General features: G+C 32.2%; 32 protein-coding genes, 2 long non-coding RNA genes, 1 other non-coding gene and 4 pseudogenes across 78 annotated transcripts in view; 15 read left to right on the top strand and 24 right to left on the bottom strand.

Moving 5' to 3' along the window:
* LOC111306819 (ISWI chromatin-remodeling complex ATPase CHR11-like) overlaps positions 1 to 5,574 on the top strand; it is a 6,661-nt gene extending 1,087 nt beyond the window's left edge. Inside the window, exons 4-25 of one of the 2 annotated variants that reach the window (XM_022904764.2) lie at positions 4 to 110; positions 207 to 304; positions 433 to 612; positions 694 to 915; positions 1,280 to 1,414; positions 1,498 to 1,780; positions 1,855 to 1,928; positions 2,129 to 2,349; positions 2,421 to 2,508; positions 2,589 to 2,700; positions 2,778 to 2,966; positions 3,105 to 3,136; positions 3,252 to 3,328; positions 3,418 to 3,507; positions 3,591 to 3,660; positions 3,763 to 3,817; positions 3,903 to 3,961; positions 4,040 to 4,205; positions 4,479 to 4,657; positions 4,757 to 4,972; positions 5,159 to 5,257; positions 5,344 to 5,574. In XM_022904764.2, coding sequence (XP_022760499.2) covers positions 4 to 110; positions 207 to 304; positions 433 to 612; positions 694 to 915; positions 1,280 to 1,414; positions 1,498 to 1,780; positions 1,855 to 1,928; positions 2,129 to 2,349; positions 2,421 to 2,508; positions 2,589 to 2,700; positions 2,778 to 2,966; positions 3,105 to 3,136; positions 3,252 to 3,328; positions 3,418 to 3,507; positions 3,591 to 3,660; positions 3,763 to 3,817; positions 3,903 to 3,961; positions 4,040 to 4,205; positions 4,479 to 4,657; positions 4,757 to 4,972; positions 5,159 to 5,257; positions 5,344 to 5,361 — 2,770 coding nt within the window. In that variant the 3' untranslated portion in view covers positions 5,362 to 5,574. The remainder of the gene's footprint in view (positions 1 to 3; positions 111 to 206; positions 305 to 432; positions 613 to 693; positions 916 to 1,279; positions 1,415 to 1,497; positions 1,781 to 1,854; positions 1,929 to 2,128; positions 2,350 to 2,420; positions 2,509 to 2,588; positions 2,701 to 2,777; positions 2,967 to 3,104; positions 3,137 to 3,251; positions 3,329 to 3,417; positions 3,508 to 3,590; positions 3,661 to 3,762; positions 3,818 to 3,902; positions 3,962 to 4,039; positions 4,206 to 4,478; positions 4,658 to 4,756; positions 4,973 to 5,158; positions 5,258 to 5,343) is intronic. The other variant, XM_022904767.2, reaches the window with a different exon arrangement.
* A 489-nt stretch (positions 5,575 to 6,063) lies between these two features.
* LOC111306820 (serine/threonine-protein kinase PBL27-like) lies at positions 6,064 to 11,829 on the bottom strand. The gene is made up of 5 exons (XM_022904769.2): positions 11,407 to 11,829; positions 10,328 to 10,527; positions 9,916 to 10,105; positions 7,492 to 7,883; positions 6,064 to 7,337 (listed from the first exon to the last, which is right to left on the bottom strand). Exons 1-5 carry the CDS (start codon positions 11,546 to 11,548, stop codon positions 6,717 to 6,719), a joined length of 1,545 nt encoding a protein of 514 aa, XP_022760504.2. The 5' UTR covers positions 11,549 to 11,829; the 3' UTR covers positions 6,064 to 6,716.
* A 28,580-nt stretch (positions 11,830 to 40,409) lies between these two features.
* On the bottom strand, positions 40,410 to 41,066 carry LOC111307459 (monothiol glutaredoxin-S10-like). Its single transcript, XM_022905479.2, has one exon. It carries the CDS (start codon positions 40,875 to 40,877, stop codon positions 40,569 to 40,571), a length of 309 nt encoding a protein of 102 aa, XP_022761214.1. The 5' UTR covers positions 40,878 to 41,066; the 3' UTR covers positions 40,410 to 40,568.
* Positions 41,067 to 45,782: 4,716 nt separating this feature from the next.
* LOC111307460 (Thioredoxin superfamily protein) lies at positions 45,783 to 46,357 on the top strand. The gene has a single exon (XM_022905480.2). It carries the CDS (start codon positions 45,906 to 45,908, stop codon positions 46,212 to 46,214), a length of 309 nt encoding a protein of 102 aa, XP_022761215.1. The 5' UTR covers positions 45,783 to 45,905; the 3' UTR covers positions 46,215 to 46,357.
* A 1,261-nt stretch (positions 46,358 to 47,618) lies between these two features.
* LOC111306821 (uncharacterized) lies at positions 47,619 to 53,740 on the top strand. 5 transcript variants are annotated; one of them, XM_089751948.1, is made up of 17 exons: positions 47,619 to 47,669; positions 48,209 to 48,315; positions 48,582 to 48,663; positions 48,746 to 48,892; positions 49,008 to 49,085; positions 49,208 to 49,312; positions 49,662 to 49,728; positions 49,823 to 49,884; positions 50,153 to 50,292; positions 50,457 to 50,583; positions 50,703 to 50,817; positions 51,212 to 51,300; positions 51,641 to 51,724; positions 51,801 to 52,148; positions 52,253 to 52,774; positions 52,874 to 52,933; positions 53,226 to 53,740. In XM_089751948.1, exons 2-17 carry the CDS (start codon positions 48,272 to 48,274, stop codon positions 53,304 to 53,306), a joined length of 2,151 nt encoding a protein of 716 aa, XP_089608074.1. In that variant the 5' UTR covers positions 47,619 to 47,669; positions 48,209 to 48,271; the 3' UTR covers positions 53,307 to 53,740. The 5 variants fall into 5 exon arrangements, with proteins under 5 accessions (XP_089608074.1, XP_022760509.1, XP_089608073.1 ...); XM_022904774.2 differs by having other exon boundaries at positions 47,630 to 48,004; XM_089751949.1 differs by lacking the exon at positions 47,619 to 47,669 and adding an exon at positions 47,724 to 48,004 and having other exon boundaries at positions 51,801 to 52,145.
* A 146-nt stretch (positions 53,741 to 53,886) lies between these two features.
* Positions 53,887 to 59,232, bottom strand: LOC111306823 (anaphase-promoting complex subunit 7-like). Its single transcript, XM_022904775.2, has 18 exons — positions 59,061 to 59,232; positions 58,892 to 58,960; positions 58,728 to 58,778; positions 58,233 to 58,361; positions 58,058 to 58,120; positions 57,742 to 57,857; positions 57,524 to 57,608; positions 56,774 to 56,833; positions 56,488 to 56,533; positions 56,262 to 56,335; positions 55,976 to 56,026; positions 55,660 to 55,860; positions 55,535 to 55,579; positions 55,293 to 55,386; positions 54,981 to 55,126; positions 54,654 to 54,883; positions 54,453 to 54,513; positions 53,887 to 54,333 (listed from the first exon to the last, which is right to left on the bottom strand). The coding sequence occupies exons 1-18, from the start codon at positions 59,127 to 59,129 to the stop codon at positions 54,247 to 54,249; spliced, it is 1,677 nt and encodes a 558-aa protein (XP_022760510.1). The 5' UTR covers positions 59,130 to 59,232; the 3' UTR covers positions 53,887 to 54,246.
* Positions 59,233 to 60,466: 1,234 nt separating this feature from the next.
* Positions 60,467 to 62,415, top strand: LOC111306825 (RING/U-box superfamily protein). 2 transcript variants are annotated; one of them, XM_022904781.2, is made up of 5 exons: positions 60,467 to 60,938; positions 61,024 to 61,161; positions 61,286 to 61,343; positions 61,465 to 61,718; positions 61,821 to 62,415. In XM_022904781.2, the coding sequence occupies exons 1-5, from the start codon at positions 60,586 to 60,588 to the stop codon at positions 61,870 to 61,872; spliced, it is 855 nt and encodes a 284-aa protein (XP_022760516.1). In that variant the 5' UTR covers positions 60,467 to 60,585; the 3' UTR covers positions 61,873 to 62,415. The 2 variants fall into 2 exon arrangements, with proteins under 2 accessions (XP_022760516.1, XP_022760515.1); XM_022904780.2 differs by having other exon boundaries at positions 60,468 to 60,938; positions 61,834 to 62,415.
* A 56-nt stretch (positions 62,416 to 62,471) lies between these two features.
* Positions 62,472 to 66,655, bottom strand: LOC111306824 (putative serine/threonine-protein phosphatase 2A regulatory subunit B'' subunit TON2). Its single transcript, XM_022904777.2, has 12 exons — positions 66,382 to 66,655; positions 65,769 to 65,860; positions 65,605 to 65,667; positions 65,411 to 65,509; positions 65,099 to 65,257; positions 64,781 to 64,852; positions 64,500 to 64,632; positions 64,322 to 64,386; positions 64,133 to 64,208; positions 63,791 to 63,892; positions 63,310 to 63,502; positions 62,472 to 62,910 (listed from the first exon to the last, which is right to left on the bottom strand). Exons 1-12 carry the CDS (start codon positions 66,521 to 66,523, stop codon positions 62,670 to 62,672), a joined length of 1,437 nt encoding a protein of 478 aa, XP_022760512.1. The 5' UTR covers positions 66,524 to 66,655; the 3' UTR covers positions 62,472 to 62,669.
* LOC149512676 (small nucleolar RNA snoR104) lies at positions 63,043 to 63,157 on the bottom strand. Its single transcript, XR_016332215.1, has one exon. It is a non-coding gene; the product is annotated as a small nucleolar RNA snoR104 (small nucleolar RNA).
* A 3,138-nt stretch (positions 66,656 to 69,793) lies between the features above and the next one.
* LOC111307461 (putative serine/threonine-protein kinase PBL22) lies at positions 69,794 to 72,756 on the top strand. Its single transcript, XM_089751902.1, has 8 exons — positions 69,794 to 70,280; positions 70,427 to 70,606; positions 70,711 to 70,943; positions 71,317 to 71,443; positions 71,536 to 71,607; positions 71,687 to 71,870; positions 71,961 to 72,096; positions 72,289 to 72,756. Exons 2-8 carry the CDS (start codon positions 70,459 to 70,461, stop codon positions 72,538 to 72,540), a joined length of 1,152 nt encoding a protein of 383 aa, XP_089608028.1. The 5' UTR covers positions 69,794 to 70,280; positions 70,427 to 70,458; the 3' UTR covers positions 72,541 to 72,756.
* A 3,137-nt stretch (positions 72,757 to 75,893) lies between these two features.
* On the top strand, positions 75,894 to 80,951 carry LOC111306826 (GTP-binding protein OBGC, chloroplastic-like). 6 transcript variants are annotated; one of them, XR_016332070.1, is made up of 7 exons: positions 75,894 to 76,955; positions 77,749 to 78,022; positions 78,315 to 78,606; positions 78,752 to 78,911; positions 79,811 to 79,919; positions 80,158 to 80,723; positions 80,837 to 80,951. XR_016332070.1 is itself a non-coding variant. In XM_022904783.2 (6 exons), exons 1-6 carry the CDS (start codon positions 75,919 to 75,921, stop codon positions 80,251 to 80,253), a joined length of 1,968 nt encoding a protein of 655 aa, XP_022760518.2. In that variant the 5' UTR covers positions 75,894 to 75,918; the 3' UTR covers positions 80,254 to 80,798. The 6 variants fall into 6 exon arrangements, 1 of the variants encoding a protein (XP_022760518.2); XR_016332071.1 differs by lacking the exon at positions 80,837 to 80,951 and having other exon boundaries at positions 75,900 to 76,955; positions 80,158 to 80,306; positions 80,476 to 80,798; XR_016332073.1 differs by lacking the exon at positions 80,837 to 80,951 and having other exon boundaries at positions 75,909 to 76,955; positions 79,764 to 79,919; positions 80,158 to 80,306; positions 80,476 to 80,798.
* Positions 80,952 to 86,699: 5,748 nt separating this feature from the next.
* On the top strand, positions 86,700 to 89,737 carry LOC111306828 (ethylene-responsive transcription factor ERF086-like). The gene has a single exon (XM_022904785.2). It carries the CDS (start codon positions 86,964 to 86,966, stop codon positions 87,966 to 87,968), a length of 1,005 nt encoding a protein of 334 aa, XP_022760520.2. The 5' UTR covers positions 86,700 to 86,963; the 3' UTR covers positions 87,969 to 89,737.
* On the bottom strand, positions 89,595 to 95,768 carry LOC111306827 (zinc finger CCCH domain-containing protein 32-like). Its single transcript, XM_089751494.1, has 7 exons — positions 95,243 to 95,768; positions 95,008 to 95,153; positions 94,685 to 94,750; positions 94,316 to 94,435; positions 93,912 to 94,232; positions 93,522 to 93,827; positions 89,595 to 90,705 (listed from the first exon to the last, which is right to left on the bottom strand). The coding sequence occupies exons 1-7, from the start codon at positions 95,310 to 95,312 to the stop codon at positions 90,310 to 90,312; spliced, it is 1,425 nt and encodes a 474-aa protein (XP_089607620.1). The 5' UTR covers positions 95,313 to 95,768; the 3' UTR covers positions 89,595 to 90,309.
* A 6,786-nt stretch (positions 95,769 to 102,554) lies between these two features.
* On the top strand, positions 102,555 to 105,218 carry LOC149512677 (uncharacterized; annotated as a pseudogene). The gene is made up of 2 exons (XR_016332011.1): positions 102,555 to 104,289; positions 104,989 to 105,218. The product of XR_016332011.1 is annotated as an uncharacterized LOC149512677 (transcript).
* Positions 105,212 to 106,059, bottom strand: LOC149512678 (uncharacterized). Its single transcript, XM_089751482.1, has 4 exons — positions 105,992 to 106,059; positions 105,698 to 105,916; positions 105,545 to 105,606; positions 105,212 to 105,477 (listed from the first exon to the last, which is right to left on the bottom strand). The coding sequence occupies exons 1-4, from the start codon at positions 106,057 to 106,059 to the stop codon at positions 105,212 to 105,214; spliced, it is 615 nt and encodes a 204-aa protein (XP_089607608.1).
* A 140-nt stretch (positions 106,060 to 106,199) lies between these two features.
* LOC149512679 (uncharacterized) lies at positions 106,200 to 107,084 on the bottom strand. 2 transcript variants are annotated; one of them, XM_089751706.1, is made up of 2 exons: positions 106,944 to 107,079; positions 106,200 to 106,704 (listed from the first exon to the last, which is right to left on the bottom strand). In XM_089751706.1, the coding sequence occupies exon 2, from the start codon at positions 106,701 to 106,703 to the stop codon at positions 106,308 to 106,310; it is 396 nt and encodes a 131-aa protein (XP_089607832.1). In that variant the 5' UTR covers position 106,704; positions 106,944 to 107,079; the 3' UTR covers positions 106,200 to 106,307. The 2 variants fall into 2 exon arrangements, with proteins under 2 accessions (XP_089607832.1, XP_089607831.1); XM_089751705.1 differs by having other exon boundaries at positions 106,200 to 107,084.
* Positions 107,085 to 110,128: 3,044 nt separating this feature from the next.
* On the top strand, positions 110,129 to 112,160 carry LOC111306829 (uncharacterized). Its single transcript, XR_016332012.1, has 2 exons — positions 110,129 to 111,554; positions 111,638 to 112,160. It is a non-coding gene; the product is annotated as an uncharacterized LOC111306829 (long non-coding RNA).
* Positions 112,161 to 112,568: 408 nt separating this feature from the next.
* On the bottom strand, positions 112,569 to 113,333 carry LOC111307163 (uncharacterized). The gene is made up of 3 exons (XM_089751483.1): positions 113,213 to 113,333; positions 112,790 to 113,015; positions 112,569 to 112,737 (listed from the first exon to the last, which is right to left on the bottom strand). Exons 1-3 carry the CDS (start codon positions 113,331 to 113,333, stop codon positions 112,569 to 112,571), a joined length of 516 nt encoding a protein of 171 aa, XP_089607609.1.
* A 129-nt stretch (positions 113,334 to 113,462) lies between these two features.
* Positions 113,463 to 114,889, bottom strand: LOC149512680 (transcription termination factor MTERF15, mitochondrial-like). The gene has a single exon (XM_089751704.1). It carries the CDS (start codon positions 114,744 to 114,746, stop codon positions 113,574 to 113,576), a length of 1,173 nt encoding a protein of 390 aa, XP_089607830.1. The 5' UTR covers positions 114,747 to 114,889; the 3' UTR covers positions 113,463 to 113,573.
* Positions 114,890 to 121,032: 6,143 nt separating this feature from the next.
* On the bottom strand, positions 121,033 to 123,116 carry LOC149512681 (transcription termination factor MTERF15, mitochondrial-like). Its single transcript, XM_089751999.1, has one exon. It carries the CDS (start codon positions 122,475 to 122,477, stop codon positions 121,824 to 121,826), a length of 654 nt encoding a protein of 217 aa, XP_089608125.1. The 5' UTR covers positions 122,478 to 123,116; the 3' UTR covers positions 121,033 to 121,823.
* A 1,401-nt stretch (positions 123,117 to 124,517) lies between these two features.
* LOC111306832 (uncharacterized) lies at positions 124,518 to 128,793 on the bottom strand. The gene is made up of 6 exons (XM_089751484.1): positions 128,693 to 128,793; positions 128,346 to 128,651; positions 127,865 to 128,132; positions 127,317 to 127,763; positions 127,168 to 127,269; positions 124,518 to 125,822 (listed from the first exon to the last, which is right to left on the bottom strand). The coding sequence occupies exons 1-6, from the start codon at positions 128,791 to 128,793 to the stop codon at positions 124,629 to 124,631; spliced, it is 2,418 nt and encodes an 805-aa protein (XP_089607610.1). The 3' UTR covers positions 124,518 to 124,628.
* LOC111306831 (uncharacterized) lies at positions 127,021 to 131,398 on the bottom strand. Of its 9 annotated transcripts, none has more exons than XR_016332039.1 (4): positions 130,090 to 131,398; positions 128,814 to 129,072; positions 128,530 to 128,712; positions 127,021 to 127,543 (listed from the first exon to the last, which is right to left on the bottom strand). XR_016332039.1 is itself a non-coding variant. In XM_089751757.1 (2 exons), exons 1-2 carry the CDS (start codon positions 131,258 to 131,260, stop codon positions 129,062 to 129,064), a joined length of 1,182 nt encoding a protein of 393 aa, XP_089607883.1. In that variant the 5' UTR covers positions 131,261 to 131,398; the 3' UTR covers positions 127,021 to 129,061. The 9 variants fall into 9 exon arrangements, 2 of the variants coding, with proteins under 2 accessions (XP_089607883.1, XP_089607881.1); XR_016332036.1 differs by having other exon boundaries at positions 127,021 to 127,866; XR_016332040.1 differs by having other exon boundaries at positions 128,515 to 128,712.
* A 1,537-nt stretch (positions 131,399 to 132,935) lies between these two features.
* LOC111307164 (uncharacterized) lies at positions 132,936 to 134,641 on the bottom strand. Its single transcript, XM_089751308.1, has one exon. It carries the CDS (start codon positions 134,260 to 134,262, stop codon positions 133,045 to 133,047), a length of 1,218 nt encoding a protein of 405 aa, XP_089607434.1. The 5' UTR covers positions 134,263 to 134,641; the 3' UTR covers positions 132,936 to 133,044.
* Positions 134,642 to 136,844: 2,203 nt separating this feature from the next.
* LOC149512682 (uncharacterized) lies at positions 136,845 to 140,702 on the bottom strand. Its single transcript, XR_016331852.1, has 3 exons — positions 140,125 to 140,702; positions 138,476 to 138,606; positions 136,845 to 138,385 (listed from the first exon to the last, which is right to left on the bottom strand). It is a non-coding gene; the product is annotated as an uncharacterized LOC149512682 (long non-coding RNA).
* Positions 138,859 to 140,130, bottom strand: LOC111306837 (uncharacterized; annotated as a pseudogene).
* Positions 140,703 to 141,475: 773 nt separating the features above from the next.
* On the bottom strand, positions 141,476 to 146,906 carry LOC111306838 (sucrose nonfermenting 4-like protein). 3 transcript variants are annotated; one of them, XM_022904808.2, is made up of 14 exons: positions 146,647 to 146,906; positions 146,320 to 146,536; positions 146,120 to 146,207; positions 145,689 to 145,859; positions 145,073 to 145,207; positions 144,898 to 144,957; positions 144,463 to 144,552; positions 144,138 to 144,272; positions 143,571 to 143,715; positions 143,298 to 143,471; positions 143,026 to 143,089; positions 142,852 to 142,918; positions 142,224 to 142,335; positions 141,476 to 142,005 (listed from the first exon to the last, which is right to left on the bottom strand). In XM_022904808.2, exons 2-14 carry the CDS (start codon positions 146,448 to 146,450, stop codon positions 141,914 to 141,916), a joined length of 1,464 nt encoding a protein of 487 aa, XP_022760543.2. In that variant the 5' UTR covers positions 146,451 to 146,536; positions 146,647 to 146,906; the 3' UTR covers positions 141,476 to 141,913. The 3 variants fall into 3 exon arrangements, with proteins under 3 accessions (XP_022760543.2, XP_022760545.2, XP_022760544.1); XM_022904810.2 differs by lacking the exon at positions 145,689 to 145,859; XM_022904809.2 differs by lacking the exon at positions 142,224 to 142,335.
* A 2,946-nt stretch (positions 146,907 to 149,852) lies between these two features.
* On the top strand, positions 149,853 to 159,075 carry LOC111306833 (cysteine-tryptophan domain-containing zinc finger protein 3-like). 5 transcript variants are annotated; one of them, XR_016331917.1, is made up of 13 exons: positions 149,853 to 150,049; positions 150,153 to 150,420; positions 151,560 to 151,632; positions 151,728 to 151,855; positions 151,977 to 152,345; positions 152,425 to 153,758; positions 153,993 to 154,387; positions 154,481 to 156,390; positions 156,502 to 156,659; positions 156,796 to 156,956; positions 157,416 to 157,576; positions 157,649 to 158,477; positions 158,596 to 159,075. XR_016331917.1 is itself a non-coding variant. In XM_022904794.2 (11 exons), exons 1-11 carry the CDS (start codon positions 150,328 to 150,330, stop codon positions 157,862 to 157,864), a joined length of 4,998 nt encoding a protein of 1,665 aa, XP_022760529.2. In that variant the 5' UTR covers positions 149,855 to 150,327; the 3' UTR covers positions 157,865 to 159,075. The 5 variants fall into 5 exon arrangements, 2 of the variants coding, with proteins under 2 accessions (XP_022760529.2, XP_089607622.1); XR_016331918.1 differs by having other exon boundaries at positions 149,855 to 150,420; positions 157,649 to 158,016; positions 158,352 to 158,477; XR_016331916.1 differs by having other exon boundaries at positions 149,855 to 150,420.
* A 104-nt stretch (positions 159,076 to 159,179) lies between these two features.
* Positions 159,180 to 161,170, bottom strand: LOC111306836 (Tetratricopeptide repeat (TPR)-like superfamily protein). Its single transcript, XM_022904806.2, has one exon. It carries the CDS (start codon positions 161,040 to 161,042, stop codon positions 159,282 to 159,284), a length of 1,761 nt encoding a protein of 586 aa, XP_022760541.2. The 5' UTR covers positions 161,043 to 161,170; the 3' UTR covers positions 159,180 to 159,281.
* A 3,368-nt stretch (positions 161,171 to 164,538) lies between these two features.
* On the top strand, positions 164,539 to 166,146 carry LBO1 (2-oxoglutarate (2OG) and Fe(II)-dependent oxygenase superfamily protein). The gene is made up of 4 exons (XM_022904814.2): positions 164,539 to 164,847; positions 164,928 to 165,175; positions 165,260 to 165,587; positions 165,670 to 166,146. Exons 1-4 carry the CDS (start codon positions 164,590 to 164,592, stop codon positions 165,928 to 165,930), a joined length of 1,095 nt encoding a protein of 364 aa, XP_022760549.2. The 5' UTR covers positions 164,539 to 164,589; the 3' UTR covers positions 165,931 to 166,146.
* Positions 166,147 to 170,338: 4,192 nt separating this feature from the next.
* On the bottom strand, positions 170,339 to 179,656 carry LOC111306847 (cullin-1-like). Of its 11 annotated transcripts, XM_089751631.1 has the most exons (20): positions 179,485 to 179,656; positions 178,105 to 178,290; positions 177,886 to 177,985; positions 176,175 to 176,360; positions 176,028 to 176,075; positions 175,751 to 175,936; positions 175,507 to 175,598; positions 175,326 to 175,404; positions 175,162 to 175,242; positions 174,886 to 174,952; positions 173,583 to 173,614; positions 173,420 to 173,506; positions 173,192 to 173,341; positions 173,049 to 173,104; positions 172,846 to 172,966; positions 171,831 to 171,992; positions 171,560 to 171,703; positions 171,237 to 171,455; positions 170,965 to 171,132; positions 170,339 to 170,871 (listed from the first exon to the last, which is right to left on the bottom strand). In XM_089751631.1, exons 8-20 carry the CDS (start codon positions 175,377 to 175,379, stop codon positions 170,770 to 170,772), a joined length of 1,443 nt encoding a protein of 480 aa, XP_089607757.1. In that variant the 5' UTR covers positions 175,380 to 175,404; positions 175,507 to 175,598; positions 175,751 to 175,936; positions 176,028 to 176,075; positions 176,175 to 176,360; positions 177,886 to 177,985; positions 178,105 to 178,290; positions 179,485 to 179,656; the 3' UTR covers positions 170,339 to 170,769. The 11 variants fall into 11 exon arrangements, with proteins under 11 accessions (XP_089607757.1, XP_089607747.1, XP_089607748.1 ...); XM_089751621.1 differs by lacking the exons at positions 173,583 to 173,614; positions 175,751 to 175,936; positions 176,175 to 176,360; ... (1 more) ...; positions 178,105 to 178,290; positions 179,485 to 179,656 and having other exon boundaries at positions 174,890 to 174,952; positions 175,527 to 175,598; XM_089751622.1 differs by lacking the exons at positions 173,583 to 173,614; positions 176,028 to 176,075; positions 176,175 to 176,360; ... (1 more) ...; positions 178,105 to 178,290; positions 179,485 to 179,656 and having other exon boundaries at positions 174,890 to 174,952; positions 175,527 to 175,598; positions 175,751 to 175,982.
* A 1,873-nt stretch (positions 179,657 to 181,529) lies between these two features.
* Positions 181,530 to 187,224, bottom strand: LOC111306835 (cullin-1-like). 5 transcript variants are annotated; one of them, XM_022904800.2, is made up of 20 exons: positions 187,064 to 187,224; positions 186,495 to 186,679; positions 186,275 to 186,374; positions 185,544 to 185,729; positions 185,396 to 185,443; positions 185,105 to 185,308; positions 184,932 to 185,009; positions 184,719 to 184,808; positions 184,548 to 184,628; positions 184,277 to 184,339; positions 184,077 to 184,112; positions 183,913 to 183,999; positions 183,694 to 183,843; positions 183,551 to 183,606; positions 183,344 to 183,464; positions 183,072 to 183,233; positions 182,796 to 182,939; positions 182,477 to 182,695; positions 182,215 to 182,382; positions 181,530 to 182,117 (listed from the first exon to the last, which is right to left on the bottom strand). In XM_022904800.2, the coding sequence occupies exons 2-20, from the start codon at positions 186,632 to 186,634 to the stop codon at positions 182,016 to 182,018; spliced, it is 2,235 nt and encodes a 744-aa protein (XP_022760535.1). In that variant the 5' UTR covers positions 186,635 to 186,679; positions 187,064 to 187,224; the 3' UTR covers positions 181,530 to 182,015. The 5 variants fall into 5 exon arrangements, with proteins under 5 accessions (XP_022760535.1, XP_022760532.1, XP_022760537.1 ...); XM_022904797.2 differs by having other exon boundaries at positions 183,344 to 183,479; XM_022904802.2 differs by lacking the exon at positions 183,694 to 183,843.
* Positions 187,225 to 188,305: 1,081 nt separating this feature from the next.
* On the bottom strand, positions 188,306 to 190,219 carry LOC111306843 (cullin-1-like). Its single transcript, XM_022904818.2, has 7 exons — positions 190,044 to 190,219; positions 189,662 to 189,761; positions 189,373 to 189,558; positions 189,238 to 189,285; positions 188,915 to 189,118; positions 188,737 to 188,814; positions 188,306 to 188,665 (listed from the first exon to the last, which is right to left on the bottom strand). The coding sequence occupies exons 1-7, from the start codon at positions 190,055 to 190,057 to the stop codon at positions 188,573 to 188,575; spliced, it is 723 nt and encodes a 240-aa protein (XP_022760553.2). The 5' UTR covers positions 190,058 to 190,219; the 3' UTR covers positions 188,306 to 188,572.
* A 7,132-nt stretch (positions 190,220 to 197,351) lies between these two features.
* On the bottom strand, positions 197,352 to 198,962 carry LOC111306846 (nuclear transcription factor Y subunit B-1 pseudogene; annotated as a pseudogene). Its single transcript, XR_016331898.1, has one exon. The product of XR_016331898.1 is annotated as a nuclear transcription factor Y subunit B-1 pseudogene (transcript).
* Positions 198,963 to 202,545: 3,583 nt separating this feature from the next.
* Positions 202,546 to 204,617, bottom strand: LOC111306839 (acyltransferase GLAUCE-like). The gene is made up of 2 exons (XM_022904812.2): positions 204,068 to 204,617; positions 202,546 to 203,781 (listed from the first exon to the last, which is right to left on the bottom strand). The coding sequence occupies exons 1-2, from the start codon at positions 204,527 to 204,529 to the stop codon at positions 202,882 to 202,884; spliced, it is 1,362 nt and encodes a 453-aa protein (XP_022760547.2). The 5' UTR covers positions 204,530 to 204,617; the 3' UTR covers positions 202,546 to 202,881.
* A 6,941-nt stretch (positions 204,618 to 211,558) lies between these two features.
* Positions 211,559 to 216,512, top strand: LOC111306834 (uncharacterized). Its single transcript, XM_022904796.2, has 4 exons — positions 211,559 to 211,733; positions 211,925 to 211,990; positions 213,281 to 214,120; positions 214,349 to 216,512. Exons 3-4 carry the CDS (start codon positions 213,281 to 213,283, stop codon positions 216,128 to 216,130), a joined length of 2,622 nt encoding a protein of 873 aa, XP_022760531.2. The 5' UTR covers positions 211,559 to 211,733; positions 211,925 to 211,990; the 3' UTR covers positions 216,131 to 216,512.
* Positions 216,513 to 216,726: 214 nt separating this feature from the next.
* Positions 216,727 to 219,221, top strand: LOC111306845 (uncharacterized). The gene is made up of 3 exons (XM_022904819.2): positions 216,727 to 217,127; positions 217,243 to 217,367; positions 218,676 to 219,221. Exons 1-3 carry the CDS (start codon positions 216,989 to 216,991, stop codon positions 218,958 to 218,960), a joined length of 549 nt encoding a protein of 182 aa, XP_022760554.1. The 5' UTR covers positions 216,727 to 216,988; the 3' UTR covers positions 218,961 to 219,221.
* A 205-nt stretch (positions 219,222 to 219,426) lies between these two features.
* LOC111306841 (mitochondrial thiamine diphosphate carrier 2-like) lies at positions 219,427 to 222,716 on the bottom strand. 2 transcript variants are annotated; one of them, XM_022904815.2, is made up of 7 exons: positions 222,186 to 222,716; positions 221,677 to 221,793; positions 221,360 to 221,471; positions 221,033 to 221,160; positions 220,610 to 220,762; positions 220,013 to 220,159; positions 219,427 to 219,841 (listed from the first exon to the last, which is right to left on the bottom strand). In XM_022904815.2, the coding sequence occupies exons 1-7, from the start codon at positions 222,300 to 222,302 to the stop codon at positions 219,623 to 219,625; spliced, it is 993 nt and encodes a 330-aa protein (XP_022760550.1). In that variant the 5' UTR covers positions 222,303 to 222,716; the 3' UTR covers positions 219,427 to 219,622. The 2 variants fall into 2 exon arrangements, with proteins under 2 accessions (XP_022760550.1, XP_022760551.1); XM_022904816.2 differs by lacking the exon at positions 220,013 to 220,159.
* A 3,429-nt stretch (positions 222,717 to 226,145) lies between these two features.
* Positions 226,146 to 227,216, top strand: LOC111306842 (protein SRC2-like). The gene has a single exon (XM_022904817.2). It carries the CDS (start codon positions 226,232 to 226,234, stop codon positions 227,108 to 227,110), a length of 879 nt encoding a protein of 292 aa, XP_022760552.1. The 5' UTR covers positions 226,146 to 226,231; the 3' UTR covers positions 227,111 to 227,216.
* Positions 227,217 to 227,440: 224 nt separating this feature from the next.
* On the top strand, positions 227,441 to 229,247 carry LOC149512683 (glutathione S-transferase F13 pseudogene; annotated as a pseudogene).
* Positions 229,248 to 243,793: the final 14,546 nt, after the last annotated feature.

The following is a 243,793-nucleotide window of genomic DNA, read 5'->3' on the forward strand; positions in this document are numbered from 1 at the left end:
TAGGGGCCGTCATGCATCAAAAATAACTGAAGAGGAAGAAGATGAAGAGTGCCTCAAGGAGGAAGAAGATGGTTTGTCCGGAAACACACGATTGGTGACTCAGCCTTCTTGTAAGTTCTCTCTCTCTTAGACCTATCAGTTTGAAAATTTGGTTTTAGTGTGTTCATTTCTCTTTTATATGTTCTTTACGTTTTCCTTCTCTCCAGGTATTCAGGGAAAGATGAGGGACTACCAACTAGCTGGTTTAAACTGGCTTATACGACTGTATGAGAATGGTATAAATGGAATTCTTGCAGATGAAATGGTATGTACTGTAGCTGGGGCTTTAAAGATTGTATATTGTTAAGTTCTTTTTCAAGGCTTGTTTTTAAGACCACAATAAGCAGGGATATGTTATTAGCTGATGTTTGTTTACTAAATTTTTGGATACAGGGACTAGGGAAAACTTTGCAAACTATTTCCTTAATGGGCTATCTGCATGAGTACCGGGGAATTACTGGCCCTCATATGGTTGTTGCTCCAAAATCAACCCTTGGCAACTGGATGAATGAAATACGTCGATTTTGCCCAGTCTTGCGAGCAGTAAAGTTTCTTGGGAATCCTGAGGAAAGAGTAAGTTGCTTGGTCCATGCTTTACTGATTATTCTTTATTTCGTATCTTTATCATGATTCTTATTCTTCTAACTTCTGCAGAGGTACATCCGTGAGGAGTTATTGGTTGCTGGGAAGTTTGATGTCTGTGTCACAAGTTTTGAAATGGCCATCAAGGAGAAGTCTGCCTTGCGTCGTTTTAGTTGGCGCTATATAATTATTGATGAAGCCCATCGAATCAAGAATGAGAATTCACTCCTTTCAAAAACAATGAGACTTTACAACACTAATTACCGTCTTCTTATTACGGGTACTCCACTTCAGGTATGCATTTAAATGGTCTTTGCCATGGAAGCACTTAGTGAGTTTCTGATTCCATTTCTGATGTCTGCTTAGCTTCACTATAAATGCTTATGCTATTTTGTACTCCTAGACTTGCATTTAAATTGATGTTGGTCAAGCACATCTTCTTTTCTTGGTTGGATGAATTCTAGTTGCCATCTTAAATGATTTGATGATTTTTACCTTTTTATGTTTTTTATTTATTTTCTACTTCATTTGTGGTTCTTATATGTGATCAGTAGTGAATGGTGACTGCTTTTCTTGTCTTGTTAATTAGGCATACTTGATTCATTTTAGTACTTATATTGTATGATATATGTCAATCTTGATATCGTTTTTTGTACAGAATAATCTCCATGAGCTTTGGTCTCTTCTTAACTTTTTACTGCCGGAGATTTTTAGTTCAGCTGAAACTTTTGATGAGTGGTTTCAAATTTCTGGTGAAAATGACCAGCAGGAAGTTGTTCAACAACTTCACAAGGCAAGTTAAAAACCTTATCTCTATTCATGCCAGGCCTGTGGGTTTGTACAAATAATTAACATTCTTTGTCTCTGCATCTTTAGGTTCTTCGGCCATTTCTCCTTCGGAGATTGAAATCAGATGTTGAGAAAGGTTTGCCTCCCAAAAAGGAAACTATCCTTAAAGTAGGAATGTCTCAGATGCAGAAACAGTACTATCGGGCTTTGCTGCAAAAAGATCTTGAAGTTGTTAACGCTGGTGGAGAGCGTAAGCGTCTTTTGAACATTGCAATGCAGCTGCGTAAATGCTGTAATCACCCATATCTTTTCCAAGGTGCTGAACCTGGACCTCCATATACTACAGGAGACCATCTTATAACCAATGCCGGTAAGTGTACTTCCTGGAGGATGTTGAATCCATTGGTGTTCAATGAAAGCTGACCTTTTCTGATTTATTTCCAGGTAAAATGGTTCTCTTGGACAAGTTACTTCCAAAGTTGAAGGAGCGTGATTCTAGAGTTCTGATATTTTCACAGGTAATCTTGAGGGTTGCCTAGAATTTATCTATTTGTATATGGATGCCTCTGTATACGAATGTGTCAGTCATTGGTCTATACATTTCCCTATGTTATTCTTCTAATTTAATTTTATTTACATCATTTACATTGTTTCATGTCTTTATCCATTTTCTTACTTCCTTCTTTGTGATTTTGCTGCGGTAATTTATTATATTCAGATGACAAGGCTGCTGGATATTCTTGAAGATTATTTGATATTTTGTGGGTACCAGTATTGCCGGATTGATGGTAATACAGGTGGAGAAGATCGTGATGCTTCCATTGAAGCCTTTAATAAGCCAGGAAGTGAGAAATTTGTTTTCTTGTTATCAACTAGAGCTGGAGGCCTTGGTATTAATCTTGCTACAGCGGATGTTGTCATCCTTTATGATAGTGACTGGTAAGCATCTACCTATTTTTATAATTGTGTTTCATCCTTGTTGGATCAATGATAGTAGGGGAATCTTGCAGGAACCCACAAGTTGATTTGCAAGCACAGGATCGCGCTCATAGGATTGGTCAAAAGAAGGAAGTTCAAGTGTTCCGCTTTTGCACAGAGGTTGGAAAATTGTCTTTTATGCTAGTTGAGAAGTTAGCCTATGCTATGGTAGACTTATTTGTTTGTTTATTATGAAACAGTACACTATCGAGGAAAAGGTGATTGAGAGGGCCTATAAAAAGCTTGCCCTGGATGCTCTGGTTATTCAACAAGGACGATTAGCAGAGCAGAAAAGCAAGAAGCTTCTTCACAGTGCAGTTGTTTTACTTGATGCAATAATTTGTTGATTCTGTATCTGTAACATTTCAATATCTTCTGGTTTTATGCAGCTGTTAACAAGGATGAGTTGCTTCAAATGGTGAGGTTTGGTGCTGAAATGGTCTTCAGTTCCAAGGATAGCACAATTACAGATGAAGACATTGATAGAATCATTGCCAAAGGAGAAGCAGCAACGGCTGAACTTGATGCCAAGATGAAGAAATTTACAGAAGATGCAATTAAATTTAAGATGGATGATAGTATGCCCCTCTTGCTCTTGTTTTGTTTGTTTGTGAATTTATTGCCCTATATAAACAACTTGTTTTGTTTGCTTGTGAGTTTATTGCCCTATATAAACAATCATTTTTTTAACCATTGACATTGTTCTGTTTTTGTAGCTGCTGAATTGTATGATTTTGATGATGACAAGGTAAGCACATCCCTTGTTTTTTGTCACCAATCTTTCTGTTTGGTCTTTACTAAGTCCAGTGTTTTAACAGTGCCCTTTATTAATGGTTGGTGCTTTTATTTTCTTCTTGATAAAGGATGAGAACAAGTTTGACTTCAAGAAAATTGTGAGTGAAAACTGGATTGAACCACCAAAAAGAGAGCGGAAGCGGAAGTAAGTTGGTTATTTCAGCATTCTACTTAATTTGTTCTTTATTTATCTTTTGCTTTATTTGACTTGTATTTCTCCTTTCTGTAAATCAGTTACTCAGAATCTGAGTACTTTAAACAAACCATGCGCCAAGGTGGTCCAGCAAAACCCAAGGAGCCTCGAATTCCTCGCATGCCTCAACTGTAAGCCCTTTCACAAACTAATGTTTGTTGTGTAGTTTGCATTGTTAGATGTTGTAGCTAATTCAAAATTTACTATTTCTCAGGCATGATTTCCAATTTTTTAACACTCAGAGGCTAAGCGAGTTGTATGAGAAAGAAGTACGCTATCTCATGGTATGGATGATCTGAGATAATACCAATTTTTATTTTCTCCATTAAGTTGTTGGTGTTGATTGTGAGTTATCTTCTGACTGGATTTTTTTCAATTAAAATCAGCAAACACATCAGAAGAATCAGATCAAGGACACGATTGATGTGGATGAACCTGAAGGTATTTTACCTTTGCCATATAATGTGTTGCGATATGGCACACAATGTTCTTTATGCCTGTTTGACTAAGAGTCTCGTGTGTTTAGAAGTTGGAGATCCATTAACTGCTGAAGAGTTGGAAGAAAAGGAGCGGCTATTAGAAGAGGTGAGTGGAATGTGGTGTGTGTGTGTTATGTTTTTATTTGTTGGCTGCTTTGCTTAAACTTAATTTTTGGTGCTTTAGGGATTTTCTTCATGGAGTAGAAGAGATTTCAATACTTTCATTAGAGCTTGTGAGAAGTATGGACGAAATGATATAAAAAATATTGCTTCAGAAATGGAAGGGAAAACTGAGGAGGAAGTGGAAAGATATGCTAAAGTTTTTAAAACACGATACAAAGAGTTAAATGGTAAGTAATCTCTGATGTCATGTTATTGTTTATTTGTGTTGGTTTTAAATGTCCATAATTGTTTCTCTAGATGTAAAATTAAGTATTAAAATTTGACAATTTTTAATTATATTTCTTCCAGGAGCTTGATAAATATGATTGAAATATATGTATGCATGCAAAAACATATGCTACACAGATCATAGAATAGTGTTTGATTAGTTCAACTAGTTTTAATAACTGGTTCTGGACAAGGGCTCTTATTCTACAATAATTGCTGAATTTTTTATGCAGATTATGATAGGATAATTAAGAACATTGAACGAGGAGAGGCCAGAATTTCTAGGAAAGATGAGATCATGAAAGCGATTGGCAAGAAATTGGATCGATACAAGAATCCGTGGCTGGAAATGAAGATCCAGTATGGTCAGAACAAAGGAAAGCTGTACAATGAAGAATGTGATCGGTTCATGGTGCGTCTTTAAATTCTTTTCACCATACACGATATTCGGATCCACCTTAATCTTTTTTTTTTTTCCTCATATTTATGCCTTTGCATCATATGTAAACAGATATGCATGGTACACAAGCTTGGTTATGGGAATTGGGAGGAGTTGAAGGCGGCATTCCGTACCTCACCCTTATTTCGATTTGATTGGTTTGTGAAGTCACGGACAACTCAAGAGCTGGCAAGGAGGTGTGATACCCTCATTCGATTGGTTGAGAAGGAAAACCAAGAATATGACGAGAGGGAGCGACAAGCCCGCAAGGAGAAGAAACTTGCCAAGGTTTTGCTTATCTTTTACCTTATCTGTTACTACCAAAACGCCAATTGCCCAGTACATGCACGAGTCACATGCTTGTTATGATGCACCATTCTTCTTTGTTTGATTCATTTAGATTATACATTTCTGTGGTTTACCATGTTTATACCTGTTGAGTCTTCCTATCATGATTCTCATCCTATATTTCAGAACATGACACCATCAAAGCGTGGTGGGAGGCAGCCAACTGAGAGTCCTACTCAACAAAAGAAAAGGAAGCAGCTATCGATGGATGATTACGTGATCTCGGTTTGTTTCATACAGAAATCTGACAATTATGTGATGAATTTTGTTTTATTTTTCTTATAAAAAGTGGTATTGGTGTCATTTTGCAGGGGAAAAAGAGGAAGTGATATTCAGTAATGTGAACTACAAATTTTGGGTTTAAAGCATAAATGTCATGATGAGGAGTTGGACTGTAGTTTGCATAATAAACTCTGGGTGTAACTCTTTGGCTCTTGGTAGGAACCAATCTGTATTTGGCTGACTATTACTTTAGTATATCATATATGATAAAATCCATGGCTGACTATTACAGAAATATCATGATGAGGAGTTGGACTGTAGTTTGCCTGATACCGTGCTTTTTTTTTTTTTTTTTTATCAAAAAGATATTCTAAAAATAAATTCAATTAAAATGGAAACTTGAGTGGCATTCGAAAAATGTAGGTGTTTATAATTTCTTTAATTTGTTCGCAACATGTAAGTCTACATTTTGCCTTTCCATTGTCAAAACAAAAAGGAGGTAGAAATTCGTTGCCGAGCCAAAACCAAAGATTAATTGAAGGTTTCTTGTACCAAATGGAGACAGAAAAAGGATATCAGAAATATGCAAATGACTGGAACCTTTAGTAATATTGTAGTCTGCAACAACACGATCTAACTCGACTGAGGTAATACTGTCTTTTAATATGGATACAATTCGATACGTTGAACAATCCTAATCAATGTTCCAGTGTAGTCAAACACCTTAAATTCAAGAAATACCAACACTTTCAGGATTGGGTGCCAAAAGTCCAATGGAACTCGAATCATCCAGGGGCCAAGCCAATCAGTTCGTTAGAAGAGAAATAGATTAAGATAGGAAAGAAGTAATTACACAGAACAATATGATGATGATAATCATCATCATACATGAAAAATAATATGATGAAACCTCTTTGTATAAGCCGAAAACAGACCGATTCAGAAATCCATGCATATGAACTGTACGACTTCAAAAGACGTAACACCAACACCAATGAGACATCCACACAAAACCCACCAAGTTTCCCCATGTACAAGACAATATACGAGGCAAAAATTCATCTTCCCAACATGAATCTCACAAAATTAAAAAAAAAAAGAAAGCCTAAATACATAGATTAACATGTTGCATGCAACACTTTTTGGTGGCGGAATTTACCTGTGAATACCCCAAATCATTCAACCACTCTTGATCCCTTCTTTAACTGTGTTTCTTCCTTCAACCACCTGATTGGAGCATTCAGTTTCATACTCAACTACAAGAATGATTATAGGACAAGCAACAACAGTCCAAGTTGGAAAAATGCATGAACTTCTTATTTCCAGGGTAGAAATGGAGACAGACAGTAAAGGATGGTGTATCTTCAAAGTTTTCTTCTTTTCCATTGACTACCCTTAAAATGATACAAAACATGTCTTCACTTGAAAGAGCAAAATGACATGAATTAGTGTTTTGGCAGCATCAATCATTTGTACCATCAAAGCTACCCAAAGCGTTTGCATATTTTTTCTCCCTCCAATTCTCACCCCATACTTTAGCTGCTGCAACAGCACGTTCTCTATCAAGATCATGATTACGTAGAGTTTCCCTTGCTCTCACAGCATTAAGAGGGCTGTCTCTATGAGATTCCTGTCGATCTGAATCATCCAAACCCCATTTCCTCCCTGACCTCCCACCAGTTTCATTCCTACCTAACTCTGCACCTGTGCTCAATTCCCTAGCATGATTCCTCTTCCTGTAATCAGGTGACTTTCTATGGGTAGAAGGGGAACCATGTTGTCCATGCTCATCCGGGCTATCCAACCCATCTGCCATACTCCTTCGATCATCCTTGAGTCTTGGAGTTGATGGACCAACTCTGTTGCTTTGACTGCTGGGTGCATTTGGGTCATAGGCTTGTGAGGCTAAATATGTAAGGGCTGTCACAACATCGCCTATTAGAGGCCTTGTAGCAGCTTGTTCCTGCAAACACATTGCTGCAACTGCAAGAGCTTGGTACAATCCCCGCATTGGATAACGACCTTGTAGTAGTGGGTCAGCCATTTTCGGAAACTTCCTACGATCTTTGAAAAGTGGTCGCGCCTGCAAACCCCCATTTTCACAAGATAGAAAAGTACAAGAAAACTTGATTTTAAGTCAAAGCAGTAAATAAAATATAACAGTCATTCAGCATAAGCATCAATTTTGGAAGAAATCTCTTGGAATCATGGCAGGGTAGAAGAGAAAAGATACTTACCCATGCAACAAGATTATGCTCTCCAGGAGGACGCGCATTATCAATGGCCTTGCGTCCTGTGATAAGCTCAAGGAAGACCACTCCAAAACTATAAACATCAGATTTTAGAGTAAGCTGGCCAGTCATTGCATATTCTGGAGCACAATAACCATAAGTGCCCATCACACGTGTGGACACATGGGTTTTGTCACCAACTGGTCCCAGTTTTGCAAGCCCGAAATCTGATAATTTAGGGTGATAGCCTTCGTCAAGAAGGATGTTGGATGATTTTAAGTCCCTGTATATAACAGGAGGGTTAGCTTTATCATGCAAGTATTCCAATCCCTTGGCTGCACCAGCTGCAATCTTCATTCTCGTATTCCAGTCCAGAGGTTCCTTGTCTGGTGGAAAATCTGAAAACAAATTTAAAACAAGGCAATCACTGTGGTCTGCCAAAAGTGTGATTCTCTAATTCCTACCTTATATAACATTAATTAAATGAGTGTGATTCTCTAATTCTTACCTTATATAACATTAATTAAATGAGTATGATATAAGCCACTGGAGAAAATACAGCTAATGTTCAGTGCAACCTTAATACAAAAGTATCAATGAAATGCAATTTAAAAGTTATGATCATGATGAGATATATAATTAAAAACCCAAGCCAACAGAACAGTTTCAAGGATGAGATGATTCCACATCAATTGCTTCCTAATTAAGAGTGAAGATTCTGATGTCCAGCTACATAGAGATATTGTTATTAATGTTTGAATGTTTATTCTCACAATAATAACAACATTGCAAGGACCTATGAAGCACAGGCACAGACACACAATACGGTTACAACAAGATACGGACACGGTGACACAGGAATTTCTAAAAAATGAGGACACGGCAATAAAAGAATATCTTTTATATATTATAATCATCAGTTAAAAATAAATGATAGATATTGAACTGATTTTTAAAAGATATTTACCCTTGTAAAAAAACTAATGATAGACACATCAATAAAAGAACATATGGGTCATTATCCCCACGTGAATAGTCTTGTTCTTCCTTTTCTTCTTCTTTTTTGTATCCAGCCAAGTTCAAGACATATTTCGGTGTGTTAAAAGTGTCAAAGTGTCGGGCACAGATACGACATGGGTACGTGATGGGTTCAGAAATGTCCATGCTTCATAGGTGAGGACATTCTTATAGCAACAAGTGAAGTTAGATTTCATCTTTATTTTGTGTTGATGCTGGGAGATTTTTAGCATAAATCCCTTTAAGACTTCTGGGAAAAATGTTGAGGCTAGTAAGAAGCTGCCGAGTAATTCAGCTGCTTCATTTGCAATCTAGAAGACATTTTCTTTTGATAGCTGAACTTGTTAAAGAATGAAACAAGAACAAGCCGACAGGATAATCAAAGCAAAAGTTTTCCAATATAGAGTCACAGGTTTGCTTCTCCGAAGGGACCCAAACTTCGTTTCTTAAGGTCCTATAAACTCCTGCAGGAGCTACTAGGCTAACTTTACTTCATGATCTCTCTTTTTCTCCACATTACAACTAAATAATACCAAACTTGTTGAGTAAATGTAAGTCAGCCTTTTACTTTGGAAATTTAAACCTAGTTTGGAACTTGTGGAATCATTTTAGGCAACCCACATCTAGCAGAGAAATCTATGTTTATACACAGCTGTAGCCATCTAGCATTTGTACAGACATAGGTCAACATAATTCAACCATCTCTAATTTTGACAATCCTCACAATATCATTTTTACCATAACAAAGACAAAGATAAAGATAAAAAGGGAGGGAGGGAGGAGGTGTAATCATTTTTATCCTTTAAAGCATGCCACCAATTGATATTTGTACTTGGCACATCTAGCAATTGTGTCAAATACTATGTAGCAACATTCAGCCTCAATCTAATGGCTAGGCAGTGCTTAAAAATATACAAAAAAATCTTTTGGGGGGCTAGAATGGTGTTAAGGAAGAGACCAGGCACCAAGGAAATGGAATGTCTGGTTATATATTGTCTAATGGCATAGATGAAGCCAAACAATTAGCAATAGACCATTTGTTCAGTGAAACAAAAACAGTTCTCCCTATATTACACTTCTACAAATCTTGATATCTTATTCTAACAGGCATTAACTCTTCAACACCTGTTAAAAGACCTTTACAGAAGGAAGTATTAGACCAAAGTCAATCCAGTGCTGCTTCATCAATAAATAACTCAGTAGTTAAGGCTACAAACCTTCTGTTGCAATTTACTCAATTGCAAAACTGTAGTTCCTGAAGACAGGAAAAAGCAAACAGCCATGCATATTCACTGACAAAGAAGTACTTTACAATTAATTCTGAATATGTGATTCAGTTTTCGAGTCGACAGTGCAATCAAACCAAAAGCAAGACTGCAATTATCATGAACGCCAAAAGACTGGCACCCTTACCATGTAAGTGATCCTCCAATGACCCTAAAGGCATAAACTCATAGACAAGGAGGCGCTGGTCCCCATCAGCACAATAACCAATCAAGTTGACAAGATTTGAGTGGTGTAAGAGGCTAAGCATGAGAACTTCAACAAGAAATTCTCTATTTCCCTGAAGGCCGTTTCTATCAAGCCGTTTGACAGCAACTACCTGAAAACATAAAACAATTATTAAAGAATAGATTAAACTACATGATTAACATTCTTCACACCCATTATTTGAAATAAACAGTAAAAAATTGCAAAGCTTACACTATGAGCATATTTAACATCACTGGGATCCTAAGTCTATCAGACAAAGCAAGCAACTTAACATAAGAACATGATTAAAACACATAGTCATTGAGATCTATTTCAAATATCTGTAACAGACTTGTCCTGTACTCTCCAAGTGGCCCTTGTAAACACGTCCAAAACCCCCTTCTCCCAATAGACACTCTGGCCTAAAGTATTTTGTGGCAGCGGCAAGCTCTCGAAAGGTAAATGTTTGTGCTGCAATATTTGCTGTTGGTCCATCCTTAGGTACGGTAGGTTCCTTCTTAGAATCAGAAGCACCCCGAGATTTTGATTTGTCTGTTCAAAGAAGTGAATCAGATACATTGGACAAAACGAAAGAAGGAAGATAGAGAACAACAGAATTACAATTAAAAGGGCAAAACAAAAGTTAAAGGCCATATTCATGGAATTGTCACATTAAGTGAGCACATTGGCTTGTTGCAAGTTTACTTGCAACCACTATAAAACTAATCACCTAGAGATGAAGATGAACCCTTTAAACTTTAGAATTGTGCACTGTAATACACTTCTTTGATAGAATACCTAAACTCATCTCTCTTGTGCACAAAGTTAACCATAATAGCGAAATCCCAGATGATTATATAATGTAATCCTAAATTTATGACTTTGATACAGCATTTCACCTTCTATGTGGAAGAAGAAAACATCTCAGGCAAGGCTTTTAACACTTTATTCAACTACATTCAATATCATTTTTAGGAACATTCCAAATTCTCTCTTAAAAGGCATTTACTAGCATTTTGTCGATGTTAGCTTAACAATTATGCATTTACAAGAAATTGAAAAAATCTGTGTTCCTAAACATAAGAGCAGATCTCCCAAATAATGCCTTAGGTACTCCATCAGGGTAAAATTCAAACTAGTTTACCAACAAACAAGTCCTCTAACTAACAATTCATCAAAGAATAACAAACCAAAGCTAAAAGATAGACATAATTTGATAAACCATCTAAATCAATCAAACACCCCAAAATACCCATTAATGTATCAGATCAAACTAGCAACATATCCTAACAGGTACCTATTATCAAAAACTTGAAAACAGAACCAAGAAAAGCACAGAATTCAACATACCCCAGCTGATCAAAAACCAACAAGTTACAACAACACAGAAAAAAGGAGTAAAATTAGGCTAAGAAAATGAGAATTTTTTACCCGAATTAGCTCTATTAACATGATGAGACAGTCCAACTGAGCCATCTTTAGTTGAATCTTTCTTGCTCAGTTCTTTCACAGTGCCCCCACCATTACTCCCCCCCTTCTTTGATGATTCAAAACAAGGAAAACACCCACCCATAATCAAAATTCAAACAAATCAAACAAAACCCAGAACTAAAAACCCAAACTTTAACACAATTCTTCAACAATTACTCCAAAAACATGTTCACTTTCACACTTTTCACAAAAAAAAACCCCTTCTCTAAATTTCCCTTTAAAAATCCAATCTTTACCAACTCTTTTTCCCCCTTGAAATCTTCTCTCTTTTAGCTTCTATCTCTGTGATCTCAAGTGCCCATTTAAGACAAAGATGGAGACCAAAGTGGCTGATCAACAAATCAAAGAAAAAAAAACTTGTGTAAGAAGAGAAGGTAAAGAAACGAAAAATAAAAACGAAAAGAAATAAACAAATAAATGGAAATAATAATTATCCATTAATTAATAGATTAGTGATAGGTAAATTTATTTTCCCATAATTACTTAAGTTATTAATGTGAGTAAAACTTCATCTTTTACTATTAATTGGGGTTTTAATAAATTTCTTGTCTTTTAATTATTGTGAAATTTACCGTTTATGGTAAAAAAATAAAATAAAATAAATAGAGAATTATTATTAATTAATTTAATTAACTATATTTTAATAATAATGTCACAGAAAAAAAGTGTGGGTCCCACTTAGGAGGATGTGCTTCCGCACTTGTGATGGACATTCTCAACGCATGTTTAAAATTAAAAAAATATATATTTAAAAAAAAAAAGGGAGAAAAAAGGGGCTTTGATTTGGTGTGGTTGATTTCCGTGTTTTCCTTTTTGGGAGTTTTGAAATTTGAGCCGTGAATTAGGTGGTGATTAGGCGTGTGATGGAAAACGAGGTGACGCCATGATGCTTGATCCAACAATTTTTTTTTTAAATTTTAAATCTTAGCATGTCAATTTCTGACAAAAAGAATTGTTTGTACTAATTACATTTAAAATATTTTTCAAGGGAAAAGGAAAAGGCTTTATTGATTGGTCCAACATGGAAGCCAAGTAGCTTTGATGCCAAATGCACAAGTATAACGGTAGAATATTTATTTTTTTACCAACATGTCTTATAGATATAATATATATATTACCAAAAAAATATTTATTTTTCACTATGAAATTTTTTTTTAGATGTAATGGTTTGTGTATTTATATTATATAAAATATTAAAATTTTTATATTTATATTATATTTTATATAAAAATTATGTATCAATATAAAAATATGAAATATAAAATTTTTTTATTTTATTAAATTTATATATATTAATTATTACAATTTTAAATTATTTTTTTATTTTTTTATGTTATTATATTATATTTTAAATTGACAGGTATAACTTTTTTACTATTGGGGACCATATTTTTTGGCATCCACCAACTTTAAGCATATGATCATCATCCTTGAGACCAATGCACAATTATTGGTCCAAAAAAACCTGATTCCATTGCGATTATCTAAGCTTTTATAGAGAAAGGGATTTGCAAACTTATCTAAGCATGTACTAAAAATTTAATGATAATCTAAAATTTAATTTAATAATGAATTTATTTTTAATACATTATTAATATATAAATTTCATATATTATCAATAAATTAGATGATATTATTTTATTAATAAGTGAATATTAATTCTTAAAATAAATATATAAAAATTTAATTTTAAAAAAATTTATTCATTAATAAAATAACATCATTCTATTCACTTCATTAATAAAATAATATTAATTGATTCATTAACGATATATCATATATAAAACCTTAAATAATTGATGTACGATTTTTAAATTTTTTTAAATTAAATAATTAGTTCATTTTTTAAAAATAAAAAGTTGATTGTAATAAATAAAGAAAGGAAAATTGTGACCAGCCATGCTTAGTAGTTAATTTGCATTTATACTTTATCAAGTTTAACCTTTTTTTTTTACGAGTTGTATTTCTTGATTTTTAGATAAAATTCAAATTGGAATACTTTATCAATACAACTGTACGAGAGGTAAAATTCTTTTTTTTTTAATTTAAAAATTAATAAATTTGATAATATATTAAAAAATTCATTATTAATTCATAATTATATAAAAAAGATAAATTTGATTTTAAGCCTATATTTTTCTAGTGAATTCCTTTCAACTTCACGAGAAGTTGTATGAATTTTCCTTGAATGTCAGTTGCCATATTAATTAGACAATCATTCGTTGTAGTATGATTTATTGATAAAATATTATATTTTTAATTTCAATAATTAGATTAAATTTATGTGATTTTAAAATGAAAAACACTTTGAAAATTAAATGATATAAACTAAAGTTACTTTAAAGTATAGAAATTAGTGGAGGTTCACCGACAGCCTAATTTCAACCCAAATACTTTTGGCTTTCTATCGATTTGCAGTTCAAAATCAAAGTGGGGAATAGAAATATATTCTTAATAATTCTTTGTTGAAAAAGAAAAGAAAATCAAACTTTTGGTTGACAGTCAACAGCACCAATTTACATTCAAAATTTAAAAGAATATCAATGAGAAACTTTTGTATGGGTACTTTTTCATCTCAACCAACCAAACTTTTTTTTACTTTTACTGTTCTCATATGAATGAAAAGGTAACAAGCAATGACCATGGCTCATACCTATAGGTGATTCTATGATTCACTCAAGTTAGAATTTTTTCTTTCAAATTGTAGAGATTTGGTATGCAAGAGAAAGATAACAGGAAAGAAATAAAGACTTAAAAGTTTTTCAAAATTTTAGATGGATTAAAAATATTTAGATTAGACTATTTATACTTGTGAGATGAAAAGTTTTTGAGTCTAAACAACCCACGATTAACCTAAATAATTAACGTTAATCTCGTAAATTTAAGTTAAATTGATAATTAATTATCTATTTAGAATACGATAAGTTAACATTTTATGATATTAATTTATAAATTACTGAGATGATTGAATTAACGTGAATCTAAAGAATTAGTCTAACACGTTAATTTGATCAAAATGGCCAAAATACTTCCACTTGTTAGCTAATTTATACTGAAAAAGAAAAAATCTATTTTACCTTTAATCACTGAAATGCTCCTAACAAAACTCTGGTAAAAGGTCCGACGCAGTTTATCAGGTCCAAGAGACCTGAAATTTATAAACAAAGACATTTTTAGGTTGTTGATTGGGTTGGCTGCCATTAAACATACGATATTTTCTCCATTTTTAGTCAAAATTATATATCCTGAGCTCGCTGCAGAAGAAGCAATCTATTATTGCTCGTTCAAACACTAACAGTTCATTTGGGGCAACTCTAAAGCAAGTATTTAATCTTGGGTTTCGTCTATTGCTCCTTCAGGGTTCATTGTTTGGGCTTGATTTGAGCCCAATGGAAAATCGATGCGTAAAGGAAGCCTAGTGACCCCCTTTTTTTTTTTTTTTTTGTTCTAATGGAAAAAGCAAACAAAATTTGCACTCCTAAATGGCTAAATTATAGCTTCATTTTTTTAAGAAAGGGAAAATTATGGTGATTGGTGTTGTTATATAATAATCAAAGATTGTTCATAACCAAATTTGTATGAAATTTGATGATTATATTTAAATTAATCTTTATAATCTTCTTTTTATCTTGATAATTAATCATCCTCTCGTAAAAATAATTAAAAATATTGTTAAAATAATAAAAAATTTGAACTTTATAATTTTATTACTTAAATAAGTTATTATATTTTTATTATAATCAAATAAATATTTAATCTTTGATTTGCATTTAAAATAAATTCTTAATTTTTAATTTAAATCCAAATAAAATTTTAAATTATTAATTTGTATCTAAATAAAAATTTAACATAGATCATTATTTTATTTGAAATAAATATTTATTTGAATATAAATCAAAGTATAATGATTTATTTGAATATAATAAAAATATAGGAGCTTATTTAAAAAATAAAATAATTTGGAAATTTTTTTAATATTTTAATCTAATTATATAATCTCATTGAAAACTGCAACTCAAATAGAAAATGCATCCATTTCAATTTCTGGAAAGGAATGAAGTATCTTTTTCTATATTATAAGATAAAATGGAATCAATTCCATCACTCCTTAGACAAGGTGAATATTTGCCAATCTATCCTTTTTTTTTTTTTTTTTGGAAAATGGAAGAATACAAGCAAGCCATGCCATCTTAAAAAAAGCTAAGGTATCACTTGGGTTTTCTCCCTCTCTCCCTTTTTTTTTTGGGTCCTCAGGTTCCTTTTGATAAATCATTTGGCTGAAATTGCCACCATGATATTAAATGCAGTAATTCCATGTAGCCATTCTTGACTGTCAATCAAGCACAACATCCATCCCGTTGCAGCAAGATAGAGCTAGTGTTTAATTGATATATATATAAATATATATATATAAATATATATATATATATATATACACACACACGTAGACACCTCAATTTCTTTGAAATTTTACTTATTTTTGTTAATTACAAAATAAGTAATAAAAATAAAAAAAAAATTCAGTGGTTGAGTTCATATGAAATTGTGTGTAGATTGAAAATGTTGAGTTGAACTTAAAATCTGAAGGGAAGGTTTTAAAAAAATTAAAACCCTTTCCGAATTAAGATTTTTTAGATCAAAATCTTATAAATATAGACTCTAACCAAACCTCAAAAATCACATAGAAAATAGAAAAATACACACAGAAAGGGGAAAAAAAAAAAGGCAAAAGGTAGAGAAATCAGTAAAATAAAAAAAAATTTGAAAATTTTTTTCTTGAAAAATCAAGAAAATTTTCAGATTTCAATGAATTTTTTCAGATTCTGATGAAGATTTAGTGACATTTGAATTTTTTGGTGAGTTTTCTAGAATTCAATTAAAGATTCTGACGAAGATTGAATTTTTTAGCAAACTTTTGATGACTCAACCTAGATTCCGATGTGAATTTTCAGAATTCGATAAAGATTCAATTGGTGTTCTTCGGGTTTTAGAAAGAGATGGAGAGAAAAAAGAATAGGAGAGAGAGAAGGGAAGAAAAAATTTAAGGAGAAAGAAAGTTTCGGCCTATTTATACCCTATTGAAATGACATTGTTTTAGATGTTTAGTTCACCTAGGATCCGTGCATTTTGCAAGTAGGAGGTCCAACCCGAGTGCTTGACCCACTTTGACCCACCTCTCTGTCCTTGGCTCGACCCAAGACGAGCCGTTAGCTAAGCCGTTTTAGCTGTTTTCTTCTTTGCAGTCGAGCCGTTTCAACTACTGAACTGAGTCACTTTTGTTTTGGTAATTTTTTACTATTTTGTCATTTATTTATTTGGTTATTTCATTTATTTTTAAAGTATTTTTACATGATTAAATTTTAAGAAAAAATAAAATAATTTTTTAAATATAAATAATAATTATCCCATGATGGAAATTTGAGGAATTTCAAATGGTAAATTTTTATAAAATTATTAGGTAAGAAATTTTTTCTAAATTAATCCCAAATGGTGGAATAATTTAGATAAAATTTCAATAAAAATAATTAATATTTATTTTTAATTCAAAAAAATAAAAAATAAAAAACATAAATTTTAATAAAAATTTTAGAATTAAATACCAATTATCCAATGATAAAATTCTTAGAAATTTCAAATGATAAATTTCCTAAGAAATCTTTAAGTGAGAAATTTCTCTAAATTTGTCTCAAATGGTAGAATAATTTAGATGAAATTTTAATAAAAAGTAATTGTATTCTTTTCCAAATAAAACTTTTTTTGGTTGAAAATATTCAACAAATTATCCAATGATGAGATTCTTAAAAATTTCTAATGAAAAATTTCTTAAGAAATCTCTAGATGATAAATTTCTTTAAATTTATCTCAAATGGTGAAAAAATTTGAATGAAATTTGAATAAAAATAATTTTCATATTATTTTCTTTTCAAAGATAAAAAACAAAAAAGAAAAAAAATTTTTAAATAGACTCAAATGATAAAAAATTTAGAAATCAAAAAGAAATTTCTAAATAGATTCAAATAATGAAAAATTTAGAAATTAAAAAGAGAAAATATTTCTAAATTCGGCCCAAATGATAAAATAATTATATATGTTTTCAATAAAAAAATAAAATAAAAAATAATTAAATCTTTTTTCGACAACGGAGCATTTTCAAGAAAACAAATGGGATTTTGAATACTCTTGAGGTGAAAAAGTATTTTTAAGAATTCTACAAGATTGATGGAGAATCTTAAAAGTTATTTTCAATATTTAACATTAAAATTTAAGACCATTAGAATCAAGACCTTAAAATAATTTAAAATAAAATGGTACCATCCTTTGGATAGGTATGTGGGGATGTTATAACCTTCCCCATACATAACCAAACTCTCAAACCTTGTTCTAATTAGTAGATTAGAACCTATTCTTTTAGAGACCCTTAGTCAAGTTTAGGAGTTTCTTAAAATGATAGATTCATTAGGTGACTAATCACACCTAGATAAAAGATTGGTGTAGACTCCTCTTGTTAAGTCTAGTTATAAATTTTTGAATCTATAAGTTATGATAGTTTGTCGACTCCATTAGGGAATAGCCATAAAGAGTTAGGCCATAAAATTTTAAATTTATCCTATCATTTAATCTAATGGTTTGAAAGTGTAATGATTATGTTATTTGTTTACTAACATCTTTCTTTTTTTGTCTCTCATTTGATTTTTGGGGGTTGATAATTATATGTTCCTTCACACACACTATTACATGCATTTGCATTATATGAGCTTTATACTTGGGCTCCGTCTCTTTTAAGAGGGAGTAAAGTACATATACTCTTGTGAGATGATAATCTCTGCAATGACGAGCGAAATACTCTTACTTAAATTGAATCTTTTTTGTTGGTAACTTGTGATAAGTGAGGATTAGAATGCCTTACTAGTCTATGATAGACAATGATGTAAGGAACGATTTAAAAACCTTTAGTGGTCAAAATCACCTAACTCTACATATAATCTACACTTAATAGGCTAGCCTTAAGATAAAGTCATTCCTACCCGTTGATAGATGTACCCCGAAATTAGGACACAAAAAGGAACAATTTGTGATCTAACCATTTTTGTTTGACTTTATGCATTTGCATCATTTCAATTAGTGCTTGCATTATCATTTAATTCTATGCATCATTTTCATAGTCATTTTTCACATTATCATTTGCATTATTCTCATATAGGGAATATTTGTCACATATCAGTTATTGATAAGTTAGATTTCATACCTACGTCCATGGAAAGCCAAATGCAATCAAAGTCTACATCAGTTCGTTATGAATCTGCTTATCAATTGAAAATCAAGTTAGAGAAAGGTAAAAAAAAAAGGGTAATTACTTACCTGAAGGTTTTATCACATCATTGCTTGAGAAAGTTCATCTCAATCTCTAAAAAAATGACCTGATTGACCTAAGTAATGTTTGGGGATGCATGAATAGAATAAGGTATGAGGTATTTGAGAGTAAATATGGAGACATAACTTTACTGCTTCAAGTGGATATAGACAATAATCTGATTAGAGCCATCCTTCAATTTTGGGATCTTTTTTATAAGTGTTTCATCTTTAATGAAACATATATGGTGCTAATAATTGAAGAGTACATAATCTTACTTCACTTTAATTTGCCAAACTTAGACAAGATTTATTGGTCAAATAGGGTGGGTTATCATAAAATACTTGTACAATGGACTTAGCTTGCCTCAAGTTGATGTATGTGTTGAGACAAAAGGTGAAAGTAAGGCTATCATATGGGGTTTTTTGCGAGACTTCATCCAGGGGCATTTAGATGATAATCAGGGGTTAGTGATAATGGCGATAGCTTTATATAGATTGGTGATATTTCTAAAAGTTATTGAATATGTTGATATCATAGTAATAGACTTTGTTGATAAGTTAGAATATAAAGTTAATACAACACTAACCATTTTAGCAAAAACCATCCAATCCTTGAACTACTATTGCATAAATGGTAAAGGTTGATTTAATGGGTGCTTACAACTTCTTTATATATAGATGAAGAGTCACGTTGAGTGTGAAAAAAGTTAATTTCGTAAACCATACCTTTGTTTTAGTGTTTCAATCAAGGAGTTTTGTTGCAGCATATGGCCTAAAACAAAGTTGAAAAAAGAATGGATTTTATATTTTTGTGTGCTTGATAACCAAAGGATAATTTAAAGAGCAACTTAGATGCATTATGATACAGTATTATATAGTTATGGGAAAAAACATTAGGTTTTCTTATTGGGCTTATGGGGTGTTATTACTTATACCCTAACTTTGGTAAGAAAACAATCTGGATATGAGCAATTTATTTCAGAAACCTATGGACTTAACTAGTGAAAATTTTTTTTCACTGAAAAATAGGCATATGGGATGATTGAAATGATAAAAAAGGCATGAAAACAAACCATCAGGGTTAACCAGGGAAGGTTTACTTATGCTGTTACCTTAGAATATATTATGTAGCATATAAGAAAGAGTAAAGACATTATGCTTCCTCGAGAATAAATAGTTGACCATTCCCCAAAGTCGATTTCTTAAGATCCCTTACTTAAAGTAGAAACAACTAAAAAAAAACTTCAAATTGAGAAAGATGAGCTAGATTAAGAAAATAAGTGATTGAAGGTAAAAATAAGAGAAAGTATGAAACTATAAGAATAGAAAATCTAGGGCCTCAATGAGCAAAAGGATCAATGAAAAGACTTATTCAATGATCTAAATAAGATACATTCATCAGTCACATTCGAACTTGTCCAACTCTTAAAAGAAAATGAATTATTGAAAGCAAGTGTGGAAGAAAAACAAAATGCCATTGCTAAGGCGCATAGACATAGCCAGATGCTATAAGGGATAGTGGATTAGTACACAGCATAGGTAGAAGCCTTGACTAATGAATGCAAGAAACATGCTAAACAGAGTAAGCTATGTAAGGGCATGTGTATGGAAAAACAGAAACATCTAAGGCACTTGTTTAATCAACTATGCACTGTTCCAGACAAAATGTCAAAACTAGAAAAATATGAAAGAATTGAAAGCCGTGGTGCAATCAGTAAGAGCTTATGGGCAGTGGTTGCTTGACTTCCTAAATGAGGCACAAGATTATTACCAGCAAGCTAGGAAATTTGTAATGAGGTATTAGAGTAATATTACATTGATGTTTAGGACTTTAGAATATTGTTTTAGCTTTGTTAGGATGTACTTTTGAAATTTTATTAAATAAAGTTTGGAATTGAGATTTTTTTTATCAATAATGGTTATGTAGCAAGTATTATTAGTACATTCCATTCATGCATCGAAATACCAAACATAAACCATAACCTTTATAATATAATGTAATTGTGGTACTCAAGGTTCAAAAATAGCTCCACCAAACAAGAACCCCATACGATCAACTCATCAATATAATATAAGAGCTTGAGCTAAACAAATGAAACAAAAAAATTTTAATCATCTTGAAAAGATAGATAGAGCTCAAGAGAAGCTTGATGAAGAGTTAAATAAGATTCTGGATGCTTTGAACAAGTTAAACAAAGGGAAAGATATAGAGAAAAATACTAGCCAATAGGACCATCCATCATAAGAGGTGACTGACCTTTTATATCATCATAATTTTAGGCCACATCAAGCTCAGTTCACACATGATACACCATTATAACAGTTCATAAATTTTGTAAGGTACACATACCTCGAAATACTATCAACTTCAAATCTAATGTATTACTAGAGCTATATAAATCTTGTATTTACTTAAAAAATAGTGGAACCAATTCAAGTCCGTGATCTAAATGATCCAAAAAAAAAAGAAAAATTAAAACCAAAAGGGGTGAGTCATTCGAGGACTCAATAGCTGATAGAAAGATGCATATGCTCGAGGAAAGGTTGTGGGTAATAGAAAAAATTGGTTTTTATGGTTTTATATATGCTGTTAGGTTTTGTTTAGTCCTAGATGTCGTTATTCCTCTGAAGTTCAAGATTTTAGAGTTTGAAAAATATGATAATACAAAGTGGCCAAAGACCTATATTACCATATACTGCAAGAAGATAGCTGCCCATGCTAATAATAAGAAGCTATTAATGCATGTATTTTAAGACAGCCTTACTAGCTCTGTTGCTAGGTATTATGTCTAGCTGAACAGAACTCGCATTCAATCTGAGAGTGATATAGCTTGTAACTTTATTAGTCAGTATCAACATATCATAAATTTAGCTTTTGATCATTTATCTTTATAGAATATGAAAAATAAGGTAACTAAATTATTCAAGGAGTATGCCCGAGGTGGAGGGATATAGCTACTCAAGTGCAGCTTTTTTTAATTGAGAAAGAGACTACAGTATTCTTGTCAGTACTTTAAAATCTCTTTATTATAAAAAAATGATAGGAAATGCAATAAAAAATTTTATCGACATGGTGATCTCAGGCGAAATCATTGAGAATACCATTAAGAATAACAAGTTAGAAGGAGGATAAGCTTTCACCAAGAAGGCACCAAAAAATAAAGAGACTAAAGCTTAAGCTGTAAGCTTTGACAAATAATAGTTTAGTGGTTATCAATCTTATCCATCATAAGGTTACTCTTCATACTACCATGCAGTGAATAACACCTCACCCTACCTATATCAGCCTACCCTACAACTATCTTACCCACCAATATATTAGCTCATTTTCAGACCCCAAGCTATTATATATAGTCCTAATACTCAACCTCTTGTAAGACCTTAGATTCATTATGCTAGCCCAATAAGTGATTCATGAGAGCTATAAACTACCTGAGAAAAACTCATATTTGATTCAATCCTTATGACTTATATGAAATTATACTAAGAGCTTTACAATAACCATTTGATTACCCCCAACCGTCTAGAGTCACTCAAGTTACCCTATCCCTAGTGGTATGATTCTACAGCTTACTGTGATTACTACTATATAATTATTTGTCATTCCATAAAAAATTGCACTACCCTAAAGCATAAAGTGCAATGATTGATAAATGGTGGAATGATAAACTTTGATACAAAAGGGATAACAACACTTAATGTTAGTGACAATCCATTACCCAATCACAATGTCAATGCACTGAGTGAGGATCAAGAACGAGTTTGATTCGAAAATACTTGGTAAGCTTCAACAAATCAGGGAGTCAGATGTTAATAAAAACCCTTCACCTGATCACACGAAGGTATAATTTTAAGAAAGATAAAGATGTTAAGGCTAGTTGAAAGTCGTTTGTCATTTTAAGATTTCTTTCGGAGTGATGTTAGGATTTCTTTTATGTAGTAAGATTTTATTTTTTTATCATTTTAATAAAAGACAAGTTGATGCACTTTGTAGACACCCAATTTGGTCTAGGCCCGGATCGATTGGGCCTAGTTCAAATGGGTAAGTCCGATTTTATTTTACATTTTTGTTATTTTTATTTTATTTTATATTTTATGTATATATTTTCCTTTATATCCTATGTATTTATTATTTATTTATTATTACTATTTATTAATATATATATTTTTATTTTATTTTTCCCTTTTTTTTTCTCTTTTTCATTTTATTTTATATGTATTTTTATTTATCTAATTATATATTTATTTATCTGTTATTATTATTTTTTATTTATCTTATAATATTGTTGATTTATCTTATTATTATTTTTCTAATTATCTATTAAATTTTTTTTATTTGATTTTTATTTTGGAAGGCTGAGATTGAATTCTGTCAAAGAATCCTATCGAGAATGGGGATTCAATTAGAATCCAGATTGGATTCAAAGATTGAATCTCCATCCAAAAATGAATAGGGATTGATCAGAAACTTTTTTGATCAATCCCTATAAATAGGTACAGAACGCAGTAGCAAAACGAAGAAAAACAGTGAGCAAAAAGCTATTGATTGAGAGAAAATGGCGTATAGAAGATTTTTGAAGGCTAAAAGAAGGTTGGGAAGTGTTAGAATAGCTGAGGGAATAAAAAAAAATTTTTGGAGATTTTTGGCGAAAATTTTTTCTGGAAATTTCTGGAAAATTTCCAGATTCCGGTGATTTTTTCGATGAAGGTTGAATTTTTCGATGACAATTCCGGTCGACTTTGAAGTTTTTGGTCAGCTGCCCAGTTTTCGGTGAAGATTTTCAGAAATCGACCAACTTTTCGGTAAACTTTCGACGAAAAACCCAGATTTCGGTAAAAAATTTCAGAATTTGATGAATATTCAATCGGAGTTCTTCGGCCGTTTTAGAGAGAAGCGAGAGAAAAAGGAAGAAGAGAGAGAGCGGGAAAAAAGTTTATGTCGAAAAACAAAGTGAAGAGTCTTATATACATTCCCAAAATGATGCTGTTTTTACGTTAAACAACCTAGAGGATCCGAGCGTTTTACCGAGATTTGACCCAACCCAAGGGTCGATCGGCTTGGCAACCCGCGCGTGTTCCACCTCCCTGAGCCGTGAGTCGAGTCGAGTCGACGACCCGAGCCGCTTCTCCGACCCGTTTTTCTTCCTTGAGCCAAGCCGAGTCGAGCCATTTTTCGAGCAGCTTTAGGTTTTTTTTTAAAATTTATTTATTTATTTATTAGATTAGGTTTATTTAATGTTCTTTTATCTTTATTTTATTTTTATTTTTGTTTTACTTTTCTTTATTTATTTTTTATTTCTCACTTTTATTTTGTTTTATTATTTTATTTTCTTTAAATAAAATTCAAAAAATATTTTTGAAAAAAAGTTGAAACGTATCAATTTTTCTTAAAAATAGATTTTTAAAAAAAAGTTTTTGAGGGAAAGTTGAAAGTATCAATTTTCTTTGAAAATCAAAGTTTCCAAAAAATATTTTTGGGGAAAAGTTGAAAGTATCAATTTTTCTTAAAAATAAATTTTCAAAAAAGGGTTTTTGAGGAAAAGTTAAAAGTATCAATTTTCCTCGAAAATCAAAGTTTTCAAAAAATATTTTTGGGAAAAAGTTAAAAGTATCAATTTTCCTTAAAAATAAATTTTCAAAAAAAAAGTTTTTTGAGAAAAAGTTGAAAGTATCAATTTTTCTTAAAAATAAATTTTCAAAAAAATATTTTTGAAGAAAAGTTGAAAGTATCAATTTTCTTCGAAAATCAAAGTTTTCAAAAAAATATTTTTGGGAAAAAGTTGAAAGTATCAATTTTTCTTAAAAATAAATTTTCAAAAAAATCAATTTTTGAGGAAAAGTTGAAAATATCAATTTTCCTCGAAATTAAAGTTTCAAAAGAATATTTTTAGGGAAAAGTTGAAAGTATCAATTTTCCCTGCACAAGAACGATCATTCTTTTCTTTTTTTTTATTCTTATTTTTTTTTTCTTTAAATAATCCGACGATGGAGTCTCTGCAAGTGAAACAGTAGTTTTTATTGCATACTCTTGAGGTGAGGGAATTTTCTCAATTTTTTGCTAAAAGTATTAGAGTCAATTGAGAATAATTTTCAATAATTAATTACTTGGTAAAATTTTAAGGCTTATTGGATAACACAAATTTTAGCTAGTACCATCTTTTGATGGGTGTTGTGAAGGTGCTATAACCTTCCTTACACGTAACTGAACTCCCGAACCTTGTTCTGGTTAGTAGACCTGAACCTATTCTTTTAGGGACCTTTAAACTTAGGTATTCCCTGAAAGGACAAATTTCTTAGGTGGTCAATTGCACCTAGATAAAAAAGATTGGTGGTGACTCCCTTAAGTCAATATCTAGCTATAGATCTCTGGATCTAGACATTATAATAGCTTGGCGACTCCACTGGGGACTCTGAGAGTCAGGTCAGCAAATAATTTATGTTATCCAAAAGCCTAATAAAATTGAACCTTTTTGTATATATGTGTTATTATTCATTCATGTTTATTTACCTTGTTAATTATGTCATTCATATGCATGTGTATAACACGAGCTCTATACCCGAGCTTCGTCCCTTTAGGATGGAGTAAAGTACCTATTACTTTCGTGAGGTTTAATGTCTCTGCAGTGGCTAGCGAAATACTCTCACTCAAATTGAACCTTTTTCGCTTGTAGCCTGTAATAGTGAGAATTAGGGTACCTTACTAGTCTGTGATAGACAAAGATGTAAGGAACAATTTGAGGACCTTTAGACTTTGACCTTAAAGTCGCATATAATGAACCTTAAAAGTGCCTAACCTATAGATAGAGCCATCACTCTTCCCTTTTAGAATTGACCAAAAGCATAAGATTCATTCTTTTTACTCTGTGTGATGTTTAAATTTACTTAGTTATTTATTCTTTTTCTGGGTATACTAACATTTTTCTTATTCTTTTGTATTGGTTCATACGCATATCATAAAGTTGCATAAAGAACATTTGCTTGAAAAACGATCTTCAACAAATTTTTTCATGGATGCCAATGAACGCTTAGTTTATTTTTCATCCGTATTAGCACCCTGTGGGACACCCAACGAAGTACGAAGCCAAGGCTCAGTATGAACAGATCAAACAATTTTATGGCTATAATTCTAGGATGATAAACTCAATGTAGATAAAAGTTTTTTGGAATAAATGAAATCTTTTAGTTGAATACCGTTTTTAAGATAAATGTTTTTTGCATACATGCATTTTTCATTCATTGCATTCTCATTCATTACATTCAACAAAGTAACCATGTGATAGTCATACAAATTTACTAATTCTAAGATATGGTACTCAAGGTTTAAGGATAGCTTCATCTAGCGAAAATCCTGCCCATCGATACAACACAAGATCTAGAGTAAGACAAATAGAGTAAAAAAATTCTCATAGATTTAAAAAGATAAAAAACACATAAAAAAAGATTGAAAGTGAGTTGAGTAAGATTCTAGATACTCTTAATAAGCTGAATAAGGGAAAAAGAGTTGAAGAAGATACAAGCCAACAAGTTCTCTCGTTGCAAGAAGTGGCTGACCTTTTATATCTTTCAGATTTTGGTCCACCTTAAGCCCAGTCTACTCAAGAGGTTTCACCATAACACTTCACATATCCAACATATCTTGGAATACCATCAGCTTCTAACCTAGGGTATTATAATAGCTATGTAAATCTTGTATTTACTAAAAAGACTGTAGAACCAATTCCTGATCTAGATGGTCTGAAAGAGAAGGAAAAAGAAAAGGTAAAAGTGAAAACTCAAGAAAGCTTCAAGATTAGTATGCTAGAGCAAAGGCTACAGGCTGTGGAAGGATTTAATTTTTATGGGTCAGTTGATGCTGCTAGACTCTGTCTAGTCCTTGATGTGGTCATCTCTCATAAGTTTAAAGTATCAAAATTTAAAAAATATGATGGTATGAAGTGCCTCAAAACTCACATCACCATGTATTATCGAAAGATGGCAGCTCATGCTCATGATGAAAAACTCTTAATGCATGTCTTTCAGGATAGCCTTACTGACTCTGCGACCAGATGGTATCTTCAACTAGACAGAACCCGCATTCACTCTTGGAGCGATATGGCACATGACTTCATCAATCAATATCGACATATTATCGATTTGGCCCTTGATAATTTATCTTTACAGAATCTAGAGAAAAAGGTAAGGTAAATGAGTCTTTTAAAGAGTATGCTCAGAGGTGGAGGGATATTGCTTCTCAAGTACAACCTCCTCTGACTGAGAAAGAAATTACAGTGTTATTTGTCAACACTTTGAAGTCTTCTTATTATGAAAAGATAATAGGGAATGCAACAAAAAATTTCGCTGACATGGTGATCTCTGAAGAAATTATTGAAAGTGTCATAAAAAATGGCAAGTTGAAAAGAGGAGAAACCAAGAAGGCATAAAAAAAAAAAAGAAGCTGAAGCTCAAGCTGTGAGCTTTGATAGACAACAATTCAGGGGTTATCAATCCTATCCATCCTAAGGTTACTCTCCATACTATCCTGCTGTGAATAATACCTCATCCTACCCATACCAGCTAGCTCTACAACCACCTTATTCATTCACATACCGATCAATTTTTAGCCCTCAAGATCTTACATATAGCCTTAACATTCAAGCTCCTGCAAGAACTCAAATTTGTCCTATTAACCCAACAAGTGGTTCACGAGAACAACAGACTACTCGAGAAAAATTTGTATTTGATCCAATCCCTATGACTTATACAGAGTTATATCGAGAACTCTATAATAACCATTTGATTACCTCCAGCTATGTGGAGCCGCTTAAACCACACTATCCAAAGTGGTATGATCTTACAGCCCGTTGTGACTACTATTATGGAATTACTGGCCATTATATTGAAAATTACACTACTTTAAAGCATAAGGTACAACGGTTGACCAATGATGGAATGGTAAGTTTTGATCAAGGAAAAGTAACAACACCTAATGTTAGCGTTCTGAGTGAAAGTTAAGAACAGAAAGGATCCAAAGAGTCACAATGAATTGAAGGGTAAGATATCAATAGAGATTCTTCACCTGATCGCATAAGGAGACAATTTTAAAGAATGGAGATAAGGCTAGTTGAAGGTTTCTTTTGTCATTTTAGGATTTCTTTTCGAGTAATTATTAGATTTCTTTTTGCAATATGATTTCACTTGTTATCATCTTAATAAAGGTAAGTTAATGCATTTCATTACATTTTTCTCTTTTATTTGACCATTACTCCATGCTCTGTTACCTTTCATAACTTATACTCCCATTCTCAAATTTCAGATGATGAATATTTAGACAATGATAACAATAATTCTGAGATTTAATTTTGAAAACTCATTCACATTAATATAAAGAGATGATTTGACCAAAAAAAAGGGTAAGCCATTACCAGAAGTGAAAGAGATATGTTTTGAAGACATGTAATCTTCTATACAAGATCATGAGCTTTATTCAATAGATAATGTTCAAAAAAAGTATTCACAATTGAGATGTAAAATGGCCATCTTTTTTTTACCATTCGAAAAACCATTTATTGCTACTCCTTTGAGCCTATTATGATTTCTTTTTCTGAGGAACCCTAACCAAAGATCACCCTCTACACTGGGAGGTAATTTTTGAAAAAATCATAAAAGGTCTCAAAAATGAAAAAAGAAAAAAAAGAAAAAAAATACCATACATGACTTAGGGAAAATAATGAGAATCCTTTATGTGAGGAAAGAAAAAAGTAGTGAAACGATGTGAGGGCAAAATGCCAAGTTGTATCAAATGATCCTTTGGTTTTGAACCTTTTTAATACATGTTTTAAGCCTATTATATCCATTTTTTTATGACTCTTTACCTTGGCCTACATTACAATCTTGAAAAGTCTATTTGGATCAAGTGTGAATACTCAACTTGAATGATCATATGTTGAACGAAGGTATGCTCATGATGAAGCAATGAAATCATGCTACATTGCTCTAAAGTTTGATGTATGAAAGATATCAACAATAGAAAAAAAATGAAAAAAAATGATGAAAAAAAAAAGAAAAAAAATAAGAAAAAAAAGAGATTTAAATTGAAAACCTGAACGGGTGATTTTGGTAGAAAAAGATCCAGGTCAAATAGCTCACACGAATGGAAGATCAAAGACATCTGAAGATCCCTCAAAGACTGGGACAAAGTTCACTAAGCTCAAGATGACTTCAGCAGTAAATGGAATGAGTTTTTGAAAAAAAAATCCTAGATTAATGTTGAGAATTGTCTGAATATTCATCATTTGGACATACCATTCATCCCAATGACATGTATCTAATTTATTTCCTTTCTTATTTGTTTTGTACTAAAATAGATCTTCATTGATTATCTTTACCATAATTCACCTTGTGTTCTCTTATTGTTTCATCCCTAAAATTAATTGAAAAAATACTTGATTGCATTGTATTTATCGAGAATTGAAATGATAATGAATGAATGAATATGTGCTTAAAAGAGTCTTACATTCATTTGAAAAGAAATCTAAGATGATGGTGGTAGAAACCTAAAAAAGATGATTTGGAAGGATATATGATGTGACCAAATAGAGAATATGATGAGGCAAATCTTGAAAAGTGATATAACCAAGTGATGAGTATAAAGATGAATTGGTTGATATGACTTGCAAGTTATGATTGAATGATGAAAATAATCAGTGGACAAAGTTTGTTTTGGAATGGTTAATGCTGAGACACCTATAAATAATGACTCAGTAATGGTGGATGAAACTTGTTATGAAAGTTTTTAGTGCTGAGAATTCTATGAATGGTGATCAAGTGATGATCGATTGATGAAACTTATTCCAAAGTATTGAGAAATTGAACAAGGAAGACATACGAAATAGTAGAGTTTTGAGAGCCATATTATCACAATTATTTAAGATTCCATGACATTATTGACGTCTGCATTACATACATCATGGGGGCATCATTGCTTGAATAATACATGCACATAATTTGATTGGACATGCATGGCACTATGAGAATATAGGTTACTGCATTTGTATCATTAAGAAGGCATCTGCATCTTTGATCATAACATTCATTCATGCAAATTTTTGAGTCACTTGAAAAAAATTATGAATATTTTGATGAAAATTTTTGAGAACTCAAATGAGAATCTTTGAGTTTCAAAATGAGAATCTTTGAGGAGTGAAACCCTAAAGTTCATCGAATGTGAATCTTCGAACAAATGAAAAGTTTTAAACTTTTGGATGTGGATCTTCAAAATACAAAACTTCAACTTTTTAGATATGAATCTCCAATGTTTTAAATGAGAGCCTTTGAACTTAGATGTGAAACTCTAAGTTTTATTGCATGTGAGCCTTTGAACTCAAATGAAAAGCTTTGAATTTTTGGATGTGAATTTCCAAAATTCAAATGAAAAGCTTTAGATTTTTGGATATGAATTCTAAGTTTGCCAAATAAGAACCTTTAAAAAGCCTTGAACTTTTGGATGTGAGCCTCCAAAATTCAAGTAAGGATCTTTGATGCGAGTCTTACAAGTTACAAATGCAAATTTTGAGATCTTACAAATTTGAACGAAACTGAAATCTTGAGAATCAAATTTCAGTAAATTCTTACAAAGTTAGAAGGTTCTTACGAATTTGAACCTATGAATGTCGAACTCAAATTGTGAATCTTTGAGTTCCCATTACAAAATGTCTTCAATCACGATCTATAACTCCTTTGTACATGATTGTCAAGGAGTAATTTATTTGCCAAAGTTGCGTTGCCTCTGTTTAGAGGACCAATTTACTTTTCAAAGTCGTGGTGCCTCTGTTTAGAGGAGCAATTTACTTTTCAAAGTCATGGTGCCTCTGTTTAGAGGAGCAATTTTACTTTTCAAAGTCATGGTGCCTCTGTTTAGAGGAGCAATTTACTTTCCAAAAGTCATGGTGCCTCTGTTTAGAGGAGCAATTTATTTTTTCAAAGTCGTGGTGCCTCTGTTTAGAGGAACAATTTACTTTCCAAAGTCGTAGTAAGCAATTTACTTTTCAAAGTCGTGGTGCCTCTGTTTAGAGGAGCAATTTACTTTTCAAAGTCATGGTGCCTCTATTTAGAGGAGCAATTTACTTTTCAAAGTCGTGGTGCCTCTGTTTAGAGGAGCAATTTGTTTTTTTAAAGTTGTTGAGCCTCTGATTAGAGGAGCCATTTATGTTTCTCAAAGTCATTGAGCCTCTGCTTAGAGGAGCTTTGGTCAAAAACAAAAAAATAAAAATAAAAATGTTGAGTTGAGTCTTGATTGGGTGTCTACGTCTTTGCACAATTTCTGTTTCACATAAAATGTGCAAAGAGGGGCAGTTGTAGACACCCAATTTGGTCCAGGCCCGGATCGATTGGGCCTGGTCCAAATGGGTAAGCCCGATTTTGTTTTATATTTTTGCTATTTTTATTTTATTTTATATTTTATGTATATATTTTCCTTTATATCCTATGTATTTATTATTACTATTTATTAATATTTATTTTTATTTTATTTTTCCCTTTCTTTTTTCTCTTTTTCATTTTATTTTATATGTATTTTTATTTATCTAATTATATATTTATTTATCTGTTATTATTATTATTTATTTATCTTATAATATTGTTGATTTATCTTATTATTATTTTTCTAATTATCTATTAAATTTTTTTTATCTGATTTTTATTTTGGAAGGTTGAGATTGAATTCTGTTGAAGAATCCTACCGAGAATGAGGATTCAATTAGAATCCAGATTGGATTCAAAGATTGAATCCCCATCTAAAAAGGAATAGGGATTGATCAGAAACTCTTTCGATTAATCCCTATAAATAAGTACAGAACACAGAAGCAAAACAGAGAAAAACAGTGAGCAAAAAGCTATTGATTGAGAGAAAAAGACGTATAGAAGATTTTTGAAGGCTAAAAGAAGGTTGAGAAGTGTTAGAATAGCTGAGGGAATCGAAAAAAATTTTTGGAGATTTTTGGCGAAAATTTTTTCTGGAAATTTCTGGAAAATTTCCAGATTTCGGTGATTTTTCCGACGAAGGTTGAATTTTTTGGTGACAATTCCAACCAACTTTGAAGTTTTCAGCCAACTGCCCAGTTTTCGGTGAAGATTTTCAGAAATCGACCAACTTTTTTACGAACTTTCGACGAAAAACTCAAATTTTGATGAAAAATTCTAGAATCCGGTGAATATTCAACCGGAGTTCTTCGACCATTTTAGAGAGAAACGAGAGAAAAAGGAAGAAGAGAGAGAGAAGGGAGAAGGTTTCTATCGAAAAATAAAGGGAAGAACCTTATATACCCTCCCAAAATGACATCGTTTTTACGTTAAACAACCCAGAGGATTCGTGTGTTTTACCAAGATCCGACCCGACCCGCGCGTGTTCCACCTCCCCGAGCAGTGAGCCAAGCCGAGCCGACGATCCGAGTCACTTTTTCGAGCCATTTTTTTTCTTTGAGCCGAGTCGTGCCGAGCCGTTTTTCAAGCCGTTCCAGGTTTTTTTTTTAAAAATTTATTTATTTATTAGATTAGGTTTATTTAATGTTCTTTTATCTTTATTTTATTTTTATTTTTGTTTTATTATTTTATTTTCTTTAAATAAAATCCAAAAAATATTTTTAGAAAAAAGTTGAAAGTATCAATTTTTCTTAAAAATAGATTTTTAAAAAAAGATTTTTGAGGGAAAGTTAAAAGTATCAATTTTTCTTGAAAATCAAAGTTTTCAAAAAATATTTTTGGGAAAAAGTTGAAAGTATCAATTTTCCTTAAAAGTAAATTTTCAAAAAAATATTTTTGAGGAAAAGTTGAAAGTATCAATTTTCTTCGAAAATCAAAGTTTTCAAAAAAATATTTTTGGAAAAAAGTTGAAAGTATCAATTTTCCTCGAAATTAAAGTTTCAAAAGAATATTTTTAGAGAAAAGTTGAAAGTATCAATTTTTTCTGCACAAGAACAATCATTCTTTTCTTCTTTTTTTATTCTTATTTTTTTATTTTTATTTTTTCTTTAAATAATCCGACGATGGAGCCTCTGCAAGTGAAACAATAGTTTTTCTTGTATACTCTTGAGGTGAGAGAATTTTCTCAATTTTCTGCTAAAAGTATTAGAGTCAATTGAGAATAATTTTTAATAATTAATTACTCGATAAAATTTTAAGGCTCATTGGATAACACAAATTTTAGCTGGTACCATCTTTTGATGGACGTTGTGAGGGTGCTATAACCTTCCTCACACGTAACCGAACTTTGGAATCTTGTTCTAGTTAGTAGACCTGAACCTATTCTTTTAGGGACCCTTAAACTTAGGTGTTCCCTGAAAGGACAGATTCTTTAGGTGGCCAATCGCACATAGATAAAAAAGATTGGTGGCGACTCCCTTAAGTCAATGTCTAGCGATAGATCCCTAGATCTAGACGTTATGACACACTTCATTACATTTGCTCTCTCATTTAAACCGTTATTCCATGCTTTGTTATATCTGTTTATTCCCATTCTTAAATTTTAAATGATGAATGTTTAGATAATTATAACAATAATTTGAGATTTAATTTTACAAACTTATTCAATCTGTGAAGACTATTTAAGCAAAAGAAGTAAGCTATTAGCATATATGAAATAGATATATTTTGAATATATGCAATCCTTTATAAAAATTCATGAGTTTATTTTTATTTTATAGATGATTTTTAAAAAAAACTATTCATATTTGAGATAAAAAATGATTGTATTTATTTTACCATTCATAAACCATCAATTGTTACCATTTTTGAGCCTGCTATGATTTTTTTTCTAAAGAATCTCAACTAAAGATCACTTTTTATACTAAGGGATAAATTTTGAGAAGAACATACTTAAAAAAAGAAAGAGGTAAAAGATTGTAAAAGGTTTTAAAAAAAAAACCATTTAAAAAAAAGAATGCCACAAATTAGTTGTGACAAAGTAATGGGAATATTTTTGTAAGGCATAAGATGAATGAAAAAAGAAAAAATAGTGAAATGATGAAGAATGGGACAAAAAGCCAAATTAAATCAAATGATGGGAAATGATCATGTGGTTTTAAACCCTTTAAACACATGTTTTGAGTCTATTTTATCTATTTCTTTCTTGATGCCTCATCATAACCTACATTACAACCTTTAAAGTTCTATTTTGGTCAAATATGAATGTTCAAATTGAATGATCATATGTTGAGCTAAGACATATTTACGATAGAATAATGAAATCATGCTATGTTGTTTTAGAGATCGATGTATGAGATATATTAATAATGGATGAAAAAATAAGAAAATAAAAAAATGAAAAATAAAGAAAAAATGAAAAAAAATGTAAAATGAGAGAAAAAAAAGACTCAAATTGAAAACCTGAAAAAATGATTTAAGTAAAAAAATATCTGAGCTGAAAGTTAGATGGATGTTCTAATATATGAAAGACCAAAGATATTTGAAGATTCCTTAAAGTTGGGGTAAAGTTTAATGAGCTTAAAATGATTTCGAAAGTTAATGAATGAGTTTTTGAAAAAGAATTCTGGATTAATGTTAAAAATTATCTAAGTATTCATTATTTGGACATTGTGGTACAATTCAATACTATCCCTAATGACATGCTTTGAACTTGTTTCTTTACCTATTTATTTTGTACCAAACTCATTCTTGTATTGATTAGCTTTTTATCAATTTATTTTGTATTTTTTTATTTTTGCATTCTTAGAATAAATTGAAAAAAATGTCTGATTGCATTATATTTGTCAAGAATTGAAATGATAATGAATTAATGATAATGTTCATAAAAGATTCTTGCATTTTTTTGAAAAGAAATCCAAGATGATGGGGTAAAAAAATGAAAAGATGGCAGAAACATGAAAAAATGAATTGAAAGGACACATGGTGTGACTAAGTGATGAATATGGTGATGGATTGGTTGATATAACTTGTGAGTTATGATCAGATGATGAAAATAATATGGATCAGTTGACAGAGTTTATTTCAAAATGGCTAGTGCTAAAAAGCTAAAAAGGAAAATATGAGATGGTGGAGTCTAAAAGACTATATTACCACAATTAATTAAAATTTTATGATATTAATGTTAGTGACATTTGCATTACATGTATTACGTTTGCATTGTAGTTTAAACAATACATGTATGTAATATGGTTTGGCTATGCACTTGTATCATACAATAATCATTTTAATCATAATTTAGAATATGGTATTTGTAGTATTGTGAAAATCTAGACTGTTACATTTGCATAGTTAAAAAAGTATTTGTATCATTATCATGACATTATTTACAAAATTTTGACTTTGATGAAAGAATGAAATTTTCGTGACAAGAGATTTTGAACTTTTAGAGGAAAGCTTGTCTAGTGCACGTCATGCATCACATTTAAGAATGTTTAGTGCATGAATTTAGGAAGCATAGATATTTCAACATCTCACATGGAAAAGGTAGATATGAAAACTTTCCAATGAAAGAATTTCAAATTCTGATTTGAAAAAAAAAAGTTTGAGGTAAGATTTTGATCTTTAAAAAAGGATGTTTTAAGAAAAACAGTTATAAAGTTGTCAAACCTTTGCTCAAATGAGCAATATTCAATTTTAAGAATGATTTGTAAGACCTCTGGGCATAATCTCTTATGATTTCTTCTAATAATCCATAAGACCTCTAGACATAATTATCGATGAGCCTTATTTATTTTTTAAAAGTCGTTGAGCTTCTATTTATGAGAGCTTTATTTATTTTTCAAAGTCATGAGCCTCTATTTAGATGAGCTTTATTTATTTTTCAAAAGTTGTTGAGCTTCTGTTTAGAGGAACATTACTTATTTTTTTAAAGTCATGAGTCTTTGTTTAAAGGAGCCTTTTTATTTTTCAAAGTCGTGAGCCTCTGCTTAAAGAAGCCTTATTTATTTTTCGAAGTCGTTGAGCTTCTGTTTAGAGGAGCCTTATTTCTTTTTCAAAAATTATTGAGCTTCTTCTTAGAGGAGCCTTATTTACTTTTCTAAAGTCGTTAAGCCTCTGTTTAGAGAAGCTTTAGTTATTTTTCAAAATTATTGAGCCTCTGCTTAGAAGAACCTTATTTATTTTTTAAAAGTTGTTAAGTCTTTGCTTAAAAGAGTCTTATTTATTTTTTAATGTTATTGAGTCTCTGCTTAGAGGAGTTTTATTTAGTTTTCAAAGTTATTGAGCCTCTACTTAGAGGAGCTTTATGTTTCAGAAGTGGTTGAGCTTCTGCTTAGAGAAACTTTATTTATCTCAAAAGTTGTGAAGTCTCTATTTAGATGAGTTTTTATGTTATTTCAAAAGTTTGAGTATGCTTAAAAAAAAAGATGTGTCGAGTTAATTCTTGATTGGATTGTCTATGTCTTTACATAATTTTTGTTTTACAAAAAATAAGTAAAGAAGAACAGCTGTAGACACTCCAATTTGTCTAAGGTTTCACTTGTTTGTGTTAATTAAAAAATAAATAATAAAAATAAAAAAAAGAAAAAAAATCAATTGTTGAGTTTGTATGGAACTATGTGTGTGGATTGGAAAGGTTAAGTTGGACTTAAAATCTTAAAATCTATAGGAAAGTTTAAAGGGAATCAAAATCCTTTATAGATAGGGTTCTTTGAATCAGAACCCTATAAACACAGACCCTAACCAAGCCTAAAAAATCACATAAAAAGTAAAAAAATACACATAAAAAGGAAAAAATATAGTAAAGGGTAGAGAGATCAACAAAATAAAAAAAATTTAAAGATTTTTTTCTAAAAAAACTAGAAATTTTTAGATTTTGATGAATTTTTTTAGATTTCGATGACATTTGAATTTTTCGATGAGTTTTTCATAATTCGGTTGAAGACTCCGATGAAGATTGAATTTTTCGATGAACTTTCGATGATTCAACCTAGATCTCAGCGTGAATTTCTAGAATTTGGTGAAGATTCAATCGGTGTTCTTTGAGTTTTAGAGAGAGAAAGAGAGAAAAGAGAAAAGGAGAGAGAATGGAAAAAAATTGAGGAAAAAAAAAGTTTTGGCCTATTTATACCCCATCGAAACGACGTTGTTTTGGAGGTTTAGTTCACCTAGGATTCATGCATTTTGCAAGCAAAAGATCTGACCTGAGTGTTCAACACGCTTTAACCTACTTCCATGTCGTTGGCTCGAGTCAGGTCGAGCCCCTAGCCGAGCCATTAACTGAGCCGTTCCAATTGTTCCCCTTTTTGCAGTTGAGCCATTCCAGTCGCTGAGCTAAGCCGTTTTTGTTTTAATTTTTAATTTTTTTATTAATTTATTAATTTGGTTTCATTTATTTTTAAAGTATTTTTGCATGATTAAATTTTAAGAAAAAATAAAAAAAATATAAAACAAAATAAAATATTCTTTTAAGAATAAATAATAGTTATCCGACGATGGAATTTTGAGAAATTTCAACTGATAAATTTTTACAAAATTTTTAAGTGAGAAATTTTTTTAAAATTTATCCCAAATGATGAAATAATTTAGATAAAATATCAATAATAATAATAATTAATATTTATTTTTAATTTCAAAAAATAAAAAAATAAAATTTAATAAAAAATTTGAAATTAAATACCAATTATCCAATGACGAGATTCTTAGAAATTTCAAATTGTAAATTTCTTAAGAAATCTCTATGTGAGAAATTTTTATAAATTTGTCCCAAATAGTGAAATAATTTTGATGAAATTTCAATAAAAGTAATTGTATTCTTTTCCAAATAAAAAAAATTTTGTTGAAAATATTCGATAAATTATTAAATTATGAGATTCTTAGAAATTTCAAATAGTAAATTTCTTAAGAAATCTCTAAATGAGAAATTTATTTAAATTTGTTCCCAATGTGGGAAGAATTTGAATGAAATTTCAATAAAAATAATTTTCATATTATTTTCTTTTTGAAGATAAAAAAAAAAAAGAATTTCTAAATAGATCCAAATTGTGAAAAATTTAAAAATCAAAATGAAATATTTAAATAGGCCCGAATGGTGAAAAATTTAAAAATTACAAAAATAAGATATTTCTAATTTGACCAAAATAGTGAAATAATTAGATATACTTTCAATAAAAAAAACTAAAATAAAAAAATTGATTAAATCTTTTTCTAACAATTGAGCCTCTTCAAGAAAACAAATGAAATTTTTAAATACTTTTGATGTAAGAAATTATTTTTAAGAATTCAATCAGATTGATGGAGAATTTTAAAAATTATTTTCAATATTCAACATTAAAATTTAAGATCATTAGAATCAATATCTTAAGATAATTTAAAATAAAATAGTATCATCCTTTGGAAGGATATGTAAGGGTGCTATAACTTTTCTCATATATAATCGAACTCTTGAATCCTGTTCTAATTAGTAGATTAAAATTTATTCTTTTAGAGACTTTTAGTCAAGTTTAGAAGTTCCTAAAAAAAAAAAATTCATTAGGTGGTCAATCACATCTAGATAAAAGATTGGAGGCGATTCCTCTTATTAATTTTAGCTATAGATTTTCAAATCTATATGTTATGACTATATATATATATATATATATCTTTTGCTTTAGTTTGTCATTGATTAATTGGATATATCAATATGAAAAATGAAAATTGAACATCCAGGCTTTTGTCTACACGCCACAGGAATCAAGTGGGTTACATTTCTAGGGGCATTTTCATAAGGGAGTGTAGTGAATTGAACCTGATAAATATTGAAAACGAAAAGGAACAATCAAAAAAGGAAAAAAAAAAAAAAGAATTGACAACAAACAAGAACCTAAATGATGCACAGCTAAAGTCGGCAGATTGGGATGGGAAAGGCCTCATCAGGTTGACGAACATTCTGAACGATTGCCATCTGTTTATTTTATCTAACTCTGCTGCTTCTTGTGGATATATATACTCAAAGGTAGAAAATTCCCAAAATAGTGGCTATACTTTTCTAGGTTACTTTTGATCACAATCTTCTTCTTTATGTCCTCAAAGAAAATGGATTTTGATATGTGTGAAAGAGATATATATACCTATCTTCAATAAAGTGCTGTCTTTAATCGTGTGCTTACTATAATCTGCCTGATCCTGATTATCAAGTAGACTATGAGACTATCAAACTATGCTTTCAACCCTTCATTTTCCTTGATATCAATGTTCGACACATGGTATGAAGGTCCGATCGTCTAAATATATGAAAAAATTTAGAAAAAAAATTGAACATCGTTGTATCAGACAAATACACGAATCCGACACTCATTCCTGCCAAGTAATTAACAAAGCTACTAAAAATGGGGAACTATATATATGCTAATATTGTTATCATTCTATGGAAATCTAGTCTGATCATTAGTCATTATAAACTTTTGTGCAATATTAGAACATAGCAAAACAACATGAAATCTCGACTTATAACAGGAATTTCCATATGGAAGGCCTGCATGTGACGACAAATTTGAACAAGGATTAAGTGTTGGATAGTGATATAATTAAAGTAGAGATTAATAATTAATTGTAGGTCCACGAGATGTTACTATAATCTGAATGAATGATTTACTGAAAATGACAAAGTGGTTTTATAAAGACATGACGTAGCCATGCAAAATTCTCCAATATGAGAGACTTCCCCTTTGGCACAGAATAATGATGCAAATTAGAATGTTTGCATAAAGATTAATTCTGTTTGTCACCATATTATTATTAAAAAAAAAAAAAAAACCATCCCCGAGTATGCCGAGGACAAGAATTTGATCTAAAAAATATTAAAAAGGGAATGAGTTACTGATCCTGCTACCTAACATAAAGGAAAAACGGAAAAAAAAAGTAGTAGTAGTACTAAAAATCGAGGATTAATTCCTGAACTTTGGATGAGCCTTTCAAGGATTGAAAGGTTCTTATACGTGATGGAACAACACTAACAAGAATATAATTCAAACAAAATCAATCTTTGGTTTTTCAAAGAATATATGCATATATTTATTTCTTGAAATAAAATTGTTAAATTATTTAATCTTCCGTCATGTTATGTGTGCGCGTATGTATATGTATATATATATATATATATATATTTCAGAGTTGATTCTAAAGAGAAGGCCAAGCTCATCATGGAGAGTACTATTGAATTCCACATATATATGGCACCTTTCATGGAGTTGGAACTTGGAATATTAATTCATGACAGCAATCTTAATCCTCATTAAGCATCTTAAAAGTCACTCTTCCAACTGCATTTGCTTCTTACGCTATCATGGACAAAATTATAGGGAGCAAGAAGGGATCATGGTCCTCCAAAAAATTTTGATATCATTATGGATTAAAACTCGACCCCTTTCTCAAATTGATTCACTATTTCAATCCCTTTCATGATTTTGCTGGCTTCGCCCTTATATGTTATTGAATAGCAAGACAGAATCGAATATTAGTGAAGGCCATTAAAGTTATACGTAAAAATGAAAATTTTACTGTTGGATTTGAAAAGCTTGAGCCAATTAGTCACCCAACTATTTTTGATTTGATATAAATTTGCTAGTTGAACAAGTAACAACAACTTGAAGAATTATTTGGTCAACCAAAAGGGAAAAAGGTTTGACTTTCAAGAGTAGACTCCAAAAAAGTTTCAATTTTCAAAGCATAAGTATATATAAGATACATTAAACTCTATGTGTTATTGTCAGTACAAGGTATAGCCGGCTAGATACTAATATAAAGGAAATTATACAAACCGATGAGTTATTTTCAGTTGGAAATCACTAGAAGCATAGGGAACATTTAACTCTAAATTAAAGCCAAATAGCTCCTGCATTTTTGAGCAAGTTCTTCAAGGAACCATTGAGCTGAAGGGTCATGATTGTGTTAGCAGAGCCAATAAATTTGCCCCCAATAAACACTGCCGGAACAGATGGATTGCAGCCTAGCCTCATTAGAGCCCACTCCATTTCTTTGCCTCTTGCATCTTCATCAAGCTCATAAATTGCTGGACTCACCCCTTGCTCGTAGAACAATCTCTTGATTGCATGGCACATGCAACATGAACTCTTGCTGAAGATCACCACCGCCTTTTGTGATGCCAGTTTCACCACACGATCCATCTCTATGATCAAATTAATACTCGAATATAACTAAGAAAATTTGTTTGTTTATACAGAAAAAAGGCTGACAAATTGTGAAAGGAAATAAAATGCAACAACCAAAGATGACCAATTATATGGAAAAAACAAGATTTGGGCAAATGCTGGTTAATTGTTGTAGTAGTAGGCTTGGTTTGTCATGGATTTGAAGCTCTCATGAACATATATATAGAGGGGCTAGGTCATGGCTGAAGGTAGTGAGCTACAAAATAACATTTTTAATTTAATATTGCAAAAGAAAAAAAGGGAGGACAAGGATATGAAAAAGATGAAGGTTCCTTGAGATATTTGGATTGATGCCACCTCCCATATATCACCCTTGATTTGATAGTGACTTGTGTGGTTTTTGTTCAAACTATTTACCTAGCTAGTTGTCTTAGAATCTTTCAAAACTCAAAATATATGGATAAGCCAATTGCATTGCCGAAAGGAGGGTAATGTTAACCAAAAGAGAATTGAAAAAACAAAATTTTTTTTTTTTGGCTTGTAATGTACGGTCCTTGCCCCTTTTTTTTGGAAGAAAATGCCCCTTGATTTTCGATGTGACTGTCAAGTGGTGGAGAATGTCAACTTTTGATAGTATTTTTGTGATATGATAAACCTGAAAAATTAATGGGATGCTGATGAAATATAAAGATGCAGACACGCATGAATTATTTGTTTCTCTAGAACTAGCTAGGATTTGATATTAATGAACAGAAATCATTATTAGTGATGTGATTAAGTCATTGATAACTTCCAAATTTGAGTGGATTTATGTTTCTTTGTTTGGGTTTTATTTCCTTAATTTGTATCAAAGATTTCCTTAATTTTGAAATACCAAAAAAAAAAAAAAAAAGAGAATGGACTTTCATTCATGTCTCATAAACCCTATGATTTTTTAGCTTACACAATGGCTAATTTGTTATTGTTATCCAAGATAAAATCCCATTTAAAAAAGATTCTCATACAAGTTAATTCTTTTTTTTTTCTTTTATAATTAAGACAATAGATAGCAAAAAGCTTATTGGAAATTAAGAATGTTCAAGTCAAATGCCTAGGCTGCAAAATTTGCAGCAAGTTGGAAAACAGAGATCTCTAAGTTCCAAAATATGGCTGGGGCTGCGACAAATTCCTCTGAATTGGGCTTTTGCCCAGTTGCCTGGATGTGCAGATATGCATGCACTAAATGGATACTTATACAAAATTGGGTTACTTGACTACAATATATGGCTAGCTAGGCTAGGCTTTTAGTTGGGTTACAAATATATATACTTCACGTGAACTGGATTCTATTCAAGGAATGAGACCTTCACCATTAGAGGAATATGAAAATATTATTCATCATCGCATCACATTTGTCAGAAATGGCAATAATCTATTGGTTTAAGTATAATCAGTTGATTTCTTCATATGATGATACATAGATTTCACTTTTGAAATTTATCCAATAATTATAGGTCATGTCATATATATATATATATATATATAGCTTGGAAAAATTAAAACAAACTTATAAGATGTATGTATAATTAATGATCAATGAAAAATTTTTGAAGTTGGTATAATTTTTATGCGGAGATTCGTCGAAAAATATCTTTTTTTCATGTGTTTAGAGAAACTAATCATCTTGCTGATTCCTTAATTAAGTTGGGAGTTCATATATAGAAACTCAGATTTTGTAACTCGAATATAGCTATAGCTATAGCTATGTTCTTTTTCATTTTTTAATAAAATTCTTTTTAACTTCACAAAATTTTTTTGAAGAAATCTCAACATTTTTGGAAGAGGATAGCTAGTTTGATGTGAATTACTTATACAAAAAACACCAACATTATAAGGTGATGAGGAAAACATGAGGTGTACATCCATGAAAAAGCTTTAGCATTTTCATTTTGGTGTGGGTTCGAAAGGATCTAGTTTTCCTGTCATCTGCAGCCCATTACCAGTATCTCCCTATATATAATAGATGAGAACTTTTTGAATATATATATATATATATATATAATTACTATAGTTGATGTTTGTTTTATTTGGCCAAAAATTCATGGCTCAAACAATCTCAACACATCTAAACGATTCTAGCAGCAAATCAAAGACGGTCCAATCATCTTTTTCAGCAGACTTATGGCTGATACGCTACCTTTATTCCCAAATTAAAGTTTGATTGAATTGTAGCAGCACAATTAGAGCCAGCTAATTGGGGATATGAAAAAAATTGTTAGTCCCTTTGAAATGACGGTAGCGTTCGTTCTTTTGTCCTTTTTTGTTACCTTGGAGGAGCTGCTAGCTCTCAATCCTTCAATCAGTCAAGAATCAAGACAATTTTGATCATAAAATTCTGAAATGATCAGATTAGATATCCCATGCACGTTTTAGATTCAATCGAGTAAACAAGTGACAAATTGATCATTAATCTCTGAATGAGATGTCAAAGAATAATTAACAGTACTCCTAGGGAATCAACTTCATAACCAATCTTGAAAAAATATTTGTGGAACAATCAACATCATCAAGAACAAAGCACGTGAACCATTTTTTTATCTATATCTTTTTTGCAACTGATATTTTAATTTGTTCTGTAATTTGAAAGGACTCAAACAAATTTGGGAGAATCATTTTTTCTCCTGCTTTTGGGTAATGGATGGAGAGGTATTCCTTGTGTTTTTTTTCGTATCTAAAAAAGTTATAAATAAAGCTAAACGAGTATAATACGTGTGTGAGTGTGTTGGATCAGCCTTTCCCATCCCTTTCTTTCTTTTTCTTATAGAAAAAGGAATGCTAATAAAGAAAGTAAGAGAGCGGGCTATTTGTACAAAGGCCTGTACCTCACCAATCCAAAACCCTAATATGGGATGCCATGATCCGTCCTTGCATGCATTACATTTCTTTTTATCTTCTTTGTCCCGAAAAGTTGACATTCTTTTGCCTTATCGTGGACCTTATCCTCTCATCTCATCATGCATGCATGCACATCCTAACCATGTATCCAACATATATATATATATATATATATAAAACTTTTCTAGCATAAAGTAGATATGGTATAAACTAGGTGAAGGATCGATATGAACTATAAATGCATGCATGCATATATATATATAAAACTTTTCTAGCATAAAGTAGATATGGCATAAACTAGGTGAAGGATCGATATGAACTATAAATGCATGCATGCATGCATGCATGACTTATTGATACGTACATAGGTATAAGGGAGACATATATATATATATATATATATATATTACGGTCAAGTATATATATGAACGACCCTACAAAATTTGGCTTTTGGCCTAGCCATTGGGTCGATTATGGGACTGTTATCCTTTATATTTATGTTTAATTTTTAGGTTAGTTGCCTGGAAACATTACCCTGACGTGAAAATAACTTGTCAGAAAAGAGTATACTTTAAACATTGTCATGAAACAAACAAGATTCCAACTGGTGACGAAAAAAAAATGAAGAAACTTTTGAAGTTTTTGATGGCGATGAGATTTTTCTAGAGAAATTTAAATGACTGTATTTCTGATGAATTATCAGCCACACTGTTTCAATCGATGACACATAATTCTCTTTGGTAGATCACCTAGAGATTTTGTTCCATATGGTTGAATTCTTTTTATAAAGAAAAAATGAATTCAAAAGTATGAAGGACATGAAAAAAACAAGGCTATACTACGACAATGGATGATGTTGGGGACCTCAAAGCTTAGGGCATCTATATATGTGTCATATCTTTCAATGTACGGTCACTTTTGTTGAAACAAAAAAAACTGTGAGCCATATGCTATTGAAAGTGAAGGAAGGTTAGCTCACATCCAGCTCAAAGCAAAGAAGAAACTGCAAAATCTCTTATCATCAAACGGTTTCAAGTTTTCCTTCTCTGGTTGGTGAGAATATATTTATATATAGTTCATCTCTCTCTTTCACGTACATGGCTTTCTATTTTCTTTGTAATTGGGAATTTATGCACCTCTATGATTATAACAACAACAAACAAACAAACAACAAAGGAAAAGGTCCCAATTGGATAAATCCAACTGCTTTCTCCAACGCAGCAGATGCCTCCATGACAGCAACACCACCACCACCACTCCTATCTAATTATTTATAATAAGAAACCCAAATATACCATAACAATAATATCTATGTTACCCTCAAAATTAAAGATCACCTAGATTATTCATATATATTTATATATATATATATTTGTTTTTGATATATTGACAGTGAAAATTTATTAATTTTGCTATAACTAAGTATGATAATTTCTCATGGTATATATATTAAAAAAATTGAAATTTTCTGATCTAATCTAAACATTCCAAAAAAATTTACATTCTAAAATAGGTATTTGTACAAAAATGTAAAGTATGCATATTATTATTCTATAAATCCACTATACATTGTGATTTTGAGAGACTATATGGAATATAATTATTTGTATCGTGAAACACGTGATAAAAAATTAGATTTGTTCGTAAACTTTTTTATGTTGAGTGATTAGTAATTTATACATGGATAGAATATTAATCCATAATATTAATGTTTTGGTAGAAAAAAATATTTTTGAGGCGAAGGTAATAATGATAATAATGCATGTTTTACCGTACAAAGGTCACGTCTCTATTAATTTCCGTATGCAAAAATATTCGTGATAGTGCTCTTTCCTTTTTCATTGCAATAGTGCATGGCTTTGATCGTTTGCATCTATGATCTTAAGAGAGAAAGAGTGGAGTTGGAAACCGACCCTAATATCTAATCGAACATTCTCTCATTTTTTCTTTTTGTTTTCCATCAAACCTTTAGTTTTCTTGCCTACCCAATGCCACATTCCTCAAAGCACCTCTATAAATAAGTGCCCATTGGGTATTCAAAGCACCTCACAACTCAACAAAAGGACCTCAAGCAGCCTTTCATTTACTTTTGCATTCCCTCATTCACTTGCAAAAACCATTTCTTTTATAATTTCCTAGCTATCTTTTGACATTGTTTCCTCATTAGCAATGGAAAGGGTTACAAAGTTGGCATCCGAGAAGCCGGTGGTGATCTTCAGCAAGAGTTCTTGTTGCATGTGCCACACCATCAAGACCCTTTTCTATGAGTTTGGGGCGAGCCCTGCAATCCATGAGCTCGATGAAATCCCTAGGGGGCGTGAAATTGAGCAAGCTCTGTTGAGGCTCGGTTGCAGCCCTTCTGTTCCAGCCGTGTTCATTGGTGGTGAACTTGTTGGTGGAGCCAATGAGGTCATGAGCCTTCACCTTAATCGATCCTTAATCCCAATGCTTAGACGAGTTGGAGCCCTTTGGGTTTAACTAAAATACCCCTAACTTGCAAGTCAAGGCATTAATAAACATGTGATTATGTACACGTAATCACATTAATTAGATCCATATATAAGAGTATAGATTTCAGGTCTAATTAACATTAGAATGTATTAAGAGCGGTACGCACTTTATATGGTCTTACTTATTATCGAGAGTAAAATATCTTTTTGGTAATGTATTAATATGCTTTTTTAATAATAAAAATTACGAGTTACAATAATATTTATCTTTTAATCTTCAACTGCTCTAAACTAATGCTAAATTTCTATATTAAGATAATCATCTTAAACTAGTTCATACATAAATTCACCATTTCTTAAACTAATCTACATTAATTGACATGCAACTTTTGATTTGAAGGATGCATTTTCTTGAGAAAATTTGTATGCAACTGGTAAACTGCATTGTACAAGTATATAAATGGGCTTTTCATAAGAGATTGAAAATGGATTTGGGTTGAAAAAAATGGCAAAATGGGCCAAAAACTCATAGAAAAGCAAGGAGGTGAGTGAGAAAGCGACAAGTACCAGTAGCAGGCAGCGGCAAGTTCCGAGACAGAGCGATCCAAGCAATGGAGCCCACTGCCGCTCGCAATAAATGCCTCGACTCTCTAAAAACTGCACTAAACAACAAAAAGACTCGTATTTTTTTGGCCTTTTACCATTTGACACAGAAACTTATTACTTACCCAACGGTCATTTTTCCATGTTATTTCTCACTCTTCCTCAGTCACTCTCAACAGTGCTCTGTCACTGTTACAATTTCTCAATCTTCTTTTTATTCCATTTAGAGCTAAAAATATAGAGTTCAATCAACAATTCAATTTCGAAAATGACCATTATTCACATTTTTAAAAAAAAAAAGACCGAAGTTGGTATTAATGATTCTTGATATGTAGTACAGCTTGAATCAATACATGATGAAAGAATTTTGATTAACATTGAATATTATTTTATGATTGAATTTATTGATAAATGAATAATATTAATTATTTTTTTTATGAAAAATAGTACTAATAAACAATGATTTGATAAAAAAACTATAATAAATAATGGTTGGATTGAGATTCGAAACTCATGTGATACTTGTAAGAAGAAGAGTTTTTTATTTAAAAAATTTATCTAATGAAGATTTAGTTTTCATGAAAAATATTATATTATAAAATTTTCAATATATCAAGTTGATAAAAAATATATATTTGAAATAATTTTAATTTTGAGAATACTCTTTTCTTATAAAAACTATTATTATCGCAAGAATGAAATTAATGGGTTTAAAAAAGAAACTAATATTATTGAACAAAGAATGAAAAAAAAAAAGGACAAATGGGTGAATTTGAACTTCCATTACATTTTCATGAGCTAAAGTAAGCTTTAACTAGCACTGGTCACTAGTTTCTAGCTGTTAAGAGATTGTTAGAAAGACTTTCCAAAGCAAATCTTGGTAAAAGGATCTCATCATCAAACAAAACACAACAAGACACAACAAATGCACTTCACTGCTTCTTGACTTCTTTTTCTCTTTCTTAATTGCTCAGTTGTTTTGCTTTGCTTTAGTTACTATCTCTCCCTGTCTCTCTCATCGCTATTTGCAGAAGATACAGCTCACTTCCTTCAAAACCCACTTCCATAACCTTTTTTACTTCCAAAATAATGTTTCAACCACTTTCATCTTCACCTACCTTCATTTCCTCAATGGCCCATTAACTCTCTATTTTACTTTGTTTTCTTAGTAACCCAACTGAAGTCTGAGGTTAAAGGTCAAGCCTTTTGTGTCAGGTTATGCTAAGTCCATGGATGTGGTGGATTGTACTTTGCTTTTATTAAAAAAAAAAGTTTGATAAATGAAAGGGGTTTTATCACTTTATCTGTGTTGTGTGGCTGTTAGGCTTTTTATTTTAAGCTGTTTTTCTTTTTCTTTTTGGATAATTTAAAGTTGTTTTTCTTGATGATAATGTAGCTTCTTTTTTGTGGAAATTTTAGGGTTTCATTTTCTTGTTTTTGATTGCAAGAGGTTTCCTTTGCTACATCAAAAGGTCTGCTTAGATGAAAATGTTTAGCTTTTCTCGTAGACGCATGAAGCTTGGCAGGTCAGTTTCTTCTTTTCATTTGTTGACTTATTAGTCATATTTTCTTTCATTTTTCTTGCTTTGACATTTCCATTCTTTATTTAAATGTATGTTCTTTGTCAATAAAGGAAATGTAAGATAACCATTGTGAACAATTGATAGACTCCGTATGTGAATTGCAAACTTGATTGAAGAATACCCAAATCCCACTTTTTCATGAAGATTGCAGAAGGCCTCTTTTTACTGTATACTGCTTACATTTTTGGTACATTGCTGTGTTGATTTAGAGTGAAGAAAGTACAGCTTTCAGAGTCTGCTCATGGAATTAAAAGTCCTATAAGACCGCCCAAACGAAGCAACAATACCAATGTGAGGCTTTTGAGTTGTTTGATTTTGGTTTGGTATTGGTGATCATGTGTAAAAGATGCTAGAGCCTTCAAATTTGTTTCAGGTAGAGTCTGCTATGCCTGCTGGTGTTCATTCTGATGAACTTAAGTCCCATTGTCCTTCAACTGCACCTGAGATTAATTCATCAGGGAACTCTGAGAATTGGATGGTGTTGTCAGTTGCTGGGGAAAAGCCTGTACCGCGTTTTAATGTAATAATGGTTGCTTTTTCAATTTTCTGATGGCCTCATATCTTAGGTGTTAATTTAACTTTTATATATCAGCTATGATGGAAATGTTGAAAACTTTTACTTGTTCTTTGAGCAGCATGCAGCTGCTGTAGTGGGGAACAAGATGATAGTGGTTGGTGGTGAATCTGGGAATGGATTGTTAGATGATGTGCAGGTAAAATTGTGTTAATAATTTGTAATCTTTGAAAATTTATGTTAAGTTTTCTTGACATGGTGCAAGATGTGTCGGAAAATGTTAGTTTTAAGTCCTATAATTTTTTTCTGTTTTTATTTCAGGTTCTTAATTTTGATCATTTTTCCTGGACCACGGCATCGTCAAAGCTTTACTTGTCTCCAAGCAGTCTTCCTCTGAAGATCCCTTCATGCAAGGGCCATAGTCTGGTACAATCATATGTGATCTATTCTATTGTCCCAGATATCTTATTCTCTTTGCTTTGGATGCTACTGAATTATTGTTCCTATATGCTTTTCATCTGAGGTGTTTTCTGCTGTGTGGTACATATGATTGGGCGTGTGTATGTCTGAGGTGAATAGGATTCTTGCACCACTGCCATATCTACTAATTAGACTTAATTTGCATCGTTTTTTTTTCTTAATTTAATATTTTGGTTAAGTTATTTGTGATACTTTGCGGTATTATTGTGCTGGTTCATGTTAATTCTAACAATTGGCATGCGAAGCCTTAGGAGCGATGATATGCTTAAGGATCTTCTGTTGTTTCCTTACCCAGGTTTCATGGGGGAAAAAAGCCCTCCTTGTTGGAGGCAAAACTGACCCTGGCAATGACAGAGTTTCAGGTTCAAGATTAGAATCTTCTGTGGTTATGTTATTGTCATTTTGTTTTTGTACATGATGTAATGCATTTTCTGTTCTCAATTTTGGTGTTTGCAGTATGGGCACTTGATACAGAGACAGAATGTTGGTCAGTTATGGAAGCAAAAGGAGAAATACCGGTACTTTTTTCTGACTCGTAAAATGCCAAATTTTGTGTAAAGTAGCATTTCTTGCTTTGATATCAAACATCATAAAAAGCAAATGCCAAATGGGTAAGAATTCTAAATTGTATTGGACAATACATACACTTGATAGAGCTATAAAACTGGCACATCGTAAACTTGGTGTTTTCTTTGCTCCATCTCTCTTGCTATTTTATTGAGAAACTGTGGGTTTTACTCATTTATAGAAGTAAGCATTTCTAACAAACGTTGTCTTACCCTCCAGGTTGCTCGAAGTGGTCACACAGTGGTTAGGGCAAGCTCCGTTTTAATCCTTTTTGGGGGTGAAGATGCTAAAAAGAAGAAACTGAATGACCTACATATGTTTGATCTGAAGTCTCTGACATGGCTCACTCTTCAGTGCACGTGTGTAGTTTTGAGATTTTCCAATATTGTCTTCTAATTAAGCCCCTCTGTACCTGATGTCACTTTTGCTGATAGAGAATTCTGGCTCTTATCAATGCATCGTAAGACTAAATTCGTTATGCAAGAAGCTTCTAATAAATGAATTATTTTGTGTAACTTTACAGGGGTACAAGACCATCTCCAAGATCCAATCATGTGGCAACTCTTTATGATGATAAAACCCTTTTCATCTTTGGTGGAGCATTAAAGTCTAGGACATTGAATGACTTATACTCACTTGACTTTGAAACGGTGTGTAAAATTTTTAGCAATCTTGAGGTTTACATTCGGATTATGTTGTTGAACCTTGTTATTTCTTTGTAATTTTTTATTAGCTTATAATGACCTTTTTATAATTACTTTTTCCCCAGATGGTATGGTCAAGAATAAAGATGCGGGGTTTTCATCCATCACCAAGAGCTGGTTGCTGTGGTGTTCTGTGTGGAGCGAAATGGTACATAGCAGGAGGTGGAAGTAGGAAAAAAAGTATGCCTCGTACCAGTAAGCATGTAGTAGCTCTTGAAAGAAATTATAAGCTTTGATGAAAAAAGCATCGTACATGAATTTGGTGACCTCTTTTTCTTGCGTGTTTTTAAATGGTTGAACCCGTAATTGGATATCATATCATTGTTTCATCTTGAAGCCAATCACTACTATCTTCGTCATCCCTTTGTATGTGTCGATGCATGTGTCTGTGAGCATGTAGTAACCATATTATGTTATGATTGGTATAGATGAGTTAAAGCATGTAGCACCTATAACCATGCAATACATAAAGCAATTAGTTTTTACTATTGTTTTATGTGTTATTCTTTTTGCATTCATTTTTACTTTTCTTTTCTCTTTTTTCCTTACATATTTGATTCTGAAATGTCTACAGGACATACAGAGACTTTCATCTATGATGTTTTAAAGTCTGAGTGGTCTGTGGCCATTGCATCACTTCCATCTTCAATCACCACTAACAAGGTGAACATGCTGAATTTGTCCTTTTGCATGAACGGTGTGATTCTTTAAATGATTTGATACCCTCATATTGCATGATGTGAATTATATATATATATATATATATCTGGAATTCTGGTATGTTTTCTTTTTGCTAAAAGATTGCAAACTTGACCATTAGAGATGGTCATCTAGTTTTCTGGTTGGTTATGGATTTGAAGTTAAAAACAAGAAAATTCTGATAGGATTTTGTTTAAGCACAATGTAATCACTATTCACTAGTGGACATTCCTTAATAAGAGGTAGCTGTCATTGGTGGTAAGACATGGGGCCTCTATTGTTCTTAAGATAGTTGTTCTCGCAGGGATTTAGCCTAGTACTCGTGCAGCAAAAGGATAAGGATTTTCTTGTTGCGTTTGGCGGATACAGAAAGGAGCCATCAAATCAGGTTGAAGTTTGAATACATATACTTGGAATGAATAGTTTGTGTTTAAATCATAATTCCTTCTTTGTCTGTTAAACAGGTTGAAGTACTGATTATTGAGAAGAATGAATCATCCATGGGCCGGCGATCTACTCCCATTAAATCTGCTGGACAAATGCAGCTTGGAAAACGTTCATCATCTGCAGGGTCAGCTGGCCAACTTATGAATGGTTCTTCCCAACGATCAGTTGATTCTGCAGCTAGACAAAATCTAGCCTCTGCAATTGAACATGGTTCTGGTAGGAGATCGTTGTCAGAGTTGTCACTTGTGGATCAAAATCTTCTTTCTGGAAATGTCTCACTACGGAAGCAATTTATTGATGAGGAAGAATACAACACTACTGTTAGAATAACAAAGAGTTCAGAGGACTTAACTTCTATTCTGGTGGTAATTGTAAAAGCTTCATCTAATTAACTATTGCCTTCAGGATGATTAACATCCTTTAGTCTGTGCTCAAATTCCATTAACATAACATATTTTTGTTGTTTTAGGCGACAGAACAGAAAACAAATCAATCTGATACAGGAATTCAGACTAATGCTCCTGGGACCAAAATCAGTTTGGACGAATTGTTCCCATTTGAATCTGAAAGTTCAAATCCCCAGGTTGAAGGGATCTTAAAAATGCCCATGGATAATGATAATTTTGTATTTCCAGAAACAGATGATAAATCAGGTGCCCTGTTGGCTCCATCAAGCATATATCAATTTTATGAGACAAGAATGTCTGCCCTGAGTAGAAAAAATGGAATTTTAGAAGTACAGTTGACAGCTGCATTGGCAAGCCGAGACACTGTGGAGAGAAATTTAGCTTCTGCTCTCAAGAGCAAAGAGGAGATGGAGAAAAGACTTGCAGACACAATGAAGGAGATGGAATTGCTAAAAGAGAAACTAGCTGGCACAGAACTTGCACAAGAAGAGGCCAACAACTTATCTAACATTGTCCACTCAGACAATGTACGACTTGAACATGATGTAGCTTTCCTTAAGGCTGTTCTAGATGATACTCAAAAGGTATTGATTTTTTTGTCTTGTGCTAAAATTCATCCTGGAAACTTGCATTTTGGATCAAAATCTATTTTTGAAGAGCACCTGATTTGAAATATGTTCTAGGAGCTGCACTCAACCAGAGGAGTCCTTGCAGGGGAGAGGGCCAGAGCATTCCAACTACAGGTGTGGCTTTGAACCAAAATCCTTTACGTAAATGGGGAATAAAACTAAATGCTCTGTGATGGCTGCTTTAGTTAGATTTAATCGATGAGCGTGTGTGCTTGGATGCATGTGTTTGTCAAACCTGAGGTTAATGCCACTAGAATCAGAGTCAGTTGTATGCCAAATGATCACATAGAGTCAAATCGATCCTTAATTGTTGTCCCGTAAGATGAAGCTCATTTGTTTCGTCATCAATACTGTCTGCCTTTTCTTTTTCCCTATATGCTGCAATTCACCTAATATCACAATGCAGGTTGAAGTTTTCCATCTCAAACAAAGGCTGCAATCCTTGGAGAACCGAGCACCCACTCCTAGGAAACCATTCAATGTATAGTGTCAGAGTGAATCTGATTAGCATCAGTTATCCATCTATTTGCCATAACATGATGCGAGGTAGGAGGAACAGTGAACCTGCCTGGAATCGAGCATATGCAGATTCGTATTCTTTTGGTACTTTACTCTGTATATACGTATATCAACCACTATGTCAAATGTTTCCCCTGATGTAACCTCTACTGATTAGTACTATTGAGCTATAGCGTGGCTTTGATCTCAGCGGGCTTCTTGGAGGAACCCTGACTAAATGTAATGGTCGGAATCTAGCCGCTGACTGCATTATGTTCAAGTCAATCGACAGCAGCTGAAGAGTTTTAGCTTCTGTCTTTCAAACAATGCATATGGATGTTTGATTGCCTTAAAACTTGTGTATATTTATGCCATGATCTTGTATGAACAAAGAATTTGAATCAATCATTTTCGCTGGGTACATGTGGTCAAGCTTTACATTTTCAGATTTGGATAGTTTCTTTTGAAGGTGTTGATCCATGATGAACCACAGCTAGTAGCAGTCGTATTTTAAAAATCAGTGATCTGTGTCTGGTAATTATATCACTTTGTTTCATAAATTCGTGAAATTGACATACGTAAATAAATTTGCTTGAATTAATGAAAAAACAAACTGTACTGTATCCATATTCTCGATATCTACAAAATCGAATGTATTGGTGATTCCGATCCAAATGTAAAAGCCAACTATCGCACAACTGAGGCCATATTCGTCCTTATAGAATTCCCTATGAAACTTTTCAAACTTCCAAGTCTCCGCTGCATGATGTCAATTTCTGGTCCTCAAAAATTATAAATTTGGTGGACGTTATTTGGTTCAAATGGTGGCATGGTGTCTCACCTTGATTCATAATCAGCTTTTTTCTTCTCAACAAATGAATAATGCATTCAGGGATCCTATATGGATTGAAGACCTCGGCCACAGCACCTTACAAAAGCTCAGTCTCTTCTTGGTCTGCATCTGCATCTTCGACCTCATTTTCTTCCTCTTCTTCAGGTGCATCCGGATCCACTCCCTACAAGAAATCACTAGTTTAGTTTTTGAGCATCCATGCGTATATGCCTTCACAAATAAACAAACTCTCACTCCCGAAAAAGAAAAAGAAAGAATGGGCATCACAAGCACAAGACAGACCTTCATCTGTTTTTCCAGGCGTTCTAACCCCTTTTTCGCAGCTTCATTCTGAGGATTTATTCTGCAAAATGCATTAAAAATTAATTCATTCATTGCTGGATTATTTTAAAAATGAAAGATTCTCTTATAATCGTTAAAGTTTTTGACCATGTGCAGTCTACAATAAAAGAAAACTGGAGCATATCCTGAGTATGAACTGACCTCAATGCAGCTTGATAATGTGACAATGAGTCTTGAAGCATATTTGTGGCAGCAAATACTTGAGCCAGTTTGACATGAAGAGAGTCATCAGCCCAATCTTTGAGATAACGCTCAAGAAGAGATACGGCATCTCCATTTCGGCCCTCAATGACATGGAGCTCAGCTAAAGCTAATGCAGCTCCAAGGTAACCAGGTTCCAGCCTGAGCGCTGATTCATAGAACTTTTTTGCCTGTTACCAGTTTGGGTTAAAGTAAAACTTACTAAAATTTTCTTTCAGTGGCAATCTCTGGTCAATTAATGCTAATAATAGTCTATTACTGGTTTACCTTCTCCCTGCCTCCAGAATTGCTAGCATGAACATCGCCAACTAATTTCAGCGCCTTTGCAGACTGAGGCATGGCCTTCATTGCCTCCCTAGCAGCATAGAGGGCCTCCTTAAGTTTAGAAAATGCCAGATAGGAATGAACTAAACCTGAAATTATAACAGTCAAAGGTTTGCAAGGACTCCCTAATCTCATGATTCTTTCTTTCTTACATTATAACTACAACAAACAAATGGAAGGCAGAGATGGAGATAAGATGAATCTTATGCAGCTGAATAGTGAATTTGCACATTTTTTTCTCCTTGAAACTCAAACCTTGATACGAACGGAGATCAGCTCTCAATTCTTGAGCTCCCCTGAAGGCCATTACAGCAGCTTCTGGCCGCTTCAATGACAAGAGCAGGTTACCCTAACAGCACGCAGAAAATTATAGCAATTGATGAAGTTGAAGGTGAAAGTACAAAAAAAAAAAAATTGTAAATTGCCAGGAAAAATAGCCCACAAAACTTTTAATGAGGATAAGCACCCATTATGTTGGATGGAAAATCTTTGAATACCTTCATTATGTAACCAGGTATGTGCCTCTCATCAATTTTGATGCTCTGGTTGTAAAGAATAAGTGAATTTGTGAGATATAGATATTTAAGGAGAGGAATGGACTATAGGAGATAAACCAGCTAACCTTTTCAGCATAAGATAGAGCACCTCTCTCATCTTTCCTTTCCCACAATACAGATAGAGCAACAAAAACTTCAGGTCTTGTAGGATCAATACTCAGCAAGTCATGCACTAACTTGTTCAACTTTGAATAATCAGACTTCATCTTTAGAAGCATTGCATACTCATCCATGTAAGTCACAACATAGGGATCAATGGATCGAACCTGCAAGGATACCAGACTCAAATTTGTTACTCTACATGAGTAGAAGTGTAAATAAGCATAGACAGAAAAAGACTTGAGAATGGTTCGTTGACATAAATATAGATAGTCTAATCACCTTCTCGAAATTCATTACTGCCTCATCAATCTTTCCAATGATGGCTTCAACCTGGTTATAGGAACATGTATTAGTGAATAGAAAGATAAATAAAAATTGAATGATCTAGATGCTATGAACAACCCACAACTAGCAAAGTTTAACATTAGTGGTAACATTCATAAATTCTCTTCCAGCCTTTTCTTCTCTCTTTCAAGCTAAAGCCAAGTCATTAGTTTTCTTTCCCACTAAGCAGATTAAGGAGCACAAAACATGCTAGATTCATTAGAATGCAACCATCCCTAACCTTTGCCATTTCAAGTAATATGTGTATGTTATTAGGGAAACGTTGTAAAAGTTCTGCAAAAAGTTCCAAACCACCTGCAAAAAGATTTAGGTTAAACAGTTCTCATCATGAAAAGAAATTCATAAAGCAGATAAGTTAACAAATATATCAGATAAAGAACTTCATCCATAAATAAGAGATGTTCTAGATTAAGAAAGGTTACAATTTGAAAAGAAAATTATCTTACCTTTGTAATCATTTGAAGCAATGCAACATTGTGCCTCAACATACCGCTGCACAAAATCAACAAATTACTAAGAATGTGGTCAAAGTAGAAATTAGCATCGAAATAAGCAATGAAACTAAAACAATAATGCAAGAGATAACAGAAAAACAACTAAGTGAAGCATTATTTTTTGGAGAAACCCATGATCACAGTTCCCAAATCCATACTTTATTGTTCATCAAGGAACATAAAACTAATAGGTAGCTCATTATGGAGAAGAATGTCATCCATTTTACTTTGTTCTTACTTGCAGCCAACGGCTTGAGTCACTATGATCTAATTGAGCCCTCCCACTTCTACTTGGAGTCTGGAATTACACAATTGCAACATGAAGATGTTAGAGAACAAAGATATATGGTTACAAAAACCATACAAAAAAATTTAATTAAATTAAACAAGTTGAAGTTAATAAGACACCAAACAGTCAACAAATCTAATTAGGAACTTCATAGAATTACTTGTGATGTTAAAACTTGAAACTATGTTAATGAGAATAACTTGGATTAGGGATAAATAATTTGCATTCCATAAAATCATGTTTTTGACAACCAAAGGACTATATCAAAAAACAAAAGTAAAATCTCCAATTCAAGGTGTTGGTGCACTATACAATGTAGCTTTCAAATTTCAATAACAAATTAGATTGCACTACCATATAAATTAAATTCTCTTGTATGAGTGAAAAAAAAAAAATGATTACATAAAAGACAGAATCCATGCAACTTGACCCATGATATGTTGCATGTGAATAACTAGATGTTTACTAGTACGAACTCTATCTACAGCCTCCATGAGAATGAAAATTCCAGAAAAGTACTGCCCAATTTGACCTTCTAAATATGCCTGGATGGAATTCGGTGAAAAGTCAATACCATATGAGAAAAGAAACCTTACGCAGACTCAAAGAAGAACATTGGACATCAAACAAAAAGTACATCTTGCATATTTGTTTAGCTGACCAGACATAAGGACAAGCATAGCACTTATATTGACAAACCTGAGGGAACAACAAAATTATGTCCTTGGCACTGGCCCCTAATTCAGCCAAGGCTATGATAGCTTCAATGACATAAGGACATTGCCTGCCAAAGAAGAATCCAAAAGAGACATGCTTAATTTTTAGCGAATATCAATAAAAACAAAGATAAAAGCAATAACTATCACACACATCATAAAGAAAGCATTGAGAAAATAGGAATCTGCAAATTAACAGACCTTAAACATTCTCTGTAACAAGTAACAGCACCACGGTTATGTCTAGTATTTCGATAAAGCTTTGCCATCAATAGACTCATTTGTAAATTTCTTGCTTTGCTTGGTATTCCTTCCATCTACAAGTTTAAAGCAATGAAAAATGAGAATTTCCCAAAAATAAATGTGCAAAGAAAAAAAGAAGAGGCTGAACAAAGAATGGGCTTTAAATCAAATTCTTATAAACAAATATTTAGGCATCCAAATTACAAGATCCGCCAAAACAAGTCAACAAAAAGAATCAAACAGATAAATATAGTAAGTTAGAAATGACAAAAACCTCAACAAGGGCCACTTTAGTTTCGCTCAGTGCAAAATGACAAGAAGCAATTTTGAATTTCACCTGTCATGGAAATGAAAGCAAAACTACAATAAGCAATTCAGCTTCAACATTAAAAAATTTCAGCTTACAAGAAAACGAAAAGAGCTCAAAGTTTATTCTAAAGAGGACATACCTCATTTTCATTTATTGCTGAAATGTTAAAGGAATTTGGAGAAGAAGACCTGTTTGAGGCTGACAATGAACTTCTAGAAGTTGCCGAATTTTGCTTCTTGTAATACTGCAAGCCTTGTTTGTATGTATGCTGAAAGCATATAGGGAAAAAAGCCAAAAAAAAAAAAAAAAAAAGCAATTCCAAGTTTTTTACTGTATCAATCTCCTCCGAAAATCTAAGCACTCTAGCACGTTAATAACATTTTCTACATAAATCATGTGAGTTTTACAATACCTAATAGCATGATTCGGTAACTCTTTCCTACGATGATAATTCGAGATTTTTTTTAAATAACGACATAAAAAAGATAAAAATAAAAATGATATGAAACTATTTGAAACTTTTAAAAATTATAAAAATTTAGCAGCAATGAAAAAAATGAAGAAATTCAAATTCATGACTGAAGGTGTCCATTCATATAAAAAAAATCAAAAATTACAAAAAAATTGAGCTTACAATTGCTCTACGATACTCTCTCTCCCGAAACAAAGCATCGCCAAGAAGAATCTGCAGAAATACACAAGAGAGAAAAAAATAAAAATCACTTAATATCACTTAATATTTAAAATTCATTTAAAAGAAAATAAAAGAAAAGGCAAACTATTAGAACAAATCGAGACCAGATTTTCAGCCTTGAGATGTGGACTGGTTTCGGCATTAACGGTAGATGATGAAACAAGAAACGAACCCTGTTCAAACCAAACAAAAAAAATCAATTAGTGAGGTAAAATTTAAATTCGGTTTATTTTAATTATAATAATTAATACAAAGAGAGAAAGAGAAGATTACGAGAAGCTGAGCGGAGCCAAAGAGAGCATTATCGAGAAGAGCAGCGATTTGCTCCTTGGGGACGTCCATTAAAGAGCAGCAGAAACAGTGAGGTTTTTCCTTTGCAGTCGGGATTTTTTTTTTTTTTTGTTACGATAAAAAGAAATATTGACAGGACGTAATTGAAATTTTGCCCAAAGAACCCGCCCCGTTTTTTAAAATTTAAAACCCCACTTATGCCCCTTAAAAAATACGCTTCCTTATACGATATTACTTACCATTCTTTATAAAATATAAAACCTTAGTTGAAAAATTTTATGCATGTAATATTTTATTTAGTCAAATTTAATAATAAAAAATTTAAAAATAAATTAATTTTTTTAAAAAAGATAATTATATTTTAATTATTTTTAATATTTATTTAAATAATTAATCTTTTTATTTGTTTCATATGATGGGTGTGCATATGATTACGTATTTTTTAAAAAAATTAGGAAAAAATTAAAACATGATATACTACAGAATTTTCCCTTTTTTCTTTTTAAAAATAAAAAGCAAATTAAATTACAAAAATATTACCCATACTGTATTTGGAATTAGTGGAAGTGTATGCATATTGAAAAATTCTATTTACACTTCGTTACTAAATATATATCACTTTCAAAATAAAAATTTTTATTTTTTTAAATACATCATATCTAATAAAATTATATTTCATTTCATACCTTTTTTATTTTCTTCTTCATTATCTCACTTTCAATCTAAATTTAATCCAAATTTAACCCAAAAATTACCAAATCAACATTTGAATTATAAGTTACTTGAGTATTTCATTGATTGCAGATAAGATTTTGACATATTTATTGATTAATTTGATTTAAATCAATGCAAAAGTTGTCTAAAGTTTATAAATATATTTTGTTGAGTTTTAATTTCTCAATAATAAATTTATGAAAATTTTTTCTTAAACATAGATTTTTGAAAAGCTTTTATAGCTCTCAAAATTGAATTTATGAGAGTTTTAAAGACTTTGAAATTTTAAATTTATTTTGGAAAATTTTAAAGATTTTTTAAAAATAAAGTTTTTAATTTTTTTAAAATTTTTAAAAATAAATTTTCGAAAATTTACGCAAAAAGTCATTTTCATGGGCTTTAAAGTTGAAGTGTATAAAAGATAAAATTTTTATTTAAAATTGATATGTGAGTATTTTTGAAAAAAAAAAGTGAAAATGTAAAAAGAATTTTTTACGATGAATTTAGAAGCCATCATGCATTCTTTTGGACTTCATTTGACATCTATAATTTCTAGAATTTAGCCTTTATAAAAACCAAAAGAAAAATGTAGTAATTTACAATTTTAACAATCTTTTGGCCAAACTCTAATTAAGAGAAAAATATAAAATTAATAAAAAATCAAAGTTTTTCCTAAAACTTTTTGTTTTCATGGTTTAGCCTTTGTTTATCGCGACGGCTACAACCGACTTTCAGCGACTACGTAAAAACCACTCTCAGAGAACTTCTTTCTTTGTCGTCTTTTCTTTCTCCAATGGATTCAACATCGTCTTCAGCAAAACCATCGGACAAATCGAAGATCGAGAAATTCATGCGGAGGGTAATTTCGCCTGCAATCGTCGGCAAAACGTGTCCGATATGCCTGAGAAACCTCGTCGCTCGCCGAACGGCGGTTCTTACAGTTTGTTCACACGCATACTGCTTGGAGTGCATTTGCAAGTGGAGCGATTTGAAAAGGAAGTGCCCTCTCTGCAATTCCACCTTCGATTCCTGGTTCTACAAAATCGATCTCTCCTCTCCGAAATTCCTCAAACAGCAATTACCAGCTCCCCGCGAGGGCAAACCGGTCATTCCGCTACCTCGGTCCACCGTAACTAATCGTCGACGGTAAACCTTTTTCTCGTATTAATTTGATTATTAGGTTATACTTATATATATATATATTTATTTATTTATTTTCCAATTTGTTTAGGGTTATTGAAAGAACAAGGGAAGAACTGAACAGTGTTAACTGGAGAACGAGGCAGTTGCCTTGGCGACGATCATTTGGGAGGCGAGGGACCGTGGCGCCTCATGTTGTCGCCGAAAGGAAGCTTCAATGGCGTGCCAGGTAGGTTCCTTGGATAATATTTACAATTTAGTTAAAGCAAAGCCTATCTGTTTATATGCTTATGTCAATGAGAGTTACTCCAATTATGGGAAAATGGCTGATGGGAAATTTGGGTTTCTTTCAGTGTGTATAACCGACGGTTGCAAGCCGTGCCTATATCTCCTAGGATTAGTTCTCAGCAGGTAAGCTCATTGAGACATGGTTTAGTTCTTTGGGGTTTGCAGTTTTGCTTGATTGGCACCTTAGTCTAGCAGGGAAGGGTTAGTTGGATCGTTTTGATATGTATTATCTTTTGGCTTTCAGAATATACCCAGGAATGATTTTGAGAAAGAGAAAATTCTGCAAAGAATAGAACCGTGGATTCGAAGGGAGCTTGAGGCTATCCTTGGTGATCCAGATCCATCAATCATTCTTCATGTTGTTTCCTCACTTTTCTTTTCAAGACATCAAGGAAAATATGATAGCTCTTCAGGACAGCTTGGTATCGAACACGATTTTCTTGCTCCTTTGAAACCTTTCTTGCATGATCGAACCAACATGTTTTGGCATGAACTCAGGTGAATTATACACCTTTGCTTGCGTTCTTAACTTTTGCTAGTTTGCTGGAAGATTTCCTTTATTTGTCATTTGTCTGATTCTTTGCTATTATTAACTTTAAGAAATATACTTCAGATGCTTTGCGGAGAGTTCTTTTACCATCGAAACATATGATGCAGTAGTCGAGTATAGACAGTAGGAGTAGATGCTTAGCAAAGTTGCGTCTTGTTTTAACTGATATCTCATCCCGCACCCTTTTCCATGAGCTGGCATGCCATATCTGGGGCTTAAGAGATCAGTTCTTTCACAGCTTGTTATGGTGGATAGTTGTCTATTACTTGGGGCTTTGCTTGAACTTCTCAGTAGTCTGCTTATGGCTGCCCTATCAGTTGCGTAAGCAATCATGTAACATGACTCAGCTTAGTGAGTGAAGGATTAATCAAAAAATTTGGAAGCTGTGATTTACCCGAGAGAAGAAACTTGGTCAGTACAATCTTTTTGCTTGAAGTTGAGAGAAGAACCAAGAAGCAGGCGAAGAGATGAGAGATTAAGCATGTTTGTCAGATATGGGGCGGGCTTGGTGCCAACCAACATATTCTTGTAAATGTTTCGTTGGCACAGTTTATCATATTTTGATTCCCTATCATTCAACATTCCTGTGAAATGATTTGCAATTATGAAGTAATTTATACAACAATTTTGCTATTTAATGCTGTAGATTGTAATTTGATGAAATGCGTTACAGATTTTATGACAACCTGATACAAGTACGATGAAGATCAAACTAATGCAATCTTGTAAGCAATTGAATCGAATTTCATAAGCATTTGTTTTGGTACAGACAAACTTTCCTATCATACAATCTTGCAAAACGCAGCAATGCAATGAAATAATACATCTCGCAAGATCTACAAGTGCCTTTCACAAACAGGTTTTTGTTAGTACAAGCAGCATTTTGATCAGACATGCAATCATGATTCTTCCTCTGGCTCTTCTTCGTCTTGGAGAAGATTTTCCCTGTTATCATGAGCCCAAAATCCTCGCACATCTATGACCATGCTGGCCACGGTCCCACCCTGTTTACATGCCAGGAGGTCAGCCAGTGTGATCCTCAGTGGATCAACTGGCTTGACCATGTCCCATATTTCATCCCTCACATCCTCGATGCATAATTCATAGTTGCCCCCTTCAATCCATTTCTGGTGTACATCTCTGTTTCAAGAGTAGAATAAGAATTTCTTTCAGATGAATTCTTATAAAGTTGGTAAATGTTAAAATAAATCAGTAATCCTCTGTCAATGAAGATCAGAATTTCAAGTCCAAAGCTAATCTAGGGTTCAACATTCATGTCTCTGGAGATGCGAGACTTGCAGAAACTTGCTCAAGTACTACAAGGAAACTACAGAGTTTTTTATAGGAAGATTGTATCAGGAAACATCTCATCTCTTTGATGCCCCCCTTCTTCACTTCCATGTTTCAAGATGTGTATGATAGCTCAGGAGAGGAAATAAAACTCTTAGCTCTTAGCGACAGGTCAAAAGCACCTAATAAAGATTGGAACCATAATAGTCAAAATAAAACTTCTACTTTAATATATGAAGAGGTCTTTACCTGAAAAGCGAATGAATATCTGCTGTTGTGAGGAATCCCCTACCATGAAGATCGAGACAACGAAATAAATATGTTAACCCTTCTGGGGTGTCTTTGTTCTCAAGGGCCAGAACAAAGTCAAGAAAACTTTCAAAATCCATCTCTCGATTATTTCCAGCACCAGTTTTGCCACGGCGAACATGCTCATCGAATACTATTGGAGGCATAAGAAATGCAAAATAAATTAGTAGAAAAACTACAAAACCAATCCACAATAGCAGTAAGTTTACAACTTCTAAATAACACCAGAAGGAGAGAAACTCAAATGATGCTTCTGAGTAAAAGAAGATATATGATGGGTTTACTGAGCATCCCAAAGTTTAACTCCATTTTTTGTTTTAAAGAACAGCTTTTAAGGTAACAACTACCCATGAGAATTAAACATATGAAATCCTGGTATACTTTGAAAAAAAAAAACATAAAAAATAGTCTTATATTCCACCTCTTTCAATGAAAATTTCAGTTAGAGTTCCTTCTGCATATTCTTTAAGCTCCTGCTTACTCAGTGTTCCATTCATATCCTTGTCAAGGGCAAGAAACATATCTACAGAAGAAAGCGTTTAGTTAGTTCAATATTATTTCATATATAGTTCTCATGCTTAAGCGGTTTCCAAATAGCAAGAAAGAAACCTCATTTCAAACAACGGGAAGCATAAGAAGTTGCAATTTATGACCCACCATTCCATCAGAGGTCGTTTGTATATGTTCTAAAGAGCAGATAAACTAAAACAATAAAGATAAGAGGGCAATTTCTACCAAAACTGAAAGTGTTCGAAGCACTCACCACATATGCGTTGTGCAGATGTCAAGGAAAACCAATTTTCAGCTTGCTCCGTGTCAGTGACTTCTTCCTCACTTTCCTACACAGAATTTTAAAGAGGGAAAAGAAAAAGAATTTAAAATAAGAAATAATTTGTCAAACCTAAGTCAAAAAGGATGGTATATCTATGATACATATTCATCAATAATGTACCTGATGTAGTTCCATCAATTCCTGGAGACAGTTGCTAAGCAACACCTTCTTTATGCAAGCTTTTCCTGAAAGAAATACTTAAAGCTGACTATTTGAATAGCACAGTGGAAGCAATAAAACTAGTTAAAATTGATAAGATATGAACTCCATGTTGGTAAGAAAATTTGGACATGCAGACCTCGTCTATGAGGATCGCAAAAGAAAAAGAATTTGTGTGCAGCAATGCGACAGTACATTTGAACAAAGGCATCAGGCATATCCCGTAGTTGTGCCAGATTAGGAATAAGACCACGGATATAGGCCTCCATTTCCTGTACAATAGAAACGTAGTAATAGTTCTTACAAATGAGAAATGGTGAAAAACAAACTGTTAGTGGAGTGGTAGTAAATCCAAACAGAGATCACATGGTGAAAGATCATTTAAATACTTGAATGCTTCAAGAAGCAAAGAATCCTTACATGGGGTTGGAGGAAACCATCTGAATCTTCATCAAGCTCACTCATATCTATTCTGGCCTGTGTTAGAGAAACCTGAAGAAAAACAAATAGTAAACAGCAGTCAAGAAACCACTTCCATGATAAGAATAAATTAAAAAATAAAAGTAGATGATATACAGGTTTCTTCAACATTATGGTTTTTGGACTGACATTTTTAGTTAACAAAGCCACAATCGATAAGGAACTGATCTTAATACTTGCACATAATTAAGAAAGATTGCAAATTATAATAAAAATTAGTAACATTTTGAAATATTACAGAAATAAATAAAGACTCACTGTGCGCATCACATAAAGATAGAAGGGCAAAATGGCGATTCTTCCTGACTCATCTTTCTCAAACTTCATGAAGTTTGATGGGCTGAAGAAGCGTCGACATTTTGGACCTATTTGTTCTGTACATACAGAGGCAATGTGGCAAAAGTCCTCATAGTTCATCTGCAATTTCAAAGCATGAGTCAAGCTGTGAACACAGCTGAGACAAGTATAATTTCACAATTGTGAATAACAAATTAAAAGTAGCTCAGCATTTTCAATTCCCTACAGCAAATCATTGAAATGAAGGAGAATATGATGACTGAGAATATAGACCTTTTCAGCACCAGTGGCATCATCGATAACACAATTTTCTCTTAAGCAAACCCACATGGCATCCAGATCATCAGCATTTAGCAAAAGATCAGATTGCTTCTGCAATGAAGAATTAAGAATGTGAGCAATGACTAAATTGGAGCAGTAGACGATTAGGAACTAAAACAAACTGTCAAAGAAAAAACCAATTCTACCTTTAAAAATCGATATTTCGCTAGCCTCTGAACCCTATGACTGATGGATCCTTCTTCAGGCTTCTGAACCAAGCACAAACACAATAAAAAAAAAAAAAAAGAAAACTGAGTTCATGATAATTGGGGGATTGAAAAGTAACAAAAAAAGATAATTAGGTGCATGCCTTCTTATAGAAACTTGGTATTGTACCAGCTTCAGCACTTTTCTGCTGCTTCTCTTTAAATATATCAAGCAAGATTCTCTTTGTCTCAAGCTCTACAACAGATAGAAACAACACATAAAAACAGAATTGATAACAAGGAAACAAACATAGATCTCAATAATACGAAGTAAAACTATTACATCCGCATTTCAACCAGAAATGTAAACATGTCTGCAGGCAAGCATCAGTAAATAATGCATATATGAACAATTGAAGTATCAACAAGCTAGGATTACCTTACTACAAAGCTTGTAACAAGAAAAAGACCCAGTTCCATAATCTTTCTCAAAGACATAAGCTAGAACCAAGAATTATAACTAAAATTCATATCTCATGAATTCTTTATCTATGCTTATCAATTCAGACACTCAAAATTAAGTAAGAAGACCCTCAAATTTATAGTCCAAACCCATAGTAATCACAATTAAGCAAAATCACAAAAAGTTTAAACACTATAAGCCTACATTTCAGTAAAGGAGAGAAACTTAGAATGTAGATTTTGAAACGTATAAATGAAATAAAAAAAGGATAGAATTAAAGAAAAGAAGGGGAGAGAGAGACTAGAGAAACGGACCCATTAGAGCTTCGGATCCGAGTCCGTCGCCAGATCCGATGTACCGGCGAAGATTTCGGACCCAAAGCATCGACGAAGCTGGTGGTATCTTCCGTTGCGTGGCGGCCTCGTGGCTCTCACCATCACTGGACCCACTGTACATGGCTGAGTTGACTCGCACCCAGTTCGATTTTCGATTTAAATTTCTAACTCTGAATTAAAAAAAAAAAATGGAGATTAAACTCCAAAACCCTAGCTCTTCAGTTTCTCTGATGTGTGTAAAAACAATTGCTGTGGTGGACAAAAGTGCTTCCCTTTCTTTTTCTAATTTTCTGTTTTTTTTTTTAATGTAATTTACAGAAATTGAAAGGGCTTCCCCTAAACTTTCTATATTTATAAATTTTTCCCATAAGTTTTTTGAAATGCTGCGTTTTGCCTGTAAGTTTTTAAATAGTACGATCTTAATGAATTTTTCCGGTCACCTATCTTTTTTTGTCACATAGTTTAAAATATGTTTCTTCAATGCAATAAAAAGATATAATTTTTTAGAAAGTCCAAAGAGAAAGATATTTGAAAATTGTATCTTAATTTTAGGAAATAATTATAATTGAGCAAAATTTAAAATATTAAAAAAATAAAATAAGTCATGAAACTTTACAATGTATTTTAATTTATTTAAATAAGAAAATTTTAAATATTTATATTAAATTAATTATATTTTTATTAATAAAAACAAATTAAATTCTTAATTTTAATATCATATCTAATTTCTAATGATTGCAAGTAAAAAAAAAAAAACAATTTTAAATAGATACCACAATGAGTAACACAAAGAATAGTTGTTGCCATTTGGTTTTTCTTATAACAACCAAATGAACTAACCAATTCATTAATGACTGATTGTCACTCCAACTCAAATTGTTTTTAAATGTTTCCTTATTATCAAAATAAATAAAATACCATCGTCACTAAAACATGGTTTATAAGTCTCATTTGATTGATATATTTAATTTTTTTATAACAAATGAATAATAATAAGAAATAAAAATATCAACCAAACAAAACCTTAGTTAATTTATATGAATCAACATGCATATAGATATTAACCTACATATTTTTTTTCACAAGGTAACTAATTAATTTATCTTATGTTTTTTTTTTTTAAGTATTTTTATAAATCAATTAAATTAAGTCTTGAAGTTTAGATAATCTATATGTAATTTTTGTAAATATTGAGAATGGCATTTTTGGTAAAAGCTATTGAGAAGAAATGATGTGATGTAGCAATCAAATATGAAACAAAGTTGGAAGGAAAAGATACTTTTCAAGCTGAGTTGGATTGAAAGCTCCACCCTCTGATCGCAGATCCCAGTCTCAGTCCCTTTGGATTTTATTATAAATGCAGACAATTCATAACAGAATTTGTTCTCTTATTTTTTTAATAGCTTTTAGACTAGGCAGAAGTATCAAGGAAGTACTTGGACATTGAAAAATAATTTCCACTTGTCTTCATTCAACAATGAAAAAAAAAAAATTTTTTTTTTGCCTGAATGTTGTGTTCATAGGGAGAAATTTGATCAAGTAATAACAAAAATGTCAGTTTCCATTTCCAAATTCATCAACAAGCTTTTAATAATGAACATCATTTTGGAATTTGAACCTCAAAACTTGATTTTTGTCACTCTAATTTCATGTCCTTTTTGGTGCTTTTATTGGGTTTTTTTTTTTTTTTTCTTTTCCTTTTGGCAGAAGATGAGTAGAAAAGATAGTTAATAGTGTAAAAGCATATGACATGAAGCTTATAATGCCAACTGATTTGTATCTTCTTGTAATGATATATGTTAAGGTAACAAACTAACACACTTCTGTTAGAAAAGATTACTTTTCTGACATGATGATTACCTTTGTCATTTTCATTTTTAAAGGGTGTTTTTCTTGCAGCTGGATTGAGAAAAAAAAAAAAATTTTTTGGGTAAGGAGAAAATTTGAACAATGTGTATAGAAAACCAAAATCAAACTTGGGTTTTTCATCAAAGTTTAAAAGAGTCTGATTTCAGGATTCTCAATCTTGAGCCTGAAGGATTTTTTATCTTCTTTAACAAGAAAAGAGCAATGATACCAATTTGTTAGGTGCAACGAAAGTTCTAATACCATATTGTTGGGAAAATTAGACTGAACGGTAGCGATCCTAAGTCAAAGATTATATACAATCCAAGAATGGTTAAATCTTACGTAGTTTAACACATTTTAAGGACCACAAGATGTAGAATTAAATCTTCCTGGTCTTGGCTCATTCATCATGTAACTATACCTAAAATGGTCCCCTAGCAGAAGATCTTATTGGCATTCCAAGGCATATATATGTAATGATGGTGTAACTCTCACTCCGTTCATTGGGACTGATCAATGACCACAAGAGAAATCGAATGGCGATTCATGATCAGCAGAGTGGTTTTAATGGATGTGAAATAGTTTTGGTTTGGTGAGTTTAGGGCTGATACCAAAGAGAAGGACCATGAATGAAGTTAAAGAATTCCAATCTGATCAGCACAAAGGTTATGCACTAATATCAAGGTTAGGTAGCTGCCAAAGTCTGAGACAACATATTTGTCTGAGAAATCTACCATTGCTAACAAAACTTCCCCTGTGATTTTCTCCATGGTCCGTATCTGACATTGGCCGATTTGTACTCAGCTCACAATTAAACCTGCAGAAACAGACAATCTTATTCAACCAATCTCCATATGCTTTCCAACCCAACACAAAACACAACAAATACATGAAAAAGAACAAAATAAATAAATGAGAGAAAGAGCAGAGAGCTTTATACAGCTCAAAACCTTCCCCACCTTATGATCACAGCTCAACCATATGCAGAAGAAAATAAAAACTACATACAAATGCAGTCATAAAGAGAGGATAATCAAGTTAACTGATATTGCCAAAGCTGATAATGTTCAGTCTTTAAGAAATAAAGTCAAGAATATTGGCAAGCATGGAAACTGAGAGCCTGTTATACTTGCTGTGGTAATGTCTTGTTTGTGCAGCTGTCAATGACCCCATCTATGGAAGAGTCCCATCTCTCGGTACAAAAATAGGTATCCCTTCTTGTCTTTCCAGATAAGATGACAGAAAAGAGGCAAAAAGGAAAGTTAAGAGTTAATTCAGGGAAGAGACTTGAATTTGATATACTGATAACTACCTTTTTCTTTTGATCCCCCTTCAATAATTATGTCTTCCAGTGCCTGTCTAATTAAAGTCACTTTCTTTCCCGTCCACATCCACTTAGTAAAATCAAAATATTTACAGTTTGTATATCAACACCCCACATGGGCATTAATTTTACTTCTGGGTCCAAAGATTTCACCTTCTCTTTTACTTGACAGAAGTTCTTGCCATAAATCAAAACTCTTGGTTCAGCTATTGGCACTTTAGGTTTGAGTTAAGAGTCTAAAAGGTTAGAAGAATCAACGCCAAATATGTACCAACAATAAGTCTATCAGCATTAAGGTATAGGGCAATAACTTCTGGTTTGAGCTTTTATATTTGTTTTCAAGATCACCCTCCACTCCCACGAAAGCAAATAGGAAAAAAAAAAAAAAAGAAAGAGGTTTGAAAGGACAGGATAGTCTTCAGTGACATGGCTTCTCCATTGTCACGTTGATGAGATGCTTAACATTGGACAGAAATGTGGGGTACTCTGACAAGCAAATGAGTTGTCTTACGATCTCTTATTCATATTTCAGCAGCATGGAACCTTACCAAATATCAGTTTCCCAAGTTTCTACTTAAGATCAGCCAGCTTGCTTTCTGAATACTTTTCGGCACCAAAAGTGTACTAGGAATATTGGCAATGCTCAAATGCCTATTTAAATAAAGTTAAGTCATAAGGACCACCTGATCTCTGGTTCCTGTAGAAGGTAATGAATGTTGAGTTCCTAAATCTGAAAACTAGTCTTCAGTTTCACAATTATATAATTGGATTATCTATGTGTTATTCTACACCTTTTGATTGCTAAGCTTTGCTTGCTTAAATATTTAGGTTTATCTTTTTATGGTTCTTCAGTATCACAGATTCAATGATCAAGTCAACAGAAGATGTCAAAGATTGCAACTATAGTTGGAGGAGCTGCTGGGGCACTTGTATTCGTGGCTGTAGCCATGGGATTCTTTTGGTTTTACAAATCATGTAAGAACTTTTCAAATAGAACTTCGGAGACAGGCTCTTCGGATCCATCCGCATTAAGTAAGGTTTCATTGCAACAAACGTGAAAAAAAAAAAAACACTGTAGCAATTCATTCTAAAGTTTTTGAGTTAATATTTTACTAACTACAGCTCCAACACTGCAGTGGAGTGGAATAGAGGAGCCGGACCAAGTTCAAGTGCTGGCCAATCTTTATATGGACCTCAAGGAGCGAGGCAGTTCATACTGGAAGAGTTGGAACAAGCTACCAAGCAATTTGCTGACAGTAATCTCATCGGATGTGGCAGTTTCGGTCCGGTATATAAAGGTTTGCTTCGTGACATTGTTGTGGCTATCAAAAGACATCCTGGTGCTCCTCGACAGGAGGTCGTTGCAGGGGTATAAACTGTTCTGACTTATATAGCTTATGTCTGATAGATATCTTTGTCAAGTGCATTACAAATTGGAAATCCCTCACCCCCTCTTACATGCTTTAACTTTTTCACTTGGTTCATTATGTCAACAGTTAGATCCAAAAAGTCATTCCCCAGGTAATAATGGAAGTTGATTGAGATATGTGATTCTGTTACTTGCAGACAGCTTCTTTTACTTTTTTTTTTCCACTTGATTTATAAGACTGTACAATACAGTTTCATTCTGTTGAACAATTTTCTGGTATTGAACCCTTAATGAAGAAGCTCAACATTATCTTTCTTACAGCTTCAAAATCAGACAATTCCAATAGAAAATGACATATTAGAGTGTCAAACAGGTAATCTATTTGTCAGAGATTCAACATCGAAATTTGGTTACTCTTCTAGGTTACTGCCAAGAAGGTGGATCTCAAATGTTGGTCTATGAGTATTTACCAAACGGGAGCATGTGCAACCATCTATATGGTATGACTCATTTAACAACATAGATTTTTCATGATCATTAATGCAAAAAAAATAAATAATAAAAATAAACACATCCATCTGTTGTTTGGCAGATACCGGACGAGAGGCTCCAACTAGACTGGAGTTCAAGCTGAGGCTATCGATAGCTCTGGGGGCAGCTAGAGGTGAATCTAAAAGAAATTGATGAAGGAAACCTAGAGTAAAACATGTTTCAAATTGAGGAATTATGTTTATTGAATGCAGGTTTATGCCATTTGCATGGCCTGAAACCTCCCTTGATACACAAGAACTTTAAAACAGCCAATGTCTTGGTTGATGAGGACTTCATTGCTAAGGTTGCAGATGCAGGGGTCTCAATGTTACTTGAAAAGATAGAAGAAGCAGGTCCATCTCAAACGTCTAGCATCAATGTTTTCCAAGATCCAGAGTAAATTGATTTCTTCTGATTGCATTTTGTTTCTGTTGTGGAAAGAACAATCTTCACCTATACTTAGTTTATCCTGTGCATCGATGTCAGGGTGGAAGTATCAGGGAGCTTTACAGAAATGAGTGATGTCTACAGCTTCGGGGTGTTTCTTTTGGAGCTCATAACTGGACAGGAGGAGGCTGTGCATATCAATTACCTAGGATCCAATGAAAGCTTAATCCAATGGGTAAGCAGGCTAGTATACTTGGTTTACAAGGGGAATTTTCATTCATTTTTGGAGTCATAAACACAGATCAAAGGAATTAACCAAAGAATATCTTATACTTGATCCTAATGGTTTGTGTTTTTTCTACTCTTACTTTTAAGCATTCACCATCTCAATTCTGTAACTTTTGTTCAACTGCTTCACTAATTGAAGGTACAATCACGGCTGAGTTCCAATGATTTTGTGGACCATCGACTAGTTGGAAGCTTCACCATGGATGGCATTAGGGATTTGATCAAGCTGACACTAAAATGCATGAGTTTTCCGGGAAAGGGACGGCCGAATATGAACATGGTTGTGGTTGAGCTAGAGAGGATCCATGAAAAAGAGATGGAACTGACAACAGTCAGGGGTGAGGGCACTGCAAAAATCACTCTAGGCAGTGAGCTATTTGGTTCGAAATAAAGAGGATTCCAATGGAGTTTGTCAGTCCTTGGCCAAGCTTAGGCTTACAAAAAGTTAAAAAAAAACCACTTGAACTGTTTATAAGGTAATGAGAGAAAGAGAATGGGAGGGGGGTTAGCCGGGTAGGGTGTCAAGCTGCTGTAAAGAAATGGAAATGTAATTATGGATCTGATTTTTCAAATGATGCATAATAAATCTGTAATATTAATATATCAATCAATTATGAACTTTTCTAGTGAATTTATCCATCAACTAGACAAGTCATTTACAATAATCGCAAGAACAAGATTGAGTACTGCTCATGATAAGAATCATACAAGCTGAAAACATCAAAAAGAGAAGACCAGCCAATCAATTCCATAGCAAATTTAGGTAGGAAATTCTCCATAATTATCATAATCAGCAATGAGAGAGTCATCAATGCAAACAGAAAAGAAAGTACTATAACTAAGTATGTTAAGTAACGTAACAGATGATTCAAATACATGCATGGTGTTTAAGAGATAGCTTTCATACTCTAGATTGACATCTCATTCTAATGTCTTAATCACTCTGCCAGCTTGGTCTTTGTTTTGTGCGTAGATGCCTCCAAAAGCTCCTGGCTATAGTACATTTGCAACAATTTCTTCCCCTTGTTCCAGATCCTGTAAAAGAAGCATCAGGACAACAGCAAGTAATTAAGCTATTTGAGCCAATAAAAGAAAAAACATAACGATGCCAAACGATAGAATTAGGTAAATATATTTGATATACTCTCATAGGACTATTAAGATGCTGATCAGAAAGGTAAAAGTTCCTAAACAAGGACCAAAAATTCTCAGTGACTTAATAACAAACAACTAAATCATGCATAGTGGTAATTGTTTTCCTGTTGGTCATGTCTATACATTTGTCAAAGCTATGATGCATGTCATATACAAAATAAGCATAACAATTTTTTACAAAAGACAATTTCCCGGAATAAAATTGCTGCTTAGGACATGATAATACAACTTCACTTTTCGGGTGAAATCACCATAGAAACTGGGGTTGCTGGTCCATTTAGATGAGTGACCAGGAAGAAGGTTTGCTCAAAGGGATCCTAGCAAATAAAGGTGAACTAAATGGTGCTCATATGGCCCTGCCTGTCTCATAATGCTAAAAGTGATTCTGGGTGCAAGCAGATCAAATCACCCCAGCCGATAGACGATAAAGACAATGATTATGACAAACCTTCCCCCCCACCTTGCATTTCATTTGTAAGCATGGGGACCATGTGCCAAGATTCTTCAAAACCACTTCAGGTGATAATTTTGAAATGACTCGACAGGTGAATCGGTAGTGAATCCTTGTAAGCTACATCCTTGATCAATTACAGTTTTCGGTGAAAGAAGAAAAGGTGCTTTTTCCTCTAAGTGAAAGGAAAAGGTAAATGAGCAGAACTTGAACATAAAGAAGAAAAGTCTTGATTGGATATAACAAATTTGAAAGTAAATGAGATTTAAAAGTTTTTAGATGGACAAAATGGACAAGTGGATGCTTCCATAACCCTCAAACTTCAACCAAAACACAAAACTGTTGATTCTCCGTCATAGACCATACAATATACAATCACAATATGGAATCACTGTATTGGCAAAGCTTTGATTAAACCTTTTATAACCTCACATTCATTCCCTTTTTTTCAACTTTGAACACCAATATTCGGAATTGCTTATCAATTGTACTTCCTGCTGCTTTTCAGCAAATTCAGCTTCCCCATATATCACCAATAATTATAGACTGTCTCAAACAGGAATCACCTAGAACCAAACATAAAACCAAACGATTGCTAAGCTACTTTGCCCCCACAAGATAGCTTGTCCCGTCTTTGTCCAGCGAAGATCCGCTACAATTAAGGGCGGAAGGGGTCCATAAAGATTTTACATTACCCTACTAAAATCCCTTTCTTTTTTATCATTTTCCAGCAAAGTTAATTTTACTGATACATATCCACTCATCACAGATATATTGATATACCACATTCACCACAGTGACAACAAATCTGATCATTGCAATTTGCATTACTTATATACAACATGCAAAAATATCAACATAAAAATAAAACACAACCTAGGAATTCTAACAAGAATAAAACTGTACAATCAAACCCAGATGATAAAAGTGAAAGATTCATGAACAACAGTTACAGACAAGATTTTCTGAGCTGAAAGATATAGATAATAATTATGTAACTAAACAAAAACGAATAAAAAGCTTCAAAATTCTTAAGACATAAATGAAGTAAGTAAATGGTACCTGAAGCCTGAGGAGCAAAGACAAGAAGTGGTAGTTAAACTGTCAAAGAGAACTGACAGAACAGAACTCAACATCTGTACTACTGTTTTTTTTTTCCCGTATTTGGTTTTGGGTTTTTACACCTTGGCCATTTACTTTATGATTATTAAATTTATGACCACATGTTTTCATATGTATGCAATTTATGCACTTTTCTTGCAAGTTTTTGTTCATTGAAACCCTACCTTGTTCACTTGACAACTTGCTACGTTCCACTGCCAACTGCATCAAAGTCTGTATGGTGTATTCATTGGACATTTCTCTTACAAGTTTTTATGCATATGAATCATAAAAACATGAAGTTTTCCTATAAATCACATACAATTGTTTGATGTTGGGATGTAAAGTTTATTCTATGATGTCAGAGTTTCTCATTATTTATAGTTAATAAAAGAAAAAAAAAGTATTTTTCTTATCAATTAAGTTTCGATTTTTAGAATTATTTTGAAAATAAAATTGTTGATGCATCATATCGACGTAGGTAGTGTATCTTACAAGATAATTAGACTTTGACAAAATTTAGAGATACATTAACTGCATTAAAATAAAAAATTGTAAGTTTTATTATAGATTCAATAATTTTATTTACGTATAATCTATAAAAATAAGAAGGGAGCCTTAGTGCAATAGTAAGATTGCTGTAATGTGATTTAGAGGTTACGAATTTGAGTTACAAAAATAATCTTTTATGACAATATAGGGTAAAGCTAAGTACATTAAATTCAGTGAATCCAATTCTTCTTCGGATCCCATATATGATGGAAACTTTACGCATTGACCTGCCTGTGTTTTAATGTGTAATCTATAAAAATATATACAAATAATTTTTTAAACCGATAGAAACAAGCTTATTAAAATAAAAGCTCAAAACAAGTGATCCAACATGGGAAACTGGGCCTTAACCCTTTACTCCAAAATCCAAAATTTGGACAAAGCCCAAAGGGGCAAAAAACACCAACAGCAGGGACACGTGGCGCGTAATCGATCTCCATATCCATTTCTTAAACCCTCTTAAAAACCGCTTCAGAAGAATCTTTGCCGTTAACTTTTCATAGTTAAAAAATGGCTTCCATTTCCATATCTACAAGCTTATTTTCTCGTCCTCAAGCTCAAGCTTGCTTTAAAACCCAAAAACCTTCTCCTAAAAAGAACCCAAACCCCAAATTCAAACCCAAAAAAGTTAATAAATTCAAGTCTCTCTCTTTACCTCGTGCTCCTCCGCCTGCTTCTTCTTCTTTAGGTGCCCAAGCCACCACTTACAGTCGCCTTCCTCCCAAAGAAGATTCCGGTTTCGAATTCGAAGTTCCTTCTTTGAACGAATCCGATGAAATCAAGCTTTCTGATTCTGACATCGCAAAGCTCGCCGTCAAAAATGGTTCGTCTGAAATTGAAGCTGAAATGTTAGTCACCGATGATGATGACGATGATGATGAAGAAAAAGAAGAAGTAAATCAAAGTTTGGGTTTTGAGGACGAAACCCTAGATGGGAATATCATGGGTTTTTATAATGGTGATGAAAGTTTGGACTTTGAGGAGGAAGAAGACGAGGTTTATTATTACGATTCTGATGGCAAGCTCGTAAATTTATCAGGAAACGAGGTTGATGATTTGGAATTGGTGGAAGTAAAGGAGAAAGGGGTGCCGGCGGTTATGCGATGCTTTGACCGAGCCAAAATTTACGTGAAAGCAGGGGATGGTGGGAAAGGAGTGGTGGCGTTTCGTCGCGAAAAGTACGTACCTTTAGGGGGACCATCGGGAGGCGACGGAGGGAGAGGAGGGAATGTGTATTTGGAAGTTGATGGAACAATGAATTCGCTGTTACCGTTTCGGAATAGTGTGCATTTCAGGGCGGGGAGAGGAGCACATGGCCAAGGGAGGATGATGTGTGGAAGGAAAGGAGAGGATGTGGTGGTGAAAGTGGCCCCAGGGACGGTGGTTAGAGAGGCGGGGAATGAGGAGGTTTTGTTGGAGTTGTTGTATCCGGGACAGCGGGCGTTATTGTTGCCTGGTGGGAGAGGTGGGAGAGGAAATGCTTCGTTTAAGTCCGGGAATAATAAGGTTCCTAAGATTGCTGAGAATGGAGAAGAGGGTCCTGAAATGTGAGTTTTCTTTTTTGATCATTACTATATTTTTGGATCATAAATGCATTTGCTTTTTCCTATGTAGCCATCTTATAGTTTTAATTTTTTACATTGCTTGTTTTTGGTTGTTAGTTTATATACTGTGTCATATATTCCTTCCATTCAAACATGAACGAACTAGAGATGTTAATTCGAAAAGAAGGAAAATTGGGTTTTAAGTTCATGTTGTTTTCATGTGCAAAAGTAGTCTGAACCCTGAACTATCAATAAGAATAAGATGCATGCTTCAGAAACCTTATATGTGTGAAAAAGTTTTGAAATTCATGATTTCATAATGTTTACTACCAGAGCAGTTCAAATCTTTTGAACCCATATAGCAATTTGACAAGGCTTTCTTACATATCATGCAATTTGTTTTTAGTGCCAGTCAAGATCCTACAATGTTCATTCTTTGAACCCACATATTCTTGCCATTCAAACCTGAAAAGACGAGAGATGTCAATTTGACAAATAAGGAAGATTGCTTTTTAAGTTCATGTTGTTCAATGTGCCCAAGTTGTCTGAACTATCAGTAAGGTGCATGCTTCAGAAACCATGTATGATGTGAATAAGTTTTGAATTTCATGATTTCCTAATGTTTACAAGCAGTTCGGTTTTTTTTGAAGCCATATAGTAGTTCAACAAGGCTTTCTTGCATCATGCATTTTGTTTTTAGTGCTCCACTCTGAAACTAAGTGCAGTGCTATCTTGCAGTGGCTGTTTCTTTCTTTCTGCTAATATGCACATTAGCGATGATGGTATTCTTGAGCAGGTGGCTGGAGTTGGAGCTAAAGTTGGTTGCAGATGTTGGAATAGTGGGTGCTCCAAATGCTGGAAAAAGCACCCTTCTGAGTGTGATAAGTGCTGCTCAGCCAGAAATAGCAAATTACCCTTTTACAACTTTACTTCCCAATCTGGGTGTAGTTTCATTTGATTATGATTCTACCATGGTAGTTGCTGATCTTCCTGGTTTACTTGAAGGAGCACACAGGGGCTTTGGCTTAGGTCATGAGTTTCTACGGCACACTGAAAGATGTTCAGCACTGGTACAGACTTCTTGTCTTATAGTGCAGCTACTGTAATCATGCTCATTAAGACTTAATTTGTAACTGCTTCTCTTGCATTATGACAGTTTAAATTCTCTATTGGCTCCTTTAACTATTAAATTTGATCTCCTTTGCTCAGTTTCTGTCAGTTTTATATATTATTAATGTTTTTCACCAAGAAAGAAATGGATGGGATTTATGTTAGATTTTCTACTAGTCTTCTAACTAATAAGGGTAAAGGAAATGGTTTTTCAGGCTGACGAGAATCTGATATTTTCTTTCTGTTTCGTAGGTACATGTTGTTGATGGCTCTGGACAGCAACTGGAACTTGAGTTTGATGCAGTTCGACTTGAGCTTGAATTGTTTAGTCCAGAACTTGCTGAAAAGCCTTATGTAGTTGCCTACAATAAAATGGACCTTCCAGAGGCATATGAGAATTGGCCATCATTTAAGGAAAATCTACAAGGTCGTGGAATTGAAACTTTTTGCATGAGTGCAGTAAAAAGGGAGGGCACTCATGAAGTTATCTGTGCTGCCTACAAACTTCTTCCAAAACCTAAAGAATCCAATGAGGGATTTGAAGGTTAATTTTATTTTAAGTTGATTCTTTAAATTTATTATTGTACACATCCTTAATTATATTTACCAAATTCTAATTGTATTTTATAAATCCTAATCATCCATGAATCCCTTGCATTCATTGTTGACAAGTCCTACCTGTTCTTTAGGTTTTCAAGATCCAGTAGATTTGAACCATGTAGCTGATATGGTAAATAAACAGCGTAGCTCCTCTATAAATGAGTTTGAGATCACTCATGACATTAGTTGCAATACTTGGCATGTAATTGGAGCTGGGTTGCAACGCTTTGTTCAGATGACAAACTGGCGGTAGGTTAAGAACTCTTATGTTTGATTACAATTCTCTTCTCCTCTCTACTTGTTGTCAATGTCTTTCTGGTGAGTCTATGTTATCATAATTTATCATATTAATATCACTTTGCTGGTACTGCTGAGCCTATTCTGACTTGTTTCATCTCATTCATATCATTTTGTAAAGTGACAAATAAATTTTGGGATATAATACTGAATAGGTGTTATGCTGCATTAAAAACTGTATTTGACTTATAGATTATGCAACCAGCTGGATGGTAAACAGCTCTTTAAAGTTTAGACTTTACTGGTAAATACCTGGAATGGAAGTTTATGGACTTAAGTTAAATCCTCATGTTCTGGCCTTAATCAGCACTTTGGACATGAATATTCTCCCTTATCTAGTCCTTCTTTTCCTATGCTTTCTCTTTTAAATTTCTAGAGGAAGAAGGGTGCAGTAAAATCAGACAAAAAAGCAACCTTTAGTGCAATGCAGAGGATAAATTTTGAATATTTCAAGTCCTCAATATGCATATTTCACTTTGACACCACACATTTTCATGTAATTAATTATAAATGATTCTGTATTCATTGGCCTCGTCAATTGTTCAGTGATTCATTTAAATTTTATCTACATTTTACATTGTAGAACTGAGGTGTAATCCATTTGGTTTTCCATATGTAAATGGATCATATACATTTCTTTGTTGAAAACTCAAATCTTGTTAATTTCAAAAGATGTATGCAGTGACTTTTACAAAAGTTAGTTCTAAACACCGCAAATGGCAACTAAAATGAGTGCCCTCGACCAAAGTATATACTATGTCACTGCATGTTTCTCACTTAAGTTAACTGCTTCAAAGTGAACAGGTGTTACCATTATTCCTTTTGTGATAACATGCCACTCAATTAAACAGATACATAGACTCTGAGAAAAGGTTTCAACATGTCCTGGAGGCTTGTGGAGTGAATAGGTCTCTCATGAAGCTTGGGGTGAAAGAAGGTGACACAGTGATTGTTGGAGAGGTTTGTTAACACTGCCACATATATTGTTATCGATGACATGTTCCATTTTCTTGTGATCCCTCAACCTAGCTATAAATTATCTACTTAAAACACCACCCTTCCCTTCTCCCGTTGCTTCCTTTTTCTTGTAGTTGAACTAGATTAATATTGGTGAAGAAGAATATTTGAGAGAAATTAAAAACATGGATATATCAAGTCTTTTATCCAATAATTTTATGTTTTGCTTTGTCCTTATCAGATGGAGATGGTGTGGCATGATTCTGCTGAGGATTCTGGTACACCAAACATGAAGAAGAGATCAACGGAGTCAATCAAATGGCCCCAGTGGAAGTAACGGGCGTCTGTAAATTTTGTCAGTAAACTGGCATATTTGGAGGTTTAGCAAAGGTGGGGGAGTGTATATCCACATCAGTTTCAGTGCCTGTTCGTTGCCTGATTTAGTTTTTAACGAATGTGATACTGACTCCACAACATTCACTCTCCAGATAAACCAAATTCATTGCCTGATTTAGTTTTTAACGAATGCGAAACTGACTCCACAACATTCACTCTCCAGATAAACCAAATTCATTGCCTGATTTAGTTTTTAACCAATGCCACAAATTCATGAGAGGTGACATGGAGTTTGATGAAATTTGCTGATTGGAGTGCATGATGTTGTTGTTTCTCCATGTTCATATTGCTTCATATTGGTGCAGAAGGACAGGCAAGTTCCTCTCAAATTCGTTGTATGACCTGGATAATGTAATTACAGTTGCAATCTATAGTCTCCAACAGACTTGGAGGCAATGCCTTCATTCTTAAGTAAGTATTTCTTTTTCTCTTAATATTGCATGTAATTCATTCTTATATGGGAGACAGCATTTATGCCTTTAAATATCCAGGTTTTGCATCAAATTTCTTAAATTTTGTGACAGGGCTGAAAATTTTAAATGCAAGGAACTTTTACAAATAAGAAAATAATAAATCTGGTTTCATGAATATCTTATATCATGTACAAATTTCAGAAATAAAAGCCAATTTTGAGTTACAAATTATTTCTATAGGTATTTTCAACCCTAGATAAACCTAGAATTTTGTATGAATCTGAATTATTTTATCATTTCTAATTCATGTACTTGTTCTTAGTTTTTAATAAAGGAAATATATAAAACTAATAAAATTTGAATTTTTTTTAAGGTATAAGTTATAACCATTTCCTGTAAATAACAACAAATTATATATTTTTTCCTACTACAACCATTCAGAAATTTTTTTTAACTTGCAAGTACTTAGAAATTGTATTCATTTTCCTTAAAAAAAAGAAATTATATTTATATTCATATAATTATCTCGTATAAAAGTATAACAATATAATATTAAAAATTATTTAATAAATTGCGAGTAAAATTTAAAGAATTAAAGAATTGACATATATTTTTAAAATGTTTTAAAAAATTTTAAAATTAATATAATTAAAATATTACACATGATAATTGTTTAATTTATTTGTGAAATTAAAAAATTTTATGGACGATAAATATGAAATAATAATCCACAATATATATGCTATTTTATTCACAATTTTTTAATTATTATGCCAGAATAGCAAAAGAAAATGAAAATGAAAAAAAAAAAAAAAGAGAATTAAAAATCAGTGCAGTGTACCCTTAATTTTTATTTCTTTTTAATAAACAAATTATATTATTAATCTATTATGGTAACCAAAGTAATAACTCTGGGTCTACCGCCCTCATTTGTAATTCCCTATGAAGGAAAGCGAACGGAAGGCGTGTGCATACGGGAGCAAATCACGTGGTGTGTGCCCTAAATCTAGGACAAAGGACAGTGTCACTCTCAGCCGTCCAATCTCAATCAAACCGTTCTCCATGAATCTTTGACCAACCTTCCTTTTCTACCCCCTAGATTCGCTTTCACTGTTTTTCATCATTCTTCCCAGGCTTCGCTCCTGGTTGTCGCTTGCATGCCAACTCGGACAACTCATTCTGTTCTACCAACTCAGTTCTCTCAACTTCCTCTCTGTTCCCATCTCTTTCTTCATCGACCCTCATCTTCCTCAGCTCATCTTTTTATCAGATAACAAGGAGTTATCACGTTTGGAAATGAGTCAACAAAGTGAGTTGACTGAGCTTTATGCCTCCATATTTGGCTTCAATTTTAAACCGGTAAAACGCCATCCCGTTCCATCATTCCGCTGCACGGACGGGTCTTTGCGATCGACATGTCATCGCACAGGATTCCTAGGTTTGTTACGGGATGACATGGCAACAGTGTCCACGTGTCAGATCGTACTTCCTACGTAGTGGTCAGAGTCAAGGTCTGGTTGGCCTTACGAGGTTACGTGGCTGAATATTATTGGTTGACTTGAAAAGAAAGACGCGTGGATTCCGCTTTGTGTTTAACTTACAGTATCTCATAAAATAGCACATCACATCCTTTTTATTTTATAAAATTTGCATGTCATATAATATAAAAATATAAAATATAAAATATTAATTTTATTACATTTATAAATAATTATTATAAAACTTTTAAATTATATTATTTTTATATTATATTTATATCATGTTACTGTATCATATTTTAAATTATTAAATTTATATTCAAACATTAATATAATTCAAATCTCATTTTCTTTTTAGTGAAAAAAAAAAGGTAATAATAAACTACAAAATGAAATACTAACAATGATTGAATTTGTGTCAAATTTTTATAGTACTAAATAATATTATCCGGATAATTAAAATATAAGAATCAATTAATTTTTTTTATATTTTTTGTAACTTTTCAAAAATTAATCTCGTGTTTAATAATATAGTTCGATTTAATGACAATATTTTCATTGCATTGGATTCAATTTGAAAGCTTATGTATCATACCATGTTACAACTAGGCCGTTCAAAAAGAAATATAAAGATAAATTAAATAAATTAAATCAAAAGGCATGAATTTATAGAACCAACACTTCATGATTAACAATTAGACCAAAATAACAAAGACTATGATGGATAATTAGAGGAAAAAATTTATAGGTATTTTTTTTTCAATGAATTAATAAAAACAATATTATATACCATATAATAATGCCTTCATCATCTAAGCTAGAGTAAGAAGAATTGTTTGGTTTCTTTAGGCACTAAAAAAAAATCCAAGCAATATGATTGCTCTAGTGAAAGGCCACGAGTGTGCTTGTTGACTGCTTGACTAGCCAAAGAGGAGCCTAAACCATAAAGTGCCCAAAAAAATCTCACAAAAAATGGGACAAATTTGATGATAACAGCTAGCTATTGATACTAAAATTTTCAAGTCAAAGTCCAAAGTTGTAAGAAAGACACTCTCATCTCTTTTCCCTAAATCCCGGGTTGGCTTTAACGCTAGAAAATGAAAGTGGGTGTTTTTGGAGAATGTGCATAATTCTCAATTTGACCCCTGTAACCCCAAACGGGTCTTTGTTTATTTGTCAAGAAAATGAAGAAATTTTCAAAGAAATTTTCAAAATGGTCGGTTTAATTGGAAAATGATCCTCTTTCTTGATGTAAAAGTTTTGAATTTGAATTTAATCGATGACTGATGGTTAAAGCTTTCTCAAATACATAATTTTTAATTATTTATTTTAAATTATCATATATAACATAATTTTTTTTATTTAAAAAATTAAACAATCAATCTAAAATGTTTAAAACTAAAAAAAAGAAAGTGGGTTTTTTTCTTTTGGAAAATGTGCATAATTCTCAATCTGACCCCCAAAATCGCAAATGGGTCTTTGTTTGTTTGTCCAGAAAATGAAGGAAATTACAAAGAAAAAGGTGATGAAATCAAGCAAGGGTTGAGATAACAGAGTGAGGCCCCTACAAACCATCTGATTTCCTAAATTTAAAACAAAAGCCAACCCTTGCATTCCAACTGGCCTCACATCTTTTCAGAAAGATGCTTGACTTATCTTTCTTCTCTTCAAATGGTAACATCCACAAGTAACCTTTCATGCAAGGTAAGGCATGAAAAGGACTTCATTTTCCTTTTCATGGAAGAACAAAAAAAGAATCCTTTTTCTTGGTCTTTTTTGCATGTGTCATTTTGTTCAAAAGGTTCAATTTCTTGGTCTAACCAGAATATGAGGAAAAAAGATGTTTTCCTTGGACCAACCACATAAACATAAATATAATAATTCACTAAATGACCATGAAAGTTCAACTTGGCATACACATATAATTTGGATTTTACCTTCTATACTTAAACTTGTAAATCACTTCAATGCCATGGACCAATGGAGATTTGATCCCAACTAAAGCTTTGGTGCAATGGAAAGGCTTTTCTTGCACAAAATGTTTCATCAGATGGGATCTTAATTGTAAAATCTAAAAAAAAAAAAAAACTTAATAATTGAAAAGAGAGACAAACTTTTTGCTAATCTTTTATTCAGCTATATATTGGTCCACATGTGATCAAATATTATGATCCCATGTTCTAAATGAACATTGCTCTATTAAGATGGTGTAAAATGAAACTAATCCCACATTTTCTTTTTTATTCAAATCTTTAGTGGAGGAGTCAAGGGTCATAGATTCTACTTGTTTATCTATTGTCATTCTTAAAAGAAATGAAAATGATTAATCAAGTGTTTAAAAACTCAAATAATATTAGTAAAACTTGAGGATGTGCCATTCTCTCTAAGCTCTTATTTTATATGTTCCATCATTTAAATATGCTTGATTTTATTTTTTTTTTGTTGTCTATGTAAAATTTATTTGGTCCATTATTCAATTTGGTTTAGGGTATAATAATGACTAGTTGGCAAAGCATTTGTAGAAATGGGAAAATACTAAAAACAAAAAGGGGTTGACCCATTTGATTATGATTAGTTTTTTTGCCATTCCCAAGGCCATCTAGGCATGTGAAACCCAAGTTTAATTGAAATTAAAGAGGAATCGAGTGTTACACTTTCACTGTTGGAACTGCTAAATGCATATATAATTGCTTTTGTTTGGGCAATTTGATCCAACTTTGCTTTAACAATTTGTTCTTTGAGCACTTAATTTGATTATCCTTTTGACTATAGCCTTTTTTGTTCTTGCTTTTGGGGATATCAGAGACAAAAAAGAGTGAAAGTTCCCCATATTTCTCTAGATCAGACTTTTGCTGAATTTTGAGTTGAAAAGATGATCTGAAAAAGGAAGTTTTTAAGGAGCTTGATAATGTGGAACTGACCCACCATCTTTACCAGCCCCTTTTCTCCAATTTCACCTTCCAAATTCCATCTCCAAGTCATTTAAATGTTGTCTTCATGAGTTTGTTATCCCTTAAAAAACCATATTCAAACACATCTTGTAATCATAAGATTGATAAAACAACATGGCAATCTCAAAAGTATATCTATGTATTTCCAAGGAAGGAGGATTCGAATTATGCTTTTGAATTTCGTTTTTTCAAAAAAAAAATCATATACTAATCATTAAATGAATTAAAATTTAAATTTTATTTTGAACATATAGAAGATGATATAAATAAAGATATGAAATTTAATGCAACCCAACTTACATGAACATACCAATCAAGTCAACTAGCATAGCATTAATGCAACACCATTTTTGTACCTTGAGACCAAGGTCAACCTCTAGAATCAAATTTTTACATAAGGTAATGATAAAGGTGAAAACCATAGATTTTGAAGGCTATATATGATGACAAATAGAAACAAATCAAAGGGTTTTGACTTATGGGTCATTGATGAAAGGACCCTTTGGTTTTTGTATTCTGTTTATGGAATTGTTTCCATGTTAAAGGACAGTAGAGCCATTAAAACAACATCTTCATAATTTTTTGGGCATTTTCTGCTTGGTTAGAGATAATCTTAACTGCTCCCTTTGAAAATAATGAAGCAGACAAAGAACTTCCAAGTAAATTGATTGATTAATTTTGCTCAAAATGCGGATTCACATGTGCATATTTGTGTTGATTACAATTCATACTAAAACTTTAGTAAATTACAAGAAGTTAACCACATTTTTTGTTTGTAGTTGGAAATTCAAGCAGTGGTTTTCCTTTCTGGTTTTTATATACAAGGTTCTTTTCTTCATCCTACCATTCAAGGGTTTTTTTTTTCCTCTTACCAACCACTCAATCATACTCTTTTTCGACTTTAAGTAGAAAAATTATATATCAATCATTGAATCAAATGCTCGCGAAACAAATTTTGACGTTCCTATAAAGTTTATTCGAAGCAAAGATTTTTTATTATGAAATTGACAATTTAATTTGTCATTGTTCCATAGCTTAAGATGCTATTAACCTTTCCTTTTCGGGTAGATTAACCTAGTAAATATGGGGTTACACGTGACTTGATCATAGGGTGATATTTGTTTTTCTTCTGGTATTGATTTAAACTAACCCCAGTAGCTTACATTGACCTGATGTAATATATGCATCATTAAAGAAATGATAATCCTTATTATAACTATACAATACCTGGTAAAGTTTTGTGTTTTCAATGCAGAAACTAATTAGATATCAGTTTAATTTAATAAGATTTTAGACCACAAATAAAGAATTTGAAAGAAATCAGATACTGCTGTAGTAGTAAGTCTCAAAAGAATGGTTAAAAAATAATAATCCTCTGCCACTGTTAAGAGGTAACATCCAACAAATTTCAGCATTTATAATCTCTTTTCTTATTCTTAAGTTCAAGCCCTGTTTTTTTTTTTTTTTTTTTTTTGTAGATTAATCCTGTTTATTATTTGAGCTGCAGGAAGGACTAGAGAATTTAATAGAAATAAGGAAGAAAATACTGTACACAGATTTAAAAATAGGTAGAAAAAGGTAGGGTGGTCTTCCAGGGAATGACAACTACAAATCTACAATGTCCTTTTCTTTCCTCACCATGTTCAATTCACTCTTTAAAAGCCATCCCCTACACTTCCTCACACTTCCATATTCAAAAAAAAAAAAAAAAACCATCTCTCCCTTTTTCTCCTATCACTGCAATATCCCAGTCTCCCCTATACCTCTCCATAGCAGCATTGTCTTCAGGCTCCACTACTTTTTATAGACATGTCTACCTCAAAAACCTTGGATAAACCTTTTGGATATGAACCTGTTGTTCAAACTCAAGCAGGTTTTGCTCTGCTTCAGAGAAACACATCCCCATCTCAGGCTGGTGAAAGGAGAGGCAGAAGAAAGCAGGCAGAACCTGGGAGGTTTCTTGGAGTTAGGAGGAGGCCATGGGGTAGATATGCTGCTGAAATCAGAGACCCAACAACAAAAGAGAGGCACTGGCTTGGCACATTTGATACAGCTCAAGAAGCAGCTCTTGCTTATGATAGAGCTGCACTTTCCATGAAAGGAACCCAAGCAAGAACAAACTTTATATACTCTGACAACACTACTTTTCATTCTCTTCCGTCTCCTTTTGATGTCCAAGCTCTTTTACCAACTTCACAGGTTCTTACCAGTTCTCAACCCAAACAAGCAACCAATCACTACAGTGAACCACAGCCTGACATTTTCCACAGTAAAACCCCCATCCGCCCTAATAATAATGACCTATCATCATCAGCTGATGAAACTCCCTACGGGTCAATTGATGATAATAGTTTCTTTTTTTCTAGTGATACTAACTCAGGTTACTTGGCCTGCATTGTTCCTGACAACTGCTTGAAGCCTCCTTCCACTCCAACCAGCACAAATGTTTCAAACTTTTGCTCCATGAACCAAAACTCCCATGAAAACCAATCACATTCTGATAATTATGCTCTTTATCCAGATATAACAAGCTTTCCCAATTCTAATAACATTGAGTTTCCAGGTTTTGATGAACTCAATCAGGGTAGTTTTTGGAGTGATCAGCAATCATGGGAAATGAACTCCAATGAACTCTCAGGTATAATCAACCCCCCATTGATGGTTGAAGATGGCTGCATGGGAGGAGCTTTTTATCCTTACAATGGCAATCCTAGCAGCTACACCATGATTCCACAAGCCAATTCTTCAGTAACTTGCTCTCCTTCAATGCCTTCTTTTGGTGATGTAGTCGACTCGGGGTATTCACTCTTCTGAGATCTTTCAGAATCCATTATCATCTATGATCAGCACCTGCCATGCAATTTGTTATCATCTAGCGTCGTTTTCACATTTCAGTACTGTAATTAAACTTTTTATTTTTGTTTTTTTCCCTCATTTGAGTTAGAAAAAAGAGAGTTCGGGGAATGTTCAACTTATCTTTGCCAACTTGAATGAAAATTTTATTTGAAAAGCAGCCTTTAAGCAAAGTTATTTTCATCTCAGAACATGATGCAATTGATAACGCCCTGTCATTTAGTTCAACTTTGGGGTAGAAATCAATTAATATGGACTGCATGATTGCCTGCCTCTTTGCGGCTACTTGCTCTACTTTTTGTCAACAACCCTATCTCTTTACACAAAATGCATGTAAACACATAGACAAAAGCCTCCAAGATGGATTCATTCACCATTAATGTTTACAGCTGTTCCCTTAATCATAACATTGTAATTTAATGGATGAATAAAACCTATCAGATTATGTTGCATTTCTAATTTTCTATGTTTCTTTACTTCATCATATTTTTCAAACCTCAAACTTGGGTGAGTGTATAGTTTTTTTCAGAACTCCCAACAATATGGAAACTAGAACCACAAATGTCAGAAAACTGGAAAAAAGCGTAATCCAATTAACTGTAGGCAGACGGTAATGTAGTCAGGATAGGAAACTTGTAAAAGCAAGCAAATCATGAAATCACGAAATCATGAAAGATAGTAACTTGCTTTCTTCTTTATTATTGCTCTCTTTTTTTTTTTAAATGCAATGTTTAGGCACAGTTTTCTTATACTAACAGACAGCTAAAAAGGTGTTTTAAGGAAGAAGACTGACAATTAGACATCACTGTCAAAGTATCCTAGACATGGTACTAGAAAAACATAACACCTCATCTTGCACATTTGCAAGGATTACTTTCGCTAATTGCTAGACAAAAATCTTAATGGAAAAGTGGACCTGTTTGTCTGTTTTCAACTTTCAGCACAACTGGCCCTTGATGTAGCACTTGCATTTGGTTTTGTTTTATGATCATCATCCTAAGCGTGCTCTTGCTGCTGCTTCCCTTGAGTAGGAAAGCTAAGCTCAAATAGTGACCCTTTTCTTTTCTTTTCCCTCTTTTTTTTTTTCTTGTTATCCAAAGAATTCGGGATCCTGAGAGGGTTGTAAAGGTGACTAGCAAAGTAAATCCGAACATTTGACTCAATAATGGTTGTATATATCATTTTTGTCATCTAGTAAAGTTTGAATTTTCCTTTTCTCAAAAGAAAAAAAAAAAAAGAACCAGTGACTAACAAGATGCAGAAAAGTAGCATAGTTATCTGATCGGAAGGAGAAATTAATGGCTGCACAAAACTTGGCCACATCAAAGGAAATTTGGTTAGCCGCAAGGATTTCAATTGGATGAGTGAGAAAGACTAGGTTGAAGAAAATGAAGGATAGCTGATTCCCTATTTTCTAGAAGTTGCAGACCGTAATCCACTTCTTACTGAAAATTCACACCTGTATGAATGCTGTTCTCATTCAGAAAATGCTGTCATTTCTAGAGGATAATCACTTACAAAAGCAACATTCAAATCCAAAAGATATCTGATCTGAAATCTGGCACATTTAAATGAAGCTGTGACAAAAATGTAAAATCTGAGGACTAAATGCTGGAATTGAAGTGATAGACATTTATTACAGTCAGTAATTCTCATATATTCGTATATCATAATAAATTTATCGAACCATGTCAAGCATTTGTCACAACATAATTATGTATCTATTCCCATATAGTCACATTTTGATGCCTCCTTGGAGTTTTTCATAAATTACTTATCCTCTTCGCAACAACCCCTGATAAAAAGTAGGGCAACAAGAACACCTTTCGAGTTCCTTTTCTAGGTTGAATTGAAAACTTGTTCCCAAAATGAAAATAAAATCTAAGAATGGCGGACATGAACACACAGTTGATGTAAAGGGAAGAATGATGTGATCTTTTTGTTTCAGAAAAGATCACATCATAAACAAATGCAACAGACTCCAAAATTTGGACGGGTTGACATGGTTCTCTCTCCCTAATGTAACTGCAGGTTCTTCAGCGGTTATTCAAAAGCAAGGTGTATGGGGTTTGCTAAACTTTTTATGTTTTGGCCATGGGCTTATTCAAGATGGAAGAGATGGCCCTATGAAGATTATATGAACACAGATGATCAGAGCTGCTATGTGCTAGATCTGAATAGTGGAACCATGATAACAAGGGAATGAAGCGTCCTATTTTGAAGACTTGCACAAAAAAAATAATGTTTTGGTTCATGACCTTGATCAAAAAAGGGGGATTGATGCAGTTGCTTCTCTTTTCTCTTAGCTTGAAGCGTGCACCTCAGTGTTGCTGCTGCCACTGCCAGTAGAAGAGGCAGAACTCTGACTAAACTGTTGTGTGCTTGAATGAGGAACAGGTGCACCTTTAGAAAAAACTGAACCAACTGATTCACTAGATCTGCTCACTGATGATGACATTATGGCTGGAACAAGGTCCTTGCTGGATCCTGAAAGAAGTTCTGGTCGTAACTCTGAAGATGAGGATGATGGAGCTAGAGTACCAATTGTAGATCCAACAGGATGGGGTGCAACTGGCATATCCGCAAGGGAAGATGCAGATGGACTGTAACTTAATGTTCCCATAGGATGATCAAATTTGCAAGCCGCTCTGAACTTGCACACCCCGTGTTGTGAATAATGAGTGCAAGGTGGCGCACCCTGATGGAATTAAGAAAAACGAACAAATAAATATCTGAACAATAATTTACCAGGAAAAACTTAAGTTAATTTAAGCAAGTTTAACATAAAAAACCATAAGACCCACTGGTGAAAATTCTCCACTTTGCAGAAAAGACTTGACATATAGAAATGGCAACATGAGCTGATGTTGGAGCTAAGCTAACATAACAAGTAAGAAAATATAATGCCAAGGCAAAAGGAAAAGAATAATAAAAAAACAAAAAAATGCAAGACAAGAGAAAATTACACATTCACATGTTTAATGCTCCCCGTGGGGAGTTCCTGCTATGAGTTGCAAGCAAGTATGAAACTTATGATAACCATAAGTAGCACTGACAACTGTATTTCCATTAGAAGACCCTAGGGAGAGAACGGTTTGCACAATAATGCTTTCCACAAATTAGAAAACCAAAGTTGGACATACTTAACTTTGCTCATTCAACTTTATTCATACTCCTGAAAATTGTTTGTAGAGGGAATTAAAGAGGGCAGATAACATCGATAGGTCCTATCAGAAATATATGTTGCACAGTTAATATACTAAAAAGAAAACATAGAATAACACATAACTAGACATTCATGTAACCAGATGATAGTGAGTCTGAAACTTAAGTAGCTGGTTGTTAAAAAAGTTGGCAGAACGACATCAGGAAAGAAAGCTAATATTCCTGGACAAGCACAGCCAACCACATGCAATAGAAATACATGGGGATAAGAAACATGAATATATAAATAAAACTATTCAACCATAACAACTCAATCATAGCTTCCTTTGTTGAACTTTTGCGGTTTTCGATAAGCTGAGTTTCACAGATACATATATTACAGTTTCAATCATGAATAAACTCACTTGTTTTAGAGAGTGCAAAAACATTCCCATTCAATGCAGTCACTCCAATAAGATTGTGGAATAAGCCAATTTTTTACCGTATATAGATAATAATCAGGAGGAAGGAGGAAGGCCTTAGATCATGCAGATTAAAAATTTTCTTCAAACCCTAGTGTTCTTCTTCAGTCCGTCACTATAACCAAAAAGCTCCTCATCAGAAACCCTGCAATCAAGCTAGCTTGGAAGGAATGGCCAAAATTAAGGGTGATACCATTTTCAGCATCTTGAGCTGACTAACTATACCACATTTCTACCCATCCTGACTAACTCACTTTTGCAAGTTCTGAGTCCAAAGGTAGAAATTGCTTGAAAAACTTAAAACATATAACTCAGGTGTTGTCATGTAGAATTTATCAATATACATCCATTAACCAAACTAATACGTGAAAGAGCACATCATCAAGCCCGTAAGTTGACTTGGTCAAAGGGCAGTACTCACCATCATTCCTCATCCCAACTGTCCTGGAAATTTATGTTGAAATTGGAAATTAAAGCATCAAACATCATCAGGAACTTTATTACAGCACCCCAACTTGTGCAGTTGACAGAACAATTATAACTACTCTTTCTCAAAAGAACTACTGAATTGACATCTATAAATTAACTAAAATACACATCTAGGTTAGAGACCTTTGACATTTACAGAGATGGCCTAATTACAAATCCTAGAAAATATGAATCACAAAATCACCCTGAAATTATTATATCCTTAATAGTAAATCAATAAGCATATGAAAGATTGCAACATGGAGGTTAAAGATATTTCATCTAAGTTAGGTTAAAGATACTACATCTAAGTTAAGTTAAAACACACCTGTGAAATCAAGAAGAAAAGTAGTAACCCAAGAAACTCTGATGCAAAAACGCAAAAACAGAAAAATAGAATAACCTTTATCTCCCAAAATCAACACAATCATTCATGAAAGTCTCGTAACATATTTATTCATAATGTAAAGTATTTTCATCAAACACGCTTAGAGAGTTCAAGGCAATTTCACCAGGAAATCCAGTATTTAAAAAGAAAAATCTACAGGTTCATTAAGTAATGAAGGCTGGCACATACATCTATAAAACAACAATACAAATGCACACCAGAAGAATGTTCTTTAATTTCACAAGTGACATGTAATAACAATCTATTAAATACAAGTCAAGGATACTTCAAATCAGTAGTTACAGAGTCCAAACAAACGCAGAAGTTTACACTAGAAGTGCTTCACAAAATGCATATCAACTTTCGTATCAAGCAACAGGTTAAATGTTCTGCCACACATATAATTGAAAGAGATTAATGTTTGTATGACCTCATATGTAAACCTTTTAATGATATTGGGTTGAAAACTCTGAACAGACTAGGGGATCCAGAACAGGTTTTCTTAAAACAAAGTTCAAGTGAAAGACTCCAAGAATTGGCACAAAAAGATGTTTTCCATGCTCAGACAACCGAAGCATTACCAAATCAAGCGGAGAACAATAGTCTGAATTTGTCCTATGACAAGATTCTAAGAATGAGTTCACATGCTAAAACTTAAAACATAATAAGAAGCTTCCAGTTACGTTTGAGGGCAAAGACCTAAGTTTTGGCAGACCTTAGATACTTATTCAAAAGTTTCACTAGTACACATTTTCTCCTTTTCTGTAGAGCTTCAATTTCTCTACAGAAAAGGAAATCCTGAGCAAGGCAAAAACTCTTAACATTTTATTTGGTCTAGTTGAGAACCCACATAGACACCAAAAAAACACAAACAATAAAATTACAGAAACATTATCAATTGTTGCAAAAGCAATTGAGCAAAGAAAATGCTGATTCATGCTGCCCAATAATAAGTATTACACATGATCAAACCTTTAAAAGCCAATCTTGTATAAAGCATCACATTTATAGAACGATTTACGAAATGCTTACTGGACGAAGAGGAAGACCAAGGGGGCTGAGGATGACATCTGCTTTTGGTGCAATCACTTCTGGTGGATGATGATATCTACAGGAGGATCCATATTTACAATCACCTGTTTTCATATAATACTGACATTCTGGTTGGCCAGGTCTCTCAGGAAATGACTGCTCCTTCTGAATACTACTTGAAGGCCCAACACTAGATGGTACAGGTTGATGAGATCCACTATAGACAGCTGCTGAAGGAGATAATGGCGTTACTCCAAAAATTGAGCTAGATCCAACAGTGGTTTGAGTACCAGGACTGACAGACGCCTGCATGAGGTGCATCAACAACCTCAAAATAAATATTAATATACCCAATGTTGAGGAAAATGAATAAAGTTTTAATTCTCCTACCGTATAGGGATTCCAACTTGGAACAGAAACCATGCTTGGGGAAAGCAAAAAGGAAGGACCATAGGGGCCTTGCACATATGAGCCTGGCATCAAGGGAGGCCTTGCCATTACAACTCCATATTGCTGAGACGAAAGGCCGGATGGCGACTGCACCGTGGGATATAATGTAGGTGCAGGAACTGGTGTAGGCACAGGTGCAACTGGATGAACAGGAGATGGTACTGGAACCTGTACGGCATGTGGTGCAGGATGATGGAATTTACATGTGACACCAAACTTACACTGCCCCGTCTTCACATAGTAGGAACACTCCTTTTCACTCTGTTTTACGGTACTAGTCAATCATCAAGTGACATTAACAATAGTATCTAAAAGATTAAGGTTCAGCGTCAAGTGATACAAACCGGACGTAATGGGTATCCATAATAATTTAGTGGCACAGGGCTAACAGAACCACCTCCCTGCTTGGGATGATGGTACTTACAGGAAGAACCAAATTTGCATGTCCCCGTCCTCATATAATACTGCAAATCAATAAAAAGGAAAGCCATAATCAACATAAAAAGTAACTTACAATTTTCCTAAACAGTCAAGCCAAACAGAACCTATTCACCGAATATTCAAGACCTAACTCTATCCTTTAAACATAAAGTGACATAAAGTTATCTTTACATCCCAGAATTTAGGCAATGCACATTGTTGAAATTGTACCATTTCGGCATACACACCTCAAATTTGTCAAACATTTAAGAAACAATCTAATTACAAAGTACCTGGCAAACAGGCTGGCCTGCTCTCTCCGGATACTCCCCTACACCACCTCTTCCAGCTCCCATAACCTAAGGCAATCATCATCATCATCAAATTTCTTTCAACAATCAAAACAAATGAGCATCAAAGTTTTTCCAAAATCAAGATTACCAATTACACTAGATCTCAATGCAGTAACCAAAAACTTTCAATTTTTACCCCAAAATTCGAAACCCCATCACTCCAAAGTCAATGGCCAAACAAAAAACCAATCAAAAACGTTTAAGGAAACATCAAGTCAGATTAAAAACAAAGAATAATTCAATCAAATTATCAGTTTGTTTACCGCGGCACGGTCACGTGGATGATTGAACCGACACCTTGAGCCGTAGCCACAAAACCCAGTCCTCAAATAGTAAATACAATCAGCTTCTTCGGGTCGCTCCGGGTATGATTCCGACTCACCCCCTAATTCCAACCCCCAAACCGGTTCTACATTTGAAACAAAAACCTCGTATCACATCCCACATTACACCAAAAAAAACCCAAATTCCAAAACAAAAAGTTGTAGTTTTCTTTACCTTCGAGCCCCGTTTCGGGTCCCGGAGCTGTCCATTCCGGTTGCGGATCGGACTCTGTGTCCCGCTCCATTCACCGTACGGACAACAACCCCCAAATAACCCAAATTGTAACCCGATCAAATGGGTGTTTATGTCTTCTTTTCTAGAAAGAAGACGAAGAACAACTAAGCAAACAAAAAAATAAAAGAAAAAATTTGGAGAGAGCAAGCAAAAAAACAGAGAACTTTCTTTCTCCTTTCTTTCTTACACTAAAAAAAAAAAACACTGTTTTGTCCGTTGTTTTTTTTTTCTTTGGGTTTTGTTTGGTTTGGGTTTTTTGTTGGTTTCTCCCTCTCTTTCTTAACTTTCTTTCACTTTCCCTCTCTTTCTTTCTGCTTCAGTTTCCCAGAATCCTTTGCCGTTTGTTTGATCTTTCCTTTCCTTTTTTCTTTTTGGGTCGGTTTATATACGCGCCAAATAGAGGGAAAAAAACCTAAACCATTCAATGCAATTAAAAAAAAAAAAAGTTAATTACTTTTAGATTAGCCATCAATCATCATCTTTGTACTTCGTTTTTCAAGCATTTTTTTTAGTGACATGAAAATTTAAAAAAAAAAAATTAAGGTAAAATTCAAATTTGCTTTTGATCGAATTTGAAGTGTTTATATTTCGATTTTAATCGAATTAATTTATTAAATTAATTTAATTCAATACTTTAGTATTTAGATATTTTGTATGAGAATTTTATTTAATTTTTTATAAATTTAAAAAATTAAATTTTTTAATTTAATTTAAATATATTTTATTTTTTGATTGATTAAAAAATTAATATCGCTGTTAGCACTTAAAAAAATTTACCGAACATGGTCTTCGATCTAATGTTTTTGTAAGGTTTTAAATACAAGTTAATTTAGACACGTGCTACAACAAATATGTCAAATTCTTTAAAACAAGTCATTGATTAATTAGAAAACAATTGTCATTAACTTTGGTTCCATTTAATGACAACAAACAATTAAATTTTATTTGTTTGGTACAATTTACTAATTTAGGACTTAGCCAAGACAATCAATTTGCCAAAGTTAGGATCACATTGAAAATAAAATAAAATCTGGAGCATGAAAAAGAATCTTACAACATAAATCTTTTGAGCAATCATTCTTTTAATAATTTTAAAAGATTTTACTTAAGGCAAAATATTGATTTTTAACTTTTTTAAAAGTATTTATTCGGTTGATTCAATTAATTTTAAATTAAATTATCAAAATATATTACTTTATTTTTATTAATTAAATTGAATTTTTTTAATTTCAAAAATTAACAAACTAAAATTAATTGATTTATTATTAAATTTTTTTAATCAAATAATAAAATACATTAAATTATATTATATTTTAATTTTTTTCTCATATATAAAATAAATAAAATAAAATCATTATAAAAATATTTAAATATCAAAATATTAAATTAAAAACTCTAATAACTTGAAATGATATAAATAAATTCATATATTTTTAGTTATATAAATTATATAATATTTTGATTTTCGAATCGAATTAATCGAAAATCTATATTTCTTTAAGATCATTTTTTAAAATTAATCAAAATTAATTCGATGACTAATCAATTAATCGAATTAAATTAATTTAATCGAATAATTCGATTAAAATCGAATTATAAATATCCCAAGCTATTGGTGTACTGTTATTATTTAATATATTATTAGTATAAATTTTTAATTAAATAAGTAAAATTAAAATTTTAATATATATTTTTTATTTTTTTATATAATTTAAAAAATATATATCATCTTATTAACTTTGTTTATAAAATTTAAAAACTTCATCGTTAATAATTTTTCATTGAGGTATTAATTTAAATTATTAAATAGCTTATAAGTTAAGTAATAAAAAGACAAAGCGAGGCGATAATTAAGTTAAAATTTTTTAAATTACGAATTTGTTTTTAATTTTATGAATTTGATAAAATTTAAAAGTGTGATATTTTCCAAGTGAATTAAATATATAGAAATAAAAATTTAAATAAATTAAAATTTTAAAACAAAAGTGGGTCATATTTTGAAGAGTCTTTTCAGTGGAACTTTATAACTTGGAGGTGTTAGGAAAATGGGGTTTGATAACGACACCTATTTTTATGACACTTTTTGGATGAACAAACCATTGTTCAACACGTGTCTGAAAGAAAGGCCTTTCTTGCGCAAGCAGTTTAACTTCAGTCTTCCTTGTTTCACGCGCTGTATCTTGTGGAAAGTTAAAAAAATAAAAGCATTTATTTACATATTATTTATTTAAAATATAAAAAAGAATCCATTAAATTTATAGAATTTTGTTTTATTTTAATGCTAAAAATATTTTCAATGGTTATTTTTAATATTCAAATTAATAGTATTTTTGTGTATTTACTTGAATTATATTAAAAGGGAATATTATCTAGTATAAAAGATTTTTTTAGAAAATTATTAGTATAAAAGTTAGCTTTTTATTCTAATTTTTGTTAATTTTACAAAAAAAAAAAAAAAAACTCAAACTATATGCATTGATTTATGTAAGTTTAAATTGAAAGCTTTTAATATAGTTATATATTAACTCAACTAACTTGAATAATCAATAACTATATGATTTATTGGTTAAATATTAAATTTTTTATTTTAATGATCATAATTAAATTTTTGATAAATTCCAAAACACAAAAAAAACTAACTTCAATTGATCCAATTTCATATAATAAAATATTAAAAAATTACAATAAAAAAAGTTTTTCGCCCTATTAAAAAAGTTTGCTATGAAAATTATTAATTTTACTAAAATTTTCAATCACCAATATTATTTACTTAAATTCGAAAATAAAAATTAATTTTCGTTAATGTAACTTTCATGCTTTCAACATTTTTATTTGAAATTTGGTGAAAAGTACATAGATTTTTTTTATTATTGTTTCAATCTTGTGCAAGGTAAATTAAGAATTTAAAATAATAAAAAAAAACCTTATTAATGAAACAATGAGGTAAAAGCTTCAGATTCAAATGAATTTTTTAGTCAAAATTTAGGTGGCTTTGAATAATTTGATCAAAGTAAATTGAAAAAAAAAAAAAAGAAAAGGGTGAAAATAAAAATTAAAAAAAAAAACAGTGCTGACGATTGCCAACACTGGCGCGTGGCCATAATTTTCAAGTCTGTTAAAAACCTGAAGCGAGTAAACATCATGGGAAGGTCGTTTCAGTTGAAAAATCTATTACTACAATTTTAACAACACAAATCCAACGACCGAGATATCTTCTTTCCCCCAAAAACCAACGGCTATGATCAGGAAAGAATTAATTTTGATGAGATTTAAAATAATATTAGTGGGGAAATTAGATGATATTGTACATTATACAATAGTAAATGGATGTTTAAAATTATGATTGAAAGCATAAAATAAAAGCTTGAAACTTTTTATTTTTATATTAAATAATCAACTCTTTATTCTCTTTCGTATTACAAACTTAAATATAATAAAAAATAATTATATAGTGAAATATTATTTAAATTCAAATTAATTAAATTTGATAATTTAAAATATAATATATTAATATAATATAAATATGATATAAAAATAAAATATGAATATTATATAATTTAAAATTTTAATAATAATTATATATTCATTTTAATAAATTAGAAAAATATATTTTATGTTTTATTTTTATTTAAATTATAATATATAATTTTTGTATAAGATATAATATAATATTTTATATTTTACAAATATAAATATCGTCAGATCTACCCATTCCCAATTAACCTCAAACTGAATTTCAAATTTCACTGCACTCCGAGTTCGGCGGAATCCAAATGGGCCCGTAGCAGGTAAGGAGTCTATAAATGCATAATTACATTGTACTAAAGTGACTGGATGCAGGCGGTGGAAGAGAGCGAAACTAGGGATAGAAGGCCACCGGAATAAGCAGTAATCAGGTGGAAAGTGGTTGTTGTTTGACTTGTACCAGCTTTGGCCACGTATGGGCACTTTACAAGATTTTATGCATTGTTGTAGTAACCGTATCTTCTATCATCCAAATGTCGGCGAGGTTGAGATTGACGGTTTTTTATTATTATTATTTTGTTAAAGGCTCTCAAAAAATAATTTGGAAAAAACAAAAGTTTTATAAATATCAATTAATGTCAGTGTTATAACATAAATTATATGATTTTTGATACAGTACCGACAAAGATATCAATTTATTAATAAAAAAAATTAATTTTTAAAATAAATATATAAAAAAATTACTATTATTTAAAAATTTTATTTATTAATAAAATAAAATAAAATAAAATATTTTATTTTATTAATAAAATAATATTATTTAATTTATTAATAATTTATAAAATTTTTATATAAGATGTTTTTTTTGTTTTGTAAGAAAAAATATAAAAATAGATAAATTACTTAATTTTTTACGTTAAAATAAATCGTGTTGTATTTGATAATTTAAAATAAATAATTATAAATCATATATTTAAAATAATTATAATAATTTATTATTAATAAAACTTAAATCCAAAACTTATTAATCGAAAAAAATAATTTTTAACCAATTCAACCAGCTATTTATTGATAAAATTTATATATAAGATGTAAGAATAACTTTTGTCATAGTTCAACGGGCCTAAATGGGCCTAATGAGTACTGTAGGCTGTAGGGATTCATTGCCCTCTAAATCTTCAAAGATCCCTTTTTGTTACCTATTATTATTATTATTCAACATAAAGTGCTTGCATTAAAGGTTTTTATGGCCGCTGGATGTCAAGTCTATTGTCAGCTCCCAATCATTTTATTTTAGATCGTCAAGCTTTCAATTTTAATATCATAGCCATTCATGACCACAAAATTCAAAATAAAAAATATAATTTTTTAAATTAATCAAATTTTGAGATATCATCTTTCATTTGTACTGATTAGGAACTAATGATAATGAACTATTTATTTAAAATTATATATAATTAAATAAGTAATATTCATTAAATATTTAAATTCGTTAAATATATGTTAATTTAATTTTTTATTAAATTATAAAATAAATAAAATTTAAATAATAACAAATAAATAATAAATTTATTATTCATATTCCTCAATTATTTTTTTATAGGGTTCGAAATCTCACCCATATTGTGTGATTGGAAAAAGAAATTTACAAATAAAGGGAATAAATCCAAAACAATGAGATTTTCTATAAAATAAAAACTTATTTATTAAAAAATTATTAAAATAAATAAAATACAAATTCTTGAATTGAAAAAATTTTGAACTTTGAATCAATTACTCCATTTGAAAAATAAAAGTCCTAAATTTTAGTTTTATATAAGGATTAGGCACCATTTCTGCCTTTAAGACATGTCTCTATTCAATGATGATAAATCATGACTGCAGCCCAAAAATAGCACAATAATGAGCTAATCTGTCAAACCTGTTTGATTTTTTTTTTTTCAATCAGTCAATTTATTTTCAACTTGAGTTGTTAAGCAAAGATTGGACAATCCCTTGTAAAAAGTTGGTACAAAATTTTGTTTTAACTAGGACCAAAGGACAGAATGTTTAATCATGTCTTAAACTAACATGAACACATGTTTACTATGTTAATTGATTGGTTTACCATCATTTTCAATTTTCACGTTGATTTTATCGTAAAAAATCGATTAATAAATTATTTTTTAAAGAATAATAATGTATTATTCATGTATTAATATTTTATAAATATTTTTTAAAATTTTAAATATATAAAATACAATCACAATGTAACGTTAGTAGAGATGATAATCCAACCGTCATCGACTGGTTTCGATCTGATTCGATCCGACTTTATAAAATTAATTTTTTTTTTTTTTAAATTCGAGTTTTAGATCGAGTAATGTTATGAAATAATTTGGGTTAGGTCGGATTCGAATTTTAGGTAAATCCGACTCGACCCGATATTATATAAAAAATTAATTTTTAATTTTTAATTTTTATATATTTTATATAATAATATTTTAAAATATTTATATTTAAAAAATAATATTTTATATTTTAAAAAATAATATTTTATTAATTTTAAGTCAAATCATATATAATTTATATAGTATCAAGTCGAAATCGAATTTAAATATAAAAAATATATATATATATTGACGATCGGATCAGATTTAGGGTGAGTCAAACCTATCTCGAATTCGATCCGATGTCAACCCTACCTGTAAGACTATAATTTATTAAAAAAAAAAAAAAAGGTATTGGATGATGGAAATCCTTGTTCAGGAACATTGTCTTGTCCTACAATGGACTTCGATTTTTGTTTTGGAGTAACACACAATCCTTAATTAATCAAAATTATGTCTATTTTGGCTGCTGCAATCATGAAAAAAATCTATAAGTGTCAGACACAAAAAATTTGGAGGATCACATGTTGTTTTGTTTCCTTGAGAAACAATAGTAGTTGTAGTTTGGTCATGCTCAATTTTACTTTCAGGAGCCAAAGCTTTGCATACATTCATCGTACCTTTGTTTGGTGGCTGACTCATGGTTGACATTTTTGATACATAGTATCGTTTGTACACGCATATGCAGACAGATACATACAAAATCAAAAAGATTGATTTGGGATTACGTAAGAATTTATGATCAATATGTTTTTGCAATTTAGTTAGGAAATTGAGTTCAAAAGACATTTAAGAGTAAGTTAGATCTAACGAGGGTTGATAGAAGTGGTAAAAGATGAATGTTAGGTGAATTAGTAGTAGGTTCAAATTTTCTCATGATTTTTTGTTGATAGGTGATATGTAAATTTGAAAATTTCACGAGTTAAAGTTTAATAGTGTAACATCTTAATCTTACATTGAGATAATTTAAGATTTTATTATAATATATGTAAAAATTTAAATTTAAATATATAAAATATTTTTGTAAAATAAAATCGTGAGATTTTTGAATTAAAATAAATAATATCTCACAAATCAAATACGAATTTTTAAAAATAAATTCGTAAATTTTAATTAAGTTGACGATTTACTGTAACTTTAAAAGCGAGGTAATTTTTTGTTTGCTTTTATTAACCAAAAAAAAAGTAAGTTAGAATATGTTTTTCAACATTAATTTCAACCTGTCCATTGAAAAAAAAAGGAAATAGTGTAGTAAATTGAAGATTAATCTTTTTTATGTTTTCAAAAACCTGACAAAAATGTTAACATGACAAGAAAACGAACTTGGGCATTTTGCAAAGTGCATCATCAAGGACAAAAGCCTTTACCCACAAAACATGAGTCCAACATGCAGGGCTTAATATTCAAAACCCAAAGCCCAATCACAAGTTCAAAGTGTTCTACCGTTTGTTAAACCAAAATTCTGTGTTCTGTTCGAAGTTCCAAGTTCGAAAGGCCCCCAGTGTCCCCCAATGTTGTTAGGTTTTCTCCTCTTGGAAAATGTCCTAATGCATGGTCGATGTTTGTCTCGCTTTGGGTGTTCTTCAATCCTTCCTGTAACTCATCAAGAGTATGTTTTCAATCAAATGGTTTTTTTTTTTTTGTCAGGAATATTTGCTAAATGATATTCTATTATCATCAAACCCTGCTTAGCAAAAGAATAAAACATGAAATCCTGTCATTGTTTCTGTCCTAACTAGTATTTAGGACAATCTGAAAATTCGATTCACAGTCGGCTTACTTTAAGCAAGTTATTAAAATTGCTACTTAAAAGTTGTGCGGATTCAAAAGAATTTAATCGTATAATATTATTTTAATTAAATAAATAAAAAATAAAAAATAGATTAAGAATTAAAAGAAAAAAGTAATTTCATTAACTTGGCCGAGATAAATACAGAAGAAAAAAATTTTCCAACTAATTTTTTTTTTTCGTTTTATTCAATTTCTTTTTTTTTTTCTTATTAATTGAATATTTGGTATCAATTACTATTTTTAATATTTATATATGCAATTTTGGTAAAAATGTGATTAGAGTTATTTATCAAAATTTTGAAAGTGGTGTCTGTTTAGCTATATCTGAACCTGTTAATATATGTTTTTTTTATTTATTTAAATCAAGTCATATAAAAATATTATTAAAAAATGTCTTTTAGTATTCAGGACAGTATACTTTGAAACCCCTGAAAAACCAAACTTGGTCATTAGTTTTCTCAAGAACAATGGATTCTCACGGACTCAAGTCTCAAAAATCATTGAGAAGGCTCCAACGCTACTTCTTTTTCCGACCCGAGACAACCCTTTTGCCCAAGTTCCGATTTTTTTACTCTAAAGGAATTTCAAGGTCTGACCTTGCTAAATTTATGTATATTTGTCATAGAATTCTAAATTAAGCTTGAGAAACAAAATAGTCACCAATTTCAATGATCTTGAAGAGTTGATGAATTCTAAAGACAAAGCCATTGCAGCCATTAAGCGCAGGCCAACTATTTTTCATTATAATATTGAAGGCACAGTTGCCACTTTGCGTGGTCATGGGATGCTTGATGCTAATATTGATATGCTTATACAAAGATGGCCTCTATATACAATGTTATCTCCAGATTATTTTAACCAGACTGTTGAGGTTGTCAAAAAAGATGGGTTTTAATCCTATGAGGTCACACTTTGTTATAGCAACTGTTGCACTGAGGGCAAAAGGCGAGGCCTTATGGAACAAAAAGTTTAATCTTTATAAGAGTTGGGGTTTGTTTGAGGAACAGATTATTGCGGCATTTGTAAAGTTTCCTTGGTGTATGATAGCATCTGAAGGTAAAGTTTCTGCCGTAATGGACTTCTTTGCGAAAACAGTGGGTTGGGAGGCAAGTTTTCTTGCAGAACGCCCGTTTTTTCTTATAGCTTGGAAAAGAGGTTTCTTCCTCAGGCTTCAGTTATTCAATTTCTGTTATCAAAAGGTTTGCTTGAGCAGAACGTTTCTAAGGTGTATGGGATGTTTATATGTCCTGAAAAAGTTTTCAAGAAGAAGTGTTTGACTGGCCTTAAACATGAGCCACAGCTATTGACGCAGTATATGGATAAGTTGGACCCTTGTAAGGTGACAGAAGGATCACAATGAAGGTAAGCAAAAAAGCAACACTTGGATAATGTGCATATCATGAATATTGAACCTGAATGGACTCTTGTTTTCATTTTATTATCTGATAATTTATCATGAGTGCCCCAGCTAGAAGCTGAGAAGCTTCTTTAGAGAGGAGATGCAGCGGTAGCAAAGTATTTATATCTTTTTTTATTCTCTCTTTGTTAGTGGATATAGTAGCATATTTTCCCCTTTTTTTCGGTGTTGCATGGTTTCAAGTTCAAAAGGTTGATAAATATGAATGAATCTCACTTTGCAGTTTGATTGTCCCGTAGTCCTGTTCTTTGTCATCATGATTGAAAATTGCAACTAGAGTTTTAACATCAGGATATCTGATGTTTTGGCTTCAGAGTGTTAGAATAGCTCATCTTGTTTTCTCCTGTTACAGGCCTGCAATTAGTTCTTATGGTTTCTATTGAAACCAAGTTCTGTCGAGAACTGACTGATTGCAGATACTGATTTACTGCATCTTATACTGTATTGATAAGTTGTCCGGGTTTATGCTATGTGAAGTTAACCTTCATCTTCCATCAGAAGTTATATCGGTGTAATCATGTCCTTGCTATTGCTATTAGATTTTAACCATTTTGGATATCATTCCTTGTCAACAATTCATTCTCCCTTCCCTGTTGCTTGCTGTTGGGTGGACTTTTTGTGACTTCAGGGAAGTTTATATGCAGCCAATGACGGGAAAACTCCTAAACTGGAAAAGCTGTATGAAGAAAAATCTGAACTTTCAATCGGACAAAAGGGGCTTCAGAATTGATGTACACCTGAATTCTAATATTGTTACCGTCAGATGTGGATTCCTGTATATTTATGTGTAATGTATGTATGCTGGTTGTGGAGTTTCACAATTCTAATTTTTTTTTTAGTTATTTGGTTAAAGAAAACAAAAGAAATTCATCCATTGAAGTTTGAACTACTACTGAATACAATGTTGAATTGTTGAATGTGTGGAGTAATCATGGTGCAATGTGATGGTGGTTGCCAAATGCAAGCTATACCATTGATTCTATTGAAACTCTTTTCTATAACAGGGGAACAATCACGTTCGGTTAATCTGCTGGTCACCAAAGGAACACAAAGGTACCTAACTGGCAGTATGCAAAGTCTTGAAACTAGTGGTTTTGTGAATAGCAGTGATATCCTGGTCAGCGGCCCCTGAGCTGAATAGTTCACTTTTCAGAATCGTTAAGCAACAAGCCAGGGAGACTATAAAACTTTTGAAGAAACCCTGAATAGCTATGAGAGATTCTCTGGTGCCTTTGCTTAATATCATCAAGTTATCAGCGAAGCTGAGAGGAGTAAGATTGATTCAACTGAAAACAACCCTTAGCCACAGCTTGATCTAGCATAAGTGAGAGAACATTCATGGCTAGTACAAACCAATAAGTGGATAAAGCATCACCTTGTATTAACCCTCTCTTTCCAGAAAAGAAACCTAAAAGACACTTATTAATAGCAACAGAAAGCTTTGGAATGCCAATGCAGCTTTCGATCCAGGAAATAAACCCAAAGGGAAAACCAAGAACATTTGAAACATTGAAGATAAAGTTCCAGTTCAGAGAATCATATTCCTTTTTCAAGTCAATCTTCAAGGCACATCTAGGGAACAAAGTAGATCTACTGTAGCATTTAACCAACTCCTGAGCCAAGCAAATTGTATCCTAAAGCTCATACCCTCCACAAAAGCACTCTGGCTTTTGCGAATGAGGGCTCGCATGTTTGCCAATATTCTGGTGATGCATTTGTAAATAATGGTGCAACAAAATATTCAGAGATATGACTGGGATTGTAACTGCAAAATAGACATTTATATTGCTCTTTTAAGTGCAACTGCAAAATAAAAAGTCAAAGCAAAGAGAGAGAGAGAGAGAGAGAGTGCATTGTTGAGCTAAGGTTCACTAATGGCATAAAAATACAGCTAAAACAAGTTTCAGATCACAGAATTAATTGAAACAATGTATCATAACAAGGAAAATCTGAATCTTAATGTTTACTTTTTCAATAGTTCACCATATAGCTCCAAGAGTTCTGGTCCTTCAGTTACATGACGGGCAACAAAAAACTTGAGGAACAGCCCCTCCATAGTGTCAAATAATGCAGACAATTTGAAGTCTTTAATTAAGCCTTTAGATAACAGATGTTGAGCAAACAAACCCATTGGAACGATCCTCTTCTCGAAGCTCTGACTCAGAATACTCGGTTGCTTGGCAACACCAGAAGAAGCGAAACTCATCTTGTTCACTAGAAAATCCATTATCGCCAAGATCTTATCTTCAGAAACTGCAAAACAGGATGGATACTTTCGAAAACATTCCCAAATCTCTTTGTCAGACCAACCCCACTTCTTGTAAACATCAACCTTCCTCTCCCGTGTGGATTTGCTCATTCTGGCCAACACAGAGACAGCATAAATAAATTTCAACATCAGAGGATTCAACACCGTTTCCTCTACTTTTCCCACAACCTCCCTTAAGCCACCAGGATTTATCAACAAAGCTCTAGGAAATTGGTGAAACAAGTGAAAAAGCGTGTGACTTTGAGAGGCTGTTGTAGTTTGTCTCCCATGGAGAACACTCCTTCTACAAAGAAAATACAACATGGGATTTGAAACCAAGTCGTCACTTACTTGCTACAGAGAAGAAGCTAATCCCTGAAAGAAGTGAACCCTGAAAGAAGTGAACTTGATTTCCAGCAAAGAGTGAAAGAGCAGCGAAAACCTCCCACGCTTAGCTCCAAAAGCTTTAAATTTAATGGCGGCGCTTGGCTCGGGTTATGCACTTTACTTTGCGCACAGCCCAGCCCAATTATCAAGAATTTTAAAAATGATAATAATGAACGATCAAAATACTTCTAATAAAATTTTTAATAAATTTTAATTAAAATAATTTTTTATTATTAAATTTTTATTGAGATAAATTATAATTTAAAATTTTTTATTATTAGATTTCTTAAAAAATGTAATTTAAATTATTTTTTATTATTAGAATTATGTTAAGTCAAAAATAAAATTTCACATTAAATACGAATACAAAAAAAAAAAAATTAATTATCCAAGCTCCTTTAAAGAAAGGGGTTTGCAATATTAACAAAAAACTCTTTTTTTTCACATCAATATCAGATTTTTTATTATCTTTGGTCTAAGTAACTTTGTAAATTATACTAACTTTTAATTAAAGTTAACTAATTTAATTATTTTTACTTTGAATTTCAGAGTGTTTAATGCTTAGGTATCTTTTGGTGAACTAAATACAAATATACAATTACAACGAATGTTTGCAATTATTTTTTTGTAGAATTAGGTGGTTTGAGATTTGAGAGTTCGGAGAGTAAAGATTTTGGCATTGTAAGAAAAAAGATCAAGTGCATGAATCATCCTAACAACTTATTTAAGGTGTATTTGCTTTTGCCACTAGCTTTGCAAGATCCATCAAAGTTTAATTTAGTTTATCCAATTTTAAGCTTTTCCCATGCAACTTGAATAGGTTCTTTTAATAAGCTCCTAATGAGTAATCGAACTGGATTTTGTATCAATCTTAATTTGACATCTAAAAATATTAAGCAGTAGAAACAATAAAGTTAAAAGGTCTTATCAATTATTTAGTCCAAAAAGTATAGTTAGGATCTACCATAAAAGACATTTATATGTAGCTAATTTAAGTTCCAAAGGTTTATAAAAGTGCATCTTGAAATAGACACAAATGTAAAATTATTAGCTTGGAAGATCATTATAGAAGATTTTCCAGAGCTTTCAGAAGTAGTTGTTTCATTTAATAACAAAACAAATTGTCTTTCTTGTTTTAGAATTTTTTTTTTAAAAAGATCAATTGAGTTAGAAAACATCTTAAAAGCTCAAACTAAAAAAGTGAAGGCTGAATTATTAAATAACTAAAAACACTTTGATTTTTCTTTGTTAGATTTAAAGAAAAGTAAGTAATAGTTTTCACCTTATATAAAGATAGATCCACACAATGATAACCATCAGGAACATAAAGCAAAATAGATTCCAAAGAAGCAGACTTCTCAATACTATTGCTTAAGCAATGTATGAATCCCTTTAATATGCCTATACAATTAGCAATGTTTGAAAAAGAGTCACCAGGTATTTGGAAAGAAATATAATCAATAAACCCATGTTTACAAGTTTGATAAGATGACATAGTTGTGGAACCATCCTACACTAGGAAAAAAAAAAAAAAAACATCTTAACACAGAAGAATTAAACAAGATACAAACCTAAATTACTACCAATGTTGGAAATGATAATACAAGATGTGTAGTATTTACAACTTTCATTTAAATATAAAAATAAAAAAATGTGTGACCATGATTAGAGATTGAAAAAGAGGGAAAGGCTTGCAAGGGGCTACCTTGTAGTATGTTAGTGAAATAGGAAGATTTAAAGATATAGATGCTAATGAAATAAAATAGAAAAGCAATGCAAATAAAATGAAGACAAAAGGTTAAATTACTACATATATTAGTGTGATTCCTTTGAAAACCCATTCTTTTGGAAGCAATAATCATTCATATAAAGTTTTGCTTCAATAATCAATCATTTATATTTACATTTACATAATTCCTATGCATTTTCAAGAGTCAGCAAACACATTATGTATGTTTCATCCATGATAAAATCTTTATTGAGTATAATCTGAAGATTCGATTCACAATCGACTCACTTTAAGATTAATTAGCATGCTATTAAAATTGTTATTTAAAAATGATGTAAATTTGAAAGAATTTAAATGTATAATATTATTTTATCAAATTAATATAAAAAATTAAAAATAGATTAAAAATAAAAAAAATAATTTCACTAACTTGGGCGAGATTAATCGAGCCGAGTCGAGCTGATATAGTGAGAAGCTCAAATTTGAGCTTGACTCACAACTCGTGGCTCGATACTTGGTTCGAACTCGATCAAGTTTTATTTTCCTAACTCGACCTCAATTTATGATCGAAATCGAGCTACTCGAGCTCACTCGATTAATATGTTAAAATAAGCTCGATTCTTATACTCAACAAGAGCTCGATTATTTGTACTCAAATTTGAACTCGAATTCGAGATATTTTATTAATTAAAATAATAAAAAAAATTTAAATATAAAAGCTCGATTAGGCTTGCGAGCTACTCGAGTCGAGTATAAGAATACTCGAACTCAATTCGATCGATGAATTGAACTATTTGAACTATTTGAACTCGAGCTCGATTCGATAATAATCGAACCAAATTCGAATTTTATTCAAATCGAATCCGAATAACTTACGAGTACTAATGTATCATTTACATGCTTAAGCGAGATAAATAGAGAAGAAAAAAATTTTCCCACTAATATATATATTTTTCGTTTTATTATATCTGTTTTCATTTCAATTTCTTTTTTTTTTCTTATTTAATTGAACATTTGGTGTCAAATACTATTTTTAATATTTCATCTCTATTTTGTAACATTTATATGCAATTTTGGTATAAATGTGATTAGAGTTATTTATCATCTTTTTGAAAGTAGCGTCTATTTAGTTATATTTAGTTATATCTGAACATGTTAAAATATATTTTTTTATTTAAGTCAAGTCATATAATTATATTATTAAAAAAATTAAACATTTATTATAAATCATATGTAATAATTAAATGATAAATATTTATTTTAATGTGTTCTTACATGTTATTTGTAATAAATAAATAATTTTTTAATAATAATTACGTGATATAATTTAAACAAAAAATATGTATATTAATATAAAATAACCGATTTATATAGTCCTTTTGCTGATATAAGATATCTAATAGTCTACGGCTCACCCCATTGAAAATTTACTGAAAAAGACTGAATTATTTATTTTAAAAAATACAAACATATGTAAACTCTTTAGAAGAAAAAAAAATAATTAGCTGCTGGTTGATTCTTTTCTATCAATTTTCCATTTCCCCTTCTCTTTGCCTCCTCTGAGTCTGGCCTCCCTTTCTCTGATACGACAATGGGCTAACTTGCTTCATCCCCAAAGAGATTTTCAGGTGAGGTGAGCAACTCTTTTCAACTACCTGAGATTTTTTTATTTCAATCGCCATGTTTTACTTCCTCTGTAAAACTCTTGTCCATGGGAGATGCAGTGTCACAGTTTCACCCACCCAAAGATTTTGTTTGCTTCAAAAACTCCCATTTAGCCTATTATCTCCCAAACTCATCCCAACAAATGCAAATCAACACTCAATGGTAGTCTCATATCTGGTAAACTCGTGTGGGTTGTCTCCAAAATTAGCTCTTTTAGTATCCAGGACAGTATACTTTGAAACTCCTGAAAAACCAAACTTGGTCATTAGTTTTTTCAAGAACCATGGATTCTTACGGATTCAAGACTCAAAAATCATTGAGAAGGCTCCAACGCTACTTCTTTTTCCGGCCTGAGACAACCATTTTGCCCAAGTTCCGATTTTTTTACTCTAAAGGAATTTCAAGCTTTGACCTTGCTAAATTTATGTATATTTTTCCTAGAATTCTAAATTAAGCTTGAGAAACAAAATAGTCACCAATTTCAATGCTCTTGAAAAGTTGATGAATTCTAAAGACAAGCCATTGCTGCCATTAAGCGCAGGCCAACTATTTTTCATTATAATATTGAAGGCACAGTTGCCACTTTGCGTGGTCATGGGATGCTTGATGCTAATATTGCTATGCTTATACAATGATGGCTTCAATATACAATGTTATCTCCAGATTATTTTAACCAGACTGTTGAGGTTGTCAAAAAAGATGGGTTTTAATCCTATGAGGTCACACTTTGTTATAGCAATTGTTGCACTGAGGGCAAATGGGGAGGCCTTGTGGAACAAAAAGTTTAATATTTATAGGAGTTGGCGTTGGTCTGAGGAACATATTATTGCGGCATTTGTAATGTTCCCTTGGTGTATGATAGATCTGAGGGTAAAATTTCTGCCGTAATGGACTTCTATGTGAAAACAATGGGTTGGGAGGAAAGTTTTCTTGCGGAACGCCTGTGTCTTTTTTCTTTATTGCTTGGAAAAGAGGTTTCTTCCTCGGGCGTCATTTATTCAATTTCTGTTATCAAAAGGTTTGCTTGAGCAGAACGTTTCTAAGGTGCATGGGACGTTTATATGTCGTGAAAAAGTTTTCATGAAGAAGTGTTTGACTAGCCTTAAACATGAGCCATAGCTATTGAAGCAGTATATGGATAAGTTCGAAGCTTGTAAGGTGACAGAAGGATCAGTATGAAGGTAAGCAAAAAAGCAACACTTGGATAATGTGCATATCATGAATATCGAACCTGAATGGACTCTTGTTTTCATTTTATTATCAGATAATTTATCATGAGTGCCCCAGCTAGAAGCTGAGAAGCTTCTTTAGAGAGGAGATGCAGCGGTAGCAAAGTATTTATATCTTTTTTATTCTCTCTCTTAATGGATATAGTAGGCATATTTTCCCCTTTTTGCCGGTGTTGCTTGGTTTCAAGTTCAAAAGGTTGATAAATTTGAATGAATCTCACTTTGCAATTTGATTGTCCCGTAGTCCTGTTCTTTGTCATCATGATTGCAAATTGAAACTAGAGTTTTAACATCAGGATGTCTGATGTCTTGGCTACAGAGTGTTAGAATAGCTCATCTTGTTTGCTCTTCTACAGGCCTGTAATTAGTTCTTATGGTTTCTATTGAAACCAAGTTATGTTGAGAACTGACTGATTGCACTTATTGATATGCTGCATCTTATACTGTATTGCTAAGGTGTCTGGTTTATGCTATGTGAAGTTAATCTTCATCTTCCATCAAAAGTTGTATCGGTGTAATCATGCCTTGCCACTGCTATTAGATTTTAACCATTTTGGATATCTTTCCATGTCAACAATTTATTCTTCCTTCCCTGTTACTTTCTGTTGGGTGAACTTTTTATGACTTAAGGGAAGTTTATATGCAGCTAATGAAGGAAAACTCCTGAACTTGAAAAGTTGTATGAGGAAAAATCTGAACTTTCAATCGTACAAAAGGGGCTTCAGAATTGATGTACACCTAAATTCTAATATTGCAACCGTCAGATGTGGATTCGTGTAAATTTATGTGTACTGTATGTATGCTGGTGGTGTAGTTTCACAATTCTAATTTTTTTTTTAGTTATTTGGTTAAAGAAAACAAAAGAAATTCATCCATTGAAGTTTGATCCATACAATGTTGAATTGTTGAATGTGTGGAGTAATCATGGTGCAATGTGTTGGTGGTTGCCAAATGCAAGCTAAATCATTAATTCAATTGAAGATCTCCTGTAACTGGGAAACAATCACGTCCAGTTAATCTCCTGGTCTCTAAAGGAACACAAAGGTATCTAACTGCAGTATGCCAAGTCTTGAAACTAGTGATTTTGCGAATAGCAGTAATATCCTGGTCAGCCGCCCGAGCTGAATAGTTCACTCTTCAGAATCGTTCAGCAACGAGCTAGGGAGACTATAAAACTTTTGAAGAACCCCTGAATAGCTATGAGAGATTCTCTACTGCCTTTGCTTAATATCATCAAGTTATTAGCAAAGCTGAGAGGAGTAAGATTGATTCTTTTGCACTTAGCATGAAACTGAAAACAAACCTTAGACACGGCTTGATCTAGCATAAGTGAGAGAACATTCATATCTAGTACAAACAAATAAATGGATAGAGCATCACCTTGTATTAACCCTCTCTTTCTAGAGAAGAAACCTAAAAGACACATTAATAGCTACAAAAAACTTTGGAATGCAGATGCAGCTTTTGATCCAGGAAATAAACCCAATGGGAAAACCAAGAACGGTTGAAACATTGAAGATAAAGTTCTAGTTCAGAGAATCAAATTCCTTTCTCAAGTCAATCTTCAACGCACATCTAGGGAACAAAGTAGATCTACTGTAGCCTTTAACCAACTCCTGAGCCATAAGCAAATTGTCTACTAAAGCTCATACCCTCCACAAAAGCACTCTGGCTTTTACTAATGAGGGCTAGCAACTTTTGATTCTGTTTGCCAATATCCCGATGATGCATTTGTAAATAATGGTGTAACAAGATATTCAAGGATATGACAAGGATTGTAACTGCAAAATGGACATTGATATTGCTCTTTAAGTGCAACTGCAAAATAAAAAGCAAAGAGAGAGAGGGAGAGAGAGTGCATTGTTGAGCTAAAGGTTCACTAATGGCATAAAAATACAGCTAAAACAAGTTTCAGATCACAGAATTAATTGAGACAACGTATCATAAAAAGGAAAATCTGAATCTTAATGTTTACTTTTTCAATATTTCATTATATAGCTCCAAGAGTTCTGGTGCTTCAGTTAAATGACGGGCAACAAAAGACTTGAGGAACCGCTCCTCCGTAGTGTCAAATAATGGAGACAATTTCAAGTCTTTAATTAAACCTTTAGATAACAGACGTTGAGCAAACAAACCCCTTGGAACGATCCTCTTCTCGAAGCTCCGACTCAGAACACTTGGTTGCTTAGCAACATGAGAAGAAGCGAAACTCATCCTGTTCACTAGAAAATCCATTATCGCCATGATCCTATCTTCAGAAACTGCAAAACAAGATGGATACTTTCGAAAACATTCCCAAATCTCTTTGTCAGACCAACCCCACTTCTTGTAAACATCAACCTTCCTCTCCCGTATGGATTTGCTCATTCCGGCCAACACAGAGACAGCATAAACAAATTTCACTATCTGAGGATTCAACCCCGTTTCCTCTACTCTTTCCACAACCTCCTTTAAGCCACCAGGATTTATCAACAAAGCTCTAGGAAATTGGTGAAGCATTTTTATAACATTTGATTCGGGCACTCCATGATCTCGTAGAATATTCATGTTTGGTAACAAATGAGCATCAATAATATTCACATCATATCCTATGAGAAACGGATACCATTTTATAGCTTTAATAGTCTTTTCATCAGACTGAATCAGATTACTGTAAGTATTGAAAAAAGGGATAATTTGTCTATCCAAGCTTCTTAGCAGAATATTTGGGCAACTAGACAACAATTTGGCAAGGTCAGGGCTTGAAACACCTTTGGACTGAAGAAATTTCAACTTGGGCAAAAAGGTTTTCTCAGCATCAGAAGCAAGCAATCTTGGGACCTTGTTGACCATTGTTTTGATATGGGATTTTGAAAACCCATGTTTTTCAAAAAATGCAATGACAGAGTCAGGACTATTAGGGGCCTTCAAATGGACATATTTGGAAGCTGCCAAAGCAGATTCTGGGGAGAACCCAAGTTTGTTTATGAGGTATGAAACCGTGAACGAGTTCTGGTTTGAAGTGGTTGACATCAATCTGAGAGTATTTGACAGCCTGAAACTTGTTGGGTCATTTGGAAACAAGTGAAAAAGTGTGTGACTTTGAGATGCTGTTGTAGCTTGTCTCCCATGGAGAACACTCCTTCTACAAAGAAAATACAACATGGGAATTGAAACCAAGTCTTTACTTACCTGCTACAGAGAAGAAGCTAATCCCTGACAGAAGTGAACTTATTTCCAGCACAGAGTGAAAGAGCAGCGAAAACCTCCCAGGTTTAGCTCCAAAAGCTTTAAATTTAATGGCGGCGCTTTGCTCGGATTATGCACTTTACTTTTGTGTACAGCCCAGCCCAATTAACAACATTTTATCGTCTGTATATAAAAATATAAACTTCAAAAATAATAATAATGAATGATTAAAATATTTTTAATAAAATTCTTAATAAAATTTAATTAAAATGATTATTTTATTATTAAATTTTTATTGAGATAAATTAGAATTTTAATTTTTTATTATTAAACGTCATAAAAAAAATGTAATTTAAACTTTTTATTATTATTAGATTTTTATTGAATCAAAAAAAAATTTCACATTAAATACTAATACAAAAAAAATTAATTATCCAAATTCAAAAGGGTTCACAATATTAACAAGAATCTTCTTTTTCACATCAATATCAAATTTTTTCCTCTCTCTATAACTTTGCAAATTATACTAACTTTAATTAAATTTAGTTAATTTAATTATTTTTTCTTTGAATTTCAAAATGCTTAATTTTTAGGCACTTTTGTTGAACAAAACACAAATATACAATTACAATGAATGTTTGCAATTTTTTTTTTGTTGTAGAATTAGGTGATTGGAGTCTTGGCAATTCGAAGAGCCAAAATTTTGGCACTGTAGAAAGAAAGATTAAGTGTATGAATCATCATATCAAATTATTCAAGATATATTTGCTTTTGCCACTAGGTTTGTAAGATTAATCAAAGTTTAATTTTGTCTATCTAATTTTAGGCTTTTCCCATGCAGCTTGAATAGGCTCTTTTAGCAAGTTCTTATAGAGTAATCGAACTAATTTTGTATCAATCTTAATTTGAAATATAAAAATATTAAGCAATAGAAACAATAAAATTAAAGGTCTTATTAATTATTTAGTCCAAAAAACATGGTTGGGATATGCCAGAAGAGACATTTACCTATAGCTGACTTAAGTTTTAAAGGTTTATAGAAGTTGATCTTGAAATAGACATAAATAGGAGATCATTAGCTTGGATGATCATCATAGATGATTCTTCAGAGCTTTCAGATGCAATTATTTCATTTAATAACAAAACAATTTGTCTTTCCTATTTTAGATTTTTTTTTTAAAAGATCAATTGAGTTAGAAAACATCCTAAAAACACAAACAAAAAAGTGAAGACTGAATCATTAAATAACCAAAAACACTTTGATTTTTTTTTTTGTTAGATTCAAAGAAAAATAAGAGATAGTTTTCACATTATATAAAAATAGATCCATACAATGATAACCATCAAGAACATAAAGCAAAATAGATTCCAAAGAATCTAACACCTTAGTACTATTGCTCAAACTATCCATGAATCCCTTTGATATGCCTATACAATTAGCAATGTTTAAAGAAAAGTCACCAAGTATTTGGAAAGAAATATAATCAATAAACCCATGTTCACAAGTCGAATAAAATGATATAATTGTGGAGCCATCTTACACAAAAAAAAAAAAAAAAAACATTTTAACATAAAATAATTAAACAAGATACAAACCTAAATTGCTACTAATGTTAAAAATGATAATACAAGATATGTAGTATTTACAACTTTCATTTAAATATGAAAATTAAGGAATGTGTGCCATGATTAGAGATTGAAAAAGAGGGAAAGGCTTGGAGGGGGCTACCTTGTAGTATGTTATTGACATAGGAAGACTTAAAGACATAGATGCTAGTGAAATAAAACAGAAAAGCAATGCAAATGAAATGAAGATAGAAGGCTAAATCATATATATTAGTTTGATTCCTATGAAAACCCTTTTTTTTTTTAAGCAATAATCATTCACATAAAGTTTTGCTTCAATAATCAATCATTTATATTTACATTTACATAATTCCTATACATATTTAGGAGTTAGCAGAACATTATGTATGTTTCCTCCATGATAAAATCTTTATTAATAGTATTTACTGATTGCATGATGAGGGCAATAAAAAGTAGAAGTACCTAAACTCCATCTATTGAAATTCCTTAACTAATGTCCTTCGCAGATACTCATAATTTGAAAATCCTTTAAAATGAACCAACTCTCTAGCTCTTTGCAATGTTTCCTTAAACAAATACAAACAACGTATTCTTTTAAGGATTAAAAATGACATTGTTGATGCACAAAACATCTATGACTTATATCAGACATCTATTAGAGATGCATGCATAAGTTCACATTCATGCATGCCATATGTAAATGTTGTTAAATTAACAGTCATTGAAAGATATTTAATACTAAGTATGTTGCTTGATAAGTACTAAACTAAAAAAGTTTTATATTTTTACATCCTTAATCAATAGATTTAGTATCATTCAAAGTTATTAAAGAGTACATTTTTCTTCTTATAAATAAAATGTCTGCCCTGTTAGCTCAAGAACATAAGTATATATAAGTTCTAAAAATGCTTAGTGATGATCTAAATTGATTATTTACAATTATAAGAATATGCATAATGTCATTATCATTAAAACGTTTAGATAAAGTTAGACATCAAACAGTATTTTTTAAATGAAAACTTTTATGTGATTTTTTGTGCTAAACTTATGCATATTTGTTTTCCTATTTTTTTTGTGTAAAAAATCTTCTTTTCTTTGCAAACAAATGGTTGGTTCATCTCCATTGCAAAATTATCTATTGATTGCTTGGGATTTCTTGCATCAAATTTGACCAAAAATCAAGAAAAAAAGTTATGCATCGATGAATTCTTTTAAGGTGAAACAAAATTCATTGGAACATGACAAGATATCAAGGTTAGAAATTTATTTTATTTTATTTTTTAAAATTATGTATTTTAATATTTATATATAATAAAAATTTATGCATAACAATTTTTTCAAATAACATAAGTTAATCAATGAAAACACTAATGGAAGATTATCCTAAGCAAAGAAAGTGAAAGAATGACTGGTTATACATAACTTTATCTTCTCCATATAACAAACAAGGTTTGTTTTATATAATTTTTAAATGAAAAATATACAATTGTATTTATTTCAATTTTCTTTAGAATTAATATGAAATTATTTTATTAAGAAAAATATTATACACTTCTTCGCTTTTTTTATTACATCAATTGAATAATATTCTATGTTGTAATTATTGTGGTGTTAAAAAGTTTCAATACGAGCCTCCATCATTTTGTTGTTAAACTGGCCAAGTGAACTTAGCTACCACTTCTGTTCTGGAATAATTATATCATCCTTTTGCATCTCAAATTGAAAAAGCCATTGAATTTCGAAAGCACATTAAATCTTGCAATAATATAAACATTCACATATTTTAGAGTTAGGTTGGGTTAGATAAGGATCTTGCATCTTCAAGACAAGGTATTTACACCTTCGAGCACAAGGGAAAATATATCATGATATTCCAACATTAGTTACAGAAGAAAATAATTTATGTTATTTTCAACTATACTTTTATGATACAGATAATGAACTTCAAAATAGAATGAAAATGCAAAAAAATAAAAATTTAAGTACAAAAGTTGTGAAGATACTCATAAAAATTCTAGAAGAAAATCTTTATATCTAAGTCTTATGGAGATTAAAGGATATGTGTTTTTTTGAAGATTTTGAAATTCGTATTGCAATAAATGTTAATTTAGATCAATGAATTTATAATTGTGCATCTACTGATCAAGTAACTTACAATTAAACTATTAAACTAAAACTAAATCATTAATAATTTAAGAGTAAATTATTCATAACTTAGTAGTAAATCAATGTTAATTTAATAGTAAATTATTGATGTTTTAGCAGTATATCTGTGGAGATCTGCACCAAATTTGTGAAGCATTATTCGCTTTGACCTGAATGTCTCATGATTTTATTCCATAAAAAATATCTTACAAGTTTATATTTAAGCATTTACTTATATATCTTAGTAGATCCATAGAATTTTTTGATATAAGATTTGGGTATTACAAACTTTCCTCATTAAAACTTGATATCCCCGTTAAGCCTAGCACAAAGTATACAGATTCACTGAATCATATCAAATGTTGGACAAGGCTAACATAAAATACACACATATCACAGGATCACACCAGACATTGATATTCTAGAGATGGCTTATACCGTATAGTACTTAGCTCTTGCAGGATTCTAGAAATGACTTTCACGGTATAACACTTAATTTTCCTCCGATTGGTGACCGCTCTGATATAGTTGTGAAAACCCTCACCCAACTTTTGACGTATTGTCCGACGGTCTCACAGTTTTATCCCACAAAAGACGCATTGTAAATTTAGATTTAAACCTCCACTTACATATCTTAACAGATCTACAAAATCTCTCGATAGAAAATTAGAATGTTATAATATAATTAATAAATTAATAGTAACTCACTGATAACATAATAATAATAAATAATAATTTAATTGTCAATCACTGATAATTTTTTTTATACTTAAAATTGGTAAGAATTGAACATTTATTTCTAGCAGAAACAAAATTAGAAATTTTATCTTGAAAAACTAGAATAAATATACTACGAACCTATTCACTAGAACCAATTAAATAAAAAGTTTAGCGAACAAAATTATAAATTTGATTGAATCAATAATGTTATTATATATAAAAAAAAATTATCTTAAACTAGAATCGAACCTACGCTTTTCTTTGAAAATCAATTGTTAAAATATAATGACATAGATTTTATTAATAATTACTAAAAGTATATCATAAGTTATCAAAAAGTTAATTAGTAAATTTACATCAACAAATTACTAAAATTTTATCAATGGTTATCAAAATTATGTCATAAATTACAAAACTAATACTGAAAGTTATTAAATTTGTGTCAAATATTACCAAAATTTTATAAAAAATTATCAAAATCAATATTATATAAAAAGTTACCAAATTTTGCTTATATTATACTAAAATCAAAATTATATTCTTAGCATTTATCATTATTATCATAGTGTCAAAAAAATTTACTTATGAAAATGATTTTTTAAATTGAGGGAGATTTTCATCAAGTGTTACATGTTGTTTCTCATGGTACAAGAGCAAAAATAGTTAATGTTAATTTTCCAAAGTCTTATTTATAAAGTAAAATGAAAAAATTGAAATTGACAAGAAATATGAGAGCAAAATTAGATGATAGCTTCAGTGAGTTTTTGCTTCAAATAGGAAATGATATTGAACCTATAATAAGTAATAACTTAATTCTTCTTCCAAAGAAAATGGTGATAAAATACGAGAATGATAACATTTTAAATAAAAAGTTGATTGACAACATCTTTCATTTTCTTATAGAAAATGCCAGATCTAAAAAATATATGATGGAACATGCAATTCTTGCAACAAAAAATGAGTATGTTGATGAATTCAATACAAAAATGATAAAGATAATCTCAAGTATCAATATCAATAAAAGTTAAATAATTGTTAATATTGCCATATTGATATTTATATAATATATATGACTAATTTTGATTATATATTTTTAGGTGAAAGCAAAATATTTTATATCAACCAAACATGGTGCAAAAACTCTCATTAGTTATGAAATTTCAAAATATCTCTAATACGTAAATGATAAGATAATGAATTATTATTTACATAATTGTCATTTAATTTAATATAAAATATTATTTATAATATTATTATTATTTAATTGCAAGAAGAAACAAAGAAAAAAGCAAAACATGATTATTACAACAATCTGGTTTTAAGTCTAAATAAGGAATTTAAAATTTTCAGTACAAATAGATCAAAAGCAAGAGTTTGATTGAATTAAACGAGGATTGATTGTCTTGAAAATATATAAAATTGAAGATAAAGATTCACCAACAAAGAAAAAAAAATTAAAGCTCGTGAAAAAGCAAAAAGCAAAAAAAAAAAAAAAAATTCAATCCAATTTTATTATAATAAAAAATAATCCTCTAAAGAAACAAAATGAAAACAAAAATAAAAATGAAGAGGATGAAGATGATGACCTTATACTAAAAAACTTCAAAAACAAGTTTCTCAATAAAAAGATCCAAATAAAGAAATATTAGATATTTATTTTTTATGGAACTTTTTTTTTAGTTTTTATATATATATATATATTTTAAAATTTTAAAATTTATTAATGATTAATTTAATTTTATTATATAAAATTATTAAAATTAAATTAATGTTATATTATATTTTAATTGACTATCACATGCAAAGCATGTAGTCAAAAACTAGTTCCAATAAATTGAATTTAATTTTGATAAAATTTTACAATGACACTTTAAAATAATAGATAATTTTTTTTTTTTTACATAAACTACAAATTAAAATATCCAATGAATTACTACTCCATTTAACCTCGCTAATCAAGCTATTGATTCAAATTTCTCGAGAAATTTGAGTGAAAACAAATGCAGTTGAAAAATATAAACAAATTTAAGACAAAGTTGCTGCTCACAACAGTTACTCTCCAGTCTTGGAGACTCCATTTTGCTGCATTGCACAACCAAAGTTTTGTCCAACGGCTAGATGAGCCTACTTGTTCCATAATGAAAGATCAAATGCCATGATGTCCAAGCAATAGGTCATTGAGCTTCACAACTCTTTAACAAATGATTAACAAGATTGTGTAGATGCAGCAAAAACAAGGATACTGATATAGCTGCAAATGAAACTCATTTCACACTTGCCCTTAGAGACAGCAAGATTAACAAGGCAGGCAAATGAAACTCATTTCAATATGGCACTTAAAACCCACAAGACTAAGTAAAACAGCAGAGTAGAGAGAGAGCAGAATGTTGAGCTTAAGCTTCATCCATGGCAGAAAAGAAAACAGCTAAAAAACATGGATGCTGCATCTTCCAATTTCAACTAAAACAAGTTTTGGATCAAAACAATTATCTGAAACAGGGTAACAAGACATGGAAAACCTGAATACACCAAAAATAATTCGGAGTCTTAATGTGCACATCCTAAAAAATACTAAGGCTGCAGTCTATATTAACTCACCTTTCATTTTTTTCTTGAAATGTTCAGTTTTTCTTCATATAGTTTCAAGAGCTCTGGTGCTTTGTTTGCGTGACGGTTAACAAACATCCCAAGGAAGTCCTTCTCTGTTGTTGTAAATAATACAGATAATTTTATGTCATTACTTAAACCTTGTGATAACAATTCATGAGCAATCAGAGCCCTAGGAACAATCATCTTCTCAAAGCTCCGACAAAGAATACCCGGTTGTTTGGCAACAAGAATAGAATTGAAGCCAATTTTGTTCACAAGAAAATCCATTATGGCCATGATCTTGTCTTTAGAAACTGTAATACACAAGAAATGATTTTGAAAAGCTTCACGAATCTCTTGGTCAGACCAACCCCATCTCCTATAAACATCAAACTTATTTTCTAGAGTGGATTTGCTCATTGATCTCCCTGCAATAACCGCTTCGACGAACTTCATTTTCGAAGAATCGAACCCCATTCTTTTGACTTCCTCCACAATCCCCTTAAGCCGGGTTGGATTATGACAAAATGTTTTAGGCTGATGGTGAAGCATTGTAACAATATTTGATTCAGGGACTCCATTTCCTCTCAAAATATTCATATTTGGAAACAGAAACGACTCAAAATCATACACAAGAATACCGGGAAACCGTTTTGTAGCTTTCATGGTCTTGTCATTGGATTGAAACAGGCACCTTAGAAAATTAAATGAAGGGATAATTTTTTTCTCTAGACTAGAGCTCAAAAGTGCAGGGAAATTAGTCAAGAGTTTGGCAAGGTCAGGCCTTGAAAAACCTACAGAGGAAAGAAACTCTAGTTTGGGCAAAAGGTTTTCTCGGTATCATACACAAGCACGTTTGGCCATCTTTTGATGAGTTTTGTGATTTGGGTTTTGGAAAAGCCATGCTTTTCAGAAAAAGCAATGAAATAGTCAGCTTTTTCAGGGGTTTCGAAATGGACATACTTTGAAGCCGAGAAAGCTGATTCTGGAGAAAACCCAAATTTGTTTATGAGGTATGAAACCGTGAATGAGTGCTGATTTGAGGATGTCGAGATGAATCTAAGACTACTTGATAGTTTAAAGACTGATGGGTTATCCTGAAAAAGTCTGTAACTTTGAGAGGCTGCGATTGTTTGCCTCCCATGAAGAAAACTAGCTCTACTGAGAAATAAAACATAGTAAGTCTTCCTTACTCACCTCTTGTTTTGAAGAAAATCTGTCCCCTGAAGAGAGAGAATCTGGTTTCCAGCAGAGAACGGGAAAACTGAGCTGAGATCCGGGTAAGTCTCCCAAAACCTCTTAAAATAGAATTTCCATACCGGATTCTCGTGTCTTTTATTGTATAGAAGCCAGGGGCTTTGTTTGTGTTGTGCGGTGCCCAAGCCCAACTTGCTTTTTTGCTCCAATAAGCTGTACATGGCCGGATGGCCTGCCAAAATGAGCTTTGAACAAACATTAACCGAGTACGATTCAACCGATGGAACCTTTTTTTACGAGAATATTATTATTATTATTATTATATACATTAAAATTAAACATTGCTTTTCTTTAAAGTACTATATCATTTTAATTTGAAAGAATTTACTTATTTGATAATTACAATTTCTTCTATTTAGTCAATCTCATGTTATTTACTTATAAACTAGGAGTAGCTCTTCTTACAATGGGAAGTAAGCTATTACAAATTTGAATACAATTTTATGGAATGAAAGCGGAAAAAGATGCAGTTGAAGATGGTAATGCTAATTTGCAATGACACTATAGCCTCCAATGTTAATTCAAGGCACGGCTGCTTTTGACAATAGTGTTCTCTGTTTTTTTTTTTCTAAATAAGGTTTTTCTCTGACTGTCAATAACTGTATGATTAGTAAGTAAAATGTTAAATTCCTAATTCCCATAACTAAAATTTAAATTCTGCCAATCTCAAATATTAAAAAAAGTTGTTCTCTGGTCTTAGAAGCTCCATTATGCATCACTGTTCAACCAAACAGTTAGTCTGATGGCCTATTTGATGCAAACTGTCGGATCCAAAACTTTTGAGATCTAGCCTTCCATTGGTGTTGATGGCTAGATACATGCAACGTTGACATTGAGATACCAGGTTCAAAGGCTATCAGAAGAATTGAAAGAAGAAAGAAAAGCCCCTTCAAAAACCTCTAAAAAAAAAACTAGAGATCCAAGCACTCTTGTCACCTTGGAACAAGATATGGTGACAGGACTTTGTCAAGCTCCATTTTTTTACAAGAAATATGTTATAGCCATAAATTTTTTCTCAGATGCTGTCAAATACAAGGGACACATCCGAAAAGCTAGGTAACTCTCTATTAATCCCAAGAACACTGATTATAAACATTAAACTTCCTCTCCTATGTGGATTTGCTGTTTGTCCTCAATCCAGACACCAGTAAGACCAGTGTAAACCTTGAAGAATATAACCTTATTTTCTCTATTTCCCACTCTCCCTATACTTGGTGGCAGAATTATAGTAATTAAAACTACAATGACAAAGCTGCATCAAAACAACAGACAATTTGACCTTCATAACTTTAACCAAACGAAAAGCAAGAAGCAAAAGTTGCATGAAAAAGAACACCATTGATAGGTAAGTCTGCAAGGGAGACTCATTTCACAGTTGCATTTCAAGCAAGATAAGTACTAAACCACATAAAACAGTCAGTTCAGAGTTTCATTGATGACAAAAGTGAATTCTGCTGAAAATATTGTACTAGTTGCACTCATTAATTCAATCACGAGTAAGTTTGAGATCAACAAATTCAATTGGATAAAAATGTTAAATTCAGAAATGTTGTCCTACTACTATCCTGATCTATGTTTGTATCCTACAGCAAGATCCATTTTTTCTTTGTACAGCTTTAACAACTCCGGTGCTTTGTCTTCATATTGGTTAACAAATTTCTGAACGAACACCTTTTCTGAAGTGCCAAATAGGGCCGACAATCTAAAGTCCTTAACTAAACCTTTTGATAACAAATCTTGAGCAAACAAACCCCTTGGAACAATCAGCTTTTCCAAGCTCCGTCGAAAAACACTTGGTTGATTGGCAATGAGCAAAGACTGAAAACCCATTTTGTTCACTAGAAAATCCATTATTGCTGCAATCTTCTCCTTGGATGCTTCCAAAACACCCGGATACTTTCGAAAAGCTTCCCAAATCTCTTGTTCAGACCAACCCCACTTCTTGTAAACATCAAACTTCCTCTCCATTGCAGGTTTGCTAACTTTTCTAAACATAATGACAGCAAGTAGAAATTTAAGCAACAAAGGATTGAACCCCATTTCCTTCACTTCCTTCACAATCTCCTTAAACCGATCAGGGTGCATGACAAAAGATCTAGGGTGGTAATTAAACATTGATATGATTTTTGATTCAGGCACCCCATTATCCCTCAGAGTTTTGATATTAGGTAACATATAAGCATCAAATTTACATGGAATAAGATATGGGTTGCGTCTTATAGCTGTAATAGCCTTGGAATCAGATTGAAGCAGATTGCTAAGCTGATTGAAACAAGGGATAATCTGTTTCTGTAAGCTACGAGATAAAAGCCTGGGGTTGTAATATAAGAGTTTGGAAAGTTCAGGGCTTGAAACACCTCTAGATTGGAAAAACTGGATTTTGGGCAACAGTGTTTTCTCAACATCATAACACAGCAGAGTTGGCCGAGTCTTGATGATTTGTCTGATTTGGGTTTTCGAAAATCCACGTTTCTCCAAGAATGCTATCACATTATCAGGGTTATCCGGGGTTTTGAAATGGACATACTTGGAAACTACCAAAGCAGATTCTGGTGAGAACCCAAGTTTGTTTATGAGGTAAGAGACTGTAAAAGACTGAGATGCATCGGAACAGGTCTTTGAGATGCACCTAACTCTGAGGAATAAGAATGGTTTTGAGGAGATATTGTTCATAACAATGTGTGAAAGCCTAATTAAAACACTAATGCTTCTGCTAGGACGATTAAACATTTTGGAAAATTGAAACAAATGAAGCTACTCAGACAGAGACAACTCACCCTGAAAAGCTTTCAACTTTGCAACTGAAGGCCGACTGGAGAGGAGGCTACTCTTGAAAGTCAAAGCTGTTTTATTTTTTTGCAATGAAACCCAAAGTTTCAAACCCACCGTTTTACCTGGCACCGGCAGAGTGACCTTTATATATTGAAATTATTACTAATTATGAAATTAATTTATGTAATAAAATCCCAGTTTTAGATTATAAAATAAAATAGAATTCTAGCTAAAAAAGTAATCATTTAAAAGCCTAAAATTTTTCCAACATTTTTTCAAAATTTGTCATATTCGTGGATGATTAAATTTATCATAAATCTTTCGATTGGTGCGATTAGAGTATCATATTTTTCATTTCGAACTTATTTTAAAATTTGAAACAGGTAAAAAAAGACACTTAATCCTGAAATCGACTTCCTGGAATTGACTTCAATATGGTTGAGCTAATAGTTTATTGGAATGAGATAAGAGAATTTCTATTATTATTTAATATTTTATTAAATTTTTAATTGAAAAAATAATTAGAAAATAAAAAATGAGAAAAATCCTCATTAGAGATTGGGGCGATTAATTTCAATATTTTATTCATTCGAATTTAATTGTATCATAATTTTATAATTAATTTAAATTAATTTATCGTTCGATAAATTATATATTTTATGTTAAATTAAAAAAATAAGTAAAGCTAATTTATGAATAATCAACTGTTGCATTATAAAAATTAGATAGATTCGATTTATAATCGTTGGATATTAAAAAATCTATTAAATTTATTAAGCTGTTTTAAAAAATCAAAATAATCAGCTATTAATAAAATTTCTTGCTGATTTTATATAAAATACTTGTTTGGACAAAGGCTTTCAAATATATCATAAATTAAATCTGTGCTAATGAATATTCAAACACATCATAAACTAAACCTATGCTAATGAATAATCAACCTGCAATGAATAAGAATAAATTACTATAATAAATCATCAAAATAAGTTGATGTTTTAAAGTTCTAAGTAGCATAAATTATCAAAACAAGTTGGTGTTTCAAGTTCAAAGGGAGCAAGCAAACACTGAAATTGAAGAGAACTTCATATTATAGAGTCAAAAACTATATACAATCATACGTATTAAAATGATTAATAAACTATATATCCAACTCTGATTTATTTGAATTAGATCGAGAATCAAATTAACAAAATGCTTATATTAACAAAATAAACAAAGTCACATCACATATCATATTTTGATATTGATAACAAATGTACACAATTAAATAAAAAGTGAAAAAAAAACTAAAAGTTTAATAAAAGATCTAGACAAATATTACACTTACTCTCATATCTTGATAAATTACTCTTTGACTAGCTCCTTTATCATCACCGTTGAAAGCAAATGACTGCCTGCCAAATTGACTCCAGTACTCTTGGAAAAGCTTCTTCATTTGTTCAAGAACACCTTACCGCTTGTTTTCATATTCTGGACCCAATTGTGAGAAAATAAACTGCAACAGTTGGAACTTAAAATGAGGGTCAAGTATGGCTGCAAAAGATGGTACCAAAGCATGTTCCTCCCAATAATTTGCAACTTGCTTTTCATCTTTATTGCCATTTGTTTCATGATTGGATCTTCAGATAGAAGTTCTTTCTCAATCTTTTTCTGAATTTGGTTTACATTTTCAAAATATAAGTTGGATGTGGGGTATTCAGTTCCTGAAAATAAGGTGGTTATGTCATTAAAAGGCTTCAAAAGTGCAAAAATCTTCTCAATCCATGGAAGATCATCATCTTCTGAAAAATAATTATTGAAAGTCTGATCTGCCCAGGCTAAATTTTTAAAGGCAGCAAGATAGTAGAGAAACCTTCGTAGCATCAAATAAGTGGAGTTCCATCTGTTGCTACATCCTACCATAATCCCACAGAATAACTCAATCTAGCTCGAACTACGCAATTGCGAAACTTAATCTTTCTAGCTTCGGATCCTTCAACATACTTCACGCAATTTCTTACTTTCATTTAGCCTTCTTTAATCACTTCTAAACCATATTGAATAACAAGATTCAATAAATAAGCAGCACAACGAATGTGTAAAATCTGACCATGACAAAGCAAAGCATCTTGTCGATCAAGTCGACAGCATAACATTTGTTGCACGTTATTCATATTAGTAGCATTGTCAAAGGTAATACTAAAAACCTTTTTTTCAGTTCCCCAATCTTTCAATAACTCATAGACAATGTCATACAAGCTATGCAGAATGTGCGGCAACATGACGGAAACACAAAATTTTGCTACACGACTTCTAATCAGTGTCAATATAATGAGCAGTCAATCAAAGATATCCATCTGATGTGCATGAAGTCCACATATTAGATGTCAAAAAAATCCTACTTGTAACTTTTTCGAAATTAGATTAAAGCATTTGTTTCATTTTCATGTGTGCTTTCAAGCAATCAGCCTTACAAGTATTCCAAGAAATGGGTTTGAAATCTTCATTTAAATAGCAACAGAAGGCCTAGTTTTCCTATGTTCAACCCATTCAAATGGATAGCCATGCTCAATTACATTTTCAGCAATCATTTCTCGATAAACATCTGATTCTATGTTACTCGGTGGCCCTACATCACATTCATGCACATGACGTTTAGGGCATTTCTTTAAATGACATTTTAAAGAGGAAGTACCTGAACGAGACTCACCAATTAAAACCTTCCCACAGTGTATACATTTAGCTCTCTCTTTTGAATCTCCATGGAGTTGTTCATATCTCCATTGTTCATCGGGGTCAAGCATAACAAACTCTACCCAAACTTCAGACCACCTTCTTGAAGAAGCAGGAGGAACAGTAATGGAAGATGCTACATGTTCACTGATGGGTTATCCTGAAAAAGTCTATAACTTTGAGAGGCTGTGATTGTTTGCCTCCCATGAAGAAAACTAGTTCTACAGAGAAAATAAAACATAGGAAGTCTTCCTTACTCACCTCTTGTTTTGAAGAAAGTCTGTCCCCTGAAATAGAGAATCTGGATTCCAGCAGAAAATGAGAAAACTGTGCTGGGATCCGGGTAAACCTCCAAAAACCTCTTATTATGGAATTTCCCTACCGTATTCTACTATCTTTTCTTGTCTTGTATGGAAGCCGAGGGCTTTGTTTGTGTTGGGCTACGTCCAACCTCAACTTGCTTTTATGCTCCAATACGGTAGAGTAAACGACAAGTTTTTATGAGCACATCAAAATGAGCCTTGAACAAGCATTTAAAGATGTTAACCGAGTGCCATTCAGCTGATGGATATCTATTTTTCCAGCATATTATTATTACTATTATCATTATTATTATATACATTAAAATTAAACATTTCCCTTCTTTTAAGTACTATATCATTTTAATTTTTAAGAATTTACTTATTTGATTATTACAATTACGCATTTGCTTGGATTATGCATTTTACTTTGCCTAGAGCCCAGCTCAATTAACAACTTTTTATTCCAATAAATTGAATTTAATCTTGTTAAAACTTTAATTTGACACTTTAAAATAGTAGATAAATTTATTTATTTTTACATAAACTACAAATAAAAATATCCAATGAATTACTACTCCATTTAATTTCGCTAATCAAACTACTGATTCAATTTTCTTGACAAATTTGAGTGAAAACAAATGCAGTTGAAAAATATAAACAAATTCAAGACAAAGTTGCTGTTCACAACAGTTACTCTCCAGTCTTGGAGACTCCATTTTGCTGCATTGCACAACCAAAGTTTTGTCCAACGGCTATATGAGCCTACTTGTTCCATAATGAAAGATCAAAAGCCATGAGGTCCAGCAATAGGTCATTGAGCTTCACAACTCTTTAACAAATGATTAACAAGATAGTGTGGATGCAGCAAAAACAAGGATACTGATATGGTTGCAAATGAAACTCATTTCACACTTGCACTTAGAGACAGCAAGATTAACAAGGTAGGCAAATGAAACTCATTTCAATATGGCACTTAAAACCCACAAGACTAAGTAAAACAGCAGAGTAGAGAGACAGCAGAATGTTGAGCTTAAGCTTCATCCATGGCAGAAAAGAAAACAGCTAAAAAACTTGGATGCTGCATTTTCCAATTTCACCTAAAACAACTTTCGGATCAAAACAATTATCTGAAACAGGGTAACATGACATGGAAAATCTGAATGCACCAAAAATAATTCTGAGTCTTAATGTGCACATCCTAAAAAACACTAAGGCTGCAGTCTATATTAACTCACCTTTCATTTTGTTTCTTGAAATATTCAGTTTTTCTTCATATAGTTTCAAGAGCTCTGGTGCTTTGTTTGCATGACGGTTAACAAACATCCCAAGGAAGACCTTCTCTGTTGTTTGAAATAATACAGACAATTTTATGTCATTAATTAAACCTTGTGATGACAATTCATGAGCAATCAGAGCCCTAGGAACAATAATCTTCTCAAAGCTCCGACAAAGAATACCCGGTTGTTTGGCAACAAGAATAGAATTGATGCCCATTTTGTTCACAAGAAAATCCATTATAGCCATGATCTTGTCTTCAGAAACTGTAATACACAAAGGACGCTTTTGAAAAGCTTCAAGAATCTCTTGGTCAGACCAACCCCATCTCCTATAAACATCAAACTTATTCTCTAGTGTGGATTTGCTCATTGATATCCATGCAAAAACCGCTTCGACAAACTTCATTCTCGAAGAATCGAACCCCATTCTTTTGACTTCCTCCACAATCTCCTTAAGCCGGGTTGGTTTAAGACAAAATACTCTAGGCTGACGCTGAAGCATTGTGACAATATTTGATTCAGGGACTCCATTTCCTCTCAAAATATTCATATTTGGAAACAGAATCGACTCAAAATTATACGAAAGAATACCGGGAAACCGTTTTGTAGTTTTCATGGTCTTGTCATTGGATTGAAACAGGTTCCTTAGAAAATTAAATGAAGGGATAATTTGTTTCTCTAAACTAGTTCTCCAAAGTGCTGGGTAATTAGTCAAGAGTTTGGCAAGGTCAAGCCTTGAAAAACCTGCAGTGTAAAGAAACTCCAGTTTGGGCAAAAGGGTTTTCTCGGTATCACATACAAGCAGTTTTGGCTGTCTTTTGATGAGGTTTGTGATTTGGGTTTTGGAAAAGCCATGCTTTTCCAAAAAAGCAATGAAAGAGTCAGGTTTTTCAGGGGTTTCAAAATGGACACACTTTGAAGCCAAGGAAGCTGACTCTGGAGAAAACCCAAATTTGTTTATGAGGTATGAAACAGTGAATGAGTACTGATTTGAGGTTGTGGAGATGAATCTAAGACTACTTAATGGTTTAAAGACTGATGGGTTATCCTCAAAAAGTCTGTAACTTTTAGAGGCTGTGATTGTTTGCCTCCCATGAAGAAAACTAGTTCTATAGAGAAAATAAAACATAGTAAGTCTCCCTTACTCACCTCTTGTTTTGAAGAAAATCTGTCCCCTGAAGAGAAAGAATCTGGTTTCCAGCAGAGAATGGGAAAACTAAGCTGAGATCCGGGTAAATCTCCAAAAACCTCCTAAAATGGAATTTCCCTACCGGATTCTAGTGTCTTTTATTGTATAGAAGCCAGGGGCTTTGTTTGTGTTGTGCAGTGCCCAAGCCCAACTTGCTTTTTTGCTCCAATAAGCTGTACATGGCCCGATGGCCTGCCAAAATGAGCTTTGAACAAACATTAACCACGTACGATTCAACCGATGGAACCTATTTTACGAGAATATTATTATTATTATTATTATATACATTAAAATTAAACATTTCTTTTCTTTTAAGTACTATATCATTTTAAGTTGAAAGTATTTACTTATTTGATTATTACAATTTCTTCTATTTATGTCAACCTCATGTTATTTACTTACAAACTAAGAGTAGTTCTTCTTACAACGGGAAGTAAGCTATTACAAATTTCGATACAATTTTATGGAATGGAAGCAGAAAAAGATGCAGTTGAAGATGGAAATGCTGATTTATAATGACACTATAGCCTCCAATGTTAATTTAAGGCATGGCAGCTTTTGACAACAGTATTGTCTGTTTTTTTTTTTCTTTTTAAATAAAGTTTTTCTCTAACTGTCAATAGCTGTATGATTTGTAAGTAAAATGTTAAATTCTTAATTCCCATAACTAAAGTTTAAATTCTTTCAATCTCAAATATTAAAAAAAAGTTGTTCTCTGGTCTTAGAAACTCCATTTTGCATCACTGTTGAACCAAACAGTTAGTCTGATGGCCTATTTGATGCACACTGTAGGATCCAAAACTTTTTATATCTAGCCTTCCATTGGTGTTGATGGTTAGATACATGCAACATTGCCATTGAGATCCCAGGTTCAAAGGCTATCAGAAGAATTGAAATAAGAAAGAAAAGCCCTTCAAAAACCTAGAAAAAAAAACTCATGGATCCATACACTATATCACCTTGGAATAAGATATGGTGACAGGACTTTGTCAAGCACTATGTCCATTGGTGTTGATGGCTAGATACATTTACCATTGCCATTGAGATACCAGGTTCAAAGGCTATCAGAAGAATTGAAAGAAGAAAGAAAAGCCCCTTCAAAAACCTTTAAAAAAAAAACTAGAGATCCAAGCACTCTTGTCACCTTGGAACAAGATATGGTGACAGGACTTTGTCGAGCTCCATTTTTTTACAAGAAATATGTTATAGCCATAAATTTTTTCTCAGATGCTGTCAAATACAAGGGACACATCCGAAAAGCTAGGTAACTCTCTATCAATCCTAGAACACTGATTATAAAAATTAAACTTCCTCTCCTATGTGGATTTGTTGTTTGTCCTCAATCCAGACACCAGTAAGACCAGTGTAAACCTTGAAGAATATAACCTTAGTTTCTCTATTTCCCACTCTCCCTATACTTGGTGGCAGAATTATAGTAATTAAAACTAAAATGACAAAGCTGCATCAAAACAACAGACAATTTGACCTTCATAACTTTAACCAAACGAAAAGCAAGAAGCAAAAGTTGCATGAAAAAGAACACCATTGATAGGTAAGTCTGCAAGGGAGACTCATTTCACAGTTGCATTTCAAGCAAGATAAGTACTAAACCACATAAAACAGTCAGTTCAGAGTTTCATTGATGACAAAAGTGAATTCTGCTAAAAATATTGTACTAGTTGCACTCATTAATTCAATCATGAGTAAGTTTGAGATCAACAAATTCAATTGGATAAAAATGTTAAATTCAGAATTGTTGTCCTACTACTATCCTGATCTATGTTATGTTTGTATCCTACAGCAAGATCCATTTTTTCTTTGTACAGCTTTAACAACTCCGGTGCTTTGTCTTCATATTGGTTAACAAATTTCTGAACGAACACCTTTTCTGAAGTGCCAAACAGGGCCGACAATCTAAAGTCCTTAATTAAACCTTTTGATAACAAATCTTGAGCAAACAAACCCCTTGGAACAATCAGCTTTTCCAAGCTCCGTCCAAAAATACTTGGTTGATTGGCAATGAGCAAAGACTGAAAACCCATTTTGTTCACTAGAAAATCCATTATTGCTGCAATCTTCTCCTTGGATGCTTCCAAAACACCCGGATACTTTCGAAAAGCTTCCCAAATCTCTTGTTCAGACCAACCCCACTTCTTGTAAACATCAAACTTCCTCTCCATTGCAGGTTTGCTAACTTTTCTAAACATAATGACAGCAAGAAGAAATTTAAGCAACAAAGGATTGAACCCCATTTCCTTCACTTCCTTCACAATCTCCTTAAACCGATCAGGGAGCATGACAAAAGATCTAGGGTGGTAATTAAACATTGATATGATTTTTGATTCAGGCACCCCATTATCCCTCAGAGTTTTGATATTAGGTAACATATAAGCATCAAGTTTACATGGAATAAGATATGGATTGCGTCTTATAGCTGTAATAGCCTTGGAATCAGATTGAAGCAGATTGCTAAGCTGATTGAAACAAGGGATAATCTGTTTCTGTAAGCTACGAGATAAAAGCCTGGGGTTGTAATATAAGAGTTTGGAAAGTTCAGGGCTTGAAACACCTCTAGATTGGAAAAACTGGATTTTGGGCAACAGTGTTTTCTCAACATCATAACACAGCAGAGTTGGCCGAGTCTTGATGATTTGTCTGATTTGGGTTTTCGAAAATCCACGTTTCTCCAAGAATGCTATCACATTATCAGGGTTATCCGGGGTTTTGAAATGGACATACTTGGAAACTACCAAAGCAGATTCTGGTGAGAACCCAAGTTTGTTTCTGAGGTAAGAGACTGTAAAAGACTGAGATGCATCGGAACAGGTCTTTGAGATGCATCTAACTCTGAGGAATAAGAATGGTTTTGAGGAGATATTGTTCATAACAATGTGTGAAAGCCTAATTAAAACACTAATGCTTCTGCTAGGACGATTAAACATTTTGGAAAATTGAAATAAATTAAGCTACTCAGACAGAGACAACTCACCCTGAAAAGCTTTCAACTTTGCAACTGAAGGCCGACTGGAGAGGAGGCTACTCTTGAAAGTCAAAGCTGTTTTATTTTTTTGCAATGAAACCCAAAGTTTCAAACCCACCGTTTTACCAGGCACCGGCAGAGTGACCTTTATATATTGAAATTATTACTAATTATGAAATTAATTTATGTAATAAAATCCCAGTTTTAGATTATAAAATAAAATAGAATTCTAGCTAAAAAAGTAATCATTTAAAAGCCTAAAATTTTTCCAACATTTTTTCAAAATTTGTCATATTCGTGGATGATTAAATTTATCATAAATCTTTCGATTGGTGCGATTAGAGTATCATATTTTTCATTTCGAACTTATTTTAAAATTTGAAACAGGTAAAGAAAGACACTTAATCCTGAAATCGACTTCCTGAAATTTACTTCAATATGGTTGAGCTAATAGTTTATTGGAATGAGATAAGAGAATTTCTATTATTATTTAATATTTTATTAAATTTTTAATTGAAAAAATAATTAAAAAATAAAATAACAAATCTAAAAATGAGTAAAATCCCCATTAGAGATTGAGACGATTGATTTCAAAATTTTATTCATTCGAATTTAATTATATCATAATTTTATAATTAATTTAAATTAATTTATCACTCAATAAATTATATATTTTATATTAAATTAAAAAAGTAAATAAAGTTAATTTATGAATAATCAACCGTTGCATTATAAAATTTAGATAAGTTTGATTTATGATTGTTGGATATTAAAAAAATCTATTAAATTCATCAAGCTGTTTCAAAAAATCAAAATAACCAGTTATTAATGAAATTCCTTATTGATTCTATATAAAATACTTGTTTGGACAAAGGCTTTCAAATATATCATAAATTAAATCTGCGCTAATGAATATCCAAACACGTCATAAACTAAACCTATGCTAACAAAGAATCAACCTGCAATGAATAGGAACAAATTATTATAATAAATCATCACTGTTGAAAGCAAATGACTGCCTGCCAAATTGACTCCAGTACTCTTGGAAAAGCTTCTTCATTTGTTCAAGAACACCTTACCGCTTGTTTTCACATTCTGGACCCAATTGTGAGAAAATAAACTGCAACAGTTGGAACTTAAAATGAAGGTCAAGTATGGCTGCAAAAGATGGTACCAAAGCATGCTCCTCCCAATAATTTGCAACTTGCTTTTCATCTTTATTGCCATTTGTTTCATGATTGGATCTTCAGATAGAAGTTCTTTCTCAATCTTTTTCTGAATTTGGTATACATTTTCAAAATATAAGTTGGATGTGGGGTATTCAGTTCCTGAAAATAAGGTGGTTATGTCATTAAAAGGCTTCAAAAGTGCAAAAATCTTCTCAATCCATGGAAGATCATCATCTTCTCAAAAATAATTATTGAAAGTCTGATCTGCCCTGGCTAAATTTTAAAGGCAGCAAGATAGTAGAGAAACCTTTGTAGCATCAAATAAGTGGAGTTCCATCTGTTGCTACATCCAACCATAATCCCACAGAATAACTCAATCTAGCTTGAACTACGCATTCGCGAAACTTAATCTTTCTAGCTTCGGATCCTTCAACATACTTCACGCAATTTCTTACTTTCATTTAGCCTTCTTTACTCGCTTCTAAACCATATTGAATAACAAGATTCAATGAATAAGCAGCACAACGAATGTGTAAAAACTGACCATGACACAGCAAAGCATCTTGTCGATCAAGTCGACTGCATAACATTTGTTGCATGTTATTCATGTTAGTAGCATTGTCCAAGGTAATACTAAAAACCTTTTTTTCAGTTCCTCAATCTTTCAATAACTCATAGACAATGTCATACAAGCTATGCAGAATGTGCGGCAACATGACGGAAACACCAAATTTTGCTACACGACTTCTAATCAGTGTCAATATAATGAGCAGTCAAACAAAGATATCCATCTGATGTGCATGAAGTCCACATATTAGATGTCAAAAAAATCCTACTTGTAACTTTTGCCAAATTAGATTAAAGCATTTGTTTCATTTTCATGTGTGCTTTCAAGCAATCAGCCTTACAAGTATTCCAAGAAATGGGTTTGAAATCTTCATTTAAATAGCAACAGAAGGCCTAGTTTCCTATGTTCAACCCATTCAACTGGATAGCCATGCTCAATTACATTTTCAGCAATCATTTCTCGATAAACATCTGATTCTATGTTACTTGGTGGCCCTACTTCACATTCATGCACTTGACGTTTAGGGCATTTCTTTAAATGACATTTTAAAGAGGAAGTACCTGAACGAGACTCACCAATTAAAACCTTCCCACAGTGTATACATTTAGCTCTCTCTTTTGAATCTCCATGGAGTTGTTCATATCTCCTTTGCGTCAAGCATAACAAACTCTTCCCAAACTTCAGACCACCTTCTTGAAGAACCCGGAGGAACAGTAATGGAAGATGCTACATGTTCATTCGAGTCTTCATGACTACTAGGATGCAGTGTCTGTGATTCCATTTCTAAAGCTGCAAAAAGAAAACACACAAATTAAAGCAATGAGAGCTAAGTTGAAATCCAAAACTAGTTTCCCTTTGAAACAATATCAAAGATGTTTTCAAAAGACAAAACTTGTTGCAGAACTTGTCACTAAAAAATTGCGAAATACCCAAAAGAAGACATTCTTTTACGTTGTTTTCTTTGGCTTTGTTAAACAGAGAAAAAGTAGAAAACATTGAACTGAAAAGTTAATGAACAAAAGCTTTGCTCTAAGAAGAATTACCTTGTTTTGTTTCCATTCAAAGCCAAAGAACAAGTAATATTTTACAAACAGCAAGGGCTGTTTGTGCCGCTTGACTACGAGGGAGGTAGAAAGTGACAGGGTTTACTGTTCAATATTTCGTTATCCACGCCTCGACTAATCACTTTATGGATAAATATTATATTAATTATCAAATTCATAATTAAAATATAATATTAAAAAAATTTAAAAATTAACTATTATATTAAATATTTAAATATAATTTAAGAATCATACATTGACCTTTTTTTTAAATAGAAGTAAACGGCTGGAACAGAATGTTTTGGGTTTCTGAGAAACCATGGTTGTTGAAAAAGGCATTAAGAGTTTATCAGGTGTTTCAAATTTGACTCTTTTGGATGCATGCAAAGCAGATTCTGGAGACAACCCACGTTTGTTACTGAGGCTAATACGAGGCTGTAAGAGATTGCTGACTTGAAGTAGTTGACAATAATATGAAAGACAATGATTAGTGTGTTTTTTTTTTTTTTTTTGAAGATTGCATACAAGTCTCGCAGTTTGGGATAGGGAGGCTGTGATCTCGTGCCACCCATGGAAAAAAGTTTTGGTCAGAAAACAAAACATGGGAATTGAAATTTAGGAAACGAGAGAACAGAATCACCTGACACAAATCTGCTAAAGCCGAGGAACCATGTTTGAATTCCAGTAGAACAACTCAAGAGTTCGCCAAACATTCTTTTGGTAAAAACAGATTTGTAAAGCATTATTAGTCGATAGAGAAGATGTTTTGTAAACGATTTTTGAACCATAGAAATATCAAAGAGAATATAAAACATAGCAATTTATTGCTGTGACGGAGAAGTGAACTAAACTGGATTTGGAGAATTGCTGATCAACCATCCTGGTGAATTTCTGTAAATTGCCCCAAAATCCCAAGTATTTTTTATAAATTTCAAAGCATAGTTAATCTTTCTTCTTACACCAGCCATTGTTGGAGGCTAGTAGCTGTTAAACCACTTCGATGGTGGAGTAGAATGATTCAATTTTCATACTGTAGGATATCAAGCCAACACTTTAAGCATGCATGCAGTCCTTTGAGCCTTCAATGGTATTCCCTCTGGTGGCATCCTACGGCCAACCAGAGCACTTTTCATCACAGAAGCAAAGAAAGCAAGTTTGAGAAATTCATTAGGTTGGCTACACAAACATTAGCAAGGTAAAGAACTCTTAAGTTCATGTTTCAAATGACAGAAAATAATGGAATTTTTTGGTTTCCAAACCTATCTAATATAGCTTCCATTCTACAATCTCCTAGCCCACAAGTCACTGGACAACCAAAAAGAAAGAACAAAACACTGTAGAACTGCCACAAAAAAAATTATATATATATATATATATATATTCATGTATTATTACCACCCAAATGACAGAATGTTACGAGGTTTCTTGTGATCATAAGCTTTTCGTGGAGCCACTCAACTACTTGGGGCACGAGCATGATGGTGCAGTTTCAGAATAGCATGATATTAAAACTCCTAAATATGCTCCTTGCAAAGACATGGCATGACAATATGCAACAACAGAAGTAGATATCAGGCCAAACAATAATTATAACTGGAGAAATTTGTCTCACAGTGCATTTGGTTACAAAGATAACACATAATACCACAGCAAATTGTCAGAACAAAGAGTCAACTTCAAGCTTTCACTAATGGCACAGAAGAGTAAAGCTAAAAAGATTGTATTTGCGGCATTCCTAATCCTAACCAAAACTCAAGCAAGTTTCAGATTAGAGTATCCAACTCAATCAAAGGAACGAGAAAATTTTGAATTTTTTAATGTCAACAATCTATAAATGCTACAGCTTGTACCCACCCATTTTCCAGTTTTTTGAAAGATTTAACTTTTCTTGATATAGCTTTAACAGCTCAGATGCTTCCTCCTTATAGCAGCTCACAAACTTCTCAATAAATAAATCATCTGAAGTCTCCAACAATGCCTGCAAGTTAATGCGCTTGATAACACCTTTGGACAACAAATCTAGTGCAAACAGACCCCTTGGAACAATCTTTTTCTCCAAGCTCATCAACAGTATTCGGGGACGTTTGGCAATAAGTGAAGACTGAATACCCATTTTGTTCACAAGGAAATCCATTGTCACCATAAATTTATCCTCAGACACCTCAATAAAAGTGGGACACCTCCTAAAAGCTTTGAAAACCTCTTCTTCAGACCAACCAAACTTCTTAAAAACTTCAAACTTCCTCTTCCATGTTGGTTTGCTAATTGAACTCATTGCGAAAAGAGCTACCATAAACATTCGTCTAGAAGGATTGAATCCCATTTCCTTTGCTTCCTCTACCATATCCTTAAACCGAATTGGATTTTTTATCAATGTTGAAGACAATGCATAAAGTGGTGTAACAATATTAGATTCAGGAACTCCATTATCCAGCAAAATATTGATATTGGGTAACAAAATGGCATTAATATTGTAACCCATAAGGCGCGGAGAACGTTTTACAGCACGAATAACCTTCTCATCAGACTTAAGCACATTACTAAGGAAATTAAAAGAAGGGATTATTTGTTTTTCTAAGCTTGACACCAAAATATTTGGGTTATGACACAAGATTTGGGCAAGGTCAGGGCTTGAAACACCTTTAGAGCGAAAAAACTCAAGTTTAGGCAAAAGGGTTTTCTTGACAGCAGAAGTAAGCACTACAGGCCGTTTCTCGATGAGGCGGGTGATTTGGAGTTCTGAGAAACCATGGTTCTTGAATAAAGCAATGACGGAGGCAGGTTTTTCTGGGGTTTCAAAATGAACATACCTAGAGGCAGTTAAAGCAGATTCTAAGGACAACCCACATTTATTTTTAAGGTATGAAACTGTAAATGACAACTCATTCGAAGAGCTTGACGTGTATCTGAGAGTGAAAGATGCTGCTACTCCCAAAAGTTTGTGACTTTGAGGGGCTGTAACATCCTGCCTCCCATGGAGAATTGTTTTGCAGAGAAAGTAAGACATGGAAAATGGAATTAAGTTAACAACAGAAGGCATTTACCTGTTTTTGGATTCATCTTTGAATGGGCAGATTCTGAAATCCAACAAGAAAACCCCACCGGTCAGGCAGTAACCATGAAAGACAGGTCTTTTCGGAGTCTAATGTTGTGTCCAGAAACTAAACTGAAGGGTTATGATTTATGACGCAGTTTTAGGGTAAAAATGGGATAAAAAATTTAATATTTACAAAAATTCAAGAAAATACAGAAAATTTTTTTTTAATCAAAAGCACGAACTTCAACCATTTCTGTTCTTTTATATCAGATTTTCTAAGCTTAATGCACAATATTAAATTTTTATTGTGAAAAAGTATTCTAAAAACAAAAGCTTCATTCTCGTATAAATTTCAATGGTTTTGCTTTTTAGTGAATTAATCACTTGGAGGTTTCTTTTGAAATTAATCACGGTTACTTGTACTAAACCTACAAGTTCGCTTAGAGGGCAGATGCTTAACACTATCCAATATATTGAGGGAGGACCTCTATGTTTTACCATAATTTTAAATATTCAATTTAAAACACAATATCATAATTAAAGATAATAATGAATCGAATTAAAATAAATTTTTATTCACATCAAATTTGACTCAATTTTAATATTTTTAATATTTAAATTTAATATAATTTTTTAATATTATTTTATATTCAAATTCGTACAAATTTAATATTATATAAAATCATAATCAATTTAATTTAAAATTAATAAAATATTATTTTAATATAAAATATTATTTTTAAATATAAATATAATATTAAATATATAAAAAAATTATATAAATATATATAATATTAACAAATAATAAAAAACTATTTTATATATATATATCTAATTAAATAAAAAAAATTTACCTAAAATTCAACCTCAATTTTTTTTTAAAAATTCAATCCAATCCAAAACTTGATTTAAAAAAAAAAAACCCTAAAAAGCCAAGTTGAAACCCAACTAGAACGAATTGAATTGCCAATCATAATCAAACCATAATCTTATAAAAATAATATAAAAATTTAAGTGTCATTAACTAAGATTTTAATAAAAATAAAAAAAAAATATATTTTATAAATAATTTTTATTTAAAATACCATATAAATATATATAAATAAATATATACAAACACAACTGATCATGTTAACATAATTCTTAATTTACTTTTGTCTATTTTATGCACTGGTCCTGGAGTTTGGATATAGAAAAAGAACCCAATATTACAAATTTCGGCCTGAACTTTCCAGTTGTTATTCAGGTTTTCAAGCAATCTTGTCAAAAGATCCGATTTAACTGTCTTGGCTTTGGCCTAAACAGAGGCCATGAGCATTATCCCAGTAGAGCATGTCAACAATCAGACAAGCAGAAACTGATGACAAAAACAGATCAATGAAGTAAGCAAGGTACAGAATAATCAGTCAGTGTTTCTCCTCCCAATCTCTTTACTTGTAACTTTGAAGACAACAATAAACTATTACAGGTCACATTCTCCCCATAGATAATGGCATCTACATTGGTAACACAATTGGTTTTAATACTGAGAATAACAAGTGCAAGGGGGAGATAAACAAATTTGGCAGGGAATGAAATCCTCTTACGTTACATGCCCCATTCTTTGGCCTAAAATTCTAAAAAGGCAGGCTACAAAGCAAGAGGCCAATCCAATGGTTGAATGAGATTCGATTACCGGTGTTAAGTACTGGAGTCCCTTTGGAACAATGGGGCAGCGAATGGTGCCCACAAGACATGGGAGTTTGAAAGCCATTGCAAAAACCACTGCTAGATAGGTTATCTGCAATTACTTCAAACTAACCAAGCAAGAACCTGAAAACGTCAGTAAGTGAGATAATGCCTTCCACACGGTTACTGCCAGCCTCCACAATAACAAGGCGTCTAACACCTGAAATCATGTCAGGGAAAGTAATGTCATACAGTGATATTTTTTCAAAATTATAGTACATAATTTATAGGGAAAATTGCAGTGGCAATGCCACTCGATAGATTCCCATGCTACATTACTGATTAGAAGACCACCAAAGACACATGCCTAAAATCATTATCCTTTAAGAAGGAAAAACACAAATCTACTGGGTTTTGAAATAGAAAAGAGAAAGTCACCAGGGTTAGCCAATTGTTCCATCACTTTAAGCAATGTATCGGTGCGCAAACACATCTGACATCTTTGACTTCTTTCATAAGGACTGCTAGAATCTTGTCCCAATTGCAAAGCCTAATGGGTAAATAGAGAAAAAAGATTAGGAAACAAGTTTTCTGCAATATAAGAAGATATTGGTTTTCAACCAATAGGATCAGCCGAGATGCACTGTACATTAGTTGGAACATGGACAAGGTTCTTAGTTTTCATTTTCATAAGGTGGAATGGATTCATTTAATCAGAGAAACACTTTCAAGTCAGTTCAGCCAGGAATTATGTTCACAGTTTGAACCAGAGATTCTTCAATGAGATTTTACCAATCATGCAACCTTAGGACTTCAATATCATTGAATAGGTATGAAAGCCAACATCACAAGATGATGTTGGCTTGCAGAGAGTACTAGCCATTATGAGCAATTACACTGCAGAACCTTGTTTGAGACTACCAACAAAAATTAGGGAAATGAATTTTGAAAATATCCACTTCTCCAAGAATTATCAGCTCCAAAACTTCCTCAACGCATCCAACCATGTTTGGGTAGTCAAATGCATAAACTAGAGAAAAGGAAAAACAAAAGTCACAATAGTTACCTGATAAACAGTCATTTCATTTAGATTATGTGTATAAGCTCTGCCTTTTGCCAAAGCTGTTATATCACTGAAAAAAAAAAAGACAACAAAGTAATGAACACCTATCACCAACAATCCAAGCTGACAGTAAGTTTTGCATGCTAGAAAGATAATCAATCAAGAATGACACTTTACCTCCGACAATATATGTCCAGTAACGAGTCATTATCATCAACTATAGGTATTGAACTTACTTGAGCTGTGAAGACAAAGGGCAAAACCTTATCATACCAATATCCAACACATAACTACATGAATATATCTAATCAATTTGGGGTAACCTCTTGAGGTATTAAAATCAACCTTGTTCTTCTAACTTCAAGAAAACCATAAATAATTGTCTTTTCTCTTCCTTATTTATACTCTCTTATATCTTCCACAAAGTGTTGACAAAACAGGAAGCATACCTTGAACTAGCAGATTTAATGCTGAAATAAGAGATGTAGTAGGTCTCAGCATCGCAAATGGCCGACTGCTGGATTCTCCAATTCTTGGAACCCATGTACCAAGATGGATTGCATAAATTGGTAATTGTAGTATGGGCAAGGAGCCAGGACAATGTTTAAAATACTTGCACATGCCTAGAAATCAAACTCCATTGGTTAGGGAGAAAGAAGATATGTACTACCCAACAAATAAAAAAAAATATTGTTAATTGAAAAAACTATTAAAAGCCTTACATTTTAGTATTCCAGAAAGAGCCGCAAGATGTAATAATTGGGGAAATGAACCATCTTCAGAGGATGAATGGATAACAGGAATTATAGCAACTCCATTTTGCAAAATTTTCAAAGCTACATCCTTCAAATTATCATGTGGCCCAGCCTGCATAATCAACAAGAAGGGTCCATAACACATGCACAATTATCAAAAAAATGCTGCCTCTCTCAAATGGCATATCACAAGGAAAATTAAAGATGAGGCAAGAATTAAAAAATATAACAGAAAGGAACCAGAAGATGCAACCTTCTCAAAACAACAAAGCAAAAGGAAGAATAGTATGTAGTAAATAGGTATTGGCAACAAATGACCAGAAAAAAAGAAAGAAAATGACAGGTTTTTTTTTTTTTTTTCTAATGACCATTTTACTTGAAAAAAAAAAGTTGCATCAAGAGGTGCGTGGTTATTTTACTTGAAACAGCACCCTTCATTTCTACAAACAGAAAGCAGACTGTAAAGAGCATAAAAAAAAAAAAAAATCTTTCTTAAGTTATTATCTACAGTAAACCACAATATTAAACACTAACAGAGATGAGATGTCTTGGAATTGGTCTCCCATGCCCATCGACTTGCCCATTCATGTATGCCTTTCCCTCTTTCCAGGCAGAAATAGTGTGTGTTTCAAGCTCTTCCTCTGTCAAATTTGATCCATGATTTCCAAGCTGCATAACAAAAAGAGTATGCATTAAGAGAAAAAAATACACAGAAAAAAGGTCCATCTATCAGACAATTATCTAGTTTAATATCTAGAAACTTTCTAGCTGCTTGGAATTAGAATAAAATGAAAAATCTTGGTAGAATTTAGAAGATTTGCTAGAACCAAAAAGACTTGATTCTGCATTATGGGCATACCTCTCTCAGAATCAATATAAAATCCGAAGCACTAATAACTCCAACAAACTTCCCCTTGTAGAAGTCCCAAAGAGGAGCCATAGGGATACCCTGAAAACAGCTTGACTCAGAAAAGATAGGTATTCAAGCTATTTATCAGCAACATGTGAATATGCATGAAAGTTACCAAGAACATAAGTAATGTCCATGGAGAAATCTAGATGCATCTACAGCTAGAAAAGGCTCTAAGAAGCAATGATTAGCAAAGGAAAAGTACAGGGGTTTGCTCTTTCTCTCTTTCTTTGTTTTTATGATGGCAGATTATGTGGCTACATAGAACATGTATCTTATCCAACAAAAAGATCAGGAACCGTTAAATGAAAAAAACTATATTCACTCCACAGACATCCCAAAATAATAACTAAATTCTAACTTCTGAATAAGCTAAACAGATACCTGCTCAGCCAGAATATGAAATGCTTGTTTTACAGGCAAATCAACATCCAAGGCGACAACCTGTAAGGCAAATCTGTCTAAATTAGCAAAGTGGAAGTAACATGCACTGACCAGAGTCAAACATGCAGAGAAATGTGTAAATCATGAAGGAGGGCAAATAGGAAAGTGTCCAAACCTTGCCTGACTCAGGTAGTAATTCATAAGCGGTATGTGCAGCCAAGAATACAGAGATTTGATGACGGGAGGCCTGTACATCCTCTTCTAAAATCCTAGGCATTGCTTGATTCAATGTAACCGCAGAAATTCGATGCTGCATTGAAAAAAGGTACCAAAATCCACTCATACAAGAAAGTAAAAAAAAAAAAGGTTTTAATGAATAAATAAATAAATAGATAAGGTACATGCTGAGCATGCACTAACAACTAAAATTCAAAAAGCATTTATCAGATACAGACTACAGTGTGCATGCATAACTAGATTTATGAAAAATTAATAAAAAAATAATACCCACTCATTAGAGTCCATTTAGCATTGCAATTGGAACTGAATTTGACTGCAAATGCAGTGCCAAACAGCGTCAAATTTTTGATAAACTATTGATCGCAATGAATTGTTATCAACCAAAAAAGCAAGTTCATACCTGCTTTTGCAACCTACTTTTGTATTTACGATGAGTTTGATTTTTATCGTAATTTTTAATCTCAATCACAATGCTAAACTAGGCCTTTAAAAAGAAAATTATTATCAGGAGAATGTTACGTATAAATTTAAGGAATACAACCGACTCTTACCGTGAGACCGGTATCCACTTCCATGTTATTCAGTAACTCTGAGTGTGGTTGTACCTGAGGGACCTCTGCAGGTACAGGTAGGGTGTCAAAAGTGTTAACTATTCCGTATTCGCCATTCTTATGAGGTTGCCGTTCATCATGTCGCCATTCACCATCAACAAGAAACTTGTACTACATGTAAGAACCAACACAAATTTGCAAAAAAAAAAAATACAAAGAAGAAGGTCATGGCTAAAAGATCTGGATTGACATGCTCGTGCTTGAAAATAAAACCATCCTAACCTAAAGACTATCAACGATAGAACTTAAAATGCTCAATTAAACTAATAGAAATAGCACAACAATTAGATAAGAATATTGAACAAATTAGAAATTACCCATATTTCTAAAAAAAATTGAATTTCCAATTCCAATAGAGCAAACTAACAAACCTCATGGCAACCGTGTGGTACGGCACAAACGACTTGAAACACATTGGGGCTACCTTCAACCTGTGACATTAGCACGAGCTCCGTCCACCTTTGTTTTCAAATAATTAACCATTAATCCAAATACAAATTGTAAGCCTAAACATCATAATACTTCACGTCAATGGCGTCTTAAACAAAAAGAAGGTTAATTAAAGTGTCACCTATTGAAAGAACCAGATAGGAAGACACTTCTCCCACCATGTGGCCACGTAAATTGAATTGGAAACAACACCGTGCCGCCGGTGTTTACTCCGCCGGCATCCCTGGCCGGATTCATATCCGATGCAGACATTTGGCAGCCGCCTTTTTAATTGAATTAATTCTTAAAAAAACAAATCACCTTCTTCTTTTAACAAAATTTTCTTCTCTCTTCAATCACTGCAAAAAAAAAAAAAAAAAAAAAAAAAATCGAGTAAAACAACGATTATAATGTCAAAGAGTCGCGTTTTGCTTGATTGTACGGACAAAAACCCTAACTTGGAACTCACCAAACAATGGAGGCAAAAGGGTAGCTTTGAATTTTGCGGGAAAATTTTTCTGTTAAATATGAGATAAATAAAAATCGAAACCCTAAAAAGGAATTGCAAAACACAAAAGAAAAAAAAATGTTAAATTTTTTTAATTTATTGAATGTGGGTGTGAAGATCGAGAGTGGGGTTTCTTGCGATATGATCTAATCTGATTTTTTTTTTATATAATATTTTCTTATTTTTTAATTTTGGAAACCCTAATAAAAGAAAAGATGAAAGCTTTGAAAGGGACGCTGAACGGCTGATGGGTAATTATCGTCTTTGTTTGGGGTAAATAAGAGGGAGACTACGAAGCTGGAAGGGCATTTTCATATTTACCCCCTTTTTTTACTGTGGAGTTTTAGGGAATTAACGGTGTTTTCTAACTGTCAAACACTCAAACTGTAAAATCTTTCAGTTAATGTCCAACGTTCGTTTGTTTGAGAGTCTTTTGTTTTGCGTTCTGCTAAACACGTGCGTTTGTTTGGTGGGACCAATCACTAATGAGGGACCAACCAAACGTCCACACCAGACTTTTTTTTTTCTTTTTTTCATTTTATTATGATGAGATGAACCATGAATAGCATAGTGTTTATGGTTTAGAAAGATTCCTTTATTAAAAACAAAAAGTTTTTTTTTTTATCAAAAAAAGCATATTCCTCTTGTCTTTTTTTTTTTTTATAATTAATGTTTTTGTGAAAAACTCTCGTCATATTCATTTTATTATTGAATCTTAGGCATTAATTCTCATCATAATTAACTTTTGTTTGTTTGAGATTTAGCAGTGATATATTTAGTATAAATAGAAAATTATGAATGAATTTATCAATTTTATCAAAAAGATATCTTAAAAAAAACTTTTTTTGTAATTTTTAATTTTTAAGAATGTTCATAAATATATTGTTTCTCTATTTAGATTCGTCATTAAATTTAAAGATTTATGTGTTAGTATCATATAAAATATTAAACTTTATATATATCATCAAATATGACTCGTATTAGAAACTAATGAGAGTCATGTAAATATATAATCAATTGAATTTGAGCTAATACAATATTAAGTTCGAGTATGATTCAAAATTCAAGACTTAAAACTTGACTCAAATTTGTTTATTTTTTTAGCTCGAATTTGATTCGAAATTAAAATCGAACTATTTGAGCTCATTCGATTAAGCTTAATTGATCTATAAAAAGAAGCTTGATTTTTATATTTGCTAAAAGTTTTATTATTTATGTTTGAATTTGAGCTTTAATTTCAAATGTTTTATTAATTAAAATATATTAAAATATAAAAATTCAGTTAGACTCACGATGTATTTGAATTAGTTATAAAAATATTTAAATTTGATTCGATCGATAAATCAAACGACTCGAGTTCGAGCTCAACTCGATAATAATCAAATCAAATTCAAATTTTACTCGAGTTAAATCTAAATAATTTACGAATATTAATATATCATTTACAAGTCTCCCAAAATTTTAAACTTTCAAATATATATATTAAATAAATTAAATTCACTCTTTAAAGGCAACATGCTTTTATTTATTTGTACTTAACCTTTTAATTTACTTTTATGCATTGTAGTTTAAAAAAAGATAAAAATCATATTATTATATTATTTATCTATTTATTATACCAATTAATCATTATTTATAAATTAAAATTTTAAAATTAATATATTTATTACAAAAATTAAATTTCCATCATATCAATTTAATAAAATTCAAACTAATTTTTTTAGCTTATTTGTAAGACTTTTTTTTAAATAATAGTTTCTTCATAAAATTTTAAGCCTGCAATCAAGTACCAAACATTTTTTTTTCTTTTTAATCAATTACAACTTCTCTTCATATAATTTTAATTTTTAATTTTGCTTTTAATATTTCTCTTCAATTAAAATACAATTTTTTTCAATACAAAAATTAGATTAAAACCACTTTATAAAAGTTAAAAAAAACATCATAACTTCTAATCTCAAAATTTTAACTTTATTTTTTTAATGATAGATTTTATTTTTACTTATTTTGAAGAAAAATATATATATATCTAACAATTGATTTATTTATATTTTTTTTGAAAAAAAGGCATTCATAATTTTAAGTAAAATTATGTATTTGATATATTATGTTTCTTATTATAATTATGTATGAATTAATAAAATTTATAAATTTATAAGTTTTTTTAGTACATTTCTTATATATATATAATATAATAAGATAAATTTTTATATTTATTTTCACTTAATTAAACTCTCGATTAGATAAAAATAATTAATTATTTTTTAATAAATATTTAATTGATGAAAATAAATATTTAAAAATTTAATTAATTGCAACAAAAAAAGGCTTAGATTATATTTGAATTTTAATTCAAAAGCTTTTTTTTTATCCTTTTACCTTGATTTTTTTTATAAAAAAATCCATAAATTAAGGAAATAAAAGAAAAAAAAACTATAAATATATAGAATCAAAATTTAAAATTACGAAAATTTATTTTTTATTTAAATTAAATTTTAAATTTATATAGATCAAACTCATAAAATAAAATAAAAGAGGACTCTCTTCCATGAAATGAAAGAAACCTAAAGAGAGTTGCCTTCATATAGAAGAAAAAAAAGGATTCTCTTTTGCTCCACGTAACGTGAAAAGATTGGAATAAGTCACAATCATGGAATTTATTTTTCATGACAAAGGCCAACAACAAAGATCCATGGAACGAATGCCAAAGTAAAATTTTTTTTGACCTATAAAACGGCACCGTTGTGCATCAATCACAATTTGTAACTAGATCTTTCCAAGCTCCTGCCTCCCACGAGCCATCATTTTCTATTTTTGTTTCAAATAAAATTAATAAATTCAATATCATAAAATAGACACCACAATTAATATATTTGTATATCGTAAAATATTAATAATTTATATATTTATATTAAAATTTATTAAAAATTAAATATTATAAAATTTGTCTATATGAAATATAAAAATATAAAATATATATTTTAAAATTTATTAAATTTATTTATAATTTTTATTTAAATTTTAAATAATATTATTTTTATATATTTTATTCATATTATTTTTATATATCATTATCATGTTATATTTTATATTATCATGTCATTATCATCTAAAAGAGGAAAAAAAAAAATCCAAATTAATACATTAAAAACTATACAAAAGAAACCCCGAAAAATACACACAAAAACAACTGCTCTGTCTCTGTTTTCCTTTTTTTTTTCAGAAGAAAGTGTGAACAGTTTTCTGGAAAAAAAAGACCGGAAAACGAACTCGGCACCGCGACGCGGAACGAGTCAATCCCGAGTCGGCGGCACTCGTCGATCACTTCAATCTCGATCGTCTGATCATCAATATCTCTCTGATCGTGAGTTAAAGAAAAAAGAAAACAATTGAAATATTAATTGACAAATTTTATCAAATTGATTGATTAATAAGGGTTACTTATTTTTTTTTTTTTAATTGGATAGGATCCAAGTCGGTTTTCGGTGATTTTCTTTGTATGTTTTGGAGGGTTTTTTTAGTACTCTATTTTTTTAAAAAAAATTTTGTGTTTTAAATTTTGGTGATGTTGGATTTTCGGGAAAGAAGGGAAGTGGAGGGCTGAGGGGTTAGGGTTAGGGTTTTGGGGTGGTGGGATTGGAGATGGATGAAAATTCTGACCTTGAAGAAGGAGAAACTTGCTATTACAAAGATGATGACGACAATATTAATCCCGATACCGCCTTCTCTTACATTGTAAGGTTTAATTTTTGTTCTTGTTTTTAAGAAAAATTAATCGTTTTTTACACCCTTTTTTCTCGTTTGAAGCTTGGGATTATGCTTCAGTTAATGTCATTTGAATTTTGGATAGGAATGGTGCTTAATTATGAGTTTGATAAAGCAGTTATGGTTTTTTATAGGCTATGCAGTTCTATAGGCTTTGTTGGAAGGAATGGTTAATTTGAAATAATGCTTAATTTTGGGTTTGATTAGGCATAAAAGACAATTACTAATCAGAATGAGTTGTGGCTCTTTATATGCATTAGAGTTCTATGAGGCTTTCTTGAGTTTATATGTGGTTTATTTGACCATTGATTCACTAATATACAATTTGTTGAGGAATGAAGGAGTGACCAAGTCAACTTTTGAGGTTGATTTTCACTTCTTTTCATAGTTAGTAAATGGAAGTGTTATTTTCACATGCTTTCATATTCAAATACTTGGTTTAGCTAGGTTAAATTTTCATCACTAGGAATGTTATGAAACAACTGGAAGAATATGCTTTAAAGGGCAATTTCATGTCTTTTTGCAGTTTTGTTGCTAGTTTTGCAATGTGATAGTATTTTAATGATAAGGAAGATACACCATCGTCAAGTCAATTCCCTCCTTGTGATTTATGGGGTAAAACTTTGAAGTCAGTTAACTTTCTTACTGGTAATTAATTGACATGTTATTTGAGAAAGCTGAGGCATAGAAAAGAAAGTAAATAATGTGGCCAAAAAAAAAAAGAAAGTAAATATTGGGCTGAACTTCATAAAGTACTTGTCTCTTAGCAACAATTTGATGCATTATAAAAAATTCCTTGCCTGGATGATCTCTGAAACTTCCTCAATGTTTGGATTTTTTTATCTTGATACTGTTTGTTTGAATGCACAATGAAATGTAATTAACTTTATCTGTTCGTTTAATTTATTTGATATAATTAAACTATAAGTAATTCTTATGTTATTGTTGAGCTCCTGAAAAGAATGGACTTCTAGATGTTTATAACTGTTGGCTTGTTGTGCCTGTTATTGATGTAGTTCAATCTGGTCCATATATGAGTTTGAATATACATTAACTTTTAAAATTCTCCGTTTTACTCCATTAGTAATGTGGGATTTCATTTCTTAAAGGATGAGAAGATTAAAAACGTTTTGGGCCATTTTCAAAAAGATTTTGAAGGTGGGGTTTCTGCAGAAAATCTGGGTAAGTGCTTGTTCACAGTTCTAACAAATTTTAAGTACTATATTGCGAGCTTAATGTTTTTCATTGAATATGATGGACTTAAATTATTTTTCCAGGGGCAAAATTTGGTGGGTATGGGTCATTTCTACCTACCTATGAACGCTCTCCTCCAAGATTATCATGTCCAAAGACACCACAGAGAAACTCCAGCACACCAAGGTCTCCCAACAATTTATCTATGGAGGTATATGGACAGTATCCTTACTATAGCTTGGTAATTTCTTTGGAAGATGTCCATTGCTGTTGCATAGACAGCTTATAAAATTCTAGTTCACTTGAGTGCTGTGGATTGTGTTACCATACAGGGTGCGTCTCAGAATTTGAAAGCTCCTCCAAATGCACCCCCAACTGGGAGACTTGGCAATGCTTCCTGCGCAAGTGGCAATATTGCAGCTAAACATGATTCACATTTGTCTTCTGCTCAAGCTGCTGAGAAGTCTGCCTCGAAGGATGAGAGTTTTAAGAGAGCAGGGATTTCCAGTGATCAGAAGACGTTGAAGGTTCGAATTAAGATGGGCTCTGATAACAAAGTTAAAAAAAATGCTGCAATCTATAGTGGTCTCGGGCTTGATTATTCTCCATCTTTGTCATTGGGGAACAGTCCTAAGGAAAGTGGAGGAACATTGATGATATCTCAAGAGACCACTAGCAAATCACCTACTAGAATTCTTCAGGTAGAGGTTTCTCTTGGTTATTTTCAGTGTCTGCATATGAACTAAAAAGGATGCACTGATATTTTATGCCTTTAAACAGGTTATGACTTCTAATCATGTCCCTGGTGGTGTACTCATATCTCCTCTTCATGACAGTCTGCTATGCTTATTAAGAAAGGAAGAGGAAAGACCTTCTAGAGGTAGTAAATCTATCCCGTTGCTTAAGGCTTGTCAAGAACATTCTTCTGGGTTAATAGATGAGTCCATTTTGGGTAATGGAAAACAAGTAAATGATAAGAAAACAAAATTTTTAATGGGGAAAAGCGAAAAGCTTGTGGAATCAAAGCATGGAAATCGCATGAATGTTGGGAATGGCAAGACATTGCTCATAGAAAAGAAGTATGAAAATGAGATTGCAGGAGGGAAGGAGTTGTTGCCCAATGACTTGAAACACAGAGCTCTATCTAATTCAGTGAATGTTGCTGACTCTATGGAAGCCACTGCTAGGGCATGTGATGTTTCTGTGGAAGCTAATCAGAATGCATCAAGAGGTAGATTGTTTTCCTCTGACTCAGCAAAGGAGGATTCTTTGGAGTCAATTTCTGGAAGGAGTAGAACTAGTGGTAAGAAAAAGAAGCAGGATAAGCATGGTAGTTCAGTTGAAAAGGTTTTGGAACATTGTGCAGTAAATTCCCATAAGAATGCTTCACTTGACCTTGAGGATAATGTTGGGAGCAAATTTTACCAAAATTCTGCCCCTTTAAAATGTAAGGAAGATTCAAAAACAAAGGTTGATCAGATAGCTACATTTCGTTTACAAAATAAAATAAACACTCCCTCCAAGAAGGACAAAATGTTGTTTGAGGGCAAGAAGAAGTCAAAAGCTAGCAAAAATACTGGACAAATTGCTGACTCGATGAAGGAAAGTTTGAGACTTGATGTGGGTGGAACACCTAAAGGTACCACTAGTTCTAGTCTGGGTTTTTTATCAGGTAAAAATAAGATTCAGAAGTTGAAGTTGCAGAAGGATATTAATAACGTCCAAGATAATCATAGAGATGCTTTGGAAACAAATTTCGAACAAAAAAGTGATCAAATGGAGCGGTCAATGAGGCATTTTCAGAATAGGCCAAAAGATTCTGGTCCAATGGATTCCAAGACGGAGCAGAATGGCTATTTGGATAAGTCAAAGGAAATATTTAGTGGTAGAAAAGTTGAGAACCAGCTGTTGGGAGTGGATGCTCCAGGTTTGGTTTCTGACCTCACTGGTAAGACACTTGCCTCTCAGACAGTAGCACCAGCAGCAACTGCTGCTATAGTCATACAAGAAGATTGGGTTCAGTGTGATCGTTGTCACAAGTGGCGACTTTTGCCTTTTGATACTAGACCAGAACAACTGCCTGAGAAGTGGTTGTGTAGCATGCTTAACTGGCTGTAAGTGCCTTAGATGAGTATCAAATAAAGTTTTTGCTGCATATGCCCGTCTCTTTGTTTGAGTGCATGCTATTTGTTTGTTTATGGACTTGTGCACACATGGTCCTTGACATTCAAATAAGTTGAAAAACCTCTTGAATAATAGTTACATGCATAGATGCATTGTCTATGTGCGTGAACATATGCATTTATATTTTGCATTTGCTGATTTTTGTTGTTGAAAACGTTGTATAGGCCTCGAATGAATCGGTGTGACATTAGTGAAGAGGAGACAACAAAAGCTCTCAATGCATTGTACCAGGTTCCAGTTTTTGAGAATCAAAATAACCCACAAAATCATGCAAATGGAACTATGTCATTTGTTACTTCAGCTCATCTTCAGCATCTTGATCAGAACAACTCTAGTTTCAATTCTCAGGCGTCATCTATTCAAGGAAAGAAGAAATATGGCCTGAAGGAAGTGCAGAAAGCAGGTAGCAGTGCCCTGAGTCTGATGTCAAACTTTAAAAAAAACCAACAGCAGGAATCTTTGAAAAGTGGGAGCTTAAATGACGTGAACAAGGTCCCTGTTGAATCAAATCTCACCAAGAAATCCACCATTGAACAGAAAGAAAAGCATTCAGTTGGAGGTATTTAGTTGACTTTAGAGCCTAAATTTCACTTGCAGTCCGACGGTTTATTGAGATTATTTATTGTATTTTTTTGGGATTGTTTGATTGCAGATGAGACCAAGCAAGGGAAGATGAAAAACAAGAGGGAGTCTGGTCTATATGCATATGAAGGTTCAAAGAAAACCAAAACAGAAGTTATAAACACTACTGATAAACATCAAAGTTCTAACTTGGACCCCAGAAGGGTGGGCCTTAATTCAAGCACTAGCTTGCCAACTCAAGCAAATGGAACCGGTTTGCAGAATTATAATGAGTGCTCTAATTATGGAGATGTAAAACATGATATGAAAGAAAGATCAATAGTTTCTGTGAAGAAACTTGTGGATCAAACTCAGGCCTCTTCAGATGATGGGTCATTAGACATGAGAATATGTGATAAAAGGGCTTCTGTGAAGAAAAGGAAATTGGAGGACTGGCAGAGCAATCAAAATGGGCACGAGTTATATATGAAGGAAGAAAGTAGTGACAGTGGATTTCGGAATGAAAAGAGGTCACGAGTTCCAAAGATTGAGGGGAAGCAGTCCCATAGAAATGATGATGATGGTACATCAAACAGGAGAAGTATGGATCATTTCATTGGTGGCATTGAAGAAGTCAGAAGTATTGATAGGAACCACCAACTAAGTAAACACAAGAAAATGTCCTCATCTCAAAAAACTTTGGATGGCCTTGATTCATTGAGAAGGCATTCTGGAACTAGACAAATTTTGATGGCAGCAACTTCTAGCTCTTCAAAGGTTTCTGGTTCCCTTAAAACTAGAGTAAATTTTGAAGAAGCAAGGGATTCACCAGCTGAATCAGTTTCTTCGTCTCCCTTGAGGACCTCATATCCAGAAAAACTTGCATCAACTGCAGGGAATGGTTCAGGGAAGGATGATGCTGCAAATAGTGGCATTCATCTAAGCAGCAATTTTAGAAGATGTTGGGATGGTGAAGGTACATTTGAGCTTGCTCAATCTGCTACAGAAATGAAAGAGAAAGTATCAGTTGATTTTCAACCCAGATCGCGTAAATCTTCTTCCCTGGATTATCAGGATAGAGATTCTATTTGCAAAATCAGCATTAAAACTAAACCTTCTTCTAGATTGGGGAATAGCCATTTGCTCAATGGTGATACTCATTCTGCAGAAAATGCACAGTATACTGTAGAACATTCCCATATTGAGGATAGAGTGAACAAGGAGTGCCATGGCAATGCATTATTTTCTCAAAGATCTGATAAGTTTTCTTCTTCAAAGACGAAAGAAAGTGAAAGAAGTTCTGCTGCAGATAAGATGAAGGTTCATGATCCAACAGATGAACGGGAAGATTTATGCTCCAGAAAGAGCATGCGGTATCGATCAGATGTTGACCCCAAGGGTCATGCATCTCTTCGAGAAACAATTGCTGATTTTAAGTGCAATTTCCCTAAATCTAGCAAGGGTGAGAATAACTATGTTGGAAGGAGGGATCCTTCAGGAAAATGGTCAAGTGATGGCAGAATGGAGACCCAGTCAAATATAAAGCTTGATGAATTTGATGCGAAATCTACTGCTCCATGCAGCACAGAGGGGAACACTGCCCCTGAGCAAAATATGATCCAGGATTTCAATGGTCAAACTAAAGTAATGCAAGTAGCGATTAGAAGTGGAATGCCAAAATTGTCCTTGCATTGTGAAGTTGAAAGTCGGCAAGAAACAAAAGGTCATCATACAGTACCAGAAGCCCAACTGGGAGTTGTCTCTGATGGGATTCCAGTTAATGGCTCTTGCAATGTCGACGTGTCTAAGGCTTTGAAACAGCCTGGAAAGGCTGGCAGCAAGAATGGATCTGCCCACAATTTGGGACAGCACATGCCTGATTTGCCTTTGGTTAGAGACTTCAATGCTTGTAGTCCTGTGAGAGTAAATTCCTCCAGCCAGGCAGCAACTAATGCCCTGAATGATGCTAAAGAGCTTACAAATTATGCTGATCGTCTTAAGGTTCCTTTTCAGATTATTTTGTTCTTACATTGACATGCCACTTTCATAAAAGTTATAAAAAATGGTTCTTGCTATCCTAACTGTTACTACCATTTCATTGTCCCCTTTCAGAGTTCTGGTTTTGTTTTTGAAAGCAATGAGATTTACTTCCAAGCTGCCCTTAAGTTTCTTGGTGTTGCTGCGCTTCTAGGGACCAGCAATATTGAGAGTGGTAGACATGGGGAGTTGAACCAAATGCAAGTGTATGGCACTGTCACCAAACTTTGCGAGTAAGTGAATGTTTCAAAAGTGATGGGAAACTGTTGTTTCTTGAACTTAAATAGATTGTTTTTTTGTTTACATTTACATTAGGAGTGTTGATATATACCTATATCGTGCTCTGCACTGAAATTCTCAAGTTCACAGAATGTGTGCACAAGAATATGAAAGACGCCAAGAAATGGCTGCTGCTGCTTTGGCCTATAAATGCATGGAGGTAGCATACATGAGGGTTGTTTACTGCAAACATTCTACTAGCAGCCGAGACCGGAATGAGTTGCAAGCAACTTTACAGACGGTTCCTAAAGGTAAGAAGTCATCTGATGGATATATATTCTGGCTTGTTTCTCTTTCTGTGATTAATTGCACATCCCTTTAGATGGTGCAAATCTTCTATTTGGTGATATTTATCTTTAAAATGTGAATCATGTGCAATAAGTGGTGTTATCTCTGGGGGAGTAGTGCTGGGGTTGTGTTTATTTTGATTTAAGGCAGTCAGCAGTGCATGTGGCTGTATTAAGTTCTATATATTTCATATTTGATTTCCCCTTCCTACTGAATCCTCATTGGGCTACTGCCCTAATTGTAGTTGCATATCATGCTAAGGGGTCTAACATTAAATATTCACATTAAATAGACACTTTTTGTTTTGGTTAAGATGCAATTTTAGTTACTAAAATTGTTTCTTCCATGTTAATTACTAGTCACATGTTGCAATGCTCTGAGATCAAGTACCTCACAATACCTTTTAAAATGGCTTCTTTCAGGTGAATCTCCATCATCTTCTGCATCAGATGTTGATAATAACTTAAATAATCAACTGGCAATGGATAAGGCTCCATTAGCCAATGGTAATATTTCACATGTTGCCGGAACTCATGTCATTGTTGCTAGAAACCGCCCAAGTTTTGCACGGCTGCTTGACTTTGTAAGTTGATTCAGTCTTACCAGCTAACAAAACGTTGGTAGGTTAAAGTGTTAATATCTTACTGTTCTGCAGACACAGGATGTAAGTTTCGCAATGGAGGCTTCAAGAAAATCCCAAACTGCTCTTGCAGCTGCTAATTCCCTGGAAGACACACAAAATATAGAGTGTATTACTTCTGTTAAAAAGGTGATTGATTTCAGCTTCCAGGATGTGGATGGACTTATATGTTTGGTTCAGCAGGCTATGGAGGCCATAAGTCGTTCTGGTTTAGGCAGTGCTAGAGATTAAGTTACCATTGTATATATTGTGTTTTTTGGTTTATAACCCCAATGTGCATTGGAGAAGAAAGGGGAAAAAGATGCCTACTTAGACCTTTATTTGGAAACAACCAAAGATGCGGGTCACCACCAGCCTGTTGCCTCTCTGTACACGTGTACAAAGTGAGATTTTGCAAATTTTGTAATGTATATTTTTGATATTCACCTTCTTGTTGACATCGATAAGAGCACAGCATGCTCACCCTTAAGTTTTCTGGGTTAGCAAAGAGGACAAAATTCTAGCTTGTTCAGCAAGAGGTTTGGAGTTATATGTAAGATGTCCGTTCCATATAGTCCTATTTCTTTTGCTCCATTGTTTTGGGGCCTGAGGCTAAGAATATATATAGAGGTTAGAAATTATTAGGCAACCATTTTGAGGAGGTTGAATACTCATATAGTGTTGACAAATTATCAATTTATCCATTAATGGTTCTCTGTTCTCTTTACAACTTTTTCAGAATTTTATTGGAATGGGGAATTAGATTCTTTTGGAAGGTTCCTGTGTATTTTTATCATTATCAAGCTTGGTGTGCTTTAGATAATTGTGCAAGTTTCAAACTTAGAGAAGCAATCTGCATTTTCAGGTAAGCTATATTATATCATGCCATATTTTTCAGCATATTATGTGAAATTAACATCTGACAGTAACTTTGCTTTCCTTCCTTTCTTCTGCTTCTGGCTTGTTTTCATTACTTTTCTCAGAACTATGGTGGATAGAGGCATGCGGTGTCTTAATTTGATCATTGTGGGTGTAAATAATCACATGCAGTCGTTTCGAGTCGAAAGAATCAAAGAGTTCATATTCTTTTTGGAGTTGAGGGGACACCCAGAGGAGGATTGTTAACTTAGAAGTATCTTTCTTTGCTTTAGATTAGTTAACTGCTTCATGCTTCATTGGTGTGAACTGCAAATCTGTTGATGAGAGTCCTTCACATGTAGTGCTTAGTTTTCTTCTGTCCACTCCCTTGTATATATATTTTTTGGTTGACTAATTATGTCTAATCTGTGTGAAAGCTTCAATTTTCTGGGTTCAGTCAGTGGATTGCAATCATTTGTATTTGCACAAATCTTAGGTTGAAAGGAATTGGCTTTGTAATTTCAAACTTCTGACAGATTTGGGAGGATATCCTTCTTTGCTGATTTACCAATTATTCAATACAATGAAATGAATATTTTCTTGAATATGTAACCAATATAGCTTCTAGTTTGGATTTTGTCTATAAATGATCTTTACTTTTGGTCTGGGCATATCTAAATTGATCTCAAATTATCTAAAATTTGCCACATCTTTGATTATGTCATTTTCACTGATTTTCTTTATTAAAGCAAGATCAAATTGAATGTGATAATTTTCTAGCACAAGGCTAAACAAAAAGATACAATTAACATCACCAAAAATCTCTGCAAGTGCAGAGTCCTTTGTCAAAATGATGAAACCTGTTAACATCTCTCACGACGATATCTCTCTCTGTGATCTCACTAATCCACTTGAATGCCTCATGGCAATCTCTGCATATTCTCAAGTTTTTCATTATTCTAATGGTTACTCCATTGGGTATACTTATCAACCCAAAAGCCAAGGCAAGTTTCTCACTGTGAAGGCCTACTATTTCTTCCATGGCTTCCTCTTCCACATCAACGAATACCAAACCTGTTGTCCTTCCCTTGTAACCTCTCTCTTTCATTTTCCTTTCCAACTCCCTCAACATGCTCAATACCTCGCTCCCTCTTTCGAATGAGACGTCTCCGGCATAGAAGACGTAAGTTGAGTCCTTTATCTCAACCCAACTGCAGCCTGGTTCCTTGCAAACTCCATTCTGCTTCATTTTGGTCCGAAGACTGTGAGCATTCTCCCACTCACCAGCCAATACATAAGTGTTTGACAATGTAACATAAGCACTAGCTACTTGTTGATTGGATTCTATTACCCTTTTGCTAGCTTCAACAGCAATCTCTACCCTTCCATGAAGTCTACTAGCAGAGAGAAGTGTCCCCCACAACACCGCTCCTTCATCATTATTCACTTTAATAGATTTTGCTAACTGATAAGCCTCGTCAAGATGACCAGTTCGGCCAAGCATATCAACAACACACGTATAATGCTTTGCATCTGGCTCCATCCCATGTTTCCTAGACATGGAATTCAAGTACTCAAGGGATTCATCTACAAGTCCCGAATGGCTACAGGCATGCAAAACCGCAAGAAAGGTTACATTATTAGGCCTTATTCCTCTATCGATCATTTCCTTAAAAAGTTCAATAGACAATTTACCAAGTCCATGTTTCCCAGCAGCTACAATCATGGAAGTATATGGGATCACACAAGGATTCGAAACTCTTCGAAAAACCCTATCAGAGTAAACAATACAACCACATTTGGCATACATATCCACCAATGCACTGGCAACTACATCATCCAAATGATGGCCACATCGAATCACTGCCCCATGTGCAACCTTCCCTGAAATCAACTTCCCCAAACTTGCACAAGCATTAATAACACTAGCCAATATAAACTGATTTGCATGCTCCCGAACTAACCAATTAAATTCTCTAAAAACTTCAAGTGCTTCATGCCCTCTTCCACTTTGTGCATATGCTGTGATCATTGACGTCCAAGATACAACATTCTTACCCTCCATTGAATCAAAAACCCGCCGAGCTAAATCGACTTCATTACATTTCCCATACATATCAACAAGTGAAGAGCAAACCACAAGGTTAAATTGATAACCAAAAATCTCCACATGTCCATGAATTTGTTTCCCTCCTTTAAGATTAGCTAGTATGGAACACGCCTTAATAGCAGTTGCAAAGGTAAATTCATTTGGCAAAACCGTACCTTTTTGCATTTCTCTAAAGAGCCAAAGACAAATTTGAGGTTTACCCACGTTGATATAACCTGACATGAGAGAGCTGTAGGAGACAACGTTTGGTTCAGGCATTTCATCAAACAGTTGGAAAGCTGGGGCTGTTTTTTGAAGTCTAATGTAGCAATTTATGAGGTAATTAGTGGTGAAAGTGTCATTAAGGAAACCAGATTTAAGGATCTTAGCGTGCGTTAAGGTTGCAAAAACGAGGTTATTACAGTTTTGAAGGGTTTTGATGAAATGGATTTTCGTACGGAAGGTAAACGGCAGGGAGTTCATAGCAAAACTGAAATTTTGGTTCAAGGGCTTCTTTTGGGAAATAAAATTAAAAATAGAACAAAAATGTTCATTATTTGGTTAAAATCGAATTAATTAATCGGACATAAATAATTCAATGATCGTCAAAATTATTATTTTGATTACTTATCGAAAAAGATTTTGAAATAAGACTGAGATTAAGGTATTTCAATCACGTGAAAATTTGGTCACACTTAAAAAATCTTGTGTTTTTGAATAATACTTGTAAGAAAATTACGATATGTTTATTAAATTAATAAAGTTTTAAAATGATTAAATAGATACACTATAATATTTTAATTTTATTTATAAACAAACTTCAAAATGTATTAAAGAAATAGTCTCCCATTCATTGACCTAATAATTAAAAAGTTTTGAAAAAATTACGTGAGCGAGGGTTCTAATCTTATCACCTTTCGTATCTTTTATAAATAAATTTGATAATTTATATATATTATATTATATTTTATATAAAAATTATATATTATAAATCAAATTAATATAAAATATAAAATTTAATTTTTTAATTTTGTTTAATTTATTTATATTTTTAAAAAATTTTAAATTATATTCATTTTATATTTTATATTTATATTATTTTTATATTATATTACTATATCATATTTTAAATTATTAATTTTACCTTCCAATAAAAAAAAATAAAAGAGGAATGAAAATAAGCCACCAAGCCCATTGCAAATTGTACTTGTCAAAGTGAAAAAAAATGACTGAAAATTCGTATATGAGAGAGAGAGAGAGAGAGAGAGAGAGAGAGAGAGAAGAAAAGAGGGATAATAATTTTGTCAAGAATGAAGGCAAACAAGTCATTAATATTAAAGGGGTCCTTTTCACTTTCCTCATCAATTGGACCACCATATTTTGCTGTATAATCATGGGCTTGTTTGGTGCTCAAAGGGATTTAAAATGGGTAATGATTTAAACCCCCCACCCCCCCTCCCTCCCAAAAAAAAAAAATTAAGGCAATGGTTATTCAGAAAGCAACATACACTCAAGTGAAGAAGAGAAAAAAAAAAACATAAAAATCTTGATTACAGTCTCTAAATGAAAGATTCTCAATCTGATATTTTTGCTCACTTTCTGGTAGACAAGTTCTTAGCACTGCATTTAGTCTCTTGCATTAGTACTCTTTGGGGCAGCTCAAAATGATGTAGGATCCACCAATTTAGGTCACTTTTAGACTTAGGTTCCACTTTCACTTAGCTTTTTATCCCTTTCTTAAAAGAAATTTCATTACTTTTGGTAAAGTTTTTCAAAATTAAAAATCAAAATTTAAATCAATTGAATCACGTAACTACGTCTTAGGGTTTAAATTTTAGTAATCATACAAATTATGATCTTTTTTGTAAAAGTCTATTGTTTGAGTTCGAGATGAAATGACTTTGTCTATATTTATCTATTTAATTTAATTCATTAATTTTTTTTTTTTGTAGAAAATGCAACATTGATTGAATTTTTTTATGCTGATAAATTCATAAGTATATATAAAAAGAAGTCTGAAAAAACAGATAATTTAAAACTAAGCAAGCTGTTACAGTATAAAACTTGTAAATGTTTATCATCATGGAGGAGGAAAAAATGGCCAGTCCTATATTCCAAACCTTGTTGAAAAGTCCCAGGCAAGCTGTGGTCCAATTGCACTTTTTCAAGAACCATGGGTGAGATAAAGTGTCATGAACACCCACACTAAATTAAAGCATTGGATTGATCATTTAGTGCCTAACAGCTTAAGTCAGGAGGATCCTAAGAGAGCAGAGAAAGGGGAGGAGGAGGAGAAGGAGGAGGAGGAGGGTGGTGGTGGGGAACGAAGGAAGTGGACAAAGGCAAATTGACAATAACATCATCACTAGATTTGGTCTGCAGAAAAGGGGACATGTTAACTTCAGCACAATTGAAAGATGGCCCCTACTACTACTACTGCCACTCACAAAGTCTGCAATAACTGCAATAATAGACAATTTTGGTGTACTATTACCCACTGTCAGATTCCATGCCCCTTTGAACTCTTTTCCTTTTGTTCACATATTTGATTTCATGTACAGATGATGAGGATCTGATGAAAACAGACAAACAAATTCACAGAAACATTATTTTTTTTGTATGTACTGTTAGGTTCTTAGGTGATCCATTTGTAAAGATATGTATGATATTTCAAGCAAGTGAGATTTTATGTGTGGAAAAAATGCACCCATCTGGTTGCAGCCCTACAGGTCAAGAATGGCATGGCAATAGCCAATCAGAATCCTTCAAATCACAATGAAGAACCCCTTCAATTATTGTTATCTTTCACAAATTTTCATTGCCAAGAATGAATATTCATCAAAGGTTTATGGATCGCTGGTTTTTCTCTTTCAATTGAGCATATTAAGTGTTCATATCATTCTATCCTTAACCTATGAGTTATTTTTTATGGGATAAAATTATTAGGTCAAATAGGCGAAAACTGACAACACTTTGTAGGCTGAGATTGTTCTAAAGAGATTGAAACCAGGTCACATGATTGGCAATGGCCAAGAGAAAGAGTGACCATTTAGTCTAAGTCAATAGTTTCTGTAATCGCACAAACGATAAATTGATTTGGAACATGAAAACTGTTGTACTTCACGCTGATTTTGAAATAAATGCAGATGGTGAGCTACTAACAGAAAGAGAAGGTAGGTCCACATTTAATATGAAAATGAAGTAGATTAAGCATAGACAGGGACAATTGATGGTGCATGTGGTATCCCCAGTCAGAGTTTTTAGATAAGAAGAGTTGGTCTCAGTCTTATCTTAACAAAAAGAAAAAAAAGTACTTGGAACTCAGAGCTTAGCTAAAGTGATTCATGTAATCATTTTTAAATGTTGATCTTTTGTAAGTTCGAATTTCAAATTATAACATCTGTAATTATTTTTTTTTTTATTTTGGATTACGATATTCTTTGTATAAAAAAAGGGTTACTTAGACAAAAAATTTTGCTGTTTGCATTGAAGGAGACTTTGGTTTGGAGGAATTGAGATTCCAATGTCTAAATTTGTTTTCATTTCATGAGCAATAAAGGATCGATTCTTGCACTTGAGGTTTGACTATTCTAACAGTTGACAGGTTCCAGTTAACTGCATAAAGTATATGGGGGAAGAGGGTTTTTACAAACTTTAGGATTCTCACTGTTGTTGGGGTACTATATTTCTAGTTTTCTATTTTTTTTTCTTTCATATTTGAGATTGTTGGAGATCGAACCTGTCACAGGAACTAAAAATCCAGCAACATCACTGTTTGCTTTAGTTTGCTGTCTTGTACAAATACTAAGTGATAGACATCAAGTTTTTTTTTTTTTTTTTAAATAAAATTTTGGTTAGTTTTGAAAATTATAAAGTGCTTAAAAATGGTCCCCACACCTCACATTAAATCTGTAACAATGTGCAGAAATGCTGATATTCTCCATCTATAAATACAAGCTCTGTCTAAGAGCGGAGCTTCAAAGTAAACCTGATTACATTTCAGTTTCTACCAATATTCCAATTCTGCTTCATGGCTCCAGTGCCTAGTTTTCCTATTAAGGTTGGACATATTGATGATGTCCAAGAACTGAGAAAGGCCATACCAACCACAATTCCTGAAAGATTTGTCAGAGACATGGCTGAGAGGCCAAAGCTTGCTGCAACTCCATCGTCACCTAGTGACATTCCCATTATTGATCTATCTAAGCTCATGAAAACAGACCAAGATGAATACCAAAGCGAAATTATGCAACTCAAAACTGCCTGTGAGGAATGGGGATTTTTTCAGGTACTAAATGCATAAACTTTCATGTCATCTGCTTTGTTAGAAAAGATGATCATGGAAGCTAATGTTTGATTGCGTTTCAGGTACTGAATCATGGGATTGATCTGAGTATGCTTGAAAACATTGAAAAAGTAGCCAAAGATTTCTTCATGTTACCTTTAGAGGAGAAACAAAAGTATCCAATGGCTCCTGGGACAGTTCAGGGATACGGTCAAGCTTTTGTGTTCTCAGAGAACCAGAAGTTGGATTGGTGTAACATGTTTGCTCTTGGTGTTGAGCCTCCTTTTATAAGGAACCCAAAACTCTGGCCATCAAAGCCAGCTGACTTCAGGTAAAAACCACAGTACCACACCAAATTTGAACCATAAAGTATAGATACTTTTCAATTTATTAAATGCAACTTCTTGCTTTTCAGAGAAACTTTAGAAACTTATTCAAAAGAAATCAGGAAACTATGTAAGAATCTTCTGAAGTATATAGCAGTGAGCCTTGGTTTAAAAGGGGATGTTTTCGAAGAAATGTTCGGAGTGGCTGTGCAAGCAGTAAGGATGAACTACTACCCTCCATGTTCAAGACCTGACCTTGTTTTAGGCCTTAGTCCACATTCAGATGGAAGTGCCCTTACAGTGTTGCAGCAGGGAAAAGATAGCTCAGTAGGACTTCAAATTCTCAAGGACCAAACATGGGCGCCTGTTCAGCCTATTCCTAATGCACTCGTGATCAACATCGGTGACACTATAGAAGTAAGAAACCTGGGGAACCAAAATTTTGAGATGTCCTTTTTAAGACATCAATGTTCAATCAGTTGTCTGAAATTTCTTGTAGGTTCTTACAAATGGAAAATACAAGAGTGTGGAGCACAGAGCAGTAACTCACAAGGAAAAAGACCGCCTTTCAATTGTCACTTTCTATGCTCCTAGCTATGAAATAGAACTTGGTCCAATGGCAGAATTGGTGGATGAGAAGAATCCATGCAGATATAGAAGATACAATCATGGAGAGTACAGTAAACATTACGTAACTAACAAGTTGCAAGGCAAGAGAACCCTGGAATTTGCAAAGATCGAATCCAAGATCTCTACCTAAGAAGGGCTCCACTTGGTCTCCCACCTAGATTTACTTGTAATTACACTATAGTTTATAACATTACAAAGGCATTACTGGCGTGTTTAGATCACTACTTGTTGTGTAATTTTGTGTATCAAAACCGAGTTTGTATCATTAATGGACTGCACTGTTGTTGTGTAACTCAGCTAAATGCATATCAGATAATGGAAGTTTGTGGGGTCTTTGTTTTATAAAGTTTTCTTGTCAAATTGTGTTTTTGTCTGTACAATTTGTTAAATTAGCAGCTGTAAGCTTTAGAAAACAGTAAGCAAAACAGAAGGAAACGCCACTTTTACTGTTGTCTCACATCAGATTCCTAATAAGGAAAGAAACATTGAAATCATGTGGGGGAGCTCAACAACACCTCACCATCCCCCAATGTTTCTGAAGGAATCAAACAGAAATTGAACAAAATCATCGGTCTTGCTTTGTTCAAGGGAAAAGAGAACTTTTTCTTAGTGGCAAAAGAGAGGAGAGCCCACACAGTCATTTTATTCATATTTTTTAGTTCATTTTTATGAAGCACCAAGCAAGTTGTAATGGATTTTTTTTTTTTTATGATTCTAAGCTGAAATGACACAAGTGCTAACACCAAGTAGAGCATAAACCAGAATTCGTACATTTTATCTGACATAAGATGTGAGGTAAAGGCAGACAATGCAGTATGCAAAGTTAAAGTAAGTTGGCAAGGACCAAACCAAAAGTTTGAGTTTCATAATAAACTAAAATTATGTTTCAAATTCAACAAGTTCATAATAAACTTTTAGGTAGATGATGCAATCAGTTAATTGGAATTTTCTACAACAAATAATATTCACCATAAGATCAAGAAACCACAATAATATCCTGGTTGAACTGTATGCTTGTAGTTAGGAAATGCTGATGCTATGAAGAGAGACTGAACAATAAACTAATAACTACATGTTTCATTACAAGTAGGGTGGAAAAGAAATCAAATAAGAATTATTACCTCTTTTCCCATCAATCCCCCAGCCCATGGGAAAAAAAAAAAGCAAGCAATGAACATTGTTCTCCTACAGATTACAAAGTTTAAGAGAAAAACAAGAAATTTTTTTGATATTTCAGCACTGAAATGGTGTGTGACAGGAGGTGAAATTCAAGGAAAACCATAAATGTAACTGTTCATGTATGTCTGCATATTGTGTTCTAGTTACAGATCATTGGCCCTGAGAACAGCGATTAGAACTTTCGATTTCTGCACCATTTAATCTTTAAAACAGACAGAAATCCTGTTCCTGTATGTTGCAAATTGCAAGTTAAGAGTCATGCTAAAGTTAATACAGTAGAAAAAAATATCATTACAAAAAGTTCCCTAGAGCAACAAGCAATATTGAATTCTGAGCCAAATGAAATCAACACATTCATGTTGACCTAAAGAATAGGAATATGAATGGGGCTAGAAATGCTTGAAGAACACTACAAAACTAGGCACTGACTTTGACAAGTCATAGACTAATGCTGAAGCAGGTTTGTGCTATTCCCCTAACTACAATCCTTTTTCCAAACAAATCAAATGAACCATCCTTTTCAAAGAAATTCTCTCAAGTGGAGATTTTGAGGAAACTGATATCAGCAATGTTGGGTCCCCATAATTTCAAGCTTGGATGACTATCAAAAAGTTGTAGGTGTCAAAAAAACCATGATTATAAAAATAATTTGGTTTAGAAAAAAAGACTGAAAAAGTAGCACTACTTTCCACTGCAAAGGAGAAAGTCTCAATCTAACAAGGGAAGTGAAGAAAGGGAGAGGGGTCCCGGGGACAGTTCTGGCTTTCATGGTGGCATTTGCTGGTATTTTTTTGTGACTTGGGACTGTAAAAAAGAACCGTTGATTTTGGTTCAATTCACTTTTTTATTTATTTTGCCACCATTCAGCAATTCGGCAGCACATTCATTGAATCTCATTGAAACACTCAACTTCCTACAAGCCCCTCGTGCTAACGAGTTTCATCTTCCTACGTTAAAGAAAGCTTCAATGGAGAAGTCATTTTGGTGGACATCCCACTACCATCAACCTTAATGAATGCTAAAATGGATCTTTATCTACAGCTTATGCAATAAAAACCACGTGAATAACACCATATGAACCCAATCTGAAACTGTTGCCAATAGCAAAGTGTTGCATTCTTAATTTCAATAATCATAGTTTAATTCCAGATAATTTAAAAGAAACTGTTGATAAAATTTGAACAAAAATGAAATTTTTAATTGTGAACTTTTAAACTTCAAGTATCAAAATGATAATTTTGATTATAATTCGTATCAAATATCCTGAGTTAAGACAAAGATAGTAGTAAATAAAAAGCTTGAAGTTGGCATATGATTTCTGATAAGAACACCACTAATGAGCCTTAATGATCACCCATAGTCTAATGTCATTAATTTCTAATTATCTACAATCTTTGGGAATTTGGAAAGGAAGAGATTTTCCAAGATTCTATGACTTTGGCTCACTTGCAGTCGTTTTTGAGGAACAGTTTTCAAATTTCTTAGGGAGTGTAAAACTTTCTGCTACTGTTTCTTGTCGTAGTGGTTGCTCACGATAGAAGGATGATGGCTTGTCAAAAATGCAAAAAAATAAAAAAAACTGTATTTTTCACTTTTTTAAACACGATTTCCGCGTGTCTTTGACAGCTACTACCATTACAAATTCAATAAAAATATCAGATTCATTTAAATATACAAATTATTCAATTGAATCATATTGTTATCTTTAAATTATGACATCAACATATATAAAAATTTCAAATAGTTCAATATCTGTAACTTCTTCTCTTGCACTCATAATTTGGCCTTATTTGTAAAAAATTATACATATATATATATATATATATATATATCATTCCAATTATCACAAAATTGATACAAGAATTCAATCCAAGAAATGAATCAAGCTGGCAAAAAGGGTTATGAAAGTTTGGCATAAAAAGGAATCCTTTTGTCTAATGTATAGCAGAAGTTAGGAATTGAGTAAATTTGTGTAATGCCTCCAATACCATATTAAAATGATATGTAGATAAAGAATGATATATATGTAGAAATTTAATCACAAACTTATAAGACATCTTTATGAAATAAAATTGTGAGACTTTCAGATTAAAAAATCTCCACAAATGATATCAAAACGATCACTAATCGGTAGCCGTGAGAGTCACTAAGTGCTATATAGTGATCTGGTGTGATCTTAATCCTGTGGATGAACTTGACTTAACAGGAACATCAAGCATTAAAGGTGAAAAGATTGTAACGCCCCCAATTCACATCAGAAAAATGTGTGGAGTGATCTCGATTTGACAGAAACATCAAGCATTAACGCTTTAACAGGAACATTAAGCATTAAAGGTGAAGAGATTGTAATGCCCCTAATTCACATCAAAAAAATGTGTGGAGTGACTTAGTGATCTTGTGTGATCTTCCGTGAGAGTCACTAAGTGCTACACAATGATCTAGTGTGATCTTGATCCTGTGGATAAACTCGACTTGACAGGAGCATCAAGCATTAAAGGTGAGTAATCTCGACTTGACAGGAACATCTAAAGGTGAAGAGATTGTAACACCCCTAATTTACATAAGAAAAATGAATATCAAGTATTAAAGGTGAAGAGCGTGTAACGCCCCTAATTCATATCAGAAAAATGTGTGAAGTGATTCTTGATCCTGTGGATAGAAACATCAAGCATAAAAGTAGAGAGATTGTAAAACCCCAAATTCATATCAAAAAAATGTGAAAAAGGTGTGTATAAAGAATAATTCTTAACAGAAACATCAAACATTAAAGGTGGAGAGATTGTAGTGGAGAGATTGTAAGGAGAGATTATAACACCTCCAATTCACATCTAAAAAATGTATGGATAAATAAAAATATACCGGTGTGATCTTGATCCTATAGATAAACTCGACTTAACAGAAACATCAAACATCAAAGGTAAAAAGATTGTAATGCCCCGAATCCACATTAGAAGAATGTGTGAATAAAAAATAATATATATGTAAAAATTTAATCCCAAACTTGTGAAATACCTTTTATAGGATAAAATTGCGAGACGCCCCAATTCACATCAGAAAAATGTGTAAATAAAAAATAATATATATGCAGAGACTTAATCTCAAAGTTGTGAGACACATTTTGTAAAATAAAACCGTCACATCAAAATAGATAATACTTCAAAAGTTGAGTGCGAGTTTCCACTCTGTCTCCTTGAATTTGAGTTTTCTTGCCTAAACGAAGTAAAACCGTTGAGCAAATGGGCATTCAGATCGCACCCTGTAGCAGCTATGGCATATGCTTCTCACACCACACTTTCTCATTAACATGCTCATGGGTTTAATTAAACTAAGGAAGAAAGTGATCTTGTAAAAGAACAGCATAGACAAAAGCATAAGATGCTAGGTGCATTCAGACAGACCAATTCCTAACATTTCCGCAACTTAAAATCATAATGCAGCTTGAGTTTTATTTTGTTGGAACAACGGGGTCATAAACAAACAAGCATCAACTAAGTCATGAAATAGGCTTTGCAGTAAAAAGAAACCAGAGAGCAGATGGTTACTAGCTGCACCCGATCACGCTATGGGATCAAATACAATTTCTCCGGGTTTATTTCACAATTTTATACAACTTGGCCACACCTGGTTCCTACCATACAAGCATCTCAGATCCTGCTTAGCAATCACCAAAAGCACTCGTCAGGTGGCATCTCATTATGCTTATGCCACTTTCATCATGAACCGACAACATCTGGCCATTTTGAGTTATTTGAAGCAGCAATAGTCACCACTTCATCAGGACTAGGCCACATCATGCCAAGTACCAGAATATATTGGGGTTATCCTTGTCCCTCTCGAGATAGTCTCGAGCAATCAGGTCCTCAATTCGCTCTTTGATATACTTGACATCAGGCTGCAAATTTCAAAATTTAGTTAACACAACCATGTAAAGCAAGAAATAACAGCAGACACATGCCATACAAGAGGAAAAGAGTCGTATAAGAACCTTGAATGTGCCGCCCAACTGTTCGACACACTTCGTAACCAACTTTTGGTGCCCCAGAACTTTCCGACTCTTCATGATGCGCACAATCAAGGCATCAATGGCATACCGTCTATCCTTGTCTACATCTTCAATTACTTTCTTCTTCTCTTCCACAGGGGGGAGAGGAATCTGAATGTTAAACAAATAAAAGCATTAGATGATATCATTTAATCAAAAGGAGAGTAGGACCAAATATTTGTAGGTTTTTTTTTTTTTTTTTTGTTAAAAAGTACCTTGATCCTCCTCATTTTTTTGGTAAAATTGGAGTTGAACTCAAAATGATCAGTGGAAGAGATGGTTTTCATGCTTGGCTCCTTGTTAAGAATTTTATATTTAGCACATGACAACGAATGCAGAAGTCTAACTACGTCATCATCAGTTAAGTCCAATTGTGTTATGATCTCTGAATAGCTCAGCCTATCTGAGGAGTTGAACAGCAGTAAGGCAGAGGCCTATAAACCATGAAGACTTGGTATTAGCCAAAAAGGATTCTTCAACTCCAATTGGCTAATTTAAGAAAAAGAAAAAAAAATAATAATATTTTTGACCATATTACCTGATATGTTGTGACAATCAACTCCATTGTTTTCGGTTCAAATTTCCCAATAAGGTTAGAAGTGCCCATAGAATAAATCCAAGTAAGTTTTCTATGTTTCGTTTTTGTCTGATAGAAATCCCTGAAAACTTCAACACACTTAATCTAAAGAGATTTTTAAGGAAAAGGAAGAAGAAAAAAGAAAGAAAATTGGTGTTAGTGACTTAAAGTAAACTTAAACTGGTAAGTTGCAAAATGAAATATGATTCTTGTTTGTGACATCTAAGCATACCATCTCTGCAGGAAGGTTGAGATCAAAGTAGTTGTAACTTGGCCAGAAGCCGGTAGTCAAAACAGTTACTGTCAAGTCAATCCCTGGATTTGCATTTGGATCATTGCTCAAGTACTCCTCAAAACTTGTATGGTTTTCACTTGCCAATGTCAAATCCGTGACCTAAAGAACGGAGAAGCAGTTTACAGAGAGATCTATTTCAGATATTAAGGTAATGTTTGATATGAGGTGATCACTTCAAAAACCAAGACGATCTACATGGAGATTAGATCACTATGTTTGGTAATCCTACGTAGCGGTGATCTTGGATCACGGAGAGTGATCAGATCACTACCTTGGAGTTGGAGGGCAATCTAATCTAATTCCAATACAAAAGGATGAAAAACTTTTATCACAAAGGTGAAGTGATATGTAAAATTAACAATAGTTAATATTACCTATTGAATATGTGAATTAGAAACTTGCGTCCTTTTAAAATTGTAACTATATTCATTGTAACAAATTCAAAAATAATGTGTTTTTTTACTTCTTTTAATATTTTATAATATATATTTTTGTTTTTCTTTTATTATGAATTTAATAGATTAGTTTTATTTTCTAATTTAAATATTTTTTACATAATTTATATTATAAAAATTAATTTACCTATCAATAAATATCTTTATTAATTTAATAATTTAACTATATTTTATTATAAAATAAATAAAATATTACTATATTTTACAAATTATTATTTTTAAGTAACATTAAAATTATTAACTTGTGCAACTATTACAATATACATGATTATTTTTGTACTTTAAAATATAATATTTAATTTTTAATAATACTAAACACTGTGACAATTAATACCTAAGAATTAACCAAACAATGTGATTCAAACCACAAGTAATAAGATCACCTTGGTGATCAAATTATCATGATAATCTTACAAAAGATATCAAACACTACCTAAGAGCATTTGCAGGTAAGAAGAAGGCTTTCAGTTCACAAATGATAATAAATGGCAACTGACCATTCTCTCCATCTTTGAGGTGAACTGACTGCCATACTGCTGTTTTAGCTTTGTCAACATGCTACTCTCATGGTCATCATTAGCACTCTTGTTAAATAGAAGCCTTCGAGCAAGCTTTTTCCTAATAATTCACAAAAAAAAAAAATCAGCCAAAAATTGATGAGCCTATTGAGTTCCATCTTCAAATAAAGCAAAACATCTACCTATAGAATTCAGCAAACAAGTCTTTGTCACCAATATAAGCAAGTAGCTTTACAACCTGAAAATTTACAACAATAAGATTATTAAATGTAAGTGTAACAAGTCTTAAAATGTACATAGAACACTGCACAAGAGTGCGGCAAACCTTTTCAAGTGTTTCTTCGATTGCTTCATCGCTCAATTTCTCAATTCCACCTCTCTTGAGAATATTATCACAAAAAGTGGCAAATAGCTCTGCACTTGAGCTTCCAGCAACACCCTTGTTGCAAAATACTTCAAAAGCTTCCATAAGAGCCTAGAGAAAATCGACAATATTGAGAATGTAAAACATAACAACATGGAACTTATCTTCAAAATCATATTTATTACAGACCTTGTGAAAGAGAATATGATTTTGAAAACAATCATTCACATATGCTAGGTATTTGTCATGAAGCTCAATTACTTTCCTCATAAAAACCTGATAACCACAAATAACAATCAACTTCCATACCTTTAAACAGTCTAGTGATAAGAACAACAAGTGAAGATTTTACCTGCTCTTGCATGCCAACCACATCCATTTTATCTACCCATTTAAGGGAGAAAATATGTCGGTTCAGAGATAAACTTAAATGATGTCAATTCAATTCTCATTCTTGAACAAAATGAAACTTTAAAAGATTTGTATACTATAAGATAAAAAATAATGATAAGTGGGATAAATGTTCAATTTGGAACTAAATCTATGGGATGTCGCACACTCGGGATCAAATCTATTATTTGATTCGAAAAAAGGTACAACATTTTCAGATTATTTCTAGTAAGGATTTTTTGTAACAAAAATGACTGAAATGCACGGGCAGTTAAGTTAGTTAATAGTGACAGATGGCAAAATATAATGATCATGTGTGCATTTGATGTGGAAAAAAAATTTAAAATACGAATATAAGATTAGAAATAAGATTTATTTTCAGATAAAAATCAAACTTTATTTTTTCTCTCTTCTTCTTTTCTTATTTTTTGCTTTCTTTCTCTAATTCTTAATATCCACCGGAAGCCATTGTGAGAACCATAATTCGGTGTCGGTTTACCGTCTAGCGCCTCCGGCCCCATTCGCCGCCATGATTTTTTTTGAACAAGACAACATTTTGTTTCTCTCAACTTTAATTTCTTTATTAGAGAGCAATACACGAGGAAAGACAAACCCTCCCATATACAGACCTCCCAAGCTTCAAGCTCACAATCAGCTCCGAATTCCAACACCTAAGCCATTCCTTAAGCGCCTTAAGCTAACCATTCTACACAGCCCAAATGCCACCATCATCATCAAACTCCTAAGTGAAAACCTTTACATGTTATATTAACTAATCATCCACATACCCACTGCAATTGATGAAATCAAATGCCCCAAAACCTAGAAACCAACCATACCTCCAATACCCAAGACTCACATAAAAATTACCTAAAATTCAACTCAACAATTGACCACAATATTGAAAAAAAAAAAAAACAATAGAGAGAAAAAGTTTTGAAAATCAACAGGTGGAGCCTTACTTGGCACCTTTCCTTTGCATGCTTCTTTGAGTAGGCAGCTACCAAGCCTTACCTCGACTTTCCTTTGGGTAGATTGAGAGCTCTTGACTTTCATTGAACAGTTAAATGGCAGATCCCCTCTTTGAAGGATAACAGCATCATAGTTGTTAATTTCGTTTCAGTACTGGCTGTACCGGTCGGTATGCTCTAGTTATATAAAAACATCGTATCTTGTTTTGGATCAAAAATAGGTTCAGTCTTGAAATGCGCAACATCCCATAAATTTAGTTCTAAGTTGAGCATTTAGGCTGACAAGTAAAACACAAACCTTTTTGTTGCTTGCAGCCTCCTCAGCCTGTTTGACCAAAGCAATGCCTTCAGCAGTAACATGCTAAAATAAAAAATGAGATCATATTTTTTAAAATAGTGAACAAAATAAAATAATAAGTAAAGGCAGAAAAGATGAAATGGGATAAAAAATGAACAACCAAGTGAAAGTAAGAAAACAACGTATGTAATACTTGAGATGCCTGTTAACATAATTCTTAAATAAACAATTAAGTAATCAATTGATCAGTGGACAAGCTAAGAAGAGTTAACCTGTTTGAAAATGCTTGACATGGGATCTAAACCTTGATGAATTTCAGAGCAGATTCTAAACATACTTGACAAGTCCTCCACCTAAAAGAGAAAGGTTATAATTGGTTAAGTAGCTAATAAATTAAGCAACAAAATAAATAGACAACTTATCATGCAGTAAGCACCTTGTCATCTCTGAGCAATGCATGGCATCCGGAGTCCTCGTTATTAAGTAACATTTTAGAAAACGTTCAATAAACATTCCTATAAAAGAACAAAGAACATTATTAGAAGCAACATTTTAGAAAACGTTCAATAAAGCCTTTGAAGTGTAAGATTATCTCCAAGGCCAACCGGTGGGTTAACATAACAAAAGGAATACCAACCTCAAGCAGTTTTGGCTTACTACTTGAATGTAAGTAATGGGAGACCCTATCCTTCTCTCGTTTTAAACATTCCTTGGCCATCAATGAGAAAGCAAAATGAAATTAGACATTATTTAAGCAGACAAATTTATGTATACATATATACATATATATATATATATATATAGACACACACAGACACACACACACGCAAAGTTCAACATATAATCATATAAAATGCATACTTTCAACAAATAATCCGGATAAGAATCATCTATAATCCAGTTTGAAGCTTTCCTTGAATAGTAGACAGCTGTATCTTTCAGCATAGCTGCCTCAAAGTCATTCTCATAGTAATCTATTTCTCCCATTCCAATTTCAATGAATATATCTAAAACATTCTTCAACAAAACTCGATCAATCTGCTCACCCTATCTGATTTAAGATTAGGGTCTTTATTACTATTATTTGGGTGAAAAAGAAAAGGTGTACAATGAATGTGAAAATGAAAACTCAAGATACCAGAGAAATTACTGCATCCCTCACTTTTGCGTTTAGCTCTTGGTAGACCTAAAACCATAGAGAGTGAGCACATAAGATGTAAATATTACTCTACATACAGGGGAAAAAATGGCAACATTATGGCAAATACATTCAATCTGCACATACCAATTTTCGGAAACAAGTAAGCCCAACTTGATTCAGGGAAGGTAGTGACTTCCTAGGAATAAAGTAGAAATCCAGAAAATAGAAGGACTTAGAGAACCACCTAATCATTACTTTATGATTAGCCCACCTTTTCACCAGCTCTCTCAACATAAACTCATCATGCTTTTCTCGTAAAGATGGAAGTACCTACAGAGGAGATATTTTATGAATTGTATTACTAAAGAATCAAAATGAAAAGATATAGCACATTCAGAACAATGTTCAACAAGGAATGGCAGAATATATAAATGCCAATCTATTACACCTTTCAACGATATGACTTGCTTAGCTACAATGATTTCGCTTCCAGTAATGGCTTTTCTTTAAGTCTGACAACAACAACTAATTCAAGTATGACTCATCTGTCTTCAAAGAAAGCATATTTGTTTTATTAAAATAAGGTAACCACTGGATTTTGGGTGGGGTTGGAGTGAAGAGGAGGAGTTGTTGGTACGGCACTTTCAACACTACAAACAGTTGCATAAGATTTGAGCATTTCTTCTAAACAAGGCAGAGAACACAAGAAATTCAAGGCATTTGATTCGTCTGATATACAAATCAACTAGCTTATGCTTATTGTAACAGATTAATCCGTCAAAGTAGTTAATGATACCAAAAGAAACAACAAATATGACCATAAAGCACACATTTCTAGGTCCAAACACAACTTAAAAAAAATAATTACAGCAAACATTGAAGCAACATTTTAATTACTCACTGTTGAAGTAATGTATTCTTCAAAAGATTCTTGAGATTTATCATACAACTGTTGAGAATAGTTATGAGGCTTTTGGGTACACATGTTGTAACTGGTCCTACAAAATAAAGGCTAAGGGCACCAACAAAACACTCACAACATTTGAAAATTGAAACTTTGCAATTATTCACGTCAAAAGACAAAACCAATCTAACAAAACGACTTTGAATTGGATACATATAAAGCATCATATAATCCTCAGTGGTAAACTGTGGCTCTGGTAAGCCTTCTAGAATGTTCTTCAACTTTGTAATTCCATTTTGCAAAAATTCCCATCCTTGTTCAAGGTCGATCATCTTCCGGTCATTCATTGTCCCTAAGCCATGTTGTCTCCCTAATTATCAAAACCCTTACTGCCAGAATCTGCAAAATTAAGATTCAAATCAGAATAATTAGCTCGCATTTTAGCTCAAAATCACCCACATTCCATATCAGTGGCGAATCTTGACATTTAATTTTGAAGGGGCCAATTAATATTTTATTTTATTTTATTTTTTCATACAACTTATTATATCACATATATACACACAAACAATATACTAATATATGGAAATAATTAATTATGAAGGGGCTAATTTAAGTTCATTTAATGTCTATACCACTGTATTTTGGGTGGGGTTGGAGTGAAGAGGAGGAATTGTCAGGAAGGCACTTTCAACACTACTAATAATTGCATAAGATGTGATCATTTCTTCTAAACAAATGAGGTAGAGAACAAAAGAAATTCAAGGCATTTGATTCATCTGATAGACAAATCAACTAGCTTATGCTTATTATAACAGATTAATCCATCAAAGTAGTTAATGATACCAAAAGAAACCGCAAATATCACCACAAAGCACACATTTCTAAGTCCAAATACAACTTTAACAAAATAATTATAGCAAACATTGAAGCAACATTTTAATTACTCACCATTGAAGTAACGTATTCTTTAAAAGATTCTCGAGATTTATCATACAACTGTTGAGAATAGTCATGAGGAGGCTTTTGCATGCACATATTGTAAACGGTTCTACAAAATAAAGATTAGGGCACCAACAAAAACGCTCACAACATTTGAAAATCGAAAAATTGCAATTATTCACATCAAAAGACAAAACCAATCAAACAAAATGATTTTGATTTGGATACGTATAAATCATCATATAATCCTCAGAGCTAAACTGTGGCTCTGATAAGCCTTCTAGAATGTTCTTCAACTTTGTAATTCCCTTTTGCATAAGTTCCCATCCTTGTGCAAGGTCGATTGCCTTCCTCTCATTCATCATCATTGAGCCACGTTGTCTCCCTAATTATCAAAATCCTTACTGCCAGAATCTGCAAAATTAAGATCCAAATCAGAATAATTAGCTCACATTTTAGCTCAAAATCACCCACATTCCATAACAATGGCAAATCTTGACACTTAATTTTGAAGGAACCAATTAATATTATATTTTATTTTATTTATTTTTTCATACGACTTATTCTATCACATATATACATGCAAACAATATATTAATATATGGAAACAATTTTAATTTTGAAGGGGCTAATTTAAGTTTATTTAATATATATACTAAGAGTTGCTCAAATTTTGAGAGGGGGCCTTAAGAGTTGTGAAAGCTTGAGACTTCGCCCCCTCATGCTTGAATGACGTCCGCCCCTGTTCTATAACCATCAGCTCAATTAACAAAAACTAACAGATTACGACAAAACCCCCAAAAAAAACTTAAAAATCATAACTTTAAGCAAGAATGCTGTGAAACAATTGCAACATATTCTCAGCAACCAAACAAGAAATTTAACATTTCTCTGAAAAACCCTTGTACAATCAAAGTTCGTTGATTCAAAATAACCTAAAATAAAACAAGAAACTCATCAAATTAAAACAAAACAAAAACAATCACATGATAAATTGAGAGATAATCAGAAGAGAAAGAGATCAATAGATACCCTAAACAGACAAAAAAATCCAAAAAATAAAAATAAAAATTACGAATTAATTAAAAATACCTGAAATTTGGAGAAAGAGCAAAAAATTTTCCTAAGGAAGATGAAGAGTAAAAAGATGAGTTCCAACAAAGAATTGAAGAAAGAAAAGGAGATAGATCCTTTCCAGTTTCCCCTTTTTTTCTCTGATTGTTTTTGTATATTTTTTTTTTGTTTTATTTTCAACGTTTTTTTATTTGTTTGATTTCAAATTGAATTTTTTTGCCCAAAAAAGGAAATTCTTCATTTCCACAAAGCAAAGTATAATATTCAAATACAAGAAAACGAACCAAAAGAGCAATATAAGGACCTTTCAGAGAAAATTCATACAGAAATCTTAAGAACTTTTTTAAAGAGGAGCAGGTAACCCCTCCTACTCGGTGTGGGATAGATTGACCCAACTGGATATGCAAATCCATCTGTTGACTTGGTTAGCAACCCAGTCAGCCGCTTGATTAGCTTTTCTATTGATCTGTATGTGTTGGTGCACAAAAACAAACACCAATTCATAATCACAAGGATAAAATAAGCGAAACTCACCTTTATGTGGGTAGGAGCCAAAACCACCAGAGTCGTTGCCGGGGGAGGAGGCGTCGCCGGTGGCGTGCTGCAGGTTTCATGGTGGTCGGCCATTCAAGCAACGAAGGAAGACGAACATTGAAAAGTTTGAGGGACTCATCTGACCACACTATTGAGTTCAAAGGGCTAGTTCGGTATATGCAAGAGACCTCCCATTACTAAAGACCGACCCATCACAACATGATATGGTATAATTACAATTACTCATTAATTTAACATTAATCAATATAATCGTGAACAAATTAACCTTGTTAGTTCACTAATGGCGACATAAATACAACACTATGAACATCCAAAACCTTCAAATTTCAACTTCTTTTTGTGCATATCATATCCTTTTCAAAAGGGAACACTCTCCAACACCCATTTTTTGTTTTTCTCTTTCCTGTTAATTGTCTATATAAAAGCTCGGAATCAGTTTCCAACACAATCTTTTTTAGCTGCATTGATTCAGGGAAGCTCACTCTTTCAAAGCACTGGCTTCTGCCTCGAGACCAGAATGGACATTTGCCTTTTTAGCAGACCCTGCAATGACCCTTCCTTCCTCATCTCTAATAACAACACCAGCTTCTTCTGTGTTAGGGGTAGTTTTACGTGCAAAGGAATTATAGATTTTTTTTATTAGTGTAAGTTGGCATACCAATGCAACTTATCATTTTGATCGGGTTAATGTGTCTGGATTTGAATTCACAAGTTCATAGCAATTCAACCACTTTAATAATATGCATGCTGACTTACTACGTTTTCAGTGATAATCAATTGCTAGTTCAATTTCAGCCTACTAAATCGTCTCTAACGCTTAGGGCTAGATTTCGTAAAACTTCTTATTTTACAAGTATAAATAGTACCATTGAAGAAACTTATATGAATCCAACCCCGAGGGGCTAGAAATGCTTGAAGAACACTACAAAACTAGGCACTGACATTGACAAGCCATAAATTAATGCTCAAGCAGGTTTGTGCTATTCCCCTAACTACAAACCCTTTTCCAAACAAATCAAATGAACCATTATTTTCAAAGAAAATCTGTCAAATGGAGACCAATATTGGGTCCCCATAATTTCAAGCTTGAAAGACTTTCAAAAAGTTGGATGTGTCAAAAACATGATTATAAAAATGAATTGGATTAGAAAAAAAAAAAAAAAGACGTAATTATCCTAAGTCAATGAAATCTTCAATGGAGAAGTCATTTTGGTGGACATCGCATAGTATAAAATGACAAGCTGGAAGTTGGCATATGATTTCTGACACTAATGAGCCTCAATGATCAACCATAATCTAGTGTCATTAGTTTCTAATTCTCTACAATCTTTGGGAATTTGGAAAGGAAGAGGGTTTCCAAGATTCTATCACTTTGGTTCACTTGCAGCCGTTTTTGAGGAATTGTTTTCAAATTTCTTTAAATTCTAAAACTTTCTGCTACTGTTTCTTGTAGTAGAGGTTGCTCATGATAGAAGGATGATGGCTTCTTTTAAACATGATTTCCACAATATCGGATCTTCTTGACAGCTACAATCATTACAAATTCAACAAAATTATCAGATTCATTAAAAAATAAGAATCATTTGAATTATAACTCAAAGCTAAGCTCAATTAATTTATATAATTATGTGAAAAATATAACATCAACATGTCCAGAATTTAAATCCTTAATACCTACAACTCCATTCCTACCCTCATACGTTGACTTTTTTTGTTAAAAAAATTCCATCACTCACAAAACTGATACACGAAGTCAATCCCAGAAGCAAATCGCAAAAAGGGTTATGGAAGTTTGACAAACGATAATCCTTTTGTCTAATGTATAGCAGAAGATAGGAATTGACTAAATCTGTTTCCCTAAATTTGGGTTTTCTTGCCAAAACGAAGTAAAGCCACTGAGCGAATGGGCATTCAGATCGCACCCTGTAGCAGCTATGGCATATGCTTCTCACCATACTTTCTCATTAACATGCTCATGTGGCTAATGAAACTAAGGAAGGAAATGATCTTGTAAAAGAACAGCATAGACAAGGGCATAAAATGCAGGGTGCATACTGAAAGACCAATTCCTAACATTTCCGCAACTTACAATCATAATGGAGCTTGAGTATATAACTAAAATACACACACACATATATATATATATATATATATATTTTACTTTAGGTGGAACAAGGGGGGCAATAGAAACAAGCATCGACTGAGTCATGACATGGGCTATGTAGTAACAAGAAACCAGATACTAGATGGTCTCCTGCTACACCAGACCATATTATGGGATCACTTACAATTTCTGCAGGTTGATTTCACAAATTTTATATAACTTGGCCAAACCTGGCTCCTACTGTACAAGCAACTCAGCTCCTGCTAAGCAATCACCAAAAGCACTCATCAGGTGGCATCTCATTAACGCTTATGCCAGTCTCACCATGAGCCGACAACATCTAGTCGTTTTGAGCTATTTGCAGCAACAATTGTCACTGCTTCATCAGGATAATGACTAGACCACATCATGCCAAGTACCTGAATGTATTGGGGTTATCCTTGTCCCTCTCGAGATAGTCTCTAGTAATCAGGTCCTCAATTCGCTTTTTGATTGCCTTGAAATCAGGCTGCAAATTTCAAATTTTAGTTAACAAAACCATGTAAAGCAAGAAATAACAGCAGACACATGCACATGCCATACAAGAGGAAAAGAATCATAAGAACCTTGAACATGCGACCCAACTGCTCGACACACTCCATAACCAACTGCTGGTGCCCCAGAACTTTCCGACTCTTCATGATGCGCACAATCGAGGCATCAATGGCATACCGTCTATCCTTGTCTACATCTTCAATTACTTTCTTCTTCTCATCCACAGGGGGAAGCGGAATCTGAATGTTAAACAAATATATGCATTAGACAATATGATTTAATCAGAATGAAGAGTAGGACCAAATATTTGTAGGTTTTTTCATTAAAAGGTACCTTGATCCTCCTCATTTTATCGGTAAAATTAGAGTTGAACTCAAAATGATCAGTGGAAGAGATGGTTTTTGTGCTTGGCTCCTTGTTAAGAATTTTATACTTAGCACATGACAACGAATGCAGAAGTCTAACTACATCATCATCGGTTAAGTTCAACTGTGTCATGATCTCTGAATAGCTCAGCCTATCTGAGGAATTGAACAACAGTAAAGCAGAGGCCTATAAACCATGAAGACTTGGTATTAACAAAATGATTCTTCAACTCCATTTGGCTATTTAAGAAAAAAAAAACTAGAAATAATCTTTTTGACCATATTACCTGATATGTTGTAACAATCAACTCCATTGTTTTTGGTTCAAACTTCCCAATAAGGTTACAGGTGCCCAAAGAATATATCCAAGTAAGTTTTCTATGTTTTGTTTTTGTCTGATAGAAGTCCCTGAAAACTTCAACACACTTAATCTAAAGAGATTTTTGAGGAATAAGGAAGAAAAAAAAAAAGAAAGAAAATTGGTGTTAGTGACTTCAAGTAAACCTAAACTGGCAAGTTGCAAAATGAAATATAACTCTTGTTTGTGACATCTATAAGCATACCATCTCAGCGGGAAGGTTGAGATCAAAAGACTTGTAACTCGGCCAGAAGCCAGTAGTCAAAACAGTTACTGTCAAGTCTATCCCAGGATTTGCATATGGACTGTTGCTCAAGTACTCCTCAAAATGTGTCTGGTTTTCCCTTGCCAATGTCAAATCTGTGACCTAAAGAACAGAGAAGCAGATTAGAAAGAGATCTATTTGAGACATTAAGAACCTTTGCAGATAAGAATAGATGGCTTTCAGTTCACAAATGATAATAAATGGTGACTGACCATTCCCTCCATCTTTGAGGTGAACTGGCCTCCACACTGCTGTTTCAGCTTTGTCAATATACTTCTTTCATGGTCATCATTAGCACTCTTGTCAAAAAGAAGCCTTCGAGCAAGCTTTTTCCTACCAACAATAATTCTTAAAAACAAAATTAGCTGCAAATTCATTAGCTAGATGAGTTCCACCTTCAAATAAAGCAAAACATCTACCTATAGAATTCAGCAAACAAGTCTTTGTCACTAATATAAGCAAGGAGCTTCACAACCTGAAAATTTACAACGACAAGATTATGAAATGTAAGCATAACAAATCTTAAAAAGTAGATAGAACACTTTAGAAGAGCACAACAAGCCTTTTCAAGTGTTTCTTCAATTGCTTCATCACTCAATTTCTCACTTCCACCTTTCTTGAGAATATTATCACAAAAAGTGGCAAGTAGCTCTGCACTTGAGCTTCCTGCAACACCCTTGTTGCAAAATACTTCAAAAGCCTCCTTGAGAGCCTAGAGAAAATAGACAATACTGAAAACATAACAACATGGAACTTATCTTCAATAATATCTATTACAGACCTTGTGAAAGAGAGTATGATTTTGAAAACAGTCATTCACGTATGCTAGGTATTTGTCATGAAGCTCAATCACTTTCCTCACAAAAACCTGAAAACAACAAATAACGATCAACCTCCATACTTTTAAACAGTCTATTGCTAAGAACAAAAAAGTAAAGATTTTACCTGCTCTTGCATGCCAACCACATCCTTTTTATCTGCCTATTTAAGGGAGAAAACATATCAATTTAGAATAAGCTTAAATGATAACAAATAATGACAAGTAAAATACAAAACTTTTTGTTTAAATATTTGTTGAACAAAATGAAACTTTAAAATATTTGTATACTATAAGTTAAAAAAATAATGACAAGTAAGATACAAACCTTTTTGTTGCTTGCAGCATCCTCAGCCTGTTTGACCAAAGCTGTGCCTTCAGCAGTAACATGCTGAAGCATAAAATGAGACCATAGTTTTTAAAATGGTTAAAGAAGTAAAGTAATATGTCAAGGAAGAATAGATGAAATGGGATAATAAATGAACATCCAAGTGAAAGTAATAAAACAATGTATGTATTAATTGAGATGCCTGTGAACATAATTTATAAATGAACAATTATGTAATAAATTAATCAGTGGACAGATAAGAATAGTTAACCTGTTTGAAAATGCTTGACACGGGATCTAAACCTCGAGGGATTTTAGAGAAGAGTCTAAACATTCTTGACAAATCTTCCACCTAAAAGTTAAAAGAGAAAGGTTATCATCAGTTAACTAGCTAATAAATTAAGCAACAAAATAAATAAATAACTTATCATGCAGTAAGCACCTTGTCATCTCTGAGCAATGCATGGCATCCAGAGTGCTCTTTATCAAGCAGTCGATTTGTGCATACAGACAACAACTCATGTTGAACTTTCTATAAACGAAGAAAGAAACTCATAAGAAGCAACATTATAGAAAAAGTTCGGTATTGCTTTTTAAGTATAAGATTACCTCCAAGACCAACTGGTGGGTTCATGTAACAAAAGCAAATACCAACCTCAAGCAGTTTTGGCTCACTACTAGAATGCAAGTAATGGGAGACCCTATCTTTCTCTCGTTTTAAACACTCCTCGGCCTTAAATGAGAAAGAAAAATGAAATTAGACACTATTTAAGTGGACAAATATATATATAAAAAAAAGTTCAACATATAATCATATATAATGCATACTTTCAACATATAATCCGGACAAGAATCATCTAGAATCCAGTTTGAAGCCTTCCTTGAATAATAGGCAGCTGTATCTTTCAGCATAGTGGCCTCAAAGTCATTCTCATAGTAGTCCATTTGCCCCATCCCAATTTCAACGAATATATCTAAAACATTCTTCAACAAAGCTCGATCAATCTGCTCACCCTCACGTTCTTGATCAATCTGATTTAAGATTAAGGTGTTTGTTACTATTATTTGGATGAAAGAGAAAAGGTGTATAATGAATGTAAAAAAGAAAACTCAACACACCAGAGAAATTACTGCATCTCTCACTTTTGCATTTAGCTCTTGGTAGACCTGAAACCAGAGAAAGTGTGTGTATAAGATGCCAATATTACTCCACCTACAAGGAAAAACAATGGCAGTATTGTAGCAAATACATTCAATCTGCACATACCAGTTCTCGGAAACATGTAAGTCCAACTTCATTAAGGGGAGGCAGTGACCTCCGAGCAATAAAGTAGCGATCAAGATAATGGAAGAACCGAAAGAGCCACCTAACCATTACTTTATGATTAGCCCACCTTTTCACCAGCTCTCTCAACATAAACTCATCATGCTTTTCTCGTAAAGATGGAAGTACCTACAGAGGAAATATTTTATGAATTGTATTACTAAAAAATCAAAATGAAAAGATATAGCACATTCAAAAAAAAGTTCAACAAGGAATGACATGATTTGCTTAGCTACAATGACTTTGCTTCCATCAATGGCTTTTCTTTAAAGCTTACAATGACAACTAATTCAAGTATGACTATCTGCCTTCAAAGAAAGCATATTTGTTTTATTAATATAAAGGTAATCACTGGATTTTGGGTGGGGTTGGGATGATGAAGAGGAGTTGTTGGTAAGGCACTTTCTACACTATTAATAAATGCATAAGAAGTGATTATTTCTACTAAACAAATGAGGCAGAGGAAGAAAGAAATGCAAGGCATTTGATTCATCTGATACACAAATCAACTAGCTTATGCTTATTGTAACATATTAATCCATCAAAGTAGTTAATGATACCAAAAGAAACAACAAATATCACCATAAACCACACATTTCTAAGTTCAAACATAACCTAAACAACTTAAGCAGAATAATTACAGCAAATATTTAAGCAACATTTTATGTACTCACTGTTGACGTAATGTATTCTTCAAAAGATTCTCGATACTTATCATACAACTGTTGAGAATAGTCGTGAGGAGGCTTTTGGGTACACATATTGTAAATGGTTCTACAAAATACAGGTTAAGGGCACCAACAAAAACGCCCACAACATTCGAAAATCGAAACTTTGCAATTATTCACACCAAAAGACAATTCCAATAAAACAAAATGACTTTGAATTGGATACGTATAACGCATCATATAATCCCCGGAGCTAAATTGTGGCTCCGGTAAGCCTTCTAGAATGTTCTTCAACCTTGTAATTCCTTTTTGCATAAATTCCCACCCTTGTTCAAGGTCGATCGTCTTCCTCTCATTCATCGTCATTGAACCACGTCCTCTCCCTGATTATCAAAACCTAACCGCCAGAATCTGCAAAATTGAAGATTCAGATCAAATAATTAGCTCACACTTTACTCAAAATCACCCACATTCCATAACCCTTAGCTAAATTAACAAAAACCAACAAATTACGGCAAAACCCCCCCCCCAAAAAAAAAAAAAACTTAAAAATCATAACTTCAAGCAAGAATGCTGTGACTTGAAACAATTACAACAGTTTCTCAGCTGCCAAACAGGAAATTTAACATTTTTCTGAAAACCCTTGTAAAATCAAGTCAATCGATTCGATCTAACTTAAAATAAAACGAGAAATTCACCAAATTGAAACAAAACAAAACCCATTCCATGAGAAATCGAGAGATAATCAGAAGGGAAAGAGATCGATAATAAAAATTACGAATTGATTGAAAAGACCTGAAATTTGGAGAAAGATCAAAACTTTTCCTAAAGAAGACGAAGAGCAAAAGCTGAGCTCAGACAAAGCATTGAAGAAGGAAGGGTCTTTTTTCTCTGATTGTTTTTTGTATTATTTTATTTTTCACACTTTTTATTATTTGTTTTCTTTTAAATTGATTTTTGTTTTTTCGGTTGCTTATTTGGGGATATTATAATATAAACAATGTTTTTAATTTATTAATTTTATTAGAAGGTCCTTGGATTTTCCTATATTAATTTTTTAGGCTCTAACATTTTTTCTTTTAAAAATTGAGGATTGAATTGCAATTATGGAGATTTTTTAGTCAAAATTCAATGCCTCTATAATTACAGAATCAAAATCTTTTTCAAAGAGGTCCAATCCACTCCGGCTTTGAAACAAAATTTCCAAATTAAGTATTTTTGGATAAATTTCATATTTGATCTCTAAATTTTGTGTTGCAGATCGTTTTGATTTTCAAATTTTAAATAAAACTTGTTGATAATAACAAAATATTAAAATCATGGACAATTATTAATCTTAATTAAATCTATTCCATAGTTTGAAAATTATTTTGATTCAATTTTATGTTCAAAATTAACCATCCGATTATAATACAACAAAATGTCCAAAACCCTTCAATGATTTGTTAGATTAGGGTTTAAAGTCATTCGATTCGATCTGCAAATGTATTTATATTTTTATTTAAAAAATTTTTTTATTAAAAATGGTACAATTTAGATTTTTTTTCTTTTATATGTAATTTTTGGTTGTGCAAGGTTTAATGGGTGAGACATGAGAAGAGCTGAATGAAAAGTTGTAAAGTTTAGAAAGGAAATAATGAGAGGCAAATAGTGTGAGGATAGTATGAATCGGGCAAATGATTGGACCTAAAGTGAACTTTATTGTAACTGACAAATTAATAACTTGATAGCATGAGAAAGTTACCATCAAGAGATTAACAATTTTCATCTTGTTTGTCAAGAATAATAATAAATTTATTATAATTATGATTGAAAAAATTTATTATAATTATGATTAAAAAATTTTTAATGAAAAATTTATATTAAATAAATCTTATTAGAGTTGACACGTGAATATAATTAATGATGCGATAAGTTTAATTACACCGCATTGAAAATGCGGTGAAATCCAAACTTAGTCTAAGCCTACCAATCTATATCAAATAAACTCCTATCTCAACTATCTTCAAATTTTTGTTGTATACGAAGCCATCAAAATTGAAATCAATCACTTAAAAATTAAGAGTTTAATATTCTACCAATAATTTATGCGATATGCGACTGTTGGCATCGAACATTTCTAAGATGACCAAACAGTACGTAACTTTACAACTCATTTAATTTGGAATAAATATGATGGACTTGTACAATCCATCATACATATATGTCTGTGTGTCTTATTGCAAATATTTAAGAGTAACAGAAACATAAGTTCTTTCAAATATGTATCATGTTTCTCATCCCCCAAGGCATGAACAGCAGGAATCAGATTGATTTTTCTGTCAATGGGAATGCATCAGTCTGTTTCTTCTCTTTCAATTCAGATGCATAAACAGAAAGCAATTCATTTTCAACAATCTGTAGCCAATTGAAAAAAGGTTTAGCAACAGTTAAAGGGAACTGAAAATATGTTCAAATGACAAACTAACCTCAAGTAGCCTCTCTTGGCTTCTGTTCTGCAGATAGCCAGAAACTGTGTCTCTTTCATGTTTCAAGCAACATTCAACCTAAATTGTCATCATCAAAAGCAAAAGATTGAACAATCTCCTTAATTATATGAGACTTTTATCTTTTAATGATATCAGAGGGAAGTTTTTCATTTGATACCTTAAGCATGTAATCCTTGTAAGATTCATTTTTTAACCAGTTAGAGGCCTTGGTGCAATAAAATGAAGCAGTATCTTTAAACATGGCTTCTTCAAAGTCTTTTTCATAGTATTTCATTGAGCCTTGTCCAAAATCCACATAGATAGCCAGAACATTCTTTACCAGGGCTTGATCAATGTCTTCCCCTTCGCGCTCCCGATCAATCTGCAGATTGGATGAAAAACATGAATGAAGGGTTAGTGCTGAAGGTGTCATTGGTCATATATATAGCTTCAGGGGTGAAAATATGAGCAAACAGAACTAAAGCAAAAGTTCAACCATACCATAGATAATACAGCATCTCTGACTTGATTATTCATTTCTCCAAATATCTTGAACAAAAAAAAAAAAAAAAAACAAAAGAGTATGAGAGAAAAGGTATGATTTGACATTGAGAAATATTAGAATTTAGGACTAACCAAATTATAGAAAGACAAAAGGCCAGCTTCTTTGAGTGGAGGAACCTGCCTCACAGGAACAAAGTATCTATCCAGATAATGAAAGAATCTGCTAAGCCATCTGTTCATAGCATTGTGATTTGACCATCTTTTCTCCAATTCTTGTAGCAGAGCTTCATCTTTCTTTCCTTGCAAAGATGGCAAAACCTGGTAAAAGAAAAATAACCCAAAAAATATGTTGTAGAGGTTTGTAAAAGCTGCTTGTCAGCAGATTAATATGTTAAAAAAATTACATGAAAAATTCACTTACCGTGGTAGTAATATACTCTTCAAATATTTTGTTATACTTCTCATATAATACATAACAATTTCCACCAGTAGGGTTTGGAATACACATGTTAAACACAGTTCTAGCCATTAGTCAAGGAAACTGATTGTGTTATTGGTTGCTTCCCACCAGGAAAAAAAATGGCAAAACATGAAACAAAACAAATAGATCACAAAGACAGGAAGTTAATTTCACATAAATTCACTAAATCCGACATAAATAATCTTGTTTGAATCTATCCGAAAAAGGGATGTACCACGCAAAAACCAAAAACTGCTATAAAAAGACAGAACCATAAATCAAGAACAAAAATGTGTTCTATCCTTGTTGAAAAATGTCAAAAAACCTTAAATTACAAGGATACGTGTAGAAACGCATGTAATCTTCAGATGAGAAACTTAGACTTTTATCTCCTTCGATGATCCTAATCAGTTTGTCTACTCCCTCTTGAATCACTGGCCATCCTTTTTCGACCAGTATCAAGTGTTGATGTTCTTCAGTACTTGCCACGGTTTTAAGAATTATGAGGAGAAGGAAATGAAGCTGAGATAACAAAAAATATGTAAAACAGCTTTATAAGATGTCGAGATGTTTTGGTATAGACAATGACAAGCATTGACTCTTGACTTTGATTTTTTCTTGCAGTGTCTGCCAGCACAATGTTGAAGTTTCTTCGAAAATTTCTTATTTGATAGGTCAACGCACGGCTAGCCCTTGAAAATTTTACAACATAATTGAAGTTTTTCTTTCGTGGACTTGCAACAATGAAAGAAATATTCATGATTAAGCCCAATGTGTCAGAAAAGTGGGTCCAGTCTCATGGGTTTTTTTTACTATTCAAAAAACATGGATCTTATGTTTTCAGGCTTCTTATGAGATTGTTTTAAGGTGAAAAAAAAAAAAAAAAGTGGCACCGCAAACCAAGAAAGGAAAGAGAAAAAAAAAACTAAAAAAATAAAAATAAAAAGAGAGTTGATTGAATGAAAGTTTATCCGTGATTCAATTGAGTTAAAATTTTATTAGTAATTTTATGATTTAAAATTTTACATTTTGAATGATGAAGATCGGATTTAAAACTCTTTATGAATTAATTTAAAGTGTATTTGTTGAGTCACTTATTTGATGAGATTTTTCAAATTATCTCTAATTGTTGATTTGTTCTAATTTTAATTAAAAAAAAATTTTATATATTCATTATTTGATAGTAAATATTTTTTTGGTGGTTCGTAATTTTTTTCCATACATTAGAGGGTTTTTTATGTAAATTTTAATGTATTTTATTTTTTTGTATTGTTGATTATTGATTGTTATTTATTATTTTAAATTTATTACAATATATTTTTTTTATGTTGTTATATTTATTGCTTCAAGTCGAGCCAAAGTTACGATCAGTTTAAATTTCAATGATATTGTTAGAAAGAGATTATTTACAAATCAAAAGTTGATTACGTACATTAATTTTATGTGTTCGAATATCGGTATAAAAAAATTTAATTTGGATGCAATAAATCTATGATAATATGTAAAAATAAAATATTTAAGTGAACGATGTATCGAATAACTTGAAAGATAAACTCGAGGGATCACTGAAACAACTAGGTCACAACTTTTCATTCACTTGGTAATGGAAACTGGGTACTGAGTTCCAAATTTAAAACCCATTATTTTTCTGCCACAAATAATAAACAAGCTAGTGAGGTAATTTCTGGCACAGCATCAGCCAGGCTTTAGTTTTAGGCCCAGACCATTCATCTCTATTAAGTTAGGCCTAATCGTTGTGTTTGGGCTAGCTCATTCCCAACCATATCATACTTCTATGAATATTTGAGCATGCCTCCACCAGCCCATCGGTTGTCTTCTGTTCTTGCCCATAATTTGACACGCAGTTGGCAATACCATGGTACCTTTTGACTCCATACCAAGTATACATATTGAAGTTTGCTTCTTTCATTCATTGATTCATCAAGCCTCCCCAGTCATGCAAAACCCCAACATATGCTCTTGTACATAGCCAAACCTCTACTTGTGCAGGAACTAATGCAAGCTCTCTCATCACTTTGTGTAACTTTGGGGTGTGGTGCCTCTCCATCGTGTCTTATTGCTAAAAATATTGTCAGTTCCCAGAGCCTTCAATGTCCGTTTGGGTCAATCTTTTTTTTTTTTCAAATTCTACTAATTATAGATATATGTAAAAGGACATGTGGCTTAGTTTCTCCCATTATTCTGTCAAAGTGTCAGTGTTGCTTAACATATCTGCTCGTTTCTTGACATAAATTTATATATTTATTATTATCAATATCTTCCTCAAAATAACTGGTGCTGTTGCTCTTTATTTACCAAAATTTGGTGCAGGATATAAATGTGCATGTGGACAATTATTTGTTGTGGCAGTCATTTAATAACTGCAGTCCTGCCATGAGGGCCATAGGTCAACAGAGAGTTCTGATTGTCAATTTAATATTCCTGGCTAGTTGAGGATGTGCAGGCTTCAGCTTCAAAAACTGGATGAATAAATCAGCACTTGAATATGGCAATGACAGGGCATAAATCATAGATACTGTCGACAAATACCATTCTTCTGTTTAGGCTTCTGATGTTGTGACCTTTTATGATAAATGTTTTACTTGTTGGATGAAATGCTTAATATGTAAGCTGCTGGATCTTTTCTTTTAACCTTCTAGTTGTAGTAAACATGATCAAAAAAAAAAAAAAATTAGTAATTATAGAAACTTTGAAGCAATATCAAAAGCAGAATGAACCCAGAATTTTATTTCAGAAATGATATAATTTCTTTCATTAATTATTTTCGGATTACGACCTCTTTTGTTATTAAAAGAAAAAAAACATAATTTTAGTACTTGCTAAAAATATCTAGAAACTTCATTTTAACATCTCATTTAATTAGATCCATCTCTACCATGACATGTGCTTGGTTTTGGTACTCTTTTTTATTGCTCACTTTCTTCTTGATTTCCATCAAAATATGATAATACTACTTAATTTCTCCTCCCAAGGCTGATTAATTTTTCACATAGTAACTTCAATATTTGTTGGTGTCAAGTTTCGAGTCGAGGGTCAAAACCCTTAAATCATAAGAAAAGAAAAAGAATAATTAAGGTAAAGATAACGAATATTTTTTGCATTTATATTCTATTATTTAGGTTAAAAGTCAAGATTAAAGAGATCGAAACAAGAGAAAAATAATGATGATAAAAGAGAATGAGATTGGATTGACAGTACAAGGATGTCTCTATTTATAAACAAAATATAAATGGTTTATGAAGTAAAATAATGACATAACACTAAATAAGTTAGATCGATCCAAAAATAAAAAATAAACAATATGTCCTTTAAATCCAAAAATACTTCTAATGGTATTGTTGGTGAAATTTAATGTAAACAAGACATAATCCAAAAGCAGGCAAATTTAGTTATGTCTTACTAAGTTGAATTTCTATTCCTTTAATGTAAATTAACTTTGTAGCATAAATATTTTTAATACTCTCATCCAAGTCTTACTGTAACAAAAAGATAGCTTCAGAGTCAAATCTGCTATGAATCTTGAACCAAAGTGGGGAAGGGTTGGCCCCTAAAAAGAGGAGAACTATTACAGAATGCTTAGATTTCATAAGGTCCTCAAATACCATGAAAGACTTTTGGGTAAACTTTATTTTTCTCCTCTTTTCAAAGTCTTTTCAGCGACTAAGTACCACCACTCACTTGCTAAATGACAATTTTTTTGCAACCCCAGATGTGATGGGGAATCCCTCCTAGGACCAAATCTTTATATTAAAGGATTTTAATAAAATTTTATATAAATTTAATAAAATAAAAAAAAATATTTTATATATTTATATAAATACGAATTATGATATATAATTTTTATATAAAATATTATATATATTTAATTATTTTATACAATACGAATATATAAATCATCTAATAATTAGACATAATTTCATTGTTAATTGCGCACATTAATTCTCTAATAATTGTTGAATTAATTCTTCAATTAGCATGTATGCCATCGACAATTTCCTCTACTTCTATTCGTTATTCATGGTTTTTTTTCTTTCACGAATATTCGATTTTGTGAGATGATGTTTGATTGAAATAAATTAAGCATATAATAATTATAATTACTTTAATTAAGCAAACAACTTTCATGAATCAATGAATTAGAACTTAAAGCTCACGCTTAATACTATTATAACGGCTTTAATTAATAAGTAATCAAAGCCATTTTCATTATGTTGGGTGTGAGGGATAGTTTAACAATGCTTAAATGATCATCAAGTTCTTCTGATTATCAATGAATCTATGTTCCACCAATTGCCATGTGCAGGCCATATATTTTTAACCTTTAATTTGTAATAAATAATGTTTTAATATTTTTAATTAAAGTAATGATCAATGAAAATTAATCAATCAATTTGTGTCTAATGTTTGCATTTTGTTTTCATACTTTAATAAATCAAATTCAAATTTATTTTTTAAAATTTATTTTTTAAAATATAGTTTTAAAAAAATTAAAATGGACAATTTCATAAAATAAAAAATAAAACTAAAAAAAAAAAAAAGAAAGAAAACTAAAATGAGGATGCCTTCTAGAAACCTTCACTTAACAATGACAACTAGTCAAGTTAAAGGTGGACTTTTTTTTTGCCTGAACATGGCTTTTTAATAATTCAATCCTGCTACAATTCAGATTGGACATCTTATTATTTTTATACTTGATTCCAGCTTATGTGTATAATCATCTAGCCGAGTTTAACCCAAAATGAATTCAATCATTTTAATTTAGTAAAATATTTATAAAAAATATTATTTAAATAAAAATTATATTTAATTTATATAGAAAATATAGTATTTTTATTTAATTAAATTATTAAATAATAATTTTGTTAATATAATATATATAAATATAAAATTAAATAAATAATAAAATTTATTATATATATATATATATCCCGGAGATGGTTGTGACAAAGAAACCCAAACCTGCATCTAACTTGACCTAATTTAAAAAAAGGAAAATCATCTTGACCCTAATTTATTCTCAATTTAAAAAAAAAAAAATGCCCATATCGGATGAGAAAGGGTTGGAATTCATCAGCTATTAATTGTTTTGTCATTCTTACTTATTGTGACCTATTTTCTTACAAAATATATCTAATTAAAAATTAAAAAAAAAATAAAGGGAGGAATAAAAAAAAAAAGCCAAATAAAGATATTACGTAGACATCACAATTTAGAGATATAACGGGTCGGATGAAGATGAGTTCAGATTCATTTTTAGATTGATCCAACTTTTTAATAATTTTATCCAACTCCAACATTGATTCGACATTAGATTTTTTTATACCAGACTTCAATAGACATATATATATATGTGTATAAAAAATACATTGACTTTATTTAAAAATAATTCAATAATTTTAATTTAATATAATATTTATAAATATATATAATTTTTTAAATATAAATAGCATCTTAATTATCTATAAATGTAATATTTTTATTAAATTAATATATTAAAAAAATAAATTTATTGATATAATACATATATAAATAAAAAATTAAATAAATAATAAAAAATATATTTTTATATACCTGAAACAAAACATTTTAAACTCGTCTTTGACCCAATTACAATTTTTAAAAAGAAAAAACCACATGCCCTGACTAAATCTAGATTAAAAAAAAACCCTATTGGATTAGGACAAATCGAAATCTATCAAAATTTGATTATTTTATCGTCAAACCTCTATTGACACTTTTCTTATAAAATTTATCAAATTAAAAAAAAAAGACTAAAAAATGAAACGAAATAAGGTGAAAGGTGAACACTTTCATTGACATTTTTCTTACAAAATTTAATATATAAATTTTTTAAAAAATAATATAAAAGCAAGAAAAACTAAAACTAAAAAAAGGAAAGGCTCAAAAAAAATGCAAATTTGGGTATAATGTGGACATATCTATTACTTTTTTCTTACAAAATTATTTAATCAAAAAATAGAACAAGGATAAAAAAATTAAAAATATATTTTTTAGCCAATAATATCAAATGTATCCTATTCTAAAATAAAAAAAAGATTATTTATTAAAAATAGAGAATATAAAAAAGATATAGAAAAAAAAAGAGAAAAATAAATGAAGAAAAGAAAAAGGAAAGAAAAAAGAAGAAGATGAGATGTGGGTAGATCTAGTGTGGTTAAAATAAATAAAATTAATAATATGGATGGATAAACGAGAGATCTCGAGCTTTGGACCCTTTTCAAGCTATTTAACTGTTTAATTAGTATCTATCTATTACAATAAACATGTATTGTTGCTTTACACAGATCATTTTACTAATTAATCAGTCATGTAGAATTTAGATTAATCTTTTGTAGAAAAGTCAACTTCATGAATGACTTAATTAGTAATTGGTCCCAATGAAAAAGTTCTGGCTCATGATCATCTGCACCATCCTAATTACAGAGTGAGTTGCAATGATGGAACTTTGGTGAAGAATTCCTGTTCCCTATGCGTCTGTTTACTTTTGAAATTAAGTACATATTTTGGAATTTGGAATCGAAAATTAAGCTCCAGCTAAAAGACTGACTCAGATGGCCATGGCATGCATAGGAGTACAGGTTCCATTGGCTCTCTGCAGGGTTTCACACTGAGTTATCCCTTATGCATGTATGCATATATTCAGAAAATCTTGTTATCTGCAATTTGTTTCTGGTATGTTTGTATGTAACTGGTTGGTATATTTAAAGTGGTGAAATATGAGGGAAAATTGATAGCTGCTGCTTTGAAGGATTTATATATATATATATATATATATATATATATATTCAGGTTAGAACTAATCTGCTAGCTTAAGCAAAACATCTAACACGGCTGCATGCATGGGAAATCAACACTGTGATGAAATTACTGAACAAGGTTTGATCTTCTACAATATTCATTTATTAGAAGGATGATTTCTAGTTAAAATAAGTTTGTGATCCTAAAACAAAAATAAGGTATAACAAAATATAAAGTTAAGCTTTCAATTGCCGAAATGACCCTTACTGACTGATCATGAACTTTCAACTTTTATGATTTCTACGTTGACAATGCAAAAAACCAAAAAAAAAAAAGCAATATTTCAGACCGGCCAGCTAAAATATTCTATGTACAGTAACAACTATCTGTCATGGCATCTTGGCCTTGGGACAGGCGGCTGTCAAAGCACATGGAAACGCATTGCTTGGTGTCAAGGTGACAGTTAATCACATGGAAAGAATTCCTGCTTTCTTGGGTTGTTTTTATAAGTGATATCCATTGAAAAAAAAAAAACAAAAAAAAAATAGGGCGGCAGTAGCCTACTGGCTGTTTGATATTGATGGCAAGGAGGCATGGCGGCCATAGTTAAAGAAAACATACACTATGTTTTGGTGTTCTAGATATTCAATCAGTTATTCTCCTCCTTATTTATGTGCGGAAAAAAATTATTGGTGGGTATTTCCCAGGTTAATATATATTCTTTTTTTGTATGTCTTCCACTCTGTCTCTCATTTTTATTTCTGATATATCTTTTTGTAATGTGGAGGCTCAGATTCTACTGAATAGCTCAGACCATATGCTCCATTTAAAGCCCCATAATATATATGTAAAACAATAGAAACCCTAGCTAATCTCTTTAACCTCTTAAGTGAGGCAAAGACTCAGAACTCAGAAGGTAAATGTGGCAATAAAAAGAAAAACAAAAATGACCCAATTCATTAAATGAGATCATTAATGTCAGCTTGTCCAGGATTTTGGCTTTTGGTTTCAAACAGTGTTGAGCAAATGCTACAGTGATTGGCTGCTAAATGGTGGTCCCTTGCTCTCAACATAGAGTTTAAAGGAACCCTAACCCTAGATAGATACTTTAACCAAGTCAACATCTACTAATTTTGATAATACAACAAAAGATGTGGACAGCTTACTAGAAAGGAAGGGAAAAAACTGTACATGTGGCTAGACAAAATGATTTCATGATCTGGCAATTCATTGCACTAGGTGATACTGGGCACTTGACCTGGAGATCTTCTAGAAAGATAAGGGAGAGGAGGAGAGTCACTAAATTGATATGGAAGAACTGGTTCTCAATGTGATTATTGTGAAAGATGAAACCTGATTCAATATACATACCACAGACAGCTAAAAGAAGAAAAGAGTACTGATGAAATTAACTAGATGGACCAAGTACGCAAATTTCAGGACTAACTTCTGAATTTTCCGAAAGATAATATATAGTACAGGTTGGCTAACCTGATAGCTTCCTTCTTGTTGCATCCCCGGAGCTGGAGCAATGAAATACCTTGTCATCACTGTTGTCATGAATCAGAATCATCAAATATTCAAGTACATATAATAAGATTTCCAATATATACAAGTTAGAAATATCGGTATCAGCTAAGCATGTGAATTTAATTTCATCTCCTAATTCCCAAAACTAAGATTGATTCAAGCAAAAAAGAAAAAGAAAAATTGCAGAAGTTTGGGTGAGAACCATAATGCACAAATTCCATACATGAAATAAAAGAAACCTCACTAGATCAGGTCAAAAGGCTGCTTAATTGTCATCTATCCAACAGAACACATAAAATCAAGTGATAGATAGGACCCAATCTTGGTTGATTAGTGTTATCATGGTTAAAGCTAACAAACAGCAATGTTGTCTAATATCTAACCATATATATAACCTCAATTAAATGGCCCCAGATTGGGATTGTTACTGCTTCCAATCATACTGAACTTCAATGGAGCTGGAGCTACAGCCTGATTATCTGTCTGGTTCCTTCCATATGAAGATGGTTCCTCCTTGTCTTCAGTGTTGTTGTTACTAACCTTGTCTTGATTTGCTGCTTTATCTCCTTCTACCTCTCTATACTTGAGCAAGTATCTTCTTAGTGGCACTGCATACTCATCAAATCCTAGAGTAGCCAAAGCCCAGCAAATATCATCTCCATTAACAGTCTTGCGCCTTTCTTTTCTGCACTTCTCAGATGCTTCACTAGTGACAAAGCTAATGAACTCAGAAACACATTCTTGCATAGTTTCCTTTGCTTCCTTTGAGATTTTTGCATTAGGAGGTAAAATTTGCTTCATTATCCGGCCAACGTTGGCGATTGGAAGTAAGCGGTCTTGCTCTTTGATGCCACCATCATCATTTGAAGCACTAGCCCCAACGTTTTCGGCCATTTTAGGTTACCCCAAAGAACTTGATGATCCTGTTGAACCTAGACTTGTTGCTCAAGGTCAAAAGGCTAGTAATGTATGCGAAATTAATAAATGCTTGAAAGTTTATAAATACGCATGAAACCATACATACATATATACATATAATCACATATTAAACTTATGTCTTTCTCGATATCGATGTGACATGTGATGTACGCCGACCCAGTCGGCATCAATGGTGGGGGCCATGTCTATCAGCCCAATCTTTGCAATGCATGATGCAATGGTGATTTGAGGCAATATTGTTGTGAAAGTTGACTAAGTCCACCAGTGTTGACAGCCGAGCATAGTCATATACTTTTCCAAGTATGCTGATAGGCTTCATCGGCATGCAACATTAATATTGGATGCTGAGATGGCTAACAGTAATGATCAATATTTAAATAAACAAATAAAGCTCCAATCAGGTTTTAGTTCTCAAACCTTAAGCTTTAATGTTCACCAATGAGCTAAGAGTAAGCATGGCCAGTAGCAATAGCATAATAACAAAACTTTAAAGGTGGAGATTATAGTAATTGCATAAGGTTTTCAGAGTGGATTCAACCAAACACTTTAAATACGAATTGCATAGGTTTTGCTCAAGACTACATCATTCAATACGACAGCATAAACTAGTTGTGTTTTTTTTTTTCTTCCTTAATTTCATAGAGTTGTCTGAAGTTGAAATTGGTCAAAAGAGAGAGACCAAAAAGACAATAGAGGAAAGTATGTGTGTGTGTGTGTGTGTATATATATATATATATATGTATGTATGTAGTAAAGGAGCTTGTTTCATGATCTTGGTATGGTCCATATTATAATAAAGAACAATGATGGAATGTGATCCCATATTCATGATATTTGTCGTATGAAATTTGGCTTACTGTCAAGGAACTCAAATCCTTGCAAATACACGGTTGGCGGTGCTTTTAAAATTTACAGGTCGGCAGAGATTGATCATGCACATTGGCTCAATCACCACTTCATGAATTGCTCTTGTTTTCTTTTGTGGAAATCAAAGATATAACTACTATAATTTGTTAGTGAAGTTTATTACAGCTTATTACAGCTTCGAGCCCTAAACACGTTCTAGTCAATACTTGCCTTTACATTTTGATTATCCGTACGCAAATTTCACACAAAATATGAAATACTACAGGGCATTCGACTATCCATCTCATGGCACTTAGATGCTTAAGGCAAATTTTCAGGCAGATTCCTTTTAAACTTGGTCATTCGAATTTCCTTCAAATGGTATTCGAAGCCTTTTTTTTATTTTTCTTTTCAACTACATCAATTATAAACTTCGTTCTCATAAAAACAATTCAAGAACAATTAAGAAAACACTAATTCTTAGATAATATATACAACACATTATCTTTTCTAGATTGACTGTAAGATATACTTGCTTGTTATCTGGTTCATTATGGTTACAAGAATTCTAGTTGTAGAGAGTCAAAGTAACTTTAGCTTAGTTAAAGGGCAAAATCTTCAACAAGTAGGGGATTAAGTGCTGGTAATGCCTTTTGACTATGTTTCAACCTATCCCAATTGATTTAATTTATTAATGTATATGGTCTCTCTGCTATTATGACTAGCTACAACTAAACATATATAAATTTAAAAGAATTGCTCCTTTGCACGTTCCGTACAATTCTAATTATTACATGGTGTTGGGAGAATTAATTATAAAGTGTATGATTTGTTTAAGGAACATATATTTTATTGAAATGATTGCTACAGCATGAATCATGATTGTGGGATGAGATGTTGGTTTAGTGAAATGAAATAGAAGAGAAAACAGGCCAATGATCAGGTTTTCCACATTGTCTGGCAAAGAGTAGATATAGGGGAAATTACTAATGATGAAACTGATAGATGATGGATCAAATTCTTTCTAGATTTTGGTTGATGAGGGCAGATCTGATCCCTGCAAGTAGATAAAGACATGTTGAGTAATGATGCAATAATTAACTATGATCCTCAGCCTGTTCCCCCCAACCCACTTCCCTTTTCTACTTTTGTACCATATTTTAAGTAATAGTTATGGAAGGAAACAGAATAAAAGACAGAAGAAAAGACAATCTGTTTCTTGATAAACTTGCCAGCATAAAGCCATAATTTAAGAGCAAAACAAAGTGGATTAATGCTATATGATGATAAACAAAGGAAAATACATATCCACTAACTTCATTTTTTACTGTTTTGGCTTTGGGTTTTTCATATATGGTCCCCTAGCAAGCAGGATTCCCTAAAAACTGGTTCATCAGAGAAATGTATGCCATTGATGGGTCTACATTGTTATTGCATATTGAAGTCTTTTTGGAGCCAAGTGATTCTTGATAACCTGAGGCTGAAGAAAACTTCAGTGGAAACAGCATCAAGCAAAAGCAAACCTGAAAATAAAGCTTTAGAGAAATGCTGGTGGAAGTTTGATGTAGTGCTTTGAAAGTAATAGGAATATCCTATATCTGATGTCCTCATCTGCTCTGCTCTCTTAATAAACCACAGCTAATGTTGCAAATATTCCAATTGATTTGGATTTAAGATTTGGCCCAACTGGGATTTGGAACCAAGCTTGAAATTTTTCTGAACAAATAGTTAGTCAACAAAATAAATAAACTAAAATGATTAACTTGAGCCACACTGCTTTGTACTATCTCCTTTGCTGTTATGCCACTTGCCATATGCTAATTGAATCTTTCAGCTTTTAGATACAGATACAGGCTCGAATATGTTTATTTAAAACATAATTTTTTATTTTTGCCAAATTCATATACTATTTTCACTAAAATTTAAACTATATTTTTTTAATATCATGTTACCGTGTCATATTTAAAATTATCTGATTTTATTTCTACACTTTCTATGCTAACCAAATACTAATTTGTAAGCCCCATTGGATTGGTTTAGGGCCTGGTAAATCAACCACCCAACAACTATGTCAAATTAAAAGAAATCTTCAAACTTAATTTATTAAAAAAACGTTTTAATTTAAACAATATATGTTGCTTTTCAATTGCTTTTCTTGGTGTCCATGGCCAGATTCTATGTATCTGCACCAGTGCTGATGGGATTTTTTTCAGACAGTGAACCAATAAGGATCAAACTGTAATAGGGTGAGAGTTGAAACAACATACCAGACACCAACAGGTATTTAGCTTTCCATTCCTTCAAATATGCCAATTTAATATATCAAACTTCCTGTTTTATTTAATTTAACCATGTTAGAAGCCTAGTCACTCTCATGTATCTGTCTTATTCTTCTATTACAGAAAACCAATTGAGGCCTCAATTAAATAATGTTTCTTTCATTCACCTACAACTTCAATCTAGTCAAGTTTCAGTTACCTTTTCCCCTCATCTATATGTACTATTTGGCATATGATTTTATATGGTGACATATTTCTTTCAGTAAGTAAAAGCTACTTGACTCGAAGTTGAGTGTCAGATACAGATATATGTTTGATATCGGTATGTACAATTTTTTAAAAGTTTTAATTTTCATATATTTGGAGGATTAGACCTTTGTATTCATGTCCGTCTGATATGTGTACATTTCAAGGAAAATTAATCGTCTGAGTAAGATAGGGCGAAAGTATAATTTGTTGTTCCACTACTATAATTAATCTTCACATATGCTTGAGAATAAACCTTTTCTATCCGTAAAGTTTCAAGACTTGAAACTCTCACATATTTCAACTTAAAACAATCACAAACCAATCATGCAAGCAGGAAGCTTCTGTTTTGCAGCAAATGTAATGCTGAATCCTTATCTTTTTTGTTCAAGATCCAGCTCTGCTATGCTTTTATTCATTAATTTTTCTGCCGCCATCTTTTTACACAGTTGCAGGCCTGTATCTATTATCAATGTCCAAATCTAAGTTAGATTATTACACTTTAATCGGAAGGTGGTAAATATACCATTAGTATTGGTTGGAACTTTGGTGTCATATGATTCATATGTCAAAGATATGAACCGTTAACCTCTTCATTTTCTCTGGTTCAAGCCCCAACCACACATTAATCCCTCCTCCACTATCTCCACATTTTCCATCAGAAAGCAGCAAAACAAATTCATCATTCCCACTTACAACTGGCCCTCCATGAGTAGGCTTCCCGAATCCGAAATCAAGCTGATTGAATCTCAGTTTCCACCAAGCAGACGCGTAGAAATTCCCATTACAAGTTGCTGGAATCCCTCTATAAACCTCCAGCCAATCTATCACTGACCTCACATACTCATCTGTTATGCTGGCTCTAGCTTCCTTTATCTTCTCCACATAGAAAGAAAATGGCTTCTCTACCAAATCAACCACTTTTGCATTAGCAAATGCTGTGACCACAGCATTGCCTGCAAAGCCATTTGGCAATGGTGGTGATATTTTAGACCTTATGTCCACTGCAAAAAGAACTGCAGAAAAATCATCTAAGTTTGTAAATATTGCTTTTGATCTTGCTCTCCAAATATGAGCTACCAGAGCCTCAAAGCTTGAGCACCTAGTCTTTGCTTTCTTTTTCAGGGTGAAGATCATTTCAGGAGTGAAAGAGAAGAGTTTATGAGTGTAAATTTTTGAGAAAATCAATGGAGATGGAGATGATTGTTCTGGTGCAGTAAAACACGATGCAAGTGATGATGTCTTTTTTAGTTTTATATACTCCTTATGTGGGTACCTAATCATTAGTGGATTCCTAGCTTTTAAACATGTTCTATCATTGTAGATAACTTCGGTTTGTAGCCCTTCACCTCTGCAAATAGAGGCAAGATTCTCAAACATCTCACTGGCTGATTTTCCATCAAGAATAGCATGGTTTGTCACAAAACCAATGGAGAAACCTCCACATGCAAACCTTGTGACCTGCAAAATAACCGGAAAAAAAAAACTGTGAAAGAAAATTGTATAAACTTTCATGGATAGTATCAAACTAGTATAATAAGTGTATGTTACTCGGACTCGGATTAGTGTCGAATTTGGGTATCTAAGTATGTGTCTGACATGAGTCCGATCAATTTTTTTATGATTTTTTCATATATTTGGACCGTCGGAGTACTTTCATATTCATGTCTATAAGATATGTGTTGGACGCGGATACTTAAAACTAAATAACTGGTTATTGGTTATTTAGCATTAATAATATGGTTACCTGTATGGTGAAAAGTGCTGTTTCATCTAGGCTTTTATACAAGCCAGGCCGATGAACAAAATGATGAAATGTAGAATTTGGAAGAGAAAGATTCCCAAGATCCTTTAACCTAAGCCTTGATGTTGCACTCACAAACAAAACTCCAGCATTGTTGCAAAGAAGCTGCAGCCTGTTGGTCTGGTGGTTAAAGCTGAGCCTGCCAGCCATGAAATAGTAAGGAACAAGAAGCACATCAGCCACTGCTTGCTTCACCGTAAGAGAGATATCAAGTGTCGAGGAGCTGATCTCGTCCTGATCAGGGACCTCAAAAAAGAAGACTGTTTCAACAGGGAAAGTGACTGCTTGGTCAATGTTAGATAAGAAAATTGTTTCAACGGGCATTGGGTTCTTTGGAGAAACTAATGTAATTGGCTCTTCCTTAACCAAGTCTTGATTGGTTACGGAAATGGTGAAGTAATCCATTTGGTGAAAATGTCAGAAAAATGTGATTATCTAGGGAAAATCAATATTGTGATGTTAAATATATAACAATTTATATTGAAGTGGTTAAAACTTGAAATAGGTAGGATAAGCATGAGAAGGTTTCAATGGCGTGGGTCCTAATTGATTGGCCAAAGAAGGTTTTTTTTTATGGTGATTTAAGTTTGCATTTACCTTTCATGGGGTCCTAAAATGGAGGCATGACAGTTTCATTTCTTTCATTTTTTTTTTTACCCACCGTATATGATGAGGAAATAGAGACTGGAAGCCACTGGCAGCATGATCATGACCAGCCATTGACAGCATGACCATGACCATTTAACTTACCAGATTAAATTAACAGAATCCAACCAAGGTCCTAGGATAATTGGTATACAATTGGAAATTTCATTGGATCTTCACATATTTAAAAAGCCCATAAATATATCAGGGCAATATAGAATAGGCCTAAAAATGAAGGAATATTAGGCCAAGATGTAGGCCTATACTCACCCCTTGTTTGATTTAGAAAGAAATAAAGCCCATAGCTTTAGCCCATTGATTGACAGGAATGCAGACACATGATTAATGAGTAAGGATGTCAATAGAAACGGTATGGGTAGCCTAAAATATTCTCAATCTTTATTATTTGATTTTTATATTATACATATTATTGTACTTATATTCAATAAATATTTTAAATTTATCTTTATCTTCGTATCCATGAATATTTAATGATTATGATTAATTCCTGTACCTTTAATTATTTTAAAAAATAAAAAATAAAATTTATTTTTAAAATTTTTATTTTATATATTTATATAAATTTTTATAAATATGTATTAATATTATTTTTCAATAAAAAATATTAATTTAAAATAATATTTTACATTATTTAATAAAAATCTATTTATTAAATATATATAAATATATATAAAGTACAATACGAGATAAATATTATATTATCTGTCTCTATTCTCATACCTAATAAAAATTTAAAATCATATACATTTATATCTCCATACCCACAGTATAATATCCATCTCTATCTCCATCTTTATTCGAATTAAAAGTTAAATTTCTCATTAAATATAAATAAAATTGATATCTTTATTAATAAAATTATATTGTGATACGCATGTGATTTAATTTTAAATAAAATTTATTTAATTATATGCTTATTTGTTTTTTATTTCTTTTATATATAATATTTGAATAATATAATAGTAATAATATCTCTTATTCTAGTAATTTTATTGTAAAAAAAAATAGTTGAAAGTAAGTTTTTTTTTTTTTTTTAACATTCTAAAATTTTTAACACTATATAAATATTTAATATATTAATGTGAACAGGATTCTTAGTGTTTGAAGTTGCTGTTATTCTTCCTTCCAAGAAGACAAGAAAATACCCAGATGGGTTCCTTCTTTTAAGGTTTCACCACATTAATAAAATAAAACTAAACTGTCTGCTCTCCATGTGAAAATAAAGTAATCAGACACAAAAAAGAAAAAGTTAGAGAAGACGAGGTCAGCAGTCTTCCACTTCTTCTAATACCTTTACTTTTCTAGTAAGTAGATGAGGTCAAAGTTTAATGTAGTGAAAAATGACCATTAATAATATTATATTAAAAATTTTAGATTTTTTGTTAATTAATAATATATCAAATAAAAAATTAAAAATTAATTAAATAATAGTAATATATCAAGTAATATCTCTAAAAAATTAGCATTAATATATTTACACAAATTGAAAGTTAACAAAATATTATTTAATTATTTATTATTTTGTATTTATTTTTTTATGATAAATTTGTTGTCATAATGATACTTATTTTTGCTTATTTATTTATAATTTATTTAACTATAGAATGCATTATTTATCTATATATTTGTTTAATTTTTAATTAATTAATTATATAATTATAAATTTTATTTATTATTTTAACTATTAGGAACACTGAACAAATTGTTTCTCACTCAACCTTCCTATATCTCTTTTAGATAGATTCTAAATATTTTAATTTATTTTCAAGATATTTAATTCAAACAGTTCATCCATATTTTTAAAAAATTAAATTTAAAAAAAATTAAAATTCGATCTTCGATTCTTGTAAGATTTCCTTTCTTAAATTTGATTTTTTTCAAAAAAATTGTAATCCATTGAATACTTTACTTTCAATTGTTATTTTTTAGGTTTTATTTTGTCGGTTTTGTGTTCGAATCTTAAGACGAATAAGATATAATTTATGATATTAGAAAGTAAATTTTTTTATTGTGTATAAAAACGAAAAAATTATAATTTTTAATTTCAAATTGAAGAATTTGATAGTGAAATTAAAAATGAAAATTTTAAAATATGCTATGAAAAAAGAAGGCCTCACAATTTATAATCCAAAAATTATACTACCTACCAAAAACAATATAAGACTTAGGTATTTGCAGCAAATTGGAGTTAATGCACAACCACTTTGATGTTAATCATGGGGCTCATATGTATATATATATATTAATTGAACGTTTATATGTACAACCGATGTGGAAATTAGGAATGTTTTGAGACAAAGGTCGTAAATTTTAATATTTTAATTATATTTTTTTGACACAAACATTATTAATTTTTATGATCTTTGAGTGAAAAAATATTACTAAGTTAATGATATTTTTTATAAAAATATCATTATTTTCTCTAATACAGATATAATCGATATTTTTAACATTTTTAATAAATATCATAAATTATTTATATGTCGTTAAACATGAAAAAAAAAAAGTCATTAAAGACTTATTACCGTATAATGTTATATATAATATGTTAGTATATAACTATATATATACACAAAATTTGGGTCAAAAATTAGTGTTAAAGGCCATTTATAAAAGGTGAGAATTTTTTGTTAGAAAATTGATAGAAAATTTTCACTTTCTATGATATATCTTATGAAAATTTGTTTAACTCGAATCATATTTTAAAGATGTTGTTTGATCGTCCAAATATATGTATAATAAAATGGAATGAAATCAAAGCCTACAAGGGCACCTAATTATATATATTTTTAATAATTTGGAGCACACTTGGCTTAATATTTAGGATTAATTTGAATTAAAAATGAATAATAACCAAAAGTTTTTTTTTTTTTTTATCATTACATCTTTTAATCTTTGTACTTAGTTGTTTTGTTTGAAATGCCAGTAAATGCATGATCAGCATTTGTCTAAAATAATCTAATGTCAATATTAGGGTAACCGCCATTTGCATTTTTTTAATTACTTTGTTTTTTTTATTATTTTCTTTTTTACTTTATAAATAAAATAAGATAATATCAAGACCTGTTATTTTTTTCTTTGGCCAATATCAAGGTTAGGGATAACAACAAATTAGGTCATGGTGAATGTTTGCTCACCTTAAATTCGATCTGATTTTATATTTATAATATTCAAACTCGACTTGATTTGATAAATTTTTTAATACCTAAATCTGATTTGATATTATATAAAATCATACTAAATTTAACTCGATTTAACCCAAAATTAATAAAATATTAATTTTTAATATAAAAATAAAATAAAATAATATATATACTTAAATAAATAATAAAAATAAAATTATATACATATACTGGATCAGATCGGAGCGAATTTACTTAAAATTTGACCTAAATTTTTTTTATTATTATTTGATCTGAAACTCAATTTAAAAAAAAAATCATAAAAGATTAAATCAAGTCAAAACTCGTCGAAAATGAATTAAACTATCATTTCTAATCAAAACCTGTTGTTAATAATAATAATAATAATACTAATAATAATAATACACATATTGGCATGGACCATTGTGGCTTCATCCACCTCCCTCATTCCTTACAAGGTATGAACTTGCCAATTTTTTTTATTTATTGTAATTCTAATAAGATTATGAATATTTTTAAGTTTTGCTTGAATTTATTTTTTTAGATATATTTATTATGATATATTCAAAATTTTATATATGTAATATTTTTAAAAATAAGATAAATAATAAAAATTGATATAAATGATTATAATTTAAAATCTGAATATAAAGTATTTAAGTTTAAATCTTTACAGGTCTCTTTTAATTGATGATTTATAAGTTCAAAAACTTTTTTAAAAAATAAAAAAAATCCGTAAATCTGGTTTGGTGGCTTGCATACTCCTATTTTTTTTTTTGACAAAAAAATAATAAGATAAAAAATTTTAAGAATAGATTGAGAATTGAAAACAAAATTCTTTAGGATTTTTTAAAATGAAATGTAAAATAGTTTTCACTTTTTCAAATTAAATATTTTTAAACTTTTTGTGTGTAAAAAAAAAAAAGTAAAAACCAATATTGTTAGAATTGAATCGGATTGGTTAGTTTGATCGGTTCAATTAGGAAACAATTGCTTTTTTAGTTTGATTCAGTCCTTAAAATTGAATGCATGTTGGACCACTTAAAAACCGATCAAACATATAAGTAGATCGGACCCATCAAATATGAAGCCGGTTTTGAAATATTAAATCTTTCAAATAAATTTTATAAGTATTAAACAAAGCACCACATATTTAATGTCAGATTAAATAGTCAACAATAAAGGCATCGCCCTATTAAACCGGTTGGTTGAACCGATAATTCAATTTTCGATCCAATTATTAAAATATTAGTAAGAACTGAAAAATAAAAGAACATAATCAATACTTTAAAAATTTATATACAGTCATCAAAATTTTAATTTACTGATTAAAAGCGTATGATGAAATATTAAATGCCTGATTTCGAATCAAATTTTTTTTTGTATTTATATTAAGATTTTATCTTTTTAATGTAACAAAAAAAAATTATATACATAAACTATGCTCAAATAACAAAGCTTTTGGAGAGATTTAATTGTTTCAAATGATTATTAAACATTAATAATTACTCCTAAACAAACCAATATTTAATATCATACATACATCAATAAAACAAGAGATTAATTTACTAAAGGAAATATGGATTTTTTAAAAAATTTTCAGATGAAATAAATTAATAAAAATAAAATTATATAAAAAATTTAAATTTGTGTTTGGTATTATTTTTAAGATTATCATAATAATTTAATTATCGAAATGATTTTATTGTTAAGATAATTTTATCACTCGTAATTGAAAATTATTTTATTTAATTAAAAATTATTAAATTTTAGTAATAAAATATCATTGTGTTTAATATTACTAAAAATTAAATATTATTTTGTTTGAAAGTATCAAAATAATCATGCATGTATATTACAATAGTTATACAAGTTTAATGATTTTAATATTATTTACAGATAATAATTTATAAAATATTAGTACTATTTTATTTCTTCATAATAAAATATAATTAAATTATTAATTTAAAATATATTTATTGATAGGTAAACTAGTTTTTATAATATAAATTATGTTAAATATTATTTGAATTAGAAAATAAAATTAATCTATTAAAAATCAAAATATTATATTATATATAAATTCAAAAATTTTAAAAATACACAAATTATTTTTTTGACTTTGTTACACTAAATATTAGTTTTAAAATATAAAATTTATAATATAAAATAAGTAAAATTAATTTTAAAAAAGCAAAAAAAAAATAATTCAAATATTAAATTTATAATATTAATTATTATTAATTTTAAGTATCACTTCAATAATAAAAATTTATCACTTTTTTGAACAAGAATTACATCACTTCAAGAAAATGATCTAATTATTTTATGTATATCATTATAATTTTTCAAAAAATTATCTTATATCAAACATTATTTAAATATTTTTTTATTTTCAATGTTCCGGCTTAACACAATTTACAGTTTAACCGCAAACATTCATGTTGATGGCAAATGCTATTTTCCTAATTAAAATTTGGCTGGCAAATATATATTTAAAATCTTTTTCAAATATTATTATAAACTTGATCTAGGTTTTTTTTATACAAATAAATAAATAAATATTAATAAATTGGGGAAAAGGCCAAAGCAAAAGTAGAAGAGGATAATTTGGTAATTCGAGAAAACGAAATCCATTCTAGACATTTTTGTCATCCCTGCGCCGTCGTACTTCGCGTGAACACCACGCTCCGCGCTCCTGCAACGACCATTCTTTTACCAACACTCTTTCAACAGCCTCCGCTATTTTTTAAGATTATTGGAAGAGAAATTTTTTTTTTACCAAACAATAAAGATGCCTTGAATTAATTCTATTAAAAAATATATTAATTTCATAATTCCAGAAAATTTTAAATTATTCACTTTTTTATTTTTTGTGCTTTAAATTGATATAAAAATAAATTTTTATTAAAAATATAAATTTTAAAATATATTAAATATCATTTTTAATATAGTTTTACGAATAATTAAACAAAATCTCGGATTCCAAATAAAAATATTTTCTTCAGCTTCTATAAATAATAATTTCATATATATGATTCAAAATTAATCAAAAGATAATTATTTTTTAATTATTGATAAAATTTTTTACTTAGATGTAACACACAATCATTTTAATCATATTATTGTAAATATATGTCGTTAAATGGAATTTTTTTAGAGTGTAAAAAACACTAAAATTGCAAAAAAAAAAAAATCTCATGTCAATGGGTTGATAAAACATATGCATGGTAGTTTAAATAATATTATAAAAATAAGAAAAAATAATAAAAATTATGGGAATTGAAATGTGCATGTAATTGAGAAAAATTATTTCATTTTATCATTAATAAAATATAAAAATTTTATTAATGAAATTAAATAATTATCACAAATTTTATTAAAATATATTTAAATATTAAAAAAATTCATATGATAAATAATGGGATTGTGATAATATTTTTATAATTAAAAAATTTAGTTCTTTTATTAAATTGTTAAAGTGGCAAAAAATGAATGGTTAACAAAATTGAAACATTTTCGCCTCTAAAATGTAACGAGAAATCTTTTAACACGCCAAGGTCGTGTTACCACGCACCACGAAACGCGAGTGTTCATATAATTTTCCACCATCCGTCATAAAAACGGACCAGACCAGAGCCCCCTCCCCCAAAAAAAAAAAAAAAAAAGCCTTCGTAAATTATTAAGAAACTTTTCTCCACAAACAAAAACGACTTTGGTTTTTATTTATTTATTTAGTTTTGTTTTTACCAGTTTCTCTTCGAAATTTCGCCATGAAAAGCCAGCTCTCATAAACCCAGGTGAGTTAAACTCCCTCTTTCTCTTTTTTTTTTTTTTCTTCATTTTCTCTCTTACATATTAAAGTTTTGTGTATATATGAAAGAGATATAGTGGTTTTTACTGTCTGTACATAAAAGTTCACGTTTTGTTTTTTTATTTTTTTTATTTATAATATCAATCTGAGCATAACAACGAAGACCCATTTCCTCAGGTTAGTTCTTTCACTTGGGTTTTTCACGTGGTGTTGGGTTTATTGTCAAGCACTCCTCCATTGAAGGTAACACTAAAATTTTCTTGTTTTTCTTGGTTTCTTCTTCTTATTATTGTTGTTGTTGTTGTGATATATGTATTGTGCTTTGCTTGTTTTACTAAAGTTAAGTTCTTGGTATGGTTATAAAGGTTTAAAGAAGTTGAATTTTCTTTTGTTTGGGACCGTATTGGAATTATTGTTAACTGTGAAACGGTGGTTTTTTTTTTTCTTTCTTCTTTTGTTTGTGTTGGGTTGGTTTTGTTTGTGCTTTTTGGAAAGGTTTTTGGAGTTTGAATGTTGTTTTAGTTTGGTAAAGATTGCATTGAGTTTGGTGTTTAAGGTAATTGTGCTTAATAGGCAGTTAGTTTTTAATGTAAAGTTTTTGGTTTTTGTGATATGGGATGGCTTTATTCTTCATTTTTGGCTTGAAAATGGATCTAGGCTCGGTTCCTTTTTGCAACCTGATAGCTATTTCTATAACAGTTTCTTTTCTTTTTTTTTGGTTGGTATGTGTTACTTTCCTGGAATTTGTTTACTAGAATCTTCATGTTGAATAAATTCATTATGTAATCTCAGCATATTTAGAATTTCTTATCATTTTTTTTATTTTTCTTTTATTTTTCTAAGCACTGTTTCATAATGGCATACTGTTTCTGGTGGGGCGCGTGGGAAATCTTCTTTAGCATTAGTAATTGGCTATTCCATTCTTAATGAATTATTATTATTATTATTTTTAAAAAGAAGTGGTATGAGTTTGAAACTATGGTATTTTCTTATTCTGCCTTGGAGTGAATAGTTGATTAATTCATTACTTAGCATATGGAAAATATATACTTATGAAATTCACATAGCTTAAGTGTTTTTGCTGACTCATTTTCTTTGACAAATTTTATTCCTCTCGTCAAGTATGATCCTAATCTCACAGATTATAGTATTTGTAAGAAGAAGAGTTAAAAAATAAAATAAAATAGAGTAGAATATACAAGAAAATGGCTCAATGTTTCCAGAAAAATTTAAGTGGTAGTTCAGAAATGTCCAAAATTTTTTAACAAAACTAGTCAATTTTGGCATTATGGGTAATTGTTTCTGTGGATTGTTTGGATGGCATTGACAGTTTAACATGATAAACTGTTGAAGACAGGTGTTTCTATAAATTTGAGCCTTCTCATGTGTTCTTTAAGTTTAGTTTTGTCTTGCAGCATCTTGATAAGAAAACTTCATTGATAACAAATATTATAATTCTGTGAGGTGCATGCTTACATTTCTCTTGTTTCTGAAAGCCAAATAACAATCTCGTTTATGATAATTATGTTGCAGATGGATGTAGTTGAGATTAATCATGATGGGAATTGCAGTGAAGATGCATCTGATGAGCAATCACTCTCTGCAGCATCTCCAGATACTTATAATGTCTTTGAAGATCCAGAGGTTCATCCTCGAGTTGGAGATCAGTATCAGGTTGAAATTCCACCCTTAATAACAGAATCTGATCCTCTCTTGCTGACAGACAACCCAACTGATGTAAAAAGTTCAGTTGTGTCTCATGAATTCTTGACGGGATTACCTGTGACAATAATGTGGGTCAGCATGGAAGTTGAGAAAATTAAACATGAACCTGTCGAATCTTCTGTTAATTCTATTAATGTGTCCAATAAATATGAGTCTGTGAAATCTGAATGCATCATAGAGACCCACAGAGAAAATGGTGACTTGAAGACTATACTTGAGGCTATTGATATTAAGCCAGATGGTGGGATAAGTTTACAAGAATTGGAGAATTTAGATTTGCAGCAGGAAATGAAGATTGAAAAGCATCAGAAGTATAGAAGCCAAGGCTACTTTGCAGTTCCAGGTACCCCAGTTGATGCCTGGAACGATTTAGAAGAAGCAAGTTTTCTCCTTGGTCTATATATTTTTGGGAAGAATCTTGTTCAGGTGAAGAAGTTCGTTGAAAGTAAAAAGACGGGGGATATACTTTCATTCTATTATGGGAAATTCTATAGGTCAGACAAATATCACAGATGGTCAGGGTGCCGGAAAAAGAGAAGAAGACGGTGTATATATGGACAGAGGATATTCCGTGGATGGAGGCAAACAGAGTTATTATCACGTTTGCTTCCCCATGTGTCAGAAGAATGCCAAAATACTTTACTAAAGGTATGTTAGGAAGTGGCTACTTCTTATAACCATTCCACTTTCCTCACAACTTTGTTTTATGTTTGATACTTTGTTTCATGAAGGAACCTTTTTCATGTTCCATCTAGTAGATTTTTATAACTGTCATTGTGCAGCTAAAATATTGTACTTTGTTGCCTGCCAATGATAGCAGAGAATTGTTGTCTGTAATTTATTAAGTTTTATTTTGATTATTCGATCAATTGGTAGGTTTCCAAGGCATTTGGAGAGGGAAAAATGTTGCTAGAGGAATATGTATTCACTTTAAAGGCTACAGTTGGGTTAAATGCTCTTGTCAGTGCAGTTGGGATTGGTAAAGGGAAGGAAGATCTCACAGGCATTACCTTGGAACCACTGAAAGCCAATCAAGTTGCTGCTGCCAATCCTGAAATACCAATTGGAAAAGCATGCTCAGCTCTTACACCCTTGGAAATTATCAACTTTTTAACGGGAAACTACCGGTTAAGCAAAGCCCGATCGAATGATTTGTTCTGGGAAGCTGTCTGGCCTCGTTTGCTTGCAAGGGGGTGGCACTCTGAGCAACCTTCTAGTCAAGGGTATATAGCTGGTTCCAAGCATTCGTTAGTCTTTCTTATCCCTGGGGTTAAGAAGTTTTCTAGGAGGAAACTGGTGAAAGGAGACCACTATTTTGATTCTGTCAGTGATGTCTTGAGTAAGGTTGCTTCAGACCCGGGGCTTCTTGAACTCGAAATAGGAGCAGATAAGGGAGATAGTAGCAAGGAAGAAAATGGAACAGAATCTGACGCAGATGATCTTCCTAATCAGCAACGTCACTGTTATCTCAAGCCACGTATCCCCAATCATGGCGCAGATGTCATGAGATTTACCATTGTGGATACAAGTTTGGACAATGGAGGAAAATTTAAGGTAAGAGAACTCAGAAGCTTGCCCATTGAAATGAACATTTCCAACTCCCTAAGTGATTCTGAAGAAAGTACTTCTGAGGAACTCACAGATATATCTTGTTCGGCTGATACTTCATGTTCTGATAAGGTTGAAACTAATGGCTTGAAACCCACTGAGACTTTTTATGATAGGGAATTGTCTCCTGGTGGCAATGCTTCAAACAATAAGTTTCCAGTTGATGGTCAAGGTTCTAGTAATGTACCCGCCATCCCAGAGGACTCAAAAACAAAGGTCTGTAATGGCAAGCAGCCAAGAAAGTCTATGAAGAACCAATCAAGCCAGAGAATGAAACTTGACAATAAGAATCATCTAGCCCCTGTTACTAAACGACGTCGGAGATTAACTGCTTGTAATCGCAAAGAGACAACCCAGAATGCAATGAATGTCTTGGTAGGTTGTGGATTAAAACAAATGGAGGCCAGTTGCTGTGAAGGAAATCCTGATGGCAGTGCAGAAATCCCTGGTGAAATAGATCCGTTTGAGCAACAATTGTCATCTGTCAGTTCTTCATCCAAAGGTAGCTCAGCTATTAGAGGTGAAGACATTCTCAGAAGTACTTGTGCTGGTGCTGAACAAACTCATGAGGAACATCAACATCGGACGTTTATTGACCTGAACTTACCTGTTCTTCCGGATGCTGAAACTGATGAGCCTTTGATGGGGGAAGTGACAGAAAGAGAACATGAAGGCATAACCTGGCAGCCCGACAACGCCAATCAACTGGAAGCCAGGCCAAGCTCTGAGCTGCAACCTAACTTGAGTACTCGGAGACAGAGCACAAGAAATCGGCCTCTAACCACTAAAGCACTTGAAGCTCTTGCATTTGGATTTTTAAGTACAACACAGAAGCGAAAACGTAGGGATGGTTTTGCAAAGGAAAGCTCCTTATCAAGACCTTCCCATCGTGCTCATCTTGGGGCCAAAGTTTCTGAAAATAATAGAGATGTTATGGTAGATTTCAAAGCCGGGGGAAAAGGAAATGACCAATGTTATAGCAATGGTGTCATGGAGCAAACTTCCGACCTGACACAAATGGAAGTGGACTCAAACGATGGTGTCTCATAATAAATGAGCAACTTGCCGACTTGACAAAAACAATGAACATCAAATGAAACATTCTTCCAATAATGTCTGCAGGAAGGGATGCCTTTTCTGGCTGCTATAAAATCTGTGATTGAAGAAAATGTCATACTTCCAACTGCTGTAATTCATAAGGCTGCAGATCCAAAGTGGACGTACAATTTTCACATTGGACAAAGACATTAAACAAAGCGATATCTGTAAGTTCTGAGAATCAGGAAGAGATCAGAAACGACCTTTCTGCTCAGATTTTGATCAACTCTACTCATAATATTTCATTCAAGACTGGTGTATTATACTTTTTAACTTTTTCATTTGTTTCTGTTTGAATTAGTTCATGGTGAATTACTGTTCTAATTTTTAGTAAGGATCATGTTTAACCTCCAACAAATTTAACCCAAATAACAAAGAAAACGCACACTCTTCTACCAATTGACAAACCATCTATTGGTTGAATAGTTACCTTTCCCTTTAAAGGCCAATTGCATTTAGAAAGAAGCATATGTTAGAAAGAAAAAAAAATTGTCTTTGTAATTAAGGTAAGGCCGCAAGGAACTAACGTGGTGCGCTAGATGATTACCACGTTGCAAACCAGAATCATAGTCACTCTGTCATATTAAATAAACCAGCCCAGGGTCCCCACAAAAACATCTGTTTCTTACTCAATCTCTCTTTCTCTCCTCCGTTCCCCCTTCTCTCAAAAACACAACCAAGAAGCTCCCTTATAAGGGTTTTAGTGACCGTACTGTTTGCGAACAATTAAAGATATAAAAGCCTGGGTCTTTTCTTTTACGCCTGGAAGTGAAAAGTTTAAAAGAAAAGAGGGAGAACTAAGGGAGAGAAATGGGTCAGGCATTTCGTCGAGCGACTGGTAGGATTCGTTCGGTAGACCAATCACAACCCACAAAAACTGGAAGACCATTGGTTCCCACCGATGAACCGAAGATCTCCAGATCTTCCCAATATGATAATCTTGATCATGGTAAGTTATTTCCCCGCTCAAGTTAATGAAAGTTGATTTTTTTTATAATTATTTTGAGTTTTTATTTTATGTTTTTTTGATGGGTGATTGAATTGAAACTTTTTTGGGTTTAAAGAAAGAGTTACAAGAAGCAATCCTGAGAATGTATTGGAAGAAAGAGATCCAAAGTATGATGCAATGCTTAGTCAAATGGTGGGTAGGATTTCAACTAAGACTGGTGGCAAACTTGAAATGGGCGAGGTCAGTTGAGTTCATTAAGGGTTTTTTTTTTTTTTTTGGTATTATTATTTGCCTTTTTTTTTTAATTGATAACAGATCAGTAAAAAAGAAGAATATTTAGCTATAATGGTGTTCAAAACTGCCTTAGATAGGATTGGTTGTTTTTTAAAGGTTTCTTCTTGGATGAAATGGAAAGTAGATATTCAGATGGTAAAGTGGGGAGCTTTTTGTATAAGAGTTGAACCACTGAATAATTTGCGGCATGTTTGGTTTACAGTTATTGAGAATTTTTTATCATGGACTGGCTATTCTGCAGAATAGCCATTTCAGGTCTATTCTCCTGAAACAAAGAATTGCCATTCCGAGCTCTCCCTCGGAATGGCTACTGGAGGCAAGGAATAGGTAACACTCCTTTTAGGATGATTTTACTCTCACCATTTTATGTTTTTCCAATCGTGTCATTGTTTGAAATTGTAGTTGTCTAGTGTAATTGTAAAGTTGTTTGAAATGACAAGTGCCCGAAAGCAAGTTCATGTCAAAAGAACTGTTGGTTTAGCCATGATCTTAAGCACCATTCCACATTCAGCCCCCCTGCAGAATAGCGATTTCAGGTCTATTCTCCTAAAACAAAGAATATTCATTCCGAGCTCTCCCTTGGAATGGCTACAGGAGGCAAGGAATAGGTAACATTCTTTTTAGGATGATTTTACTCTCACCCGTTTTTTGTATTTCTAATCGTGTCATTGTTTGAAATTGTAGTTGTCTAGTCTAATTGTAAAGTTGTTTGAAAATGATAAGTGCCCGAATGCAAGTTCATGTCAAAAGAGCTGTTGGTTTAGCCACAATCTGAGCAACATTCCACATTCAGCCCCTCTTTCTGGAACTTGACTATGATTAGCTAATGATGCTTTTTTCGATCTAAGAAACTGAATCTGCAATCCATATGATATCCCTCTAGTGTTTCTTCCTTCATATAATTGTGAGTTGCACCACCTCTCCCCATTCTTGATTTACTGTTTAAACTCTCTGCCTTTGTGCTTATTCAACTTCTAGCCATTTCTATGAGAACAAAGTTTAGTTAACATTTAATGAACTTCAGTCCATTAGAAATGGGATTTGTCCTGTTTTCACTGAATCCAATATATGTTTATTCGAATAGAGGGATGAGTGGCTAATGTAAAGAATTCAGTAAAATTATTTCACTTGGTATTGAAGTGGCAGTATTGGTTGGCGGTATCGGTTTGTAAATGGTGTTAGACAGGAGAATGTTTATGCCACAATTATAGTGTTTTTCAATGTTGGCTAATAATTAACTTCATCCCACGATAGGCGTTTGTGGTTGAAAATCCCAGTAGGCCCTTGCCAAAATTGCGGAATACAACGCCAGACTCTGTAAGGTATGAAGAAAGGCCTGCAGCTCCAGGAACCTTGAATGTGAAACAGCTACACCACATCATGCTTTTACATCAGGGCAAGGCTGATGATCATGATGGTCCTATGGATGTTCACCAGATTGCAGAGAAGTTTAGGCTAGATGCGGCACAGGTCCAGAGGATCTTGCAATTCATATCCCTGCCTCCAGAGGACAGCACTAAACAGAAAAAGCACCAATAAACACCAACTTTCGTTTGCTCTTATGAAATACAACTTGGTTTTTCTGTTGAATAAGCTTGGTTCATTCGGGAGAAAATTTTGTAGTCTCTTGTCATCTGATAAAATGGTTGATGATAGATATTCTTCCTCAGAATGCAGAGAGAAACAATAGATAATGTGTTTTGCTCCTCACTTTGATAGATATATTGTATCCTGAATGATGTAATTTTTTACGTTTTTTTTTTCTCATTTAAAAAAAATGAAAAAGAGTATCTTATGTTACAGTGATCCTGGTCTTATCCCTACAGTTTCAGAGGCAGCAATCCCTTTGCAAGTTTATAGGCCGCAGGTGAGGGGCTGATGCCAAAAAAGTTCAAGGTTAAAGCTTTTGCTAAGATCATGCAAAATTGATATACCAATTACCACACAGTACAGGATCTGCAACACTCTGGAAATTCAGTGGTTCCATAACTGCTGCAGAGACCAATGAATATCCAATGCGATTCCCTTCATTTTATAAAGTGCTACAAAAATTTACTCTGCTCTACATCTTAGTGCCTGTAAATAATGATGAAATTGAATGAAAGAATAGGATAACCCCTTTCTTATCCTCCTATCCAGGGAAAAAGAATGAATTTTCTAATTGAAGAGAAGGGAAACATAAGTGAAAATCTAGGTTAGGTTCAAGTCAAAATGGACTCTAACAAATCTGACGTAAACTCATAAGCCACAAATGTTACAGCACCGGCAGGTGCAGCTTTGATTGTTGATGGAACAATTCCCTTATAAAAACCATGCCAACCTTCTGATTGCCAGATTCGACGTAAGGCATCAAACATGTTCCTATAAGCATGATCTTCTACTTGAGCTCCATACTTTGGGTGCCTCTGTAGTCCTTCAATCTGAAACAGCCAAGAACAACAAAGTTACGTAAAGTATCACGTGCTATTTAAAAGGAAACGAGCTAAATATGTAACACTTTGGCTATTAGTTCTAACAGAAATAGATATTTATCTAAAGTTCACAGATTGGGTGATGCTGCAATGTAAGTTTCAACAAGCCAAGACATCTACCTGGAACCTTTTTTTGACTACATCAAGTGGATGACAGACGAGTTTCGCACAAGTACCAGCTGCTAACCCACAAATGAAAAGTTGAAAACTTGAAAGGCTATCATCCATGGTTGAGTTTGTATTAGACAAACTTATCTGATTCCAAGCCTAAGATGATAAGTAAAAACCAAAACCATGCATCAAAAAATTTTTTAACAAATTTATATTCAACCTTTCAGACCAAGACTAAGCATTAACCAAGTGCAAATAAAAATTTCAAAATATCCAAAAGATTACAGTTTATCAAACATTCTCTAAAAAATTTAGTCAGCACCCAGTGAGAAATTAAATTGGCATTCCAAATTTCAGATGCAGATAGTTTCTGAAAACAGTAACATCAGAACAACCAAAAAAGTGTTATCTATTCTACACATCATTCTGTTGGAATACTATATACCACATCAACAATCAGATATACAAAACCATCTAATCCCCAGGTTTCCTTATCTTAAAAGTACAATGCTCCAAAGAGCAAAGAGATGACAGGATAAATATATTACTTATACCAAGCATTTATAGACAAGATCCTTTCAACACAAAAATGAACAAAAATCTCACCATGGTCCACCGCTTAAATGTATCATATGTGCCAAACTGCAAGCCAGCATAAGGAATGATCTCAACCAGTGTTGGTGACAAACCAGCATACAATCCTCTGACGCCACGAGTTCTAGTTATATCAAAGAGTGCTGATCTCATGTTGGGGTATACCTACATGTAACCAGGAGGTGCCATATAAATGAACTAACTTGAAGAAATCAAAGCTTTTGCAGGCAACAAGTATGATGGTGCATTGGATGTTTCCATGCTAGAAAATTTCACTCATCAGTTCATGAGTTCACAAACACAATTAAAAAAAATTCCAAAGAGGTTATGATCTTGTAAATTATATAGCAATTCAAATACATATTTCCTTCACATAATTGAAGAAATTGTTGACAAAGCAGAAAATGATATCACAGCATTATTTAAACTTAATACCTTAGGTTCACCTTGTGAAGCTAATATAGTCCGTAGAAGATCAAAAGGATAAGATCCAACAGTAGCTGCACAACCTGCTAATGCCCCACTGACGTAAGACAGGTAGGGGCTTATATTAAGGTGATCCGCTGCACCATCATAAAACAAGACCATGATAAATCAAAACATAAGACACAAGATAAGGCTATCCTACTCCAATCTACCTTATACATCGGAGGACATCAAAACATAAATAATTTGTATGCTTCTATATCAACTAGCTAACATAACTTATAACTTGTCACTTTTGATCATGCATAGGAAAAGGCACCGTCCACTTTAAAGTACCTGTCTTGGAAGAACCAGAAACAAATGTTTTCAATTTGTGCAACACTGCAAATTGTATGGCAGTATAAGGCATAACCATAAGTAAAGCTGGGACATTACCACGCCAAAAACCCTGTCATAAGCAAGCATACTGAATGAAAAAACAAAAGCTGATCTACAGAATTTCAGGCAAATCAGTGTACAGAAAAGAAAAGGCCATCTAACAATGCAATCAACTGCACAAATTAATAAGCTCTCTATATAAATCATTCACAAACGTAACCACTAAAAAAATGAGGAAACAAACATACAAGTGTACAAGAAAATGGCCTTCATACCGCTAAACCTTCTTCCCTGAATATATCCTTTGTTGCCTGAAACATTCCAGTGTATTTTGATGATCCCGAAAGATCTTTGCGAAGCAAAGCCCATGAAGATGTGGGCTCCAATTGAACCTATCAGCATAGAAAAATAACAAACTTTTTAATGTTGGCAACAAAGCATTAACTTACTGAAACAAATGAGTGTGGCTGTGATAAAAACTCTTAAATTAGTATACAAACATATAAAGATTAAAGAATGGATATAATTACTTCCCACAACAATTGGTTAATACTTATTAAGGCAAACATATACTTTTGAAATTCAACATTACAAAACTAAACTCAATTGGATTCATCTAACACTCCACTCCACTATAGGCCTAGCAATTTGCTCCAAAAAGCAGTTTCATTCATAAAAAATAAAAAACTCAACAAGAATTTCATATATACAACAATAATTACAGTAATTCCAGAATGCTCGTCACACTAAAATAAACTAAAAAAAAAAACCCAAATTTTTTTACCTGAAATCTGATCTTAATAACATCAAGGGGAGAAGTAACAGTCCGAGAAATGCCACCAGAAATAGCACCGGCGGAGGCATCCAGTAAGGCCCTTTTTAACTGCCCTGACTCTTCCATGGTCAGAGCTTTGCCTTGTAAAAAAAAAAAAGACCCTTTTTTTCTCTTGCTCTCTGGGTTCGGACTACCAAACAGAAAAAACCCAAGTTTCAAAAGGGGAAAAGGATTTACAAAGATAGGGTTAGTGAAAGAACGTCGGTGAAAAAAACGGGATCAGAAAAGAGAGAGAAGATAAAGGAAGCTGAGAATAAGGAAGAGGACAATAAAATGAAAGGCCGCCATTGAATTATAACTATTATTTGAAGAGAGAGAAAAACGAAGGATTTTTCCTCTTTTGCCACCTTGTTGGATTGAGAGAAACGGCCACTTGAAGTAAAAAACTGAGAAAACAGAGAAGGAAAATGCAGAGATATTCAAAGGTTGAGAGAATCAGAGAGATTTCTTTTTATTTTATGTTTTCCTTTTTCCTCTTCTTGAAATCTTTTTAATAAAATTATAATATTTAATGTAAAAATTTAAATTAAATAACTCATTAACAAAATAAATTAGATGATAATATTTTATTAATATATAAAACTTTAAAAAAAATTTAATTTATATACATTTATTTTAAAAAATAATATTTATTTATTAATTAAATATTATCATTTAATTCATTATAAATTGATAATATATCAAAAACTAATATTACTTAAATTTAATAATTTTTTTATATTAGTTATTTTATATTAAATATACATATTATATAAAAATTATTGTATGTCAGACAAATAAAAACACATATTTTTAATTATATAAATTTTATTTTGTGTTTATTTTTATATTGTATTTTTTGTATTTAAAATTAATTAACTTTTATCAACAAAAAATTAATTAAAAACTTTTGACCATGTAAAAACTAAAAATCATTCTAATTCAAACTCAAATACATATTTAAATGAAAATTGTTATAGTAAATTTTATAAAAATTAGATTATTTTGTTAGCCATACCAAACCTGTCTAGGACCATATGGTTAATGTTTTGATGTGTTTAATTATTATTGGCACCAATTAAAAAAAAAATTCCTTAAAATAATTGGTCCAAAATTTTTGTTTGTTCTTTTTTGCAAAAGTGCCCTTATTTCATGACAATATTGTTGGTTTAGAATATTATAAGTAGACCTGGTCCAATCCAATCATACTTGTCAACAGAATCCTGTTTCTAGCATTAAGTTTTTATTTTTTATTACTTTGTTTGTATTAATAAAGTCTCTTCAATCCTATTGTTGTCATCTTGACTTTTTATTTTTAATTAATTAATGTTTATCGGCATAAATATTTGTTTAAATTTAATAATTCATATATTTATATCATATAAAAATTTAAAATTTTATATATCTATATTATATTTTATATAAAAATTATATATTACAGTTTGTATCGATGTAAAAATATAAAAAATATATATATTTTATTTTATTAAATTTATTTATGATTTTTATTAAAATTTTGAATCATATTATTTTATATTACCGGATCATATTTGAAATTATCATAATTATATTTACTTTTTAATACAAGATTAGATTACATAAAGCATAGAAATACTCTTCTTTTTTATTAATTATTTGTAATTAAGAGGTTTTACATGAATTTGAGCTTACTCCAGATTTTGGCCTTTGATTTTGCTTTGGGGTCGTTGGTTTCACATTTAAAGCTCACCATCCAAGTTGGATATCTAGATGGTGACAATTGGTTTTGAAAATGTGAAATTTTCAAATACCTAAGGATATTAATTCAAATTCTAAGAATTTTTTTTTCAAATTCAAATTTATTGAGAAATTTATATAAAAAAAATTTCTTCATAAACCCGTAAGATTTTACATAAATAAATTTACTTGAATTGTTTTAATGTACATAACAAAATTTAAAAATATGCTAAAAAATTGTGAAATATTCAAATGAAAAGAGAAAATAATGATATGTTTAAAGAATTGGACAATTTGAAAATATATAGTTCCAATGTGAGCAAACTTTGAGGATGTTAAAAACACTTAAAATTTTAGCACATGGATGTTAACAGTAGTCAAATACTCCGTGACACTCAAATTGCTTTTCTTTATTGAAAAAAAAAAATCAAGTGATCTATATTTGAATCTATAATTTATGTATTTTTTTTATTTAAAGACTTGATTTTGATTTTTTTTTTGGATATTAAAAGAATTTGAGTGGGATGCCACCACCAAAGTGAATAATGTAATGTTTCATGCTTTGTCCTTGTTGATAAAACAATGATTGATATCCCTTGGTTTCAATTTCAACCCCACAATTCAATCAATGAAACCAGGTTTCTCAATTTTGGACTGTTAAGATAGGTGCTGTCTTCTTTTGAATTCATTTGAGATAACACCAACGAGGGACCAAAAAGAGGCCACCATCGAGATTCGAATCTAAATATTTCATACCGATGAAAGTGAACTCAGCAAATTGAGCCAATCCCTTAATGGTCTTGTGAAAGTAATTTATGCCTTAAAGACTGAGCTTGATAATTGTACAACTCTTCCGTTAAAGCTAAACTTGTTTTACATTAGATTGTCTAAACCAAGCTTGATAATTCAAAGGCTGCTGAACGTACAATGCTGGTAATGCACTTCCCTCTTCATTGTCTTTAATCGGTATTCCCATCAGTTTGAGCTGAAAGCCAGATTTGCACGATTTGGACCCTTTGATTCTGTTCCTCAGTTGTTTTGGAAATCTTCAACATATCGGATTGTATTCAAATATAAATCTGATGCTCATGTAGCATATAGGTATGTGTCCCGGAACAATTCCCTGTTTGGAAATGCAAAGCTGATAGATTGCTATACCTGCAAGCATTGGACATGCCAGCCTCGGAATTACCGGGATCAAAGCAGCGGCAGGGAGCAAGCAATCGATTGTCAATAGCTAGCTGTGTCAAAAACTCTAATGTGACTCAACCAGCGGGTGGTTCTTCATTGTCTTGTAATGTGACTGTTGACTGCTGAGATTCCTGGGAACTGACAGGTGTTCGTTGCTCAATCTCCAGCTGCTCTCCATCCTCTCCTAAACCATATTATGGATGCGCTTAAGAACTATGGATTTGACCATTTTGTTGTAGCATGTAATGCGCGATATGAGGCTGAGGCAGGGAACAACTGCATCCACAGTACATCAATACCTTCAATGTCGACATATCCAGTCAGATGCTAAACTTTGACTAGTTATGCAGTGAAATTATATCCGACTTGAAGTGCTGGTTGGATTATATGCCTATGAGCCTATCCTCTCTGATAAGTGCCAACAGCAATTGACAGCCACAATCAAGTATCAACTCATGCACTTATGCTTGTGTAGGGAGTAATGATACTTATTCTATTGCCATTCTTGCTGTTCATAACATCCCAATGGTAATCCATCTGGTATACCTAGGAAAGATCAACGAAGGGTGGACTCTATGTTTTCTATTACGTGCTTTTTAAATGTTATACTCCTCATTTCTAATTGGTTTCCTATGCTCATTCTCATTGCGCTTTATTTTATGGATTTATTCATAGAATAAAACTGCTTTCTTTGGTTGATCTGGTCCTGCCATGAAAAGTCAAGGCAAACCGAACTTGGGTTCAGTTGATCTGTCCATAAAAATTTTTTGAAGACTGTGCTATGAAGTGTGCCCTTAGTTACCTTGTTTGTTCTTATTGAGGAACCATTATTTCTTGAATGATTTTATCTGATTGTTTCTGGCTTCGAAAGGTTTCAAAAACCAATGAGATATTCCAAAATATTCCACAGAAGACTCTTTGAAAGTCCTATAAATAAACCATGGTTAATAATTTGTCACTATCATTCACCAACCATGGTTAGTTCTCTTTTCCACAATGCCCCCGTTGGCGTTGACGTAACGTTTTCCAGGAAATAATAACAAAAACCTAGGTTTCTATGGTTTGCCTATTCTCCTCAATTCAACGTTTTTTTATTTTCTCTTTTAGCTATGGCGCACAGAACCTTAGAGGTTAACGTCATCTCTGCAAAAGGCCTCAAAAATGTTAATCTCATCGATAAAATGGATGTGTATGCCATCGTTTCCCTCAAGAGGGATTCGTTGAAGCAGAAGCAGAAGCAGAAGATAAAAACCCCTGTGGACAAGGATTGTGGCAAAGACCCAAACTGGAATTTCCCGGTCAAGTTCACCGTCGATGAGTCCTTGGCCAAAAGCAACAACCTGAATCTGAAGTTCAAGATCAAGTGCGAGCGTATCCTAGGAGACAAAGAACTTGGTCAAGTCAACGTGCCTGTTAAGGAGCTCCTGGATTCATCAGGTGAAGGCGGTTCCATGAAGTTTGTCAGTTACCAGGTAAGGAAACCGTCAGGAAAACCTGAAGGTACCTTGAATTTTTCTTACAAGTTTGGAGACAAAGATTCAGAGCCTGTCAAATCAGATAAAAGCAAGGGTGAGCAGTCTGTTACTGCATATCCGGCACACATGGCAGCAGGGTCAAGTTCTGCCCCATATGGCGCTCCTGGACCTTATCCACCACCACAGCCAGCTGGTTACGGATACCCACCGCCACCTGTAGCGGCTGCATATGGTGGATACCCACAACAGGCACCACCTCCACCAGGGTATGGGTACCCACCTCCACCAGGGTATGGGTACCCACCTCCACCTCCAGGATATAGTTACCCTCCACCAGGGGGATATGGGTACCCACCAGTGCAACAGCCGCCAAAGAAGAACAGCAATTTGGGATTGGGATTGGGAGCTGGGTTGCTTGGAGGGGCGATTGGAGGGCTGTTGATTGGAGATATGGTTTCTGATGCTGCAGCTTATGATGCTGGGTTTGATGATGCTGGTGGTTTTGATTTTTAATCTTTCCCTTTCTTTATGCTTTTTAATTGGGCTCTGTTTTGTATTGTATTAGAACTATTATTGATCTTATTAGATTAATAATACTTGCTGCTACTGTTCATCACTATTTTCTTTTTAAAAATATTTTTCCATTTCTGAAAGGGGAAAAAGCGTATAAATAAGAATTTTTAAGCTTTCTTATGCTTCTCATTGGAAATTGATTTGGATTATAGACCTATTTTATTTCAATAGTCATAAAAGGCCATATCTCCATGGAAGAAGCAAGAAGGTAATGTACTCGACTTGATTTGTGATCGCAAAATAACTAGTATCCAAAATAACTAGCACCTAAAGGGTTTCATGTGACGTTTAAAAATCCGGATTAGACTGAGGCTGAGGCTTAGATGGATGGTGAGATATCCTTTAATAAAATCGAAAATAATAATAAAAATTATTGTAATTATGATTAAAAAAATTAACAAAAAATTTATATGAAATGAATTTTACTATAATTAATATTTGAATTCAATTAATTGCATATTGCATCAGTGTGGTGGAATCCAAATCTGGGTTGAGTTGGATTGGGTTTCACAAGGTTCCTCTTGCTTCTTTTATATATTGGAAGTAGATGAAATCTGCATCATGCTGTTGATTTAAACTTAAATATAAAATGTTAAAAAGGCGAAAGATCCAAACTCTCAGAAGTCTAATTCGAATCGAAAGTACTTCAAATTTATAATTGCTTTAACTCAAAATAACATGATCCAAAATTATCGGTTGCAAATCCAACCTACCTGTCCAATTGCTACTTTTAGCTTGGAAGTTCACTTGTCCTTGGCTTTTTGGTAAAGGCTTGTTCACTAAAATTCATTTATATACCTGTTAACCTTTTTTCTTTGTTTGTGCTTCTAGTGGCATGGCATTTCAATGCCTGATGACTAATTAATAGCCAAACACAGTTCTTGGCCTCTCAAATTCTTGACATTTTTTTTTTTTTTTTGGTTTTTAGTCTGTGTTGGAACCTATACGACTTTCACAAGGCAATAATTTATTCAAATAAGTCACCACAAGATGTTGTTTTTGAATTTGTTTCTAATGATGCATTTTCTAATAGCTAAGCAACAAGAACACCGGCAAATGAACAGATGGAAACATATGAATCGATTTATCTTATCAAAACCTCTTAGAAATCAAAAAGCAGTGTAGCAGTCTTTAACTATATAAACCAACCCTTCTTCTCAATCCCCATCTTCTTCTCTTTCTCAGCCAATAGCTTATAGCAATGGCAATCAAAGTTTATGGAATTGCCATGTCTACTTGTACCGCGCGTCTTTCTTTGGTTGTGTGAGAAAGGCCTCCAGTACTAGGTTTTTCCAGTTGATTTACAAAATTCTGCACATAAACAACAACCTTATTTGTCTCTAAATGCTAGAGTACTAGGTAAAACATTTCATTACCAATGAAGTTGTTTGCACTTATCTTTTTCTACATGTAAGCTGGCGTTGTTTGGTTTTTGTTCTTGTGTTCTATTTTCTGTTGATAGCCATTTGATCAAATACCTGCATTAGAAGATGGGGATGTTAAGATATTTGGTAAGATTCATTATTCTTGAAATCACAAATGTTTTTGTTCTTGATATATCTGTATCAATTATGTTGAACCAGAATCAAGGGCAATCTCCAAGTACTTGGCACGCAAGTATAAGGACACTGGCATCGACCTCTTGGGAACCAGTAGTTTTAACGGAGTCCACCATGGTTGATACATGGATGGAAGTGGAGGCTCACCAATTCAGTGGTCCAATGCAAGCAATCATTCACTAAATGGTTATCAATCCGATATATGGAATTGCCCCTGATGACAAGATCATCGAAGCTGAATTGGAGAAGCTGGGAAAAGTTCTTGATGTCTATGAGGAGAGGTTGTCTAAATCTAAATATCTTGCTGGTGACTTCTATAGCTTGGCTGATTTGCACCATATCCCTTATCTTGTTTACTTCATGAGATTTCCTAGATCATTTTTCATAAATTCTCATCCTCATGTAAGCGCATGGTGGAACAATATTTCATCGAGGCCTGCAACGGTTAATGTTGCTGAATCAATGACACTCTAGATCGTCTTTCTGATGAGATAGAATAAAGAATAATTTGCTACAAATACCTTGTTGCTGACTTGCTGCTATCCCTGCTAAAGTAAAAAGAATGTTGATTTCTATGTACTTTCTGGTTTCTAATAAAAAGTGTTCGGTAATAGAAATTTGGGATGTCTACATATCGTGATTTCCTATACCATCTGATAATTCTGAGTTCTGACACTAAATGGAAGTGCTTAGGCCATTAGAATGATCCTGTAGACAACATTGCCTTCATATGAAGGAAGTTTATTAGGTTAATGTAACATAAAATCTATTAGTCAGGGAGCCTTGAGAGACACAAGGGCATTGATGATTAGCATTTGGCTAACCCAAGCAGTGGCGGATTCAGCATTTACATTTTCAAATGTACCACAAATAATATATATGAAACACTACGGACGAATTTACCAATTTTATCTATGGAAAAGGCGTTTTAAGAAAAATTTTTCTTCAAATTTTTTTGTTTTCTAATTTTTAGGGTGTCCATAAACATTTTACTGTCCCATTTGGATCCATCTATGATCACAAGCATGGAAAAGAGCATATATTTGAGGATATAAGAATTTCAAAATTTTTCAAAAATTGTCTGCCATAATTTAATATTATCTAGTTTTTCTGAAAACTCCTTGATCTTCGAGATGATATGATCCTGCAATGTTAATCCATTAGCAGATAGATTGAGACCAAGAAATTCAATTTTTGTTTTTTCAAGTTCAACCTTTTTGGGACTTAAAATAATAACATGAAAAATAAATTCTTAAGTAATAATATTTAGGTGTTTCCTGTGCTCATCTATTGCAGAAAGAAAAATAAGTATATCATCAATATACACACAGCAAAATTGTTTATGTTTACTAAAAATAGTATCCATCCAATGCTGAAAAATTTGTGGTGCATTGCATAGACCAAAAGGTATAACAGTCCATTGGTAATGGCTTGTTGGTGCACTAAAAGCAGTTAAAGGTTTAGATTCAGGTTTAAGCATGATTTGTCAAAAACCAAACTTACAGTCAAATTTTGAAAAATATTTAGCATTTTTTGCTAAATTTATCAAGACATCTTTTCAAGGAATAAAATAGCCATCAAAAATAAGATTTTGATTTAATTTTTTATAATTGACAACCATGCGGGGTTTACCTCATTTTATCTCTGAATGGTTTCTTACCATGAATCCTGGGCTTGCATGTGGACTGGTAGTTGGTTCTATCAATCTTTTGTCTAATAATTTTGAGATTTGGATGTCGAATTTCTCTATATCCTGCTTGGTATAGATCATGAGCTTTACTCTTATTATTTCTTTTGGATTGTGAAGAGTAAGCTCACAATATCGTGGACTTCTTTTCCATAGCTTCAATGGTTGTTCACTGAAGTTTTTCTACAAAATCTTATAAAGCCAATGTTTTTCATTGATTGTTTTTATAACATTAGTTTATCTTTTTATCACAAATATGCTTATGTTCTTGTAATAAAAGAATATCAACTGATTTTTTATCAATTGTAAGAGTAACATGAGTATTTGATATAGAAAATGGAATATAAGTTCGTAAAAAATTATTTCCTAATAATATATCTCCATGCTTGTTAGGAAAGCATAATATTTTTGGTATTATGAATCTAACATTATTAAGATAAACAAGAATATTTTTTGCTTTATAACCAACAATAGTTTCCTTACCATCGATACCTATTATGATGATAGGATGCTTCATTGGTTGCCATTTGTTTATGGGTAAAGCATTGTTATGATAGCTTGAGATAGTTGCTCCAGTGTCTAGCAATACATGTAGACTATACAGTTTATAGTCCTGAAATCGAAAATCACGGTTCACAAAAATATAATATCTATCTTTGTTAGAGAATAATATAGTGTCAGGTGCAGATAATCTAAATTATTTATAAAATGTAACATTTTTATTTCTTCTTGTCTAGGTGTTCTAGATGAGTATGTGAATTTAAAACAGAATTAACAGAATGATAATATGGTTGATTATCACCTGTACTTTGCTGAGATGGATTATCTCGTGCAAATATAAGAATTTGAGTATTACCTGTATGGCTTATACTGTTTGCTTTTTGAAGATTTCCTGCAGTGTTTGTACTTTGAAATCTTGAAAAAAAACTTTTGTAAGGAGTATAAAAAGATTGATTGCTAGTTATACTCTCAATATCATCATCTTTTTTATGATAAAAAATATTAGTCGGGGGTAAAATCAGGTTTAGATTAAAACTGGTTGAAGCATGAGGATTTTTAAAGTAAAAATTTGTTTCTGATGAGAAAAATTCTAAACTTGGTACTTTCTATTTTTCAGAGGTATTATCTGAAATATCTTCGAGACACCATCATTGTGGGACAAATAAGTCTTCTAGTTTGACCAATTTTGGTTTGATTTCAGAATCAAAACTGTTTGGTTTAAAAAGTTCAATAATATTAGAATCTATCGGTTCGATAAAAGTATTTGTAAACTCATAAATTACAAACCAGTCGATCGAAAGGTCATGTGATTTTTCTTCAATATCAGAATTTGTTATTTTGACACGAAGACATAAACATTTTTCAATGTTTTCATCAAAAATAAAAATAAAATAGTTTGGTTTAACTTTAAATAAAACAACACCAGTAGCTAAATTGGATTGGATTCCTCCAATTATAGCATTAGCAGGATTTTTAAAACAATTATCTATTAAAACAGCTATAATAGGAATATCTTTGCAAGACAAAAATAGCGGTGTAATGGTAATTAAAATATACCAATATGTATATATTTAACATTAGGATATTTTTTCAGAAAATGATTTATTTTTTGTTTTGTGAAGAGAGGTATTTCTACAGATCCTTGTTTAGAATCATTAGCAACTGTATCACCATATAGTTTTTCTATATGGTGTTTATACCAAGGTTGGAATCTTTTAAACCAACTTGTTTTTTAGAAATTTAATGTACGTAAAAAAGTTTGTAATATTTCTAAGTTCAGCTTATAGATCTATCTTGTAATCTTATTTTTATAAACAAAATCTTTATATCTACTCTTATTTTTTGTTGTTATTTCATGTTTTAAAGCTCGTATCGTGAATCTGTAGTTATTTGCTAGTACTTGTTGGGCTTTGTATGCCTTGTTATTGACTAGCCTTTGGTAACCTATACAGAATCACACTGGTTTTAAGCACCAGAAACATGGAATCAACTTTAAAAAATAATTGTATTTGTAAAGATCAAGTTTATAATCATAGTTTGCATATAGATCCTAAGTTTGAATCTAATAATATGTCTATTAGTAAAGCTGTAAATGGTTTAATTGGTCTTTTTTCTTTTTTCACTAAGTTGTTTGTAAAAATAGATAATATAGAAGATAAAATAGATTTGCTTGCAGAAAAGATGGACTAAAGACATGCTCTTCCAGACACATCTACAGACTTTGAACTTCTTTATTATGACAATATTATGATGGCTGATGACAATCCTTCATCTTCCTCAGCAAAGTTGAAACAAGAAAAACTTGATTTTGACTCTTATAAATACTTAATTGAAAACTTTAAATATAAAATGAAAAAAAACTGAAGATTCGAAACAACGGGTCGATTATTTCAAGCTATTGAAACCTTTTATGAAGAACATAAAAGACTTTTTCAAAAATATAATTATCATTACATGCTTAACTATGACACAACCATTATTAGTAGTGAAGAAGTAGTTAATGGTATGGTAGAAGATAATTTTAAAATTCTTGCTACTAACCCAATAGTAAAGAATGAGCTAGTTTCATCAGATGAAATCACATCAGATGATTTTTTTAGTTATGAAGATAAACCAGATCCAGATCCAGAACCTCAAAACCCTTTTCCTCAACCAAAAGATAGAGGACAAAAAAAGCATCAAAAAATATCTAACCCAGATATGGACAATTTTCTTCGATTTCTTGATTATTTACATTCTCCTGAAGAATAAGCTCAGCATAAACCTCACTTAAAAAAGGATGAGATAAAACAAACTACAGAATCTGGCCAAACCAGTCAGATTAAACTAGAAGTCCTTATAATTGATTCGTTAAACAAACGAACAGTTGCACAAGGTGGTACTTATGTGGATATAATTCTGGTAAATTTAAACAAAATGAAATAAATTACATTATTTATGAAAAAGAATTGCCAGCCATAAAAAATAGTGTACAGTGATTTCACATCTATTTAGCCCCTGAGATCTTTGTTATTAGAACAGATAACTAAGCAGTGTGAGATTTCCTAAAAAACAGAAAGCTCTCTGAAAATTTCAAGCAAATTAGGTGGTATAATTTTCTTTGTCAATATAATTTTCAAGTAGAATTCATCAATGGAGATAAAAATCTCATTGCAGACTATCTAAGTAGACCACATAGATTGAGGAAAATAACCTATCCATAACCCAGGAGAATGGAGAACTGTTAGAAAAAAAATAGGTAAAAAATCCTAACCTAGGATTTGGTTTTTACAATGATCCTAATCAAGGATTATTTTTCTATTAACCCCAAAATTTTAGACCACCATTTATGTCATCTCCTTTGAGGATTCAACCAGAATTCTCTCAATTTGCTTAAGATCCAAATGAATGGACCCCTATGAGTTATTCTCAAATAGTTTGTTCAGCAGAACAATTGCTAGAAAAAACAAAACTCTTTAATCCAGAGATTAAAGATTTTTATAACCTTGGACTTGAACCACGAGTCTATAATTTGCTAAACAATGTTTGAAAATCTCATCTCTCAGAAAATAAATATAGCTTTAGAAAATGGATGACCAAATTAGCTGAATTCTTAGTAAAAAACGCTAATAAAATTTAAAAGTTTTAAAAAATAGCTTTCCAAAGCCTTTTTTCCACTAATCTGCTAAAACTGCAAGATATTGATTTTTTTACTTTGGAAAAAAATTAGTATAGTGTTCAAGAAATAAACAATTTTTTGAATTTATGTGAATATTTTGAAAATTATAATTCTCCACAGCTAAACAAGCTCAAGAGAATTCTTTTATTTGAAAAAGCTACAGTCTTCCTAACCAAGGAACTGTTTCAACAAATAAATCTTTCAATTACTCTGACAACAGAAAAACTGTTGATTAAAATTTTTTTTAAATATTATTACTCTTTATATGTTCATATTACTACCACTGGGGATCATATTCCAAAAATTAAATTTCGTTTAAATCATGAGCTTTTTGATGTAACCAGCATCGACCTTGGAATAGTTGGTCAAATATTTTTACAAAACTTATCCTTTGATTTGATTAAAGGCTTCCCAGCTTTTATAAAACACCATTTTCATAAAGCTGTAAACAACAACCATTATTTCTTTTATATACATATTATCATTACCAGTCTTCTTGGTTGTTACCAGCGAGAGAGATTTTTTCAACCCTATCAAATTTGAGAAATGAAAAAAATCCTTTATGTCTCTATGTTAAACCCAACAATAGAAGCCTTGAAAATTCCTGAAACACTAAACAAGATTGTTTCAAAATATTCAAATCCAACACAATATCAATTCCAAACAGGAATCAAGATGATGGAGAAAGCCTCATATCTCCTTCAACTGGTCACTAGAGATAGTTTCTCAAAAGCTATCATACAAACTGATGGATGAATGATTTTTACAATAATTTATTATGCTACTTTTCAAGCACCCTTTCAAACTCAACCAGAGGTAATTCAATTTTTAGAAAGACTTTCCAAAATGAAAGACATTGATCATCCTACAGAGATGCTATACCAGTATCAAAAAGTATGAAAAATATGGAATCAATCCAAACCAATTCTTCATACTCTTACCAAACTCTGGATGAAGAAGGTGTAGAACTCTAAAATCTAGATAATACAGTGAAAGGATAAATCACTCTGTAGATATTCCAACCAGGAATAAACTAAAACTAAACTGATCTTAACTGTCGACACAAAAAGACAAAGATGTTCAAAGCCAAGGACCAGCTGTACTGTAGCAGTTACTATTCCCAATAAAAAGTTTTGTAGTAGACAAAAGACAGAGACCTACCACCAAAATTATTGTAGCAAGTCACTGTAGTAATATTGTAAATAAAATTATACTGTACACTATAGTGAAAACTGTACATAGTTATTGTTCATGTTTTTGTTTATTTAAGCCTGTATTGTAATTAGCTTGAGAAGGCCTGTCAGACATTCCTACCTACTCTTTCTTTCTCTCCATTCTCTTTTTGTCTCATCTCCATCTTCTTTTACCTACTTTTCTCCACTTAATGTAAAATAACCTAAATTAGATATTTCTTTTCTTGTTGAAAACTTTTATACATAGATCCTTTTCGCATCCCCCCCGTAAATGGTATCAGAGCTCTAGGTTTATAAAAAAGTTTGTAATATTTTTAAGTTTAGCTTATAGATTTATCTTGTAATCTTATTTTTATAAATAAAGTCTTTATATCTACATTTATTTTTTGTTATTATTTCATGTTTTAAAGCTTATATCGTGAATTTGTGGTTATTTGTTGGTACTTGTTGGGCTTTGTATGCCTTATTATTAACTAGCCTTTGGTAACCTATACAGAATCACACCGGTTTTAAGCACCAAAAACATGAAATCAACTTTCAAAAATAATTATATTTATAAAGATCAAGTTTATAATCATAGTTTGCATATAGATCATAAGTTTGAATCTAATAATATGTCTATTAGTAGAGCTGTAAATGGTTTAATTGATCTTTTTTCTTCTTTTTTCCCTAAGTTGTTTGTAAAAATAGATAATATAGAAGATAAAATAGATTTGCTTGTCGAAAAGATAGACTAAAGACATGTTCCTCCAGACACATCTAAGACTTTGGACCTCTTTTTTATGAAATATTATGATGGCTGGTGACAATCCTTCATCTTCCTCAGCAAAGGCGAAACAAGAAAAACTTGATTTTGACTTTTATAAATACTTAATTGAAAACTTTAAGTATAAAATAGAAAAAATTGAAGATCCGAATCAACATGTCGATTATCTTCAAGCTATTAAAACCATTTATGAAGAACATAAATGACTTTTTCAAAAATATAATTATCATTATATGCTTAACTATGATACAACTAGTGTTAGTAGTGAAGAAGCAGAAAATGATATGGTAGAAGATAATTTTGAAATTCTTGCTACTAACCCGTAGTAAAGAATGAGTCAGTTTCATCAGATTAAACCACATCAAATGATTCTTTTAGTTTTGAAGATCAACCGATCCAAAACCTCAAAACCATTTTCCTCAACTAGAGGATAGAGGAAAAAGAAAAGCATAAAAAATATCTAATCTAGATATTGATGATTTTCTTTAATTTCTTGATTATTTACATTCTCTTGAAGAATTAGCTTAGCATAAACCTCATTTTAAAAAAGATGAGATAAAAAAAACTACAAAATCTGGCCAAACCAATCAGATTAAATCAGAAGTCCTTATAATTGATTTGTTAAACAAACAAACAGTTGCACAATGTGGTACTTACTTAGATTTAACCCGTGTTCCTGTCAAAGATTATGAAAAAACTATAGATGATTGGGCACAATCTATGTCTATTATTGCCACAAGTTACAAAGATCAGTGGAACAAAGAAAGATTTCTTAATTACTTCTATAGCATATGGCAAGGTGATGTCTTTCAATTTTTTAAAAAATGGAAAAAAACTACTCTAAGGAACACTAAAAAAAGTTCACTTCTAGCAGCAGACAATATACCTTAGCTTTTAAAAGACCTAACCCAGATCTTGAAAAGTGAGTTTTGTGAAAGTATAGAATCCCTGGATCCCAATCAAGAAGCTTAATTTTTTTTTTCAAAATTAAAATTATGTGATATTCGAAATCTTGATGATTTCTTTAAAAGATATATTTCTAAATATCAAAAATTGAATGAAGAACATTCAAAATTTTGGTTACAATAATTTTTCTTAAAACTTTCCTCACCATGGGATGAGCTTTATTTTCAAAATTATAATACTTATTTAGAAATCAAAATTAAATATGCTAATGCTACAAATTTTAACATAGAACTATACGATACTCTCGACTGTAGAATATACTACTACAGAGTCAGATTACAGAGTATTGTCTCAAGCAAAAAGCTACCAAACAGGTAAAATTTAAACTTAGTTACAAACAGTGTACTAAGATTTTAGAAAATGATTTAGAATTTGATTGTAACAAACAACCTATTCGAAGAAAATGTTTTAAGCAAAAACATAAATATTTCTAGAAAAAATGGAAGCCAGAAAAACCTAGTAAAAATACCAAGCCTAAAAAGGTAAATTTATTGTCAACAAAAAGAAAAACTCTTCTAAACAAACTTGTAAATGTTTTATTTGTGATAAAAAAGGTCACTATACTGATAGCTGCCTTAATAAAGGGAAAAGTGCTAGAAAAATGATTAAAAAACTTGAAGACTATTATCTTCAAATTTCCTTTACAAATGAATTATCAGATGATGAAATATTTTATGAAGTTTTTTCTTAAATTGATTATAGTTCTTCTGATGATGAATCTGATCATATTTTTATGCTGAATACTGAATCTAACAAAGATAATGTTTCAGTTACTTCTTTTATAGGTACAACAATCACAGCCAAAGAAGGTATGATTAAACTAAAAAATATGATGCAAAAAACTCATCATATTTTTGATGAAAAACTCAAAAAATTACAACTCATCCAACCGGATGAGATTTATAAAACAAGTTGGTTTAAAAGATTCCAACCTTGATATAAACGCCATATAAAAAACTATCTGGTGATACAGTTGCTAATGATTCTAAACAAGGATCTGTAGAAACACTTTTTTTCACAAAACAAAAAATTAATCATTTTCTGAAAAAATATCCTAAAGTTAAATATATACATATTGGTATGATTTTAATTACCATTAAACCACTATTTTTATCTTGCAAAGATATTCTTATTATAGTTATTTTAATAGATAATCATTTTAAAAAGCCTGTTAATGCTATAATTGGAGGAATAAAATCCAATTTAGCTGCTAGTGTTGTTTTATTTAAAGTTAAACTGAACAATTTTATTTCTATTTTTGATGAAAACATTGAAAAATGTTTATGTCTTCGTATCAAAATAAAAAATTCTAATATTGAAGAAAAATCACATAACCTTTCGATCAACTGGTTTGCAATTTATGAGTTTACAAATACTTCTATCAAACCCATAGATTCTAATATTATTGAACTTTTGGAACCAAACAGCTTTGATTTTGAAATCAAACAAAATTGGTCAAACTCGAAGACTTATCTGTCCCACAAGGATGGTGTCTCAAAGATATTTCAGATAATACCTCTGAAAAATAAAAGGTACCAAGTTTAGAAATTTTCTCATTAGGAAAAAATCTTTACTTTAAAAATCCTCATGCTTTAACCAATTTTAATCCAAACTTGGTTTTACCCCCGACTAATATTTTGTATCATAAAAAAGATGATGATATTGAGAGTATAACTAGCAATCATTCTTTTTATACTCCTTACAAAAGTTTTTTTTCGAGATTTCAAAGTACAAACAGTGCAAAAAATCTTCAAAGAACAAACAATATAAGCCATATAGGTAATATTCAAATTCCTATATTTGCAGGAGATAATCTATCTCAGTAAAGTGCAGGTGATAATCCATCATATTATCATTCTGTTAATTCTGTTTTAAATTCACATACTACTTCATCTAGAACACCTAGATAAGAAGAAATAAAAATGTTACATTTTATAAATAATTTTAGATTATCTGCACCTAACACAATATTATTCTCTAACAAAGATAGATATTATACTTTTATGAACGGTGATTTTTGATTTCAGGACTATAAATCGTATAGTCTACATATATTGCTAGACACTGGGGCAACAATCTCAAGCTGTTGTAACAATGCTTTACCCATAAACAAATGGTAACCAATGAAGCATCCTATCATTATAGTAGGTATCGATGGTAAGGAAACTATTGTTAGTTATAAAGCAAAAAATATTCTTGTTTATCTTAATAATGTTAGATTCATAATACCAAAAATATTATGTTTTCCTAACATGCATGGAGATATATTATTAGGAAATAATTTTTTACGAACTTATGTTCCATTTCCTATATCAAATATTCATGTCACTCTTACAATTGATAAAAAATCAATTAAAATTCCTTTATTACAAGAACATAAGCATATTTGTGATAAAAACTTTCAACCAGAAAGATTAACTAATGTTATAAACACAATCAATGAAAAACATTAGCTTTATAAGATTTTGTAAAAAAACTTCAATGAACAACCATTGAAGCTATAGAAAAGAAGTCCACGATATTGTGAACTTACTTTTCACAATCCAAAAGAAATAATAAAAGTAAAGCCCATGATCTATACCAAGCAGGATATAAAGGAATTCGAGATCCAAATATCAGAATTATTAGACAAAGGTTTGTAGAACCAACTACCAGTCCACATTTAAGCCTAACATTCATGGTAAGAAACCATTTAGAGATAAAATGAAGTAAACCCCACATGATTATCAATTATAAGAAATTAAATCAAAATCTTATTTTTGATTGCTATTTTATTCCTCGAAAAGATGTCGTGATAAATTTAGCAAAAAATGCTAAATATTTTTCAAAATTTAACTGTAAGTCTGATTTTTGGCAAATCATGCTTAAACCTGAATCTAAACCTTTAACTGCTTTTAGTGCACCAACAGGCCATTACTAATGGACTGTTATGCCTTTTGATCTATGCAATGTACCATAAAATTTTCAGCATTGGATGGACACTATTTTTAGCAAACACAAATAATTTTATTGTATGTATATTGATGATATACTTATTTTTTCTTCTACAATAGATGAGCATAGAAAACACCTAAATATTATTGCTCAAGAATTTATTTTTCATGGTATTATTTTAAGTCCCAAAAAAGTTGAACTTGAAAAAATAGAAATTGAATTTCTTGGTCTCAATCTATTTGCTAATGGATTAACATTACAGGATTATATCATCTCAAAGATCAAAGAGTTTCCAAAAGAACTGGATAATATTAATCAACTGCAACAATTTCTAGGTATGTTAAATTATGACAAATAATTTTTCAAAAACCTTTCTAAAAAATAAAGCCTTCTTTTGCGTAAATTACGAAAAAACAATGATTTTGTCTAGACACCAACTGACTTTAATATTATTAAATAAATCAAATCAAAGCTAACTTATATTCCTAAAGTTTATCAGTCTAAATAAGGAGATCTACTGATATTAAAGACAAATGCCAGTGAAAAACATTGAGGATGTATCCTTAAAGCAAAAAACTCCATAAAAAAGATGAATTGATATGCATATATAATTCTGGTAAATTTAAATCAAATGAAATAAATTACATTATTTATGAAAAAAATTGCTAGCCATAAAAATGGTGTACAGAGATTTCACATCTATTTAGCCCCTGAGATCTTTGTTATCAGAACAGATAACCAAGCAGTGCAAGATTTCCTCAAAAACAGAAAGCTCTTTGAAAATTTCAAGCGAATTAGGTGGTATAATTTTCTTTGTCAATATAATTTTCAGGTAGAATTCATCAACGGAGACAAAAACCACATTGCAGATTATCTAAGCAGATCACGTGGATCAAAAAAAAAAACCTATCAATAACCTAAGAGAATGGGGAACTGTAAAAAAGAAAACAGGTAAAAAATCTTTTTTTTTTTTCTTCTTCTACTCTCTCTTCTCCAAAATCCCCTATTTTCTTTGCAAATCCTAACCCAGGATTTGGTTTTTACAATGATCCTAATCAAGAATTTTTTTTCTATCAACCTCAAAATTTTAGACCATCATTTATATCATCTCTTTTGAGGATTCAACCGAAATTCTCTCAATTTGCTCAAGATCCAAATGAATGGACCCCTATGAATTATTCTCAAATAGTTTCTTCAGCAGAACAACTGCTAGAAAAAATAAAACTCTCTAATCCAGAGATTAAAGATTTTTATAACCTCGGACTTGAATCACGAGTTTATAATTTGCTAAACAATGTTTAAAAATCCCATCTCTTAGAAAATAAATCTAGCTTTAGAAAAAGGATGACCAAATTAGCTAAATTCTTAGTCAAACAAGCTAATGAAATTTAAAAGTTTAAAGAAATAGCTTTCCAAAGCCTTTTTTCCACTAATATGTTAAAACAACAAGATATTAATTTTTTTGCTTTAAAAAAAAATCAATATAGTGTTCAAGAGATAAATAATTTCTTGAATTTATGTGAATATTTTAAAAATTATAATTCTCCATAGCCAAACAAGCTCAAGAGAATTCTTTTATTTGAAAAAGTTGCAATCTTCCTAACCAAGGAACTGTTTCAACAAATAAATCTTTTAATTACTCTGACAACAGAAAAATCATTGATTGAAATTTTTTTTGAATATTATTACTCTTTATATGCTCATATTATTACCACTGTGGATCATATTCTAAAAATTAAGTTTCATTTAAATCATGAACCTTTTGATGTAATCAGCATCAACCTTGGAATAGTTGGTCAAATTCTTGTACAAAACTTATCCTTTGATTTGATTAAAAACTTCTCAGCTTTTATAAAACACCATTTTCATAAAGTTGTAAACAACAACCATTATTTTTTTTATATACATTTTACCAGTACTAGTCTTCTTGGTTGTTACCAGCGATAGAGATTTTTTCAACTCTATCAAATTTGAGAAATGGAAAAAGTCCTTTCTGGCCCTATGTTAAACCCAACAACAGAAGCCCTGAAAATTCTTGAAACACTAAACAAGATTGTTTTAAAATATTCAAACCTAGCACAATATCAATTCCAAACAGGAATTGAGATAATGGAAAAGCCTCATATCTCCTTCAGCTGGCCACAAAGGATTGTTTCCCAAAAGCTGTCATACAAACTGATGGATGAAAGATTTTTGCAATAATTTATTATGCTACTTTTCAAGTATCCTTTCAAACTCAACCAGAGGTAATTCAACTTCTAGAAAGACTTTCCAAAATGAAAGACATTGGCCATCCTATATAGATGCTATACCAGTATCAAGAATGATGGAAAATGTGAAATTAATCCAATTTTGAAAACCAAACTTAAGCATATATTTGAACATATATTTTACTGTCTCATTTGGATTGATGTAGATCAGGATCATCAATTTGACCTACCAGCCATAAAATTAAGTAATGTTCAAGCCAAAAATGGCCTCATTTAAGACAGAGGCAATGTGGTAGAAGAAGAAACAAAATTGGTCAATGACCTAAGGTACTAGTCTACTGGATGTTTATGAGAACCAAAAGTTCACATCTGCTGATCTCACTGACCTTTATTCTTGATCTTTATAATTAACTTATAAATACACCAGGAGAATCATCCTATGGAGTCACGCCCATATATTACTGCTCGATGCATGAACCGTTTATCTAAAATCGCTTGGTTGAAGGTGCTACAAATGATTGAGAAAGCTTAATCCTGTACAATTTTGTGTTACTTTATGCTACTTAATCATAGAAGATCATATATTCTACCGTCGTTCTTTGTTTGGGCATTTCTTGCCCATACAACGTCTGTAACTGCCTTTAGTGCCTCTAGAGCCCATTTAGCCCAATAAATTCAAACTGGGTTCTTTTCTCTTTTAGTGTCAAACCTATCCCAAGAATAATTGAAAGAACCAAGAAAAACTCAACCCTTATTACCTACTATAATTTTGTTAAATGTGTACTTTTTTTAATTATTAAAAGTATTGTAGACACCCCAATCTGTCCGGGGGTCTATATTTGATTTTTGTAAAAAAAATTAAAAAAAATTGGAAAAAATAAAAAAAAATATGAAAATTTTATGTGGGATTGAAATTAGGAGTTTATGTGGGATTAAAAGTTGAAATTAAAACTTAGAAAAGACTAAAAATCCTTTTTAGTTTAGGGCTCTCGGATTATAGTCTATAAATACACAGATAAACAGAACAGATAGATCAAAAACACACAGAGAGAAACATAAAAAATAGAGAAAACAGAAAGCAAAAGTGGACAAAAGGTGTTTAAAAGGGCTACGGGAATCCTAGAATTTTTAGGATTTTTTTCATATATTTGATAGTTTTTTTTCTGAAAATTTTTTGAAAAATTTCTAGATTTTGACAAAATTTTTCAGCGTCGGTTGAATTTTTCAGCTAATTTTTTGGCACCAGTTGAATTTTCCTACAGACTTCCCAGATTTCGATTAGCTTTCTAGTTTTTAACAGTTATTTTTTAGAAATCGATGAACTTTTCGGTGAACTTTCGATGAACAACCCAGATTTCAATCGAAATTTTTAGAATTCGATTAAATTCAATCGGTGTTCTTGGGGGGATAGAGAGAGAGAGAGAGAAAAAGGAAAGTAGAGAGAGAGGGAGCAGAGAAATTTTGGCGAAAAGAGGCTGAAACTTAAGCTTTTATAGTACCATAAAATGATGCCATTTTGGCATTTAAGAAGACCCAAGATCCGTGTATTTTTCCATTTGGGCGACTCGACCTAAAGCACTGACCTGCTTTTGACCTGTCTCCAACTTTGGACTCTAATCGAGTTGAGTCGCAAACCTAGCCGTAAAGCTG

Source organism: Durio zibethinus, chromosome 22 (genome assembly GCF_047325235.1).
Source record: "Durio zibethinus cultivar Kanyao isolate XHJ-2024 chromosome 22, ASM4732523v1, whole genome shotgun sequence".
Lineage (NCBI taxonomy): Eukaryota > Viridiplantae > Streptophyta > Magnoliopsida > Malvales > Malvaceae > Durio > Durio zibethinus.

Bases quoted from the DNA above. Each gene is read 5' to 3' on its own strand.
- LOC111306821 (XM_089751948.1), top strand. From the start codon at position 48,272: ATGAAAATGTTTAGCTTTTCTCGTAGACGCATGAAGCTTGGCAG. The intron at 51,301-51,640 runs GTGAACATGCTG...TTGTTCTCGCAG, and splicing joins CTTCAATCACCACTAACAAG to GGATTTAGCCTAGTACTCGT. The intron at 51,725-51,800 runs GTTGAAGTTTGA...TCTGTTAAACAG, and splicing joins GAAAGGAGCCATCAAATCAG to GTTGAAGTACTGATTATTGA.
- LBO1 (XM_022904814.2), top strand. From the start codon at position 164,590: ATGGCTCCAGTGCCTAGTTTTCCTATTAAGGTTGGACATATTGATGAT. The intron at 164,848-164,927 runs GTACTAAATGCA...ATTGCGTTTCAG, and splicing joins AGGAATGGGGATTTTTTCAG to GTACTGAATCATGGGATTGA. The intron at 165,176-165,259 runs GTAAAAACCACA...CTTGCTTTTCAG, and splicing joins TCAAAGCCAGCTGACTTCAG to AGAAACTTTAGAAACTTATT.
- LOC111306841 (XM_022904815.2), bottom strand. From the start codon at position 222,302: ATGGAAGAGTCAGGGCAGTTAAAAAGGGCCTTACTGGATGCCTCCGCC. The intron at 221,794-222,185 runs GTAAAAAAATTT...CTATGCTGATAG, and splicing joins TTATTAAGATCAGATTTCAG to GTTCAATTGGAGCCCACATC. The intron at 220,763-221,032 runs GTATTAAGTTTA...GGTTACATGTAG, and splicing joins CTTCACAAGGTGAACCTAAG to GTATACCCCAACATGAGATC.
- LOC111306842 (XM_022904817.2), top strand. From the start codon at position 226,232: ATGGCGCACAGAACCTTAGAGGTTAACGTCATCTCTGCAAAAGGCCTC.
- LOC111306824 (XM_022904777.2), bottom strand. From the start codon at position 66,523: ATGTACAGTGGGTCCAGTGATGGTGAGAGCCACGAGGCCGCCACGCAA. The intron at 64,633-64,780 runs GTAAGGATTCTT...TCTATTGTACAG, and splicing joins ATGGTTTCCTCCAACCCCAT to GAAATGGAGGCCTATATCCG. The intron at 64,387-64,499 runs GTCTGCATGTCC...TATTTCTTTCAG, and splicing joins TTGCGATCCTCATAGACGAG to GAAAAGCTTGCATAAAGAAG.
- LOC111306820 (XM_022904769.2), bottom strand. From the start codon at position 11,548: ATGGGTGGGTGTTTTCCTTGTTTTGAATCATCAAAGAAGGGGGGGAGT. The intron at 10,106-10,327 runs GTCTGTTACAGA...TTATGTTTTCAG, and splicing joins ACTTGGAGAGTACAGGACAA to GTAGTTGCTGTCAAACGGCT. The intron at 7,884-9,915 runs GTAAGGGTGCCA...ATTTGTTTTCAG, and splicing joins ATTGGAGGATCACTTACATG to ATTTTCCACCAGACAAGGAA.
- LOC111306838 (XM_022904808.2), bottom strand. From the start codon at position 146,450: ATGTCTGCATCGGATATGAATCCGGCCAGGGATGCCGGCGGAGTAAAC. The intron at 144,958-145,072 runs GTTTGGACACTT...TTTGCCTTACAG, and splicing joins TACTACCTGAGTCAGGCAAG to GTTGTCGCCTTGGATGTTGA. The intron at 143,472-143,570 runs GTAAGGCTTTTA...TTTGATTTCTAG, and splicing joins TCTTTCTGGAATACTAAAAT to GCATGTGCAAGTATTTTAAA.
- LOC111307461 (XM_089751902.1), top strand. From the start codon at position 70,459: ATGTCAAAGATTGCAACTATAGTTGGAGGAGCTGCTGGGGCACTTGTA. The intron at 70,607-70,710 runs GTAAGGTTTCAT...CCAACACTGCAG, and splicing joins TTCGGATCCATCCGCATTAA to TGGAGTGGAATAGAGGAGCC. The intron at 71,871-71,960 runs GTAAATTGATTT...CATCGATGTCAG, and splicing joins AATGTTTTCCAAGATCCAGA to GGTGGAAGTATCAGGGAGCT.
- LOC149512679 (XM_089751705.1), bottom strand. From the start codon at position 106,916: ATGTTGTATTTTCTTTGTAGAAGGAGTGTTCTCCATGGGAGACAAACT.
- LOC111306839 (XM_022904812.2), bottom strand. From the start codon at position 204,529: ATGGATTACTTCACCATTTCCGTAACCAATCAAGACTTGGTTAAGGAA. The intron at 203,782-204,067 runs GTAACCATATTA...GTTATTTTGCAG, and splicing joins CAGCACTTTTCACCATACAG to GTCACAAGGTTTGCATGTGG.
- LOC149512681 (XM_089751999.1), bottom strand. From the start codon at position 122,477: ATGAAAGCTACAAAACGGTTTCCCGGTATTCTTGTGTATGATTTTGAG.
- LOC111306828 (XM_022904785.2), top strand. From the start codon at position 86,964: ATGTCTACCTCAAAAACCTTGGATAAACCTTTTGGATATGAACCTGTT.
- LOC111306827 (XM_089751494.1), bottom strand. From the start codon at position 95,312: ATGGAGCGGGACACAGAGTCCGATCCGCAACCGGAATGGACAGCTCCG. The intron at 95,154-95,242 runs GTAAAGAAAACT...TTTCAAATGTAG, and splicing joins ACCCGAAACGGGGCTCGAAG to AACCGGTTTGGGGGTTGGAA. The intron at 94,436-94,684 runs GTACTTTGTAAT...ATTGATTTGCAG, and splicing joins CAGGCCAGCCTGTTTGCCAG to TATTATATGAGGACGGGGAC.
- LOC111306825 (XM_022904780.2), top strand. From the start codon at position 60,586: ATGGATTCAACATCGTCTTCAGCAAAACCATCGGACAAATCGAAGATC. The intron at 61,344-61,464 runs GTAAGCTCATTG...TTTGGCTTTCAG, and splicing joins CTAGGATTAGTTCTCAGCAG to AATATACCCAGGAATGATTT. The intron at 61,719-61,833 runs GTGAATTATACA...AATATACTTCAG, and splicing joins ATGTTTTGGCATGAACTCAG to ATGCTTTGCGGAGAGTTCTT.
- LOC149512680 (XM_089751704.1), bottom strand. From the start codon at position 114,746: ATGTTGTATTTTCTTTGTAGAAGGAGTGTTCTCCATGGGAGACAAGCT.
- LOC111306836 (XM_022904806.2), bottom strand. From the start codon at position 161,042: ATGAACTCCCTGCCGTTTACCTTCCGTACGAAAATCCATTTCATCAAA.
- LOC111307163 (XM_089751483.1), bottom strand. From the start codon at position 113,333: ATGCATCATCGGGATATTGGCAAACAGAATCAAAAGTTGCTAGCCCTC. The intron at 113,016-113,212 runs GTTAAAGGCTAC...TGTGTCTTTTAG, and splicing joins TGCTTATGGCTCAGGAGTTG to GTTTCTTCTCTAGAAAGAGA. The intron at 112,738-112,789 runs GTTCTTCAAAAG...ACGATTCTGAAG, and splicing joins TCTCTCATAGCTATTCAGGG to AGTGAACTATTCAGCTCGGG.
- LOC111306826 (XM_022904783.2), top strand. From the start codon at position 75,919: ATGGCTTCCATTTCCATATCTACAAGCTTATTTTCTCGTCCTCAAGCT. The intron at 78,023-78,314 runs GTACAGACTTCT...TCTGTTTCGTAG, and splicing joins CTGAAAGATGTTCAGCACTG to GTACATGTTGTTGATGGCTC. The intron at 78,607-78,751 runs GTTAATTTTATT...CCTGTTCTTTAG, and splicing joins ATCCAATGAGGGATTTGAAG to GTTTTCAAGATCCAGTAGAT.
- LOC111307459 (XM_022905479.2), bottom strand. From the start codon at position 40,877: ATGGATCGTGTGGTGAAACTGGCATCACAAAAGGCGGTGGTGATCTTC.
- LOC111306847 (XM_089751631.1), bottom strand. From the start codon at position 175,379: ATGTTACTTAATAACGAGGACTCCGGATGCCATGCATTGCTCAGAGAT. The intron at 173,507-173,582 runs GTAAAATCTTCA...TGTGGTTATCAG, and splicing joins TGGTTGGCATGCAAGAGCAG to GTTTTTATGAGGAAAGTAAT. The intron at 171,133-171,236 runs GTACTTTTTAAC...TTTAACATTCAG, and splicing joins AAAAAATGAGGAGGATCAAG to ATTCCTCTCCCCCCTGTGGA.
- LOC111306834 (XM_022904796.2), top strand. From the start codon at position 213,281: ATGGATGTAGTTGAGATTAATCATGATGGGAATTGCAGTGAAGATGCA. The intron at 214,121-214,348 runs GTATGTTAGGAA...ATCAATTGGTAG, and splicing joins GCCAAAATACTTTACTAAAG to GTTTCCAAGGCATTTGGAGA.
- LOC111306845 (XM_022904819.2), top strand. From the start codon at position 216,989: ATGGGTCAGGCATTTCGTCGAGCGACTGGTAGGATTCGTTCGGTAGAC. The intron at 217,128-217,242 runs GTAAGTTATTTC...TTGGGTTTAAAG, and splicing joins ATATGATAATCTTGATCATG to AAAGAGTTACAAGAAGCAAT. The intron at 217,368-218,675 runs GTCAGTTGAGTT...ATCCCACGATAG, and splicing joins GCAAACTTGAAATGGGCGAG to GCGTTTGTGGTTGAAAATCC.
- LOC111307460 (XM_022905480.2), top strand. From the start codon at position 45,906: ATGGAAAGGGTTACAAAGTTGGCATCCGAGAAGCCGGTGGTGATCTTC.
- LOC111306823 (XM_022904775.2), bottom strand. From the start codon at position 59,129: ATGGACGTCCCCAAGGAGCAAATCGCTGCTCTTCTCGATAATGCTCTC. The intron at 58,121-58,232 runs GTATGTCCTCTT...TTTCCATGACAG, and splicing joins CAGCAATAAATGAAAATGAG to GTGAAATTCAAAATTGCTTC. The intron at 56,336-56,487 runs GTAAGATAATTT...ATCTTTTTGCAG, and splicing joins TGCTTCAAATGATTACAAAG to GTGGTTTGGAACTTTTTGCA.
- LOC149512678 (XM_089751482.1), bottom strand. From the start codon at position 106,059: ATGCATCACCAGAATATTGGCAAACATGCGAGCCCTCATTCGCAAAAG. The intron at 105,917-105,991 runs GTATGAGCTTTA...TTTGTTCCCTAG, and splicing joins CCAGAGTGCTTTTGTGGAGG to ATGTGCCTTGAAGATTGACT. The intron at 105,607-105,697 runs GTTTGTACTAGC...TACTCCTCTCAG, and splicing joins GATGCTTTATCCACTTATTG to CTTCGCTGATAACTTGATGA.
- LOC111306831 (XM_089751755.1), bottom strand. From the start codon at position 131,260: ATGTTTTATTTTCTCTATAGAACTAGTTTTCTTCATGGGAGGCAAACA. The intron at 129,952-130,089 runs GTGAGTTAATAT...AAGTTGTTTTAG, and splicing joins TTCAAGAAACAAAATGAAAG to GTGAAATTGGAAAATGCAGC.
- LOC111306832 (XM_089751484.1), bottom strand. From the start codon at position 128,793: ATGTTTTATTTTCTCTGTAGAACTAGTTTTCTTCATGGGAGGCAAACA. The intron at 128,652-128,692 runs GTAGCATCTTCC...TTCTTCAAGAAG, and splicing joins GATAACCCATCAGTGAACAT to GTGGTCTGAAGTTTGGGTAG. The intron at 127,764-127,864 runs GTGATTAAAGAA...AGTTCGAGCTAG, and splicing joins TTATTCAATATGGTTTAGAA to ATTGAGTTATTCTGTGGGAT.
- LOC111306843 (XM_022904818.2), bottom strand. The intron at 189,286-189,372 runs GTTAGTCCTAAA...TTTTTGTTCAAG, and splicing joins TTTTGTCTTTCTATAATTTG to ATATTTGGAGAAATGAATAA. The intron at 189,119-189,237 runs GTATGGTTGAAC...TCCAATCTGCAG, and splicing joins GAGATGCTGTATTATCTATG to ATTGATCGGGAGCGCGAAGG.
- LOC111307164 (XM_089751308.1), bottom strand. From the start codon at position 134,262: ATGTTTAATCGTCCTAGCAGAAGCATTAGTGTTTTAATTAGGCTTTCA.
- LOC111306833 (XM_022904794.2), top strand. From the start codon at position 150,328: ATGGATGAAAATTCTGACCTTGAAGAAGGAGAAACTTGCTATTACAAA. The intron at 150,421-151,559 runs GTAAGGTTTAAT...CATTTCTTAAAG, and splicing joins ATACCGCCTTCTCTTACATT to GATGAGAAGATTAAAAACGT. The intron at 152,346-152,424 runs GTAGAGGTTTCT...GCCTTTAAACAG, and splicing joins CACCTACTAGAATTCTTCAG to GTTATGACTTCTAATCATGT.
- LOC111306835 (XM_022904797.2), bottom strand. From the start codon at position 186,634: ATGACGATGAATGAGAGGAAGACGATCGACCTTGAACAAGGGTGGGAA. The intron at 186,375-186,494 runs GTATCCAATTCA...TGTATTTTGTAG, and splicing joins GATTATATGATGCGTTATAC to AACCATTTACAATATGTGTA. The intron at 185,010-185,104 runs GTATGCATTATA...TTCTCATTTAAG, and splicing joins GTCCGGATTATATGTTGAAA to GCCGAGGAGTGTTTAAAACG.